This window comes from Diadema antillarum, unplaced genomic scaffold (assembly GCF_040938485.1).
Source record: "Diadema antillarum isolate AM-2024a unplaced genomic scaffold, OU_Dant_1.0 seq00000293_RagTag, whole genome shotgun sequence".
NCBI classification, from domain to species: domain Eukaryota; kingdom Metazoa; phylum Echinodermata; class Echinoidea; order Diadematoida; family Diadematidae; genus Diadema; species Diadema antillarum.
The window spans coordinates 993,830-1,282,187 of record NW_027271319.1 but is presented as its reverse complement, the minus strand read 5'-3'; the positions used below and the strand labels follow the sequence as shown (position 1 = coordinate 1,282,187).

Genomic DNA, 288,358 nt, shown 5'->3' with positions numbered 1-288,358 from the left:
CAAAGGTTAAGGCAACATAGTGCTGTTGGTGGAAAACAAAGTGGGAGACATCATGCGATTCTCAGTTAAATTCACTGGAATCAAATGCAATTTCTAGACACATAATAATCCCTTAATAGAGGGAAAGCGCCCTCTGTGTTCAGGGCTCTTTGAAAATGAACTAAAACACAGTTGAGCCCTTTTTATGTTATAAAAAAAAATCATAATTATATCACGATTCTGGATTTCGTCTCGACTACCGTTAGAAATGAGCGAAAAAATAGTCATGCTCCATGGTGTCATGTTTGATATAAAGTTGAACTGATTTTTGTTGTGATTGACTAGATCACTGATTCAGAGGAAGGCAGGGCCTCCCGTCTTTACTTGCTCGTGGCGTAAAAACCTCTCCGTGTTATTTTCTGATGCTACACTGTAAAAAATTTGTTTAGTTTCTAAACACCTAACTAAACACTTTTCTGTGACAGTTTAAAAACACTGCGACGTGTTTATATATTAAACATGTTTATGAACTAAACACATGCTGTGTTTATTTTCAGCACACCCTAGGTGTTTATCACACACACATGTTTATGTTTTAAACGGTTCTGATGTTTAAAAACTAAACACCTGCTGTGTTTATAGCCTAAACACCAAACGTTTACACCGTAATCACTCACAGTGTTTAAATACTAAACACCGCACAGTCACATAATCACCCACAATGTTTAAGATCTAAACACTGAACCAGAAAATAAACATGACGCACTGTTTACGATGTAAACACTGCGACATGTTTATTCGCTGTGACAGATTAAAAACACTGCGACATGTTTATTTGCCATGTTAGTGTTTATTCTCAGAACACATGTCTGATTTTTAGATCGATCACAAAATTGCATACACTAAACATGTGACATGTTTACATATTAAACATCGCAATTTCTCAGTGTTTATATGATACATGTTTACACCTTATACATGCTGAGTGTTTATATGAGACATGTTTACACATCATACATGGTAATTTCCACGTGTTTATATGAGACATGTTTACACATCATACATTCATACATGCTAATTTCTACGTGTTTAAATGAGACATATCATCATGCATGTTAATTCCCATGTATCTATTAATGTAAAGTGGATTGTTTCCACTTTTTTGCATGGAATAAGATAAACGCATAACATTATGCAGAATTTACCCAGTATGTACCAAATCATCAGCACACTTACATCGCATAATACCAGGGAAGATCTGGGTTAGCTTTCAGAAACATTTTGGCTACAAGAGTTAAAGACAATTCTCTGAATACAAGTTATCAAAACATCAGTCAAAGCTTGGGCAATATTTGATGAATAATAAGTTAAAATCCTTTAAAGGGGAATTCGAGTCCAATAAATAAGTCTGATAAAAAAGAGTAAAACCTTACCAGTTTAACAGTAAAAATTTGAATGAAATCGGATGAAAAATAAGGAAGTTATCAAACTGTGAAGATTTGCTAATTTCTGCAAAGCAGTTAAAAGTGGATATGAATGCAAATGAGTGAGTTGACCATGCCATAACCTCACAATTTTCCATTGATCGTGTACCCCCCCCCAAAAAAAAAAAAAAATGATGAAATTCAATGTTTATGTTAATGAAATGTGAAACATTATGGTATTGCTGGTTGAATAACTTCAGAAAAGTGATCAGTTAGATATATCAGGACTTGAGCCTCGGGAATAATTGCGTTTGAATGAAAAACTTGAAATTAAGTAAGTTGTGAGGGAATGACATGGCCACGTTGCCATTTGCCTATTCATATCAACTATCAAGAACTGTTTCCTCAAAAATTAGCGAAACTTTCAAAATGTCATAACTTCCTTATTTTACATCCGATTTCGATCAAAATTTTACCAATGAACTCTTAATATTTTATTCTTTCTTATCAGACTAACTTGTATTTGGACTGGATTTCCCCTTTAAATATTGCCACGTTATTGCTATACGACACCATACTGAGTTAAATGCAAGATACCTGGGAGTCACTGGCCTGTACACGAAGACGTAAACGGAATTCTCTCCTATACACACAGTAAAGTTTGTATTTGCAGGAAATGACACATAACTCATTTTGGAGAAAAAAAATATTGCATTTAACAATTACTTTTCATTCACATGTAATTCTTAGCCTACTTTCAAGAATTGCCGTCTTTCTACTGTATTCAGAACTAATTCTTAGTACATGTATTGTAAAACAAACGAATAAACTTGTTGATTGTGAATTGCAACTCAACGCTTCGGAAGCTTGACATGTATGTAACACCTCCAGGAACATAACTGCAGTCTGTGAACAAATCGATGCCGACCTTGAAGATTGCATCAGTTATTGGCAAAGTGCTTTGGGGTGTACCCGAACCAAATTAGGCTCACGGCAAATTATACCATGCACAACACTATGGTCGTATTGGTACTGATCAGGGAGTGTAGATGATGCACTCATCATAAAGAGACCCCCCCCCCCAAAAAAAAAAAAAATAAATAAATAAAAATAATAATAATAATAAATAAATAAATAAATGTTTTCACTGTATTTAGCCTGTGGTGAACATCTGCACTCCCTGATCAGTACCAATAATGGAACTTAAATACATACATGATATTGTTCTTTTCACTGCGACGTTCACTGAAAGTACATGTAGGCTAACAGTACTGTATTGATTTTTCAGTTTTGGTATTTCGAGAGAAATCTTAGAATGTTAGTGGATTTCAAAAGGTGAGTGAGAAAAAACTTCTACCTTGCTAGAACTTTGGAGAAAGAAGTCAAACTCAATGGGTATAGGCCTACATGAATAGCATATTAGAGTCTAATCAGTCTCATCATACTCCACATAATCATGGTATGGAGGGCTACTTTCAATCTCGACACAGCAGAATTTTTGGTAAAGACAAGAGGATATGAACAAAGAAAAAATAATGCATTGCAACTGGAGGCGGGAGGGTATGCAAGGCTGTCATGAACACGCGATGTGATCAGCAAGACTCCTCCCTTGTCAATTTGTCAGTCAGTTGCAAGACTCCTCCCTATTCTCCATGCATGTTGTACTACATTTCTGATACCTCTCTCCATGTGACCGATTTCAACAATATCTCAGAAAGAAAATATTAACTACCGAATAGTGCATTTCCTATCAGGTCTACAAGAAAATTGCAAAGAATTCCAAACAAACGCAACTACTGGCCTCTTATTTGCGTCCAATATCTGCTGATTGTATTTGAAGCACCTGAGGGGAAAAAAAAATGAAATGGCTGATATTTTGATTTGATTTTTTTTTTAAATTTCTATATTCCTTTTTGCACAAGAATATAACAGAAAGCCAATCGAACAAAGTTCTTGAGTAATATCTTAACAGTGAATTACAAGGATATTGGTTGATGAATAAAATGAAGTGAATAAAATTGTTTTTCTTAGTAGTGCAAAACGATTTCGAGCAAGTGTCTTTACTTAATAGATAACATTACAATTTTACGTACCAGCTGTTAAAAAAAGACAATTACACATATCTATGAGCAATAAGAATACAGGTGACCATTATCGTAAGCACAGAGGACAATAGAATCGCTTTGTTTTGGATATCCCTGCCATTTCAAAACCAATTTTCATCAAATAAGCATTGAATTCCTCTTCGAATTATATAGGCCCCCTACCTTCATATTTCTTTAGAGGTTCGTCATTATGTAATACACGCATACACGCACACGGAGAACTGAAGCCCCAGCGCATACAAAACCCTATCAACCCCCATATGATTTACTTTATTCTATGTGTATACAGGTTTAGATGCACACTGTCAGTGAAGAAAAAAAAAACAATAGAAAGGTTGCTCTAACAGGTGGGATGCCTCCTAATAGGTTTGTAGGGCATCATGACGATGTGAGACATCACATGGCTAGCGGGAAAAACATTATTAACATTCAAAATCATTATCCATGGTTCATTCCCTTCATATGGCATGTAGGCCTATAGATATACTGTATATCAGTATATCTTGCGATGTCCTTGTAATCCTCAAATGTTTGCACTCTTAGACGGGTTGTATAGAAGTAAGCGCATGCATCTTTCATTCTAATCCAGACAGGTTTGGCGTGATCCCTGATCAATTCTTCCATGACGTACTGGTGCTGGTAAAAAGAAATGATTACACAAGGAAAACAAATCAGTTGGCTTTGCAATACAATGGACTTAACTGCTCCCATAGATTCTGAAAATGAATGGATAGCAAAGAAGTTGACTGAATCCATAAGCAAGTTCAAATTAAAAGGAATGACAGAATCCCTTCATCACATTAGCACATACAACGATGTAGTGTCTTGCGTCAGTTTTTACTTACTTTGCTTTTCTGGAAATAATTCAAGTCTTTTTTGTTGTTGTTCTTTCTTATTCATCATCATTATCAAGCAGAGTTACGACCATACTGTATCCTTTGTCTCTTGGGTGAAGATTTTCACATCTGTAATTTACACTTTCAACAATATTTGCAATAAATCAATTTTCCATATCTATTTTAGCTAATGGATTGAATTCGGGAGTCGGGAGTAGGTACTCTCTAAAAAAAATCGAGTGAAAATTTTCACTCTAAAAAGAGTGAATACAAAAAAGAGTGAATTTCGAGTGAAATTGGAGTGAATTTGGAGTGAAAATGCTCATTTTCACTCATTTTGGAGTGACGTCAGGGATCACTCCAAAATCTTCGAGTGATCCCTGACGTCACTCCAAAATGAGTGAAAATGAGCATTTTCACTCAAAATCACTCCAATTTCACTCGAAATTCACTCTTTTTTGTATTCACTCTTTTTAGAGTGAAAATTTTCACTCGATTTTTTTTAGAGAGTAATCCCCCCCCAAAAAAAACAAAAAACAAAACAAAAAACACACACACAAAAAAAAACAGAAGAACTTAAAGCATCTAAAATCTGCATTTTATAGAAACTCATTTACATGCCCTTTAAGTACATACTATTCATTGATTTGGCTCTGCAATTTTGAGTACTTACTTGATTTCCACTTTCCACATGGGTAGAACATGGTATACAGTGATGTACTATCCCCAGTCGATTTACTCTGCTGACTGCACCATGCCTCGTTCTCTGCCAGCAGAGGTAATGTCTTTCAGGATTTATACAGTCCACGTCAGGACATCATCGTCACCCACTTTGGTGCCATCGCCATCCCCTTCCAAGACATGCTAAGGGGCTTTACATTCAATTTTCACCACCTGTTGAGTGAAGAATTTACAGGGAATAAAACTGAATTCCACTCAAAATATAATCACTAACCCATCGTCATTCACATGAAAGATACTTCATAACTTCGTAAAATTAAAGATACAGTGAGTTTACCCGCTAGGCCGAGTTTACCCATAACTACGGTACCGGTAATTTGCAGAGTGTAGGCCTACATATTGTAACGTTAACAACACTAACACGTTACAGTTAGAGCGTTCCCCCGTTCTAACGTAACTTAGTCGTTATAACCGAGAAATAGAAAACTAGAACAAACGAGCAAAATCTTTAAGGGCGTAGCTTATTTCCACGCCTACTACAGTTTTACATTAAACGAGGGCGATTTTGCAATAAATCTTGTTATTCACCGACTTAGCAGACTTAGCAGACTCACCGCTTTCATGCAGGCCGGCCAGGCTAGAACTTTATCCCTTCGACGCCATCTTAGCTAGATCCGCTCCTTTTATGCAGTGCAGTCGAGTCAGCAGTGCAGTCGATCGAGTCGTAAGTGCAGTGTATTGTAGTGGACGACCAAGCCTAGAACGAATGCGCACGTACTGTAGGCGCAGGCCTACGCACATCACGCTGCTGGGGCATGCAATCGCAGCACCAGCCAGCCAATCAGACAGATCCATCCGTACAGGTACGTACGCGCGCGCACATCTCCTTTCCCGCCAATTGTGCATTGATTATGGTCATAATCATTCATAGCACGAGTGTGCGCTAGAAGCGCACGCACAGGGCACCACTGCGTGCGTTGTGGCCGCGGCCGTCATGTCACATGCGCTGCTGACTTGTAGAGTACGAGTATCACAGTGTTTATGTTAAACATGTGCGGTGTTTAGAACGTGTTTACGAGGCGTTCTAAATGTAAACGCGTCTGTTTATCCTGACAGTAGAAGTGTTTAGGCCTAACCAACAAACATTTGGGTAATGCCCTAAACCATGAACGAACAAATCATTAACAAAGGCAACTCCCATTTTTTTCTAGCAGTTAAAATATAGGACTGTACATGCGAAACCAAAATATAAATCTATTACAGTTGTATTACATATTTTTAGGTTATCCTTTTTCCTTATTGATTAGGCATTTCCATGAAAGGCCTAAAACATGAATCATTTCATAGTGCATCTTGATGTCGTAACAGTTTCCACTTTCTCGTGATAAAAGGAAACTAGAAATTGCAATTTACACACCATTTCCAACACTTCTCCATATATATATGGACATATTGAGATTAACATAACGTGACCAGAATAAACACTCCAACTAAACACTCCAAGCTAAACACTTTAACTCTCAATACTTTACACGTGCTATACACACCGGGTGTTTAGATGTTAAACAAAGTGTTTAGATTTTTAACACTGTGTTTAGTTCATAAACATGTCGCATGTCGCATTTTTTACAGTGTACTAAAACACCATTTGCCAGTCATGTTGTTGTTGCTGCTGCTGCTGCGGCTGCTGTGATTGTTGTTGTTGTTGTTGTTGTTGTTGTTGTTGTTGTTGTAGTTGTTGTTGTTGTCGTCGTTGTCGTCGTCGTCGTCGTTGTTGTTGTTGTTGTTATTGTTGATGTTACTATTGATGTGATGTTGTTCTGTCCCGCTGTTCTCGACCCCGGATGTCGGGGGCGGTGCCTATTGGCTGCGAGCTCACCTTTTGACCGACGTCCACCGCTGGCTGTCTCGAGCCGGGGCAACCTCTCGCTTTCGAGCGTGTCATCGATTCCCATTCGCCCTGCCTCATTATTTGTCGATTTAGCGGAAAAATGCCAATGGACTATTGGCCAAACATGCAATGGCATGTTTCGTCCCCCATCTGTTTTCCCTTTGTCGGACTGTTCAGTTGATCTCAACCCCTTGTTGTTTATCTCTAACTGTAGACGGAAGTGAAGTACGCCGGTATGTTAACCAGATCATATTGATGTAGGCCATTGGCCCTAATCTATGTGGCGAAGGAGGTTAAGCCAAATGGGGGAGTAATTCGTGCTCACCGGCTTTGCTTTTGTGTGAGAGGGGGGGATAAGGGTATGGGGGGGGGGGTGCTCTGATGGAATTTCGCCTTATAGAGTGCCGACGGAGAGAGACATGGATATAAAACGATTGGCTAGTGAATTAAACTTTCCATCATTGGTTTAGGGTTTTAGTTCCTGCGTGCTTCTATACATCCATTTCTGGATTTACGCAAACGCTGCATCATAAATATGGCTTGATATTATGAAGTACGTTTCGTGTTGCTGTTATTGCTGTTGTTGTAATAGTTGCTGTTGTTTTTGTTTTTAAGGTAGCCACCCAAATAGCCACCCAAAGTACAGAGAGCGTAGAGTTATCCGTTCTTCCTTCTATCCGACAATGATGTTTCAGATGATATGTAATGTGTGTATATATATATATATATATATATATATATATATATATATATATGTGTGTGTGTGTGTGTGTGTGTGTGTGTGTGTGTGTGTGTGTGTGTGTGTGTGTGTGTACTGGCTGGCATTCAGTGTCTAGATAGCATGCAGTCTTCTAAAGCCACATTGATCTTTCATCCTGTAATCTCATGATGTAGTCGCTGCCGTACCTGCTCAAGAGCTATAAATGAGTTCACGTTAAAATTGTTAACGTGAAATAAGTTATAGCTGCTTTTGTCATTTTTGGAGGGGTTGTATTACAAAAACAGGTGTCCTTTTCTGTTCCGCATTTCTCAATTTTTAAGTCACAGAATTCTCTTTGAGCTATCTAAAACTTACGAATATTACTTTCTAACGCAAATCTAGTTCCCCAGATTATGCCAATTGATAGTTCAAGAAATGAAAGAAAATCTAAAGAGACAAAATGTATATGATTATTCATTGGTGATTGGTTTTCATGCAGATCTTTATACCCTTGTATCTATTTACCTTTTTTTTGGGGGGGGGGGGGCTGATCTGTAGATATACGGCTTTCATCGATTTGATATCAAGGTGGTTAAATCGATAACATTTTACGATTTACGCTAGAGTGGTACTTGCTGCTTCGATGAAATGCGATTGTATTTGAGCTAACATTAATGACATACACTATACACTACTACAGTAAGATAAAAAAAAATAGTTCATGGATGATGCTAACATGACAAGTCATGCTGCTACACTGCAAAAAGTCCGGTGTTAAATAGTGAACATCGAGCTGGTGTTAAATTTTCGGTGCTCATTTATGGTGTTAAATTAACACCTACGGGTGTCATTTCCAAATTTTAAACTGTTTTTTGAAGAGTTTCTTAGTAACTGCACTTCTTGTTCATTTTCAATTTAAACAAGACGATCAAGAATTTTACATTAAAATACTAGATTTTTGAAAAAAATGTGAAAATAAATTTACACCAAAGTAACACCAGCTGGTGTGGTCCCTTATTGAAGCTGGACGGGTGTTAAACCGTTGATATTAACACCAGCAAATATCAAATCAACACCATGTGGTGTCATTTTTGAATTAACACCAGTACAGTGTCAAAATAACACCAGGTACAGTGTCAAATTAACACCACGAAGTGTCAGGTGAACACTTTTCAACACCATCACAGTGCATTTTTAACACCTGTGGGTGTGGTCCTTTATTGAAGTTTGATCGGTGTTAGATTTAACACCCGTGGTGTTAAATCTAACACCGATGTTTTTACAGCGTAGGGTTAAACTTGGTGAATAAAATCGAGAGCAAAGTAAAGCCGCCAGGAGAAGTGACAGCCCAATGCTAAAGAAGAAGAAGAAGAAGAAGAAGAAGAAGAAGAAGAAGAAGAAGAAGAGATGGGAGCAGATTTAAAAAAAAAAATACCGAGGCTTTGACATTCCAACATACCACGCAGCAACCTGGTACGTGAGTGGCAGTTCAGGGGACATCAAACACCAGGTCCTGTAAAAGAAGAGCTTACGGATGGGATGCCGTGTCTGAAACATACTCATCTTCTTCCGATCTTAACATGACATCGACAAAATCTTAATACTAATCTGACTGCCTGTCCTACAGGTTTGACGATTCATTGCAAACCGGGCTTTCTTGTACAAGGACGCCGGACTCGTAATGTAACAGTAATGCCCAATTACTGCAAAACTACCCTCTCATATATCGTCAAATTAAAGCCAGGTCGGCCGATTGAGGTATTAAAGAATAAAAAGAGAGAGAAAAAAAATACCGAGAGGAAGGCGAAGAAGAGGATAAAAAAATGGTTGTGGCTCCTAGGTTCCTTCATCTGAGCTTCTCTCTCACTTTCCATAATTCTCATTTGCCGAAGAGGTTCCTCGCGGATGCTTCATTACCGTCCAAATTACGACTGTGCATTTCCTCCCAGCGCGTTAGACGGGGGGCACCTAAAAGATTTTTCTTATTTCATTGTATTCCTTTTCTTCCTCTCTCTCAGCCACCCCCTCTTCCTGGCGCCATTTCTACCAAGTTACATGTAATGAAAACGCAATTACGCTTTTCCTTCTGGTTGAGTCAGGGATATACGACGGCAACCATTTTCATTTTCTCCCCCGAACTATACTGAAGCCTGTATGATGAATTGTGATATTGTGCCAATTACCTTAGATATAAGGATAGGCCACGGGATGATTATGGAACTCCTTTTTCGGCTGTTTGTTCGAGAAAAAAAAGTAACATAATGTGATGATGCGTTATAAAGGCAGACCAAATCATCGAAATTAGAATAAGATGAAGCACTTCTTCGAAAGCGTCTTATTCTTTAACAACATCGATGAAGCAATCAAGTGGTTGGATATCCGCTACTCTCTACGTTTAGGTCTAGCTTCGGATAACTACTTCAATGCGGTGATATTTATGTGTATTTGACCTTTATGACATCATAGCTATCAATTACGCCTGGTGATCATCACAAATGTTTGCCTTCGCCTGAAACTTTGCATAGTTCCACATAAGTTCTCTGAGGTTGACATCGTCCAGTTTTTCTTCCGTCATCAACATGTTGTAATAAAAGGAACCATTTCCTCTTTCTTTTTTTTTTCTTTTTTTTTCTTTTTTTGGGGGGTGGGGAATCATCGGAAGTTGTTTGCATTTCACGTTTGTTCTGCTTTTAAAGAATCAGATTGCCATCCTTCCTCCGGAAAACAAGTGATAGTAGATAGTAGAATCTTGTTTTAATCGATATAATCCCCCCCCCCTTACATGAATGCATTTCTTTCTTGCTTCATTGTTTTTGTTTTATATATTTTGGATGTGAGTGTGTGTACAGAGAGAGGATTATTCGGGCGCTTAATCGTTCTGCATACGAGACTCGAACGTTTACTTTGTTTCCGTGTATAGGCCTAGTTCTGTACGAATAGTCCCACAAGTATAAATGTATACAATAGTTTCTTCTGAATTGTTTACTGTATGCATGGTTATTGCGGAAAGTACGCCAACTTTTCGCTCCTAAATTCAGCAAAGATGCAAACAATTTCAAAGGCTTTTTTTCGCATAAGTTTATCATAGGCCACACAGAATAAAACAAAACAAAACAACCAAGAACCTCGTCCGAGACGAGCTATATATGGCTAAGGCAAAACGGCGCCACGAGAAGGAAACTGAAGGAGGACGAAAAGAAAAATGGCGGCCGGGGTTCCCCGCAGTGGTGACCCTCACGCCCGTAGTTGTGAAGAGACAATGGGGTGTTGGTGATGCCGCAGCACGCCTCGCCTCGGCTTGGTTTACCTCGGGTGAGGTGGTCCCCCTCTAAAGGCCCTAAGGCGGTTCGCAGGGCATGCGAGATATTCGATCTTTTTTCTCTCATTAAAGAAAAAAAGATGTTGGAATAACATTTGCTTTAACGGTAAAAGACGCCAAATTTCTGTCGCCTTCGACTTGTGTAAAAGCAACAGAGAGAAAAAGAAAGAGAGGGAGAGAGATAGAGAGAGAAAGGGAGGTGGAGAGAACGAGATAGACGGTGCTAGGAAGAATAGAAGACGACGAGAAGGATGAATAGGAGGATAGGGATAGATAGAAGGGACAGACGAGAGGGAGAGAGCGTGAGAAGAAGAGGGAAAGGGACAAGTAAGCCACTTTACCCTCGACTGAAGAGGATAAAGATTGGGCAGGATTTGCCCACAACTATACCACCTGACGTTCTACAAGGATCTACCTTCTGGTTGAATGACACCCCCGTATAATTACTTCAGTAAAACACAAATGCGACACAAAATTGGTAACGTGTTCGTGTAGGCAAAGCGCCCCTATTATCACTTCAATGCAATGGTCCAGCAAACACGTCCACATCTACTTCAACACACCATCACACTCACATGCGCGCGTAAAAACGCTCACTTTCACATAGAAATACACACCATAACACGCTCGTAAACGCATCATCACAAAATACGCGAAAGGACTGCTTACATCCTGACAACTTTACCTGCGTGCCAAAGAGATACTAGGCAAGCTTCTCTTTATCTATACTGCAAAGATTCACACTGCGTCTCCATCGCGTCCCCTACCATTCGTCTGTGATGAAATGTGCTTGCCTACATTTACTGTATTCAAATTACCACCTTGGCGAGAAATATGAGAAGGATTAAAAAAAAACCAGAACAACAGAAAATTGGAGACACACTGACACCCCACATGTCCATGCATTCAACAGGACAAACAACCGCCCAAAGTTCACAACGGGGACAAAGAGCGGGCGCGGGTCGAGGGAGGCTAATCCGTATGCGTCCGCGTACCGCAGCAGATTCAGTATGTGGTTTGTAGCTTTCGGATGCTACCTCGCGAATACCCCTCTCTTCTTCAAAATAATCTCTATAGGTATGGCAGTCCAACCATCTCGTCCAGCCACACAAGTTATGTGATGATAGGGTTGACTATTGCTTCGTATTGTTGTGGTCGCTGTTATTTTCGTTGTTGGATGTCCTCATTGTTTAAGAATCTGTGCAGCCATTTGCTTACCTTTCTCAGTTCTATTTAGAGTGCATAATATACCGGCTGAAAGGCAGTCGTCCATTTGAATTGAATTTGATTTTCTTTGTGTATGTGCATGTGTGTGTGTCTCGCTCTCTCTTTGTGTATGTGTGTTTAGCTATTCAGATGATATGAACAAAAAAAGGTCCAGCAAAAGAAGCCTTGCTCGGAACAAAATCTTCCATGAGCTGTTGTCGTTTGGGTTTTGTGAACAGATAAACCTTTTGCTTGCGATTATTCTTTTAAAAGTTTTGTTTCGTTTCGTCTCGCTTCATTTCGTTCTGGTTTGCTTCTTCCATTAAGGTACAAACAATTAATGTAGCGACATAAGTAGATAGACAGATAGATAAATAGATACATGTATGAATAATAAATGAAATAGAATACATTCTCCAGTGACTTTAAAATCTGGCGTGACACCTTCGAAAATACAACGATAGGTTACTGTCATTGGATCCTATTCCATCAATTATGTGCATTGCTTTATTCAGTCATCACGGGACGTCACTCTTAATCAACATTTGGCCCTTTGATGGCGATATGTATGATTTAATGCATGTATATATTCAAAGTATAACTGTAATATGAGTTCCGAGTTTGCTATGTGTTTCTATGGCGTCTCCTTTCATATCCTAAATCGGAATCATATTAATCGTGTAACTCGGCTGCTCTCCCCTTCTGCTGTGAAGGACGCGACTTTCTTTGCCCAAGGATCCGACATTGTGATGTCACTTTGTCATGATATACAGTGATATAAGAGAAGGCGATCATGGCGATTGGCTACTCTCGTTGTATCTACTGCGAATGCAACCTCTACAGGGATGCTCTTTCCTTCTTCGCAGCATAGTGTCCGTTTATATGCCTCCCCTAGTTAATATACAACTCGATTTTCGACTTCCAAAATTTATGACGAAGCAAAGCGTCGAGATCGCATTGGAGGGCGGCTGCTATCTATAAGGTGTCGTGATGTCGGTGTCTTAGATTCTGAAAGCTCCCCGTAGTATAATTTTGCAGGACAGTTACAAAATAAAGAAACAACCAGTGAAAAAAGAAAAGAAAAGACTAAAACATGAGCGTCTTCCGGCGTTCTTTCTTTTCGTTTTCCACCTTGAGGGCGCCATATTTTTTGTCTGCAGGTGTTTGGTTTCATCATGCATTGATGTTTTCCGCTTTTAAGCGGGATGTTATGTGATCCGTGCTCCTCACGCGTTGCGTCGTGACGTTTGCCTCGCCGTGTGGGACTCTAGGGGAATGTTGACAAGGTGGCTCATCTTTGTATACGCGTACGTTACTCCCCTTTTCAACACCGCGGGAGAAAATGCTGCGTAGAAGGAGACGATGCATCCCAACCTTTGGCATCCTCTGTTTCTCGACACAGAAAGGGATGTTTTTCTTTTTTTTTCTTTAAGCCCAAACTTGCATGTTACTTGCATAATTATCTGAGTCAATTCCGTCAGTAGCATATTTTACTACTATCTGGTTATCTACATTCTACGATCTCTCATCGAAAAACAAAAACAAAACAAAACGAAAAAGGAAATAAAACAAAATAAAACAAAAAAGAATAATCTTGCCTTCTGTTTTCCTAACTCCTCAGAATTTCCCCCCTTCTTTTCCATTTCTGCTTCGTTTTTATACTGTTATAGTAAATTATATCATTATTGGTACTGGATCTTTTTTTTTTCTTCAGTCACATCCTTATTCAAATCTTAATAGTTTTATTGTGCCAAACAGTGGTATCTGTTGACAAACATTTCCATATTATCCCTCGGAAATATCTTTTTTTTTTCTGGTTTGGAACAATTTTATTTTAAACTGCTGATAGCCAAAGTTCTTCTTCCCTAGAATGTTGTCCCATGCTATCTCAAAGGTACGATAATGAAGGCGACATCAGACACCATGCACACGAAATGATTAACTTTGTTGTGATTTGGAATGGCTATACTTTTTTTTTTTACTTAAGTACACCTCATAAAGGAGATTAAAATCATAATAGATTGAAGAAATACAACGGAATGTTATCTCATCTACAGCATTGCATAGGAAAGGATTGTCCAGAATGGACGTTCGTGTGGCTGTTCTCTTTGTTCTTTCAACACAGTGTTCAGTGCAAACTGGAAAGGTTGCAGTAGCAATACAGTCATTTACTTCTTTGAAGACGTGTGGGGGGAGGCAACAACTGAATCTGTTCAGAAAGTCTATAATAAACGTCTAGAAAGTTCAGAGTTGTGCCGTCTTCATTTCCACACTGCCTTGAAAACGTGTGTGTGTGTTGGGGGGGGGGGGGGGGCAACAACTCAGTCTGTTCAGAAGAGCTATAGGGCTCACATCTGTAAATGAAATGGATTGTCCCAGACCCCTTCACAAAATCGAACCAAAGATATCAAAATAAATGAAGAAAAAATTTATTAAAAATCGATAATGCAGTTTTTTTTTCAAAAAACTAAATAGCTGCAGATATTGAGTATGAATTCCTCTACAAACTGCATTTTGGTTGGAAGATGAAAGCTTTTCCCATAGAATATGAAGGGACTATATTTCATTGGGTGCGTGTAGAGAAAATGTAGAGAAAAGATTTTTTGAGTGAAAAGAACTCGTAGTCTGGCTTTGCAAACCCTTAGACAGAGTTTGAGCTGAAGAACCCGACTTGGAAATTTGATGGATGAAAGGGTATATCTCACTTATCCAGGTTAGCGAAGATGAAACACCTCATTTCTCCCACCTATTTTACAGAATTTTTTGAATTTTAAATCTTAACACATGTCTCTATGGGGAATTACATTGTATTTACCCGTGTGAGCCCTTCAACAAATATCTAGAAAGTTGTCCCCATGAGATAGCGGGCTTGGGGGAGGGGGGGGGGGGGGATAATAAGAAAGCGGAAGGGGCCAATACGACTCACAGGATCACCGGATGAACTCTACATCAATTCGGTAACAGACAGACACTAATGTCAGGTAAAGTTTGATCGAACTCCACTCGTCCCACGCCCCGGCTCTGTTTGTCCCGATTTCAATCACACTTTGGGTCTGTTTGGGACCTCATTTATCGCTAACCAGTTGACGTCCAGCGCTGATTGATGGTCGCTGAAGAACCCGCTTTTCCCTCGGCTTTCAGTCGAGTTTTCTTCACCTTATACATCAAAGGCTTCAATCTTTCGCACTTGGCGATATATCGCCAGACGCATAATCTTATAGTTATATAGTAGGGCCGTCCAGGGAAGTATCACACACGTATACCTCCTCGGCCCGTTACTTCCCTGGTTCGATCCGCACTGTAATCAGAGGTGATAAGTTTACGAGCGTAACAAAACGCCAGTACACTTGATCGATTGATCGACAAAGTCTTTTCCGTTCCTGCTTTCATCCCGTGAAATATTGATGGACAAAAACTGCATGGTATATAACCATGGAGCTACACCATAGCTGCACTAGCTCCATGGTAACATCGCAATTTTCTGCCAAGCATAAGAGCTGACCTCAGTTCTTTGATTACCCTGTTTGGTGAGATCGTTAAGAAATGTAGGATTTTTTTTGTTTGTTTCTCGTTCCAAAAAAACAAACAAACACAAAACAAGACAAAACAGAAGAACCCCAAAAGAGCAACAAACAGACAAACAAACAATTATATAAATCTCTATGTCTCCAATTTCAGAGATGCAACATGTTTGAATCTGTATGACTGACTGCATTTAAATTTCTCAATCTCTCCCCTTCTCTTTCTCTTTCTATCTATCTCTCTCCCTCTTTATCTCTCTTCATATCTCTCTCTCTCTCGCTCTCTCTCTCTCTCTCTCTCTCTATATATATATATATATACATATATATTTCTTCCTTTTACCCCTTTTCTTTCTCTTTACATTTATTTCTTTATCTTCATCTCCCCCTCCCCCCTCTCTCTTTCTCTCCTTATCTCTCTTCATATCCCTCTCTATATCTCTCTCAATAAAGAACAGGCTTCCATCATCATCGCCTGTCAGAATAACACCTCTGGGTTTCACAATGCTTTTAGGAGGCGCCATAAAGCCATTTCTAAACTTGTGCATTGTTAATAAATATAGAAACAAAGAAACCGCTGGTATCCATGTTGATATAGTGTAACTGTCGTCGCACTCCAAAATAGAAAAGAAAAGAAAAAACCCTGTAATTATCTGCCTATTTGAAAGAAGTTAAAGAGTTGAAACGTGGGTGGAAATAGATTAATCTTTAGGTAGCTTTCAACCAATCAGAGTTATGGTTGGACAATTAGAAGAAAAGTTTGGATCGCCTCAAATGCCAACATCCTGTAGCTTTTCCGCTTGAAGTTCCGATTCGCTTGAATTCGAATACTTCCTTGGGCGAGAAGTTCGATGTTTGAACAAAAAAGAGGGAGAGAGAGGGAAAAGTTGTTGTGATTGAGATTTCTCCACCAGTACACTGGTAGTTCGATCTTACTTTGGATGAGACAATATAGCTAGAGGCATTAATGTCATTCACTATAGTGGGGCTGCATTGAAACGGTATGTCTGTGTGCGTTTTGGTATGTGGGTATGCATGTGTGTGTGTGCGCGCGCTCACGTGCACTCGCTCACCTGCGCTGCTTCGGCCCAAAGCTACAATTTAGGTGCTCACGCTTTGGGCGAAAACACTTAAGCGCACAGTCACGATTTGTTATTAACTTTGGCAGGGAATGGCTCCGGGTCGTTTGATCCTCTTCAAAGTTAGCGCAGCCCAAGGAAAAAAAAAAGCGGGAAAAAATGCTTTGCTGCACCAGAAACATTCACTAACTTGTCTTCTACTTGCATTGGTGCCTTATTACCAGGTGCTAATACCACATTCCGTGTCTCGGTGAGCCTATTCTATGTTATAACCCTTCATCATGGAAAAACAAAACTTAATAATGACGTCGCCGAAAATTTAGTTTCTGATATTGGTATATTCAGAAAACTTACCAGACTTTGCATCAATATCCCTTAGGGTTAAGTGTTTGACTAGCTTAATGTCATGAAACAAATCACGGCCTACACACAATTTCACAAGAACGATAACAAAGAGGACTGCAATTTTGTTTACTCTGAGTTTTGATAAAGTAGTTGGCTGTGAAGTATACATAATATATCATAATTACATGCAATCAATTGTGAAAGAGGGCAGACGTCGAGAAGATTACTTTGAAATGCCATAGTAAAACGTTTCAGAGAATGTTGAGTTTTGAATTATGAAACACAAACCGAATACATAAACAAGCAGAAGGAAGTTCCTCTATCAAAGTACTGACTCTAGTTCAGTTTCATATCGTGTATTGATTGTTACGTTATTGGCATGTATGTTGTTGATTTAAGGAGATATAGGAAACATAATTTTCTATTGATAAGAGTTCAATAAGAACTCGAATTATGCTTATGAAAATCACACTGTTTTCTCACACACAAAAAAAAATGACTGTTTGGTACTCCGTTTAAATCAATCATAATACTTATGTTTTTCGTTGCTTATACAGATTATGATATATCTACAATGTATCTTATATAATTTATAGTATGTATATATCATTATATATATATATATATATATATATATATATATATATATATATATATATATATATATATATACACACTTGCCCCGATGATTTGCCTTCTGCTTTTTTCATTCTTCTCGTCCTCATCGAAGACCCCCTTTAAAATTTCCTCGCAACATCGATGTTTCCCGTGTATCCATTTTGGATTTCCGAGTGTGCAAGGCAGTTGTCGTTGCCCATTTCAGCTGTGATTACGACTGAACGGGCGTATTATGATTCGCGACACAGCAAAAAGGAAGAGCATTTTATGGGCGCGCTAATGCCCGTGTTTACCGGGCATCGGGGTATAGGACCGGGACTGTCAGAGTGGACGCGGATTAGTTGGATTGCCATTTGAAGTGTCCTACTGTCGCATATATAGCACCGGACATTTGGAAAAAAGAGAGGGCGGGATGGAGATGATGAAAAAGAGAAAGAGAGAAAAAGAGATGGAGAGAAGAAGAGGATGTAAAGAAAGAGGGAGAGACGGAAGGGGAGAAACAGAGAGAGAGAGAGAGAGACAGACAGACAGAGAGGGAGAGAGAGAGAGGGAGAGAGGAAAGGAGAGGACATGGGAAGGGTGATGAAGATGTCATGATTTCATCCAAGGAAGGGTTACCATGACTACCATCCAGGTGAAGATGTTGGAAGGCGACTCTTCAGACATGGCGCCGGCTAATGTGCCTTTAATGACTTCTAGGATGTCAAGCGTAATCTTAGTTTGTCTTGTTGTGCGAAATGCAGGGGCCAGGGCACATCATTTTAGTGTGACTATAAGAAAGGGGGGGGGGGCAGGGCTCATGGTTGGCTGGGTCAAGGGTCAATGCTTTCTTTCTCCCCTCCCCCCCCCCAAAAAAAAAAAAAAAACACACACACACACACACACACATTTGATGGACATAATCTCGAGGTGAAACCCTCGAAGATCTTAAAACTACTTGTGTTTTGGGGTTTTCCCCGATTTCCCCCTGTCTGAACAGCCCCCCCCCTTTTACGTATGTGTTTGTGTGTATGTGCGTGTGTATGTGAAGCCCCCCCCCACCCCCCCCCCCCCCGGGGGGCCCAAGTAACGCACTCAACCATTACAGCGTGCATTGCGGTTGCCTCTGATGAAAAACGCATCGGGCTTGTAAGAATGGACAGACAACCTTGAGAATGTTTAGATTCCACGACCGTAACCCCATAATCTTTAAAGGAAGAATTAAAAAAAAAATCTAGGAAATATTGAAGCGTGTACAGATTGAATACAAAAAGCCCTTTATTCATAATATACACTGTAGCTGTAATTTCTCTTGCTCTACAATCCTGGGAAGTTGACTCTATGTTAGGGTCTGAGGAGATTAAAAACCCAAAACCTCTATTATTTTGTCTGTCTAGAACATGTCGAATGAGTCTCTTTCCACCTCTCTTGTAAAACAACGTCACAGAGTGTCAACCCCAAACAAGTATCCTGAGATTAGCAATATCAATAACAACAACAACAACAACAACAACAACAACAACAACAATAATAATAATAATAATAATAATAATAACAATAATAATAATAGTTACAATAGTATAAATCTGTGTTCTTTCAAAACGAGAGTATAATGATGTATGCATCTGACGGCCTAGCTGTTACATTCCTCATTCACAGAAGTTTCTACGTTTTCCCCCTGATATTATGTTCCCTTCATCAATACAAACTTTGTGCCGGGGCGGCAATATCAAAATAAAAAGATGGAATTCCCAAGAAAGAGCACTTCACATAACCAGCGATCGAGAAAGAACGTGAGGGGCATTGACAATCATGCAATTTTCCCGTTTCTTTGAGGAAGACAAATATTTATGCTTCTTGCATTTTTTTTTGTTGTTTTGTAATTTGACGTTCTAGTGGACTTTTCTTTTTGCTTTTGTATTTTAGTTGGTTTGCTTGTGTGTTTGTATTTTCCCCTTTTGTAAGAGAGAGAGAGAGAGAGAGAGAGAGAGAAAGAAAGAGAGAGAGCGAAAGAGACAAGTCAAAAGGTGGGGGGGGGGGTGGAAATCCAAAAGAAACCTGTTGCATTTGAATCCTAGAATTAATACTTTACATACATCTTGTAATATGTGACCGTGCACCTCAAAACGAACATAAAGTCGCACACACTGATTTTGCGTGAGGACTGAAAATAAGTGAAATGGGTCAACCTAGCCGAACTTGACTTTTTCATATTTTCTGAAAGAGCGGGTCTTCTTTTACATTATGCTAAAATTTGGTTTCAGTTTATCTCGAACATTTTTGGTAGAATAGTGTGATTAGGTGTGTCTTTAGAATCCCTTTCTCATTTCTGAAAAAACCTTGTCCATACTCTTCACTTTCAACTCTAATAACTTTTGAAAGGATAGTGCTACTGCTTTCAAAGTTGGCATTAATTATGGACAGAATGTGTTAATGAGGCATCTGATAATCTGATAATCCCTTCATTGTTGTTACTCTGGTGGTGTACTTCCTGTTTTTTGTCCCATTCATCGCACAGCCAGCACGGTTTGGTAAAGATTAAGCGCTTGAATAGACACTGTACTTCAGAGCCTCTTTTCTCAGTTCACACTTTTCCTGAGTTTGTGCTTTCTTTCCAATATTTAGATAGGTTGGGAGAGTCCATTTGATTTGAGTTATACATCATTTTAAAGCTTAAAGTCTGCTTTTTCAGAATATGGTCTTACCTAAAAATTCATGTCTGGCGACTTTTTGTTTGTTTTGAGGTGCAGAGTCACATATAGCTCTTCCCTACTAGGTATAAAGAACTCGAGACTTGTTAATAGCTTGGACACATGAAGAGCAGCGCATTTCTAATCCTCTATTGCTTAGCAGTATACTAACTTCTAATAGACAACAGTTGTAGAAGCATAACAGACCACCATGCCGACTTCAAGTCTGTGTTTGACGTCAGTGAAAGAGATAGAGAGACAGAGATAGAGATAGTGTGTGTGTGTTTGTGTGTGTGTGTGTGTGCGTGTGTGTGTGTGTGTGTGTGATCAGATAGCCCAGTTTACTCTCCGTACGCCATTCAAATCAGGCGAATCATCCGGGGCAAAAACAGGGACAAAACTGGGTGCAAAAATATCTCCCACTTCCATCAATGCCACGTTATTGATTTGGCGAGGACCGTAAGATGCCGGCATGGGGTCTCACAAAAACACAAACAACAAAAAACAGGGGGCAACAGAGGGGGGATAAATAGTGGGAGAGCGAGACTAGATGCAAGTTCGAGTTCACGGCATTGCCCAGATCCCCGATGGGGAACCCGAAAAAAAAAAAAAGAGGGGCAAGAATTTCCATAATAAGATTATTCGCTGACTCCAATTCGTACAAATGTTTTATTGACTCCCGGCTGAACCGCACCGACGCTGCGCGGGCACCCCAGCGCTCGCAGGCCGAAACATGAGCTAGCATGCGAACCGTCGCGTTAAGCGAGTTTTTATGCCAAGTACGGGGATGGAAGCGCTAGTGGAGATCAATATATACGGGGATTAAAGTAGGACAAACGGAAAGGAAGGAAAATCAGAGACTAAAATAAAATAAGAACAAGAGAAATAACAATCGGAGATTGTGCAGAGAAAGTGGATGGTGAAAAACTTCTGGAAAAAAAATCTGCCAAGGACAAACGCACAATCTAATTGTTTTAGTTTTCTGTCGAATACTCAGTATTGGTGAAAGTGTGAACCCTTGAAAGCCCATCGTTTCCTTGCAGACACGTAAGAGAGAGAGGGGGGGGGGAGGAGGGGTGAGGGTGGGGGAGAGTCAGTGCGAGAGTTTAGACACAGAGCAATGACAATCTGGAAAGAACAGTGATAACATATTTTAACCGCTTAGGAAAAAAAAAATCATCACCGCTTGGCAAACACGCATTTCCCAAAAGGTATGCTGCAATAATGGTGGTAAAACCACTGGTCCTCTTTTACCAAAATACACATGTACTATTTCCAATTGCAAAAAGGAATTTGACGATTGTAGGAGATCAATGTGCATTCGCTTTAAGTGAATTAAAGGTAATAACGTGCATAATTGCTACATTAGTATTTGTTTGAATGGTCTCTTACGGAATCGGAATTGCAACTATTTCTTGCCATTATGTTCGTAACGATCGCCTTCCATATAAGCCGCTTCAAAAGGTAACCCTGAAAGTTTCGGTAAATGACTCGAGGGCGAAGGCAGCATCGGGTCAGAAGCAACTCCGCTTTACCCCCCCCCCCCCCATCTCTCTGCTGGACAATACTTCTCTCTCCCTCTCCTTTCTTTATCTTTATCTATCCCTTTTCCTTTCTCTTCCTTCTTTTCTTTCTTTCTCTTTTCTCTCTTTCTCTCTCTCTGTTTATCAATTTTGAATCTGTGACCCTCTTTTTATGCCCATTCTCTCTTTTTCTGCATTCTCCAAGTCTCCAAGTTGTTTTATTTCATTTCCAACAAATTGAGGATACAATGATATGTTTGGGTAAACAAATGACGACGCGAAATCAGTACAACAATGAAATGCACACGGTAACATATAATAAAGACACAGGGAATTGTTAACAGAAATACAGATTAATTTAATGTTATCTTTGTGGTAAATTTGTTGGAAATGGAGGTTTCGGAATCTACCATTAAGCCGTTCATTTCAGAAATTCTGAAACCGGACACACACTGTGTAACAACCAATTTGTGCTCCCGTAGACATTCACGTTACATAATGACGTTGTGAGCTTTTAGACCACGTGATCCCTCTCGTTGACGGTTAGTAGTGCCGCTTGTTGGAAAGGTCGCAGCGTTTGAGTATAAGACGTATAAGATAACTGCCTTGTCGATTGGCCAGTACCAAACGAGCGTCAACGTATGTGTTGTAAATACATGTAGGTGCAGACAATTCTATAAATTATGGGTGTGTGTGTGTGTGTGTGTGTGTGTGTGCGCGTATGTGTGTCCGCTTTCATGTGTTCTTTTGTGTGATGTGTACGTATAGATATGTGCGTCATGACGTCACAGTTAGATTTGTCTGTTGAGACTGTTCTGTAATGTGATATGCAGATTCTTAAGATACACCGATGTGATGTGGAACTTACACTTTATATTGCATTACGACAGAGCTTTGGCATTGTCTGTTTTTTTTTGTTTTGTTTTGTTTTTTAAATAGAGATATATCAGGTAAAGCCAGGTGGAACTAATACCATCATCACGATGATTATCAACAATCTAGAATGCAAACTGTCGTTATCTCAGTATAGTTAATACATTAATGTGTGTCACTTTTGTCTTTATTGTCAGTAATATACAGAAGGTCATTTCATATCATGATTGAAACTCAAGTATAAACAGTTGTTGACTTATATATACGAATCGTAGACGTTTTATACACCAAATCCCCTTCTTCTCAAAGAACATTAACATACTTCCTTCTAAAAGGCAAGAGAGATAGATAAAGAGAGATGAAGTCCTCATGCAGAAACAAATCAAAATGCTCATGCATTCAGAATGTACAAATATGCTATTTTCTGTGTGCTTTTCATTCATATACTTTAGATTGCTGTTATCTTTCTCTTTGTTGTTTTGCATGTTGTTGTTTTTTGCTTTAGTTTTTGTTTTCAGTTCCTTCTTTTACTGTTAATTTTTATGCCCTAGCTGTCTCTGTATCAAATTTCACGTCTAATCCGCCGACAGCGCTTCCGGTATTCTGGTGTGTTATCCCTCCCCCCCCCCCCCCTCCCTCTCTCTCTCACACATATATTTTCTCTTTGTTTTCATATATTTATATATGGCTTTTCTTTCTCTCTGGAAGGCGGTTTGCCTGGCGTCTTTTGTGAGTAGGTCAATACCCTGCCGCGGCTCTACCATATCGATATCTCTTTTCTATCTGTATCTCTAGTCTAGAGAAGCGCGTTGTCCTTCTCGTAATAGCAGACGACAACGTTGTTGGAGTGGAGACGGATAGCGTCACTTTGGTACGACGAACCGCGACTATTTTAAATCTAACCATTCGGGAGCGCTATCCTCGTTTCATATCTACGGAAGATGTCTGGTGGTCGTGGATGAATCGATGCTATCAACAACGCTTTGTTATCGCAAAATGGACACCATATGTCTGAACCTCAACCACAACGGATATCCAGTGGCATTTTGATACAGTATAGATTTAAAAAAGTGGCTCCATTCGTAAAGTTTTGAAAATAGCTCACCCATATATAGGAGGATGCACAGGGAAGGAGAGAGAGAGAGAGAGAGAGAGAGAGAGAGAGGGAGAGAGAGAAGGGGGAGGGGTGAGAAATAAAGAATGACATTGTGGACATTTCTGAAGGGGAAAGTCGTGACAAGATTATTAGCTCTTGTGGATATGATATGGATTAGGCGGAGACATGTTACAAATAATAACCGTTCTTGGAGCCTTTCCCGAATGATGCTGTCCTACACGCTCACGACACGCACACTATGCAAACTTATCACAGAGCAAAATATACACTCGAAGATAAACTTATTCGTTTGAAGTTCATTCCTGTTCTAACATTATTTTTTTTAATCATTTTCTGTGAGAATACCATTAAAAATATGAAGACATCATTAGCGTGCGGGGCCACGTACTTTTTGACTAATCATAAAGTGTCTTCATATTGTTGACATTAGTACAAGTTTTGCTAACTCCATTCACATAACTCCTTTAGTGTTATTTTTAGCTTCCTCTCGATGGTCATTTTCCGCTGCATGGATGTGTGTGATGATGCCTCTCTTCTCCTATAACCACAAAATACGATAGCATTGTACTTTCCCCGGTTCATGACCATTCGGACTGCATCAATCATCATCGGAATCATTGTTGCTCCTGTATACAAACGTCTAATCGTCCGACGCAGAAAAAGAGAGCAAATATTACCGCCCTAGACCGCTGGAGTGCCCTTTGCGGCTCTGCAAACGGCCAGCTTTGTTACGCTTTTCTTACAACTGGCCGATACCAGGTTATCGAGAGAATAGGTACGCAAACAAATAATCGGGGGGAGATATATACATGTATATGCATGATATACACAAAGTGGCCTGGTAACAGGAGTGGAGGGACCGGGCGGAGGAGTAAGATGAAGATGTTCCCCCCCCCCCCCACTCTCGGGAAGAGGGGGAGGGAGAGGGCTAATTTGCCCAAACTACTCAAGACCAAATCAGTGAAATTTGATATATTTCATTTTTTTTGTCAAAAATGATAATGGCCTACAACTCACTCTTTTTTTTTTTGGGGGGGGGGGGGTATTGACAGATGAGGAGAAGATAATGTGCCCCAAGATATTCCTTGTAATCCAATAAATCGGTCAAATTAATTACAGCTTAATAGTATGAATTTTATTTCATGTTTTTCGAAAAAAGGGAATAACCTTCACCTTTCCTTTTTTTATACAGAAGAATAACAACGATACATTGTGGAATATGTATTCAACAGTGGCGAAACATTATAAAAAATAAAAATATCATCAAAGCTAACAATAATATGCAATGTACGAATACAATACGATTAATGCTACACTGCAAAACGTCCGGTTTTGAATAGTGAACACCGAGCTGGAGTTAAATTTTCGGTGCTCATTTATGGTGTTAAATTAACACCTCCGGGTGTCATTTCCAAATTTTAAACTGTTTTTTGAAGAGTTTCTTAGTAACTGCACTTCTTGTTGATTTTTAATTTAAGCAAGACGATCAAGAATTTTACATTAGAATACTAGATTTTTGAAAAAATGTGAAAATAAATTTACACCAAAGTAACACCAGCTGGTGTGGTCTCTTATTGAAGCTGGACGGGTGTTAAACCATTGATATTAACACCAACAAATGTCAAATCAACACCATGTGGTGTCATTTTTGAATTAACACCAGTACAGTGTCAAAATAACACCAGGTACAGTGTCAAATTAACACCACGAAGTGTCAGGTGAACACTTTTCAACACCATCACAGTGCATTTCTAACACCTGTGGGTGTGGTCCTCTATTGAAGTTTGATCGGTGTTAGATTTAATACCCGTGGTGTTAAATCTAACACCGATGTTTTTAGTGTATTCTTTCTTCTTTCACAATACAACAACTACAACTAAACGAACAGAAAAACACCCCTCCCTATATCCCGCAATCCCTCTCTTGCGAGAGAGAGAGAGAAAAAATACAAATCAACATCATCATCTGCTATGCAGCAAGCATGGCAAGGATCATAACAAGATCCGAGGCATGCATATTATCAGATTTATTCCAAAGACAAGTGCTTTTGATACACAATCATGACAAGTACCTGGAATGCTTTGTGGATATGACTTCTTTTCAATATGAATAATTCGGAATGATGTGACATGATGTAGTAAGAATAAATAGTAACAAACTTGAATTTAACAACATTGTGTGGATACTGCAGAGAGTTCACTAATGACGCGAAAACGGACAAGGGCGCCCACGGCAACTAACAATTTCCTACGTTGTATTACCACACCATCATTGCCTATCGTTCAGAAGAAGGTCATTTGAAAACTCGTGGCTGAATATATACTTGCAGCTAACTGAGTGACAGCACACGGCAACTGGCAAGTTCGGATTACGACTGGAATCATCATGGAAGAAAGTCGTTTGAAAAGTCGGCCCTGAATACTTTCACCAAACTAACTGACAATCTGCTGTATAGTGAGGAGATAAGAAAATGGGAGGCCTGCAGACCCTGCTTTGCATAACATAAGCCTGCACACGTCACGACTTTTGACCGCCAGCGTCTTGCTCTGTTTTCCCCCCTTTCGTCTGTAAAGCAATGTTTACTTTAAAAGAACATCTGCCACAAGCAACGTTTTAAAGTTTGTTTTTCCCGTACATGTCGATAGACGGAAACACATATAAAAAAGGAACAGCAGCAGCAACCAAATCTCCCCACCAGTCTTGCCGTTGATTGCTAGTTTCTCACACGAAACAAGGTCCATCTTTGGCAAGGAACGGGGAGAAGGAGGGGGGGGGGGATCTCGATGTGGTGACACGGGAGCGTCCTGTTGTTTTAAGTGATTGATTGCTGTTGCCCCGAGTGATGTGCAAAAATGGGCGACAGACAGGGTCGGAGTTGAACCCCCTCCCTGCTTTTTGTTGCGATGTCCAAAATATATAATAACAAAAACACGCTTACGCACACACACACACACACACACACACACACACACATACACACACACGAACCCTCACAGACAAACACATACACACACACACACACACACACACAACCCAGAAGTATTTGCATTTCGTGTCGTGCGATAATGCCCAAGATTGATTATACATCTGTAGTATAGCCCTCTCCTACGTCACAGTCGTGAAAGGCATTTCGGCAGAAAGTTTTATTAACAGAATGTTATGCACAACATAATAATCTGTTCATCTACATATATAATTACTGTATGTCTATATGCATATTTATACTATTACATAGAGCTACTGTAGCCGGCCTGCGGGATGGGCTCATCTGTTTTATAATACTCAGAAATAGATTCTCAAACCAAGTTGATTTTTTTTTCATAATATCAGGAATTAACGGATTCAAATGAGCGTAACGGATTATTCTTTTTAATGGTTGAAATTTATAATGTTTTCATTACCACAGCTTTTGTTTGCACTAAGGCTTTTTATTAGCAATTATTATGTAAGTTTCCATTAGCACCCGCTGATAAGACACGTCACCCGAGGACACTGCCGCTAAGTGGAAAAGGATTCGAATTGGGAATCTCAAGACTTGAACTGTGTGTCGCATCCACTAAACTTCTTTGGCTCATTGATGTTGTGTGCCCGTTTTGGGGGTCAAATAACAGGACGAGAGAATCAAAGTTTGCCACTGTTTGAAGGCAAAGAAATGTCCATCAGCCAATCACTGACTAGACTGTTTTGTCGGCAGCAGTTCCTTTAGTGTTCATGATGGGCGCGTAACCGGGTGAAGTGGTCCTTCCAAGTACTCACAACCGGACTACACGGAAGACTGGAGCTGATGGTGCAGCTGAATATGGGTTTTCCAGCCATCTTGAAAGAAATGGAAAATGGAAAAAAAAACAAAGCTCTTTAGTGTGTTCTTACATTCTTTCTCCTTTGCGCGTGGATCGTTCTTATTTGTGTGCACGCGCGCAAAAACATACGATGTTAAAGGTAGGGCCTACTGTTTACCATTGGGAGCAGTGATTTAATCAAATGTTCGAGATATCACATTTGATACATATGTGTAGGTCAGTTGTATCACAAAACATCCTATACCATGTAAAAAATTGCAATAAAGCCTAAAATACAAGGAGATATCACGATTTTTCTCAATAAACAATAACTGTTGACGGTTTAGTCTGGAGACATTAACAATTATAACTATCGTTCACACTTTGTATATCGAACAATACTTAACATCAATTAAACTGATTCAATTTTCATTGGCTGTTTCTATCTCTAACTCACGTTTTAGAACTATCTTTTTTATGCATGTCTTTCGCTTCATTCACCGCACGTCTGCCATCTCGAGTAGCAAAATGCAGTCACAAACGTTCGCGAGCTTCAAGTCGCTGAGGCAAAACACACATACGCCGAAGGACTTTTGTTATGCACTAACCTTTTATTTTTTTTAATTTTTTTTTTGCCTTACCATTTTGGGTTATTCAGCTGGGGTCTTCTGCTACTGTCTCTCAAAAGGTTCTCGATGAATCTTGACCCAGTTCAGATTTTCATTTGGGGTCAAAGCACTCCTTACTTTTATGTCAAAAAAAAAAAGAAAAGAGAGGAAAATTTCGGTTCTATAGACCATCACTGCGCAAAGGATTTTGCCGCACTGTGAATGACTGGTACGACCTTGCGTTTTTCGAAGCGTAACTATAATGTAGATTCAAAATCATCGGAGAGGGGAAAAATAGATTCAATTACTGCTTTCTGGATTTCATAATGATTGCCGGAATGCGAATGATGAACGGACAGTTACTTGACATTTCTGTTTTTATGGCATTGGGAATACAATTTGTAATGCGTATAATCATTTTGCAAATTTACGACTTGAGGGAAGCGATGGCGCGGTATGTTTGGAGGAATATTGTCATCAGTGGTTTAATCTCGCAGACCGATAAAAGTAATTTGCAGCATGTGATGCTGAGAATAACATTCCTGCTCTTCTTTGATAGAGTAGTTTTGTCATGGTAGCATTAATGAAATTGAATCAATGATTGAAAATCGAATATAAACAAACATGTAAAAGAACAAAAATTGGGGGAAATAGAGCATGAACTTACCTCAGCGGTTGTGTTTTGCTTTTTCTTTGGCGCGTAAGCCAACATGTTTATCATTGTTATTACGTTTATTATTATTATTATTATTATTATTATTATTATTATCATTATTATTATTATTATTATTATTACTATTATTATCATCATCTTCATCATCATCATCAATATTATCATTATCATTATTATCATTATGACATTATTGTCATTATTACTTTACTTGTTTTATCAACGTCAAGTATCAGTATCATGTAATTGTTGCCGTTTCCTGTTAGCAAGCAGCTAGCAGTTAGAATTTCGGCTACAATACTTCTCGGAATGAGTCTCACAATAAAGTCAATAGATCGGGGTTGTGTTTTACTTCATGCGCTCCTTATAAGCAGGCATGATCAAGCAGTGTGTGTATACATAATCGTCTCGTTAGGATAAGGGGGGGGGGTGGAATGTGGATTGATGTGCACCAAAAACCAAGGCATATACACATGATACACTTTTTTTGTTGATATTGCGACCGCTACTGAACTCCTGGGCGGGATGTTACATGACACATCGTAACGGCGTTCGGAGCTGGCATAGTTTGGGGAAGCTTGTGATTTGATTTTAGTCAACTGACCGTAAATAGCCGATACAGTCAAGAAAGTACAGACAAACGAGGTCAGATTATGCATACTGGTACTTTCAGTCCGATAGTCTGGAAAGTTGACTATTATAGTCCTTAAAACATAACTGACAATGTCTTTATACAGAATACCTGCTTAGCAGTTACAACAGTGCTCTTTTTAGATCTCACTCGGTATTCGACGCACTATAGTGTAGGTATCTAAGGATTAACAGTGCGCGTGTGTCGCTTGTAAAATGCAACCGGTGAATATAAGCGTTCAGTTATACTCATGGCGATTTTGAGTTGACGTTCGGCTATTGGATTATACACCACGACTCATAACCTATGCGCAAATAATTTCGGAGGCATCAGTGACCGAAACAAAAACGTGGTGGAGTACAATAACACGGGCCCAGCGACAATATCTCCAAACAGACAAAAGGTCATTGGGGATGAGAACCACATCAGTATGCGAAAACGATATTTGCCAATAACTTCAACAACAAACAACAAACAAAAACAAAGCACAAAAACCCCCGAAAATAAGGGATTGGACTTTATAAATAGCTTTGGCATTCTGAGAATTTTTTCCCCAAAGCTTTCTGGTCTTTTTTATGTTGCTCTAGCTCTCTTTTTCTTCTTCTTCTTCTTCTTCTTCTTCTTCTTCTTCTTCTTCTTCTTTTTCGTCTTCATTTTAAGTTTGGCCGTTGCATGCAGATGCAGGGATGTCCAATGAATTTGTTGTCAAGCTAATCACGTTATCTCATCCCTGGAGGCTAATAAAGGAGGACGCAAACTCCTCCAACTTGCAGCCTGGGGGGCTGGCGTACATTTTCGGCTATGGCTATGTAGGCCTACCTCATGGGTACTCGCGATGCATGGCATGTGACGGCCTATTAATGCACGCCGTTTTTGTCCAAAAAAAAAAAAAAGTGTTTGGGTCCTTCCAGCAACGCAGTCCGCCTTCGCTGAAAAAGAAACAAACAAACTAGCAACCCCCCTTTTTTTACCGTTCATGTCCAGTGTGTTAACTATGGCGTACGGCACCTCTCTTCTCGCGACAATTCAATAACATACCTTTAGTCTTGCTCGCACACATACACACACACACACACACACACGCGCGCGCGCGCGCGCAAACACTCAGACACACAAAGCCCCCACCAGATCACTCGATGGGAGCAAATCGCAGAAGCATTTTCATTAAAATCATGCTCTTCTCCCACCCCTGGTGTGCCGTTTTTCTAATTTGTATACACACTGGTCAGGGGTACGTGGCTATGATTTGCTTTACTTGGCCGACAGGAGCGTATAATACGTCACGCCTTGTACTCGGAGGAATTCGTGATATTTACGTCTCCGTGAATTATTCCGAAAGCATCTTCGTAGGGTGTTCGACGATACGACACGAATGACATGCAACTAAAGCTATTCATTCCACTACTACAAGCAGGCAAAGTGCACACAGATATTGGCCCCCCATCTCTACGCGATGGTCCTCTACTATTATTCTGTTTGCGTTTTGGTGAACGATCAGGGTCGTTGAATCATTTGCTTCATTGTTTTTGGAGTTACCACTTTCTTATTAGCTTTTCGCGGCATGATGTTTGAAGTAGATTTTCCCATGTGAAGTTCATAATATTATATCCCTTCTTTTTTGAAAAGATGGCATAAGTTGTAAAAGATAGGGGGTCAAAAAGAAAGAAGACATCTCAAAGAATGTTCCCCTTTAATAAAGAGAACTTAATAAAAAAAACAACAAATGGGACATAATGTAAATCGCCTTCCTTTCATCGGGAATATTTCAAAATTTTCGTCAACAAGGTGTTACAAAATGGGCAAGATTTACTATTATAATAGAGTGAATGGAAGACAGACAGACAGACAGACAGATAAATCGATAAATAGATGGAGAGAGAAGGAGAGAGGAGTTTATAAGAAGAGATGCTTTAGGTTCAACAGTTTTAGCTAACTGGTCCATACATCATTTCTTGTTGTTTTCAAGCGCATTGGTACATCCTTGGTCTATCTATTATGCAAAGAAGAAGACGAAGAAAAAGGAAAAGTTGAAGAAGAAAAGAAAAAACACAAACAAAAACTACACTGGGACGGCTGTATTGATTTATCAAATATTTGTGCGAAGTTTAAGATGCAAATTAGCGTTACATCTCAGACAATCTCATACATTTCATACAACTCGCCATTGGCGGCAAACTGATCGATTGTCTCTAAATTAGCCATAATACATGCACACATACTTCCAAGTCAATTGTGAAAACATGAATTAATGCAGAAAGTGTGCTGATAAAATGAAAGGAGCGGGCGAGATGGGGGGGGGGGGGGGGGGGAGCACGCAATGACTAGTGTGAATCCATAGATGTTAATCAATCATTCAATGACTATAAAAATTTAGCTATGTCGATGAGACATGTTAGAACAATATAGATACATTTTTAAGAACATAATTATTCATACACATACTACACACTCGTTTGGAGACTCGAGGGAAGTGTATAAAAAAAGAAGAACCTAAATAAATGGAGTAAGGTGTGACATGTACAATCGAGACATCTACGTTGAAACTGCCTTTGATCGGTGTTGGAAAAAAAAAGTGTCAGTTGAAACCCCCCCCCCCCCAAAAAAAAAAAAAAAAAAAATATACATATATATAATAATACAGACAAACGCGCATATCTGGAACCATAATAATAGACACATTTGTGGCCTCTGTGAATTCATCAGCTAACGGCTTCTATGTTCTTTTAGTTTATTTATTTATTTATTTATTTATTTCTAATCTTTTGTCAGGGTAGTCCATTCACCAATAAATAGTGGTCTTCCATGGAGCCCTGAATAATATTGATGAACATATGTACATTAAATAGCAAAACGTATATACAGAAGATGACATAATACAGTGTAGATACATACCAGCATACTGTACATTGCAAAGTAACATAAAAAGTACATGCCACAGCAAGGGTTCACCAGAATGCCGAAATAACAATCAAAAACGCTATTATACAGGAATGATAAAGCCCAGAATGAATTTCGTGTGTTACTTACAAATAGCATCTTTGCTTAAACAATCTCTTCAATGAATATATGGAAGAAGCTGATCTAATTGAATGATCTAGCCTGTTCCATTCAAGTACAGAGGATACGATTGGGCTGCACTTGTGACAATCAGAGCGAAATCTTGGCACACATAGATTTCCACTGTCTATTAGCCTTGTATGATGTTCATGTACATCACTAGGCTTAACTAAGTGCACCTGAAGGTACGAAGGTGCTAAGGTGGTATATTTTTTAGCATGGATAAAAGAAAACCGATCGATCGAACTGAGCGATGTCAATGATATCGGTACCAGGAAGCAGGTATCGATCACAAAGACAGTAGAGAGAGAGAGAGAGAGAGAGAGGGGGGGGGGGGAGAGAGAGAGAAAGAGAGAGATGGGGAGAGTGGAGGATCCGTGACATCAGCAGAACTTTCTTTTCTTTCTTTTTTTTTTACCCTCGTGTTTCCATTTCTTGGAACGTGACCGTCTATTGGCGCGATCATTCGAAAACTTGATTCCGGGGCTGGATACGAACTTTTAGGCAAATCGATTTACGCTATGCGCGTCGGAAGGGAGTGAACATATAAATTGTGCATGCGAAAAGATGGCGGGTATAATTGTGTGCCCTACGCATTAGAGGAGGGCGAGGATCAATGCGGGAATTCGTGGCGTCTGTGGGCGTTGGAGAGGTAGGGTTGCGTCTTGCCCGGAAATACCCACCTATACAAGTGATCATCTTTGTCGTTCTCACTCCTCGCCAGAGAACACGGGAGACCAGAGACCTTCAGCTTTGCTTTCAGCCCGGGAATGAGAGCGACGGCCGTTCCCGTAATAGAGCCTTTGTCGATCTACTTAACAATCTATTTCATCTCGCTTTTTATCTCTTGCTCTTTGTATTTTCTCTCCCCCCCCCCCCCACACTCTCTCTCTAACGATTGCTCTCAAGAATAAAAATGATTAAAAAAAATGTTCCTCTTTTGATACTCCTTCCGCTCATGATCGACCCAAGTTTAAACTGTTACAATGCTACCACTAGTTCAGATTTGCTCATGAGGCAAGTCCACCGATTCCACGCTGAAGCTCATCGATTTTTGTCGATGTACCTCCGAAACCCCGGCCATTACCGGGAGAGCTAATATCTTTAACGAGAGATCGAGAAAGTAAAGGCTTCCCCCCTTTGGTTGTTCATCTACATCTCTCTATCCGTTACCCTCTTTTGCAGCTATAGGGATCTGATCGAAGGCATGCTATTATGAGACACTCAATTGCACTCTGTGGGGAAATGAGATGAAAGCAGGCTGCGAACGTGGATCCGTAAATAGCTGCCAGCGCAATGTCACTACACATGGCAGTCAGATCGGAAACCACACTCTCAAAAAGTCAATAAGTGGGACTAAGGAACAAAATGATCTAGATCACGATGGTTATCTACCCCCTCCCTCCATCCTCGGGGTGGAAGAAAAAAAAGACCAAGAGAAGGATAAAGGGAAGGAATGGGGGATGACGGAAGGGGGAAATCTGAATGATCCGACGGAGAGACAAAAGACGCAATAGGAGTTTTTAAAAAGAGCAATTTGAGAATGAAATGGCCCACAGGCACAATCGTACCGATGACCCTCCTCTTGGTACTTCATTCATGTGTACTCGATTCATCGTGCATTACTATAATCACCTTCTTGGTTGAGGCAGGTTTTCTTTCCTCTTTAGATATGACGTGCCATTCAGTCACTCTATTTAGGCTGGATTGTTTCTCTCTCTTTCCCTTGCATTTGCTGATTCATTTATTAACATTATAATTATTTTTTGCCTGCATCCGTCATAATGTCTATACCTACAGAATTTGTATCTGGGGTTCTAATTAATCGTGTAGGTTGCCATTTGGCAGGAGCCGCGAAACCTTTTTTTTAAATCTATTTGTTTGTTTATTTGTGTGTTTGTTTAGTGTGGAAGGGTGTGGGAAGCATTTGTGGTAGATTGGGTCATGGTTTAATGATTACTCCCTCCCCCCCCCCCCCCACACACACACACACACCTTTCATGCCGGCAAAAAGGTTAACAATGATACGGATTATAATAACAGGGTCAATCCGTAAATCTATTCGGTGTGCTGAAATGGCCTAGCGTTGAGGCTAACCGTAATGTTTGATAACTTATTTGCAAGTATTTTATCTTACACGTGCTTATAACATTCACTTACTTCCTACTGTAGGACTCACTTTCTCCTAATATATCAATGAAACTTTCATTACATTCCGCAATGGTCTTTTTGACGTCGATGTAAAACTAATAATTCAAAAGGCTAACGTACCCCGGAGTTACACAGCACCAGTAACGTTGCAGCCATCTGTAATCACGTTCGGACACTCGATACGACCTAAAACGCAAAGGGACAGCGCAGTGATGGTGGATTGGAGCGGGGAAGGGAAGGGGGGGGGGGGAGTGTGTGGTAAAATACACGAGGAAGTAGCGCCGTGTTTGACTAAAAAGGGGCAAAGAGAATGGCGCATTTCTCAAACATACCGTGCGAGAAATGAATACCGTTGCGGCATAAACTATCCCGAATTCCTCATCAAGTTCGCCGGACGGACTGAATGCACGTCCGCTATATAAGTTGCATGGGGGTATCACCCTTTCCCCGTTTCGGAGACCTGAAATTAGTCTGTGCCGTTCCATGGATATAAATAATGGATGCCTTCCGTATCGAGTTGCATGCGAGATGAGATGTATTTCATAGGAGGACGGGGACAGAAAAAGCGCAGAGAATCTTTCGCTGCCAAAAATGATCGAATTTAATGAAATAGGACTGTAAGAGCCCAACATACAGCCTGCCAGGGAGCTGGACACTGGTCAGTTCCGGTATTACGAAAGGGGGGGGGGGATGGGTGAGGTAAAACCTTGAATCATATATAACATACACATGTAATAAACAGTATAATAATAATAATAAAATATATATATATATATATATATATATATATATATATATACATATACATATATATATATATATATATATATATATATATATATATATATATATATATATATATATGTACATGCATACATAATATCATGGTGGAATATATGGTTCAGCAATGTTATGTCAATGACCATCAAAGTCAATTTAAATTTGGTCAAGAAATTACAAGTAGTTCATTTTCCAACACACGTGATTTCCATGAGATCATTGTAAGTAGTAACCCAAACAAAATATGTTTTAGTTACTTTCAATAGTTTCTTTCATTTTTTTCTTTCATTAGTTAAATAAAAAGGTAGGATGGGACGGGGGGGGGGACGAGAGAAAGAGGGGGATATGGTAGAGAGGGGGGTTATGGGGAGAAGGGGGTGAGATAGGGCACAGTGATACTGTCGATAAGGCTTAAACAAACGATCCAAGATGCTAAACTTGCTCGACACTTGACTCCGTGAACAAAGTCCTTGCCCCAGCCCATCCTCATCCACACATACACTTTTTTGTTTAAACATGCTGTATAATGAGTACCTGGAAATATATGTTCTTATGCTAATGATAGGGTCCTCGTGTAGAACCAGTATTTGCGCTGCAGAGGCTGCGGCTTACAATAATATAAAAGAGTGAATGGCATGTCAAAAAGTATACCACTGTAGTTATGAATTAAAAACGTGACGATCTGATCCACGCACACTAACATCCTCTCTGTTCGAGGTCAAATCAATGGATGCAAATTGAATCTTAATTGAAGACTGCATGCAGAGTAATTGCGTTTAGAGTGAACACAACAACGTATTGAAGTGCAGTCAGGCTACATGTTTTACGTTCATGAAAAAGTTATTCCTAATTTTCTCAAAATCTAAATCATAAGAAAATCTAGTTATAAAAAAAACAAAGAAAGCAACAGTGTTAAATGCTTTTAGAACAACTATTGTGTGCTTTCGTTTTTCTGAAAGAAATATGGCACACAATATCATAAAATGTTCTGATATGAACAATCTTGAAAATGCATACTTAAAAAGGTAATAGATAAGGTATAGAGTGTCTTCTACATTTTTCTTTTTAAAATTCATAATTTCTGATGGTTTGCATGGATCTTATGTGTTGCATCTAGCGTCATCAATTAGTTTGAAATTTTGAACTAAATTATAGGTCTCAACCAAAAATATACGGTAATATTATGATCCAATGTGCTTGTCCTTGAGTACATGTGAGTATTTCTTTTTCCTCCCCTTAAAAGACATGAAAGATGATACTGTTGTTACTTTACGACTTATCATTCTTTATTCTGACTCCACACCACGAAGCTATAAAATGTAGCTAAAATATGAGTGAAATAAAGGCATGTGATAAAGTGCGACGAAACACATGTCTGTAACAAGTGGCAAGAAATCGTTGAATATGGCCACAATGATTTTCATTTTGACAATTTCCATTGATTTTGGCCTGTGATGAATATACGGAAATACGTAGTATCTTTATTTAGATATACTGACTTTGAACGACTGGACTTCCATGAGCGACTGATGAGGAAGAAGAAAAGAACTTAAATGTCAGCATTATTCCTTCTCCAATCACCTTTTATACAAACAAAACGAAAGTTAAAAAGCCCATGAGAATAAAAAGCATGAACAATAATGGTTATTAAAAGTTATTTTTAGTGACATGACGACTTTTGCACAATTTAAAAAGAAAGTGAAGAAGAAGAAAAAAATACAATAAACAACAAGGGGCGTTCCATAGCGCGCTAGTTATAAACGCATAATCGTGACTTCCGCATCGACGCGTGGTGATCGATGTGGGATGGTATCGAATGATGCGCGCCGTCCATGTCTGTTTGTTTTGACTGCTAACAATAGGCGGCAGCTGGCAGCTGAACCCACCGCTGGCGACATTCGAAACCCGACAGGCTGTCGTCTGCTCGACGATCGGATTCCCGCCACCGTGCGCGCGCGTGTTTCTCTTAACAAATGACGAAACACAACGAATACTAAGAAAAAGAAAATGATTATAATTCACGATCCAGAACATGGATTTCTATGGAGAACAGTTGCCAAGTCTACGGAATATTTTGATTTCTGTTTTTAATATTTGTGTGTGTTTCAGTGTTGTTTTTAGTTCCCGTTTTTTAACAGTGTACAATTGAGAATGTCATCTGCGTTTCCAACAATTTACATTCTATCGACGATCTTCTATTATTATCGAGCTTTGATTTAGTATCGAATCGGATTTCGAAACTAACACTATTGCCAGTGCACTTTATCACTTTTTAGAGAGACCATGAGATATTTTGAGATGAGTAAGAGTAATATTGCACAGAAGTAAACGTGCCTTCTGATAAGTAACAAATTCAATTTTGGAACAAGTTTCAAAAGCGTGAAAACTCATATCACTCTTTGTTGACCCTTGATGACAGCAGGTACAGCTGACAACTTGATTTCATTACTTTTCTTTGAAAGTTTGAATAAAAAAAAAATAAGCCTACACACCTTCTCCTGTTTATCTCAGATAATGTAGTTTCTTGATTTGGCAAACAAGTGGTTTAATTTCTAAGCCAAATAATAAACAAGTAAAGCGGCAACAACAATCACACTGCGTGATCAACTACAACATGATAGGGATTATAATTCAGGCAATGGGAAATGTCCCCGTAAACTAATACCTCAAAGATATTTCCATTCCCACAGGGACAGGTATAGCCTATCTGGTTGCGCGAGCGCTGAGTTCACCACTTGAAGTCGTCAGATGACTTGTCCCTGGCTTATCACATTCTCTTCGGCCAGATGGACAATGGCATTTCCAAGTCCTGAATATCATTAGATATATTTCCCATCTCTATGTGTAACAGTGTTTCCATTTATTACGACTACTTAAACAATCCCCCAAAAAGACGCGAAATGGCAGAAAAAATTGGGATAGACAGACAGTAGAGAAGCAGATGATGTTAACCATGTCCAATGGTGATGATCATGATGAAAAGAAAGTTTAGTCAAAGGCGGGAAAGTACTTAGAAGAAGAAGAATGAGGAAAAGAACTAAAGGAAAACAACAGTAAGAAAAGGAAATCCCACACTGAAAGGACGATAAAAGGAATCATATAAAGAACAATACGGAAGAAGTATATGGAAAGACCACAAAAAGTTTGAAAAGATAATCATAGATATCACATTCAAATCTATTTTTGTCTCCCTCTTCCTCAGTGTAAACAGAAACACAAACACAGGTACCCTCTTAAACAACCGAACACACATCCATACGATCTCAAACGCGCACGAAACATAATACACACACAAAAAAAAACAACAACCGTGGGTTGTGCAATGATAATAATGCTGCTTCTAAACTCTGCATACTTTAACAAAATAAAGAATGACAACAAGGAAATACAAGAAGAAACTTCTCCAGAGGCACTGCCACTTGCTCTTCTAAATTTCATCTGTCAATATAAGGATTCTGTATTCCCTCTTTATTTCTTCTTAAAGTTTACACGTCTTGTATATGGGGGAAAACATTTTGGCTGGTCGGCGTGTGTCTGCGTTAATTCTAGATATGATACAGTCTCGTTATTTTAAAATAATGGTCATTCGATTACCTGTCCCACCCAATCGCACATTCCACTCTAAAGCCAAGTTAGACGCAGGACACAAATCTACAGTACGCTCCTACGCATTCTTTTACAAAAGCATTCATTGCTGAAAGATTCGTTTTTCTTTGTGTTATGTGAAACACATTTTTTTTTTTTTTTGGTGTACCAGGGTGTTGATCGCTGACTCCCATTTTGGCCGAAAACGAGGTCGAACAAGGGAAGTGAAAGTGGCCTCAAATTCGCCTTTCTATAGAAATATCATTGTTAAACGCACATTCCGATATATTTACCGTTATTCAAAGCAAAACTCATCCTTACACGGTATATCAGTATACTTGAGGGTTTGTCACTGAATTGTTGTCATAATACTGCAGTAATAATACCGAACCTCTGAAAACGTTATGCATAATTTTGTTGCAAACGTCATGAATCATAGGCCTTGACAATGACTAAAATGATATTCTACAATGCAACCCCCCCCCCCCAAAAAAAAAAAAACCACACACACACACACAAACAAACATCGCGTGGTTGATAAACACATATCTTTGGGGTAAAAGTCGCAATTTTACATAGAAAATATACTACCCTCACTGAATTAACGAAAAATGTACTATTGTCATTTTTTTGCAACTGATAGACAACTTGCCCTATACACCGACGTAAATAAGCACTGAATTGACCAGTGTTTTAGTAGTTTTGTTTTGATTTTAATGTTTTTAATTTTATTTACGTCGATATAGGCAATTTGTCAATCAGTTGCAATGAAAACATCTCGACGGAAGAATTTCATGAGTTTGAATGAGTACGCTGTACCCGCTGAATGCTATAAGAATTAGAACCAACACTTGCTGTCGGGCGGAAGCTCGGTGGTCTAGTGGAGATGACGCCTGTCCGGAGATCAGGAGGTTCTAGGTTCGAATCCTGCCCGAGTATGTACGCCCATGATTTTTTTTTTTTTTAATTTTATCATGGCTACTACTGAAACACTGATCAATTCAGTGCTTATTTACGTCCATGTAGGGCAATTTGTCAATCAGCTGCAATGAAAATTTTATGAATTTGATTTTATTGCCATTTTGTACACGAGCTGCCTGCCACGAAGTGTCCGTTAGCTGTTTATACCACTCTTTACTATCTTAAGTCTCTAAGTCTTTGTTTTTATTGACGCAGATGATGCATTCCCAAAATTTCTTCTTTCCAACTTTGCATTTTAAACCAAGGATGAATACTCAAACTGCTTGAATCAACAGTCGTCTCATAACATTTCTATGGCTCCTAATAAACATTTACCCTCTTTCTGTCCAAGACAAAGCTGGAGTGTCTTGGACAAAGCTGGAGTGTCGCCTTTAACCGCGTCTCGACCACCCAAATGGCTTTTAACATGTTCACGTGAATCACTGCTTCGGAGGCTGCATTATGTTTCGACGGCGATCTATCCACGAATGTGCGTGTGTATTTGAATTTGGAACTTCGCTCCATTAGTAACAGTGACGGGAAGAACGAACGGAAGAAGCAAAAGGAAAGAGAAGCAGAGATATGGGGGGGGGGGGAGATGGAGGGAGGCGTATAGACGTAGACGGCGGCGACAAGAAAAAAAAAAGATGAAACTCAGTTTCAAGAGATGTTTGAGGACAGACCCTCTCTTGAAGGAGCTGCTGATTGCAGATAATATTTGGAAGCTCTTCGCTGGGAATGACAGACAACACGCTAAAATGGCGCAAATCTCTCTCGCCTCCACTTGACCTTTTAGGGTGGTACTCTAAAGTGGTTCTCCCATGGTCACGGGAATACAGGACGTGTATTTTGTAGGGAGGCGAGACGGTACTATTCGTATAGCATTGTCTGTTGCTTTGCAGCTATTTGCCCCGCGCCGCATACGATACGTTCGCGCGCTTTCACCCATCATACATCTTTGTCAGAAAGTCAGGCAGTAACGCGATACATCCTGCTAGAAAAGTCCCTTCTTTTCGAGTCGTGCTGACAAAAGCGTTCTTATAAAAAAAAAAGAGTGGTTACACGATTGCAATCGTAGGACGAGTCTTCTTTTGCGACGACGGTTTGTTTGGTGACATTATCGGGTTTCATACAGCACCGTACCCCGTTCTCCCCTAACCTTACGTAAGTTGATATCCGATGATACTACAGGTCATTTCTAATACCCTTATCATCGTATAGCCTTGAAGTTCGTATCTCAAACTTATGCTGACTATAGGGTATAGGTAGTGCCAGGTCGATAGATAGTAGGTAGGTAGGTAGGTAGGTAGTAGGTAGAAGGATTGTTGAAATGCAGATAAGCAGTTGCGATCTTACAAAAATTTCATTTGCATAGAGAACAGACAAATTGAAGAAAACTCATAACTCATCATGGGTGTCTTCTTTTGATAAGCAGTGGGTTAAGTCAAGAGTACTGTGCAACATCAATCAACTATTTTTCTGCAACATTACAGTGAAAAAAATACATCTATATATTCCCGTTTCATGTTCGTATATTTCGTCTACAAGAAAACGCGGTGTGAATCAGACCTTCAAAACAAAACAAAAAAGGCCAAACAAGAAAAAGTAGAGAGGGAGAAAGAGAGAGAGAGAGAAAGTAGTTTTATGTGATACCATTCTCATCGAATATGAAATACAATGTATTTGGCTATTCTTATTTTGTAGACATGCTGTATCCATGCTTCATCATTAATGTGACCATTACCGACATTACGTTGCCTACAGTACATTGCCGACAAACCTATATAGGCGGATTCCGTGATTGAGCTGATAACAAGAAAATTCACTGAATAGATGATCGAATGTTTGATAGTTTTATTACACGCTGTCCAAATAACAACATCCAAAATTGGTGTGAAATAGGAAAAAAAAAACACGTTTTTGTTTATTGTTTATTGTTGGCAAATTTCCACATGAGCTGCTGAATGTCCTGTCCCTAGTATTGTTAAAACTATCATTCAAAAACAAAACGAAACACAACACAACATAACACAACACATCACAGAAAAAAAAAGGGGGGGGGGGGAGTTCCGAAAACGTGGCGCGTTCTAGTCTGTAAAGAGGAGAATTTCACAAATGGAATCATTACGAAGTAAATGCTATGATGGAATTTCTGGGAACTCTTAATAATCCAAGCGGAATGAATCCTTCCGGCGCCAGCCGAAATCCTGTCCGGCTTTCTACTGGTAATTCTTAATCTGAGACTGATAATTACAAAAAAGGCGGTGCCAGAACTGTGGCTAGCTGCGGCTGCTCGCTTCATTAATATAACGTTGTGAGTGGACTTTGTGCGCAAAGGGTTTGTATTCGTTGAGGTCATAATCTGCAGCTTTACAAAGAAAGAGTAGAACTATGTTTGAACTACCCCCTCCAAAAAAGAAAAAAAAAAGAAGTATGACCGACAAACTTTCAGCAATAACTAAAAAGTAAAGAAACTACAGAATTCATAGCCTCAACTTGATAGCCTCAACAACAATAAAGCGTCAGTTAGGTGAAGACAATTTAGCATTTCGTGATGTTTTGTTTTAATTGTCTCTCTTCTTCTTCTTTTTTGTTTTAAGAAGAAAAAGAGATTACTCGAAACTCTTCCTCTTCAATACTGGAAAAAAAAAATCCCGTTCAAACATGTCAGGTCGTCTACCCACAAACAGCTTAAAGGTAGAAGCGCTCTCTAGCTGCGAAGCAGTCCGCGATATATCCAAAATGAGTTGAAACATGGCATTTTAGGATTCACGTGCCACGGCTCAAACTTATCAGCGCTTTATCATCGTACAAATGGCCTACACATCTAAATTCCTTACAAACCTCTAATCCAGCCTCAGAGAGACAGAAGGAAGATGGATAGATAGGTATATAGGGAGAGAGAGAGAGAGAGAGAGAGAGAGAGAGATACGAGGAAGATACATGGAGAGATGGATATATATATACAATGTATATATATATATATATATATATATATATATATATATATATATATAAATTATATATATCCATCTATCCATGTATCTTCCTCGTATATATATGAAATGGACATATTATATATAATATATCTATAGTCTAGGTCCAAACATGTTGCGAATTCACGTATTGGCTCCAATGTAACGAAGAATAAACCGGTAATGCAATCTTTCGCCAATATAGAAAATAGCCACCGAAAATTTGAGTTGCTCAATAAACTCTATATTGGCGAAATATTGCATTACCGGTTTATTCTTCGTTATGTATATATATATATATATATATATATATATATATATACATACATCTATATATATATATATATATATATATATATATATATATATATATATAAAGAGTTTGTTTGCAAAAACCGATAAGTCCATTTTTTGAAGTACGGTCTCTGTTATAAAGTCCAAAATGTTACCTTTTAAATGATATATTGGTCACTACATATAAAGGTACATTTTTGAAGTTATGGTCAAAAGAAGCAAATATTTTCTTATTATTGTCCTTATTTTTCTTGACCTTTAATCGCAAATATGTCCATTTAGCAGATATGGACTTATCGGTTTATGCGAACAAACTCTTCATATATATATATATATATATATATATATATATATATGTGTGTGTGTGTGTGTGTGTATACATATATATATATATATATATATATATATATATATATATATTATATGTATAGTGCATGAGGCTGAATGCACTATAACAATATAAGCACCGACAAATTCTGAATTTGCCCCGAAGGCCAGTTATATTCAATGAGGCCGCAGGCCGATTTGAATATAATTGCCTGAGGGCAAATTCAGAATTTGGAGGTGCTTGGTACTTGTTATAGTGCAATAAGATGTCATGCACTATGTGTTATATAAAATAGCATACATACCCAGGCAAGATAAATTGAAAAAATACGAAAGCCTAGATCATTTAAGACTCTACACGTGTCTAGACAAGCAATAATACCAGTTTCTTTGAACCTGTGTAGACAATATCCTGACGTGTTAGGGTCTACGTGGTCATATCTAACGATTTCTAGGCCCTACGATTAACAGTTAGGTCTAGGGGCCCTGGCCTAACGTTATACTACTAGGTCTACGTCACTTTCGAGCAACAGAGCTAACGTTAGTTAACACTTGACCCTACAATAGGTCTACCACGGATCTCTAACAGTAACACGTTAGACGCCATAAGTTTACTTACTGCACTGTGGGTCCAGGACCAGGACTACATGATGTTTTGTAGGATTAGGGATCTACTGGATTTAAACACAAGGCTCGTGCCAGGCATCACTGAAGTCACCACTGCTGCACAAGTGGATTCCGAGAGTGTGTTGTAAATGTCGTAGTAAAAGTTCATAGCGTAGCGTGATCAAAGAGCGCTTAGCGTGTACCGTACACACGCTACCCATTTCCACGGCGCACTTCCGCGTAGAATGTACGGAGAAAGCGGCACAAATCTTGGGTTGATTTGCTCAATATCCGTCGGATTGATTCCTTTCCAGAACAGTAGGAGTCCAAAATTTGTAGGGCGTATTTGATGGCATCCTTTGTGTCCTTATTGTCTAAGATACTGTTTATATAGATCAGTCTCTGTCAGTGGCGTATCTAGGGGAAACGGCGCCCGGGGCAAGCGCGAAAATTGCGCCCCTAATTTCTGAAAAAGTGTTCAACCCCAACCCCATCCCGGTAGGGACTTTAAACAAAGTCTACATGATATGCTTTTTTTTTAAGCACTTAAAAGGGGTCTTTTGAGGGTGATTTAAATGTAGCGAATTTTGATAAATTTTGGCGAGCGAGCCGAAAATTTTTGTATTTCAGCTTACAAAACATGGAATTCTTGCCATTTTTTGCTTATCAAATCTTACAATTCTAATCAAGATATAGTGACGGCCTTATAGATAACGATTTATACCAACAAACTGAGGACTTTAAAAAAACACTCTAAATTAGTGCGCGCGAGTGAGCCGAAATTTGTATATTTCTGCGTCATCATCACGTTTTGTTCTTATCTCTCTTTTGATAAATTTTGGCGAGCGAGCGCAGCGAGCGAGCCGAAAATTTTTGTATTTCAGCTTACAAAACATGGAATTCTTGTCATTTTTTGCTTATTAAATCTTACAATTCTAATCAAGATATAGTGACGACCTTATAGATAACGATTTATACCAACAAACTGAGGACTTTAAAAAAATACTCTGAATTAGTGCGCGCGAGTGAGCCGAAATTTGTATATTTCTGCGTCATCATCACGTTTTGTTCTTATCTCTCTTTATATATATATATATATATATAAATTTTGGCGAGCGAGCGCAGCGAGCGAGCCGAAAATTTTTGTATTTCAGCTTACAAAACATGGAATTCTTGTCATTTTTTGCTTATTAAATCTTACAATTCTAATCAAGATATAGTGACGACCTTATAGATAACGATTTATACCAACAAACTGAGGACTTTAAAAAAATACTCTGAATTAGTGCGCGCGAGTGAGCCGAAATTTGTATATTTCTGCGTCATCATCACGTTTTGTTCTTATCTCTCTTTATATATATATATATATATATAAATTTTGGCGAGCGAGCGCAGCGAGCGAGCCGAAAATTTTTGTATTTCAGCTTACAAAACATGGAATTCTTGTCATTTTTTGCTTATTAATCGATTCTAATCAAGATATAGTGACGACCTTATAGATAACGATTTATACCAACAAACTGAAGCCGAAATTTGTATATTTCCGCGTCATCATTACGTTTTGTTCTTATCTTTTTTGATTTGTTTTTTTTTTGCGCCCCACCCCCCCCCCCCCGTATGTTCGAAACCGTTGGCGTCCTCTTTTGATCCAATCGGCGATCGCCTTCAGAACGAAAGAAATTGCAGCCGCTGCTCAGTGAAACATTTTGCCTGCTAAATATTAAATGACATGTGTGAGCACAATAGACATTGTCATTTTGTCCGCGTCATCGTCACGTTTTGTTCTTATCTTTTTCTTCCTTTTTTTGATAAATTTTGGCGAGTGAGCGCAGCGAGCGAGCCGAAAATTTTTATATTTCAGCTTACTAAACATGGAACTCTTGTCATATTTTGCTCATTAAATCTTACAATTCTAATCAAGATATGATATCGTGACGGCCTTATAGATAACGATTTATACCACCAAACTGAGGACTTGAAAAAACACTCTAATAGTACGAGCGAGTGAGCCGAAATTTTTATATTTCTGCGTCATCATTGCGTTTTGTTCTTATCTTGTTTGATTTGGGTTTTTTTTGCGCCCCCCCCCCCCGTATGTTCGAAACCGTTGGCGCCTTTTGATCCAATTGGCGATCGCTTCAGAACGAAAGAAATTGCAGCCGCTGCTCAGTGAAACATTTTGCCTGCTAAATAGTAAATAACATGTGTGAACACAATAGACATTGACATTTTGTCCGCGTCGTCATCAAGTTTTGTTCTTACCTTCTTTTTTATATATATTTGGCGAGCGAGCGCAGCGAGCGCGCCGAAAATTTTTGTATTTCAGCTTACGGAACACGGAATTCTTGTGTGAACACAATAAACATTGTCATTTTGTCCGCGTCATCATCATGTTTTGTTTTTATCTTGTTTGATTTGGTTTTCTGCCCCTCCCCCACCATTCTCCCTCCCCCCCCCCTTCCGGGCGAGTTTTTTTTTTCTTCTTCTTCTTCGTTTTTTTTTTTCGTTTTTTTTTTTCTTCTTTTCTTCGCTTTTTTTTTTCGTTTTTTGCGCCCCCAAGGAGTGGCGCCCGGGGCACGTGCCCCCCTTGCCCCCCCCCCCCCCCCTAGATACGCCACTGGTCTCTGTAAAAGTAGCGAACCCGTTCATTTCAGCTTCCATGTTTAAATCTACCGCTGATAGTCTAGTCGACGTCCCACACAGATAAGTTGCTGGCATAGCCAGCGAGAATCGAGAATAACGATAATATCGAGCAAAGCATATCGCGGTTGTGGCGCAATCGCGTGATGAGGTGCGGGATTCAGTACTCGATGATTACAATGATGGAGCAAAAACCGATATCAAATCGATAGTGGGTTATCGTCTGCAATCGTTATATTTTACGTGCACTATAACTTTTGTCATGCACTGCCGACCTGTATCATAAGTATGTATGCTATTTTATATATATATAATATATCATACACGATAAATAGATAGATGGATGGATAGATAGGTAAATAGATATATAGATATGAATAGATAGATGGATGTGTAGATAGAGAGAGGGAGAGATGTCTACTTTACGAGGTAGATATCTGAGTATGAATGTAATGATGTGGTATCTATTTCACGTAATTATGTGGACCAGGGAGTTAAACCCACGGACAGTGACGGAGCCATGTTCTATCCGAATCTACTTTTCAGACTTCGCAGCACAAACATGGCTAAACTGTGAAACCCACAAAAAGTCAGCGCTTTAGTACCATTTTTCACACATTATCAGCGTGTCACATTCTAATCTAAAACAAAATGAAATACAGACAAGGTTTTTGCCATTTAGGGGCACTTGCCTTTTTTTTCAGAAACGTATTAATGATGCATTTCACGATTGCTCGAAAATAGATATGTTGCATTTTGTTGACTCATGTTAAAATAACTAATGACTGTGTACGCAAACCACAATGTAATATTCATCTATGAATTCGTATTTACACTAAAAAAAGAAAGAAAAAAAACACAAAGGAATGCAAAACAGCTGCTTCAGTTACGACATACATTTTGCCAATATCTTAATGAAAGCCGCAGCACATGGAACAGGGTCCAACAATGAAATGCAATATTGATTCATACACTCAGACATCTGGGAACTACTGACGTGTAAATGGTAGAAGATTATAAATAATTCATAATCTTCTAGTTTTTACATTTCAGGTGTTAGTGAGACAATTAATGTCTTTATAACATAGTGATGAAGAGGCGGAAAGACGGCTGAATCGACGGGCTCACGAGATGTAGTCTTTATTACGGACGTTGACATTTTTTCTTTCAAGGCGACACGCTCGATCTCAGAGCATCAATCATTGTGAATAGAATGATGATCCCAAGAAAACACATTTTCTTTTCGTTTTCTTGCTTGTTTTTTTTTTTAGGGTTGTTTTTGTTTTTTTTTTGCTGTTATTTTGACTGACAAATTGTCTTGATAGTGCCGTCATACAGTTCGATGCATAAACGTATGTGTAGTGATATGGCGATGACTAGAAAAAAAAAGAACGAAAGTTTTGATTCTAGATAACATGAGGTGTCAATAAAGATATCTGAACAATTTTCTGCTGGAGTTGACACTCTTTGGGTACGAGGGGGTGGAAAGTCTACCAGGAGATGAATACCAGTAGGAAGGAAAATGTCAAACGTAGACTAATTTTGCATTAATGTGATATTTTGAAAGGTGTAAATTTAATGTTTTATAGTCCCCTTGCTTGACAGAAGCATTATCCCCCCACCGCCTCTCCCGAATCTTTATCTATACCAATATCTGGTCAAAATGGTGATTTGTTTATTAGCTGCAGATTCCCCCTATAGCGACAGGACCGCCTGTTCTGCGCGCCACGGGGAGAAGAAAAGGACACAGTAGGGCAGAAGACGTGTTAATGACTTACACTTTCATGGTTTGAGGGCTCCGTGACTTTAATTACTCCCGGGCGAGACGTCACCATTTTCCGAACCAATAAACCTGTCCAAATTAGCTCCTTCAAACATATCACCTGCGACATCGTGGTGCGACGAGAAAGATGCTTGCGGTACAGTGATGGTGGTGACGGTAGTGCTAAGTTTAAGGGGGGGGGGGGGGGAGGGGGTGGGGCGGGCCTATTATACCAGCGTCAGAATGAATTTTGCTCGAAGAAATCAATTCTAATAACATTAAGAGCTGTGCTGTACATGGAAGACATATGGTATCTTGATTATTGCTTACATTTCGTTTATTTGTAGGCCACAATGCCAACAAAGAAAAGAAAAACACACGACAGGTATGATTAATGAATATAATAATAGCAACTGTGTTCCTTATAGTCATAGCATTGTGTAGCAAAATTAACCACTACTATCTCCAAGCTACGATTATTTCTGGTAAATTCAATGCGGGGGCATCCTGGTTCCGTACGTAAAGGATTAAGGTAACTAGGGAACATGTAATAAACATTGACCTTTTAGTTTGCCGTTGTACTTGGTACGACTGGTACAAATTTGTTTATGATGACATTTATTGCCTCTGCATTTATTGGACATGATCTTCTTAGTAGTTGGAGTAGAAACAAACACGGGAGATACCATGTCAGTTCGTTATTATGAAATATTATAAATCCTTTATTCTGTCTAGAATAACATTGAAATAATATCATTTTTCTTGCCCGCTTGGGATATCGCATAGTGGAAGTCTGTTACATTCACCTGTTGTTTCTAATAATGATTCTTTTTTTAAATCTATTTTGCACAATTCCTATTCTCGTCTGGATTTTTTTTTTTCGTTCATATTACCATGGCACTCGCTTTGACGTAGTTTACTCCGATCCTTATCATGCCCCTAAATTTAATTGCGTAATGATGAAAATTCTTTTTAAAGAATGGTACTATAATGATTACTATTTCCACTTTCTCATTAAATCTACTTCTACTTTTGTCACATCATCATCGTGTTGTTGTTGTTGTTGTTGTCACATCATCATCGTGATTATCCTATTCCACGTAACACCAATTCTTCTTTTTTTCTTCTTCATTTTCCTTCTTTTTAAGATGCAATGCCTCAAAGATAAAACGATACATCGTTATTGCAGAAATAGAGGGACACGTATGCGAAGTTAAAAAAAGAAAACATCGCGTGAAGACGATTTCAACGCTAAATGAAGCAGAAAAATATAAGGGAAGCGGATACTAGATGACTTTGGTAATTGTAACTATGGCAATTTGAAAATAAGTTTCGATAGTAAGATAGGCCTACACAGCCGGGAAAGCTAAAAAAAAAAGTATAGAAAAGCACAGGAAAGAAACAGACTAACGTATTAAGGTCATCAGTCTATTCAAAGATAATAGACATACATCGATTCATGTAAGTAGTAAAAAAATATACGTTAATCACAGTAACAAAATATTAGCAGTATCATTTTAACTTTACCAATCCTTATTCATCGTTGTAAAGCTCTATTCATATCAACCAGTGGTGATAATGAATGCTAATTCGTTTTACAAGGTTTATGGTATTAAAATGACTTTTGCATACTAAGACTGCTATTTTTTTCTAATGCTGTTATAGCAAGCAATGATGATAATGACGATGATTTTTTGATGACTTCTAATGGCTATTATTGTGTTTTGCGCGTTATCTGAGACGGTTGTGGTTATACTGTAGAATCCTGTTGGTGAATCCCAAAAGGTAGTGCAAAAGATGTTAACTTCCACCGTCTATCCAATATCATTTTAATTTCCGCATTGCAACTAACTGTGTCATACATTGGGACTGAAGTATAACGGCAGCTGATTTCTATTACCATTATTGTACCATTCGAATCGAATAACCCACTAAATCATCATTTAGCCTCAAACAAAAAGTTTTTTTCTTTGTTATTTTTTTTTTACAGTGCTATAATTAAGTGCTATTCATAAAAAAATAAATGAATGGACCTGGGTTTTCTTAGAGAGTGGTTTTAGTGTTGTACTATCTACCAGTATAATAGGGGGAAATATCATTCCAGTCTGAGCTTGCTAAATATGATAATTAAACAATCACGTTTTTCTCAGAACTTGAAATTATGGATGTAGTACCTTTTGAAACCAAACTCTTCATATACCGATACATCACCGAATGGTTAAAAAACGAACCGATATACGTACACACTATAACAAACACACAAACGCAAGCACACATAGCGACACACTCGCTCGCTCTCTCACACACACATACACCAGGGCTCGACACTAACGGTGGCCCGGTGGCCCGGGGCCACCAAAAATGAAAGTCGGGCCACCAAATTTCAAAAAAGGGCAAATTTGGTGGCCCGCCTCGGGCCACCACAATTTTTTGAAAAGTATGTCAATAAATTCGTAACTTTTTGCGCCGGAAATTAGCAATTAAATTTGTTTAAAGGGTGGATGAAAAGGACTGAGTGAGTGCCTGAGAGTGAGTGTTGCAAGTTTAATTCATGAGTAGATATGTCCACCTTTTAATTCTTACTATCATAAAACTTAAATATTTGACTCATTTAAAAAAAAAAACAGGACTTTTAATGTTTTTTATCGGGTTTTTTTCGGGACACCAAATTTTTCTCTCGGGCCACCAAAAATTTGAAATTTAGGATTTTGGTGGCTCCATCGGGCCACCAAACAAAAAAGTTAGTGTCGAGCCATGCATACACACACGCACACAAATACATAAAGGAACGATATCATGTGGCCTACAATGGATAGATACTAGCCTATATATAACATGCTATGGCCTAGTCTGTTGGATAGAGGACATTATTTGTCATTGTCCACCGTCCACACACGCTTCGTCCTATATAGGAATCCGCATGACACTTCGTTCGTAACGACCTTGGTTATGATTGCGTTATTACAGACACGCGACTTTCCACGCACCTGCCGACAAAGGTTTGGTTTGAATTCAGAAGTCCACGCCATGAAATAACGTGGATGAAATTAGCAGGGGGAGACTGGACAGGAACTACAGACTTAGGATGTCAAGCCGAAAATATTGGTTAGAAACAAAATGGGCAGAGAACACAATCATAAAGAGTACAGTGAAAAACAACAACAACAAACACACAAAACAAACAGTGGAACGGCAAGCGATAAAGACGGAAGCAAAAAAAAAAAGAAGAAAAAGAGTACAACAAACCTAAAAAAGCGGAGCTGTTAAAAAAGAGGTACTTTAATTATCATGCAATGGTATGAGAATATCTACTTCAGTTTTTATCTCTTAATCAGTAACGTTCTATTTGCATCAAACTATATCAATATATATTATATTATATCTCTTCATATCTATATCTAACATCATTATATTTGTATCCATATATATCTGTATCTCTACATCTACATTACATAGACGTATGAGTGAATGCATTCATGTGATGTGTGGAGAGAGAGAGAGAGAGAGAGAGAGAGAGAGAAAGAGAGAGAAGTAGATTTATAAATGCTATCGGAACCCCTGTCACCTTGCTTGTTCTCTTTAATACGGCTTCTCTCTATTCATTGTTTGCTTGATGTTTTCTTGTAATGTTCTTTATTTAGTTTCTTTCTTACTTTTTTTATCTTTTTTATCTTTCTCTTTTTTTTTCCTGTGACTGGTAAAATCGGAGACGCGTTAAGACACTCGCATTTGGTCATTATTATTCCTACAGATTCAGCACCTGGAGACGCGGTGAAAATTAATCGCCTGGCCGTGTTTGCTTTCGTCGAAACGCTGGTTTAATCTGCATCGGCAGGTGTTGGGCCAAGTTGAGAAAACTTGACACAGGTTGATCCATATTCACTTGACAAGAGTGAGACTCAAGAAAAAAAAAATGGACTACAGTTTTACAAAAAAAAACTGATAACAATACAACAACATTAATAATCAAACTCTGACAAAAAGAAATAAAAAAGAAAGAAAAACAGGGAAAGTATCCATTTTGATGAAAAATGTATCTGTACTATGTCTGCGGTGAGGTTTGAAGCAATCAATAAAGCAATCACATCTACATTATATTGTTTGCCCACGATAACTTTTGTAACCGCTAAGAATCAATTAAAGTAAAATGACAGGGAAATTGATAGCAATGCATTTTCATGAAATAAAGCTCAAGGGTACCTTACGGTCGTTGTTTTAATGTTTGTCTTGCTCTGTTGTTTTTCATGGTTTTTTTCTGTTTGCCTTTTTTGTAAATAATAAATAAATGGCTTATGCACTATTTCGGTCTGCAACTATAAAATACAAATACTTTACCCTGATTCCATGAACTAATGATATATAGATACTGCTGAAAATAGAGATGCAGTTGAAACTATTAATGGATCTTGTAGACCTTGTCATTTACAATCTATTTTTCCATCATCAGGCTACTTTGATTTATCTGTTTGTTGTTGTTTTTCCAGAGCACCTTATATAGAGAGATTATACGTATCAGACACATCATACGGTTGGGTCCACGGTAAACACTCGATCAACTCAGTTTGTCAAGCCCTAATTACTATTAACCGTAGAGTTGAATACATGAGACACCAACTTACATAGCTCGGAGGTTTGAGAGAAGTTGGCTGGAGCATCCTGTGTGTTTATAAGACACTGAAGGGATCTACACATGTCTTGCTCCGTGAGACGCTCGTTCATTACCTATCGGTAAAAATCGCAGCTGGTACGTGTCCCTATGCCGATACGCTCCTATCTCAGGCGAGACGTGGAGGTGATAAACATTTAAGCCCGCCAATGGCAGTAAATTTGTTCCACTTTATTTTCTTTTTATCAATATCTGTGCGTTCTCTTCTCGCTCCCCGAAGAGACTATACTACGTGTTATCAGGTCGCGAAATATCTTTGCCCGAAGCGGAGATTGGCGATCGTGTCCCCGTCTCACGTTGAGAAATTGATCTAATGCAAATGTAATCCGACGATTCATCAAGATATCATGAAGCCTTCATTTTTGTCGATGCGAGAGCGCATCAGACTGCAATACATCGCCATACTTTTATAACTCATTTTCCAAGATGGGGTTCATGAAAGACATTTGCGCTTATCTCTTTTCTTTTCTTCTTCTTTTGCTTGCATGTGTGTGCTTGTGATGCGGCAAAAAGAGCCTGAAAACCGATTACAATAATCTGTATAGAGAGGATTGACCGCAATCACTTCGCACTTCATAATACCGCGCGTGTAGGCCCTATATCAATCAACTTGAAATATAGGAAGTTATGATCCAGTAAAAGTATAACCTAAGTGTTACTTCTTTCTTTAACACGAACTTAATGCACGGCGATTCCATTGAACAATGTTTAAAGAATCTGTTTCACATACGCTCGGCCACACTTAGATCTTTTTGTCTGAATCTGATTTTCTCATTCTTTTTTTTACAGCATGGTTTTCGATTTCCTTGAAGTTTTTGAAACAGATTTCTCAGAATAAAGTCGAGCAATTATTAAAGATTTATGAAATCAAAATCTGTCCTAAACAACAAAACCAACATTACTTGGCAATTTTGTAAGACTTCGACGGTGATGGGATACTCATTCATGTACGCAAACATGACTTTGTTACTGATCTGTGCGACGGTAGTAAAGGGCAAAGTCGCAGCATTTATAACCAATTCGATTAGAAACAAAGACATTCCTTGGTTTGTCTTGCGAAGGTCATGATGAAAATAACTCTCCCCCTCTATATTGAATTCGTGATCAAATATCCAGCAGGCGAATCATCCACAAGAAACTGACGTCAAATAAATGGTCATGCTGAAGAATTGTTTTGGACATTGAAGCTGGCAAAGAAAGATTACCGACGAGCAACAAAAAAAAAAACACTGAGCAATCGTAACTACAAAGCCATGGCATGGAATACTTGTGGATATGGGGGAGGGGGATGATGGACACCCACCCTACCAAAAATAAAGATTAATAAACTTGAAAAATATCGTGACTAGATCAGCATCATCCTCATCTCTCTCCTTCTCTTGTTTTCTCTCTGATTATCCCTCTCTATCTTCCTTTTTTTATTTCAACATTATTTTGTTCCGTCTCACGTCACCTCCAAAGTGTCTGCATCTCTCACGTCTGTACTAATTTCGGAAACAGAATAAGGGAGCGTTTATATATTAATAACGGCTTCAGTTATCATCCCCCAAAATAAACTTATCATGTGGATACTCTATATGTGTAAATTGTAAGTAGGGCCTACGTAAATGAACGCAATGCGGGATCAGACCGACTTAGTGTTTCGGTTCTGAATGCCGATTGTTTTCTTTTTCGGTTGAAAATAATACAGAAATTTAGAATTATTTCACCGAGGGATTTTCTCTAAATTAAACAAATTTGTCTCGTCTGCTCTCCGCACGTAAATTCTTATCATCTAAAGTTTATTGACAAACGTATATATTTATCAATAAACTTTTTTTTAAGATCAGGAACACAAACTTTATTAATCAACATATTTGATTTTTTTTTCTTACTTCAGATTAAAGAGAGAAGTGCCTTTTGTTCTCACTTCAGTGAACCTTTCGCAATGTTTCATCTGTTGCTTTGTTCCCTTCGTTTTTATTCTTGTCATGATTATTAGGTTACAGCTCGTTATTCCGAAGGTTCGTTATTCCGAAGGCTCTTCAGTCCGAAGATTCGTTATTCCGAAGGTTCGTTATTCCGAATTTCATTTTCGGATCAACAAATCTTCGGAATAACGAACCTTCGGAATAACGCCACAAATGTTCGGATTAACGAACCCTTTTTCATTTTCGGATTAACGAACCACTAGGTATAGAGAATTTGTGTGTTTCGGATTAACGAACCTTCGGAATAGCGAACCTTCGGAATAACGAACAGCACCCGATTATTATTCTGTAGGAGCGACTTTGTGTGACAAGGTGTGCCATTTTTTTTTGCACACCTGGTTCATGTATTTGAATGTTCATGTATTTTTGTTTCAATGAGTATAAGAAGTCCACACGTGTGTATTGAATACTTCCACCCTATACTGACACACAAAACACAGAACGAGGTGCGATATCTCGTAGTATGCATATTTTCGTGTGTCTATATGCACACTTTTGTTTGTCTTTTTCTTTTATTCTGCCTTTGGTACTCTACATCTCGTAACCATAGTCCCTTCTTCCTCCAAGGTATCCTAACAGACATCTTTTCTTTTCTTTCTCTTTTTGGCCTACCATCCACAAATAACCAAAAGCTCGTTTATTGGGTCGCCCGCAGTGCTTCACGGGGTACCCCAGCTGGTGTTTTTAGACCTTTGACATTTAATTAACGACACGTAATTCCATTTCTGATGCGCAATCTCCGCTATGATTATTAATGTGCTGTCGATGCTGTTGTTGACTTTCTTTTCCCTGGGATCGAGGGAAGATAGAATGAAAAGATAGATAGGTAGGTAGATAGATAGATAGCTAGATAGATAGATAGACAGATAGATAGATAGATAGACAGACAGATAGATAGATAGGTAGATAGTAGATGTAAAGATAGATGTATAGACAGATGTATATATATATATATATATATATATATATATATATTAGATAGATAGATAGATTGAGAGATAGATAGATAGTAGACAGACAGATAGAAGATAGATAAATATATAGATAGATAGATAGACAAACAGTAGATAGATAGGTGTACAGATAGACAGACAGATTGAAGATAGATAGATAGATAGATAGATAGATGGATAGAGGGAGGGAGAAAAAAAGAGATAGATTGCTAGATAGAAAGAGAGAGAGAGAGATTTGTCCCGGCACACTTGAGAAAAAGCAATCACAATCGATGCCCCATAAGTTATAATGCAACGCATGAGGTACTACCAGAATTAACCAGAATGTTTTTTCGCTGGTCGCCTGCTTACCCGCTCTTCTTGCTGAACTCAGAAAGAAAGAGAGAGATTAAAAAAAAAACAACAACAACAGAGATTGAGGTAGAGATGGGGGAGGGACCCTCCAGCTTAGATGTAGGACAGGGACTATCAGAAAATTGACTGCAACATATTACCAATGAAAAGTCTCATTACCCTCCAAAAGGTTGCATAAGACAGATAGCCTTCGAGCAGATAAGCACGACCCCCCCCCCCCCCCACCGGTCATCAAATAAGAAGAGTTTTGCTGTTCCGTTGATCATTTTGTATTGTGTGTGCGGAGGGGGGTTGTTTTCTGTTGTTAGCCTGTTTTTAAAATTGGAGGGAGTTGATTGTAGTTGGTCTAGGAAATTTGAAGATGAAAATGCCGTGAATTACCCACTCTGGTACTGTCTAGAGCTTGAAGGAAAGCGGGGGGGGGGGGAGCTTGACGGTGGCCTGGTGGGTAACATTCCGTAACAAGTGAGGGCGATTTATGGAAATCATTATTGTGCGGAGTGCGATGTTTCTGATCGAAATGCTTTCTTGCTTTGTTTTACGCACTATATGAGCAGAAAACTGACACCATTCTGGCAAAGCATTTTTTTCTCTCTGTATTGTGTGTTTGTTTGTTTTTTTGTTTGTTTCTGAGTAGGACAGCGTGACTTTTTTGGTTTCAATTCAAGCGGTCTCTGATACAATTGGTAGAGCACAATCTCTTGAAAGCCGTGTAAGCGACGGTCTAAATGGAATAAATACACACGCAATCACAGTAGAGAGACACGAACACACGTTCTTGTGTTTATACTTTTTTTCCCCGAAACTGACGTATCTGTTTTACTCCTTCTTACCTCTTTGTATACTCTAGCCTTAAAAATGACGGAGCACTTGGAAATGTTACAATAAATGACTGAGAAGATTGCAAAAAATGCGTATGCCAAAGGATGTTTGTCTATTCTATTTTTCCGCCTTTTTTCATCAGGTTGATCTGTCCGTCTGTCAATCCAACTATCTATCAATCGATCCATCTCTACGTCTGTTTATTTATCTCTGACGAATATATTCATCGATATATATTTATCTCTGCATAATCGAGATAATATCCACTTTATAGCTCCCCTTCTTACAAACTGTGTAGTAAGGATCTTTTTTTTACCCCCTAAATATTGTTTAATGAGAATTGTAAGCAGATGGTAATTTCCCAAACAAAATTCAATATCAATGCAATAATGCTTTCTGAGATTGCTGGAAAAATAAGACGAGGAAAATACACAAAGAACAGAGAAAAATGATGAAACTCTACCTTTACTTGGAACGCGGAAATCGTTTGATTTCTTCTGTTATTACCACAAAAAAAAAAAAATCAGGAATTTTTACCAAGACGCTGTCTTGGCACCCATCGCCCCCCCCCCCCCACACACACACACTTTTGCTGGTTCTCTATGTGGCAGGAAATGACTGTGATAAATTACGACATGCTCTAAAAATATGAGACCCGATGCAAAACACACGCGCTCATTACATCTTGTAAACCGCGCGTAAATCAAATCGCGGGGACCAATAACGAAGGACGCGGTGTAACCCAAGTCAGCGTTATAAGCGAAGAGAAGATATCGTCGACACTCGAGTCGTTCTCGAGTCGTATAAAATGTATATAAATATATACCTCGCAAACAATATTGCTAGCTACTCTCGGCTTTCTGTCGGGTTGTGAGGGGCTTCAATGAAGCACACGAGTTCGTGTTTTCCACACATGTGATGAAGCAGATGCTAAATGTCATGATGACCCGATTAATCTTGCTGTCTTCTTTTTTCTCTCCAAAAAACGAGAGAGAAAGAGAAAGATATCTCTCTAGAAATATTCCACGCGGGGCCCCAGCAACCATCAGATGAGCCAAGATTTATGTAGGTCTGTTAGAGATGAAGGCTATATACGTAAATATAGAAGAAGAACAAGAACGAGATAAAAGTGGAGATGAGGACAAGGTTCAAAATCAAAGACCAGCCACTTGGAGGAGCCTATTTATTGCCTCTCCATCCCATCCTCCAACTCTGTCTCTCTCTAACTCTATTTCAGCTTCTCCCCGTCAAGGCGGTTTTTCACAACAAATCGCAGAGGGAGTGGTAATTCACACTCCCCAAGAACATATCTATCATGCTACGAATAGCTGGGAGAAGTCAAAGTCAAGAATTTAAGTGGTCGGTCGCTGACGGGGCTAGGATTGTTGGTATCCAGGACACTTGAAATACGGCCCATAGAGTAGAAGCAGTACACCCCCCCCCCCCCCACCACCACCACCACCATCTTCCTTCCTCTTTCATTTCTTTGTCTGTTTGGAGAGCACGTAGACCCTAAAAATGTCATGAACATCGTTAGCTTTCTGAGATGAAAGAAAATCTTATGTGTACGTGGAATTTGCCTCGTGTAACGTTAGCGAGAATTTATGAATCCTCTTGTTTTTTGAACCATTTGTCTTGAGCTCAACAATGTTTTTTTGTGAATTTGTAGGTGAAACTTGTTTTATGACCTGTTGATTTCTGAAAAGGTCAGAAGTTAATGAAAAAAAACAACAACACCAAGACTTCATCAGTAACAAAACAAAGCAATACAAAACCAAAGTACTGAAGGCCCTTAATCTCAATCCACTTTCGTTGAAATTTCTTCAAGTTAAAAAAACCACAATAAACAAAGAAATACACAATCAGTGAATAGCAAGTAAACTGTGTTTATGCAATTTCTAGACAACACAGAGTCAACAGAGAAAAAAAATACAAACTACACGTAAAAACAACAACAGTTATCCAAAGACTAAATGATTTATCAACAAGGATGATGATGGAAATGTAATACATTTTGATACGATCTTTGTTATCCAGCGTAGCCGAGTCAAAAATGACATAGTATTAGTTAAAACAAAACATCTGGCCCAACTAGAGCTATATAAGAGCAAAAACACTTCGCAAAACGAGAAAAAAAAAGAATGTAGGACCTTCCTCTATAAGAAAAAAAAAATGAGTCTTTAATATCATACCATACTCAGTGCCAGAAAATTGATAAGCATATTATCTAGATAGAGACATTGCTGGGTGAGTATCAAGCTAAAATAAATGTGACCCTGCACCACAAAACAAACAAAAAGTCGCCAGACATGGATTTTTAGTTAAGGACAGATTCTGAAATAGCAGACTCTAAGCTTTAAAATGATGTATAACTCAATTCAAATTCTCTAAATATTGGACAGAAAGCGCACACTCTGGGGAAAAGTGTGAACCGAGAAAACAGGATCTGAAGTACAAGGTCTATCTGTCTATTCAAACGCTTAATCTTATACCAAACCGTGCTAGCTGCGTGATGAATGGGACAAAAAACAGGATGTAAACCACTGGAGCAACGACAATAAAGGGATTATCGGATTAAAGTGAAATTGAGTATGCTCTATCGACACATTTTGTCCATGATTGATGTCAACTTTCAAAGCAGTAGCGTTATCTCTTTAAAAGCTATCAGACTTGAAAGTGGAGGGTGTGCAAAGGGTTTAATATCAAGAAATGAAAAGGGTCCTCTAAAGACATACCTGATCTCACTACTCTACAAAAAAGGGTTGTAGCAAAACTACTGAAAATGCACCATTCATTTTATGATCCCAAACTTAAGAATAGTGTAGAAGAACGGTAGCTCTTTAAGAAAATATGAAAAACTAAATATTGACTTGGTTGACCTGTTTCACCTTTTTTTAATCCTCATGTGAAATCAAGGGGTGCGACTTTTTGTTCGTTTTGTGATGCACGGTCACAAATGATAAGAATTATTTGTAGGAATACCACGTTCCTTCGTAAAAAAATGTTGTAATTCAATGTGGAGCTAGGAGACAGACGTTACATAATTCATATGCAAAAGCATTGGTTGATGAGGTGGATTTTTATAATCGTAGACGTTGTTATGCGGTATGTCAGATGCACCGCTATAATTATAACGTGCGTGCTTTCTTCTATCCCCTATATACTGCATAAGCGTGGACTTTTGGGCTTTGATATGCTCCACAGGTCAAAGAAAAACAAAGGCTAGCAACACTAAGCCTGTCCAGACTAATTCGGAAGACTTCCGATTGCAGGGCCATCCCGCCCTGTCTGGGCGTTACCTTTCAGTGTGTTCATATCTGCGGTAGACGAACTCGTAACTACACTTACCCTAATAGCGCAATTACGTCAATGCGGGCCTACGAGGTTTTGTGTGCCAACTCAAATACGCCGCTATACATTTTGACTGCTATTATAGGGGGCATCTTTTGCATGTAGAAAACACAACAGGCACAAAATCGAGCCATCTCGAACAGCTCGCTGCTTTAACAAATCCCCCCCCCCCCCGATACATTGGCGGTACTTTCATATCCACGTTAGATGAATAGTGATAGTCAACGGGTGCGTGATTAAGTTTAGCTAATTTTTAAAAGCATCAGCTTTATTTGGTATTTTTAGCTGTTAAAAATGAAACACATACACATACACACACACACACACACACACACACACACGCACGCACACACACGCATGTGCACACACAAACACCATAAGTCTTTGAATTGGGGGTCTGTGTACCCCACATTTTTTCATCTATTTGATTGTACTAGTATTCCACACACTGACCGAATAAAGATAATCATTGTGTCTTTTCTTCTCTGTGCATCATAAATTAACCCATGTAAGTATGTAAGTACACACACACACACCCAAACACACATTCGCACACCCTCTTAGACACGCATACGCATGTATACACACACTGATACAAATAATGGCATCCTTAATAGATCTTAGGAATCATTACCTAGTATGTTTCCTTACAGAAAGTAAACAAAAAGCCGGCTTAGTAGTACACTTTGAGCAGGCTGAAAACCTTTGTGTATTTTCTATTCTTTTTAGGACGCTTTTTAGATAGAGCTATATAACGGTAACTTCTTTTACAATCAAGAATAGTCAAATAAACACCAATTTGGGTGAAACTTGGATTCTTCTTCTTTAGCAAGAATAAACAGATTAATAAACAGATTGATAAAAAAAGATTTTACTTGTAAAATAAAGATACAGATAATCATTCCGTTAGATGAAGAGTATATCCAGAAGCGTATTGCATTATATTTCGTATTTTCATAGAAGAAACTGCCAAAATGAAATAATATTGCGTTATAATAATCGCATTCCTTTTCTACAGGAGGAGACGGCGTATTTTTCTTTCTTTTTTTCTTAAGGCTCGGAGGGAAGCCCCTAATATGCGTGTCATGGTGAAGAATTATGCCGTATTATTCACTTAAGAGCAGTTAAAGTACCTACCTTTAAACATTAAGATCCCCGTCAAATGAAAATGCTAACAATAACAATCAGGAAAGTTACGAGTTTGTTATTCTCCCGCAGCTTTCAATAACTTGAAATGTGAAAAGTAGAATATTGACATGTTCGTCAATATTAAAGGCATAAATTTCCTCTTAAAACAGAAAATATCAAAATGCGAAACAAGAACAAAAATGGACTGTCGAAGTTCAGGAATTTCTGTTTCTTTTATTGCGACGTTTCCCATATCAGTATCAGAAACTGAGAAGCTGCGATTCTCATAACTCCCGTTACAGCACAAGATCCTTCTCCTCCCCCCCCCCCTCTCTCTCTCTCTTTCTCTCCTCTTTCTCGTCTTTATCATATGCAATGGTAAATAACTGCGGCCTACTTGCATGTAGTAGCTAGCGGTATCAGACGACTGACCCTCAGACGGTCTACGTCTTGAACTAGCGAATAATTCTCACGTGAGTCTTTTTTTTGGGCTCCACTTTTTTTCCCTCTTTTTCCTAGGAGGGAAAAAGCAAATTTGCTCATCATCCAAAATTACCACTCTCGGCAAGTTCCTCCGCACTGCTGCAGTGCAAGGCAAAACTCATATGTAATCACACACATCGACTGCTCATATATAAAAAAAAAGAGACGAAATAGTAATACAAAAGGGGACATTTCGGGTTAAGGGAACGGGGCAAAGAGTGGAGGTATTGGGTGTTGCCCGAGAAAATCAAAGGGAAACCAGTCCCACAATCTTGGCCCAGGCACTTTCTGCTTCTGTTCGTCTGCCTTTCTTCCTTTATGTCTTATTTGAAATTCCTCTTGTGTTCCCTTCTTTTTTGTCAACTTATTCATCCATTTGTCTCCCAATATAGTTATCTAATTACATGTGTTTTGTCATAAGCAAGCTTTCCGAAACGTAAACATCCGTTGAATCTCTCTCTTTTTTTTTTCTTTTTTGAAAATGCCGAATTCGAAGCTTTTGATTTATTGCATATGGATAATGGGATATTATAATATAATTTTTTTCTTATCCAGATAGGAACAGCGAGAAGAAAATTCACACACACACACACACACGCACACACACTTCTGCAAAGTGAAAAAAAAATCAGTCAAACAACTTGTAAGAATGTTCAAAAAACGAGAAAAAAATGTTGCAGTGTTTTATTCCTCTTCCCCAAGCTCATTCACTCTTTAAAGTCGTTGGGGTGTGAAACCCAGCCACGGAAGCAGTCAGTCACCCGTATTATAGCACAGGGGTGTGGAAACCACAACTTTTCCACATCCCTGAACACACACGCGCTGGCAACCAGGTATGTCTCGAATGTGAACACGCATCACCCCTTTACCAACATTCCCTCCCTCCCCTCCCCCCTCCGGCGTCCCACTGGCTCTCGCTTACCACTCTTTCCCATTGCCCCTTCCCAAAGGCTGGCACCGATATCATTCCCGCGCCAGTGCCCGTGATTCAAGGACGCATTGGGTTACAAACGTGAGGACGAATGTAACTCCTCGAAAAAAAGATTACTTCCCTCCTAGCCCACAAAGTAGCTATCGCGGCTAACTGATTCCAGTCATCAACACCCAGGTCTATCCCCTCTCGCTCCAATACTCACCTGGTAGTGACACTCCTGAAGGTGAAACGAATGAACCCCCCTGAAGAGGGAGACTGGAATTTGCCGGAAGCACTGTTCTATTAGAGTACGCGTAAGCCCGATTTCGTTTCCTCTTTCAGCAAATTACGCCATTTCTCAAATTGAGTGTATGAGGGTGTGTGTGCGCGTGTGCGTGCGCGTGTCTTTTCCCAATCCATATATTTCCGTCGTATGATTACTTGTCTTTTTTTATTCTTTTCCCGTTCAAAAGACATTATTGTATACATTACAAGACATATCAGAAATAAAGAAAATTATATTTTTTAAAATCCCACAGATATAATTCTATATCACAGTGAAGTAAAGACAATAAATTAATCAAAGGAAATGTTGTATGCGTTTGCAACAAATATGTTTGGGATATCATGTCTAGAGACCAGTAAACTGCTTATTTCTAAAATTCCGTATTTTAGATTCACTTTCTTATTCCGGACATTTTTCATTTTCTTTCAAATCAAACAGCATTCAACGTCGCGCCATTATTCTTTGCATGTTTTGGTTTGAGGCATTTTACAGAAGATCGATTACACATGTGATTGTTTTCCTTCCCATACGACTTATTTTCATCTCAGAGCCAATGGAAAATCAATGCCATATATTAAAAAGAAGGACTATTAAAAAAAAAACTGCGCAGCTCACGTTTTCTGATGATCAAGAAAATATCGATCTGGCCTGGGAGTAACGAGGAATCGCACGGCTGACTTTAAGGCATGTAAAAGCACGACTAGCGGTGTTAAGCGCCCTCCCGCGATCGATAAGAGCTGGTCTAATTTACAGAGCACACATTCGAAGCAAGGTTTTCCCCCCTTCCAGGGGAAGTTACCGATGTCTGTTTTATTGACACGGCCATTCCGCATCTCGGCTCGTGCCGTCTGTCTCCAGGAGGGAGAGAGAACGTGCGCGCGAGACGCGTGCGCGCACGACTCTTTCATTTTGCCGGTTTAATTTGATCCTCGTTTACCACTTAGCACATACTGCCTGGCGGCCTCTAGCTAGGGTGCATCCCGTATGGCGGGGGAGCGTGCGAGAATGTAAACACACACGCGCACGATCCCTTCCAACACTCGATTCGAGTGACACCGAATACCATTCTATTTTGTGACTTTAACATTTTATCCCCGTCAACGACATACCATAATGCCGTTAAAGCTTTTCTTGAGACAGTTTCAACCGAGCTCATCTCTTGGCACAGCATTGAGCGCAAAGCCTTTCTAATCGTGTTTTCTGTCTACCTGCACAGATCGGCGAGTGGTGGTCACTCTTCGAGAGGGGGTGCTCTAGCCACGGAGTTCCAGCCGTTGCGGAAATTCAATCGATAAGGATCTCGCCGCCTCTCCCCTGAATGCCCCATTTCACGGTTCACGTCGACAGGCCACATTGCTCGCCACGTTTCTCGTCCGTCGATTTACCGGAGCTTTCCCCCCTTCTCACTCTCCTTCTCTCTCTTCACCACTGGCCATCCGATTCACTTCGTGTTCAGCAATTCTATAAACTTTCAAGGATAGGGGGAAGTAGCGCGCCGGAGATCGTGAAAATGTCCTAATGCAATAACGCTTCCGGTGCACTGGTTCGGAAGTCGAGGCAGGGTGAATGAGAAGCGGATGATATTCGCATTCTCCGCAGAGGAAACGGTGGATGGAGACGAAACCTGGTCTTGAAACCATTCCGAGGGTTCCTTTTTTCGCCCACCTCTCTTTCGGGTTCACGTGATAAACAGGATACATCAAACTGCTTGATGACACTTTAACGTTCCGCAGTCGAACAACTTTTCAAGGATAGCGTGTGACTTCTTCGATGTCCCACCTACGCTCCCGCATTGACATCCACACTGGAAAACGCCGAATCGGATAGTCGATGGGGAATCCGTTATATGCCCCCATCCCATCAAACGCTTCACTTGGAGTCGGCATATGGCACTTACTACCTGTTGATACTGTTTCACAGAAGTAATCGTTATCGCCAAATATAGGTAAGTAGGTACGAAAAACCTTCAAATGGCCTTATTGCATGATGTTTTCCTCCGTCAATGTAACCTAAAGTTTGCATTTCTATAACTACGGGAGATTGTCGATGAATTGACTATATGCATATTGGGTTCACTGTAACTGACATTATGAGATTTTAAAACATCAATGTAGCATCATCTTCTATCCAACTATGTTCTTTTCTTCAGTTCACAGATAACTCCAGGTCGCTTCAAACTTGATGTGTATAGTGGTAGATCATTCATTAAAACGTTAGCAATGCATTGTAGTATGTGTAAGATATTTTTTTCCATATTCAACATGTCTTCCAACAGCCTTTTTCTCTAACGGGAAAACAAACAAACAAACAATCAAATGCGATTTCAGTGCAAAGTTTCACGGAAACTTTTACATGAATTAGTATCGATGAGCTAGTGAACGATACTGCTTTATGCTTCTGTATAACTGCTACTATCACCATTTCGACAATTTCCACTACCAATACCCGCATACCACTACTACTGATAGTACTACTGTATTATTACTCGTAATGAGAAAAAAAAAAACCCCAAACTAGCGACTAATACATTGACATTGATGCTTATGACTTTCCTGAAATACATGATCAATTCGACCCTGTTGATGTTATTTGCCTTCCGAGGGTTGTATAGATCATTCCTAGAGTTTACTACTTCGTTGCGAGCAACACTTATTATTTCTTTTGAAATCGTGATTAAGGTCGCCAGATTTGTTTCTCTAGCTTCAAATTGATTATTATACGGATTGAAATTATCAAGATGCAAAAACACGAAAGAAATGACAACTTTTCTCAATTTCAAACTTTGGCATACACTACGAAGGTGACCAAAGGCAACGACGAATAAGTTGATACTGAATAGATATTCTTGTATGATTTTTTTTTCCAAGTGGAATTGCTACAATATGTTAGTTAACGTTTTTAAGAAAAGAAAAACAATGTAAGCTGTGACACCTTGCTTCTGCGAAAGTGGGCAAGACACGGGTCCCTTATTAGCTGATATACCTCGAGGTAGGACTAGCAAAATAATTGTATTGTAATTCACAAAAAAGAACGTATACATAAACACGTACACATACCTATACACAGCAACATATGTCAGGCATACTGATATATAGATAAACAGACACACAAATAGAGAGTCACACTGAAGTAATAATAATAATAATAATAATAATGATAATAATAATAATAATAATAAATGGACTAAGCATCGGCGTGAATGCCACCTTCAACGGCTTCCGCATTCAGAATCCCTTAAGATGTTCGAAGCTTGAATATAATGGGTCAAGTGCTACTTCAAAACAAAACAAAAAGGAATGGCAGATCACGCAGTCCAATTTGACGATCTTTCGATCACCTGCTTGATACTGCGGATAGGCGTCAACGAGGTCATTTTCTGTAAATCATGTTTAGTGCGTCAGGGGTTTCTCAGTTAACGTCATTAAGGCAATCGATGTTCTAGAGTCGTTATATTTACATAATAATTTACTTTTTTATTTCACGCGAAACAAAGTCACAAATAAAAGCAAATGAATATATACCAATGATCAGAGTAGACTTGTATGGAACACATATATAAAAAAGAATACATAAAGATTTAAAATAAATTTAAAACAAAAAGCGGCCTATCACCAAAGAGTACCTGAAGTGGTTTACTCATGTAGCTTATTCACCGAAATGTACATGTACAGTAACTGACGGGCGTCCTTCGTAATAAGCATTGGAAATGTAAAGCGCGTCAAATTGAGAGGAAAACCATTCACTACCTGAAATTCATGATGCCTTTTTAAAATGTGAATGGCGCCTAGACTACGGGAGAAGAAAAATTCATAGATAGAGTATGGGGAGGTTCGTTTATCAATTTCCCGACAATAAGATCTCCAATTCTGCCAATCTCGTGTTGTTGTCTTTCTTTTTCGCGATGCCAAATAATCTGTTCCGATGGATAGGACTATCAGATCCACTGCTATCTATACAGTGATCATTCGGCAAGATGGCTCAATTAGCTTTATAATAAGTTATCATTTATTTTTTCATCTGTTTTAGTTTCGATTTAAAAACAATTTTTTTTTCTGAAAAGGACCAAAAGAAAACACCAAACAGAACAGAACAGAAAAAAGAATACGACAGGGTTCTCAATGTGTTCCTTTCAAACCTATAAATAAACATATAATCCTATAATGATAATTATAATGATGATGATAATAATAATGATAAGAAGAGTAATGAAAACAATAATAATAATAATAATAATAATAATGATAATGATAATAATAATGATAACAATAATAGTAATAATAATAATAATAATAATAATAATAATGGTAATAATAACAATAATAATAATAATAATAATCATATACTAATGATAATAAAACCAAGAAGATTTGGGATGGTAAACGACTTTTATGACCAACACGAAATTGTGTACCAGATAAAATCATTTAACTCTGTAATTACCATGAACAAGAGGACTGCGTATGCTATGAATTGTACTTTACAGATGTTGGCCTTGAGAGCCTTAAGTGTACTCTGTAGAAAACGACAGCGGAGGGACGCGACTTCGTCACGAGCGAGTGACTCCGCCGCTCCAGTCGATATGATGCTCCTGGTTAAACAGGACCCCATCGGGCAAAAGATTATATTGCCCCATAAAGTCAGCGCTGGTTTACTCAGCTGAGACCCGGGGAAAACTGTATCGAATTACACATCGGACCGTTTTGTTAGCCATGCCATTCCAAATGCAGTCCGACACGTCGCTCAAGACACAGCGTATATAGCGCCATTCCCGGGTAAAAAACACGAAGGCAATTAGAGGAAAAGCTTATGCTCCGACCATACGCTGAGGCTCGTTTTCTGTCCGGCTTGAGGGGGAGAAAGAGAAAGAAGGAGATAGGGAGAGACGGCGGGGGGGGGGGGGGGGGGGAGGAAGGGGGGAGTTAGAAGGAGACATTAAGAGAGACGGGGGCATATGGAACAAACACAGTGGGAAGGGAATACTACACGAGGTAATAATGTCTTCGCCAAACAAGGCCCTTTCAATTTGTCGATCTCGATTTTTTTCTCTCTCTTCTCTCTCTTTTCGCCCACCCTCCCCCCTCCACATCAAAGCCGAGCCCTTCTCGATTTAGGATGCACAAACATGCGCCAGTATTTAAGACACACAGAGTGTTTTGATCCATCGGACGCATAATCAGTGGAACCTAATGCCAAACTCGGTCGTAACTCCCCGCCGCCATCCCCCGGCGCTATACCTCCAAGCGAAGTCCCCAACGAGCATTTTGTCAGGCGCTGGTTTATCCCAAAGCTACTTCATGGGAAGTAGCTTGACCTCATTTGCAAAACTTCTACGCAATACACTTTCCCCGAAAACACTATACCTTATTCCTAAATCAAGCGTAAGCAATATTTTACTCAATTCTCTAATGGAATGTTACTGACTTTTATTCATCGTCTATTTCGTATTCACTAGTTCCACTTTATTCGAAAATTGCATCTGATTGTTTAGTGCTTAAAAACGCAATCAAAAACAATGTAATAATTTCAAACAACTGTTGAATATTCATACATACTCGAAAATTATGACGGTGACGGTGATAATGATAATAATGATGATGGTAACGATACTTCAAACAAAGCAATAACGAAATAACTTATTATTAGGTTCGATACTGTCCGATCCCGTGGTTGTCAGTTCAAAGTGAAAACAGAAGAAAAAGAAATAAAATCCACCCAGAACATGGTGATGTTCATTATAAAAAAAAAGAGTACACTATCAAATAGCCTTTGAATGACCCTGCGTTATGGTCTAAATCCTATCCGTCAAAGCTTATCGATTACAACTGAGTGTAGAGGGTATTATTTCTAAAGATAAAATGGGCTTTAGAATCTCTGTAATCTGATTGGTCAATCATTAAGCATTGATTTTTTTTTTTTGACTAATCCACGCTGAGCTATGCGTCCAGTAAAATTCGAACGCATGGCTCAAGCCTTGCGCAGTCACGTAGGTGTACCGGACGCATGATGGGGCAAAAAGTTGAATTCCATGTATTTACTGGCCCATTTATTGATAAAACGAATGATGCACAGGCCTGTATCGTGGATCAATGAGAATTGGATGCTCTCGTGTAACTTTGGAAACTGTCTAAATTGCGCTCGTGGGTTTTAACAGTTCCAAAGTTAAACTTCGTTATCTCGCCATCCAATTCTCACCGATCCACTCTGTCCTGTGCATCATTTTCATAAAGATAAACGCTACGTGTAATCTGGCTTATTGATCTTTGCATATCAGTCCATCCAGATTCACTCACAAACTATGAATGTGTCTATATCGCAACTCAAACTGCAATATAACTTTTCTCCGATCACACAAAGTATCGTTCTCTGCTTCCTGATAATGGGCGGTATTTCTAAGATAGGAAAGCCTCATTCCGATGAGGCGTTTCCTCTGTAAATCATTTAGGCCTACCAGCTCAATTATTAGGGAGCTTTAGATTTTAGACGCGCGGACGTTCAAAGGGAAAAAAAAAAACCATGTTCTGAGCGTGCGCAGAAGGGCGGGTCAAGTTGACGCACGCTTCTGCGCACGCTCAGAACATGTTTCTTTCCCTCTGAACGTCCGTACGTCTAAAATCTAAAGCTCCTTAATGATAAAGAACACAACGGCAACAACAAATAGTAGTCTTTGATTAAGACCCGCTCTATTCACGATGTGGTAATTCATGCTCACGTACATTCATAAACACACAGACAGAGGAGACAAACTATAACAAAAATCCTAATGACATACTGAGATAGGGAAAAAAAAAACACCCAAAGACCTTCGACTCTGCAGAGGTGAATCGAAATAAAGTAAATGATTAAAAAAACATACAGACAAGTTCAACAGAAATGCACAAAAAACGAATTGTATCTTCACTGGTGCATGATTATGGGTTCTCAATCATACCATCAAGGGTTTGAATTGAACTTTGTTATAGTCCAAAACCCAAATCTCATTTATGCAGTATTTCATGATGTTTTAGGGGCATGACGTATTAAGAGTGTATTGTGGTCAAGATTCCTCATATTCCTTTTTTTTTCATTTAATATCACGATAGCTGATTATATAGCTGTGATTTTTGTGAACATTATAAGCATGCAGATCCATTTCTCTCTATTATATATCGTCATCTTTGATGACTGGGTTAATCATAACATTTTGTTGCCGGTATAATACAAGATTTCGCATAAAGTGCCTATCAAACGTATTGCATACATAGTGAAAAAAAAAACAACAAAAAATGGCTCTGCCCATCCTTATGTGTGCTATCAAATGGTAATGTCTCTCGGAAGAGAAAAGAAAGAAAAAAAAAAACTATTCCTGCCAATTCTGATTCTAATGGTGCCGCAAATCGCTCTGGAACAATTCACTCCAGAGGGGGAAAAAAACCCCAAAGAAACTCCTTTTTTTTCTCTCTCTCATTTTTTATCAGACCAGAAAGAGGCTGATCCATGACGGATGCGTGTCAGTCTGGCGTTTCCTAATAACAATATTCCTCCGGGGTATTTGCGGAAACGTGAACATTACTTGGCTCTCTTTTAGACCCCAAACATTGCATCGATTGGTGGATCGTTGCCAGTGTGGTGTGAGGGAAGATCAGGCATCATCGTAAAGAGCGCAAGACCAAAAGGGAAAAAATAGGCACGGGGAAAAAAAAAAAAACCCGATGCAAATCGAGAATAGCGTTTGCGAGATTGGATGCCTAAAAGGGACGTGCAATTCCAAATTCCTTGCAATTTGGAGCAAGTAGACATCCGTGACGTTGCGGTAATCCCTTCCAAAATGATGCAAAAGTAAAGAATAAACATGCAATGATGTGTGCTAAAGAGATAATCATGTCCCAACAGTATGATGAGTGAAAAAAAAAGCAGGAAGGAAAGATACGTCAGTTAGGGAAATAGAGAGATAAAGTAGATGATAGATAGATTGATGTCTCTTGGATGAAGTGAGGAGAGAGATACTTGAGGGAGGAGGGGAGGGGGGGGGGGGGGAGATAAATGCTTAAACGAGCAGGGGGGGGGGGGGGAGGTTGGAAGAGATATTGGTGGGCCAAGACAGAGAGAGATACAGGTATGGGTGACAGAGAGACGGGAATCAGAAGAACTATTGATGGGACAAAACAGATGAGAAACTATATGTAAAAGAGATGCAAGGGTAACAACATCATCCATGGTGTCAGAGGTAAAAGGTATCAGATTGGGGTACTAGTATATAAGAAGATGTGCGTGTGTGTGTGCGTGTGTGTGTGTGTGTGTGTGTGTGTGTGTGTGCGTGTGGGAGAGTGAGAGGGAGATAGACAAAAACAGTCTGTCTGACGTTGGCATACACATAATCTAAGCTAAATTCGATCATAGTTGTCCATTCCGTACTCTGATATGCTCAATAATAGCTGTAAAAGTCAAATTAACTTACAAGTCCACCAAGCCCGTTTAAAGAAACGAGCAACTATGTGTGTTTTCAGTTGCTATTTCAAGCATTTGAGATTTTAATGACAAAGCTTAATAGTGGAGGTTATTTTCTGGTAACCAGCTAACCCTATAATCAAATCAACAAATGAGCGACCACTTAATATCAGTCGAACATGAAGAAATGGTTTGCACTCTTTTGTTGTTGTTGCGTTTTAATTATTACCCTTAACTTTGTGACTAGACTAAAGAATATCGTGTGACAAGCATTTAACTGAAAATCGTTTGAAAATCATTTCGCTGTTAAAACTTTTGTTATTTGAGTCCTACCGAGACAATGTTTCTAACTGATCCATTACATTCAGCTGCCCTCATCCCATGACAATAAAAGGCATACAATGTACCTTATTTTATCAGCACAGCTTTACATCAGCGCTGAATCACCAGCTACATAATTGAAGCCACTTCCTGTATAGCAGCTTGTGGACATTTTACATTCATGTCATGTCGATGTGGCTTTGTATTTGTGTTAATGTGTTGTTGGGTTTTTTTTTTTTGGCGTCTTTTTTCTGTCCTGTATTAAGATGTCTGTCCTGTTTTGAATTAATTTATAATTATTCTCCTATTGCAAGTTTTGCGTCGATTGCACGTCCATGATATACACACACGGCCTTGTAGTAGACCCCTATTTTCTCTCTTTCTCTTTCAGAGCACGGATAATGTAACAAGTTTCGTTTGAATCTATGTGTACATGCTTTCATTCCGTTGACTATACCTCTAATTTCATCGTATAGTTTCTTTTGTGTACTCAAGATTATGTTCAAGATTCTTATGATATGCTCTGAGGATAGACAAAAAAAAAACTGTCTGTGACTTTTAGACGAGATAAGAGACAGGAAGGCTTTTTTTTTTTCAATCACTGTTTTCATTATTATAGCAAAGACATGTACATAGAAAGACCCAAACCACTCTCACCGTGATGCTGATTTCCAAAACACATTACCCACAACAGTGTTGGTCACATATAAAATCAGGTCACCACAAAAAACAAACAAACAAACAAACAAACAAACAAACAAACAAACAAACAAACTAACTAACTAACTAACAAACAAACAAACAAACAAACAAATTAACAAACAAACCAATAACAAACAAGCAAAAACATGCACACAAAGGCAAAACAACAGCAACAAAAGCAAAGGCAACACAAAACCTACACAAAATAGAATGAAACAAACAAACACACAAACAAACAAACAAAAGACAAACAAAATATCTGTCATCTAGCCAGAGCTTCTTCAGGGTGAGTTAAAAAATGGTCGGCGACTGAGTTGCTATTGTTCAACCATGCCTTCCTATCAACGAATTTCATGTTACACCTTTCGATGCCTTCCATGTGAGAGCTTGCATAAAAAACCAAAACGTTCCTCCAACACTATTATTTATTATTTCCTTCGTCTTCTTCTTGTTTTTTTTTTTTTGGGGGGGGGGGGAGGGGGTGTAGGGGGCATGAAAGGGGAATGAGAAATAGAAAGAGAAAGAAGAAATATAGACTTGGAGTATTAAGAAAGGGTTCCTCTGTTTGAATAACGTATAAAGTGCAACTACGGTGTCTCAACGGCTCACTTACACGGATCATCTCTTTAAATGCTCCGTGGTTGTAAACACCTAAACCCAAAGGGGGATCCGATTTCTCGCAGCCATGTAAACGGCCAACCTCATTCAATGAAAAGTCGATCTTATCGCGTCTACGTCAGTAAGTTTGGGGAAAATATAGAAAGCAAAAAACAGAAACACGTAAAATGGGTAGAACTAAAATGCATTACTGCCTTAACATTAGAAATAAAGCGTCCGAGGAATAAACATTTACTTGGGCCCCAAATGCACTGAAGAGGCGTTGAATTGCACACGACCTATTTCTCCCTATTCATGGCGGAAACGACTGGGGAAAAAAGTCTATGAACTTTCATTTTCGGCGACAGCCAGGCTGCCAGAATACACTAAAGGGCGGGGCAGAGACCAAATTTGATTTGATTGCCATTAAAGGCAGAAAACGTTTTCTGGGTAACCGGGGCATCTAAAGTCATCTTATACATTCAAACAGTGGGTATCCGCGACCCCTTTGAAAATTAAGTTTGAACTCCATCTAAAAGGGAAATTCATAGTACGTTGTCACGTCCCAGGTCATTCGTGTCACCGTAAAAGAAGGTTAAGTATTTACAGGTATTGCACGCTTTCTGCATTCTGTTCAGTTTCACAAGCCTTGTCAGTCCATAACTTCTGGAAACACGAAGAGTTGTTGTTTTTTTTCATAAATAAACAGAACACTTTTTTTACCACGCCTCTCCTTGTGTACCGTGACCCCTTCTACTCCATGTACCTTAATCCAACCTTTTTCTATTTATTTTTATACAATCAAACCTGTCTATAGCGGCCCCCAATGAGACGAAGAAAAAGTGGCTGTTGTTGACAGGTTTGACTGTATAAAACAGACATCGTCGTTAACATAGCTTTTCTCATGGGGGAATTGCATTTAGTGGTCGCGTACGACAGGTGGCTGCTATGGACGGTGGTCGCTATAGACAGGTTTGACTGTATACACTGTATTTGGTTCAGGTATCTAGTATAACAAACAAACAAACAAACAAACAAACAAACAAACAAACAAACACAAAAGCTTGTGAAGAAATCACGATGGAAATCATGGCAATATTCTAGTGTGATGATTATCGATCAGACGTAATTGTATGAGTGTACAGATAAAATAAAACTTATTGAGCGAGAGAACGATGGGGGGGGGGGGGGGTGAGTGTGAGAGCGCACTTCAAAGACCCCAACGACTTGCCAAAATTCATGGACAACGAAGGATTTACTGGACATACATTCAATATACTATTTACATCACTGGAAGCGGTTATTTAAAGCAGTGTTCGCATTATCACATTTTATGTAAATATGTAGGTGAATTGTATCACAAGACATTCTACCATATGAAAATTTCACAATATGAAAGCCTAATCATCACTATTTTCCCCAAACTATAACTGTAGACGGTTTAGTCTAGAAACAACTTTATTACAACTATTGTTCACATTTTGTACATTTAACAATATTTACATACATTGGTTGTCTTTAATCCCAACTCACATTTGAGACTATTTTGAAGCAATAAAGCTGAGTTTTTGTTCCATCTGTAAATGGTAACTTTAATGCCTTTGACGTAGATTCACCACAGCACAAGCGCAGAGCCCACAACATATTGGAATGAAATGGAGAGAGAGATGGATACGGAGAAAGGGAAAAGTAAAAGACAAACTGCCAATAATAAAAGTAATAAATGAAATTAAGACAAACCGGAATAAGAGAAAATATAGGCCAGCGTAATTTTTTTTTCAAGTTTAGTCTGGTACGATTGAGACATTCGTAAACCTTTGATAAACCGTATGATATCATAAACAGCTGAATCTATGGCCGGTCAAAGCAGGTGGAAGCAGATGCAGGCAGTCGTTCTGTATGCAAATTACAGGCATAATTTACTATTTGTAGATGAAACTAAAACCCAGCATTGGTGCTTCAAAATAGTTCTAAAATGTGAGTTAGGGATAGAAACAATTACAGTAAAAATTTGAACCAGTATAATCGATGTTAAGTATTGTTAAATTAAAAAAAAAAATAAATGTGAACAATAGTTTTGATAAAAATGTTTCCAGGCTAAACCGTCTTCAGTTTTGGTTTAATGAGATAAATAGTGATATCTCCTTATATTTTAGGCTTTATTGCAACAACAAAAAAAAGGTATGGTAGGATGTTTTGTGATATAACTGACCTACACATAATTATATGCATAAAAAGTGATATTTTGAACATCTTTTAAATCACTGCTCCCAAAGGTAAACAGGACCTTTAAGATGTAACTCATGCAATTATATTACAGATGTATTGTATAATATTATTGATGAAAATTATGATAATTTTTGAAAATATTCATATTACTGTTATTTTGTACAATGTTAATGAACTTGCAGAAAATGGATGTACTTGAAAAAAATGGCCTACAGAGAATGAATCAAATCAAATCAAATCAAATAAAAATAAAAAGAGGAGAACAAAAAAGTTAAGAATAAGAAGAAAAAGAAGAACAAGAACAAGAAGAAGAGGACGACGACGAAGAAGAAAAAAAAATAAAAGAAGAAGAAAAGGAGGGGGTGGAGAGCAAACAACATTGAAAAAAAAAGACAAATGAGGTAATCTAGCGAACCGTCTTTGTGCTAACAAAGAGATAACGCGACGGAAAGTCAAACAGATAGACTGACACAATGACAGGGCCCCTCTAGAGGACTGGCCTCGATCGATAGCTGGCGACGGAGGTAAAGACATTCTGTCCCCCTCATGTAACAAACAACCTAGACCCTGGAAGGTGCCCTTAGGGAACGAAAAGAGGTAATTATTTCTCCCTCTCAACGGTGTCTTCAGTTTGCAGGTTGTGTTATAAAAAGAAGGTTCAACGTTTTCCTTAAAATGGTAGTCCTCGCCTCATACCCGGCGGGCCGGTCGTGCCGGTTTTCTTGAATCTTATGGTCACCTGCTAATCACGGACTGATTAAAGCACGGCGTGCGAAACGCACACACGGACGCGCCTTCCCCCACAGCCTATACTGGGCGATGCCTTGAAGAAGCAAAAGAAAAGTAATTACTACGCTCTTGATAACGTCATCTCTTTGTATGTAGCTTTCCTTATAGCTCTGCAACGACGATCAGTCTCACATTATTGTCTGACTTACTTACAGGGCACAAGACTTGAATTAACGTCATTAGAGATTGAAACCTTAACCTGGTAGGCCTATACCATCATCGAGATTGCGTTAGATGCATTAAGGGGATGGACTGAAGAGAAAACATACCCAATACACGTAAATACAAGCAAATTAATGTGTAATGTTCATATTCAGACTAATGCTAATGACGATTACGCAAAATATGGTGGTTTTGAAATTTTCTTGTGACAAAATATATACGCGAACATTTCATTTTGTTCTTGATTTCAACTTTCTTCAGGAAGACCGCTTGCGAATAAATATAGCTTATGTATGATATTGATAACGCTCAGGGATCTTGTGCAAAGAAAACGTGCAAGTTTCTGCGCATGTGCCGTGTTATTGAAGTCTTCGGACGACACTTCAGAAGGTGCATACATTTTAGAACACCAGTACACCTTAGAAAGTCAGTGGCTTTTATTTGCTCTTGAAAAATAAAGTATCCTTAATTTTCTTTTACTTAGGAAGAGCCCTTGAAGTTTTGCTCGAACTTGTAAATTAGATCCACAACCATTATGACATTTTAGGTTTTTTTCAGGATTCAGGTGTGATTGCCTTTATGTTGTTAACAAAGAAGCAAGCAAACACACACACACACACACAAAAAAAAAAAACACACACAAACACACATACGCACAATCAGAGAATTTCCCTCATGTGTCTGAATATGATACGATTATTTTTCTAACCTCAGCATTTTCCCCCAAAGAATTTCCTGCAAATTAGAATGCCGTGAAAGTCAAGAGTCTAGATCTTGAACTTGAAAATCACTCTTTCAACAGTCCTTCAAAATTCATTGAATTTCAGATCTCCAATCTCGATCGTTCGAACCCTGGAGAGCGATTATTTGATTTCCGATTAGCAGCTTGAAGACCAAGGATGTCGTTTCCTGGCGTAGAAGTGCATGAAAAGAACGTCAGTTTTTTTTTTTGATACCCTGTTGATCTCTCCATTTCCCAGGGAGGAATTCTAGACCTGATTGTGTCGGATGTGACGTTACCTGCAGCGATGGTCTTAAGGATGCTCTTTCCCCTTCACCCCATGTACTTCGCTCCCCGCCCTGCTTCTTTGCTCGTGTTGTAACATTTCTCCATTTTCCGCTGGGGGTGTCAGTTTCCCGAGTTTAATCTAAATCCCATTAGTTACAGATATCTCCTGCATTTCCGCTCTATACACGAAGGAGGAGGGAGAATGAGGGGGGAGAAAGCGGGCCTTTAATTTGGCGGAATGGACATGGACAGTTGACAGTCACTTACGATACGCATTCTCAAGTACTTTTCGGGTGGGGGAAAAGTGGAGGTGAAGGGACGGGATGCGATTCTTGCCCCCCATCGCCGCTACTCATCCAATAAACGCGACAGGAGTGACGTGACGGTACTTCACAGCAGCACGCCAAACTGCCAGGCAGGCGGGCAGCTCGGGAATGAATTTACATATCAATTCCCGCCCGAGTTTGGAAGGCAAACGTCCTTCTCCTCCCAAGCGCCTATAATTTGTCTGTTATTCTTTTCTTTTTTTGTTGTTGGTGGTGCTTTTCTTTCTGAACGTTCCCTTGTATAACTCTCTGCACACAGGTTAGTCTCTCTCACCTTTTCGCTCTCACACTGCCAGTTGCTGTAGCTTTGATTTCTTTTCTTTTTTTTGTCTCGAGGATATACTTCGGGTTTTTTTTTTTTGTAATGCAGTGTCTGCCCCCATCTCTTTCTAACTTTTAAAACTCAATCCATTTCTCTCTCTCTCTCTCTCTCTCTTTCACCACCCTTTACGATAACCATTTCCCCCCATCGCTATTTTAGTTTGACATTTCTAATCCCTTGGCTCTATCTTGCTTAACACTTTTTTTTTTCGTTTTCTTCATCTCATTTGACATTCCCCTGGGGAAAGCCTCAAGAAACAGACCGATTTGTCTAAGTGCAAGCTGTAGCTCTTTTTTCCTGCAATGTTGGAAGTGGAGTTTTTTATTGATACGTACTTTCGACATCCACGCACACGCAAATACGGACTGTCGATCTCTTTACCTTGTTGCATGTGTAATTTTTTATCATTTTGAATAGAGTGGTAGTTGGTAGCGATATCTATCAATATTTTAGCCCTTTAGTAAATTTCAACTTACAATAGCGTTACATTGTAATGTATTCATACTTGACTGATTTTTCTTTAAATCTGTAGTGTATCGTAACATATTTGAAAATTGGAGTTCAGTTTGTTTATAATAATATGTTTGTATATTTGTATATTATGCCATGCCGTGTTGCAACACAAATCTTAAGCAAAGAATAAAAGACAGGCGTGGATGGAACAACACAATAACAATATGTTTGCGAGGTGTTTGGATCACCAAGGTTGTTTTAGAGATAGCCTCAAACGATGAGGTTGATAAGCTATAGTCTCTGCCCGCCATCTATACAGAACCATCAAAATCGTGCTCCTCAACTGCCCTCCCCTTTGTCCCTCTCTTCCTCGCCTCGACGTTACGATCTACCGTAGATGTAATGGGCACACGAACTGGCGCCTATAGTTCAACCCACAGCGAAACTGCCAATTCTTGTTATGTCGAATATTGTCAAAAGGGGGCGTATTGTACTGATTTACCAAGCTTGAGATGCCACATATATCACGTCTTGTTTTTGTTTTTCCCCTTTTTTTAACAAATGTAACCATGCTTCACAAAACCGACCAAAAAAAAAAAAAAAAAAAGTCGCCAGACATGCTTTTTGTCGGTGTTGTTGTTGTTCAGGGTAGATTCTTAAAGAGCAGACTTTAAGCTTTAAAATGATGTACAACTCAATTCAAATTGACTCTCCGAACCTATCTATTAAGTATTCGAATGAAAGCACACGCTCAAACAACCAATGTGTTGAATACTGTGGAAAGGGAATCGGAAGTATAGGGTCTATTCAAGCGCTTAATCTTACCAAGCCGTGCCAGCTGTGAAGTGAATGAAACAAAACAGGATTACATGTTACTCGAATGTTTGCATGGTGAAGTAAATGAGGGATAGGGGTTTGCGGTAACACAGTGTAACAGCATGTTACCGCAAACCGCTTTCCCTTAAAAATATAAAGCAGGCCTTAGAATACCACAGCAACAACATTGAGGGGATAATCAGATTATTAAAGCTGAAAATTTATAGCATGCTCTACTAACACATTCTATCCATGAGTTTACCAACTTCCAAGCAGTAGCATTGTTTTTTTTTTCAAAAGTTATTAGAGTTAAAAGTGAAGAATGTGTAAAGGATTTTTAAGAAATGAAAATAGTCCTCTTCGGAAGACATACCTTATCAGACTATTCTACCAAAAAAGGTGTTCTAGACAACAACAACAACAACAACAACAACAACAACAAAAACGAAACAAAACAAAACAAGACTTCTAAAAACAGATATTCCCATCCGTTTTATAATCCCAAACTTTAGAACAGTGAGGATGAATAATTGCTCTTTCAGAAATATGAAAACTCAGATGACTGTGTTGACTTGTTTCATCTATTTCTCACGTAAAATGAGGGCCTGCGATATTTTGTGGGTTTTGTGAGGCACGGTCACAAATAACAAGTAAGAAATTAAAGAAAATGAAACAAAACGAAGGGCAATAGCAATAGTTGCAACAACGTGGCTTAAATACTTTTATTCGCACACATCACATCATGCACCAATGTGCATCTTGTCCACATCTAAAATTTTACAGCAAGACCTATAGCTCAAGCTCAGCAAGAAAATGATATATATTGGCCGAACACTGTCGATTCTAACACCCATCCCCCTTCCCTTTATTATACCAATGTGTGGCATGTCAAATAGGGTTGTATCAATACCAGGAGCCTTACCTTTCCCCGCATGATTAAAAGTGACTTTGAAGCCCCAGCAACCGCGGCAACGGAGTCCTGTATGGTCGTATCACTGCATTGCACAGTATGATGTACACTTTGGTGAATAGAGGCATAACCCACACCCCACATCCAGTTTTTGTCCGATACACGTCCCGTATTATAAAGACCATCTTGAATGACGAAGATAACGGCTTTGCTGTTCTTCCTCCACACTGGGTTACACTAAAATTAATATAAGCCATAAAATTCAAAGGTAAATCTCTTGCCATGCTAACTTCATCATGTCTATGAGGCTGGAGGGGCCGTCTTTACATGATTCTGTTCTGCAAGTCAGTTAGCGTCAGTTTGATTAAAAAGGATGATTGGGTGTGATAATTCTTATTTGTGATAATTGTTAAATTTTCTGCAGCTCAAACTCACTTATGTAAAAGAGTGTAACAATAACACGCATCCTCGCAAAACGCTGATCATGAATTATCAAAATGATTATTGTGTCTCAGACTCCACAGCATGGCAATCTCATGTTAAACTTTTGATACACTTAATATGTCAAGGAGTATGCAGGTATATTCCCATGTGGCTAAAGGCCAGGGTATATCCCCTTTCGTCCGTCTTTCTTAGAAACTAACCAGTCCCTTCAAAGAGCAGGAAATGGGCAGCCAAACTCAAGCCAACTCTTGCGTTGGAAAGCATCTCTGCACCAAAACTGGCATCAACGTGATTTGAAAAATGCGTCTGAAGGAAAAATGAACCATATTCGCTTTTAAGGCTGATCAGTAATCAGCAAGGAAAACAAACCCACAAATACAACAAATGTTTCGTGCGTGTAAAACCCCCTCTTTATCATCTATACCGATGTTTAGTATAATAATTCAGGACGGTGCGTAGTCAAAGGCAACGATATATTGTATTGTTCCTCTTTTTTTTTTTCGTATATCTTCGATAAGACCGACAAATCCAAAGATAACTACTGAATAATTCCATGGCTTACGGATCATTTATGATCATTTATCATGTTGTATACCAATGTTTAGCAGAATCCTTTAAAATGGTGCGTAGTCAACTGTACATTTTTTTTATAAAGGCAACGATGTAATTGCTCCTCATCGCTGTTGTTGTTGGTTTTTTTTTTTTGATGCTTTCAATCAGTGCGACAAATCTACCGATAAATAATGAATAACTGCATGGCTTACGGATCATTTATGATTTATGTGTTGTTGTATTTTTCCACCTCAAAGTATAATGCAATCACCACTATGCTCAGCCGGTGAGTGCGTGGTTGTCCCCGGGATACCCTTTTACAATTATAATTAAAGATAAAATTAGAAGCAATCCAGGTATTCACAAGGGTGCAGCACTTGGTTTGATACCCATCTATCACACAAAACAAAACAAAACAAAGCAAAGCAAAGCAAAGCTAAACAAAACAAAACAACGGTGTGAATTTATCTCATTTTTTTTTCACACTCCTCCTAGTGAGGGAGATGCCACAGACCCTGTTCAATTACCGCAGAAAACCCCAGAGGAATTGGCACTCCTCAATTTGTACCCACCGATTTAACGGTCCACGGTTCGCCGTGCATGTTGCTCATCTGTTTCCTTATCGTAACGTAGGCGATGAGAGACATCGCACGCTAAAATTGTCCACCAATTTACGTATCGCGCGCATCTTGTCTTGTTAAATCTGCACCCATACATGACGTTGGTTTATTAGATGTGATCTAATTTACAGGATTTTTTTTTTTTTGTTAATTTGCAGGGTTTTCACACGTCAAAGAGCTATTAATGTTGATTGCCGTGTGGTGTTATCATTCATTGACGATTCCACACGAATACTTGTATTCTCCTAGTGCGTATACTGGGATTTAATTCTTTAATAAAACCATTCATGAAATAAGTTACATTTTTATGCCTCCGCCACGAAGTGGTGCCGGAGGCATTATGTTTTCGGGTTGTCCGTCCGTCCGTACGTACGTCCGTACGTACGTCCGTACGTCCGTACGTCCGTCCGCTTTCGTTTACGCGATAACTTGAGTAATATTGACTTGAATTCTACCAAACTTGGTCCAAGTATAAAGTATGATGGGGCAATTAGTTGATTAGATTTTGGGTGAAATCCGCCGAAGGTCAAAGGTCAAAGGTCAAGGTCAAATCATGAAATTGTATCCGTTTACGCGATAACTCAAGACTGGATCGAGCAAATTTCACCAAACTTTGTCGGAGGATGATGTATGATAGGACAATTACTTGATTAGTTTTTTAGTGAAATCGGACTGAAGTCAAAGGTCAAAGATCAAGGTCAAATCCTGAAATTTATCTGTTTACGTGATAACTCGAAACTGGATGAAGCAGCTTTCACCAAACTTGGTCCAAGGATGATGTATGATGGGACAATTAGTTGAGTAGATTTTAGTGACATTGGCAAGAGGTCAAAGGTCAAAAGGTCAAGGTCAAATGCTGAAAATGTTGCTATTTCCCCAATATCTATGCAATGCCCTAAGGTGTTTTCTTGAAACTTGGTGTAGACATGTACTACTGCATAAAGATTCTCCAGAGAGTTTCATGTCATAAGGTCAAAGGTCAAAAGGTCAAAGGTTAGGTGAAAATGTAATATCACTTTTCTCACAACTGGTTCAATGTATCTTCATGGAACTTGGTACATACGCATGTACTAACTTGCAGAGATTATCTAGGGAATTTAGGGGTCATAGGTCAATAGTCATAGGGTCAAAGGTCAAGGTCAACTCTTCAATATTTTACTATTTCCCTCATACACTAGTATATGAAATGCTTGCATTTTATTATTAGTTTTCTAACTTAATATCTACATGCATTACCTAATGGAGATTCTCCAGGAAATTTCCAGCCAGAATGTCAAGGTCAAAGGTTAAGGGTCAAAGGCCAGGTTTCAATGCCCCCCCCCCAAAAAAAAAAAAAAAAATCTATTTTGTACTCTAATTACACTCTTTCTTCATACATTTGTACCTTGGAATTTACTTAATGCATTAAACTTATAAAAGGGTCTGTCAGAATTCAATTCCCCAAATATGTGTACCTGCACTCTTCGACAATTATAGCAAACCCAGTTCAAGGAAAGTGAACATTCAAGTCATTTCTGACAAACCTGTCATATTTTTTATTTTTTTGCCAGTTATGTGAAACTGTCATGGATTACACATTGTGAAGACATTGTACTATACCCCTATTGGGAGAATCATGCATTATGGCGGAGGCATCAGTCGCCATAGCGACATTTCTAGTTTTCTTTTGTTGGTGACGCGCTCTTGGCATTACGCGTTACAGCTGTTATGTTCGAGTATAATCAGTTACAAATATTTGATATGAAATCACATTGAAAACATTTGTAAGATCTATTTCTAAAATTCTTATACTTCTGGCATAAACGGACAGGAATGCGTATAACTACGAGAGAACTTAACTTTCGGTTCATCTCTCCGTTCGTCCACTCACAGAAATAAAGGCCTATTGTTGATCAAAGGCCTATTGTTGATCTATGTAGAATAAAATGTACATGATAAAGCTCTAATCGAGTTTGCAGAATCCGATATCGTGAAACATGGTTATTGAGACCATCAAATGGTGCGAAAAAAATCATAATTTATGCATAGCACATTCATATATCTGGTTCCATGTTCTTTTTACGTTATATTTTAAGAGCCGGAACGTTATTTTCAAGAATATAATCAAATACTTCATATGCAAAACAACAACAACAACAACAACTACAACAACAACAACAACAACAACAACAATGACCAGTAAAATAATACTGACCAACAGTTATTCTTCTTCAAGAAGCCGCCAAGCATATCTGCCCAGCGAAGTCTTCCGATTGCAGTATCCGATTTCGAATAGAATACCTTGAAGTGATACTACCCTCTCGTAGGAGAAAGAATAACCGAGGTTTTGTTCCTCTTTTTTTTAAGAGGAGAAGAAGAAGAAGAAGAAGGAAACATAAAACAGTTTGCAAGCAAACAAAAAATGAAGAGTTTCAACGCAAAAACAGACAAATGTCATTTTCATTTTTTTTTAAGAATAAGGTCATCCTCACATTTTCAGTGATACTACACTCGTTACGTTGAAACACATAATTATTTTGAAATAATATATGATATAGTTATATAATTATCACCTATACTTCTATTATTTTTCTTCGTTTTACATCAAATTTAATTTCAAATACCTCAAACTGATCAAATTCCTATATCTGTTTTGCATCTAAATTTTCAAACAGACAAAATGTAGTTCAGTTACCATTTAATGCCAACCGCGTTATTTTTCTAAAAAGATAACGATTGCAAATAGAAATCATTCGCAAAAAGTTCCTTTACATTTCTGCTGTAAAAGAAAAAAAAGTACCTCTAAAATCCTCGTCTGTAACATTTTTTTTGACGTGCTCAATCATAGCGAGCGAATCAAAACACAAAAGTTAAAACCATGAAAGCATTGCCTTCATTTTGACACATTATTTGTGGAAACGTCATTTATTGATTGACACAAAGCGAAGCACCTTGTACATGTAAGTGGAACTCCCTTTGTAATTATTCCTTCCTGTGCGTGAGATCCTAGATCTTCTGAAGGCAGCTCAAAGTTTCGACCTACAAACTTGATCCTAAAATTCTATACCAGTGACTTCGATGTCAGATCGTCCTCTTACCATCCCTACACTAGCTATCTCTTACCATAATATGCTGGCGACAGAACAAAAGCGAAAACTGTATGCATGAAAAGGCGGGGGTGGGGATGGTTGGAGTGAAGGGGGTACTGGCAAAAGGACAAACGTGAGAAAGGCTGCGTGTTTTTTGAAATCTGAGTGACCTCCAAGCAGCTCAAGGGGGCGCCCTAGGAGACAAAGGAAGTGCGGTGGTGTCCCATTGCGAATAAGGTTAACCTAGGTTTCCCTCTCTCGCTCGCTCTTTTTTTTTTTCTTATTCTTTTCACACAAACGCGAAGAACGGAGGGATATTGATTGTCGGATTTTTGGCCAGGTTGAAACCGGATGCAATGTGTGACTCTCCGCCATCAGCTAGGGGGTTGCACGTGCGTCGAGTTCGTGATCTTTCTAATTTTTCTTTTGCCAATCCAACCACTCCCCCCCCCCCTCTCCCCTCTCTCTCTGTGTCCCCGATCACCCCTCTCCATTTCTCATTCGACTCTTTACGGGGGTCATGGTCAGGACATCATTCCTGAGTTACTCTACAAATATGATATGTTAACATAAAGTTACAAGGGGGGGGGGTGCGGTACTGTTATAATAATGTGACCGTTCATCACAAAACCAACAAAAAGTCGCCAGACATTGATTTTTAGTTAAGGGCAGATTCTAAAAGAGCAGACTCTAAGCTTTAAAATGATGTATAACTCAATTCAAATGGACTCCCCTAACCTATCTAAATACTGGGAAGAAAGCACACACTCTGGAAAAGTGTGAACTGAGAAAAGAGGCTCTGAAGTACAGCGTCCATTCAAGCGCTTAATCTTTACTAAGCCATTCTAGCTGTGCGATGAAAGAGACAAAACACAGGATATAAACCATCGGAAAAACAACAATGAAGGGATTATTAGATTAAGCTGAAATTGAGCATGTTCTATCAACACATTCTGTCCATGACGTATGCCAACTTTAAATGCAGTAGCCTTATCCTTTCAAAAGTTATTAAACTTGAAATTGAAGAGTGTGGAAAAGATTTCAAGAAATGAAAAGGGGCCTTTAATCCATACCTGATCATTCTACTCCCCCCCCCCCCCCAGGGTTGTAGAAAAACTGGTGAAAACACTCTTTCCCATTAATGTTATAATCCCAAACTAAAGAATAATGTAGAAGAAGGATACATCTCTCAGATGATGAACGGTCACATATGAAGTAAGTATGTCGGTATGAATACATGTAATACATGCAAGCATATACCTCTATTATCCTATCCAAGCATATCCCCCTCACGTTCTTTCGTAATGGAAAAAGACCACGTTCATTAGTGAGAAATACTGCCTAACAAGACAAAGGCACAATCGAAATATTCGCGGCATTTATATTGCAACTTCACTAAATTGAACTTGGATCGCGAACTTGCATGGAACTTGGATAACGCTAAATCACACATTGATAAATAATGTAGTATAAAATTACAAAGCTTAAAAGATGCATCGTTAGCGAGTAGTACGGTAATTCATCACCTGTGTACCAACTGACAAGTTCGAATGTCTTCAAATCGTCAATTATTACGTTTTCCGTTACATATACTTTTTTCTTTTTCTTTTCTTTTCTTTATCAATGATTATTCAAAATGTATTGTTTAGTGTACAGGGACGTGGATATCGTATAGATATGACCACGGGCTGTCAATAATAAGGTCCCTGGTTCAATTTCCCTGGGCAATGAGATGATTGCGCCCCTGGGCAATGAGGTTTTTATCCCCACGGCATTATCTAGGCCTTCGGAGGGTGTGGGGGGGGGGGCACTTTGAGTTTGGTCCCCTGATGGCTAGCTTACAAACATAAGCGGCCAAAATACTAAGTAAACAGAATAATTCAGATAAGTTTTCAGCTGCATAATAAAGATTATCATGCCGAATTTGGGTTGATTGGACAATGAGCTCGCTGATTGGCCGCTGTCCTTTCGATAATGAAATCGAGGAAAAGCAAAGGTTTAACACACGAAATCTGAAACAAATCCGTAGTACACCCGTAGTACTCTCTCTTGCATTCACCCCTTTGCTATAGCCCTTTATCTCAAATGTTAAAGGCACGCGGTGTGAAATATAAACTTACGTCACAGAACGCTTACCCTAAAGCAAAGGTCATACGATACAAAACGTAGCCCTGGATTTGGATCATTATCCCGATCAGTGCAAAACCATATCACCTATTACTACTCTAAACGCACCTGTCCTGGCAATTTCAGCAGAAATCCATCAATAACGTTTCGAATAATTTTACTACGAGTGACCAAACGCCGGCTAGGATGTGAACTCTTTGGCTAAGGTATTATAGCAAAATTCATATTATAAGAAATGGTACACTGCAAAAAGTCCGGCGTTAAATATGAAACACCGAGCTGGTGTTAAATTTACGGTGCCCATCTATGGTGTTAGATTAACACCTCCGGGTGTCATCTACAAATATAAAATTGTTTTTTGAATAGTTTCTTAGTTACTATTCTTCTTGTTGATTTTGAACTTCAACAAGACGATCAATAATTTTCCGATAAAGTTCTTGATTGTCTTTTTAAAGGTGTGAACACATTTACACTGCAGTAACACCAGTTGGTGTGGTCTCATATTGAAGCTGGGCGGGTGTTATACCATTGACATTAACACCAGCAATATCAAATCAACTCTATGCGGTGTCATTGTTGAATTAACACCAGCGCAGTGACAAAAATATCACCAGCTACAGTGTCAAATCAACACCACAAAGTTCCAGGTGAACACTTTTCAACACCATCACAACATACTTTATACACCTGTGGGTGTGGTCCTCTAATGACACTTGATCGGTGTTAGATTTAAGACCCATGCATGGTGTTAAATCTAACACCGATTTTTTTTTTTTTTTTTTTTTTTTTTTGCAGTGTAGGATTCGCCAACAATGATTATTTTCATCAGCATCTCTTATCTACTAAACAATAGTTTGTAAAAGTGCAGTTGTAGCTGAAACAAGTGCCCATTTTCTTTATTTATCTCTGTTTTTTTTTAATGTTTTGTTTTGTTTTGTTCTATTCTGTTCTGTTCTGTTTTGCATTGCTTTGCTTTGCTTCGGTTTGCTTTGCTTTGCTTTATTTTGTTGTGTTTTGTTGTGCTTTGTGTTTGTTCACGCATCTGAATAAATATCATCGATTTTCATTCGGCACGGAAACAATAACAACATCATGCCTTCATTATTCATTCAAACATATTCTCTGTGGTTGCCACAGCTGTAATTGCACAAACAACAGCTAGAGTTCTTCTGGACCACAACTATATCGGCAAAATTGATGTTTACGTGTTTTGTCCATGTTGCAAAGCGCAATAGAATGTAGATTTATTTGGACAGTGCTTGCCCTTTACCTTCCCAGAGTCTTACTGTCCACAAAAAAGCTGGTATTTGCTTCAAACTTTTAATTGGTTGTCAATATCTTCCTTTTCCTTTTCATTCTCTTTCTCCTTTTCCTCTCCCTCATTTTCTCTTCTCTTTTCTACTTCCTCTTCTTCTTTCATATCTCATCGATTCTCCCTCAACTTCTTTTTCTGTCAGAAGTTGTATTTCGTATTCGTGTTCTATTCCTTTTCCAACTAAAGGAGACCACCTTGCATTACTGTAGCCTTGAATTTGTCGAGATAACTGATGTTTTGTGAGCATGGTGAGTTTGCAAGCACTCAGTATCATAGATTTGATTTATGTATTGAAGACACATACACAGAAAAAGAGGAATTAAAATATATGGATAACCGCAAAATCCATCGCACGAAATTGGAAAGGGGAAATATCTATGTTCCCCCTTTCTACCACCACACGCGGATTATATTTATGTATTAAAGCTTGAGGTATTCTTGTCATTTTTGTTGTGAGAAAAGCGGCGGTAGAATCTTCAAATCTAAATGCAAATTCATTATAAAGTAATTATTCATTGAGAAACTTCCATCATCCTCAACGTGCAGCTGTTATGAGATAGTGATAATAATAAGTCATTATATTTTGAGAAACTATTTCTTTATATTTTACTGCGCTGCAAAGTCTCTTTAAAGCCATTTTGCTTCACTCTCCTAAATGATTTTAATGAATAAATATCAAAAAGTATGAAATCCGTAAAACATATATATCTACTACACTTACGTTAACGTATTTTCCCGTAGATCGCTTCTTCAAGCATCATGCTAATAGTTAATATGTTTGGAATAGTGCATCTCTCTGATCTTTAATTTTCATACGCCTTTCCGTCGCCCTATCAAAGGGCGATGTTTTCCATAATTATGAAAAGACCCAAGCCCGATACCCTCTCTGCATGAACTACTGTTTCACATTGTTATAAAGTTTATCGTCAATCTGCACACATCCCATCAACAGCAAATTCTCAAGAGCCCAAATATTTCCATATCCATGTTGCAGCTTACTGACTAGAAGATTAATTGTTGATCAAGACAACACAACTGACGAAGCATAAAGCAAAACAGACTTTTCCCCTAACACTGTATTGCAGAGTAAGCGTTTACATAGTTTACGTTGTTACAGTGATATCGATCCATGTTTTGTTAGCCTATAGAGCCTGTACAGTATCCACGTGGGTGCGTTGATATGTATCAACTCTCCAGGGCATATCACATTCGTAATCTTAGAGGCGACGAGTTTACGGGACATTAATCAATCCACGGGTTATTGGTCGATCTGTCTTTTTTCCATCAGAAATCAGCATTGATTCACCAACGACATCATGCGATTTGATTAATCTTTATGTCATCCTATTATTTTTTTTCTTTGTCCATGTATATGTATGCATGATTATGTTCTACGACAATATTACCCCCTGGACGATTAAACACAGTTTGATTACTGCACAGTCAACTACGTGAATTATCATTATAATAACAATAATTCATGGTTGGTGGTTTTCCTCTTAAAAACAAGAAGTCTGTGAAAACTGTTGAAAATAATTTTGCTCTGTCACAAAAACACCCACACTCTCGCGCTCAAGACTGAACGTGGTAGTTTTTATGACCAAGGGTCAGTATTATTATAACCTAATATTCTATTCATAAAGGAAGAGAGCGATATGCAAATATTAATTTATATACATCTCTCTCTCTCTCTCTCTATATATATATATATATATATATATGTATATATATATGTATATATATATGTATATATATATATATATATATATATATATACATACATATATATATATACATATATGTACACGCCTGCATACACGCAAACATGTGTGTGTGCGCTTGTGTATAGGTATGTGTACAAACATTGAAAAAAAAACAAGGTGTGTTTTTTTTCTTCCCAGTCGTTATTTTCGCGCTTGATTTTGATTTAACTTCCTTGCCCCTTCTTTTCCTGTTTTGTAATGTGTATGTCGCGATTGTATGATTTTCTTGGAGGTCATTTAATTTCATCAAAAACATTCCATGAATTGTTATCATACCAAAAAAAAAGCAATGTGGGCAAGCTGACCTACTTCTCTTTCGGTGTGCTGACCATGAAATTGTGGATCAGATTTTTATATCCTCAGTTGATCTGCTGAAATTGAAATGAATATACATTGAATTTGAATTGATTGGAAATGAATAATTTACAAGCGTCTATACCAAAAAGTATACGCACGCGTAATCTCACACATACGCACACACATACACAAAAAAGAGAGCCTGAACGAAATAACATACCCAAATACATACCGACACATACACACAAACACACCCGGACACAATTCAAATGGATTTGTGATTCAGTGATTCATGACGTGCATAAATAAACCAGAAAACGTCGCCAGCAAATTCAATCCGGTAAAGCATACACTCCCCAAATTATTACAGGAAAGAGGTAGTGGGAAGCCGTAAAAAACTAAATAAAATGAAGATATAGAATTTACTCCAGAAACATCAACGTGATCAGAGCTACAGTTAGACTTATGGTCATGTTAGTTCTTTGTCAAAATGAAATGTGATCCTAACTTCCGAGAAAGCGCCGAATTCAAGACATGGGAATCAAGAGAACGTAAGAAGATCATATCTACGTCCTTTTCCCCTTCGTCTTTTTGTTTTCTCTCTCTCTTTTCTATCTATACATCTGTATGTTCATCTATCTTTCCTTCTCCCCATCTCTATCTATCTATCTATCTATTTATCTATCTTTCTATCTATTTCTATCTATGCATATAACTTGTGTATCTATGTATGTATTTATTTATTTATCTATTTATCTATCTATCTATATACATATATATATATATATATATATATATACATACATATATATATACATATAAATATATATATATATATATATATATATATATATATATATATATATATATATATATATCTTTCAAACACTCCATTTTCCATAACACGTATCAAGGGAGTAGATTTATAAAATCAAGTTGAGAGGCATAAATATCCCTTGGTATTCAAACAATGACACTCTTAGCTGTCTCACATATGAGATAAATCAAATCCTTGTACACATTTGTGCGCGACGTGTGTTTATATGCAAGTACAATCTCAAATCGCCCCTCATATTAATTTCATTTTGAAAATAATGTTCTTTCTAAAGATATAACACCAACACCATATTATAACACCAACCCATCACCGTTTGATATCTGCAATCCCTCATTGTCATAATCAATCCTGAGTAAAAAATGGCGAATCAATTGGATAAACCGACCCCCACCCCCACATGTGCATTGGAAAGGAATCTGAAATCGAGACAACCTATGTAAGTTCACGTTTGCATATCGAGGCAGTCAATTTGTCAAATTGTGTTGGGAGGTTTAGCCATCTATCCCTCATCTCAATTTTACATAGGAGCGTCATTATCACGGTCACCAGTTCACAAATATTTGATGAGCATTTTTGCTTGATTGGCAAACTCGCACCTCACGACAGCAAACAAAACTTTGTAACGATGGATGGTTGTGGGGTAAAGGCGGTCACGCCAGCCCTGTGTCATAGGCGTATGTCATGAGCTATGTAGACATCGTAGTCTTTAGCCCTTTTTTACACTTGTGTTTCTTAACCCCGGGCTTTCTCTGACCCAGGACTATCGTTAGTCCCGTACCAATTTTTTCAGCTTTTTACACTGGCCAATTAGTCCCGTACTATCTCTTGTCCGGGGCTAAGGAGAAAACTGACCTTTTTACACTCGTATTTCTTAGCCCCGGACTTTCCAAACCACATGAATATTCATTATTACGCTGTGTACTGTACACGTACACGCACGCACCGGCAGCACTTGATTACCTCGTTTCTGATTGGTCAGTGATGGTCGGACTTCGTCTCCGTCGCTTAACCCAGGATTATTTTTTCGTTTTGTTTACACTCACTTGCTTGGCACCGCAATTGCGGTGCTAACCCTGCTATTTTGCAGGGCCGTGCAGATAGTACCGGACTATCGGTGGGGCTAGCCCACTTTGGCAAAAACGAGTGTAAACAGAAAGTGGGCTAAAGATAGTCCCGTACCAACGGTGGGGCTAAGGGGGGGGGGGGGGCCTTAGCCCCACCGTTGGTACGGGACTAAGCAAAAATTTACAAGTGTAAACAGCCCTTTTGTCGCACTGCCCATGAGTCATACTGCCCAGGAATCATAATAGCCCAAAAGTCATACTACCCACGAGTAATATAGCCCAGTATTCATACTGCCTACGAGTCATACAGCCCACGATTCATACAGCCCGTGAGCCAAACTGTCTTTGAGTCATACTTCTCACGAGTCAAACAATCCACGAGCTGGACACTAATGAAGTTTACAAGGCCTACGAGTTGGACATCAAGTAAAATAGGCCCCATCTCGGATTATCGCTCCTTCCCCATCTCGGATTATCGCTCTTGAACAAGATCTGATTTGTATATGGTAACTTAATGTTCTGCCTTTTTTTGTTCTTTTTTTACAATTCCTCAACGTTGTTCAGTGATTACGTAATTCTAATCAAGTTGATTGCTGTAAATATTGTGATTCTGTATAATTTTTCAATAAAACATAAATAAAAAAAAAAAGTAAAATAGGCCCACGAACTATACGGTCCACAAATAAGAACTTCATTTGACCACATTTCTTTGACCAATAGTGCAATTTTATGGAGCATTACATTCCTGAGTTTTACTTTGAACATCATAAACTATTTTGTACATTCCGTAGAGTTTATTATAATCTTGACATACCGATTTTCGCTTGTGTTTCGTCATCTTTCGGAATTAGCATGTTGTACTAAACGCTTATATTGTTTCTTTGGAACCTACATCCTACAAGCATTGCTTTTTAGTAGGTTCCTCATATTTACACATCATTTTATTACATGTCCTTATACATTTGTGAAATTATGCCCAAAATTGAATGTTGTGTTATACATATTTTACTCCGAAATCAAATGGAATATGAAACCTGAATATGGAATATGGAATATGGAATATGGAACTTGAATTAAAAAAAAAGATAGACACAGGCAAACAATACTATTGTCTAGCTCTTGGGCCTGCTTTACTTGGTGTCTAGCTCGTGGGCTGTATGGCTCGTGGGTGAATTGCTCATGAACCTTTCTTTTCAATGTCTGGCTCGTGGGCCGTATGACTTTTGGTTGTCTAGCTCGTGGATGACCCCTGTGTCATGACCTCTAGAGTTGTAGTCCGCCAATCGTGTGTTTCCAACATTGTTTCCTGCCGATGTAGTACAATGCATATATTATACATATGAACTTTTCTGTAATTTAAGGGCGAAGAATATAGGAGTAAACGCCCTATCTCTACTAACCACGCTGTTTTCCTCTTCATTCAAATTTTATAGATCTAATTTCATTATATTATTCTGTTTGTTTTTGTCCTCTTAGCAACTAAAGAATCTGCGCTATTTTAAAGTGTGTTTTATTCCTGGGTCTTTGTTTTTCACTGTGCCCATGCCAGTGGGTAATGTCTGGCGGTTGATCTGCGTGTGCTGCTGACTCCTGCTTCCTTTCTAGCCTTCCTTCCTTCATTCCTTCCTGCCTGCCTTCCTTCCTTCCTTCCTTCTCTTGCTATGCTCCTTCACAATGTCTGTTGTTGTTTGTCCCGTCTACGTCTTTATCTCCGCGAACGTCTGTGTGCCTGCGTGTGTGTCTGTGTGGGTGTGTGTTTATGTGTCTGTGTGTCTGTGTGTCTGTGTGGGTGTGTGTTTATGTGCTTGCTGTGCTTCCGTTACTTTTCTTTTCTTTTCTTTTGTAAGTCAAATTTATTGAGAGGCCCATCTCTACAAGCTTGTTTTTACATATGAAGAGTTCATTTGCAAAAAGGGTTAGATCCATTTTTGACGAAAATTGAGTTATTAGCGTCACTGCACAGAATTCCATTTGAGTTAGTTACAGTGAAAATTTCAAATCCAGACATACATTTGAATAGAAATTATAGCAAGATTAGATTTTGATTTTCCATACACTTGTGTACAAATTCTCGCAAACAAACCAGTTTTTGTCTAAAGTACTAAAAGTGGATCTAACCCCTTTTGCAAATAAACTCCTCATATGGGCCTCCCTTTTCCAACGTGATGGCTTCGAACTTATAGTTTCATATGATTACGTATGTTTGTGTATTTATACATTACAGTGATTTTTTCCCTATAATTACAGCGGAAATGGGATACTGGAAAGAAAATTTGATTTCAAATGGATTTAATGATATCTCAACTTTAAAACTTAAGTCTGTTTTTTCTGTTTGCAGTAAATCGTGCATTTCAGTCACAAAATACACACAACGACAAATACAAACAAACAAAAAATCTATCAGAAATGCTCCACATTATGAAAGCAACATCCAAAACGTAATCCCAATCTATTGTGCAAAAAGAAAAAGAATGAATAAAAACTAAATAAATGAAGAAAACATTAAAAAAAAAAAACATTGTATTGTCTTGCACCTTACTATTACTAAGATTCTGAGCAAAATGTCTAACGTAATCAACTCAAATTTGTATACATTCTAATGGAGTTTGGAATCCATTACATTAAAAAAGAAGAAGAAACGAACAAGAGGGCATGCGCTGTACTCAAGGAGATGGTGGCAGCGATACAAGTGAGCCATCAGCTTATAAACGAATCATTTTAGGAAAAAATAAATAAAAAAAAGCAAACACAGAAAGACGAAACAAGACCAAAGGAAAGGAAAGTGGCAAAATGTTTTGGTAAATTAGTTAGCAAACCTTCTGGCAATGTTTAGCCAGCTTTATGTAAACCAATAATATCGTGCGTGACGTTTACAAAGCAAGGTGCCTGGACACCGCAGAATCAATGAAGGAAAGCAGCGCCATCATCGTCAACTCGAGGTACAATGGAAAGAAAATGCATTCCAAAATATTATGTGAATAGCATACATTTGTACTGAATATTGCATTATGACAGGTTTCATAGTTATATTCTGGTTTGGAAGGAACAGTTTAGATTTGCACTGAACTGACTGGCTTATTAAGACGTTTGTGTCGTATTGTGCTTCAGGCATATCGCAGACAATGGAATACTAATGATAGGCCTATATAGGGTTTGAAAGTAGAACATCATTACAAAACTGGAAAAAGTCTCCTTTTTACGTTATTGACATTCGGCATATAATTTGCTTAAGTCCACGTCACATTATCGTCATTATTTCCTATTTGAGTACTTGCAGGAATTCATTATAGAGGGAAGGAGGGGATATAACATAATGGTTGTTATTTCCCTGCTAAGCACGATAATGCATTTTGCGAAGTCCCTTTATCTTCTCTGAATCCATTGTTTACCTGTCTATGTCCACTGCCGTATCCAATCTCCTTGTAAAATGACTAAATTATGCTAAAACTTAAATAAACATGTCAGTGTTTAGCAGAATGATTGATTACGAATATCAATACCTCACTAACATTATGAGTAAACGTATTCATAACGTCTAGTTTGAAGCAAACGCTGTCATTTTTTTTCCGGTGATTCTGTCTCAGCGTCCATTTTACTTTCTATTAAGTATCTATAAATATGCTATCAAGTTTCATAAGTGATACGATGTGTGCTCCATAATTTCACAGCAAAGTTTGGTTTACTTCGTGAAAAGAACAAGAAGAAAAATGTGTCAAGTGTTCTTCTGGTACATTCAGGTCGCCGAGTGGGCGTTCTTTTTTTTTTTTTTTTTTTTTTAAAGAGGCTTTTCTCTATCTCTCCCCATCTCTCTGTATCTTAGTGTCGCATTTTTTTCTTTCGTTCTATCTTTGTATAGACAAGTTATCTATCTTTATATCTTTGTTTCATTCTCCCCTTGTCTGTCGATCTCCCGCTTATCTCCCCCTTTTCCCCCCTTTTGAGGAGGTTTGTCACGCCACGGTGATCTAACATTATACCCCCCGCTTTGCCCCCCGACCGGCGACTAGTAACAGCTTTAGTGATTCAGTGGGCTTTGAAGACGGCTCACACGTTAGTTGGGTAATTCTCCAAAGCGCCGTGAATTCATCCGCCCTCCGACGCGGCAAAATCTCCATAACATTTCTGTGTTACCCGCCGTGCATCGATATTTCACGGTAGTAGCATAAACACTTTAATCGTTCTTAAAAATAGACGTCTGCAGTATCGAACCTGCTTAATTTCGCATCGCACGTTTCTCTTTATAAAAAGGCAGCATCGTGCACAAGGGAGTGCCAGCTTGTCCTTTTGGTAATCACCCAATTCTTTCTTATGTTCTCAACTTTGTTTAAATAATGCATGATTCTACAAAACCATTTGTGTGCTTTGTTATAGAGCGCCGATTGGCATGGAATACTTCATGGAATGGAAGGTTGATAGTGAAAACTTTCCCCCCTCAAAAGCAGTTCACGAAATCATGTGACAAGAGTCACTGGGTCGTATAGTTCATATACGATCCCATCCAAAGCTGCCTCTTTCTTCAATCTTAACGCACAAAGAGTGTCTGTCATTTGCAGTCTCAACTATACACATTTACTTGTCGACGCTCGACGTCCAATAGGGATGTCACGCCGTGTTTGCATGATTTTGAAACGCCTTGGAACGTTCTTTTCATAATAGCACGCTCTGGTAAAGGCGTTAGATTTATTTCCATCTCGAATATGAATCTGAATATGTTTCCCAATGCGTCAATTTGGAGTTGTTTGGTCCCACATGCTTTCTGGATGTTTGTTTTATTACAAAAGAAAGAGAGTGATGAATTATAACAAGATTGCAAGCACCGAAAAAAAACCCCCAAACCATCGTTAAATGCTTCACAAAGGGTCAACAAAAAGCGAAAATGCGATCATTGAATGGTGGTAACATTATTATTAGTTCTAATGATTTCTTTGGTAAAAAGTCGTGGACCTTCCTATTATTTCCAGAAAATATTTCAAGACCTTCGTATGTTTTAGCCTTTATACATCCATGTTAACCTCACTATATCGGTCAGTACACTTCGATAATTAGCAGTCAACCATTGACGAATCAGAGGACTGGCGGAAATCCTTCGTAAAGGGAACCCCAACCCAAAGAGAAATGTGGATTGAGTGAAAGCAGAAGCATTAGTAGAGCACAGCATTGAACGTTTGAGGAAAATCAGACAATGGATGCAAAAGTTATGAAGTTTTGGTGTTGTAACCGCTGGATGAGGAGACTACTATAGGTTATGACGTATGTGTGGACAACAATATAAAGAAAATAGTATAAAGAAAATTCCACAAAAATTCATTTTTCTAGCATTATGAAAGAGCACTTGACAAACAGCTTTCATAAAGCAGGGGGAATAATATTGCTACCCTTAACATAATTATGTCAGTATCAAGTTGCTGGAATGTGTAATTTTCATGAAAAAAATGATTTTTTTTTTAAAATTCCCATTATTTCCTTTATATTGTCGTATCTCTAGTAGTCTCCTAATCCAGCGGTTCCAACACCAAAATTTAACAATTCATAACTTTTGCATCGATTGTCCGATTTTCCTCAAGGTTTCACTGATATGTTGTACTAATGTTGCTGCTTTCACTCAATCCACATTTCTCTTTGGGTTTGGGTTTCCTTTAAGCGAATTTCTACTCAAACACCATACCATCAGCACATGGTTTCTATTCATCCAGGGTGGAGGTGTTCTTTGACTTTAAAGGACAAGTTCACCTTCATAAAGATAAGGATTGAGAGAATGTAGCAATATTAGTAGAACACATCATTGAAAGTTTGAGGAAAATCAGACAATCCGTTCAAAATTTATGAATTTTTGAAGTTTTTGTGCAGTACCCGCTGGATGAGAAGACTACTGCAGTGTATAAATAACTTAGATGTCACATGCGTACAACAATATAAGGAAAATATAAAGAGAATTTCACAAAATTCCATCTTTTGAAAAAAGTACACATTCCCCTGACTTGTTACCGACAAATGTTATGGGTAATATTATTCCCCCTGCCTTTAGAAAGAGGCAAGTCAAGTGCTCTTTTATTATGCGAAAAAAGTGAAAATATGTTGAATTTTCTTTTACATTTTCTTTATACTGTTGTACGCATATGACTCACAAGCTGTAGTAGTCTCCTCATCCAGCGGTTCCAACACAAAAATTTTGAAAATTCATAACTTTTGCATCGATTGTCCAATTTTCCTCAAACTTTCACTGATGTGTTCTACTAATATTGTTGCATTTTCTCAATCCTTATGTTTATGAAGGTGAACTTGTCCTTTAATAGCCATTTTTTCCGACTTGTGCGGGATTTACCTCTCATAGCCTGGTTGGCTGTATTGTGCAGATGAGTAATGTATTATAATAATAAGGTCTTAATATCCATGGTAGCCTCTTCAGTGTTGCCACTGCTCTACCAGAGGGCCCTGCCATTATTATTACCCCAGCGTTGCCAGGTATCATTTATACACCTGGGTCGAGAGGGACATGGTGGGTAAAAACATCTTGTCCAAGGACGTAAGCACTGGGCGGGACTTGAACTCGGGTCCTCCGATTGGGAGTCGGGAGGCTTATCCACTATGCCACAGCGCCCCCATGAGCCAGGGAAATGTTAACCCTTTGTGTGCTGAGTGTATATTTGTAAAAAAGAAATCCCATAGCGTTGTTCACACTGTCCCAAGTACCTGGTACAAAAAGGGATTAAAGAGTATAGATAACTTTAATTCATGATAAGAAACCACTCATTTCAATGTGAACAGGGCCTCAATAGGAATCGGCTTTTTGCTTATTTTGTCTCGTAACCTTTTGCTCTTTTGAAACAAGTAAGAGACACTTTGCCAAAGAAGATACTTTACCCCCCCCCCCCCCCCCCCCCCCCCCGAGACACAGGTACCTGCTCAACTAAAGGCAGGTCTGTATAAGTTGGAGACACAATGGCGAGGTCCCAATTGACGAGTGTTGTTTTATCGAGCACTCAAATTATTCTCTTTCGTCGGTTTAATTGGCTTGACATTTCGATGGTCAGCACAGACGATGAAAGACTGGGATTCGACGAGACACCCCCTCCCACTTCTCTCTTTACCTTCCCCGCTATAATGGTCAGCTTATGATCTTTGCAGACTGAGAACATAAACGGATCTACGCTGGACAACTTCAAATTATAGGATAAATGACTGAAACAAGAATAATTGATAACTTAGCAAAGGTCATGGAAGGAACAGCGTGCAGATGGATTTCCACTAGTGAGTGTGTGCATGGTACTCATGGCTTGCCAACAAATAAATACAGGGGCAGTTTTGCTACAGACGTTGTATTTGTTGTATTTTGTTTTGTTTTGTTTGTTTGTTTGTCTTTTTTTTTGGGGGGGGGGGGGGGAGGGGAGTCTCTTTGGTATTATCATCAGTGGTAATAACTCATCACTATTCCAACGGATAACATACCATTTTAACATAGTATAAACCTGCATCGAAGTACTTGCTTCAAAATTATTATGATTGCCAACGGAGTCGTTGCAATCTCCTTCGGAGAAAAATTGAATAAATTTAGAACAAAATGATGAACCAGACCGTTCAAAATCATAGGATAGTGACTTTTTTGTTGTTGTTGTTGGTTACCTAACTTCAGTTGATACTACAAGTTTGATAATGTAGGCCTATGTATTTTTTTTTTTTGGGGGGGGGGGCATCACATGAAGGGACATACATGTATGTACAACTATACAATTCCCAGAGAAGAATACGTTGAAAGATATACAGGAAGTAATGCACGTAATGATATTGTGCTCATAAAGTTGTTTGACCACGTAGACAAAGAGAAGAAAAAAAAGTGGTGCCATAGAAAACGAACTTCTACACTCGTCAACTCCGTGAATACCAAGAGAGATAAATACACGTGCATGCACATGTATCTACCAACATTCATCTCAGCCTATAAAAATGGTATACTAGTAGCTGGCATTTATGGATGATGCTGAGGGTTAAAGGAGAACTGCATTCCAAGTGGGGAGCGGTTCGGGAGGGGCTGTGAAAATGTAAGGTATTAAGATGGTGTAGAATGAGGGGGATTCTCTTTCACCTTATCAAGACAAGGAGAAGTAAGAGGCGGTGTCTATAGCGAGCATTCCCTTCCGGAAAGAACACAGTGTCCCACTGTGTGAAACACAACGTGAAACACAGTGTGAAACACACTGTGAACACAGTGTGAAATCTCTTCACACTGTTAAATTCTTGCGTTTTAACAATGTGAACACAATGAGGCTCATAAATTCAAAGTGTGAACCAGGGCCCCATTTCATAAAAGATGTTAGGATGGCAACTTTTTGCTGGATTGGCAACTTCTCATACCAACAGCCAATCAGGAAGCTGTATTGTTGTTGTTACCATGACAATTGCCATTCCAGCAAGCGTTGCTATCGGACGCTGAAATGGGGCCCAGAACATTACTATGTGAAATCTCTGTGAAAAACCACACCACAGTGTGAAATATTCGTCACATTGTTAAATTCGAGCGTTTTCACACAGTCGACTATGTGAACACATTGCGAACACACTGTGATACACTGTGTTCTATCTAACAGCGTTCTATCATTACGTGACAGAGCTCGCTTTGACTTATGGAATAATGATTGATTTGGTCCCTACATCAGAATTTAAGTAGTCCAATCCTGTCGGCGTTATGATGCTCTCTCTTACACTCTTACCGGTTTTGGGGCAATGTCACATTATTACATGGCGTCATGAAGTGTACAAGTGTTCTTATCCATTAATAACGGCAAAGGAACTTTTTGAGATCCATAACTTTTGAAAGGAGTGTCTGATTTTCCTCATACTTTCACCGAGGCGCTTCTACTGGTGCTATTTTTGCTCTATCCACATTTATATTTAAGTTTTGATTTCCTTTAAAACTTAATTTTGGGGTCCCCGCTATCAATCAATCGTCTTTTCTGTAGACGACAGGGAACTGACCAAATATACTGGGGTATTTGATGAATATCACCACACTCGTCTCGCCCGATCGCACTGCCTGATGGGAGTCCATCACTCGAAACGGAGTCTCCGTATCATGCTATTGCGTGAACTCTATTGAACGGGCATCAAGCTTATACGACTTGTGTTCAATGGCCTATTTTTCATTCTGATTGCTATGTAGATTACACTCAAGGTGAAAGTGCATTATTGGCCACGAGGTTATCAGTGGAAATGAGAAAGAGTTATCACATTTCCAGTTAGGCCATTTTAATATGGCATGACTTAAATGCTGTGGAAATAAAATCTGCTCGTGCAACTTTTGTTCCTGTTTTTTCAATGAAGAAGATTATATACCAGCTGCGTATAGAGGGAACAGGAAAGGGACACTTCATAGCAAATTAATGCATTCATGAAGATAACTTAACATGCGCATGGGCGTTTGTCAGATATGGAGGCCTATATCTCTGTGACTTGAAGGATTGATAAGTGCCTGACTTTTTCAGACATTACCTATAACTTATTCGACTTTTGAATACGCCAAAACATTTGACAAATCGTTTATACGTATTGCGTGATCTTAATGCGTGATAGTGCCATTACTATCACCGAAACACATCTTTCTGCCACTCTTCACAATTAGACTATCAGCCCGACCGAAAGCAACCTGCTTCTTGTACTAAATGCCACGACCTCCCATGCTATTTTCACGCAGATATGCCACATATTTCAAAGTATCTCATCAGAATATCCGTAGTGCAGCACGATATTTCAATCAAATCTAACATGATCGACATGGGGCTGGGAAAGTGCTTTTATGATCCAGTGAAAGGGATTTGGTGACTTACAAATAAAGCGAGTTGCACTCTCAGAATTGTTTTTGTATGGATTATCTATATCTTTGAGTAGCCAAGAGCCATCTGTGATTACCTTGCACTTGAGTCTTGGGTGTTTTCTCCCATAGCCACTGTAGACACTTCCTGAAAACCGGATGGATATCGACATATCCAGATTGAAATGTTCGATTTGTGCACTTTCATTGTTAGGATATAATTCAAAAGTACATCGCGAGAGAGTACCGCGTTGTATGAACACCCATGTGTATACTTGATCAGCCATAGGCATAGGGGTGTGTATGTGTGCGATGGTTATTGTGGATTATTGTGTGCGTATGCTAGAGAGTTGTGTGTATGCACGTCATGAGGGGGAAGAAGTGTAAATTGCTGTTGAGGTTGGCGCAGGTGTTCAATAGCCACTACCAAACAAAGAAAAAAGAAGAAAAAAACATGCTTTCTCTGTACTTCTTTTACGTTTAAAGACACAGGCAGCACTAACTGCGACGCGACCATACAACATTATAAAGCAATATAGCGTGCTATCTCTATTACGTTCATAATCTACACCTAACAAGCGTGTTGCCTGTTGTCGAATACTTCCCCCTTGGTTTTTGTCTTGTTCGTATAACGCTAACTGTGAACTGTTGTAGCGATCTTCCTTGAAATCCATGATATACAGCATGAACGGCCAGTGAAAATATGTATAACATTAAAGGGCACATTGGTGAAGAAACCATGTTGCCCTCCTTGACCGTCTTTGATGATGTACATGCGACGAAAGATGATGCTTCGTGCTGCAAATCTAGTATACACGGGATCACCTTTTTTGATGACGTGCGCGCGTTATTATTCATTATGGTCTTCCCAGGTAAATGTCACATTCACATGTAGCGTTCTTTTTTCGCATCTTTGTCACACATTTTCCAGAACGCAACACGCCTACATAAAGCTCCCTGCTTTGATCATTGTGATTTTGTTGTTGTTTCACTTTGTTTTCTTTTTGCTTTAGTTAGCTTTGTTTTTGTGTCTTTATGTTTTGTTTGGTTTTATTTTGTTTTTGTGTTTGTTTTGCTTTAATGAATCGTTCGTCGTGTGTCAGCCCTTCGATGCCAAAACTATCCTTGTTTTATTCCTCTCAACCATTGTCAACAGAGTTGCATCGCAGCCATCAGGGACATTGAAAACCCTGAATCCTCACTTTTCTCCTCACTTTCGTCCTCCTCCTCCCTCCCCCCCCCCCCCCCCCCCCCCCCCCGGCACACCCCTTCCACTCTTAAGAGTTTTGTTTAGTCACAAATACAACTGGACACATCTGTCGATTCAAGATGGGCTCTGTTGGTCCACACACTTCACCGACGGCGGTCGGGTCGATAGCCCGTGTCTCACTCTCCGTTAGCCCCCCGGCGCCACAATGTCATCAGGTGTACGTGTTATTTGGTTTCCTCCATGACATCTATGTCACTCCATCGATGCTGAAACCAATACTGCCCTTTTTTTCCCTTTCAAGTTTGCGTTCTGTTCCGTTTCGTTTCGTTTGTTTCTCTTTTTATAATATGAGTATAGACCTATCCAGTCCCTACCACGTTGTTGTAGTCACAGATACAAACAACATAATTAAAAAGAAAGTACGTGAAGCTTCACATAAATTCTTGATCTCAAAAGACAGAGAATGAAAAATACAAACCTTCACACCCTAGAATTTCTAATCAAATGCCCCCCCCCCGCCTCACTTGCCTGCATGTCTGTCTGCCTCTGTTTCTCTCTCTCATTTTAAGTGGTTTTGTTTGGCAGAAGATGTGATCACCAAGTTAAAGGCATATTACGACTTAGTCTAAGAATATGAAGATACAAATATAACTAATTGATTGAATAATGATTGTTTTTCATTAGATGCAATACAAGACCACCATTTCAGTTTTACTACGTGACAATTTAACACCTATACCCTCCCCCACCCACCCCACCTTATCCACTACTACCTTGGCGAACATGGAAAGATATCAGAGAGTCAAGATCAGAAATAACGTTCTTTATAAGAAAATGAAATGAATGGATTTATGATTGTGTCAGATTTTAGATGAAGTGACTCTTAATGTTTTGAAGCCGTTGTTGTTGTTGTTCTTCTTCTTCTTGTTCTTGTTCTTCTTGTTCTTCTTCTTCTATTGGCGCATTATAACTAACCTGTAGTAGTAGTAGTATGATGATGATGATGATGATGACGACGACGACGACGACGACGATGTTGATGATGATGATGATGATGATGATGATGATTAGTATCGTTGTTATTTTTCCTTTTTTTGGGGGGGGGGGGGTTGACTTTCCCCACCACAAGCAGTTGAGGCTCATTTAACTTGCTCATTTAATGTAGAAATATTAGTAGAGCTCGTTAGTAAAGATTTGTGAAATTAGTACAATCCTTCCAAAAGTTATCTTATTTTTTAATGAGTTTTATATAAAATACATGTGTTGTTGTCATGATTGGACGATCATTCTAGTAATTATATAAACATTACAACAATCCGTATTGTCAAAGTGGGGCAACGACTTATACTTTGAAAGAAACTCCTCTAAATTTCACCTTTTACTCAAGAAATATATCCTTTTAACTTATAACTGGCTTATGTAAAGGGTAGCAGTAATATTTCTTTATCTTGTGAAAGAGATAAATGAAGTGCGCAGTACCACAGAAACAAGAAAAAGGAAAACATGTTGAATTTTCTTGTCTTCTGTTGTGACATAGTTATTTGACACCAGGTCACGTAGCTTTGAGATACGTGTATATAAACAGTTTCATGGAAACGGTCATTGGTTTGTGGAAACATTTGTTCAGAATGAGCGACGATGCAGAATAGACAATCCCCGTTAATTGCCGGATTTGTTCGGACCATGGCCGATGAAAAGAATGAACCCCAGCCTTCCGAATGTCAATGCACCCTCATCAGACGCCAAAACGGATCAAATTTGATAAAGAGAAAAGGAGAACATAACGTGATGGTGTGTGCGAAGATATTTGTTTTGTGAATTCACACTCGAAAAGCAAAATAGTTGTGGACGTTTGTCTCGAGAGTGGTTGTTACTTTGCTAAAGCGAACGTGGAGACAAAAACGTCTTCAGGGCTGCCAACTCTCACTCACTGAGAGTGAAAATCACTCATTTAGTCCTTTCTCACTCTAAAACTTTATTTCATTTGCATGCATTTCTATTGATGTCACTCATTTTGACTCCTAAATTATAGCACTGGCCTATGGGAGTCTTACTCTCAACTAGTTTCCAATGTTGGCAGCCCTGCGTCTTTCAGTATTCTATCGTATGCGTGAATAATCACCATCACGAGAGGGCAGTATAGCTTTGCTGTCGCGCGCCCCATAAATTCAGAGCCGCCGCGGTCGGTGTTTTCTGTACTAGCTTTAGGTCCAGCTGGACGACGCAGATTTCGGGCGTCGCTTTCTGTTGCGGTGCATCAGAAAACTGACCGCAGTACATTCTGTAATTTCTGGACTGTCTACTCCGCAGCCTTTAGTGCGGAATTATGCCATGAAAACTTTACCAAAATTTTGTCCTCCCAGTTTCCTCCGATGCATTATCCTACAAGAACAGGGTCTCTGAGATTGTTTTTATTGTGTTTTTGTTTGCCCTTTGTTTGTTTGTTTGTTTGTTTTGGTCAATGCATCTAAACCGTGAAACAGCAGACCAGCAGACCATGTGCATGACATTTGAAGCCATGTTACGTGCAGTTAAAGGAAACATTGTTGTTATAATTATAATTATAATAATAATAATAGTAATAGTAATAGTAATGATAATAATAGTAGTAATAATAATAATAATAATAATAATAATAATAATGATAATGATAATAATAATAATAATAATAATAATAATAATAATAATAATAATAATAATGATAATAGTAATGATAATAATAATAATAATAATAATAGTAATTGTTTTGGATATAAACTCCAAATTTTATTGTCCAAGAATGGACATTCTTTTGCCCAATTGATCGTGGGCCCGGCGCCAGATCGACGTTGCTCTAACCTTTTCAACTGTTGAACGGCAAACAAAGTAGCAGCAACTCCCATCTTTTAACGTCTTTTGGAATGACGCGGCCGGGGTTTGAACCCACGACCTCCCGATTGTGAGGGCAGCCGCTCTACTCAGTGAGCCAACACATCGGTTATAGTTGATATCCCTATTATATTTTTTTTTTCGTTTACATTATTACAATGACATTTAGACGACAAAAATGATCTTTGATTGCAGGTATCTACGATTGCTTGTGCAAAGACATGTTTTCATGGTCCTGTTCTATAACAAGAGGGAGAAGGATTATATCAGGACAGTTTGCAATGTTTTGCAATTTGCAAATGATTACAATGGGTATATTGTAGTTTTTTTCGGCAACAAATTCAACACAAAAATGCCTGCCAATTGGTTCGTTGTTTTATCAGTTTGTGGTTGCTGAAAGAGTAACTGAAATCAGTGCAAAACGTGAAAAAACGTTTGTGTGTAGGTGTGTGTGTGTATGTGTGTGTGTGTGTATGTTTATATTTGTATACCAGTAAAAGAACTCGCACACACACACACACACACACACACACCCTGAGCTGTAATTGCACTGTGTTGCATCTCACCACTACGAAAGTGAATAGTGTCCAGGACTACCCAGCCGTACAGATCATAGCCAACAGCTCACGGGAACAAAATACTACATTGTCATTTGTTTCGGGTTTTTTTGTGTGTGTGTGTGTGTGTGGTACCAATCTATGAATTTTTAGACGTAGCGGTGTTCCATAATAATAGCATACTGACACTTAAATTATTTCCGTCAGAGGAATTGAATAAGATATATCTCTATTAGATTTCAGAGAGTGCCATCTGATCTGTGTTATGCAGATTCAGCTCATCTTTAGGCAGATGAAATGCTGGCAGATGTTATTTATTTCTCTCAAAATGTCTTGAAGTCGAGCGAAACTTCTCAGGTGTTCAATTTTTACGTCGGCCTTTTCACGCTAAAGTGCGGAATGCCATTCATAGATAAGATGCTTAAATGTAGCCGATTGTTCTTCTCGGGGCTTGAAAATCTTATCAAAAATTGCTGTTTTGTGCCGTAAGAGGATTATCTAGAGTGAAGGACGTTCATTCAATTTCCTTCATTCAAAATCTATTCTTATGCCAAAGAATAAAGGTATTCGTATGTTTTAATCAGTAACAGGCACCCCCACCACCACCGAAACAACCACACATTTAACATACAGATTAAAATGGAATCGAAAGGAAAACGTCGGATATGGTCTGCACCTGTGTTGTTTTCCATAGCTGTTTAATTTCTGACAGTACTGAAATTAGGAAAGACCAAGTGGATTTCATACACATCTTATACTCAAATTTCTTTCGAAAGTTTTTTTTTTTATGACATTTGTATCCAAAATTGTATAGCTCATGTTGGTCTGTATTTTCTTATTTTGTTTTCATTGTTTGTATGTTGTTGTTGTTGCTGCTGCTGCCATTTAAGGGAAATGAGGTAAATACTTTTTGCCCCCACATGATACAAAATACATGCAAAGAATGTTTTCTTCTCTCATAAGTCGTGACTTCCGTTACCGCGTTATGATATATCTAATTATTCTACACGATTTCTTTATCACTGTTGAGACTTTCAGAGCCAATCTGAGATAAGTATAGGGTAAGCGGAGGTGTTCTAAAAATACATCGTAATCCGTGAGGTCCATGATCCATGCTGAATGAAGAAAAAAAAGCGTAAAAAAATCTGCTGTGCTTTCCACCTTATGTCACGGATTAATTCCAAGGACAAAAGATTTTTCCCTTCTTCGACTATGTGCTTTTCTTTTCACTATTATCCTAGTGTTCTGGCATTACGAATAAGAATAAGAGCTAAAAGTAAAAGGTCAAACGCTTACAGAGGTATTTTCACATGCGTTTTCACTCGTCTTCCGTGTCTTCACGCAGCGACTTCGACATCTAACTTCGACACCTCTGCTCGCGTTAAATTGAAATGCGATTCTGATTGATGGGGAGCGCCGGTCCCGTGGGCCTGCTTCTCTACTCTAGCGATCTCCCCCGAATAATGCATTCGGGGAAAAAAGGAACTAAAAGTGATCGTGCGAAGCTTTCCTATTCCCGCCCAGCAGGAATCAACGCCTTACGGGTACTACCACTCCCGAACGCTTGTTTGTCGGGAATTAGGCAGAAAAACGAGCTAAGTTCGGGTATACGGTGTTTACAGCAGGTTGCCGAACAGAAGAGACCGATTGTGTGTATGTATAATTCTTTGGCGTGACTTTAGCGCAGTGGATGTGCCATGACTGGTAACGTTGCTCGATAAAACGTTTGAATTGTGTCCCACGAGTGCAGTGCAAAGAAAGCGGTAAAGAGCAGTCATACACACTGGGAATTCACATCGCGCAAAGCCGCGACGCCAGTCAGATGCCAGTCGATGCCCAACAGGTCTACTACACGTGAGTAAGTCATATTAGTACCACACGGTCATTTGTCCTATTGTAAAGCCAAGAATGTTGGTCCTCACACGGTCTTGATTCTGAAAGATCAAGCCTCGTAGATATCGCGTGGATTGATTTCTAACCTTGATCAAGAACGGGCCACATCAAAAACTGCCCATGATTGGAATCGGTATCCGTTGATCTAAACACGTAAACGCGTCTGTCGGTCCCTCTTTCATGTCAGTTGACTTCATGTTGCTTATCAAATATGACGATAAGATTTCTGAACTGTCGGCAAATGCGCTGAAGAGAAGAGACACTGTAAGTGGTTATTATGATTGGTCGGGAAATTGGAGTAGAGGGGTTTGTTTGACATAGCATCTCAAATAAAGCAGGCCCATATTCCTACATAGCGCACCAGTATACATCATCTAAAACGATTCGCCATCTAATTCTCCACATTACACAAGCCCAACCGCTCCGTCATAGTTTGCCAAAAGAAAAAAGTGTCCTGAAGTACGTATCATATTATTCGTAACAATGATTCCACAAGTTCTAATCGATTGCAAAAGTTCAACCTGGGTGCGGTCATATGGATAATAGGCTAGTATTTTCACAAACTCCCATACATTGTACAAATGAATTGTAATGAAATGAAGAGAGTCAGTTTATCGTGTATATCACACTGAATATCTATTCTTTGGAATACTCTTCCTCCAACACTCAAGAGTAGCAAGACCTTACGTCAATTTAAAAGGCTTTATAAAAAAATATATTTTTGATGAAATGTATCTGAAACTGTAAGTATAAGTATGCATTGTTTCCACCTCTGCCTCTTTTCTTCTCTTTTCATTGTATCTCTGACCTTTGCTTTATTAATTGAATTTGTATGATAATTGTTTAGTTGAAATGTATTGATAATTGTTTGTAGGGGATCATTTCCAACAAGCCTCTTGTGTGCTTTCTATGATCCCTCCATTCAAAATGTATAAAATTAATGTTCTAAGGCAATTGTATTTTGATATTTGTTATGTTTTGATATGGAAATAAATAAATAAATATGGAACGTCGACAAATCCTATGTATCAAAGGTGCAGGTCAACTTCTGAACAAGATGTTTACATCGACAGCGATAAAGCGAGTAAGACCAAGTACGTAGATTAGTACAAAATAATTTTAAACAGAAAATGGGTAAGTTATGCAATATCAGTGGTTTCCAGTGTTTCCAGGGAAAGAATGATATTTGTCTTAACTTTAAAGGAAACCTCCCGGTGATTCTCAGATGTTTACATTTTTGTACAACTATGAATTAGTTATACTGAGGACAGACTTTCAGAATTTGTGATAATTGGGATGAAGAATAAGAATATTTTCAAAAAATAGAACAAATTGCAATGAACAAGGATGATGACATGGCAGAGTCACCATAAGAATGCATCAGTTGGGGCTCAAGGAAGCAGAACAAAAGAAGAAGACGTGCGTAGATTATAGACAGGTGAACTCGCAAGCAAGCGTTATTGTTATGGAATAACACTGCTATCATTTCTGAAATACAGAATGTGAACCTTCTATGTCATCATCCTTGTTCAGCGTAATTTGTTTAAGATTTTTCAAAGTATTGTTTCTCTGTTCAAGAACCACAATACATTCCACAAATCTATACAGGGAGTTGTCGATTTATGTAGGCTACTACATGATGTGAAATTATGAAAATCATCTGGAATGTCCCTTTAAATCACATTATTGTCATTTGAAATGATGACGTCACTACAAATGATGACATCATTACCTCACAGGTCTCCTATTGGCTCGTAGATAAAATCTTCACCATTTTCTTTTGATTGAAGGGGAACGAAGAAACATCTACAGTGCTTCCCATCAAAGATGTTAATGTTATTTTGTAATGCGCTTCCGCTTAGAAACATTGTATTAAGCGCATTACAAATATCATGTATTATTATAATTATAATGATTACCGAACATTGGGAGTTTGGGGATTTGTTCTTTGTCTGAGGAAAGGATTGCAGTTGCTCGAAGACTACTCCCAACTTGTAAAATATTGATTAAATATTTGGAAAGCTTGTGAGGTATTGACATGATCACTTCATCTAATCTGCAGATTGTCGTCCTGATCTAGGTCACTGCTAGAGAAAAAACACTCGAAACTCCGAAATGTCACAATCATTTTTTCATAATTTCGATCCATGCCGCTCCTTTATCATATCTTTATTCAGTAAATGGTAAAGTGAACTTAGACACGGGGCGGCATCGCATATTAGGTTCTTAATGTCCAGGTTGTATATCCGCGCATTTATCGCGCGACGTGATTTTTATGTGCATTATGGCATTTTTTTTTTCTGCAAGTTTCTCTCATTTGGATTATCGAGGCCATTCCTATTTCAACGACTCCGTGTCCAAGTGATAAGATGTTGCTGAGTTTCTATACTTTTGTCCCAAATTAGGATGGAAAAAAGTCCAGCATAACAACATTTAAAAATTGAACAAATCAAAACAAAACATATGGTGCAAAAAAAACACCAACAAATTTAGAAACAATCAAACAAACAAAAGAAAGCACAAAGGGACAGCTGATGATTGAACCACAGAGCCATCTGTAGTCGCGAATACAGGCAGAATGACATGAATCATGCCGAAGATGAATGAGGGGGAAATATTCCGTGGGGCAATTTGCTCCCGACGCCTCTCCGGAGACTACGGTCTGCAGCGGCGGTGATGCAAGCGCCCATCCTCTCCGCGCTCGTACTAATCGCGCCCCATCGATCTTGGTCACTTTACTTGGCACTTTGCTGTGTAGGAAATCACGCAGAGATGTATACAGGTTTTGGTACGGAGGGAAGTGGGGAAGTGGGGGGGGGGGGGGGGGGGGTTGAGGGGAGAGTAAGATTAAGCAAACAAGACTGGGGAAAACCTATGGACATGACAGATGATATGCCCTGTGTCGTACTTAACACCCAGAAGAGCCGCTTTTACATTCTAATCACAAGTAAGGAGAACAGGTCAATGCCCGATGCGGTCAGCATTTGCAATACAATCCCGATGAATTTGGCTTTCAGGTGGAAAAACAAGCAAAACAAAAGTGCAATATTACGATTTCATTTACGTTGGCCTTTATGCATTGGGAACTCCTAGCTTTGCTTTTGTTTTTCGTATTGTTTTTTTTTTATTAGTTTTTACCAGGGAGCGTGATTTAAGACGTGGTGTACTGCAGATTTTTTTAAAAAAATGCTTATACCGTCTAGTTTGTTCAAGCTTCCTCATTACTGGAATTAACGAACACGACAGGGTCCTACACAATGTGTTCATGGTGTGTTCACGTACTCGACTATGTGAAAACGCTCAAGTGAAGATTATTTCACATTGTGGTGATGTGTTTTTTTCACAGAGAATTCACATAGAACTTTTCTGTTTCACACTGTGAACATTATGATTCACAATGTGTTCACATTGTTAAAACGCTCGCGTTCTTTCCAGCAGGAAAAAGAAAAAGAAAAAGGAAAAACTCTCGCTTTTTAACTCCTCTTCCTGTCTCTCCTGCCCTCTTTGTCTCCTCTTTTTTTTTTATTCGTCATAAACATAAGTAACAGTGAAACATGCAAATTATGTTCAGTCGAGGCGAGAGGAAGGTAGAATTCAGTGTCTTTTGTTGAACATTTCAGCACTTTAGCAATGACTAACAGACGACGTCACGAGCGGGATCTACGGGTGTATCCAAGTAATCTGAAGAAAAAAAAAAGGAGACAAATCATCACAAAATATATGGAGCGTATTAGATATTCATTTTGTCATTAAGTGATGTTTGATGTATCATAAATCAACACAGGTCAACATGCATCGGCATTGTACATAGTTCCTTTATTTTCATGATATTACTTAACACGTTCTATGTGAAAACTATGTTCCTCTATAATATTAGTATGTCATATCGTGACGTTATTGTACGTGTAATGTTCAAAAAATGGTGTATCGACTCATCCGCTCATAATTTACCGTCCATGTCCAGACTCGATACTGCGCAGATATTTTTCAGTCATACGTGAATTCTTTTGTCGTAGTCTTATCATCTCAGAGAATCCAACAGAATGTCAAAATGGGATGATGTCACAATGGAAGTGATGAGCGAGCAAAACGGGGCAACAATGGGTAACCACTTTGTCCCCGCCCTCTTACACCTTATACGCCAGCTGTGGCAGATTTGATATCCATGTAAAGAAAGAAGGGTTGTATTCGTTTTATTCACAATTGTTGTATTATACACGTGGGTGCGCGTGTGCGAGTCTCTCTCTCTCTCTCTTTGCTTATCCGTCTATCTTTCCCTTTCCCATCCTTAATCAAAATAGTGTGAATTCAACCTTATTTCATTCAAGTCATTGGGCCCTGTCCGAAAGAAAAACAAACAAAAAATGTTGGTATTCGGAGATACGAAGCGATCGCTTTGAGAAGTGCCGATAAGTGCCTGGCACAAGCCGGCATAATGTGCACGTTTTAATCCTATTAGTTTAATAGTGAAAAATACTTTCGGGATTAAACGCGAGAAGAATAACGCGTTTAAACCTATTAATAGCAGCTACAAAATAATGTCGAGGACACATTGTATACTTTCATAGTGTTTCAAAAGTGGCCTCTTCATCCATGCAAAAATCGCCTTGTATATACCAGTTCGTAATTCCACTCTGCGCATGAGCAGAAAAAGGTCATTTTGTACCAACAGGCATGTTGGTTTGTTAATTCAGTGAGATAAGCTTCTGTGATGTGATGATTATTCATGTGATCCTTATTTAAATAGTGCTTGCCAGCGCATCCACCTGACAGCAAACGTGGTATTTGGCAATATCAAAAGATAGGAGTTGTTGCTGCATTCAATACAAGACAATGAAATGAATGCCTGCTATATAATGTCAACTGACAGACCATTCTGGTCACCTGGTCTAAACGCAAGTTCATTCTTTGTTTGATCACTGACGAATTCCATAGATTGCCAAATTGATGTATTATGCCACTTTGATAACGAGTGAAGTGCCTAATCAACTGAGGAAAAAGAAAGGTCATTTGTACCAATGTGTACATGAGCTAATTACGAACTGACTTATTGGCATTACGAACGTTTTAAATGATAGTAGCTGAATTGGAATGGGCTTAAGAACATCAATGTGTTCTACGTATAAAGGTTTGGTTTCCCCAAACTGTTGTACATAGACTAATGACAGATACACGCGGAGAAAAAATATTAGGCAAACGACACTGAAAAGAATCTCTTGCCGGAGAACAAACAGTCCCAGTACTGCAAGTCATAGCAAATTCATTAAATCTTAAGATGTGGTAATGTTACTGTGGGACTGTGGTAGTGTACATCAGGCAGTCACCGATGAGATCTCGGATTCAAGCCCCGTAATGGTCCTTTTGAACTTGAGCAAGATGCTTCACCTATATAAACGCTCTCTTTGACACACTTTGGTTTCATGCGTTATTGGTTTATAACAATTTATCTGTATCACTGTGTGCACAATGTTTTGCGATATCGTTAATGTAGGCGTGTTTGTGTGTGTGTGTGTATGATTTATTTTTTTTGTGTGTGTGTGTGGTAGTGTGTGTTTGTGTGTGCATATTAAAGCCAGATTACTTAAAGAAGCTGCCGATGTTTTGTGGAGCGCTCCCCAGGGAATCATGAGTATTGTGTATACGCATGTGACTGATTCCAGTCACACGGTTAAGTGGTTAAGTATTATTGAGGTTGCGAAATAGATAGATAAAAGGTAGATAGCTTTATAGATAGATAGATAGATAGATAGATAGATAGATAGATAGATAGATAGATAAATAGATAGAATGATGAATAAATAGATATAGGAAGATTTATTTAAATATACATGATTAAAAAAAAGAAGTAGGTGGAATTGCCGAGAATTTAGTAAGGGAAAGAGAGAGAGAGAGAGAGAGAGAGAGAGAAAGAGAAGAGAAAGATAGAGATAGAGGATGCGGGGGGAGGGGGGCTTGGTAGGATAGAGTAAGGAAGATACACCGTTTAGAAACTGTCAACGATGAATCGCAAAGGGGCCGTCACCTGGTCAGGCAGTATATCAAATGACAAATGGGTTCATATCACATTTTACTTGATACGTAGTGCGATTGATACGTGGCTTACGTGAATGTTCTTGTATTGACAGAGTTCATCTTGATCATATTGTATGATAAAAGTTTGTTGCCCCGTATTTTGTAATAACCTGTTGCCGTTTTCACTTTTGGATACCCGGATGTAACATATTTTAGTAACACAGGGGTAGATTTTTTTTTTTTTTAAACCGTTGCGGCTTCATTGTCTTATTCACTATTGTCCTAATCAATCTGACATATAATTATGATCATTTTTAAACTGAAGATGGCTTGAACAAAGCAAAGGATACGCTCATTTTAAACCGTAATAATGAAAATAGATACAACACGAGTAAAGCGGGCTATAGTGTAACAACAATAAACATGCCACGGCGCGCGAAATTTGATCCGTTCCCTCCGAGGTAGATTTCAGATTTTTACACAAAATAAATTTGACCTAACTCTCTTTACTCTTGAAAGCTTTACTGGATGAGATATGAATGTCAGTTTGAAGCAGTGTGGACATGAATGAGTCGACTATTAAAAGTAGATAAAGTGAATACTACATGTTGCTTTACTGAAGAGAGAGGACTTATTGAATTTGTTGTGGGATTTTCTATAGAACTCTTCCTGCTGAATGCGCTCCAAGTTTAAAGCGAGGTACCATAATTTATTGTAGTCATGCTGATTAATCTGCGGAAGTCAAGCTATATAAGAGTTTCTATAATCACCAATTCGGTAGCATCTGCCACTGATTAAATTGATTTTCCCGACCTTGATGATGGAGATGTCCTTGAACACAATGTCAACACAGCTCACGTTTGACTTTCTATCGATTGAGGATGCCTATTGAGTGATCGCCGTTGATGCAGACTTTGCGTGCACGACGTGTGCGACAGACTCTTTTTTTTTCCACACAATTCCTGAGTTTAATTTCGCTGATGGTGGAACGTGGTGGTAGCCAAACTGGGCATCTGGGACGCACCATAATAGTACTAGCCTCAGCGTTTCAAAAGTTGAAGGCCAAGGAAAATAAACATACCTACCCACACTCACACGCATTACGCACACGCACATAATTTGATTACATTAATAAAATTCCATTCATGTTTCAAATAAACGAATTACTGTTGATTCCTGAAATGATGTCGTTAAAGGTCCTGTTTACCTTTTGGGAGCAGTGATCAAAAAGAAAAAATGTTCAAGATATCACATTTGATGCATATGTGTAGGTCTGTTGTATGACAAAACACCCTACCAAAAATTTTCACCATTATAAAGCCTAAAACACATTATGGGGAGATATCAGTATTTTTCCATTAAACCCTAACTGTAGGCGGTTTACTCTGGAAACATATCTATTATAACTATTGTTCACATTTCGTGTATTTCAAAATACTTCAAAAAACATTGTAAAGCACTAATGTTTGATTTTTGTTTCATCTGCAAACGGTATTATGCCTTTAAGTGTAATAGCAGAGATTTACTTCATGTTGATTTTCTAGTGGCACTGTTTGTGTGTGTTTGGATATTATGTGGGTATTTTCGTTTACTTTTTTTTTACATTCTCTTAAAAAAAATGTTTTCACTCTTGTGTAAGACTGTACATATGGGGGTGGGGTAAAGTGCAGTTTAGATAACGGGAAAAGGAAATCGGAAGACATCAACATCAAAGCGTGACCCACTGACTCCTTATTTTAGACACAAGTTGAAGTTGCCTTGTGCTACTTTGATCACATGCTTTTGGCATTTTTACAACTTCTGGTTCCTGCTGTATAATGGACATTCCAGTCCGGATTTTCCGAGTGCTGGTTGTTACTCGGTAGCATCTAAGCAACTAAGCATCTTTAATACAACGTTTCTATCTTTGTATCGTTTTAGAATGATTCGATTGGTAAAATGGAACATAATGGGGTCATTATGTTTGTTTTTTTATTCTCATTCTGCATAACAGGCAATCTTAAAATCGACCAAGCGAGACTGAACAAGGAGGGCAGTCAACATTGCCAGATTGTTGGCCGCTGAGTTAAGTCAATCCACGCGCGTAGAGGGTCAACATTGCAGCGGACTTCGGTCCCCAGAATTCTGCGATAGTTCTTGTTGCGACCACGTCGACCATGTCTTCGGGGAGAAAACCTGGCTTACGGCCTTCTGCCATCCTTCTGGCATGTATTGCGGTAATAGCAGTTTCCATGGTGAGTACAGACTAAAAAAAAATGTAAACCCAATGGCCCGAGTTTGCGAAGATGGTTTGAAACCTGCTTTAAATCTACACCATGGTACAATTTTGCCCAGACGTACCTTTGACATGCGCGTATCAATGCTCGTTTGCTACTGGACGTCTGTTGGCGTTTACGCAATTACGCAGACGAAATTTGCATAATCCATGGTTTAAATCAAGTACCACCTTCATGAATTCGGGCAAATCATCTAATTTAAAAGCAGGGTCCCGAAAAGTTGTTAGCAGTGCCAATTTGGTTGATATCGAGGGGTAAAATCTCCTTTCTGATGAGACTCACAAAAGCGATTTTACCCTCGATATCAACCAAATTGGCACTGCTAACAACTTTTCGGGACCCTGCCTTAGACGATTAGAATGATTAGCTATCCTTATCGTGATCCACCCTACAAATTCGTGTCCTGCATGATGGCAGAATATGAGCGGAATCGTTACTATAATTTGAGTGATCCGTCACGTAATAATAGTAAATTTTAAAGCACTTGTAACGTGTTGCCCATTTTTGCAATGACAAAATTATTGCAGCAAAGCCGTGCTTCTGTAAAAGAAAATACAAACAATCAACATTGACTGGACTTTCCTATCCTATCTGCAAGATGTCTATATGGTGGTAAAGTACCATGCCCTGATCTCACTGAAAGTGCAACTTGACATCATGTTTAAGTTGAAGATGAAGTTCATTCGGAACGACGGACTGGTATAAGCTCCTCAAATACAAAAAAAAAATGGTGGTACCATGCTTTGATCTTTGCTGAAAGTGCAACTCGACACCGCGTTCATGTTGAAGATGAAGTACAGATAGAACAACGGAGTGGTGGGAAAATCTTCAAATACTTAAAAAAGGGAGAGATTATGATATGCTGTTTATCTATAGTTTCACGTAGGGTCTTTTAAGATCAGTATCGAATAATAATCTCGTCTTCCTGAGTTGATTCTGAAGTGCATGGCATAACCAGCAAACTTGATAAGCACCACCAGCCATTGGTTATATCAAAATGTCTCCCTCACTCTTTCTCTATCTCTCAGTCGCTATTCAATTCAATTCATTTCAATTCAATTCGATTTTATTGTCCTTTTCTGGAAATTTGTTTTGTTTGCATGCATACCCGTTACATCGATACATTATATACAAAGCACACGTATCACATAGATACATAGACATAATAGACATACAGTAGATATACAGCAATACAATATCACTGTCATTATCAAAAATACATAACATTAAAGAAGTATCAATTTGTATGAGTCAACATTGTATTAGATGCTATTGTTATTTCGTTTGTCAAGTTGTTTCACGATCTGTCTCTATACGTATTTGGGTCTTCCTATTTTACTCTCCAGTCTGCGTTGACAGGCATATTGGTTTTTAACAAATACGTGTGTATAAGATGATACTGTATGCATGTATAGTGTATTATGTACGTTTGTATGTAAGTGTGTGTGTGTGTGTGTGTGTGTGTGTGTGTGTGTGTTACATGACAATACAATACAATACAATACAATCGGATCATTTATATAGCGCTCTTACATAGTCAATGACTGGTTTCCCCCAGCACTTTACAACAAAATTCAGTCACTGATTAGCATTAAAAAGGAAGGTCTTAAGATTCTTCTTGAAGACACCAAGGGATGATCAAGGGATGGGGAAATGTGGACGAACCGTGGTAGATCGCTCCACAATCGCGGTGCAGCCGTCACAAAAGCACTAATTGTCCCATGCTGGTTGTTGGTTTTGGGTACATGGAGTAAGATGCTATCTACACCTGAACGTAGTCCAGGTCGAGCAGAATAGTATGGGATGATAAGAGATCTAAGATATTAAAGTAGGAGCTTTCCCTTAAAGACACTTGTACTCAATTGTGAAGATCTTGAAAGCAATGTGCTGCGCGACTGATAACCAATGTAGCTGCTTCAGCAAGGGGGTGACAGGCGGAATCATGATCACGCCTACGGCACATGATGATAAGTTTTGCCTCATGATTCTGTAACCTCTGAAAGCGCTGGACCTGCTGAGAATTGATGCCATAAAGCAGCGAGTTGGCATAATCCAGTCTGAATGCAAAAATGGCTTTGACGGCATCCTCACATGCTTTCCTGTCAATAAGAATGGGGTTTGACAGATGGTAATGTAGTCCGCGACAGAGAGCCGAAACATGCTTGTCCATCTTTTGATAAGTGCAGAGTCAAACTGCACACCTAGACTCATTGCCAACAACAACAAAAATGAAAAAGGACCTGTCTAGAAATGTATAATGATATTCTCTAGCAGGATTTCGATTCATATCACGAACAATGTTTGCCCGCTGGTTAAATCGGTCAAAAGAATTATTCAAAAGAATTCAGTCAAAGCAATTATCATCTACACTATGTTCTCAGAGCGCCGTTTCCCTTGTGGTTGATTGCGTCAAACTTTCATCAGCCGCATTGGCGATTCATTATTGTATTACCATGGAAATGTCTTCTCTGAAAGCCTGTTGCCAGTTTTCCTCCTTATTCCACAAGGACATATTGAAATGGAAGTGGACCAGACTTTCGTCATGGAACTGTGAAGAAAGAAGCGACCGATTTTTATTTGCAATTTCCGATTGAAATTCGAGAGACGAAGAAGCGACACGTTTTTGGCCTTGAGGTATCATTTACGTTACAAATCATTTCTCCCACAGCGTTGGATCCTCTGTAGATGGCGAATTGACAACACATTTCTCCGAATTTAGACGGAAATCCGCACGTAAATGATGTTTATAGCGCCTTTGGCTACGGTGAGCGCCCTGCGAGATGAGTTTCTCCGGGTCCGCTTCGGCTGGGGACGAGAAGATGCGCTCGGTGATAGATCGTTTAGGCCAACAAGCAGCGGGCTCGTCTTACCTGAAGAGATGATAGTGTGTTTTGTTGATATGTTTTCGTGTTTCCTTTCTGCTTAAAAAAAAAAAAAAAAAAAAAAATCTTTTTGAGTGTGTGTGTGCTTTAGCATCTGGAGTCTTTGTTGTTTTTATCATACACGAGTGATCGGATTTCTCGCTCATCTATTGCTCGTGATTTGCTTGGTCTTGTCGACATCTTTTTACTTCGATGCTTGGAAATGTATTTTGATGATAGACAGTGTAGCGTTTAGAGTTCTTGACACGTATTCTATCTGGAGTAGAGTCATCGGTCCTTCAAGGTGTTTGCTTTCATCCCTGGGCACGAAATGCAATCCCGGATCAGAATGTCATCGATATCAGTCACGTGTGTTACACGATCAGGAGCGAAATGGTGCTTGACGTGGCGACATTTTGGTGAGATGCGAGACGCGAGTGTGAAAGACATAATAATATAATGGAGATTGCATGCATTCCCTGCTTATTATAAAACTTGTTAGAAGAAAGTTGCAACCAATTGTAAATCCTCTAAATCAATCGCAAATCCTGCGATTACTAATGTATTTGCAAATTTGCAATCAATTGTTACCCTGCACCTCAAAACAAACAAAAAGTCGCCAGACATGAATTTTTAGTTAAGACCATATTCTAAAAGAGCAGACTTTAAGCTTTAAAATGGTGTATAACTCAAATCAAATGGAATCTCCTAACCTATCTAAACATTGGAAAGAAAGCACAAACTCAGGAAAAGTGTGAACTGAGAAAAGAGGCTCTGAAGTACAGTGTCTATTCAAGCGCTTAATCTTCACCAAACCGTGCTGGCTGTGCGATGAATGGTACAAAAAACAGGAAGTAAACCACCAGAGTAACAACAATGAAGGGATTATTAAATTAAAGTGAAATTAAATATGCCTCATTAACACATTCTGTCCATAATCAATGCCAACTTTTAAAGCAGTAGCACTATCCTGTCAAAAGTTATTAGAGTTGAAAGTGAAGAGTGCGGAAAAGGTTTTTCAGAAATGAAAAAAGGATTCTAAAGACACACCTAATCACACTATTCTACCAAAAATGTTCGAGATAAACTGCTAAAAAACACACTTTCCTGTCCGTTTCATGATACCAAATTTTAGCATAATGTAAAAGAAGACCCGCTCTTTCAGAAAATATGAAAAAATCAAGGTCGGCCAGGTTGACCCATTTCACTTATTTTCAGTCCTCACACAAAATCAGTGTGTGCGACTTTATGTTCGTTTTGAGGTGCACGGTCACAATTGCAAGTTACAATCGTTCCTGTTTTTGCAAGAAAGATGCGATTGATTGCAAATCGATTGCAATTCGCAATTTATTGCAAGCCCCCTTCTAGCAATGAAAACTTGCAATTGATCTATCAATCGCAAAGTTGCAATTATTTTCGATTAATTGCAAATCGACTTTCTATCAACGCCCCCCTAGACACGTATTCAGTTTTATTCTGTTTTACGGTTGTATTATAATTCTATGATGTGTGTGGGTGAATGTGTGTGTGCATGTGTGTGCGTGGAGGAGGTGGCGAATATTGCAAAATCGCATGTTTCGTCGCCGTTCGTTCTTTGGTTGCTATGAAATGTTGCTAGAATGAAAAGACGACATCGGTGGATTAAGTCGTTAAATATGGGTGTGCTAATAACAAGAAACGGAACAAACAAGATTTAAATAGAAGAAGAGCTTATCATACAACCTATACCCGGCCTGGGCCCTGTTTCATAAAGCTGTTCGTAAGGTTACGAACAACTTTCGAGCGACTGGTGATCAGTTCTGTTGTGCTATACCTATCAGAATTTCAATAATTCAGCACAAGAACTGATTACCAGTCGCTCGTAAGTTGTTCGTAACTGTACGAACAGCTTTATGAAACAGGGCCCTGGTTCATATCTTCATACGGCGTTGTAGTATTTAGTAGCCTTTTACGGGTGTAAGGACATGAAGGAAGAGCTCTATTCCTGTATTTTTCCGTTTTTGCAGCAGACTTCTGAGTAGGCTTGGAAGTTAACGCCAAGATGGCAATTCGAGTAGAAGGAAGCAAATGGTGAAGGGATGTCTGTGTTTGCGTCAATCCTCCACCAACTTTGATTGTCAGGCTTTCACGTCTGCCATACATCTAGGGATACGAGACACATAGTTTCCATAGTATGTGTGCAATTACCATACAGCGGCCCGAGCATGAGTCGGCAAGCCCTTCGTTGGGTCTGTTCAATATGACCTTCAAAATAAGCCAATGGTGCAAGGGTGTATACCTGTATTGTAAGGGTTTTAGCTATTAAAAGTGTTTATTGTTAACACTTTCAGTCGTCGTTCCCATCTTCTTCCTGTCTTTGTTTCTATCCCAGCACATGGTCAATGGTCAGACGGTTGCCATGGACGACATGATGACGGCCGAAGAGGGTCAGGGTGGGGACTACGCCCTCCTTCCGGACATCTCCGGAGACCAAAAGTTCCCCGAGGAGCGGGAAGCTCACATTCAAAAGTTGCTGGAATGCAACATGCGGATAATGACCGAGCCTTACCCGAACGACGGCGGTAAGATTACAGTCAGTATTGATCATAACTATCAACAGTACTGTAACCGGGGAACCGCACAATGAGATAATTTTTCAGTCCACAAGGTATAAAGAAGAAAAATATGCTACTAAATAACAGAAGAACAAATAAAAGGTATTTATTAGAATTCATTATTCATTAAAATTCTTTAAATTCACCAATCGATGTAAGGCAATCTGTTCATCAGATAAAAGTAAAATCAGAATAAGGTTCCCTGGTAGGGGGTGTACCTGGCGTTTGTGGAAGTCTTGTGTGGCATTATTGAAGTCGAAAAGGTTTATTGACTTAAGATTATTACTTTTTTATGAAAACCATGCGAAATCATGTAAAACAAAATGTATGTGATGTGCTGCTGGAAGGTCGTGTTATATACATATATATATATATATATATATATATATATATATATATATATATATATATATTTCATTTCATTTCATTTCATTCATTTATTTATGCACGGCACATACTTCAGCCCGTAGGCTGTTCTTCCGCAGGTCCGTGCGGATAAAAAATACAACATAGATATACATTTTATACAGAAATGATCAAAGAAACCAAACAAACAAAAACAAAACTCATACTTAAAAACCGAAAAAAACATATAGAAAAAAAAAACACAATAACATGTTGATGAAACTGCGGCACACATTTCGACAGAAACAAACATGATCAATCAAAGATAACCATGTACAATTATACAAATGATCGCCGTAGTTTAAAATGAAAGAGACTAAAAAATTGAGAGTTCAGGAGAGAGAGAGAATGAGGGAGACAGACAGAAAGAGAAACAGAGAGAGAGAGAGAGAGGGAGAGAGAGAGAGGAGAGATAGGGAGAGAGAAGCACATACAAAGGGGGAAACTGAAAAAGTTGTCAACAGTTTCGGTCAAGTGCGTTTTTAAAGCTTACAAACGTTGGTTTTTGTTTCAATTCCAATGGTAACTTATTCCAATGCATTGATCCAGAATATGTCAAACTTTTATGTTTGAAACAAGTCTTAATCAAAGGTAACACAAAATTTAACGATGAATTCCTTACGTTATAGCTGAAAACTTTAAGTTGAATTATATCAAGCAAATATTTCGGACAAAACTTGTGTGCAATTTTATACATAATTTGTAGAGTATGTTTATGTCGCCTCTTATCCAGTTTATCGATGGGGAGTGCTGTGTATAATAAATCAGTGGGGAACCTAGCTTGTACGTTCAGTACTGCACGCAGTGATCTATTTTGAAGAATTTGGAGTCTTTGAATATGAGATTTCTTTATATTCCTCCACACAACATCACAGTAATCTAATTTACTTTGAATAATTGATTTATAAAACAAAAGGGCTATATCATCAGAAATAAAAGATATATATATATATATATATATATATATATATATGTGACCCTGCACCTCAAAACAAACAAAAAGTCGCCAGACATGAATTTTTAGTTAAGACTATATTCTGAAAGAGCAGACTTTAAGCTTTAAAATGATGTAAAACTCAAATCAAATGGACCCTTCTAACCTATCTAAATATTGGAAAGAAAGCACAAACTCAGGAAAAGTGTGAACTGAGAAAAGAGGCTCTGAAGTACAGTGTCTATTCAAGCGCTTAATCTTTACCAAACCGTGCTGGCTGTGCCATGAATGGGGCAAAAACAGGAAGTAAACCACCAGAGTAACAACAATGAAGGGATTATTAGATTAAATTGAAATTAAGCATGCCTCATTAACACATTCTGTCCATAATCAATGCCAACTTTCAAAGCAGTAGCACTATCCTTTCAAAAGTTATTAGAGTTGAAAGTGAAGAGTGTGGACAAGGTTTTTCAGAAATGAAAAAGGAATTCTAAAGACACACCTAATCACACTATTCTACCAAAAATGTTCGAGATAGTCTGCTAAAAAAGGCACTTTCCTGGCCGTTTTATGATACCAAATTTTAGCATAATGTAAAAGAAGACCCGCTCTTTCAGAAAATATAAAAAAGTCAAGTTCGGCTAGGTTGATCCATTTCACTTATTTTCAGTCCTCACGCAAAATCAGTGTGTGCGACTTTATGTTCGTTTTGAGGTGCACGGTCACATATGTGTGTGTGTGTGTGTGTGTGTGTATGTGTATATATATATATATATATATATATATATATATATATATATATACAGTGCGTATAAAAAAAAACGCAACAAGATTTGATTTCAAATTTGTGAAGATTGTGTTAACTTTACACCAAAGTGAGTAGCAACATCTTTAAACCACATATCTCCTCTTTCCAATGATATCTTATTTATCCATACACGGTTATGGATGGCTGAGTAATCATTCTCTTTGGACAATGGGTCAAATTGGACTTGGGACCAAGTTTAGACACTGCAAGAATCAATGCACCTTATTAGAAATTGACTTTACAAATGGAGCAATGAAATTAATAATCGCAACTTAAGATTGTCTTCTTTTTTATCTCTTTTTAACATTACATCCCATGCCCCTCATTATGGCCACCATTCATTTCCACACAGAGATTAGCTCTTTTCTCCATCTCACACCCAGCCCTGGGAATCATTGAGGCTTGGAGGCGTAGAGCTTCAAACTCATCAGTGATTCTTTGTCTCAGAGTTGCAATGCCAGGTGGAGGGCTAATGAACACTTTGCTCTGGTTGAGATAACCCCATCGAAAAAAGTCACGACAAGTCAGATCCGGAGATCGTGGTGGCCACTCCACAACATGATACAAGGCAATCACCCGATTTCCAAATACCTCAGCCAATCTGTGGGCTGGTGCGCCATCCTGTGCCCACCATAGGCGTCTCAACGCACCCCTTTGTTGCACAGGAAAATTTTCCATAAATTCAGGAATCACATGTTCATTTAAAATTATTGTACAAGTAAGTATCCATTTCCGTTCATGTTGTTTCTAAAGAAGAAGGGCCCTAGGAGCAAACTGTTTCCACAAAGTCCAGCCCAGACATTCAGCTTTCCAAAAAAAGAAGAAGAAGAAGAAAAAAAAAAAAGAGAATTGAAAAGGATTTATGCTGGTCTTACTTACTGAAACTTGGTCCAAAGTCCAATTTGACCCATTGTCCAAAAAGAATGATTACTCAGCCATCCATGACCGTGTAAGAATGAATAAGATATCATTAGAAAGAGGAGATATTTGGCTTTAAGATGTTGCTACTCACTTTAGTGTAAATTTAACAGAATCTTCACAAATTTGAAATTAAATCTTGTTGCGTTTTTTTTTTGATACGCACTGTATTTTATTATGTTCTATTTTTTGAGGGGGTGGGAGGGAGGGTGGGCAAGAACTGTAACATTGTAAGCCTTGCAGACTGTACATCCCCGACTAAATGTCAAAGTCACATTAATGCGTAGCCATACATCCCAAACATATGTCCCGTTGGTACTTTAGTTTCCCCGCCATACATAGTATGCCTACTGAGGGGAAGAGTACAGACGAGAATTATTGTTAAGGCTGCTATAATAGACTAGCAAGCATTGGTATTCAGTGCTGACTTTTCGCTTTGACCTTTGCTTTGAGCGTGACATTTTATGGTCTGAAATTTAAGAGTCCCAGGGAGCTCATCCCAATCTAAATTAAATGCGAATTGTTTTGATGTCAGTCATGTTGTATTCTTAAAATTACCGTGAACCATCAGTAATGCAATGTAGATTTCTTCTTTTAAAGGGATAGTACAGTATTGGTGGAGATGAGAATTGGGCTTTTAAGTTTTTGTAAGATAACAACAAAACACGTATGAAATAGTACAGAGCATACCCTTTTAAGAGGAATTCAAAGTTTACTTGATGAAAATCGGGTTATGAATGACTGAAACACCAAAAAAAAAAAAAAAAAAAAAAAAAAAAACCAGAGTAAAACAAAGCAATCGTGATAATAGTGTGGGTCCCATGCTTTATTAGAATCGCTCTGTTTTGGATATCTCAGCCATTTCAAAACCAATTTTCATCAAATAAACGTTGAATTCCTCATGGAATCACATGCTCTTTCATATTTCATAAGAGGTTCCTCATTATCTCACCAAAAATGTTAGAAACCTGTAATTAGGTCTCAACCAAAACTATACGATCCCTTTAAACGGAGATGATGTTGTATTTATTCTAATCGAAATATTCTTATTCCCTTTTCTGTCCTACCACCTGCTTTTTCAAGTCCTCCTCTCTCTCTCTTATTTTTGTTTCTATCTTCCTCCCCTGCGTCATTGTTTCCAAATCTTTCGATTTCGACTTTCTCCGAGTTTACAAAGAAAAGTATGAATTTGTCTTAAGATATCAGTAAAATTGGGACATCTAAGTACAATGGGATATAGCATTCACCATGACTATCACCTTAAACAATTCTGTGCTCATACGCACGTACAGGTTAAAGCTCTGCACCCATAATTACTTTATGAAATTAATTATGAGTAATGAGTATCATTCAGAAATATGCAAAGAAAAACAAAACAAAAGAAAAAAGACTTACTTGAATTACATTCATGTCCTATTCAAATGTTGACTGCAAGTCTAGTTTTCCTGCAACTCAGTAATCAAATATTTTATCAGTCCTACTCTGTTACGATATCCCGGATAAAAGGAAAGGAGAAAATCTGCGCATGTGGCGAGCGGACCTACGACCATTCCAGGACACCCTCATATTGTCAAATCCTCCCGCAAAAAAAAAAAAAGGAGCCAATCCATTGCTTGGATTTTCTGCTGCCTGAATGCATTTTTTTTCTCTTTCTTTTTAATATGTACAAGTTACTTTGCTTAATTTCACATGTTCGTCGTGTGAAGGATATTGCTACTGAATGATGTATTGCTGTATATATATATATTTTTTTTTTTTTATTCAAGTAGATACTTGCACTGATCAATTTAGGCGCGAGGGTGAAACCTCTGTATAATATTATCTTCTTGTAATAGCCATGTTCGCTAACCAAGCGTAAAAGATAGCAAACGCAAAAGAGAGAGAGAGAAAAAAAAAATAATGCATTAGTTAGAAAGATTGAATTTTTACTATCTTACTTGCGGGAGTCGTTTCCGCCCCTGACATGGCGAGACCCCGTAACGAGCATACGTGCATGCTTTACCAAATATACCACATTATCAAGTGATAGATTGTATGATACATACTTGGACGACGTGGCAAGGATGATATTAATAAGGGCCATTACTTAAAACTAAATTGAATAAGCGACCGTCTCAACCAGGGTGTTTGGCTCGGGACTTTACAGGGATAATTTATTCAGAAGTTGAGAAAGTACACACTCCCCTCTATGTCATGTATGTTGCGTATAATAGTCATGCTAATTTCGATATGGCACCACGAATAATGTTGTCTTTGATAGCTGTCGATCGTTGTATTTCCAGGGACATCATGCGCTGAATGATTTTATGTGATTGACTATGTTTTGTTCCTGACTGAAAATACCTTCACAGGGTTGTATTGCAATCTGACCTTTGACCTGTGGGACTGCTGGAACTACACTCGGGCAGGAGAGGTCGCTGTTCAACCTTGTCCATGGTGGATTGTGTCGTCGAACCCTGAAAGTGAGTAGACTGATTTTGCTTGTTTGTTTTCTTGTTCCCTCTATACCTCGCTTTGTTTCGCAAGTCTCAATGAGCACAAGCGAATACTACCACTCCGTAATAATAATAATAATAATAAGGTCTTATTTACCCAGGGTAGCCTCTTCAGTGTTGCCACTGCTCTACCAGAGGGCCCTGCTATTTATTATTACCCTAGCGTTGCCAGGTACCCATTTGTACACCTGGGTCGAGAGGGACATTGTGGGTAAACACATCTTGTCCAAGGATGTAAGCACTGGGCGGGATTCGAACTCGCGGTCCTCCGTTCGGGAGTCGGGAGTCTTATCCACTATGCCACAGCGCCCTCCCCTCCGTGAGAAGGTAACGAATCGAGTCGTGTCGAGTTGCTCCTCTTTTTCTTTCCCCTTTAACCCGCTAGTGAGTCAAGCACCATCTCTCACTTTAATACGCACGTACGCACACACATACGCACACGCACGCACACAAACACACACACCCACAAACACACACACACCCTCACACACACACCCTCACACACACAGTCCACACACACAAATATAATACACTCTACCGTTTCCTTTTTTTAACACATCCACACGCCTTTACCTTTTATCCGCATCGTTTCACACAGATAACACCGTATTAACATATTTTACTCGTTAATCACCACGTTTGTAAGGATTATAATTATCGCCGCAGAGAAAGTAATTTCCTCTCCTATTGGCCTGTCTTTTTATTGTTATGAGATAAACCCAAGCAGAGAAATCCCGGCAATATTAACAGAACACTGACCTGAGATTGAAGAAACGCTGTTAGATGGCATGGTGATCGCTGCCATCTTCATGACGAAGATCGACAATGTAAAGCTAGTTAACTGTCAGTCGATATTAGATGTCGTACTTGCACGCAAATTTCCGCGACTAGTTAGCAAACAAACTTTCTCTTTGAAGAATTCGTAGCTACATTGTAGTTGGCGGACTAACCGAGACTGCCATTATTTCGACCTTTTCACCGCACGAATCGGCTTTACGAGGATGTTCGGAACATGGCAATAATGCGTTCAACCAATTTATTAGATCCAGTGCCGCATATACCAATACGGCACGGCATGGGTCCACACAACAGTGCCCTCTTGAATCTCGCTTCTATGTAGCTTTAAAAGTCCGCCATGAAAGGAGAAACTTACCCGTATCATCCAGTGGTAATGTGATGTTGTACGTCGGTCCTGAGATATTGAATCCCTTTAAAATCTACATACAGATCGTTCATGACACACCCGATTCTCGTAGTCAATTAATTTCTCCTCGTTATAAATGCTGTAATTGTAATGCGTCAGCATGAGTAAATTTGCTACATCTTACATGCTCCCCCCCCCCCCCCCCCCCGCCCACGTCATGTTGAGCTCCCTCGTTGTAAACGGAACCCAACAGTCTTTGAATGGGTAGTTCTATAACAGGTCTAGCCATTCAACCACTGTTTGGGTTCCGTTTACAACGAGGGAACTTAAAACATTGTTATGTTGATATTAGTCTTGGCCATTTCGTTCCACAACCATGCAATTAATAGACGCGTTTAACTGCTTCTTCCTGTCCCCTACATGACAGAAAATGCAACGAAGAAGTGCAATGAAGACGGAACGTGGTTTGTCAGCCCCATCTCCAACCAAACGTGGACAAATTACTCCGCCTGCTATACACCGCCAAGAAGGGTAAGGGTCTGAGCGATTTGCTTGTTTTACCTCCATAGCATGTTGTGCGTACATTTGCATGATCTAGTATCCACTGGTGTTACTGGACACTATGAATGCTGCTTTGTTATTACTTAAGTTCTCCAAATTCCTTGACTTACACTGATTTTTGGGAGTGGTTTACATGACTGGCAAGATACGTATTGATTGTTTGTTTGTTTTTTTCTTTCCATTGAGCGATCACAATTATTATCATCATCATCATTAACACCCTGTACGGGTCACCTCCTTTAGAATTCGGGCAATCAAACAATCAAAGAAACGCGGAGTAGCGAACACAGCAGTGATGAACGTTTCCATGGCAACGCAAGTAATTTCTTGATTAAAGATGGATAATTATGTTCAAATGAAAGACTTTGATAGGAAATAAAGAATGTGCATTTTTCCTCGCCAAACTTAAAACGTTATTCATATTTTGCCTTCCCTTATTTCCCCCTAAACGACATTTCGTTTCTGTCATTTCTCATAATCCATCTTTTTCTCTGCTCTATCTTTCTGCCTGCGTGTTTTTCCGATTATTTGTGTTTTTCTTCCACAGAGTCAAGTCCTCATAGTGTTCTACGTTGGCTACGGATCATCGATCATTGCTTTGAGTATTGCCCTCTTTATATTCTTCTACTTCAGGTAAGTATGTTTCTACTTCTATATTTTTTGAATAACAATATTGCCCTCTGGATAAATACTAGGTGTTTTTTATACCACTCAAACGAAATTTACGCTAAGGTTTCGATTCTCAAAGGGAAGATAAGTGTATGGAAAGTCTTTCTATTTTGAGAGATCAAGTCGACTGTTGTAGAACATTATTGAAATAGTAAAGAATGGTCACTTGTCCTTTTTCGAGATATTTTCATTGTATTTAACTTCAGTATTTTTATTCCAAACGTCGTTTAATCTTAATTAGCTTAACATAATAATAAAGTCTACTATCTGCTGCTCTTACAACATAAGGACACGAGAACAGCCAAATAGCTTGATAACAATTATTTTCTCCCCAGCATGCCTAATAATAAACGAAATAAAATATTTTAATTAAGTTTGTTAGTCAGAAACTCACTTAGCATTCGTCAGTTGTTGCTAAGTATGGCAAGCCTTCGGCAGTTTTATGTGGTTGTTAATGTGATCAAAGCATGCAAGTTATTTGAATAATTGTAATGTGTTAACAAGTTTTCAACAGACTAACACCTTCTTCATATCACACCTCGGTGATCCTACAAAATTGATTGGTAATTTTTAATTCAGATGCAATCTTTTCTATCATTTCATTTTTTTTCTTCTTTTAGGAGTCTAAGCTGCCCACGCGTGACGATCCACAAGAATCTATTCTTCTCCTTTATTTTGGACGCCCTTTTCCAGATCACATTTTTTGTTTTTGTGGTCGGTAACCAAACCGTCATTCGCCAGGACGGGGTATGTTGACCTTCGCTATTGTACACTGCTGAATAATTTTGGCACTTTTTAAACGCTTGCTTCCCGATGTGTTTTTTGTTTGTTTGTTTGTTTGTTTCATTTTTTTGTTGTTGTCTTTTTTGCTTTATAATTTCATGAACACCAAGTTACATTTCTAGAGTGCGTGTGAAAAAAAAAAAACTGCATTGTACGTGCTGACTAGGACAAATTATGATTAAACAAACACATGGTGCCAACGCTAAATTTAAATGCGACGGATAGAGACTGAAATTACCACTGCTTGCATTGCACATTACATGACTTAAAACGTATAGCGTTTGAGATATTTTCATCATATTCTCATCAGTTGTTTAATTTGCGTATATTTATAAGGCATGGTTTATAGGTTTAATGAATTAAAGCAGAAGAACTATCGGGGAATTATGTCGTGTCAATTTCAGAGAATGGACCACACCTATTTCTCAGATCCTCTTGTGGCGGGTCACATACAATTTCTAAATGACCATGCGTATTGCAATGTGTGATGTTCAGAAATCTTGGCCACATACAAGAAACAGCCATATCTATGCACTCAAAACGATAAGAGAAAAAAATATGAGCAGAAAAAGAAGAAAGTACATGCAAGTGAAGTATCATTTTCTGACGGCAAATCTGTCTGAACGCGTTTTGTGTCGAGTGCTTATGAAATTGACAGGCGGTTCGATGGTCGACACCCTTATGTCATGTAAATTTATTAAAAGGGAATGCTAAATTCCCCAAATATACATGTTAAGTGAATGTAAAAATACAATTAGAACATACCAGCGAGGTTTGAGGAAAACTGAACAGTCCATTCAAAAGTTATGAATATTTAAAGTTTAAGTGCCGCCATCGCTAGATGAGAAGGCTGCAGGAGTCACCTGGCACTATGCCTGGGAGTTCGTGACGTCATGACAGACGCCACTACAACATAAAGGAAGTGATGCATGTATCAAGAATTATCTTTATCATAAAGATAATTCTGCAACATGAGTTTTAATAATGAAAAGGCATTTTACTTAATCCTTTCAACAACAACAACAAGTTTAAGTTCAAGTTCATATTTGTTGTAACAACAACAGCAACAAAATTAATGGTGGGGGATAACATTACGCTTAAAAAAAATGTCAGTATGGTTATTTCCTCGATATCGTTTTCTGCAGTAACGTAACAACAGCAATGGCAGTCAAAACTTTCGAACGAATTGTACGAATTTTCTCAAATTCACTGATGTGTGCCACAAAATATTACTGTATCCACTCAATCCACATGTATATATTTTGGGGAAACTTCCCCAAAAATGTAATAACCAAACCATGATCTGTGATTCTTGACTTGCAATGCCGCTTTGCAGACATCGCACTGACCACTTTCATCACCCCCGCATTCTATATTTTCTCCCTCTCTCACGCGCGGTGCAGGTGTATTGCCGGGTACACAATATCATGAAGCATTATTTCACCGTCTGTAATTACTTCTGGATGCTGAGCGAGGGACTCTATCTCCATACCGTCATCGTCGTAGCTGTGTTCTCGGAAAATCACGTGCTCCTACCGTATTACATCATCGGATGGGGTAGGAGTCCGTTTTAATGCTGTACAATTAATTTCATTTCATAACACTGAATATATGTTGCCGAAGGCGCATAAGAGTATGATAATGATTGCAATGATTTTGATTGGTAAACACCAATTATTCCAGATTATTTGTAAGGGTAATAACATGACATTTCTGTAGACAACGATTTTAGCAATCATTGATAATGATAGTAACCATGATCCGAAGTATTTGCCAGAATGTGTCTTTTTTAATTTCTTCTCTCTATACCTTCTTTCAACATCTCTCTCCATCTCTTTCTCTCCTTCGAAATTGCAGTTATACCTGTTATCCCCGCTGCTCTTTTTGGGACCTTCTTGGCGTTGAAACCTCCTGGCCCGTAAGTGCACAAGCCATTTCTCGTTTTTCCCATTACATCCTCCCCCTATCGATCCGTATGAAGGTCCACTATTCGATTCCTACAGTAGTTTACTCAGAGAATGACATTATCTATTATCATGTCTTTATGCTCCCACCTCCCACCCAAACGGCACAGAGGTTTGTTTGTTTGTTTGTTTGTTTGTTTGTTTGTTTGTTTCATTCGGTTTCCTTGTTGGTCTGCCCTCCTGTCCCGCCCGGCCGTCTCAAACAGTCCCAGATCTCGTTTTGATCATTTAAAGGGAACAGTCTAAAGGGGCATTCCAGAGTACTCGTACAATATTTAGCATCATGCAGTACATGAATAACGCGTGCCTTGTATAGATTTGTGGAATTTACTGTTGACCGACAGCAGATAACCCCCCCCCCCAAAAAAAAAAAAAAATACCAGTTCGACAGTTGAGTAGCTCTATCAACTATAATTAATTTTTATTTTCCGTTTACCGTGAGAATTATACGATGTGAAACAACTATGTTCTTATTATACATTATGTTTTTTCCATTGGGGGAAGATTCGCCTATGATTCGTCTATAGAAACACAAAGACAGCGGAATATTTTGAATGATTGCTTTTACGTTGTTTTTGTTTTTTTTCAATACATCATTGGAACTATTCAAGTGTCGCGGAATGCTTTGCCTTCAAATTGCTTGAAGGACAACAATGGTGGCAAGCCGAACGAATTTTTGGCGTTATCTATAAATCTGAGTAGATATACTTTTATTTTCATTTCCATATAGAGACCGCTAGAGTCACAACTAATTCGAGAATCGTCAGGTATATTATTAGTATTAATCACGTTTGCACATATTCCGTGTATCCGTATACCTAGCTACAACACAATGATTATGTTTCTTGACTAATGACGAATGCCTATCTGTTTTCTTTGCTCAATCTCTTTCTCTGTTCGTGTTCTGCGTCCAGCTGCTGGGTCGGTGGAACACCCTTTGAGTGGTTGATCGCTGGATTCATCATCTTCGTCCTTGCCGTGAGTCAATTAGTTGCTTGCTTCACACCTAACACAGAGCTACGCGAACACAATATTGAGGAAATGAAGTTAGAGACCACAGAATATCATTAAAATTAGTTGAGTTGAGGTTGAGTTGAATTGAGTTGAGTTAAGTTGAGATGAATGGAGTTGAGTATAGTTGAAGTGAGGTAGTTAGATTGAGTTCAGTCTAGTTAGTTTGGTTCCGTTTGATAAGATTATGTGTATACGTTGGCTTAGTTTATCTTAGTTTAGCTGAGATAGGTTTAGAGAGTTAGGTTAGTTTAGATTGATAAGTTCCGTTTAATCTAGTCATTTCTCAAAAGAGATTGTCAACCGTCACCGGACATCATAACTTTCATGGCATTTATATGAAGCGGTGAATATAGAATATACATAACGTCATGAATTATGTATTTATGTAAAGTAAATATCACTTGTTCAGCCCACGTGGGGCAGAGGAAGATTCCAGAGACATGGGACTATGGCGCTCGAGGAGAGGAATAAAATTTTGATGTCGTTATCTTAAGAAAGTCTGGTATGTTGGTGATCTCTTTGGTGTCAGTGGTGATACATGTGACATGTTGAGTTACCGTCATCTTTTCCTCTCCTCCGTAAAAAATAAATACAATGACAACTTCACTATCTTTCAAAAGCAGATTAAGTCTCAGAGTAGCCGGATCCGATCGTTTTAATAATGTCCTTTTTACAATTAATCTTTCTTTTTTGTCACAGGTGAATCTGATATTACTACTCAATATTGTCAGAGTCCTGGTGACCAAGCTTAGAGCGACACCCATTGCTGGATCGAAGAATTACACGTAAGTTTGACATTTTGTTACTTCCAGCGTCAAATACTCGCAGAAGGCAGATCACTTGGTTACTGTACAGAGCTTCGATCTAGTTGTTTGTTTTTATATGAAATACAAATGCTATTCGTTTTCATAAATGTTTGCCTAATGTTTGTGACCCGTCATCAAATTGTCGCAGGCATAACAGTTAAGGAAGAACTGCGATTCGACTGAAAAAAAAAAAAAATAATGATGAAGTGGATAATTGCTCATTTCAGTTGGATGTTTCCTTCATGTCAACGTGTCTGAATGTTTTGATATTGTCGGCGGGGGGTGGGATGATATTTTGTTGAAACTTGCTAATATAGCGTTTCGATTCAACACATGGAGGTTTGATGCCTTAACTTCAACTGGCCTGACTGCGTCCAAATTTCAAAAGTCGATTGTCTAAAAATTATGAATATGTGGCCACCCGATTTCTTACATTTAAAGTATTTCTTCTTATTTTTTTTTCTGCGAAGACAGAACTTGATTGCATAACATTGGAAGAAAAGCTTTGCGCGAGTTGAATATAAATTGTACTTTCAGAGACTTTATAAAGCTCTCGTGGGGACTGGTCACAAATAACGGATATAATTCTCTTCTGCTTATTTTGCCAATGTTTGACACAAGTATAATAACATACAAAACAACAAGCAAACAGACAACACAAACAATCGTTGTAAAAGTATCTATTCTAAATTCGCTTCATGTGATGTCACTGGAAGTTGAAATCTCTTTCAATGTCCCTTGGAAGTTCTTGGAATCCCAATGTGAGATTTCATCAGAGGGAACGAACGCATGACAGTGCACCCCCGTTATAACGAAGTCTTCGGGAGTGGCAGTTCCTTTGTTATATCGAAATTTCCTTATAGCCAAACAGTTAAGCATATAGCGATACTCTATTATTATGGAGTATAATTTTGGGACCTGACTATTTACTTCGTTGTAACGAGAATTTCGTTATAACCGTGTTCGCTATAATGTTAACGGGAGTGCACTGTAGTACAGTGTATGTGTACGATGTAAGATGGACTCACTGATCGACATAAACGAACCTGTAACTATTATGTGATTTTACACTTGAATACTGTTTCTAATAACTCAGAGTACTTCTCGCTTGTTTGTTTGTTTGTTTGTCGGTTTATGTTCCAGGCGAGCCGTCCGTGCGACACTCATCCTGCTGCCCCTACTCGGTCTCCATTACATCATCCTCCCCGTTGTGCCCCCACCAAATACCATCGCGGAAGACATCTTTGAGTACGTCATGGCGGGAATGTTATCATTTCAGGTAAATCATCCCTTCATGCTGAGATGGAGCTGGTTGATAGACATGAGCACCCCCGTTGCATAGCGACAGATGTAACATCCGTGTGTCCCTCTAGCCATCTTGAAAACTAAGATTCCTTCAACAAAATGTTTTAATTTTAACTATTAATAAGGTTTCACAATTATTGTGTACTATTTTTCATTTATTTTTGCTTACCTTATTCTCTGTTACCAAACAAAGTGACGTGTATATTATGCGTTTGTCGAAAAATGAAGCGACATTTGAATTGAATTGACTATACTGTCCTTCCTCATCCCTAGGCAGGTCTTAAAGCGGGGTTCCCACTATCGTGCGATCCTTTGCGAACGCCACGATTGGACATTCGTAACTGATCGTGGAAAATTTGTTGAACTCGTCTGAAATTTCACGTTTGGATACGAGGTTATGCGAGTCAATACGTGTTGGTCCGTTGGGATGCGATGTGGTCACGATTGGTCTATTTTAAGCAATATGATCTATCACGATGTGGTCTCCGATTCAAATATGACCCAATAGGATTGTCCCGATTGAGTCTACGATTGGTTTCGATCTAACACGATCATTACGATCGGGATCCCCGATCTGGTGCGTGCAGCTATGTTCTCATACGTTTTAGTACGAATACCGCGAAGCAATGCGGGCTGTTGAGATAAGATACGATATCTTTCACGATCGGGATCAAAAGCGACTCGATTTAAGGCGCGATTGGACCCGAATGGGAATATTATAGTCCGACTGACAATGTCTTTCATTATTTCTATAACTTCTGAAGAGTGATTAGGCCTATTTATCCACAACCATTGATGATGGCAAGGGTTGACTGAGTGAGGATGATGACAACGTGACCTTTGCAATATTGCGAATGACGATTACGTTATCATCAGAGAGAAAGCAGCGCCTAGGCCAGCCACAACGTCAGAAAATCCCTCTTCTAATTCAACCTAAAGATTATTGAATCGACATGCTCGTCCTCATCACTCCCTCCCCCCCCCAAAAAAATAAAAACTGCATACGCAAGATCAAATCATTGCCCCCTCTTCCCCCCCCCCTCCCCCCCCCCCCCAAAAAAAAAAGAAGAAGAAGAAGATAAAGACAAAAGGTTTTCGCCTTCCTTTGAAACACATGAAGAAAATATGAAATGGAAGCTAAAAAAGAGGATTGGATCTTTTTGAATGCTGGCTCAGTATAAGAAAGTTGACCGAACTTATAGTATTGCTTATGTGTTTGATTTCATATTCGCATAGTATGTATATGCCTTTGTATTTCAAAATGTCGTTATCTCATGGGGTATTGAAAGTTTGGTGGGTTTGGCTTGATAAATAGTTTTATTTAACAATCCCTAAAATTACTTTATAATAGTCTAGTGTTACCACAATTTGATTACTGTTCTGTTGTTTGGTCAAACAGATTTCAATACCATACAACTAAGCTAGAAAAAATTCAAAAGAGGGCAGCAAGAATAATTTTGGACAAAACATATGACACACCGTCGGCTGATTTATTCAAAAGTCTTAAATGGATGACACTAGACAAACGTTTTGATTTCAGCCGCGTTATGATGATATATAAATGCGTCCATAACTTAGCACCTTCGTACCTTCAGGTGCACTTAGTTAAGCCTAGTGATGTACATGAACATCATACAAGGCTAATAGACAGTGGAAATCTATGTGTGCCAAGATTTCGCTCTGATTGTCACAAGTGCAGCCCAATCGTATCCTCTGTACTTGAATGGAACAGGCTAGATCATTCAATTAGATCAGCTTCTTCCATATATTCATTTAAGAGATTGTTTAAGCAAAGTTGCTATTTGTAAGTAACACACGAAATTCATTCTGGGCTTTATCATTCCTGTATAATAGCGTTTTTAATTGTTATTTCGGCATTCTGGTGAACTCTTGCTGTGGCATGTACTTTTTATGTTACTTTGCAATGTACAGTATGCTGGTATGTATCTACACTGTATTATGTCATCTTCTGTATATACGTTTTGCTATTTAATGTACATATGTTCATCAATATTATTCAGGGCTCCATGGAAGACCACTATTTATTGGTGAATGGACTACCCTGACAAAAGATTAGAAATAAATAAATAAAATAAATAAATAAATTTAACAGTATTTAACAAAACCGATATACACACAACAGAGAAGTAACTCACCTAAAATAAAGTCACTTTTTAACACAAAATAAGTTTGAAGCAAAATTATTTCGCTGGGGTGTTGCTACACTTATTAACTAACCTCTATGTGAAAAATGACAGTGATCTTTATAGTCATGTATGAGTGACAATGGTCACTTTTCAAAAGTCACAAAAGTTTTCGTGGGGTGTGAGAAACATTCTGCTTCCGGTGAATGTTTCAGTGGTGTTGTTTTAGGATTCATTGTGCCAGCCCTCTTCTATTCAATATCAACCGTACAGTTTTGCAGTTTTTGCTCCATCTTTAAAGTGTACATGCTTACTCAATGAAGACACAACTACTCTTTCTTATGCTCACTTGACATGGGTTGCTAGATCTTAGCTGCATTATCTGACAACAATCTTAAACTAAATGGATTTTGCAGTTTAATGAGAGTAGACACAGCTATTTTCCTCTAAAAACCCGAAACCACAAAAAACAAAACATGAAAAGTGTCACAATAGATGTGAAGGGGTCAAATCATGGATGATGAAACAACAACAGCGATTGATAATTATATGCAATACACAAGAAACAATACTTTACCCCCCCCCCCACCAAAATAAAAAACAACAACAAACAAACAAACAAACAAACAAACAACCCAACAAAAAAAGTAAAAAGTAAAAGTAGTTCTAAAAAGTAATCAAATTTGCCTTTGATGTGTGCTCACTCATGCACGATTCAGGAAATCATTCTCATTTTTATACTGACCTTAGTCAATAGGTGCAGACATACCACAGTCGTATTAGTTTTGCTATTTTTTTGTTTGTTAAAAAATTACCCCAAATTGATTACGGGGAACTCCCTTTTTTGTGCGTCCGTGTTATGGTAAAACTATGTATAGTAATAATAATGATATGTATAAAAATATCTAATACTCGCGGAATTCAAAATATGTACGATCTTGGAGCAAAATAAGGGCAAATATAAAACAAAAGAAGAATAAACATATACATATAAGTAGGAGGGAAGTGAAAAAGTCGATCCCGATCAACACGATTAAGAAGCACGATTAGATGAGATTTGCTGCGTTTTGATACGATCCAAGACAACCTGATGCGATGATCACGATCAAGAATTAATCGTGTTAATCGTAGAAAATTTTTGAACCGTCCAAAATTTTTCTACGATTAATGCGATTGCCACGACTGACGTCAAGATCTGATAAGATTTGATAAGATCACCACGATTCCTTCACGATTGGCGCCACGATTTCAATCGTGGCGCCAATCGTGATAGTGGGAACCCCGCTTAAGAGATCTATCCTGGATAAATAAGACCATTACTACCAACATTATCACCGTTATCATTACTACTATTGTTATTGTTGTTATCATTTAGCATCGTCATTGATATCATTGATTTTGTTGAGTTTATCATTGCGTAATACTCTGCAAATATTGACACTCATATTACTAGTCATGATGTCTTTTGCAAAATCAGTAATAATATTTTCGTTGTAGTTAATATAGGTAGCATTGTTAGAAGTCAACTGTGTTAGTAATAGTAGTAGTAGCAGAAACAGTAGCAGTTCAGTAGAGGTAGTAGTAGTAGTAGTAGTAGTAGTAGCAACAGCAGCAGTATTAATGGTAATATTATATTGGGAGTAGCAGCAACAGCAGCAGTTCATGACGTCATGGCAGACGCTTGGTAGTACAGTAGTAGTAAAAGCAGTAGCAGTAGTACGTTAGTAGTCATGGTAATAGTAGTAGCGGTAGTGGGCCCAAGTAGTAGTAGTAGTAGTAGTAGTAGTAGTAGTATTATAGTAGAAGTAGAGTAGCAATAGTAGTAGTAAAAGTAGTAGTAATGGTGGTAATAGTAGAAGTAGACTTTAAGTGTACAAATATATGAATAGCAGCATCAGTATCATTTTGCTGTTATTCCTTTTTATCCATTTCAGGGATAGAAGTAATAGTAGTAGTAGTAGTAGTAGTAGAACTTGTAATAAAAGTAGTAGAAGTAGAACTAGTGTACAAATAGATGAATAGCAGCATCGGTATCATTTTGCTGTCATCTCTTTTTATCCATTTCAGGGATAGTAGTAGTAGTAATAGTAGTAGAAGTAGTAGTAATAGTAGTCGTAATAGTAGTAGTAATAGTAGTAGTAGTGGTAGTCGTAGTAGCAATAGTAGTAGTAGAAGTAGTAGTAATACTACTAGTAGTAGAAGTAATAATAGTAGTAGAAGTAGTAGTAGTAGTAGTAGAAGTAGTAGTAGTAGAAGAAGTAGTAGTAGTAATAGTAGTAGTAGCAGTAGCTGTACGTAGTAGTAGTAGTAGTAGTAGTAAAAGTAGTAGTAAAACTAGTAGTCGTAGAAGTTGTAGTAGAAGTAGAAGTAGTAGTAAAATTAGTAATTGTGGTAGAAGTAGAAGTAGAAGCAGTAGTAAAAGTAGTAGTAATGGTGGTAGTAGTAGAAGTAGAAGTAGTGTACACATATATGAATAGCAGCATCAGTATCATTTATCCATTTCAGGGATAGTAGTAGTAGTAATAATAGTAGTCGTAATAGTAATAGTAGTAGTAGAAGTAGTAGTAGTAGTTGCAATAGTAGTTGTAGTAGTAGAAGTAGTAGAAGTAGCAGCAGCAGTAGTAGTAGAGTAGTAGCAGTAGTAGAAGAAGTATTAAAAGTAGCAGTAGTGATAGTGGTAGTATTAGATAGTAGTAGTAGTAGTAGTAGTAGTAGTAGTAGTATTAGAAGTAGAAGTAGTGTACAAATAGATAGCAGCACCACTATCATTTTGCTTTTATTATATCTTTTTTATTCATTTCAGGGTCTCTTTGTGGCATGCATCTTCTGCTTCTTCAACGGCGAGGTAATGGTAACTCTGTCTAGGTGCATCACTAATTTTGCCCTGACACACACCTCTTCTTCTCTCGGTTCGGCAGCCAGTCCTCCCCGACAAACCAAAGTTAGTTCACGGTCCGGTAATTACAACAAAAAAGACAGCAAAAACAAGTAAATTGATAAGCGCACCTACCGAAGCTACTTCTTCTTTTTTTTTCATCGTTGCCATGGTTACTTCATCTCATAGTGCCCTCCATCCTGTTTGATTGGTTTTCACCCTTTTCCCTGTTTTGCATATTTTTAACTATAATCATTTTTTTTTTGTACATGCTGTAGAGATGTTTTCGTGGTAACGTGTGCCTAGCCTGTTATGTTGAGTTAACGTCAATGCACGAACGCTACGTAACGGTGGCGCAGCGTGAGGGAAGGTTTCACTGGTGCAATCTTTATGGTGCTACAGTTAGGTGACAAATCTTACCGTTAAAAGAGCTTTATAGGCATATTATAAGAGTTATAATCGGTTGAATGGTACACTGTACGTGTGCATTTCATCAGCATCATTGATTGTTTCCAAACTCTTCTGTACAAAAAAAAAGAAAGAAATAGAGACAACTTCAAATTCGGGAGGAGAGTGAGATTTTTTTTTTTCACCCAAAATATTATTTTGAGGAAAAAAGAACAATAAAGAGAAAAAATGGAAAAAGATACGAAAGAGAGAAAAAAACATCGTTCGCTCAAAAATTGTCATCGATGGTGTCAAAGATTTATTAGCAATCTTCTTACAACGCAAACTTCTGGATTTCAGCTCGTCCTGCCAAAAAAAAAAAAAAAAAATAGATCTATTTATCTGAGCGTTTCTAGATGATTCATAAGTACAACAAACACTGCAACATTCTCCAGCATGCCAAATAACAGCAAGCAAGCAAGCAAACAAACAAACAAACAAACAAAATAATGACGTCGAAGTCTACGTCCATGGCCAATGTTGCAGATTCCCCGAAAGCGACCATTCTGAAAATGGACGTAGAGAATCGTTGATGCATTCGCAGTGACTTGTATTGTCCCAGGAACACTTCAGGTAAGTATTGAAATAATAACGAACAGAGACAGAAAATTATTTTAATTCCTCGGGTCACTTTTTTTTTTCTTCCATTAAGAGGTTTTGTGTATTTCACCTGCCCAAAACAATCAGTTATATACGATGTAGTGACGATACGGAACCATCTGAAGATTATTTTGTTACGGTACAACAAAAGATTGAAGTAGAATCGACAAGAAAAGAGAAAATGGACAGAGAACAAAGCAAAAATATCTATAAGACAAATACACACAACACACCAATTGTTTAAAGAACACTCCCGATAACGGACACGGTTATAACGAAATTCTCGTTAAAAGGAAGTAAAATCAATTCCATATTGAAATCTACCATCTATAATAATTAATATTTTTGTATATTTTACTGTTCGGCTATAACGAAATTTCGATATAACTAGAGAAAACTGATAGTCCCGATTACTTCGTAACAGTGGCAGTCGCCTAAACTGTTATCAATTCTTTTATGGAGGCATTTATTTACCTTTTGACTATGAACAGTTTCTGCAGTTTAATAAAGCAGGGCTTATGATTACATTCATTACCAGCTGTGTGTTAACTCTGCGGACATACGAATAATTATAGTTTGCCTTCATAGAGGAAGGGTTGATGCGCATAATAGCGTCTGATAATCCGATATCGGATCAGCGAGGGGCACAATTTAAGAGAAAAGCAATTATGTGCAAGGTGTGACAGACAACCGGTCGGTTGTCGTGGGGGCCTTGTGACAATATCGATGTCGATATGTACCGAAATACGGTGACCGATGTAACGGGTAAAATTAGATATCGGAAGTATTAATGGAAATTTGAAAGCATGCTGGCATGTTTCATCATAACCGAACGAGCTCCGGCCCCTCAAGTGTTTACCATGTAGATTTCATGCCATTCATCTGCCATATCATTTCATTCCAAAGCATGACACCAGTCCTCTAGTGAAATTTTATACCATAATATTTCCGGAACATTTCATCTTGTGCTATTATAGATATCAAAACATTTTTTTTTTCACATTGTTTGTGGTGTACCACGCCTTGTAGTTATCATTTGAAGCCATGTTCCATGGCTTTGTAGCCTTTTCACCTTTATTTTTTATTTTGTTATTTCTTTCTTTTGAAGATCAGTTTCATTAGAATTAACCGAATTCGACAAATCGAAATAATTATGTTTTGCCCATTGGGTAGTACAGTTGTTTTAATATCACCCTGCTTGTTTATATTTACGTGTACCTAAATAATACGCCATATAGCGTTTGCTTGAGACTTCTTTGTCAAATAACTTTAGATGTATCATAGCCAGCATTAATATGACTGCGCAACCAATCATTGACCATTAATGTAAAACATACCGTCGTGTAATAAGACCCTATTTTGAAAAGACTATGTGATAGTGGCATATAGGAGACAGAAAGGTATGTGAATTAATATAATCGATTGTAAAATGATGTTCTCTATTCTTTTCTAAAGCAGAGCTTCCCCAATATTGATGTTGTGACGTCATGTGTCATCAATCTTTATCAACACGGGGCGGAAGTTGTGTCTTGGCACTGCGCAATAAAACACCAGTCTAAGTCCACGTTCCGCATTTTGTGCTAAACGTCTCTCCGTGCCAAACTTTAAAACTGTCAGTCCAGTAACTTGTCCCCTTTATACAATACTCTTTTCTAGCTGACCGTGAACAAGAGGTGTGCGTCTTTAGTATTCGTCCTTGTTTTCGTTTTCGTTGGGTATCTCAGTTCACAGTTTGTTGGGGTTTTGGCCATATTTTGCTTTTGTTTTTATTCCGTTCTCTTCTTTGTTTATATTCTGTTCGAAGCACTTTGCTACGCTGAATCAACACGTTAGGGAAATTGGTATATTATCTTTTGCTTTGAATCTTCTATTTCTTACTTTTATGTTTGCTATCATTCCTGTACCATCTGCTCTATTTTCTGCTTTATTATCACGCAATGTTCCTTCAACACTTCTTCTTTTTTTTTTTCGTTTCTGTGTCCCTTACCCGCCATAGTATGTTGCATATATTTATATTGTGTATATATTATAAACCAGTATGTAGTGATAAGCAGACACCTGAACATAATTTTCCATCGCTCATTATAATATGTCAAATATTCCTAGGAACCACAAAATAATCTTATCAGACCACTTTAGTTTTACCAGCGACCCTTAGCGTCTTGTTGCATAGTTAGGTTGAAACTTGTATTGTTATTTATGATATTATTGCCATCTGTATAATTGCAAATAATAATTATTTCATCAACTTTCTTTCCCCTACATGATAAGCATTGGCGTAATTACTCTTGGTTCCAGAACTGAATCATGCTATGGCCCTCAGAAAGGAATGAAAATGTTGTATACAAATTCTTTTAATACTCATAATAGAATTTCCTGTAAAGAACTGACTTTAGCATTTCCTACTATAATTATTTTTATTATTGTTCCTCTTATTTCTTCCTTTAACCATGAGCCAAACTTTTATCTAACATTCTCTGTACCTTACCTTGATGCCTTGATGCAGTAATTCCTTGAAGCAGCTCTTATACGAAGCTATACTAGATCTATTCCTTTCCAGGTTATAGACTGGGTAAACAACGTTTGCCGTATTGTCACATGATCAATGTAGGTCAAAATGCAGATCCGGCGGAAGTGGATGGCCCATCACTGGTGGCGTCGAGACAGTGACTTCCGGGGCAGGTACGCCAACACAACCACCATCACCGAGGCCTGCACAGTGACGTCGCCCTCAGGCGGTAGGATCGGCACAGATCAGGGCTGCCCGCTTTTGAAGAAGTCGCCGAACTTCATTGGCAACGGGTCGGCGCCGGGCGGCGGCCAACGGGGCAGCGCGGGCAGCGGGGTGAGCGTCAGTAGCAGCAGCGGCGGCAGCCTCTCGGTGAAATACAGGCCGAACAGCTGCATGAGTTCGTTGTCGAAGACGCCAGAAATTGAAGAAATACCCGAGGTCAAAGTCGAGAACTACACTTACAAGGCGAACGGCGATATCGTCAACGACCACGTTGTTCTTGACGACGATAACGCTGACGTTGGGAGTCCCCTAATGGAAAGTGTCGATTTAAATACGAGAACGACTGAAGTGTGAACGTAGCTTCACAAATCTCTTCTGGGAAGAATAGATTAAAACAAAGACCTGGATATGATATCTAAAGTGAAAGTTCGAGTTTCTCGAACAAAGTCACCTGTTGCCCGTCAGACGTTACGTACTTCTCGACACACGTTATAGGTTCTATTCAACCAAATTATGCCTACGGGAATGTGGCAAGGTTCTGAACAATTGCTATACAGACTTCAGAGTCTTGTTGGCAATGGGCTACAATGTAAGTTGCAGGCGAAATCGTGTGCTGAGTCATGGGACGCGAAAAGTTAGCGAAACCATTGTCCTGAGGAATTCAACATGTGGGATGTTATTACAAGTAGAGTGACTAGCCGAAATTGCTACATTTGAGCAGTCATCGGTAATCGATAACAGGTGTACATCAACAAGAACAATAGCAATGAGTCATCACTTATTATAATATAATAAGTGAAGCAGCTCGTTCGACGCAAAACTGTGGTATTTTGTATCGATTGTGAGCTTGACAGCCGTGCTTAATATGTGTTTGTTTTGATTCCAGTTTTCTTAAGGAACCTTCTTTTCTGGAATAGTTTGTACATAGTCACGCATGCCTGATTTTCAAGGGTCCAACTCGTGATTTGGCCGGCTCGTCATGGCGATGGATTTTGAAATATTTTTCGTTCGTTCGTAAACTAGTACTCTTTTATGTCATTGTTATTTAAACAAAATGTCGGCGATCATTATCATTAATTATAGTTATTCGACCCAGACACTCAATACGTACAGTCTGCACTGTGGAATCATTTCCTTGTCACTTATGCTCGATTTTTTTTTAAAGCATTGTTGTTTATGTGTTTTTTTTTCTCTTTATGTCAATAATGAAGCAGATCCTAATCAAATGTTTGGTTGAGAGCGTACACTTGACCCAGTATTTAATTTACCTAACGCGTAATATTATCATTTATGAGAGGTCATTAGTACGCAAAATATACTTCGGCTTGAGAGCTTCTGATTAATACTTTGAGCAGAGGTGACTCCAAAATAATAATATTCACTGAGGGGTGCAGCCCCGAATTGAGTAATACTTTTGGAAGCACCGAGGCCTATAATTTTAACCAGAAACTCGAAATTAATCCTAATTGGATTCAACGAGTTCAGAGTGTTCTTTCCATATGAATTCATGGCATTTACGCAACAGTCCTTGTGGAATGTTAGTGTAGATGAATCAGTATCTTGTCATCATTGAACTGGCACCTCTGAATTTACTGTATCTGAAAAATGAAGAAATATTGAAGAAATTGGTAAAATTCTATAACTCTGCACAAAATCAAACAGATATTTGAAATAAGAATGCAATACTTTTTGGGAAAAAAAAACCCATAAACTTCAATAATCATTCTATTTATATTAGATAACATCTTGCCAATCCAAGAATCAATTATACATACGGCAATAAACAACAATTTGAAAGAAAGAACAACACAGGGTTCAAATGAAAGATGATTCTTTAACTCTACCCTATGAAATATGCTAAATGAGATCAATAAATATAGCAAAAGTCACGATCAAAAGACCCGGCAGCAAACAAATTAATCAGAAAAAAGGGTGCAGGAATTGCATAGATTTATTATCAAACAAATAAACACAAATAAACAAATTCACCACATCAACAATTAGAGCTTGCATAATGAGTAGTGCAGTTATCAGCCATTACTCAAACATGTCAAACTGGCACATGTGTTTCCTTTGATACACATTGCTATGGACAAAATGTGTGTTTTTCTGTTTCATACATTGTCTGTGCTGCGTCGAGGTAGATAGAAAGAAAAAAAAACCTAATATTTAGTATTTTATATTCAAAAGCTCAGTAGCAGAAAACTGCTTCCTAACTGAAGTAATAGTAGTATACAAATGTCAATAAGATATTCTAGTATTTTGTCATTTACCAATTGTTGTTTTTGGATATAGAACTTGACTTCATGTTTTTACTTACATTAGCCTAGATAGCGTACTATGTAGCCGAAACAGAAAGGGAGGGGGGAGGGGGGAATACTAAAACAGTGCCAAAAGAGTCGTCAGTTGTGTGCTTTTAGGTATGGATAATTCGTTTCCTGAAAAATCATGTTTCTTTTTGGAGAGACATTGAATTTGATATGTCGCAAAGCCATTTTTTTTTTATGTTGATGGGCAACGGAATGAAAATGGCATGATTATATTATTTGTATAATATGTAAAACGTGGTTGGAAAGCCTTGGTCTCATACAAACAAGTTGTATTTACAAACAATGACTTTCCCATTTTGAATTACCTTACCGGTTGGTTCATTCTGCCTTGGAAAGGTTTTGTGTCAAACTTTGATAATGTCACAAAAAGGTACTTTCAGACGTAGCAGCACGAGTAGTTTGTTAGACTATGCCAACTGTTATAATGATTATAATGATTGACAAACAAATGTGCGCTTTTATACATCATAGTTATTGTCAGCCTTTATTTTGGGCATTCTCATTACTACGAAGTGGTGCGAGGATGTTTTACATATGGGTCTGGGAAAATACCTGACGGCAAACGAGGAAGTTTATCTCCTTGAAATGTGTGCTTTAAACTTGTTCTGAACTATACTAACTTTATAAAGAGATCAAGACACGCTATAATAGTCCTCATATGCTGGTCAATTGCGGGCAATTATAGTATATTGTAGTTGCATTAAAGAACGGACACAAGGACCCTCGAGTGTTTATGATATGATATTTATATTCATTGATCTCCTCATTGCTTTGTTATCTTAGGAGTGAGCAAAATTAGTCTTTGATTAATAGAACAAATTTAACAAATCCATCTCAAACCGAGTACGAATAAAATAAAATCCCACAAACAAATAAGTATAGTGAGGATATTTCTAGATCTATTTTTGTCATTTCATGCATTTGTCTTTAATCCATTATGTTTTTACAATTAACTTGCGTTTTAAGTCGTAATTTTAATGTCAACGCTACCGTTAAATTCAAAATGTATGTACAGAGACAGTCACTGTAGTTAAGTTTCACAAAGAGAAATGTTAAATGCTGCCCTCAACGATGTCGTAATCATCATCCGTGACCGCTTTGAAACAAGCAGCTGCTGACGTGGTACGAGTATCTACGGAAATTTTGTATGGAATACTAATTATGTGTATCTTTTCATATATTGCATGTTATTTCTTCCCTGTGAATTTGATGACTGTTTGTAACTCCACATGTGCGATATTTAAGAACTTCTTGATGCATTGATATCCTGATAATAAACCTGAGGTTTGGCCTTGAAGGTCTAAAGCTCGTCTGACAACACGCCACAAAACACACGGCGAATTTTGGCTCCTGAAATATTTTAGAGAAATGACGAAAACAAAGAAGAAAAATAGACTGAAAAAAAGTGAAGAAAAGGAATAGCTCCTCATTGGGACAGACAGACATCTACAGTATCTCAGCGTTAGGTACAAGCGTCTGATAGTTTAAATATCTGTAAATCTAGGATTAAACTGGACATTTTTGTGCGTTCGACAATAGGAATTGTATGCGTTCCTTGTCGACTGTGGTAGAACTTGCTCTTAAAATAGATGTTCGTGCTTCAATGTTTGCAGCTATTCTTAACTGGCTAGAGAGCTATTGATAGATCTTTATAGGGAGTAGTTTTCATTATTTTGCATCCCATTGCTGAAGATTTGATATTGTGTGTGTGTGTCTGTGTTTGTCTGTGTGTCTGTGTGTGCGCATGCGGGCGTCTGTGTGCGTGTGTACGTGTGTACGTGTGTACGTGTGTGTGTGTGTGTGCGTGTGTGTGTGCGCGCGCGTGAAGTTAGGGGACGAGACTTACTAATATTAATGGTAAAAGTTGATGACTCACAAAACAAGAATGTCACAGCGTTTGAGTTCATCGACCTATGGTCACCATGGAGAGTGGACCGCGCCCATTTTTTGTTTGTTGTTGTTTTTTTTTTTTTTTTGTTTACAAAGTCACTAAAATATCTTTGGAATTTGGTGTGTTTCTTTTTGTCATCTTGTTTTTCTCCCATTGATATTGTCGGTTATTTTTGCTGCTAGAGCTCAATGGACAGCATTTAGCAGCTGCACTAACTTTGCATGGCGTCCTATTGGAACTGAGATTATTCAATAAATTTGCAAAGGAGGGCTCCTGCCTCTGAACCTGTGAAGAAATATTTTGAGTACTTGACATATTATCTGGTAATATCAATTGTTCAAAATGTTATTGATTGGTGTACAATGAATTGTAAAAACAAAACAAAAACAAGAAGAGATGAAATCATTTTGTACGCAATGATGATATGAGTGCGATAAATTGCCTATACAGACACCAGAAATATAATCTCATGTTATCTTTGCAAAGACTGAGTGAACTGTTTTGTTTATTTACCATGCGTTTCAATTGTATAGTGTATATATGAAGAGCTTTCTTCAAAAAGGCGCTAAATCCATCACTTTTCAATGGATTTAGCGCCCTTTGGAAGCAAAGTCTTCATATGTGACCCTGCACCTCAAAACAAACAAAAAGTCGCCAGACATGAATATTTTAGTTAAGACCATATTCTAAAAGAGCAGACTTTAAGCTTTAAAATGATGTATAACTCAAATCAAATGGACTCTCGTAACCTATCTAAATATTGGAAAGAAAGCACAAACTCAGGAAAAGTGTGAACTGAGAAGAGAGGCTCTGAAGTACAGTGTCTGTTCAAGCGCTTAATCTTTACCAAACCGTGCTGGCTGTGCGATGAATGGGACAAAAAACAGGAAGTAAACCACCAGGGTAACAACAATGAAGGAATTATTAGATTAAACTGAAATTAAGCATGCCTCATCAACACATTCTGTCCATAATTAATGCTAACTTTCAAAGCAGTAGCACAATCCTTTCAAAAGTTATTAGAGTTGAAAGTGAGGAGTGTGGACAAAGTTTTTCAGAAATGAAAATGGGATTCTAAAGACACACCTAATCACACTATTCTACCAAAAATGTTCGAGATAAACTGCTAAAAAACACACTTTCCTGCCCGTTTTATGATACCAAATTTCAGCATAATGTAAAAGAAGACCCGCTCCTTCAGAAAATATGAAAAAGTCAAGTTCGGCTAGGTTGACTCATTTCACTTATCTTTAGTCCTCACGCAAAATCAGTGTGTGCGACTTTATGTTCGTTTTGAGGTGCATGGTCACATATATATATATATATATATATATATATATATATATACATACATACATACATACATGATAATTATGCTATACTACATTGTGTGCATGTCCGCGTTAATGTGTATGTCTGCCTATGAAGGGCTGCCAGCTCTCACTCATTGAGAGTGAGACTCACTCATTTTGGTCCTTTCCCACTCTAAAACTTTATTTCGTTTGCATGCATTTCTATTGATCTCACTCATTTTGACTCCTAGATTATAGCATTGGCCTATGGGAGTCTAGTTTCCAATGTTGGCAGCCCTGGCCTATGTATAATGTCTACAAGAGGGTAGTTTTCGTATCCATTTTTTATGGCATATTGCCCAGAGAAGATCTATCAAAACGTTTTAACATACGTAAAAAGGGCATTGTCACTACAAGTTGACTGTAGCAGGGTTATAAAAAGCAGAATAGTGAAAGCGTAACATAACATGGGACATGAATAAGAAATCCGCGGGATGTTACATTTCCACATTGCTTCAGCAAAATGTACCACCATCGTGTCCAGGTCAGACGAGATGACAGGAGTCTTCCAGGACTAATCTCCCATTCACTTGCATAACAATCTAGGTGATTTTTGTTTGTTTGTTTGTTTGTTTGTTTGCTTGTTTGTTTGTTTAATAAGAAATCACTACCAGTTTGATATCAGTGCCTATCCTATGCAGTAAGTTATTACAGTGTTCAAAAAAAAAAAAAAAACATTCGCAAAGAAGATTTTTATTAACAAAGTGCTGTGGGTTGAAGGAACTTTAATTATGGACCAGAATATTTGTTTCTTTAATATTATTGCTTTTTTTTTTCTCAATACCCAATAATGGGAGTTATCATATCACTCTTTTATAGAAATTACAAAAGGTGGAAGCATAAGTAAACACCGAGGTGCCTGTAAGCCGATTTTATTTAACGTCTAATGTTCGTGAGGGATTATCAGACTCTTTTAACTTTAACATCATTGAATGATGTTTTCGATTAAATAATTTGTCTTCGACAAAATTTTTGTCGAAGTCAACTTTTAGGAAATGTAGTGGCAATGCACAGTCCATGTTCTTAGTGCGCACCAAACAAGGGTCTATTTGAAAGCTCCTAATCAGAACAACCCACCGACCGAACTATTCGAAATTCCTCCATCCGCGTGTCTGTGTCTTCCCCTCTCTTCTTCTCTTTCCCTCTCTCTCTCTCTCTCTTCACACTCTCACCCACCCACCCCCCCCAAAACACACACATACACACACATTTGACACACAATTTCCCTCTCTCTTGCTCTTCTCTCTGTCTGTTTGTTTATCTGTCTCTCTTATTCAAAATGCTGTTTCAAACAGCTCACATTTTCCCATCAGTACGTTAATTCCACATTATAAACGTAATTGCGTGCGTGCGATTGATTGGTATTCCATTCTTTCATACGGTCTAATCGTGTTTTTACTTCCGTATTGAAAATGTCGCAGACATAAGATACACGAGCCAATTCTCTCGTAGATTGATTATACAGTCTAAAATGTATATCATATCATTCGTGGAGTCGAATACTTTATTAGCTAGCGATCTAACAGTCTCCAAATCAAGCAATGTTTATTAAACATAAAAACAAGGCCAACCTCAAGCTTAGTACTAATAAAAAAAGTGGGGATAACGGCTTGGATACGAATATCCTTGAGTAATCTCTGAATACCACTCCTTCACACACTAGTACGCGAGACTAGTATATCATAGTTCGAGTATGAACAAACCCTGAACCAAATAGCTAAATAATGCCCGTCCCATTACGTCATTGTACAATTCGTGTTTTTTTTTTTTTTTGTGTAACAACGTCGTTTATATTATCACCTAATGGTTTCACTCTTATTTCAAACAAATATTTTCAAAGCGAAGCGTTGCGATTGAAAGGGAAACCAATATTTCATTCTCGTGTTTTTTAAAGCTACTTAGCGATCTATTTTCATTGTGTGCTGTTCCCTAAACCAGGAAGGCAGTTGCAATCAAAATTTGGAAATGCTAATTATCATGCCAATTTTGGTCGTCAACTAAGAATGACACTGAATAAAATTCGAAAAGCTTTTGTAGAAAAGAAGTTAGGTTTAGATAGTAAAGATTAAAGGCCTATTCCGTAGAAAAAAAGCGAGCTGTTTGGTTGCAAACAATAAAGAACTGTTTCCATGATATAATTGTCTAAAAGGTTGCTCATTTATTTTGATTCACTCTTCAGTTGTCAGAATGATTTGATGTTAGTTCTATAATATATCGCAGAATGGGAATAAAGTCTCGTGTTACTTTTTTATTGTAAGGTTTTTTTTTGAGATTCTAGAAACAAATCAGAATCATCATACTACTACAATCAATGTAACAATAACATCGTCAACAACAATAACAACGGCAGCGTCAATTGTCAAAAATACAGCTGCATGGGCAAACTATTATACACGAACACATAAATAAGTCTAAACCAGTGTACATAGCTACGTTGGGATGATATTTACATGACTGGAATGATTAAGAAGACGCGTTTCACCACGCTTGAATGCGTATGACAACACGAAATGGATGAATTATTCAAACCGAGTCGGATCGCCACATTTGTATTCGAAGAGTATTTCTAGAATAGAATCATTGATGTTTTTTTCTTTCTCTCTCTCTTCCTCTCTCTCCACCTCTCTCCCCCCTCTCTCTCTCTCGCTATCTATTTCGCTCTACTTCCCTTTAGTTAACAAATTCATAACTCAGTTTTACATAATCTTACCATTCTATTCAAAATGCTTGATCATAAATAGGGCGTGAGACGAGAACTGCATCAGATGTAACTACAAACAAGAAAGGAAGAGAAGAGAAAAAAACCCTCTTCAACAAACTTACAAACAAATTAAAAGAACAGATGACAGCATTAGGTTTCTCCTCGCAGCCTCTTCGAATCTTTCTTAAATAAATACAAGTGACACTCTTCAACGCATTCAAATCTAGCTACATAATTTCCGTCATGAACATCTTTCACGCCCCGGCACGAGTTGCCTTTTATGTAAGAACACCGAAGTGTGATGACTTTAGCTATTCGTCGTCATGGAAACTGATTCTACACAACCTCATATTGGCTCGAGTGTTAATGCGCGCACCTGGTTCCAACCCAAGCTAAAAACAAAAGATTGTGCAATCATCACTTCGGTATTCCATTTCGCTCTATTCTTTGCTCGCTATTTACACAGTTATTCATCTCAATGTCATCTCAATAGCCTTGTCAGGCAGAGATAAAAGGCGTGGAATAAGTAACATTGTTTTCAGTCTATATTTAGCACATTAGAGGCATTCCAACTACGTAAAAAAGACGAACAAACACAGAACCTTTATAATAACTCTCTCTTTAGCTTTGTACAGTGTATCAAAACAGCAGTGTAAGTACTAGCCATGGATATCTTACGCATTCTCAGTATTGGCACATTGCGTAAAAACACAAATAATCATCACAGAATACACAGATATGATTCACAAGTATGTACAAGAAAAATCCAAGTAAAACTTCACGCTCTGTTGAAAAACAAAAACAAAACGACATTCATTACATCCAAAGTAGATCATCATGGGAAGAAAATTGGATATCCTTCATGATTGATGCAGTAACGTTATATCTTTTTTTCCCCTAAATATGAATGCAGGCTTACATTTCTTACTATTTCACCTTCGCCTGTGTCACAGGTGTAATGACGATAATTACAAAATATTATTATTACGTCTACTGATTTTCAGACAAGACCGTTAAAACTTGCCACTTTTTTCTTCTTTAAATCAATTCAGAACAATAGGTTTCATGGGACAAACTATGGTCGAAATTACGCCATTGACTTAATTGTGTTTCAACTGCTTCTTTTGTGTCTATTTGAATGGGAAAGAAAAAGTACGGAATCGCTCGAAGAAAAAAAAAATCCGACCATTCTTCCATTGTCCGAAAAAAAAGATATATGGTCACGAACAATGAAATAACAATGTCAAAACAAACACCTTAAACATTTGAAAATTTACATCATCAAATCAAGGTATAATCATAACCATCGCCATCTTTAAATCGAATGGTGCGCAATGTTGCACGCACTCTCTAAAAGCTGACACCATTTATCACGCAGTGTTACTTATCCCAGGCCTTGGTCTTTCAATGATACGATGTAAAATGATACGCATTTTTAATGGCCTGGCCAGCCCCGGAATGAGGTATTGTTTTATTCAATAATCTGCTTTTGTAAAAAGCATTTTATTCTGACTTGTAGAAACTTTTCTATCCTTGCCTTTTAGATATCTTTAATATTCACAACCTGAGCTAATTTGTCGTAAAACGATTTACCTCAGAATTTAGTATATTGTTATCTTTAGAACCCTATAGACGGTCGTAACATTTGAAATTTCAGAATTATTTTCAAGTCAAGTATGGTGCGCAGCAGGTCATGCTTGGCGCCTATGAATCTATTCTAAAAGTCGGGGGTAACCTATTCTGACAGTCCGGGTCTACCATCGATAAAGGGTCACCTTTTGTTTAACTTAGCTTATAGAAGTCGGTTCTCGCGAATCACAAAGCACCAGCATTATAGCAATATCCGTCTCAAGACATTTCAGTTCGCAGCTGTGTTATCCACAGTAAGCAAGTTTGCATGCAGTTCTACTTTGCGCATGACCAGAAAAAAAGGTGGGTTTTAAATTCAGTGAGATAAACATCTGTGATGTAATAATTATCCAAGCATGTAATGCTTATAAATGTTGCTTGCTATAGCCCGTACAACTGACAGCGAGCCTGTTGTTTGGCAATAGTAATAGAAAGAGGTTGTTAATGCATTCAATACAAAACAATGAAATCGATGTATGCCGGAGTGTCAATACTCTGGTCACCTGGTCTATTCGCAAGTTATTCTTTGTTTGAACATGAATTCCTTAGATTGTTACGTCGGACAAGCCTTTGCATTATGTCGCTTTGTGAGCAAGTGAAGCACCTAACCAAATGAGAAAAAGAAAGGCCATTGGTTACAATGTGCACATAAGTTGATAAACAAAGAGCAGTACTCTGCTGGCTTTAAATTGCGAGCACGTATTTAACGAGTGCGTGCCGATAGAGGGCGTTGCCAGAAGGACACGAACACACATCACTGTGGACAAGTTTGCATCCTGGCAGATCGGTTTTATTTTGATTTTCAGTAAGTGGGCATTATAACGATACGCACGCATCCACTGTCCCATTTCACTCTGAGCTCACAACCCGATACACTAGTTGAAATCATTACGTCAACGTACAATACAAACAATAGGCCTACTACATGTTTAATATAACGATAACGATTTACGCCGTGTTGGTGTTAATAAGAACAAGCTATTCAAAACATGAACTCGTGTAGGTATCCAGCATCTGTTGTGTAGGTCTAATCGTCACTGACATCTATTGAGAACGCCGTATTCGTTTGCGCTCTGTGATTTCGCACCTTCCGTGTTTTCAGGCAACCCTTAAAAGTCACGCAGGGTGTCATTTAAGCCTGCAAGATGTTACAACATTGAATACATGTTAGGCAGTACTCAGTTCACGCCTATTCGAGCGGCAAAGGTTTTACAGTATAATGGGCTTCCACCTGAGACGTGTAACATCATTAAGTAATCAGAGCTTACACGAACTAGGCATCAACTATTCATGAAAATTGCTTCACGATAACGGTAGTTCCGTGGCACAACAAGTAACATACAAAAATCATTATCAAAGTGTAGGTTACCATCTGCACAGAACGAATACAGGACTCTGAAAGTAGCCGCCTTCAGTTGGCCATTCTCCAAGGTGATTGCTTTTAACAACATAATGCAACAATGGAGGTTTGATATCAACTATTGGCTTATCTAGCTAGGCCAAAATTGAACTGTTTTACCATGTATTGATGCAACAAGGGCGTACGAAATTGTATTTGCAAATACATTTTTACCACTCTGTTAGAGTGACATGACTAATTAATGTAATATACATGTAGCGCATTCGTTTTATTTCGTCTAGTTCGAGCTTATATAAGTATGGTGTTATGGACAGAAAATGAATAAAGTAAAGTATTCACCAAGCATCTTTTCGATGGATGAAACAAAACTGGTATACGAGCTAACCCTATGAAGACCTCATTTGATGGCTGCGTTATTTCTTATACGTGTGGACGCCAACAAGCATCAATGTCATCTTTGCTTCTTCGTTTTCCCTTATGTAAAATAAACTCAAGAACCTTCAGGCTTGCTGTTACGCCGTTAAATTTACTTCATTGCATCTCTCACTTTCTTTCGTTCCCGTTATTTTCTATCATTTTTTCATGTCAGTTGAAAAAGTGTGGAAATCAGCTGATGACAAGCTTACGGGTCCAGGTAAATATCTCGTTCTAAGCCCGAGTATACTCGGGAATCGTCCTCAAAGGGATATAGTCAATGACAATTTTAGTCACTCTCGACGATTAAAGGCGCGTTTTGAGAAACGGATTAATATCAACAGACAGCATGAAGATGATAGCTGATAAAAGCTACGACACACTACGGAAACCATTTAACATGCTGCACTCGCACGAGACCTTTGGTCCTGGTATTATGAATACATTTTTTTCACGAACTGTGTGCCACTTTCTCAGCAAAGAATGCCTAAAAAACAGCGTGACATCACTTTGACAACACGTTCACAAACACGTATAAAGTCGTAGACAATAAATATTTCGGTTTTTTGTATGTACATATCCCAGCATAAGGAATCACTCCCAAAGAAATCGTTGACACCCAATAAAGAGATCTTTATCTGTTACTCAGCATAGAGGGGCGAGAGCCCCGCCTTTCCGTAAAGCCTTTTCATAGGCAAATCCATAGCTGAAAGATGTGAAGACTCGCCCGTTTAAAGAGGAAGTATCCGTACTGTTCAGATTCCGCACATGCTGACACAAACTATATCCTTTTTTTTTTATAATTGTCTCTTCATACTTTGGCACAGAACACTGAGAGCTGCAGCTAATATCAAGATTTCTCGATGAACTCTCATCCCCGGGCGACCTCTTGTTCTATCTAATGTTTTTTTTCCCCTCTCTTCCTTCTTCGTAGCGAACGAACCTCAGCTTTCGACGCACTCGGCCGTAAACGGTTTCATCTCGGTGTACTGATCGGCCACGGTCGTGGAGTGATCGTGAGTGCTTCGGCGATACGAGACGGCCATGACCACTTCGGACGTCGTCGGCACGCCGCAGGAGCCGTTGGTGGTGTGAAAGTGGTTGCTTCGGCGCGGCGTCCGCTTCCCGTGTTCGTCGAGACTTGCCAGCACCTTTCGTTTAACCAGCTTTCGCACCTGCCAGTTGACAAACATTATAGTTCATACTATTAACACTGAAACATACATTATTGTCAGCTAAGTTTGTTTCATATCGTATCATGAGGTAGGGACTAATCATGTTTTTTTTTCTAATGCTGTATTGTGTATGATAGGTTTAAAGCCTTTGACATACTAACATACATAATTAGCCTCGTATAGTGTCATTGAGAAAGTGAAAAGAAGATGCTTGAAACAAGCTTAAAATAGAGTTTTCTTTTTGACACCTTCAATGACCCCATGTGGAAGACACATCTTATAGGATACATGGATGAAAATGATTACATCACAGTATTTGTAAGCGATCGCACACACGCACAGAACTATACGAAATGACTGTACTGCAAGAAGCACACAAGAGACAGAGCCACACGGGAAGCTGTCAACATTTTTTTCTCCCTCCATCAGTGCACAAATGTTACTCGTTTGAATCTAGATTTACAGGTTCTCTTGATGTTTCCTTGAAAAAAAATCTGAGCTACATGGTCACCTTTCAAACAGTGAAAATCTGTTCATAACCGGATACATTATCATTCACTATTATTCCCATAGACACTAACGTATGATAAACCTGAAGTTCTTCTGTCTTTTTAGGGGCATGCATTTGATCATCATCGTACAAATCAGTTAGCGATGTGCGACAATATCTAAAATAGAGCCGCCGCATTGTCTGAGTGTCTTTAAGGTGAGGGTTTATATGCGTCTTGTGCTGTCATAAGTGAGTGCGTGTGTGTGTGTGTGTGTGTGTGTGTGTGTGTGTGTGTGCGCGCGCGCGTGCGCATGTGTTGGCTTATTGATATAATTCCGTGACGTTACCATGGTCGAACACACTTGGAAAGGGGTGATGTTCATTATTCTTAAGGTTCATTTAAATTCGAAAATGAGATAAGATTCGTCATTCCTAATTTTCATTTTTCCGAAACACACAATAATCCGTATACTTAGATGTTCGTTAGTCCGAAAATGAAAAAAAAAAGAAAAAAGAGCTCGTTAATCTGAACAATGCCCTTGTTGCGTTATCCGGAAAGTTCATTATTCTGAAGGTCCGTAATTCCAAAAATGAAATAAGGTTCGTTATTCCGAAGGCTCGTTGAAGAGGTCGAAACAAAAAAAGAACAAGGAACATGCTAACGAACCATTTTCGGATTAACAAAACTTCGGAATAACAAAGCTTCGAATAAACCCTTGGAAATACCCTGATATGAAAAGCAGTACTTCTTCGATGGAAGCATAGATAAAATATCTTACCTCGGTATTCATAAAACAGTAGATCACAGCCACAAAAACGCCCTGGAAAATATTAACAAACAGGAAAAAAGAAAGAAAGAAAGAAAGAAAGGGATGAAGATAAAAGTGTCTCGGCATTGGAAAATATGCATTTTCTTCTTAAAGGGGGGGGGGGGAGGACTCGCGATGAATATATCCAGCTTTAAACTGAACATGCCTAAAAAAAAAAAATATGAGGCAAAACATGACATGAAGAAAATTACAATGATATACCTATCTCCCTTTCCTTTCGGCTGATACATTGTTATTCCATGAATAAAGATGAGATATGCGTCTTCCGAAAGCGGGAAAAATAATGTGAATTGTACAGATCCTCCGCACGCTATACCACAATGACGTGAATAGAATAATCTTATACCATTACTGTTCCACTACAGACTATACTATAATCAATGAGTTTATATTGATTGTTTTGTAAGTTTTATCCATAATATCGTATTAGATAGGGATCAATATTGTCAAATTGTGTTCCTTTTTTTCTATAGCTTGCATAATGTTTAAGTCTGTCTTTAAAGAAAGAAAGAGAGAGAAACAAGAATAATGAAGAAAGAAACAGAAGAAAGAAAGAAACAATCACTGATTAAAAAGATAATTGAAGTGACTCTTTATTTCCAAGTGTGCTGATGGGTGCGTTTGTGTGCAGTGGTGTGTGCACGCACGCATGTGCCTGCGGTGTTTCTCTCTAATAAAGGAAATGCCAACTGATTATTGTCCTTCTGATTATAGTACAACGTCCCTGCAATTACACGTTTTCATATTGTCGAAAATGTGTGTATTTTTAATAAAGTGCTCCTTCCAATTACCGTCATAAATAAAAATGAAAGATTAGTAAAATTACCTAAAATAGATAAAGTGTAATTGTCAATGATAATATTATGTGTATCGCTTCACCCCTGACTGTGGTTTCTTCTTGGGCATATCTGCTTGAGTGCTTTCTTAGCCAAATCTTAATGTACGGAAACTAGGAAGTGTCAATGAGAAGAGATTACTTAATCCCCAAATCCATTTAAAATCTTTTTGTCCTTCCTGTTGATCTGTGCCGCTTTTAAAACATGAGTGGGCTGTCAAAATTTAGTGATATTATTAGGTCAAGTTTGAGTACCTGAACGGGATGCCAATAGAAAAGCTCACCAATAATAGCATAGTATTCCTATGGGTATACGTGAAAACTTAAAGGGGTACTACGGACAGATACAAGTTAGTCTGAAAAGGAAGAGTATACAAAACGTATAACCAAAACAGTAAAAATATCAAACGTCAGGGAAGTTTACGACATTGCGAAGTGTTGCTATCCTTTTTTTACAAAACAGTTCTCGAGCATTCGATGTGAATATGCAATTGAGTGAGCTGATGACTACCAACACGTCACAATCATTTTAGATTTATTGTGTAAAAAAATGAAAATTCATTTTTATCTGATATGAAAATGTCAAACATAATGTTTTTTTTTTTTTCCTGGCGGAATAGTAATGATCAGTATCAATAATGATATATGGAGATTTGAAACTAGGCCATAATCGCATTGAACAGACAGATCAAAATTTAAGGAAACAACCTGGAAAATGCATGGTTTTATGTACAATTTGCGTACGACAAGGGAGACTTCGGTGCACGATTTCTTTACTTCGTTAATCTTATTCGATATTGATCGAATTTTTTTTTTGTGTTGTTTTTTGAAATTCAACTCTCTTTTTTTTTAATATCAGACTATCTTTCTAGGTGGTTCGCAATTCACCTTTATTATGACGTCATCTCACCTGGAATGACTGTAGGACAGCGTTAGAGGCGAGGAATGCCTTCTCTACAGCCTTGTCCGAGTTCTCCTCGCTCTGTGCGTTCCAGAAGAACACGAGGTTGGTTAGCCCAAGGAGGGGGAACAGCACAGCTACCGCCTTCACCGCTTTCCTGTAAAGACAATTATTATGATGTTCTTGTTAAAAAGAGTGGACTCCCGCTAAAGGAAGACCTCGGGACTGGCAGTTTTATTTCGTTGTATTTGGGGGCACTGTGGCATAGTGGATAAGACTCCCGACTCCCGATCGGAGGACCCGAGTTCGAATCCCACCAAGTGCTTACGTCCTTGGACAAGATGTTTTACCCACCACGTCCCTCTCGACCCAGGTGTATAAATGGGTACCTGGCATAGCTATAGGATAATAATAATGACAGGGCCCTCTGGTAGAGCAGTGGCAACACTGAAGAGGCTATACCGTGGGCAAATAAGATCTTAGTATTAGTATTAGTGTTATTATTATTATTATTATTATTATTATTATTATTATTATTATTATTATTATTATTATTATCATTATAGGGCCTGAATTTTTACCTCGTTTGTAACCGGAATTTCATTACAACCGTGTTGTTATAACGGGAGTGCACTGTATCGCCGAGGGCAAGACTACCAAAATGTTAAAGTTTTCATATTTCCCCCATATCTCCGCATTGCTGTTTCCAACCCCTTTACCTGTGACCTTTCATAAACCATGGCTTGTGTGGGTGATTTCCTTAAAAAACAACAACAATATAGTGGGGATATAGCTGGATATCAAATCTTATGTCTGTTGATTCTACTCGGCTGTACTGGGCGGTTTGGGGTGCTTTCTGACGAAGTTCCCTTTTACTTTAAGAAGAATCTAAAATGATTGAAGAAAAGAATACAGTTAGGAAACGTTTAATCATAAAGTTGGAAGGTGTATCTAGGTTTTGTAAATCTCCTTTTTTTCTGTCTCAGTTTGTGTACTGAAGTATCCTTATGCTTGCGTTATTTTTATTTATTTCTTTTATACAAAAAATGTGAAACTGCTCATTGGCGATCATTACCCTGAGGTATACAGGTGTACGAGTATAGCTGATAATGATATTCTTACCTCATTTGATTCGTCTCCACAGTGTTGCTGGCTTGCAGCTTGGTTATGAGAATCCTGATGATGTTGATCAGGAATAACGAGTTTAGCTGAGTGGGAAGGAAGTAGAACAACAGAAGAATAGAAAATGAAAAAAAAAATAGATACCATCCCTGTCAGCGTGACATTGGCAAAAAAAAAAACAACAACTTTCGGTATAATTACTATTTTAGCTGTAGTTTTGATTTGGACATCACAGACAACCTATATCATTTTACATCATGTAGTAATTATTGATAGATTGTGTATAGATGTAGAGATTTGTGGAATTTATTATGACCCCTGAGCAGACAAGCGAAAAAACCCCAACACATACACTGAACAAGGATAATAGCATAGGGGGCTCACATATTCCAGTATAGCAGTGTAATCCAATAAAAGATAGCACTTGCTTAACAAGTTCACCTGCGTAGAATTAATGCATGCTTTCTTCGTTTGTTCTGCTTCCATGAGCCCCAATCGTACATTCTTATGTGAAGCTGCTGTGTCATTATCCCTGTTCATTGTGATTTATCATGAATTATTTTGAAAACATTGTTATTCCTTATCCTTATCACTATAAAGTCTAAAACTCTGTACCCAGTATAAACAATAAATAGATGTTCAAATGCGAAAGTCTGAAAATCATTCAGGTCTCTTTTTAGCACTGAAATATAAACGAACACAATCAAATTGTAAGAAAAATGTACAAAACATCTTCGCATACAACAGTTTCTTCCTGAAATTCGAATCCATACCTTATGATGTGAATTATGTGTGATTGTTTTGGATTTCAAAGTAAGATACGTATAAGTGGTTTCTGTTCTAAAGCCAGACCCACGATTGCTGTGAATTTCATGTCTACTAATGTCTTTTCGTAATAAGCATGGTTGGATAATAACGGGCAGAAACTGTGCAAACAACAACCCGGATGCAATGTGCTTTCTCAATGACGTACATGCCCGTGCATACAATCTACAATGTATAATAAAAATAGTGTACAGTGTAATACTATTATGATGCGTGCGTGGTTAATGAATGCATCAAATTTATCATTCAGGGCTTAGAATACTACAGTTTATTCTCTGCAAACTGCATGAACACTGGCATGAAAAACAAAACAAAAACAAAAATGAAATCGTGGACACGGATTTCTAATGATAAATGGGGAATTTAACCTCATTGATGGTAAAAACAATAAACGACGATAAATACAGAAAAAAAAAATCAAAATACAGCCTCATTTTTCAACCAAAGCTGTAGCTGTGGTAACCGGTGTGATAACGGGTGCTGTTCGTTATTCCGAAGGTTCGCTATTGCGAAGGTTCTTTATTCCGAAGGGTCGTTAATCCGAAACACACAAATTCCCTATACCGAGAGATTCGTTAATCCGAAAATGAAAAAGGGTTCGTTAAAATAATCCGAACATTTGTGGCGTTATTCCGAAGGTTCGTAATTCCGAAGATTCGTTAATCCGAAAATGAAATTCGGAACAATAAACCTTCGGAATAACGAATCTTCGGACTAAAGAGCCTTCGGAATAACGAACCTTCGGAATAACGAGCTGTAACCGTGATAACTCACCACTATGGCCGCAATCGTGGGGACTCGGAGAATCCAGATGTAAGGATCTTCCAGGGGATTGACCCAACAGTCGGACGAACTGTGGCACGCCATCGTGATCGCCCAAGACACCACAAACACCAGAGGAGAGACTGAACATTTGCAGGAAAAGGGAAAGAAAGCAAACGATGAAAAAAGAAGAAAAAATAAAAACATCTTCATCATCGAACTGTTATGTTTACAACGGTAGATTAATGTTTAATCATGACATGGTAAAAAAAAATAAGTTAACAAAGAAACACAATGTTTGACTGCCAACAACTTGAGGAATGTCTACAAAGAGCAAATCCAAAAAGAAAAAAAAAAGCATGAATTCTTAGGATGATCGTCTTTCTTTCTGAAAGGTAGGTAACTGCATGACTTGTCGGGCGATCTATTTTGTTTTTATCATTCAATCTCATCTCGATTTTCACAAAGTGAAACATGACACATTTCCATATCTAACGCAGTTTGAGACTGACAGGATGGTAAGATCTGTCATGTGGTTTTCGATGCGAAGGCAACTTGTCAACATCGTTTCGGCGTTTCCTCCAGGACAAGAAGGCAGTTTATCGTGATTTAAAACTTCATGTACTTTGTTTCAGACGAAGAAGTGTGAGAAAACGGCCTATTCCAACTCGTTTTAGCGCCTTGTTTAAGACAAGAAAGCGAGACGGCTTCATTTCAACCATGCGCGCGCACCTTGCTCAGAACTAGATTGCCAACATGTTACAAACTTACCCACGCCTTTACATGCTTTTATAGGAGGAAGAGTGAGAATAATTGGACCCCACCCAGACGATAATTTGCCTTCGTGTCCAAAACAAGTTTCAAAGCAAGTCCTATCATTACCTTCTTGTCCTTAAAAAAATGCACGCAGATGAAAAAAAAAAAAAACAAACTTATTGCTGTTTGCTCGGTTAAGCAGTTGTTTCTTATTTTCCTCGATTTGTACTCATTATTGTGTATCCCTTAAATTTTCTTTCATTGATTAGTTTCAGTATCTGCTTACAAATGCATTTATTTGTCTGTTTAGTCATATCACACCCGTTCTCTTCCCTCCTCTCTTCTCCACTTTATAAGTAGCAGCTTGTTCGTTCTGTACTGCATTTTTTTTTCTGTTCGCATTCCCTTCCGCTTCACCTCCAGAAACCAAGCAGTGAAGTACTTCCAATTATAATCTTATATAAGTTACCCTTGACTGGTATTCTTTTTATAGGTTGCGCAAAAATAGCATAATGTAAAGACATACAGCACACAGGTTTTCACGTTCGGAAGCTATCACGATAAATTCTTCCTGGGTAAATAAACTGATGTCTCTATAGAGTTACTGCCGCTTTCAAAGGATACATCAAGCTGGCACGGTGTATGGGTCATGCCAATACTCCGGCACCATCACACGAATTGCTTGAGAAATCGATTCATTTTGAAGCAAACCTTTATCCCTTGAAGTTGTTACTGACCTCGGAGAAAAAAAACAAACAAACAAACCAAGGGCATGACAAGAATAGTACATTGAACAAAAACCGCTCGTGTTTGCGTGTTGACCGTTGCGTCTATAAAGTGCACTCTAATTCCCGTTGATAGATGCAACAACGAGTTTCGTTAACACCAATCAGACTGACAGCGTGAGTCTCTATAGTTGGGTATAGGGTCGATCCCCTTCTCTGATGTCACGAAAAGGAAAGAGAAGATACGGGGAAAAAGAATCAATGGCAACGGAGTCCATTCGAGATGCAGGGCCCTCCACTCCTGAATAATGCATCTGCACTTTTTTGGCTCAGAGCACTTTCCATTTGAGCAATAAACGGGAGAGTCACCTGCCAGATGCAGACACATTTGAGTCCTGGAATACAAGATTTGCGATAGGGGGGAAACCGTCTGCTATTATTACCAGACCAAAGAAGAGGAGGAGGAGGAGGAGGAGGAGGAGGAGGAGGGCGGACGAGGACAAGGAGGTGGAAGAGGCAGATGATGAAATAAAGTAATGATGATAGCAACAACAGCAGGAGGAAGAGAATAAGGAGGAGGAGGTATATAGAAGAGGAGGAGGAAGACGGTTTGGGAGGAATCGAGGTTATATGAGGAGAAAGAGGATACACCTTACGATATGGGGAAGCCATCTGCTAATGTACCGTGGAATGGGGTCGACGAGAAGACGCCGTGGTAACAGGAGCGCTAGTATTATTGATATTTGTCTAATAATATTACAAGAGACAAAGAGGGAGGGACAGAGAAAGAGATAGAGAGAGAGAGAGAGAGAGGGATGAGATAACGCGAGAGAGGGGAGAAGAAAAAGAGACAGGTATATAGAGAGCGAGGTGTATTTAGGTGTTTTAGGATGTTAAAAGTAATGGACGTTGAAGTATCTGAATTGGTCTCCGTTTCATTGGTAAAACCCGATATACAAGTAGGAGATGTAAATGCGAAAGAGAGGTCATGTGTTTTGTTTTTGCAGCAGAAGCATGAGAGCGGACAAAAAAATATTAATAATATTAACATTACTGGCCTCAGAAGAATTTGGGAGGATGTGAGGGGAAAAAATGGAATTATCGGGGACACCAGAAACTGTGATGTGGGACACAGGAAATGCAACTTGTTGCATGGCTGCCTAAATGCAGAGAGGGGGTGGAGGGGAGGGGGTGGAAGGGGACGTGGAGAAGGCAGGGAGACAGGGGAAGGAGGGAGAGGGGAGGCCTGGCGGAGATAGTACTTTAGAGCACCCATCTTTTTGACAATCATCTATGGGCGATGTTGATGAATTCAGTTCTCCCCAACGTCTCTCCCCACACGGCTAGTTTAGTACACTTAATTGATCCTTTAGATGTTGTTTTAAAGTCAGCTTCACATGCCCAGCTGTCTTCATGTTTCTCGTAATTCAAGATTGGGCGGAGACAATCATAATTTCTGTCTCATCGCAAGAGTTTGTCGACGAGATGAAGAGAAATTAATAACCCAACCATCTACATGGAAGACGTTTAAAAAAACATGGAAACCCCCCACATATTGGTCATAAGCAGAACAATGAGAGAGAAAGTGTCGTACTGACAAGGAATGGAAGAAGGTAAGAAAGAAAGAAGGAAGGAAAGAAGGAAGAAGGAAAAGAAGCAAGAAAGCAGACTTTTTCTGACTGTCCACGAAGGATCAACTCACTTCCGTACCGTGGTCAATCAACAGTTTACTGTTTATATACAAGCAAGATTCGACCGGGAAAATAGCTGGGGTGAGAGAATGTGGGGTGGGGGTTGGAGCGTAGTGGTGTAGCTACTGCATCACTTAAAGATGCACTCTGATAGGAATCCGTTCTTAATAATATTATGCTCGATAATCTGGCGGTTGACGCCATCTTCCTAAATCCACTTGGGCCACTTTTTTATCCCCAAAGAGGAAGCAACCGACGGGTTGAGGAAAAAGTGTGGCATCTTATCTTAATGAATGATTCCGTTTTGTTTTCGTATTCATACGATGCGTGCAGCGTCAGTGACTATCAAAACTGTTTTGCTTTTGTGGGCATCCTCTAGAGGAATTTACAGGTGTATGGTAACGTGGTTGACCCTATAAAAGTTACCTCTCGAGAAGCGCCTCCATAATTACGACTGACTACCACTCACTGTGTTTATTTCCTTATACAAGTTTGAACAGGAGTATAATGATGTTGCATGTAACTATTACCTTTGCGAAGCTGTAATAATTTGCTTGGGTTAAAATGGACCACTGTGGTCTTTTTGAATGACCATTGCCAAACATACCATATCATCTTAAACCACTATAGGAATCACATCCACAACATAGCACGGACGTGATGGATATTTAAGGGATGGTACAGTATTGGTGGAGATGAGAATTGGGCTTTTCACTTTTTGCGAGATACCAAGAAAACACTTATGATATTGTACAGAGCATACCATTTCAAGAGGAATCCAAAGTTTGTTTGATGAAAGTCGGGTTTGGCATGACTGAAACATCCAAAAACAAAGTAAGATAAAGCGATCGCAATAAACTGTGGGTCCCACACTTTATTAGAATCGCTCTTTTTTGGATATCTTAGCCATTTCAAAAACATTTTTCATCAAATAAGCGTTGAATTCCTCATCGAATTACATTCTCTTTCATATTTCATATAAGAGGTTTCTCATTATCTCACCCCAAAAATGTTAGAAACCTGAAATTAGGTCTCAACCAATACTGAATGATCCCTTTAAAGTACTGCACATCTCCTTAGGTTAATCAAACAACAAAGTTAATCTAAACATTTTGTCGGTGGTATGTTTTAGTTCTAGTTAATGCAAAGATATCTCTCATAATAAATGCCGTGAAACCCAATCGACGATTCAGGGAAAACTCTCAAAGCACAACGGTCAGCACTAGACAAGGATTCCTCTCAACCTTTACACGACACTTTCAAATGTCAATTTCGCTGGTTGTACGTGACTACGACGCGACTTGGGAAATTTATCCCGTTGGATTTGTAAGTGCAATTTCCCTCAGTTTTCCTTCTTCTGTTTTTCTTCTCCTTTTTGCTTTCTTCAGACACAATAGATTTACTCTCTTTTCATAGATCAGTCTATGTGAGCATTGTTAGGTGATTGCTCGTAGTCTCTTAAAAAGCAGAAAATGAGTTATAATAAAAAAAAACCAAAAACATGAAGATTTTATTGCGTTGTATTGCTTGTAATGCTGCCTGTTTTTTTTTTTTTTGTTTTTTACGGAAAGCATCAACTCAAAACTCGACAACCAACTTAAATCCAAACTAGGCTCCCAAAAAGAATGCAACGGCTCTATATTAAGCTCACTTTTTTTTTACCCCTTTGGGCAATATTTGTTATATATTCTGTGCTCTTCTTGTCTTCGGAAAGAAGGAGAAGGGGTGAATGAGAGTAAACAAAAACTAGTTGTTTGCTTGTTTGTTTGTTTGTTTGTTTTTTCTTGATGGGATGAGACAAATATAGCATGGTGTAAGATTCTGTATGCATGGTGGCTTTTTGTAGAAAAAGTCGTAAATCCTTCTGCAAAAGTCGCGACATTTTGCATGGTCGAAGAATTATTGTTTCCCGACATAGTGAATGAAATTGTAATACCTTAGGCAGGGCATTACTTACCATTTGCAGAAGAAGCAAAACCTAGCTTTAATGCTTCAAAATAGTTCTAACATGTCAGTTAGGGATAAAAACAAGCGATGTAAACATGTTCAGCAGTACAACCTATGTTAAGTATTGTTAGATATACACAATGCGAAAAATAGTTGTAATAAAATGGTTTCTAGAATAGACTGTGTACATGTGAGAAAAATACGCATATCTCCTTATATTTTAGGCTTAATTGCAAAATTTGTATATGGTAGGATGTTTTGTGATACAACCGACCTACACATAATTATGGATCAAATGTGATAATTCGAACTTAAGTTTATAAATCACTGATCGCGATAGCAAACAGTATCTTCTATGCACCTCAGAGTTATAGAAAGAAATACATAAAAACCTAGCACCATGTCACTGTAGAGTACGCTCCCCTTTTGTATTGAGTATACCGGTTGATTTTTGTTTTGTTTTGAGGGTCCGAGTAATGTATTCACTGAGAATCTTTAGTATTATTTCTCAATCCATCAGAAGAAGTCTCTATGTATGTTTTTTTTTTTTTTTATAGAAAAGAAAAGGCTGAACTACCTACCTCTGCAATATACCAGCTTATGAAAGTAATCTGATTTTCAGGGCTGTGAGAGGGACGCCCTGAACTTCAAAGATGTGTGTCACCCATGAACGTAAGCTAGGTGCACAGATGGGGGAATCCCATACATATAGAGAAAGGATAGATAACAGGAGAAGGAATGAAAAGATAGTTGAGGGAGAAGGGTGGAAGAAAGGGAAGAAGATAGGCAGAAACGCGAGATATCTTGTGGTTGCTGTAGAGCAGAATTCGAAAAAGAAGCCTGAAAGTTAGATGTCTTTGCACATTTTTCGTGTTGTTCTGTACGTCCATTCCCCCGCTTCCTTTTCCCGAGGGAAAATGTGCGGGACTGCCCCTTCAACATCCGTGAGTATCGAAATAAAAAAGATGATTTGTCAACGTCAATTTTGATGTGTATTCCCGCGGTATCCGGCATACATCTTCGACTCCGATATCTGTGTCCTGTTGTCGTTTTTTTTTTTCTCGTAATATTCCAAATAAAAGGTATGTCCAGTTCACTTCTATCATTATCAACGCCAATATGTTCACCATCGCTACTATGAAGTGTTATCATTGTGGATTTATTGATTTATTCCTATATCCCTTTATTCCTATTCTTACCATCTGATTTTTCTTGTCAATCTATTTATTTTTTGCCCTACTCATTTCTCAAAGTTTCTCCTTGTTGCTGAGTACTTGGCAAGTCTTGGATCTATAAGCCAATACTTGTACTGGTATTATTCTAAGAAATCAGAGGGAAGTAATGGTGTGTCATAACACTTCGCGAAATTTCGCCTGGAACGATGTGACCTTTTTATTTCACACATTAATATTATTGGTTCGTATGTGTTTCTTATTTAGATGTTGTGTCTGTTGTCTATAAAAAAACAGCTAAAACTTGTCGTCACTAAAAGAAAAGATTGATCTTTAACGTCGAAAAGTAGGTCAGGTTACACACATACAGAGAAATGTGTATCAATTTAATATTTGATACAGGAGTGGTGTCTAGGGATATTAGAACGTGTTCCCGCGCTAAGGGGTACACTAGATGGATTTGAGTTCGCTCGGGAGCAGCCGCGCAGCAAACAAATATTATTGTTGTTTTATGAATAGTCATGTTACTGTGGCCTTTTGACATTATGCAATTCTTCAACCCCCCCCCCCCCTCTTAACAGGGATTTCATACACGTGGTGATAATATGTGAGAAGTAGTTTGCTCTATCCACAGAGAAGAAAACACTGCTGATCGAAAATTTGATTGTGGCAACTCGAATGGCACTATTCACGCACAGAACACTACATCATCAATCATCCTAACCGCTTATTTTGTCTAGGGTTACAAATAAACGAGGCACGAGGGCGTTTAGTCTTCTGAAATGGCAAACGTACAGAGTACCATGCCCATATCAATTATGAATCTGCCACCATTTAAGCTGCGTTTACACCAAATCCGGTACGGGTCATGGAACGGGGTTTTTGCTATGGTGTGCCAAAAGGAACCATATCTGGTTCTATTTAAAAAAAAAAGAAGAAATATCAGTAATTTGGTACAAAATCACCCAAAATGTTATTCTTATGTCAAAATCAAGACAAAATCAACAGGGAAAGATTCATTTTGTAAAACAATTAGTGGGGAAGTGATATTGTTACAGAACCATTATGGTTCCTTGTGGCATACCGTAGCAAAAACCCGGCCTATTGCCCGTACCGTACTCGGTGTAAACGGGCCTTTATAGGTACAATGATACCCACCTCCCCCCCCCCAACACACACACACACACACACACACACACACACACACACACCCAGGACAATTGCGGTCATAACTCTGTCAAAATCACGGGTGACTCTGCCGTTAAGCAGTATCATGTTGGTGTTGCAGTATCGCGGTAATGGCGGGGTTAAATTCGAATGAAACCAAAATGTACTCTGCAATGAGTGAATTCACCAATATCAGTAAGGACACAAAAGCGAAGTTTGACGAAAATCGGTCAATCCGTTGGAAAATTATGATTTGTTTTTTCGGAAAGTTGTGGTTCAACCATTGCTAGTAGAAAGAACTATCACATTTCGTGACGTGACGTATGGACAACATAACACAAAGAAAATATCAAGACAATTTACAAAAATTCATTAGTTCTTAAAAATAAACATTCCCTCCACTTTTTGCTGACGTCCCTGACAGAGGTAGGTCGAGTGCTTTCATTGTGCTAGAAATGAACATGATTATAATATGTTGAAACATCTTCATAATGTCATATCTTTATTGTTCTTTAATCGTTGCGCACACGTAACAACCTAAGTGTTGTAATTTCCTCATCTGGAGATGGCGCACCGTATGGGACGCCAAATGTCGCATGGTCTATTTTGTTCATCGACGAAATAGCCATTTCGTTACGAAATAGACCATGCGACACTTGGCGCTCCATATCACTGAGACTTTACAATGTGTAACTTTTAAACGGAGTGTCAGATTTTCCTCAAAATTAATTCACTGATCAATGTGTTCTGCTAATATTTCTGAATTTTCGAGAGAGGGATTCATCGGATAGTAAAAAGCTCGCCTTACCCCAGCCAATGGCCATGTAGATCTTGAAGTTGGACTCGGTACTGAAGACGGCCACGGCTATCCGGCTGGTGAGGTAGAGCCCCTCCACGAACATCCAGTAAATGTTGGCCATACTGAAGTACTCGAGGAGGACCAGAACAAGTCGACAGACTCCAGGCTGTGTGAGGGCGATGTTAGAGATAACGAGGATGATCATGATGACGACAGCTCGTTAGCAGGACTTGCCCTCATAAATAATAATACAGAAAACGGTGTAGATTCAACACTAAACTATACTACTTACAGTACTATTTCTTCTACTACTGCTAGGCTACTACTATTGTTATGAATACTACACCTTTTACTATTATTACTATACTACAAATTGACTACTACTTCTACTACTACTTCTACAACTACTAGTACAATGATAATGATATTAATGATAACTGTCATGATTATGATACCAATTATAGTATGGTGATTACAGTAATCATTTTAAAGATAATAATGCTATTGATTATCAGGGATGGGGCTAACAAAGTCCTTGGTTTAAGTGTATTTTTGAGATCCCCCCACCATGTTATGTAGCCTATAGCTACGGCGTGTCTGTTTTTGTTTTTTTCTGTTTTGTTGGTTTGTGTTTGTTTGTTTGTTTGTTTGTTTGTTATTGTTGTTGTTGTTGTTGTTTTTTTTTTGGGGGGGGGGTGCATCCCGTGGTTCTGTGGTCCACGACAATAACGATGTTTCTTATGCTAACGACAAAACAGCAGCAACAAACGACGATCATCGCATCGGCATTGGTTACAATGATATGATTGATACAATGCAAACGAAAAAAAAAAAAAAAAAAAAACCAAAACCGGCAATGAAAATTATCGTCATGTGCCCGGAAAAAAAAAAAACAAAACAAGGGGAACGCACTCGAGGAAAAGAAAGGAGTATTAATGGGTGCACATCACGAGTTCGACACCTACGAATCACTCAACTCACGATTCACACGGCCCATGAGTTCGACACAAGCAAACAAAACCGACAATACCGACACGTCATAAAGTCCCGTGTTGTAATGTCGAACTCGTGGGCTGTTTTTACCGAATGTATCATGAGCTGTATGACTCGTGGGCTGTAAGGGCCATGGACCTTTGTTTTTTTCATGTCGAATTCGTGGGCTGTATGACTCGTGGGTGTCGGTCTCGTGGGATGACCCCAGTATCACGAGCAATGTACTCTTATTTCAATTGGAAAGTATGATAAACAAGAGACCCGGGGGTCTCGCGCTCACCTGAGTATCGCAAGTTCACCTTCCATGTATTCTTGCAGACTCTTACCTGAGAACATTGGAAGCTTGGGGGGGGGGGGGGCAGCTTTGAGACCTGGGAGCATGGTGTCCATTTGCATATTCCATCACACTGGTAAAAGTACCTGCCAAGTACACGTACTGTACTTTATAGAATATTGGACTACCCAGTTTGGAAAAAAAAAGACTTAAAGCTCTATCACTTCTGATTCTGAAGTAGAATATTATTGAATATCCCTTGAACGTGTTGTGGTTGCAAATTACTACAGCGGCTCATAATAAGAAGCGAACTTTTGAGCCGTTGGAGTGACACGAGGGGACTGGTGGCGGTTTATTCAACATTTGATGACTCTTCATTTTGTATTCGAGAGTCTTGAAAAGCCTCACGCTTTACTCGCCGAGGGACAGTAAGAATGCAGGATGCAGAGAGGTCTCCAAGAGAGAAGAGAAAGACAGTATACAGTGATGATAGACTTTAAAGGTATTGTTTACCATTGGAAGCAGTGATTTTAAAAATGTTCGAGTTATCACATTTTATGCATATGTGCAGGTCAGTTGTATCACAAAACATCCTACCATATAAAAACTTTGCAACAAAGTCTAAAATATAAGGAGATATATCGTTATTTTTCTCACTAAACCATAACTGTAGACGGTTTAGTCGAGAAAGAATTTTATTAAAACTATACTTAACATTGATTGTACTGATTAACTATTTTACACTGTTGTTTCTATCACTAACTCACATTTCAGAACTATTTTGAAGCTCTGAAGCTGGGTTTTTGTTTCATCTGCAAATGGTAAACAATGCCTTTAATCAAAACAATACCAAACTGTATGCGACCGTGCATCACACAACCAATACAAAGTCGCACGAACTAATTTTTGGATGAGGACGCAAAATAGGTGTGATGAGTCAACCTATCTTGAGTTCTCTATATTTTCTGAAATAACCATTGTTTCTTCTATATTATTTTTCAGTTAGGGATCATAAAACGAACGAGAAATTGTATCTTAGAAGTTTTTCTGGAACGCTTTATTTTTGTAGAATTGTGTGATTACAGTAGGTGTGTCTCAGAGTCCCTTTTCATGTCTTAAATACTTTTTACACACTCTTCACTTTCACCTATATTAAGTTTTGAAAGGATGATGCTACTGCTTTGAAAATTGGCATAAGTCATGAGTAGAATGTGTTCGAATGTGTTCATGCATGTTTAATTTCACTTTTATTGAATAATCCCTTCATTTTTGCTACTACGAAGTTTGACATATTGGTTTTTGTCCCATTCATTGCACAGAGCATGGCTTGGTAAGCTTAAACGTTTGAAACCTGTACTTCAGAGCTTATTAGCGCAGTACACACTGTTCCAGCTCGTGTGCTTTCTTTTCAGTATTTAGATAGGTTAGCTAGGAGAGGTCATTATTTTGAGTTAAGTTACACATCATTTTAACGTTTAAAGTCTGCTCTTTCAGCATCTGTCTTTAATTAAAAATCGAAATTCTGGCGACCTTTTTTGTTGGTTTTGTGATACAAGGTCACATAGAGACTACCACATAAATATATAACATGTGTATCAGTATACCTGTATAAGACTCTTTATGACTTAATTCATTGCCTAGATATAAAGGTATGGGATATTTTGTTTTTTATAATGTTAATGCAATTGAACATTGCAATGATGACAAAGACCAAAACAAAAATTAAAATGTTATGATAGCACCTATCCTCGAATTCCATAAGAACGATAAATGCCACCGGTGTTGCGGAAAATCAAAAACTAAAAAAAAAAAGGATCTGCTGAGTTCGTAAAGACGAAAAAAGTAACACAATAAAACAAATTGACTGCTATTTTCTAATCCCTTTGATACCTCTGGAGAATGTGAATCGCCGATGTACGAAAGATATCTCGGGGTATTTGTACTACGATGGCGTTATCTTATCTATTCTGTGCCCTACCGGGGAAGTATGTGACTGCCCCAGCAAATCTTGCCCTTTCCTGATAACGTGCAGTGCTTTTGCTTTGAAGTCGACGCCAATGCTTTTAAGGTTTCGCGCTCAGGGGACGCCTCGAAATGTATCGGTGGCTCTCCGAGGGGCCCCCGGGCATGACCGATGCGCCCACACCCTGTGTAACCGTAAAACAAGGTGATCCGCTGCTTTCTGGTGCACACCCGTTTTTTGTTTTTTGTTTTTATTTTTTCAAACAGTATGCATCAATTGTGCAATTGAATATAATTGTCTCGCAACAAAATCTTGCCCAGCTGCTTTCATAAATTCGAAATTACAAGGTCAAAAAAGGGACAGAAACATTCACAGACACACAGACACACACAGACGCACAGACCAACCCACACAATAGTAAATTGTGTGCCTTCCACTAGAAGCAAGCTACCCCTCATCCCCCCTCCAAAAAAAAAAACCCCTACATACTACAAAAGTCGTAACTATGCAATGCTTCGTATCTTAGATCATGAATAATTTTCCTTTTTTTTTCTTCTTGTTTTTTTTTTTTGTTTGCATTTGCATTTGTTGCATGATTAATTGCATGATTAATTGTACGTATGTCTGCTATACCAGGCTGGGTAAAACTTCTGTTAAGGAACAAAAGAAACCCAACATGTAGAGCATCGTTATATAATGAACTCGAAACGATCATATTCATGCTCTCTTTCAATTTCTCGAGAATGAGTGCCCCTCTTCGTCTACCTGTGATGGTATGATTATGGTCAAACAATCGGGGCAGATACAAATGGGAGATGATCGATCGATTTCTCCCCGTCGATGGCGACCTCACATTAAAGCAGAGAATGAAATTACATTCCCACCTTCTGAAGTACAGTACATTACTGTTGAAGAAGGCTTCTTGAAAAATATGACTATTTAGAAATAAGGAGACGACAACAACGACGACGACAACGACGACGAAGGAGAAGAAGTAGAAGAAGAGGAGCAAGAAGAAGAAGAAAAATATTTTAAAAAAAAGAAGATGATGGAGAAAAAAACTAAAAAGAAGAAGGAGCGGGAGGAGAAGAAGAGATGAAGAAGAAGAAGAGAGAAAGAGGTAGAAGACGAAGATGAAGAAGAAGAAGAAGAAGAAGAAGAAGAAGAAGAAGAGGAAGACTCTTTTATTTCAAAATGGTACTTTATTTCATCACACTAGCACACTGTTTACATCGGTGAATATTTATATGCATACATCCAAGTTATTAACAAAAAAGGAAATCAAATTCATCCTGAGGAAGAAGAAAAAGAAGAATGCACGAAAAAGAAAGAAAGGAATTATAAAAGAAAGAAAGAAATTAAAAAAGAAAGAAAGAAAGAAAGAAAGAAAGAGAGGAAGGAGGGAAGGAAGGAACAAAGACAGTGTGAGAGAGAGAGAGAGAGAGAGAGAGAGAGAGAGAGTGCATAATGTGTACCCATGAGTGGCCAACCGGGCATGACAATCAATTTCACACCTTTTGACAACACCCCTAGAGGATTTCTACCCGTCTCCCTCATGCATGAGAAGAAGCGAACGACAGCAAGGAGCGGGAGAGAAGGGGAAAGAAGGCGATTTATTGTCACTAACATGACAGATCGCAGGCGGGGACAGCGAAATCTCATAGCATGTCGCAAATGGAATGACACGATGAAAGCAAAAAAAGTGTACGAAGACGGAGACAAAGCAAGCAACGAAAGAAAAAAGGTAGGTGGAAAAAAAACCCCAAAGAAAACACATACATAATACATCCTACTCATTTGAATGGCAAAAACGAAAACTGCGCCACAAACATGAAAGTCATCGCTCGCTCTCTTTCTCTCTCTCTCTCTCTTTCTCTGTGTGTGTGTGTGTGTGTTTTACTGGTGATTTGTGTATGTAAATCGCATACGATATGTGAGATTAATCTGGGGAGCATTTCATGAAGCATTTTGGTCGGCTATTTTTCTAACAAACTGTTACAAGCTACTGAAATCTTTGCATCTGATTGGCTGAGAGCAAATTTGTCCGACAATTTTGTCGGTGAGAGAGCTTCATGAAATGCCCCCCCAGGTGCGCATACTAAGTGTAAGGTCAATGGACTTATCATACTTTGAATGATTGGCAAGTACGGTATACGACATACATCATTCTTTAATACATGATTGCCTTCTATATAGCTCATCATCCTTCTGTTCATTTTTATTCTTAGCCACCTCCGTAACTGCATTTTGTTTTTCTTCCTTCTTTTTGCTATCAGAGTACTGCACACACAGGACATGCGATGAATAGTTCTCTACTCAGGGAAGGGGGAACGCTCTCTCACGTAGGCTCAGGGAAGATAAACCGCACCACAAGTGACACTAATTAAATCCGTCCGACCGGAAGCCATCTAACACGCCTTTAAATTTTTGCATTTTTCAATGAAAGACTTGAAACAAACACAAAAAGAAGGCATTTTTTGTCTGTTCAAGTTATAGTCTTTATAGCCACTTGTTTCCTTGCAAAATATAATGATTATGTAAACCCGTTCCATAGGGGGTCATCCCATGAGTCCTACGCCCACGAATCAGACACCCACGATTCATATAGCCCACGAGTCATACATCTCACAAGCTAGACGCCAAGTAAAACAGGCCGACTGGCTAGGCACTAATACACGCCCACGAGCTAAACACCAGGCAAAGGCCAAAGACCTCGACACTACACGTAACTTAGTCCACTGCCTCGGCTGTTTCGTCCTGCTTTCCACACAGTACAGTCAATGAGACTTTTCCCTATACCAATATTTCGTCGTTGATGGCGTTGTAGAATGGACTATTATGTAGTTAGGAAAAGGGTTGACGGGTTCGAAAATACAATAAGATGTATGTAATTGTACAAAAGAGAAAAAAAAGTTGCTGAAAACTGCTTATCCAATAAAGGCGAGCCAATGGAGTAAAATGGAGTCAAAAGGGGCCTGAGCTTCCGATCCTAGCAGAATCTTCGTCAAAGGCAAAATGACACACAGGCAGGGAAAGCGATCACGTAAAGGACTTCACACAACAAGAACAGTCAGGGACAGGCTCGCTGCTTGCTCAGGTCCCCTCCCCCATGCTGTTGCTATTTCACTCTTTTCCTTTCTTCATCCCTCTGTTGTTCCTTATCTTGTTTGATGTTGCCTCCCTATTCATCCTCATCCTTCAAAGGTTCCCCCCCTTTGTCCTCGGGATCATCACTGTCCCTCCTCTGCCTTTTGTCTGTCCACCCTCCTGCTCTAACCCCCTCCCTTTATCTGTTGGGCTCCTTGCCCATGACCTCCCACCCTCCCCTTTTGTCTTCTTTGTTCTGTGTCCCAAGCCCGTCCCCGACTGTTCTTGTTGTGTGAAGTCCTTATATGCTCTCCCTGCCTGTTTGTCATTTTGCCGTTGACGAAGATTCTGCTAGGATCGAAAACTCAGGCCCCTTTTGACTCCATTCTAAATTATTATTGGTACACAGATGGTGATGTTCATCCTGTCGAGCTCGTGGGCTAAATATACGTAGTTTCGAGCTCGTTGTTACTTAGGCCCTATTCATCTAAGTGTCTAACTCGTACACGTGGCCTGTATGACTCATGAGCTGTTATAACTCGTGGGCTGTATGTTTCGTGGGCAGTATGACTCGTGTGCTGTATAACTCGTGGGTGTCTATCCCGTGACGTGCATCCTCCCAACCCAGTTGTGTCAGAAGGCACATCTAGTAAGTCTACTTATCTAGTGTCTAGTCCACGGCTTGTATATGGCTCATGCGCTGTATAACTCGTGGGCTGTGTTATTCGTAGGCAGAATTCGTGCACTGTATAATTCGTAGAAGTCTATCTCGTGACGTGCACCCCCACCCCACCCCAGCCATGTCCGAAGGCACATCAAGTAGGTCTACCCCTGAGTCTACTTATCTAGCTCGCGGCCTGTATCGCTCATGAGCTGTATAACTCGTGGGCTGTGTACGTGATTCATAGGCAGAATAATTCGTGTACTGTGTAACTATCTCTTGACGTGCACTCCCCAGCCGTGTCAGAAGGCACAATGAAACATTTAAAGGCACGTTGCTACTCACGATCTTGTAGAGTGATAATTCGCTGGACGAGTAATCTGTGGTGAGGAGCGGCTGGAGGTGAATGATCATACAGACGTAGCGCAGGATGAACGACACTACGAGGTGCTTGTGGATGGCGATCCGAGTGCACTGCAGAGCCCTCGAGGGTCAAGGGTCAAAGGAGAATGGAGAATGAAGAATTCTATTGTAACGTAAATATCTATGATGATGATTATGATAATAAAAATATTCATGATAATTATGTAGAATGTATATTATACATTCTACATAATTATCATGAATACTATTATTATCATATGATGACATAAATTTCATCAACAACAATAAGATTCCAAAAAATGCCTTCAACAAGCAAAAAAAAAAAAAAAGAGAGAGACTATAATGATATCAACAACAAACAAGACATAATGAACACCGTGAAATGCATCATTTTGATTTTAGACCGATGTAGTGGTGTTGGGCGAACTGCTCAGCAGTATAAACTCCATTAAGTTAAAGAGCAGTGGGAACAAAAATCTATAGTATGTAGTCCTAATTATAATCATATACAATATTTTCAGAATGATATTAATTTCAATTCAACGGGATTTAAAGCCTCAGATATATTTTCTTTTCCTACCACATTATTCATCTAGTATATTTTCACCTTGTATACAGGCATTTTTCTCCATTGATCCTCGCCTACGGAATTCCCTCCAATCTTGGCAAACTGGAGCACTTCAAAGGTTCACTCAAGACTCACATTTTGTCACTATAGACGTTTAATTACTGACTCTCTTCTAGGGGTCTGCGTCCTTGAATGATTTTATTGTCTCTTTTTGTTTTTAACAACAAAGGCGCCATAGGTATGCTGTGAATCATCATCTTCACCCCTATCATCATCATCATCATCATCGCCATCATCATCATCACCACCACCACCACCATCATCCTCATCCTCATCATCATCATTACCATCTTCATCATCATCACCATCATCATCACGGCACCATCTTCATCATTATCATCATCATCACCATTATCACCATCTTCCTCATCATCATCAGCAGCAGCAACAAAAGCAGCATCACCATCTTCATCATCATCACCATCATCATCACGGCACCATCTTCATCATCACCATCATCGTCACCATCATCATCACCATCTTCCTCATCACCATCATCATCAGCAGCAGCAGCAAAAGCAGCACCACCATCTTCATCATCATCATCACCATCATCACCATCATTACCATTATCATCATCATCACCATCATTGCCATCATCACCATTGTCATCACTATCATCATCACCGTCATCATCACCATCAGCAGCAGCAGCAGCAGCGGCAAAAGCAGCATCACCATCTTCATCGTCACCATCACCATCATCATCATCATCATCTAGTCCACACAAGTTATCATTCCCAAGAGAACCACGCCCATTGTTTCCATAAAGCACACGTGACTCCTTTCCGCAAACTTTGGCACGGAGTCATGAGGAGCATGACTTACTTGAAGTAGCAGAAGATGAACAGCGTGATGGAGAGGAACACGAGGGAGAGAGTCAACCCCACCAGGTAGACATAGCGGAGGGCCAGGTGGAACGCTGGGGGAGCCGGCACGGAAGGCGCCACGTTCTGTTGTGAAAAAAAAGGCAAACGAGTCCTTATACGAATAATTATTATACGATGTATGTTCATCCTATTGTCTATATACGTGAGAGCATTCACTGGTTTTTAGAATTTATGTGTTTGTTGGTGTTTTATCAATCGTAGGAACTTAATTGTGTTTATGGAATATATCCGTGCAGCTAGGTTGGTTACAATTTACAACATAATTTTTATTACTTTATTGTAGTATACATAGAGAGTTTTAATGCAAAAAAACGGACCATTGAAATTGACATATTCGAAATTAAAGCTGCTTAAAAATCAAAGAAAAAATAAGATAATCCATGTAATTGTATCGTCAAAAAAAAAATATCTTGATATGTATCATGACCTCAATTTAAGAAAAGAAAATGAAAATGTAATTCTTGTTTTGGCATAATATATCATCATAAAGATAACTATACGCAGTCTTAATTTGCAGGAAGAATTGGATGTAGCTCATTCATAAACCAAATCACTTAAAAAAAAAAAATGGCTTCGTTGATGTAGATGTAGTTTATGCTCAGAAATGTAAATGTCTTATGACAAATGACCAACATAAATCATCATCTTTCAGAAACCCATTGCAATCAACGTTTGGTGCTACTGCAGAACCGTGTACTGGAAAGCACATCCGCTCACTACACACACACACACACACACACACACACACACACACACACACACACACACACACACACACACACACACACACAAAACACACACACACACACACACACAAACACACACACACACACACTCACACACACACACGCACGCACGCACGAACACACACACGCACCAACCTTTCTTTGTTTTAAGGCACGCACACCCTGGGAAAATCGACTTCCCTGTTCCAATCAAAAATTGTCGACAGTTAACGGGCGAAGTCAAAATACGCACTGTTTACCATCATAACCCTTGGGCACACCAAAGTCGAAAGTAATCAACTCACCGGTCCGTCTGGGTGGACCCAGCAATCGTTGTAGTGAGTAAACGCCGCCCATTCACCGTTCTCGAGACAAAATCGAGTTACATGAAAAGCTGGAAGAGAGATGAAAGAAAATCAAGATATATAGTAAGAAGAAAAGATATATAGGAAGAGAGAGGAGGGTGTGAGAGACTCTAGGCACACAGGACATTACACAGAGAAAACGTAAGTGTAATAGAGTGAGAGATAGATGGGTAGAGAAATGGGGTGAGGAGTGTTTACCGCTAATTTTGGTGTGTGTGTGTGTGTGTATGCGTGTGTGTTTCTGTGTGTGTCTTTGTCTGTGTGTGTGCGCGTTTGTGTCTGTGTGTGTGTGCTTGTGTGGGGGCATGGTGAAAGAGAGAGAAAACGTGCGCCTCTGTTTTCCAATAACACAATTATTTCGAACATTAGTTTCACATGTATAAATGTCGTATAAATAATCATACAATGTTCTTTTTCCCCTTGAACTTGTATCAACAAAAATGTGCTATTGAAAATAAAATTTCATTTGAACTGCATTGAATTGAAATAGAGAGAGAGAGAGAGAGAGAGAGAGAGAGAGAGAGAGCGTGCGATATAAAGTGCATGGTATAAAAATAGTGTGTGAGAGAAGGAAATTGGTAATTATTATCACACTATATTATATTAGGAGCCTATATTATACAATATCATATTATTGTATTATATCTTATTATATGATATGATATGATATGATATGATGTTATATTATACTATATTATATTATATTATGTTATATAACGATAAAATATATCATGTAACGTATAGCATGTAACGTAGAGTGGGTGAAAGAAAAAGAGTATATACGAGATATAAAATAATGTAATATATGAAAGGGAGAGGGAGAGAGAAAAAGAGGGAGAGAGATTGATGTGTGTGAGATGCTTTGGGAGAAAAAAAAACAACAACAACGAACTAATATTTACTAAAATCTCGACTTGCTACCGCCATATGGGAAATCATATAGTTTCACCGGGAATGGAGCTAGGGTAAGGCGATCACTGGTACGGGGAAATAGTAAGAACAAAACAAAGATTGTCATGACTTTTGCAGTAAATCCCTTGGTGGGTGGATCTGCTCCTTTCGTTTTTCATGCTCGGTTGGAAATGAAGCTTGCACAGAATACCTTACATGAACTGTGCAGAGAGACAACTGTATACAGCAGGAATTGAGAACAAATATACAAAATCGACTGGGGTACTCACCAACGTGTCTCAAAGACATCGTACATTTCGTGACCAAATTCAGCCCCCTTGACATTCGTTCGCCGAGGTGTTTTTTTAGTTTATTTATTCTGTTCTACAAAGTATTTCTGACAGTCTCCTACATACACATGTATCGACAATAATATTCTGGTCTGCTAATGAACGATGGTATTGAACGAGTGCAATTATCATAATATGGCAGCGATGGAAAAGTATTTTTCTTCTCTTCTTTCCTTTTTTTTTCTTTCTGGAGAATGACAGTGAATACATTGGGGGTATTGTCTAGTGCTTTCCTCGTTTCGATCGCTTCGTGTGTTTGTTCTAGTGATTTGATTTGATTTAATCTATTTGTTCCTGCATTATATCATTGCACATGCAGATATGTACATGCAATCGCCATTGTCTGCACTAAATTAGTATCATTACGTCATGATGCACAAACAATGAAATGCTGCAAAATGATGTTGACAGAAGAGATTATGAATGTTTTGACATGTGTGAGTTGTTATAATTGGTCTTGAGATGTTTGTGATAAGAAAAAAGAAGAAAGAAATAGTGAAATAACAGTGTTGTAACACTAATTACAATATGAATATAATGCTGATTAGTTGTGTACACGCAGGTAAACAACAATAATCATTGAACTTCCCATTAACAAAGACACATAAAAAGCCTTAGTGACTCAAATAGAACTAAGACTTTTCTAACCTTAATGTTTATTTAGCCTACACAACTGATATGAAATGTATAATCATTGTGCATTCGTTTTTGCACACAGCATGAAAAACACATGAGGTACTTTCTCACTGGAAAGATTGCTACGTGTATTAAAGTTGCAGTTGTCTTTCACATTTTGCTCTTCCCTTTTTCATCCTCTGTATCTGATAATAATAGAGAATCTCCGATTTACACTTGAGATGGGCATAAAATAAATGTGTGTGCATGTGTTTGTGCGTGTGTGTGTGTGTGTGTGTGTGTGTGTGTGTGTGCATTCACGCGCATGTGTTTTTGTGTGTGTGACCGTGTGAGTGTGTGTTTGTAAGTGTCATTTCTCTATTCTTTTTTCCCCTTTTATTACCGTGTAGCGAACTCAGTAACATCATCTGTGGGTGTTGGACACTCGTGCGAAAAACAGGCGTAATCAAGATGAATGCGCGTATTATAAAGCAAAGCGATTCCAAAGCCGTCCGCCGGACACCGACGCAAACGATCGCCGCGCCGCAGCTATCTCCAATGTCTAAATCCTTTAATGGGTAGAAACACTTGGCAGGCGATACGCGGCGTCCGTCTTCCGTGACAGGCGTATTAAAGGGGATGGGGGCTAACCATGGCGTCACCCCCCCCCCCCCCCCCCCCCCCACACACACACACACACAGGCCGATAAAGTCCACGCTTGGTGTAATTTTTGTTGCTGTTGATAGTGATGGTGATGTTCGAGTTTGATTTTGTGTTTTTGACTCATATTCGCTTTTTGGTTTACTCATTTACTTTGTGTTATTTGCTTTGGTGTGAAGGAAGAATGGTGTCTGAGAAAGGTATCTCTCAAAGGCACTGTTGACCATTGAAAGCAGTGATTAAAAAAATGTTCGAGCTATCACATGAATGCATAATGTGTAGGTCAGTTCTATCACGAAATATTTGAACATAATACAACATTTGCAATAAAACCTAGAATGTAAGAAGATATCGTCATTTTTCTCAAACCATACTGTAGACGGTTTAGTTTAGAAGCATATCTATTATAACTATTGTTCATGTTTTGTATATTTAATGATACATAATATATACAAGATTAATTATACTTATTCAATTTTCACATCGGTTGTTTCTATCCTATGGAAAGCTCACATTTAGAACCATTTTGAAGCACTGAGCAGGGTTTTTGTTTCATCTGCAAAAAAGGTAAATAATGCCTTTAAGCTACCGATGGATCTTTCGATAACATGTAGGATCTTTATTTTTAATACCACGGCGATGTGCTTTACCTATTCATCTTGATATTTCTTGTATTTTCTTTCTCTAATGTTTTCATCATACAGCACATCGAAATCAGTGTAAGGGACTGTTAACACACGAACTCCCTTCTTCTTTCATATCTTTATCAGTATGTTTGGTACGAATACGCATTACTGGTACTGCAAAGAGTACATATTGCCCAAGCAGGTAACATTCTTCCTCATGGCTACTTCTAAAACACTGATCAATTCAGTGCTTATTTACGTCGATGTAGGGCACTTTGTCAATCAGATGCAAAGGTAAAATTCTTGTTCCTTTGTCTTATGTTCCGTGTATTTTGACTCTTAATCCTGTTGCCAATTTTTTTTTTTCCTAATGATCGACTGGCAGATGATTAATTAAAGGTGATAATAAATCAAGCCTTTGGAAGGAATTATGATTAACAGTGACTAATAACATCTTACTTGTTTGTTTTCTAACTGTGCAATGTTTGAATTCAATTATTTATCTGCTATTTTCACTCCGTGTTACGTCCTATTGCTGAATTCACTACTAACGCCAAAAATCTGCACATAAAATGATAACAATCCACCTCTCTTCATATCAAACTACACTACTAGTACAGCTTGGGAAAAAAAAAAGTAATGCACATTTATCAAGCTCGTTTCAAGCAATGTGTGGGAGTTTGAAAGGAGAACATTGAATAGTTCTGTGCAGTAAACACACACGTCAATAAACACAGGTGTTTCAACATTGTTAACCTGTTCCCTCTTTCTCCTTTTTCCTCCTTTGATGGGAATGGGATACTAACTGTCAAACTGTTCAATGCTTTATGGGCCAAATGGCTGCAGGTATCCGTCGCAAAGCCGTGTGGGACCTCTCGCACGGATGTTGAGTTGGAATCTGCTGCCTATTTTTGTGAAACAGCGATGCCCCGTGACGTACTTGGACTTTGTTGATGCGTCCATTAGGGCAATTCTGAAACCCATTTTATTTCTTAGAACGCGACACCAAAGGAGAAGAGGTAAGTCGGTGGCACCTTTAAGGCTGATGTAATAATCCCGATCTCCACGGCCGTATAGTTAGGGTACGTCGGGAAGTGGCATTCGAGTAAAAACAAGGGGATTAAGTTTCTAATACCGCGATAAATTACGCGGGATGAGGTAGCGATTGAAGGAGCCAAAGTGCCGTGACCTCGACTGTAGGGTATGATTCGTAAGACTCCGAACGACAGCCGAACGACCTTCGAACGAGCAGCTATCACCAAACTACGTCGCGAGCCGGTCCGTTTATTAGGCAATCAGTGTTCTTCCACAAGACACATTGCAAAGACCGTGATGCGTTCGCCTTGGATTATTGCAATGTGAAGAAAAGACAATGTATGGAAGGAGCGGAAAAAAAGAGGGGGTAAATCAAGTAGGCAATGTGACATCTAAGAAAGAGCTATTCTTGAAATTTACAGCATCAGATCCATATCTGCAAACGCAATAGACACACGCCTATCTCTTCATAGCGGCGCCGTTGAAATGATAGGAAGGCGAAGAGCAGACGAAAATTGGATGACGTTACCAATACACGATGGTGATAATAATATTCATTCTACTTTATGTGTTTGGAATGATTATGAAACAAAAAGTGACAGCACCTAACAATTACGGTCAGTTCCTGATGCACCTTTGATCACTCTAACGATGTTCTTAATGAAGTAATGGCCCTAGTGACAGTCAGCCCATCAGGGCAGGCATAGAATATCTTTCTTTCCACATAAAGACTTTGCAATAAAGCCCAAAATAAAAGGAGATACCACATTTTTCTCAATAAACCATACCTCTAGACGGTTTAATCTAGAAATAATCTTATCCTAATTTTTGGTTCATTTTGTATATCTAACACTATTTCATATTCATTTTTATTGGTCTACATTTTTACATTATTGTTGTTTCTATCCCTAACTCGCAATTAAGAACTATTTGTGAACCTGCACCACAAAACAAACAAAAAGTCGCCAGACATTAATTTTTAGTTAAGACTATTATTTTGAAAGAGGAGACTTTAAGTTTTAAAATGGTGTATAACTCAAATCATAGGGACTCGCTTAACCCATCTTCATATTGGAAAGAAAGCACAAACTCAGGAAAAGTGTGAACTGAAAAAAGAGGCTCTGAAGTACAGTGTCTATTATATTCAAGCGCTTAATCTTTACCAAACCATGCTGGCTGTGCGATGAAAGGTACAAAAAACAGAAAGTAGACCACAGGAGTAACAACAATGAAGGAATTAACAGATTAAACTGAAATTAAGCATGCCTTATTAACACATTCTGTCCATAATTAATCCAAACTTTCAAAGCAGTAGCATTATCATTTCAAAAGTTATTTGAGTTGAAAGTGCAGAGTGTGGACAAGGATTCTCAGAAATGATAAGGGGACTCTAAAGACACACCCAATCACACCATTCTACCGAAAATGTTCGAGATAAACTGCTAAAAAAGACACTTTCCTGCCGGTTTTATGATCCCAAATTTTAGCATAATGTAAAGGAAGATGTGCTCTTTCAGAAAATATGAAAAAGTCAAGATCGGCTTTGTTGACCCATTTCACTTATTTTCAGTCCTCACGCAAAATCAGTGTGTGCGACTTTTTATTCGTTTTGTGATGCACGGTCACATATTGAAGCACTAAAGCAGGGTTTTTGTTTCATTTGCACATGGGAAATAATGCCTTTGAGTAAAATTGCGAAGCTTGGCACATTCTAGCATGATACAAATTCTCTATGAAGCTTCTACAATACCGTCTGTTATATTGTTCCTTTCTTTTTTTTCCCCCCTTTGTCTCTTTATTGTATATATGTATACATACATAATTACAGTCATATTGATGAAGAAGGATAGCATTGTATTTCTTAGTAGACTAAGAGGATGCAACCACAATTTCCTTTCTCTCTTGACGTGTTATACTGGATCGATGTTAGGTTGACCTTAATTATGGCTCAATGAAATAACACTGGCTTTCTCGCTGGTCGCCTTCCAACAGGAAATTATACGTACTGGCAAACACAGCTGAGGGGAGGCGCCACACGACCCACCGTTTCTGCTGAACAGGTGCTTTGAGTGACCTTTAACCCCGGAAGTCATTCAACCCAGGATAGATATCCGACTGTTTGTCTCACTATTACTCTTTACGTCTATATATCTATACCTCACAGGCCATTTCTCCCGACGCCATCCAGTCTCCATCAATTACAACTTTGAAATTACTTTGCTAGGGATGTTTGTTTTTTTGTGTGTCTTTTTTTAAGGGAAAAATCTGCACGAAGTTACCAAAAAAAAAAATGGAAATTGATTACGACAATGCAAGCGTCAACATAGTATGATTCTAGCGGATCTCGCGCAAATGAAAAATAATATCAGTGACGTCATACTTGTTTGTGTGTATTGTGTATCTTTGTTTGTGTCTGTGATTCTGTCTGTGTTTATATGGGGGGGGGGGTGGACAAGTGTAGGTATGAACTAGAAAGAAGTAATAACCTGCATTATTGCACGGACACCACCGTCATTGCGTATCCGTTTGATTCGCACCCTCAAAGAAACCGGAAGCTTGCCCTTATACCTAGCAACAACAAAGTTAATTCCTGCTTGAAAGACTTAACAAGAAGGAACAGGTGAATGCAAGGATTCGTTCTTTGGATGTAGGAAAAGGAACATCCATGAATATGCACACACAAATGCACACACGTTAAATGCACACACACATAACCGTATACACTTTAGTATTAATAATGTGATGTTTAAAGACACATCCTTTAGGCACCTCAGCAGCTGTTCGAAATGCACCAAGAGGCATTTTACTCGTAGCAAATTATCGGAATTACATTTTATGCATTTTACCGTGTATGTATATAACGAATTGCAATTCCATGTTTATATCTGTAATACAAACAGGTTTGTTATATTCATATGTATACATCATGTCTTTTTTGTACAATTGTGAGCAATTCAGCAATCCATATTGCTGCGAGTCACGATTTCAATAAACCATGAATAATGATACTAATAATAGTAATTCATTGTAGAAACGGTCTCTTCATAACCAGAGTACATGCTACATGCTACAAGCTACAAGCCTCTTGATTGGGATTCGGCATTCACATTCACACGCAAAGGTTGGCGTCATACAGTCCTGAAGTTGTTACGCGATTGTAATACGAACATAGAATAACAATTGATTTTTCAATTTCGTGCGAAGTTGGCCCCGAACATCGTCAAAAGCCAATCAACACCCAAACCAAGTGCGATATGCCTACGAACGGTCACACGCTGGCACCCGAATCACAAACGAAGGCTGCAAGAACATGCGAATCTTTGTTTTTAAAGGGATCATAGTTTTGGCTGAGACCTAATTTCAGGTTTCTAACATTTTTTGGTGATATAATGAGAAACCTCTTATGAAATATGAAAGAGCATGTAATTCCATGAGGAATTCAACGTTTATTTGATGAAAATTGGTTTTGAAATGGCTGAGGTATCCAAAACAGAGTGATTATAATAAGTGTGGGACCCACACTTTATAACGATCTCTTTGTTTTACTTTGTTTTTGGATGTTTCAGTCATTCCAAACCCGATTTTCATGAAATGAACTTTGAATTCCTCTTAGAATGGTATTCTCTGCACTATTTAATACGTGTTTTCTTGGTATCTCGCAAACAATGAAAAGCCCAGTTCTCATCTCCACCAATCCCTTTCAGACGTTTACCCGAAGGACACACTAAGGAGACACAATAGCTACACGAAGATTTTGCCACCGTTCACTAAGTTTCTGCAGAAGTTTGAGAAAATCAACCGACTGTCAAACGATGGCGGAAGATGACCTTACGAATGACAGAAAATTTATACGATCAGAGCTGAATTTGAGCATTTCCTTTATCATGTGTCCAGCTTTAGTCAATTTCGGGACAGTGTGAACGCCACTTTACAAAACAATGTCAAAACGCAAACACAAGCCGGGGACTCACGAAGTACTAGTATATGGAGTCCTTTGCCCCCAAAATATAAGGAGAAACTAAAAGAAGGAAATTTAACTTTACATCGATCACGATCACAACTTACGGAGTGCGTCGGGAGGGCAGGCGAGAGTAACGTTGTGTCCAGCTTCCGTTGGTGGCCAGCAGGTCAGGGTGTCGTGAGAGGCATTGCAGAACGGAACTTCGAAGGAAAACAAAGAAAAAAATCGAGACCTTTTTAGTGGCAGATACATACATATCTCAATGAGTAGCTTATAAAAAAATTAACAAAAAAATAAACACACATCATTCATGTCAAAGTTACAATAAAAGGGTATTTCAAAAATGCTGTCTGTATTTGAATCATGACACATATTTTCATTACATTATCATACCATGTTTTCTTCATACTCAACCCTATTTCATAATTACGATTATGATCTTACTTTTTCAGCTCCTTTTTTTCTGTCCTACTTTTAATCTCTTCTCAGCAGAGCCCCAGGGAACTGATATCCGTTGGATCTTGCATTTTGTTCTGGGACGCCGTGAAGAGAGAAGTGCATTGTCGTTGTTAACCCCGCGCAATAGCTGAAAAGTGACGAATTGATACGGCGTATACAACGATCGATTTAGGCATGAACTAGTTTTCAATCAAGAGTTATCTCTGAGTAGGTGATAGTTTGCAATCGGATTCATTCTCCCACACTTTCCTAAGTCTCGCCGTCTGTCTGTCTGTCTGTCCCTCTATCTCTCACTCTATATATATATTCCTCCCTATCTCTCCGTTTTGATCTGTTTGTCTACTACAATATTCCTTTTGAGTCGTTCCTCCTCTCGCCTTCGCTCCTTAATTTCCTTCTTCTTGTTGCACAGAGCTGCTGAATTTCAGTAGATAGACATTGTCTGAGCGACAAGACTGACAAGGGGGGTAATGTCCCTAGAAGTTCAACCAGGAACAAAAGTGACAATTTCCGCTTCAATATCATAATGTAAATCGGAGGTGCCGACGAGCTACACACCAGCGAAAGGACTAACTTGTGACCATGTTCGAGAAACGAGTGTTAACATGTGTAGAGTATCATAGCATTGCCCATTTTTGTTATATGCAGGTGACTTGCCGAATGCTTACTGCTATACATTCCATACAACAAATGATGTGCCACAAAATCATTCCTGACTTATCCACGCAAGGACCAGCTCTGAAAGATGCGGCTCACATACAAGATTTGCAAGCAAAATGTCGGAAGTGATGACTTTGTCAGCCTTAGATCGACCTATATGCGATCAGGGGTGCGATTGAGTTTAGAGACAACTTACCCATCAAATTTGAAACGCAAACCACGAACTACACTGAGCAAAACGAGACTGTAAAACCCTCCTGGACGCGGGACGGTCAAATGAGGTCTTGAAAACAATTCAGGTATACTTTTGACCATTAACGTAAAAATCCACTTCTTTCTGCGATTCAAACAAACAAAAAACAAACAAACGTGGCAGCAGGATCTACTAAATAGGCAATCATTGCTTTCCGCATGATTAGAGTGTATTGAGAGATATTTGAATAATAAATAGATACATTTCGAAACGTATCGCTCTTGGCTACTGACTGCACGAGTTGATTACAAAAAAAGAAAAGAAAAGACGAGAAACTATCCATAATCAAGGTATTGGAAAGAAATAAATCCCTTTATTGGAGAAAGTCGTCAAAATCATTTAACCTTCATGTGATGAACTTTGCATGTCAAGGACAGTGCAAAGCAAACAAACAAACAAACAAGCAAACAAACAGAAAAGAAAAGAAAATGAAAGTCAAAAATAAAAACATCATTACGCCCACGGAGCTTATCTAGTGAGTTCATTGTTATCGACCTCCCTTCTGCTTTCTTCTTCCACTGCCTCTAATTACATCACCTAGGAGAGGATATCACGGACACTTTCCTAGAGGTGGCGAAAAAAGGCCAGAGGGGTGTAATGAAATCATGCCCATCAATGTGATTGAATAGCACGATGAATACTGGACGGTTGAGAGGCGTAACTGATATGAACTTTGAAATCACGGAGAGAGAGAGGAAGAGAGGGAGAGAGAAAGACAGAGGGAAATGCATATACGATACATGCAGGGTGAGAGAGAGAGATGGAGAGAGAATATTCGCACAATGTCATATCATTCCCCACTGAGCTGCGAGCCTGAAACACTGTCTGATTGGCTCTGATTGGGTCGTCACCTCGTAAAACGGTAAATTTTCTTAGCATTTCATGGTTCCTTTTCATACTCTCTTCCTCTCTCTCCTGTTATCTTTTTTTTCTATTTCCTTATTCTTCTTCGTTTCTAAACGCGAAAAAAGTCAAGTTCATATTCTACGAAATGTGTGCAGAATAGCCAAAGGGACGGTGGAGTATGGTGCTCGATAGGAGTAATTTAAAGCGATCTACACCGTATGCCAGTCTTATGGTTTACAAGCTAGAGGCCCTGCATGGACGAGATGTATTATACTCTTGATTCAACTAGTCTTTAAAGTCAAGAAAAAAAAGCACACACACAAAATGATAACGTCAATCAATAAATGAAATAAACGTGAGCTACATTGTATAAGCACCAAAGCAATGACCAACACAACAACAACAACAACAACAACAACACAGACAGAAACAAAAATAGACAAACAAAAGACCCTTAATTTGAACACATCTGGAATTATAACATAACTTGATTTGTGAATGCATCACATTGAAAATAATTTTATTGACATGATTGCACATCATGACCAACATTTATATTATTATAATGAACGTGTGTAAATATATTATATATATATATATATATATATATATATATATATATATATATATATATATATATACTTATATATAATTGAAAGAAATTTGACTGAGGCGGGACGTTGCTCTCGATGTTAGTCTCCCTTTTATTTGTCAAGCTTTCGGCCCTTCATTGGACCGTCGTCAGGACCTACCAACAGAATGATTATTATATGAATAACCTGATGTGTCATATAATATATAATGCAATTTCACATATTACCAATCTTTTAAATCATTTCCTTTATATACACAAATCAATCATTCAATTCAATACAAATATCCAATCTAACCTCAAATCATCATCAGAATAACATCAGATAATAACAGAACGATTGAATGGTAATTATTGTCTTGTATTCTTGAACAGAAGATGAGCACATGGTGCTGGGATGCACGATAACCATACGAGTCCCACGCAGGTAATTTACAGAAATTGTTGTTGTTTATACATTTGATTTAAGAGTTGATATATTTTTGGCAGGGTTAATGTTATTATATTTCGCTAGTATATTAGAAATACATAGGATATGTTGATTTAGATAGTATCATATCAACCGGAGTTGTGTGTGTGTGCTTATGTGTGTGTGTTTGCTAGTGTGTGTGTACGTGAATATGTATATATGTGCGTGTGTATGTGGGTGTGTTTGTGCGTATGTGGATGTATACATATACGCAATACAAATAGACATATGAATATGATATATATGTATAATGATTCTGTTTGTGATCATTATGCTAGGAATTATAAGATAATATGATTATTTTATGACAGCATTATGATATAATAATCTATTTATATGTGGATGTATACATATACGCAATACAAATAGACATATGAATATGATATATATATGTATAATGATTCTGTTTGTGATTATTATGCAAAGAATTATAGGACAATATGATTATTACATGGCAGTATTATGATATAAGAATTTATTTATATATATTTTTTGGACATATGATGTTATTCTGAAGATGATTTGAGGTTAGATTGGATATTTGTATTGAATTGAATGATTGACTTGTGTATATAAAGGAAATGATTTAGAAGATTGGCAATATGTGAAATTGCATTATATATTATATGACACATCAGGTTATTCATATAATAATCGTTCTGTTGGTAGGTCCTGACGAAGGTCCAATGAAGGGCCGAAAGCTTGACAAATAAAAGGGAGACTAAGATCGAGAGGAACGTCCCGCCGCCTCAGTCCAATTTCTTTCAATTATATACAACCAACAATGCGGCACCGCGCACGTTCGGGACCCAGGGAACTATCACACACACACACACACACACACACACACACACACACACACACACACATACACACACACACACACACACATATATATATATATATATATATATATATATATATATATATATATATAAATATAAAATTATATACATAACTTATTACACATGTTTGATTATGTATGCATATTATAATGAGTTGGTCAGAGGGAGGAAAGTCGCCGAGGGTGAACGACCATTCTTAACACCTTTCATCATTTTGCCTAAAATAAGTAAATCCAAATCAATTCATTTCACTATTCTTGTCAACAGTTTCAACACTCAGGAAAAAAAAAGCAAAACAAAACAAGAAAAAAAAAACCACAAACATTTACTCCCACAAAGTATTGAAAGATTACCTTGGTAATGCGTCCTGTTTTGTTTTGTTCTTGCTTATCAAAGCTCATTAGTTTTTGCGTCCAACCGAACTGCGTTATGTTTTTTTTTTTTTTTCGTGGATTCATTTTCTTTCTTCTCGCTCTCTCACTCTCTCTCTCTCTCTCCCTCTTTGTTATAGCCTCCGTCTCTCTTTCCCTCATTCCCCACCCTCTCTCTCTCTCTCTCTTTATGATATACTATTTATCTGTTTCTCTTACCACTCATGGCGTTAATGTTGTTGCGAAATCACGTTTCCCAGAAGCATATTCGAAATTGATGGCGGGGTTGGCATTGAGAAGACATTTCGTGAATTTTCAACTACATCAGGATGTTATTTGAGGTAACGTTTCAAGGAAAGGCAAGGATTGAAGCTTACGATATTGTTTATTCTGTAACTACTGATTGTTACTTGCACTGCAACATCTGCAAATTCTTTCTACAGATTGTTCTATTCAACTCCCGCCATAATGAATTTTATATGAAAGTGCTATTTCAGGGAATGCGTCAGGAAATCCAATGACTTTGCCTTGAATTACTGTATATCTAAAAGTTTTAAGCACTTGACGCTTAAAAAGGAATGATATATCTATTCATTTATTTATAAAATTCTATGCTCGGCTCTTTCTAGTTTAACTGCATTATGTGATATAGGACGGTCATAATTACCAGAGAACGTTTCTTGGAAAGGCGAGCAATTCGGTTAATCTTGTATAGTGATACACGCATTGCAATATTTTGAATTTCTCTCTAAGCACGGTCTTTAGTGCTTTATCTAAAGAGTTAGGCAATACGAGACAGCCATTGCAGGGAACGCTTCACAGAAAGTCAAGGAATTGAGTTTGTCTCGCACCTTTGCGGTATTAATTGTTATGGGCAGTGCAATATCTTCAGAATAATATTATTCTCCTTTAACATGGTTCTTTCAAGCCCACTATGGCTTAAAGAGTTAATGTAAGATTCAGTTTGCTGCATCGTAGGAGTTGTTGCCATACAAATGATGCACAGGATAGAGTGCGTTAGTGGATATGTAGCGCACTCGAGGGTATTTACAATTGTGAAACATGCACGAGGCGAAGCCGAGTGCAAGTTGCACTACATTGTAGGTGAGCTGCATCTCCACTAACGCCACGAAATGATCCTGTTCATCATTTGTTTTATAAAATGGGTTGAAAACTAACAGCATTTTTCACGTACCTTTGTGGGTCAATACCAGTCAGCTACATGTAGCACTCGCTCAAGTCAAAAAGTCAAGATGTCCGAAGATGTTCGTCCCAAACATTTACGCACGTCGCACTCGGAAATCCCGCACATACAAGTACTGTACGTATGAGTATACGTACGCCACATGTTATGCACAAGAAAGGCCGGCCGGCAGCCCGAACTAGAAATTGTTTACAGGATTGACAGCGCGTATAGTAGCGCGCGACGCACTTGTAACAACTGATTGAGTGCGCACTGCTAGTGTAAACATTGTGACGTCAGGCCGTGCATGTTAGTGAGAAATTAATGCACGCACACGTGACTCATTTCAGCGCTTCCATTCTTGAACCCATTTTATAAAACGTTTTCAACGCGCTTATACGTACTGTAAGCAATTCATATCATTTGGGGGTAATGAAAGTATTCGTAATTAATTGATTAATCAACGATCTCTACCTCCTGACAGCTGAATATGGTTTGTGTTTGAATGTTCAGCGCTTGGGTGGAATTGTGTATGCTTTGTTCTTAACTGTAACGTATGTGTTCTTGTTAAATCTGAAACATCTAATTTCCGTTAAGATTCGAGGTCACTGAGACATTAATCTTTCGTTTTAATTCATTATTTTTTTCAACAATCATTTCAAGAGGATGTTGCTCCTGCAAACCAAACAGGAAATGATCCCTGCGCCCATACATCAACCGCGGCCCTAGTGGCGTATACAGTTTGTTTATCAACCCCTTGTAACTTTACATGCCATGGCGCCAAGCCGACTCAGCTTTGCTCTCGCACGGAGATATCGACTTCACTTTGACTCAAAGCTATGCAATCCCGCTTACCTTACCGCTCATCGATCTCTCGTCTTATAGATGCTCGATGACAGCATTGCTGCGGAGTAATTCCGCGACTGTCACATACGTAATGCTGCCAACGCTTTGCCGAAAAAAGTCACATACTGACTAAGCGTTGCGGATTGCCTGTCTCCACTTAAATGCACAACCATTTTATCTAGACTTCTTGTCTTTACATGTTTGTTTGTCTGTCTTCGTCTTTGTTATCTTTTTTCTGGGGGGGGGGGGAGGGGAGGGGCAGAATCTGTTTCTTTAGCAACAAGTTTTTCGTGACAGCGATTAATAATTACCTTATTCATTTTGTTTTTGATTTTGTGCAGGCATTGAATGATGGGGGCTTATTGTTATTAATTATGTAATGCTTCACCTGGAACAATAGGTATGACGCCAATCTGCAGCTTATGTCTTTGCTACAATCAACTTTGCTGTATAAAGACAGAAAAAAGGGGGATAATAAACCCTTAAAAAATGATGACAGAACAGTCGATGAAAGGGTTTCCAGGTGCCTTGGATCGTAAATATTCCGCGTGCCCCTTTAATGGGGACACTCAAATTTCCACTTGTCCTGCCGCTTGCTCATGATGATGGAATCACGGATTCATACAGTACTAGTTTTGTTTTGTTTTTTTTTTTCACGCTTGTCATTCAAGGCCACGGGATGGGAAAAAAAAACCGAGAAAGATGGGCAGCTTAGATTTTCTAATAAATGTATTCATACGCTGACATTTTAGGGCACCCTTGGATCCCCCCATGGGAAGGGACACTTCAGGGTTCTATTTTATTTTCTGTTTGCATTTTATATCGTTTCTGTTGTTGATGTTGATGTCCTGTTTCAGGAATATACTACTGTTTCTTGACTGCCGGCGTACCTAGAAGCCTGTTTTCCTTTTTAAAACATCAGCTGGTAGGGGAACGAGTGCTAGAGGCATCAGGCCTTCGCCTGGGAATGATTATCAGAGAGAAATATTGAATATGTCTATTTTCCAGCTCCTGAATTTCATGATATCCACTAAAAAATCCCCCGCCGGCTGCGTTTCATAAGGGGTGCGCCTCCCTCTCATCAGGAGCTTTACTGCTCCTGTTTCTCCGCTATCCCGAAGTAGGGTTTCCTTCTCCCTCTCCTTCTTCCCTTTTCTCTTTTTCTATCTCTTTTTTTTTACCCCTCCTATACTGCGTCGTCAAAACGAATGAATCACACGTCTTGGGAAATCAAACGAAAAGTCGTATTTTTTGCGATGAAACGAGCATGTTTGATAAATTGGATTCCCTCTCTTCCTCACCCTCGCTCGAATACTTCCAAACGAGAAGAAGCGAACAAGAGGTGTGGGGGGGGGGGGGGGAGGGTAAATAGTCTGCATTAAAATATATCCACGGGATTAAAATATGCCAGTATATGAGCACATTCGTCGGAGATTGATAAAGAGTGTATTACAATTACCTCCGAGCAGAGAGATGTACTCAAAGTTGTGTGATTGCACAAGAATAAAATCAAGTAGATTTCTAATTTCTAATTTTTTAAACTGTATTTTTCTAACTGTTTAGCTTACAATTCTTCCGTTTCATTTCCTATGAGAACAAGATAAGTGTTGTTATTTAAAAACCGTGTTTGCTTGTTTGTTTTATTCCCGTATTAAAAATCAACATATTTTATACATAAAGGTCCAGTAAAGAAAAATACATACGGAGGGTAGCCCATTTTCAGTAGTGACAATGCCAGTCACTTCTGGTCTTCCATGGGGCCCTGTTCACAAAAATTACATACAATCAGGGACTGATAGAACCATACATACATTGCTACATTGTGACTACAATTATTACACATTGTTCAAAGGTTTGGAGCATTAAAAAAATCAAGTGGAAAGGACTTCCGTTTTGTCTAAATTGAACTTAAAAACGGGTAAAGAGGAAAGTTGACGTAAATCATTAGGTATGTTATCATACGCTGCTGCAGCTCTGTATGAAAATGATCTCTTATGATAATTATTTTTAGCCTGTGGTAACTATAAATCATTTTGTTTACGGAGAGAGTATGGTGATGTCTTGTACTTAAACATATCTTTCATATATTCTGGAGCCATGTTATTCATAATCTTACACATAAATGAAAGCAGATGAATTTTTTGTCTTTTGATTACTGTATTCCACTCTAAGCTATAATGTACATCACTTGTAGCAATCAGGGAATTAGTGTAATTCGTGTTAAAGAGTATCATGTAGACATCATCAATATCTGCAGTCGTCGGTTATGTAAAAAAGTGGGTTGTTTCAATTCTCTGACTGGATAAACAATGTGCTGTTGTACTGTAATTGTTTGAAGACAATCAGACATATCACATGACCTGAAATAAAATCAAACTTAAATGGAAAACATCCAAAAAGACTGTCAAATAAACAAACAAACAAACAATCAGACATATCACACGACGAGAAATTAAAATCAAACTTAAATGGAAATCATCCAAAAAGATGGTCTATAGGACTTCAAAAGTGTCCTTATACACTCTAATAATAACTATCCGTATGGGGTTTCCTAAGAAGTAAGTTCGCTTTCCTTTTCCGTACTAACAATAGTTTGTGCGCTATCTTAAACAAAGGGGTAACTATGACAACGGCAAAGTTTGTTCGATGGGTCTCTTGTTGTTATGAAAGCCTTTCTTGATCCCATGTTAGAAAATTAATCGATACCCAGTGACCAGTAATTTTCAACTCCCTGGCATTAAGGCAACGTCTTCGTTATGTTGCGATTTTTTGTGCTGTTTTACTTGTCTTTAACCAATTAAGTATGAAACATGGACACATAACCAACAACAATCATAAATCGCGAATTTCAATGAGTAATGAAACAAAATCATCAATGACAAAAGATTAGAAATAAATAGAAATAAATAAATAAAGTGCTTAGATTTTCATACGAACTTTTACATAGATACAACGTCGGACGTCGGAAAAATTATCCAGTGTGTGTTTGTTTGGTTGTTTTTCTCTCCTAAATGTAGCAAATGCTGGTACACATTGCCCAGATTTAACTTTTGACGACCACACTACTAGATGACAGATTATAATAAATTCGACTTTTGCAGATTGGTGCAAATAATATCCACACACAATAAACTTCACACACACACACACACACACACACACACACACACACAGACACACACACTGACATGGAATAGATAGACACAGGAAGTATACATAGAGAGATAGGGGATGAAAGGTGTGATGGGATTTAAAAAAAAAAAAATCATTGTGTAGGCCTACATACCACCCAACTGAGTCAGCGCCGCCGTGGTGTTCTCATGGTCAATCCTGCACAGCAAGTCGTGCAACCCTTGAAACAAGGAACCATGGTCCTGAACATGCGGGGACGCAGTGGCGTTGCTGGGCGTGGCCGGGCTGGTTCGGGGCTGGAGGTCCCGCATCGTTGTCGTTACACCATCTGACCTCACGAACTGTAGCGAAAAAAAAAATAGACAAAACAGGGAAAATAAAACGAATGGTAAAAGGAGTAAATTGGACCATGAAACATCTAGTAAGCACATCAAAGAGGGGAGGATTCCTTAATGCATATATCGTACACGATTTTCCGGATGTTACCGTTGATAATAATGGTGATAATGATAAGACTGTCTGTACTCTTGCATGTGACATCTTAAAACAACAAGTAACAAGAGACCCGGGGGTCTCGTGCTCACTTGAGTATCGTAAGTTCACCTACCATGCATTCTTGCAGACTCTTACCTGAGGACACTGGAAACTTTGGGCGGGGGCAGCTTTGAGATCTGGGGGCATGGTGACCATTTGCATATTCTATCACACGGGTAAAAATACCTGCCAAGTACATTGTACTTTAAAGAAGGTTGGACTATGCAGTTTTTGGGGAAAAAAAAGACTTAAAGCTCTATCACTTCTGATTCTAGAGAGTGATGGACTGGCCTTGAGGGGGATACAACATTGGTTGCCCGAACTAGAATTGTATTGCCCGACAGGTACGCGGCGCGCTCACACAGTCGAAGCAATCGTCCTCTTATTTTTTTTTTTTACGTGCTAACGTATGGGAATTTGCCCTCCATCGCGAAACCTCTCTGCGAGAAACTCTCATTTCTTGGTGGGTATATGTGTACCCGGAAGAAGGATGATACCCACTAATGTCACCAGCTGGAAGCTGGTGGTTTGTGCATGTGTTTACATGTGAAGTTAATGGCGAAACCCGGAAGAAGGATGATACCCACTAATATTGCCCGCTAGAAACTGGTGGTTTCCCGGCCAATCAAAATACCAACTACCCCATCAAAACTATATGGGTAATAATATTGAATATTCCTAAATTCAGGACAATTTAGGTCTGCATATGGATCCCCCCCCCCCCCCTGGGTCCGGGGGGGGGGGGGGGGCACGCCTGATTCCGCCGTGAACTTGAAACTATAGTCATCACAGTGAGCTCTATCACTAAAAGAAGATTTTAAAGATTTCTTAATTTTGAAGGGTTTGGGCCCAGGTGGGGTATGGTGCTTATTTGAACAAATTGAGATCCTGCCAAGTTTGGTGAAAATCGGTCATGGGGTTGTCAAGAGGAAGATGAAAATGTGAACAGTTTACGCCAACGAACAACGCACGACGGACGACGCACGACGGACGACGCACGACGAACGCCAGACGAAAAGCGATCTTAATAGCTCACTTGAGCCTCAGGTGAGCTAAAAATCCTACAATAAGCAAATAAAATTAATAAATATGTACAACAAATAAGCAATAAAATGAAGATAACGACGTTTAGTATTATCTACAAATCATCAGCACCTAGTAATCCACCAAAAGAAAAAAAAAAGGAACAAAAAAATAAAATACATGTACAACAAACACGGAAAGACGAGACAGAGCAAACACGTCATACAAAACAGTATAGGTCTACGTGTCTCTGGACGAAATAATGTATGCTGTTTTAAATTACCCATTGCGTCACCATGTTTGCTAACACTTCCAAGGGGAGATGCTGCCGGCACTGTCCAGCGTTAATCTAGCTGGTCGAGAACTGGAGTAAAAGTCTAGCACGTTTTTATTTTGTTTTATTTTGTCCCTCTCTGTATATGCAGCGCTAGACATCAATATGAACATGCACAGAAAGCCAATACGCAGTTCTTTTCCCCCTGTGGCAAGCTGAAATGTGTAGATATAGTGGTTCTTTGTGAGACCTTGTTCCAGTTTGAAAGTAGACCGCCGAAAATTGACGACGTTCGACCCAACACCCTGCAGTGCTGCCATCGATTGGATATCTGTTGTCCCAATGTGGGGCAGTTATGACGAAATCAGACACGAGGAGTCTTTTTCTTGCTTTCTTTCTTTTTATTAAACAGTACAACGTTAACAGCAACAAGTGTGGAAATCGCCTCAGTGTGGAGGAAGGGCTAAAGCCTATGAAGCAAGAAAACTCAAACAAAACAATGTGTTTGCCAATACTCAGACTGCATGTTAGATTTTGTAAACGGGATACCGGTACCTTTTCAGGTTTTCGCTTTGTTTTGACATCCGCTGAAAGATTATTCATTTCCATTTTGGACTGACTCTTCTGTTGAAGTTAAGACTTGAGTTAGACCTTACAGCATCATTTTTAGCATAGTTTCCAATAACTAATGTGAACATATTCCCCCTAAAAATGATAAATTCAATAGTGTACAGATGAGTAATAATTGATACATTGTACATGAATACATCAATATCGGTTCATGCGCATCTCTACAGACCAAAGTAAGTAGTAAAGTAGTCGCCATAACTTAGGCCCAAGAAAGAAAAGACATTCATGTGACGTACTTGGCGTTGCGTTTGTAAATCAGATGAAGGGCTGAAAACTTATTCAAGGGAATATGCATTACAGCGGTAATCATTGGTGCACTTCAATTCTGTTTTCACAATGTTTGTGGAAAGGATCTCCACGTTACAGACAGACCAAAACACACACGCACATACACATCGTATCTAAAAAAATCACCATTTTGTAGTTGGTATCAATTCTGAAAACTTGGATGCAGTCTGAAAATGTCCAAACCTAATGTTGGTTTTACCATAAGACAACTCTACAGCAGTAGTCAGCTGTAGAACTCCTCAACCAATCATATTCAGCAGAAAAAAAAAACAAACAAACACAACTTTTTCGAAAGTTATGATTGTCGGTACCTTCTTCTCCACATACCAGCATTTAGTCCTCATAAATCATGACATTTTCGTTGACACTGATCATCATGTTACACTCATGCTGCTATACATTACTATTTATATCCTAATCGAATTATTCCGTTGAAAGATACTTAAGGATGATACAATTTGTATATCCATTTTCTTTTCCACATTGAACCCGCATGCTCCCTTCTGTGAATCTCGCCTCGCTGTAAGGATAGAAAGAAAGCAGCAACAAAACCACGGAAAAACAAACAGATGGATCGAGTTTCTTCTTTGGGAAAAAAAAAAACTGTTGATACTTTTTCCCCTTTTATTCAGCGAGAGAGAGAAAAAAAAACAAAGCCTTTTAGTTTACATGAAATTTATCTCATAAGTCGTGGACATAGTTTGCATAACACGATTGGGGGCGCGTAAAAGCTCACGCTCCGGTGGGACACGGTTAACTCGGCGCGGATCCAATGTGTCACACCTATTTCTGCCCCGCTGCGTCTCGGGGGTAGTGCTACCCCGATCGCAGCTAGGCGGGTTCATTGGGGGGCAAGTAGTGATCGATTGTATCACCCGTAGCGACGTGTTTGATGCCAAGCATTATGGATGTGCATTGCCCCCTCCCCCCACCCCACCCTCTTTTTTCCAATGTTTTCCCAAAATCGTGGGTACAAGGCGAGTTTGCCTTTGGACCAAGTTTTTGTCGCCGTGTATAATAATGTTCCCTTGGGTGCATACTGGAAAGGGGGTGGGGAGGGGTAAACACATATCTACGATTCCTGCCCCCCTCCCCTCCTTCACCTCAACACTTTACACCTTAACCAGAGGCATTCGGTTTTTCCTGGAGCTCTGTGAATAAAATGCATTTTTGTGCATTTTGAATATACGTACACAATGATTAACGTTATATACCATATCCCCAGCCCCCTTGAGACAGAAAGAGAGAGAGACAGAGACAGAGACAGAGAGAGAGAGAGAGAGAGAGAGAGAGGGAGAGAGAGACAAAGATAGGGAGAGGGAGAGAGAGGGACAGAGAGAGCAAAGAGACCTTTTTTCTTTTTTTTTGGTGAAAACAATAATGGAATCAACAACTTTAAACGTAGGATCCCAAGAGCACAGCTTGTAGATTCAACTGGAAAGGTGTTTGTGCAGACTCCAGTAAGGTGTTCGGAAATTCCCTCACGTTTTCCTAATTCTGCCAGGTGAAGAAATCAAAACAAAAGTGAACCGACATAAAACACGCTTCCCATAAATCCCATTTGACTGAAAAAGCAAAACAAACAAACAAACAAACAAACAAACAAACAGACAAACAAAATGAATACAAACAAACAAACAAACAAACACAAACAAAATTAAGAAAACAGAAAAAGGAGGAAAATGAACTTTGACGTTTACATGTCTGAAAGACTGTGTTGTTTAAAAGTTGTGACGTGACTACCGAGTATAACACAAGGACAAAATCAGATTTACATGTATCATGAAATAAAGTCAAGGTCATAATCATTCACAATGAACATTAATAATCCAGTAAGATCATGCTTTGATAAAATAACTGTTATACTTGATGATCTTATAATCGTTGTGTAATATAATTACAGTAAACATAATTATGCAGACCTGGCGCCGCGCTTTAAAAGTGTGTGTGGGGGGGGGGGGGGGAGGCAGACAGTTTACATTTCTGGTGCCACTTCCGGGTTTCATCAGCTGAAAAGAACAAAAAAGAGGCCTTCAGCCCAATTTTTTTGGTACCACTTTCGGGTTTCACCAGCTAACAAGCCCCCCAAAAAGAGGCCTTCAGCGGCAGTTTTGTGTTACAACCTCCGTTTTAATCGGCTCGAAAGCAAAAACAACAATGCATTTTTCTGGTGCTACTTCCGGGTTGAAAAAAAGGAGGAGGGCAAGTGGTTAGACCCTTTGTATTCCTAAGTCCAATGCAAAAAAGAGTGGGGGACATACTTCGCCGTGAAATTCGAATTGCCACCTTTAAAGGATCCCGACTCATCTCGTGAGAAGTTGGAAGCTCTGGAAGTTTGGTTCTAGTTTTCATCAGATCCCTCACTCACGATCCCAAGGCATGTGACATTTTCAAAATGCCTGACAAGCTTGTGAATCACGTGTGATTTCTTCTAACCGTTTCTCCCCCCCCCCCCCCTCCTTTTTTTTCCTTCTCTTTTTGGAAACAGTACGACACCGTCGTGGTAGTCAGCCCGGGGCTACAGACGGACCTATTAAAACGATATGTAGATCTTTAGTTTGAGTGGCTCACTGCGCTGTCTACACCTATCCTACCCGAGGATCAAATTGCGCGTGAATTTCGTGACCGATCCGCCAAAACGTGTTTATCTTGTCGACACACCGTGAGCGACCCTGCTGGTAGGAGTCGGCCTGGGCTCGTGTCAGAAAGGCAGAATCCCAGCACATACAGGGAAGACTCCATCGAATTTTTTAGCCCACTTCTTTCGGGCACCGTCATGAAAATGTTTGTGGGTCAAATGATGTTTGAGTATCCCTGATAAATAGGACTATTAAAGTCTGTCTTCAGGGGGAGAGAATAGCTAATCTCGTGAAGTGTACATTTTAAGAGGAAACACACACATACACACACGCACACACATACACACTCAGCCATGCAAACCTGTTCCTCTCACCAAACCGTTTCATGCGTTCATGTGGCAGGTGGCACATAACAATAAACAAATAACCGTTTCTTTCTTTTCTTTTCTTCGATTGACTTTATTCATCCCGTGTCTCCTCACCTTCAGTAAGAAAAACAAATGTTTCTGAACGCTAAATTATACTTTACTAAAAAAAACTGACCATAACTCAAAAATGTGTGCTTTCGTTTAATGTTATTGGATCATCACTGCCACTGGTTTAAATTATACTGATTACCATCACTCCCCCCCCCCCCCCCCCCCATCCGTGTTTATCTATAGCTGAAATAACTCTCCACACTGGCGGCAGTTGGAATGGGAAACCGAGATGTAAATCGAGGGATATAATGAGTAGATTGAGCAGCCCGTGTTCGTCGTTAGCGTACGTGTCGCCAACAGGAGCTGCGCAGTGCGCTGCAATTCGATATGAGCAAAGGAGGAGCGACAGAGTTCCAGTTACCACACAACCTGCCCGGAAATTTTTACTACTAATCTCTGTTTTTTTTTTCTCGCATTTTTTTTTAATTAAAAAAGGGTTGGTTTTGCGTGCAAATTATATTGTAAAAAAGTGCATATTACAAGCAATGCCGATTATAGAACTGCACACAACAGACACACGCCCACACCACCATATACGCACATACATCTAGCGAGAAAGAAGAATGATCAGAAATTGAGAGAGAGGGGGGATGGGGGTGAGGGAGGGGGTCCTCCGGAAAGTATATCCTGCAAGTGATGCGCTGTGCTAATCGAATTATGTTGGGTACATGGCGTAGTTACATAGTGCAAATTAATGAACGAGCTCCTTGGATTTCGCTCTGCCGCGCGCCACTCGTTTGCCCTGTCAAACGTAGATATGAAGCAACAGGTGCACTTTGGCGCCCGGCTATTAGCGTAACTCGATAATGTGATATGCGGTTTCTACGGCGCCGCGAGTTTCCATCCCAGACGAGCCTAAGCACCTAGCGAAATTTAATTGTGCTTCACCTGTCCCGCAAGAGAAAAAACGAGTTGGATAGTCTGTCTGCAAACCGTTTTTTTTTTTCCACAATTGCATACGAGACGTACCCACAAACTGGCATACGCACACCAGCAAATTGATAATGATGATATGCTCGACTTGGCCATGTCTTTTCCCATTCAACAGTTCTTCTTTTGATAACACCTAAGCTAGATGCACTATAAGCACATGAATTATATGGTTGTATTTGCTGTGGACAATATACATTTTCTAATGACCATCCTCAAAAATCCACTCTGGACCCTACTTGTCTCAAGGCGACGCGCTGTAAGACTTTAGTTGCTTGAATTAAGTAAGTGGTCTGGATAAAAGTCTAGAGGTCATTAGACAAATTGCATGCAGGATGCGCGCCGAACCAGTGACTTGGATTTAGATTACTGGACTTCGACACTCGGGGAAACCAAGTGATGGTGAAACATGTGTTGGCTGAGAGACATCATCTGGTCCAAAGATCAAAATAACATCACAAACTGAGGGCGGATGAGGGTCAACAAGTCAGAAGCTGGCAGACAGTTGGTCCCTTCTCTCTTATGTATATCCTTATTTTTTATGGATTGTCCTTTCTACGCCGTCGGGAATTGCAGCCGATCGGTTCCCTCAATCTTTGCTTGTTTGACCCAGATGACCGACATAGTTAAACTAGTCGATCTTCTGACCAGCTGCTTAAAAAGGGGTCTGACGCGGCAAGGCTGTATTGGGTGGTCTCTAGTTCCACGGTTTTAGAGTGAAACTATACAATTAGATTTTACATTGGTTGTTCTCTAGCATGTGAAAGTTTATAGTTTAGTTTTGATCTTGCAAGTTTACACGTTAATGTAGAACAGGTGTTGGGATACATTGTTGTTGGCTGTTGGCATCCATCTGTCTCGTGAGACACATGGCATATACCCTGCATATAACACCAGTTTATTTCTTGCTGGAGCATTTCCTACTATGACTAAATAGACCAACTCTTGAATGGTAGTCTCTGCTACACTTGATGCAAATGAAAGAGGTCGGATGTGGGGATGTTGTGGGCATAGCAGCTGACCTCTGTTTGCGAGCTTTCCTGGATTCCAGTGTCTTTTCATTTCTTTGTGTTTCACCATGCATGATGCCATCACGTACGACAAATCTCCAACTTGCACGATCTGCAGCAATGTTTTCCCCAACTTTCCACTTTCAAACCATTTCCTTTCATGTCGCGTTTGCAGACATCCTTGTACCTGAGGTTTGGCCGACCAATAGCTCTGGAACTAATGGCAAGCTCTCCATATAAGATGTCCTTTGGGATACGACCATCAACCATTCTGTACACATGTCCTAGCCATCGTAGACGCCTTTGACTCAGCAGGGAAAACATGCTTGACATCTTAGCATGTTTTAGGACATCAGTGTTTGGGACTTTATCCTTCCAAGTTATGCCTAGTATGCGTCGGAGGCAACAAAGGTGGAAGCTATTCAAACGTCTTCCCTGGGCTGCATACAGAGGCCAGGTCTCGCTGCTATACAGCAATGTGCTCAGGATGCAAGCCTGATAAACGCAGATTTTGGTGTTTACTGTAAGCTTCTTGTTCTTCCATACTCGTTTGGTGTGCATAGCCATAACAGTAGAGGCCTTGCCAAGACGTTTACCCAGCTCAGCATCCAGAGACATGTTGCTTGTAATGGTTGAACCCAAGTAAGTGAAACTGTTGAGAGCATCCAACTGGTAGTTGTCAATAGTGGTGGAGGGAGGGGTTTCAACTCCCTGGCACATGACTTGGTCTTCTACAGTCTGACTGTAAGTCCGAACTCCTTGCATGCTTGCGAGAATCTATCCATGATAGTTTGGAGGGCTTCTTCTGTATGAGCTGCGAATGCTGCATCGTCTGCAAACAACATTTCCCTGATTAGTACATAACGCACTTTGGTCTTTGCTCTTTCAGACAGGCCAGATTGAACAGCCATCAGATCTTGTGTGTATGTAGATACTCTCAGTAGCATTCTCAAAGGCATAGGACAGCAGCATAGAGAAGAAAATACCAAACAAAGTTGGGTGCCAGGACACATCGTTGTTTCACCCATTACAGATTGGGAAAGAGGCGGAGATTGACCATCATATCGCACTGTGCTGTACATGCCGTCATGGAATGAAGAGATGATGGCCAGCAGTTTTGGAGGACAGCCTATCTTCTGGAGCAATCTGAAGAGCCCCTTTCTGCTAAGTCAAAAGCCTTTGTTAACCCGTTCCTTCCGCAATTCTCTGAATGCTTTAATGCCCGCCAAACGAGATTCTTTTCGCCCGTCGACAGAGAGGCACACAGGTTGGTAATCCAGCTGTGTGAAGGCAGTCAAGCGGTTCATTGTGTCCCCCTTTCTACGGTCAACTACATGTGCCCGTGAACAATGGAAATATCGATCGGGTGCGAGGTATGAATAGAGCGTGCGCTGATGAACTCTCAGAATCTTTAGTTCTACACAAAACCAGGTACCTGAATGAGGTGACTGGGGTCAGCGAACCCGCATTTCTAACTGATCTCAGCCTTGATCATTATGTACATGTTCGTACGAGTTTACAGCAGAACAAGCAAAAAACTAAATCAGGAAAAGGTACATAATACTGTATAACCCCCTTTTTTTTAAACAGCAGGAGAACAAATCCTGATAGAATAAACTCTGATCTTTTTATCAAACCCATTTTTCTGAGCATTTTAACACAAAGAAACATGAATTTAGGCCACTGAGCAGCAGGCACCCTTGTCTTCATTTTGGGAACCTGGTAAACCAGGTTCCCGTATATCAGTTGCTCCCACGGGAACCTGGTAAACCAGGTTCCAGTAAGGAAACGGGTTAAGTCTATGAAGGCTACATAAAGTGGTTTCTTTTGTTCCCTACATTTTTCTTGCAGTTGTCCGAGAGAGAAGATCATGTCAATGGTAGATCTGCCTTCCCTAAAACCACACTGGGATTCAGGTAGATGCGGTTGGCCAAGAACTGCAGGCGGTACAGAACAATACGAGCAAAAACTTTCCCAACTATATTCAGCAAAGAGATTCCACGGTAATTGTTACAGTCACTGCGATCTCCCTTGTTCTTGAACAGAGTACTAATGCTGGCATCACGAAAGTCCTGAGGGACTGTACCTTTCTCTCCAGCACTGACAAAAGAACTCATGGAGGTGTTTAATGAGAACAGGTTTCCCGCACTTGATGACCTCAGAGGTTATACCGTCTCTCCTGGTGCTTTTCTTACTCGCAAGTGAATCAATGGCATTGTCCAATCTCCTCTACAGTTGGTTTGGCATCAAGTTCGTGTATAATAGGTAAGCAGTCAACAGCATCTAGGGCAAGTTCAGAGACAACATTTTCCCTTGAATATAACTCAAAATAGAGTTCAATCCATCTCTCCATTTGCTTCACCTTGTCATTGATGATTTCACCTGTCTTCGTTTTAAGAGGGGCAATCTTCTTAATCTGTGGGCCTATGGCTTTCTTCATTCCCTCATACATTCGTCTTACATTTCCAGCGTCAAAGGAAAGTTGGATATTGTGACATAACGTCATCCAGTAGTTATTTGCACAACTTCTAGCTAATCTTTGTGCAGCACACTTGGCAGCTTTCAGGACAGATAGTGCTTTCCTGTCTGGGTTGAGTTTGTAGTTTAGATAGGCTTCACGTTTCTTATCCAGAACTGCTTTCATTGTACTTGCATTTTCCTCAAACCAATCAGGGTTTTTCCTTAGTTTCTTCCCAAAAGTAAAGAGAGCCGCTGTATAGATAGTGCCACAAAGGTTGTTCCACTTTGAGTTGCAGTCTTCGTCCTTTTCTTTTCCTTTTTCCATGCAGTCTGAAAGGTCTTCCTTGAGTGTATTGAGGAACTGATGAGCAGGTGTTAATGCGAGGCAGACATTTCTGCTTATTTCGATGCAGCTTCTTCGGTTGTAGTCGAACTCGGCTGCATACAAGAGAATGGTCGGTGTCACAGTCTGCACTGTAGTAACTGCGGCAGATGAGGATGCTGCCCAAATTGACACGCCTGGTGATTATGAGATCCAACTGGTGCCAGTGGCCTGATCGTGGATGTTTCCATGAGACTCTGTGGCAGGATTTGGTCATAAAGTAGGAATTGGTGATACAAAGAGCTCGATATGAGCACAATTCAAGTAATCTCTGACCATTCCCATTTAGTTTTCCAATGCCATGTTGACCAAGGCAGCCGGGCCATGATTCGTAGTCAGCTCCAACTCTTGCACTGAAGTCACCAAGTAGGAACAGGTGCTCAGACGCAGGAATTCTGCTAATGACAGCATCTAGATCGTCGTAGAAGTGATCCTTAACATCTGTTGATGAACAAAGCGTAGGGGCATAGATACTCACGATGTTGACCATACCTGCAGATGTTGAAAGACGCAACGTCAGTATACGTTCAGATCCACATGATGGAGGTTCAGTTGACGAAAGAAGGGAATTTTATCACAGCAAATCCTTCGCCATGCAGACGTGGTTCGTCGGGAGCCTTTCCTTGCCAAAAGAATGTATAGTTCTGTTCTTGTAAAGAACCACTGGATGAGATCCTGGATTCTTGCAGTGCTGCTATATCAACATTAAGTCTGGAAAGCTCGAGGTCAATCACAGCAGTTTTCCTTGCATCGGAAATCTGCTGGGGGCATAAGTCATCAGAGAGGCCAGTGCACATAGTTCGTACGTTCCAGATTGCTAATCGTAGAGTAGGTAGTTTCTTTGTCTTCTTCATTGATTTGTCTGGTGCAATGTTACAGTCCATTTTTCAAGTTTTGCTCTAGCTCCAAGCACCCATTGAAGCAGGTGGACTGTGGCGGGTCAGCACCTTATTGGCTGGGGGCTGCCCAGCATGAGGCGGGCGGTAGCTGTCCAATGATACGCGATGGCCTCTCCCACCGTCGAAGATAATATAACCCGTAGCGCCCTACTTTACGCCAATCAAGTTGGACTTATAACTCGTAACTGCTGTCTTCCGTGTTGTGCTTACGCTGCATAGCGAAACTGGAGTGTCCTCTCCAGGGTATAAGCCTGGGCATACATAGGCCCTTTGGATACCCTGAGTTGCCCATGCATCAGAGGACCCCTCTCGGCCTCGCTGGTTGAGTGCAAAGGAATGCGCTGCAGTACGTTTGGCACCAGTTTGGCTCCAGGAGCTGCCGGAGTGTTGACAGACTTTATCCACAGACCGCCTATCGGGACTCCACTCCGTGTTGCTGGATGGCCGGTGGCTCATGTTTGAGCTCATACGCCCTTAAGATGGATCTTCTTTTTCAATCCATCAGGGTGCCCAGCCACCCTCCTCACCAACTTCCCTTCTGGGAAGCCAGTGGGGTTTACGGTTTAGTCGCCGAGAGCTCGACCCTGAGACAGGTAGTACTGGGCTACAGGTTACCAGTAGCAGGTCCTCCCAGGCCTGTACGCCTGGGAAGAAACCTGGGAAGACACCTCACCTGGGATACATTACTACTACTACTACTAATGATAATGAGCAGAAGACTCTAGACTTGATTATAATAATATGTGACCCTGCACCACAAAACACACAAAAAGTCGCCAGACATGGTTTTTAGTTAAGGGCAGATTCTGAAAGAGCAGACTCTAAACTTTAAAATTATGTATAACTCAATTCAAATGGATTCTCCTAACTTGTATAAATATTGGAAAGAAAGCACACACTTAGGAAACATAAATATTGGAAAGAAAGCACACACTTAGGAAAAGTGTGAACTGAGAAAAGAGGCTCTGAATTACAGTGTGTATTCAAGCGCTTTAAAATAATCTTTACCAAGCCGTGCTGCCTGTGTGATGAAAGGGACATATAACAGGAAGTAAACCACGGGAGTAACAACAATGAAGGGATAATCAAATTGAGCTGAAATTGACCATGCCTAATTAACACACTCTGTCAATGATTAATGCCAACTTTCAAAGCAGTAGCATCATCCTTTCAAAAGTTATTAAAGTTGAAAGTGAAGAGTGTGTACAAGGTTTCTCAGAAATGAAAATTGGACTCTAAGACACATCTAATCACAATATTCTACCAAAAATGCTCGAGATAAACTGCTAAAAAACACACTTTTCTGACCGTTTTATGATCCCAAATTTTAACATAATGTAGAAGAAGACTTGCTCTTTTAGAAAATATGAAAAAAGTCAAGATCCGCTAGGTTGACCCATTTCACCTATTTTCAGTCCTCACGCAAAATCGGTATGTGCGAGACTTTTGTTCGTTTTGTGATGCACGGTCACATACTGTATATCATAAAAATAATGCTCTTTTATATAACATATGAACATACGACATTGTGTAATGTAACATGTTTGGTCCTCCATCATAAAGTCATCAAAAAGAAGCCAATTTTTTTTATAGTTTAAATGCAAATTCGGAAAGCAATCTCTGAAGTGTTGCCCATGTAGAGCTCAATACAAGTGGACTTTACTAGATAATGCAAATCGATTACGCGCTTTGAAAAAAAAAATCTTTACTGAGAAAAGAGGCTTTGAAGTTAAAGGACCAGCTATTCATAAGCTTAAAATCGCCATGATGTGTTCTGTGCACTGAATGGAAGAATAAAAAGCGTGTAAAACTTCATACATCTTGTAGCAACCAATATAATTAAGATATTACCTGGTCAAGCGTGGATTTAGAGCTAGTTTTTTTTTCTGTTTATGACATACACTAACTAAAACCCCCATTTCATTCCTTGTATGATCCCAAAGTTTAGAATTATGAAGACGAATAACTGCTCTTTCAGGAAATACAAAAATCAAAACCAACGGATTAACGTTTGTGTTGACGTTGACGATGAAGAGTTATCGTTTCATTGCAGAATTGTGACTGGCCCTTAGGGAAAAGAAATGTTCCCTAACACATTGTTCAAGGCATCCTGGTTGATAGAGGAAAACATGAAAAAAAAAAAACAAAGAATATTCTAAGTGCACCAGTGGATGTGCTGTATGTGACCACGGGGGCAAACTGGAAAGATACAGATAGTTAGGATACATTGAGGAGACAGGTCGTGAATTTATTCAGTCATTCTTGGAGCATGTTGGGTATACATAACATCCGACCAAAATTTGTGGAAGTGCCTGGGGATGTCCAGAGCAATGAAACGTCGCTTTTAGGAGGAATGGTAGAGATGCCTGTAGATTGATCATAACATTAACGTTGACTCGAGCGCAGTGTCACAGCCTTTGTATTTCAGTAAATTATTCTGTCCAGATTTGCAGAGGATGCAAAATCCATCGCGGTGATTGATGATGCAACAATACAAAGATCATCACACTATTATTCATGGAAAGAGTAAAGTAACAAAGATGTTGATTTTTTTTTTAAGTTGCTTTTCTTTTTATATAATTCTATGGAGGTGTGAAAAATGCAGAAGCCGATGTTGTGGGTGGTGAATTGATGACAGCATTATACCCTGTAGCATGATTTTGAATTATGGGGTTGCCGAAATCACTCGCTTATAGCGAAAATGCGTGAACTTTAAAATTCCACAGCTTTCTCACATTTCCATGGCACTTCTTGATGAGTCCTTTACATCTCTGTTTTACTTAATGAAGTCAACTAGAGTATGATGTGAAATTGCATTCAATCCCTGATAAAGCACAAAGGCTGATTTGTAACAAGAACAAAAAAGGCTTATCCGAACGTGTCCGTCTTCTCTGATTCCAATAAAGACCGTTAGAAACAATAGAGGTAGGGACTTATAATTGTGTTAGGTCTTATATCCTTATCTAAATTTGTCTTCAACACATGGTTAAGTGTCGCGGCAATGATTGCATCAATATTAACAGCCATCAACGCTGGTTGGTTTTACATAAAGCGGTGTTGTTTTTACTGTATCGTCGCCTTTTTTCCCGCTGTGGTCGCCCTTTTACATCCATCGAGCGGGAAAAACAATATAAAGATAAAATGATTAAAAAAAGAGAAAGTGAGCGAGAAAGAAAAAGAGAGGGATAAGATAACGTTGTTTTTTCTTTTTGACATTGTCTCCTAAATTGTGCCTTTGTGGTGTCATTCAGACACACAATCGCATGCTGCCGTTGTAGTCATGGTAACGTAACCAGCAGCACACATTATTTAAAAAATTAACGCATCGTCCTTGCCTGTACACTATCTCACTCCAAAATACAAATATACGTATTGAAGGCAGTAATGTTTCATTAAATCTAGTTTTCAGCGAGATATCGATATCAACGCTTTACCCACCTGTTCCGCAAAACCATGTCCTTATAAAGATAGTGTTTCGTAAATCTAAACCTTATCATGATTAATCACCTTGCGTGTTGATAGCATGCTGAGGACTTGCTTAGAATTTTACGGTTTTCTTTAAATAATATGTGACAATAATAACAATCATGACAGTTGTTGATTTTAGAAGTGAATATTCAACTCCTGGCTGAACTATCAACTCGGATTATGACGTATTTTTTGTTTCTATTTTGTGGGGTATTTTAAGGCAAAAATGTCAGCTACTCGTGCGTGCCATACTGTCTCTGTAGGGAAGAGCGAGTGTGTGCCTGTATCATTAAATTTGCGATGCGCGAATGATGCAAGAAAACTGCAATGGTCACACACATCACATGACATGTTATGTTGTCGATACTCTCCAACTAGCTTCCGTTCGCTGATTTGATGTTTTGTCTTCTGTGTTTGCTTGCTTGTTTTTGTCTTTGTTTTTTTTTCCGGCAATTTAGCGAAGAAGCTCATGGCACATTGAAATGGCAATCTCTCGCCTTCACACGTCAGTGCAGACGTCGCCGGAGTCGAGCTTGAGCATTAATAGGACATTTTCTTATTTCCGAAATCAAAGATTTTTTTTTGTGTGGGGGTTTCGTTTGCTTTGTGAGCTTCTGTGTGTATGCGCGTTGTGTATATGTATGTGTGTGTATGTGTGTGCATGTGTCCATTTGTGAGTGAGCTCATGGCATATTAAACGGCTGCCGTTATATGAGCGCAGTCTAGCTTCCTCGCTAATAGTTGTGGTCGTCCACATTATTTTTTGTTTAAACTGCACAGTCGCAAATGCTGCATCTCACTTTCCCCAACTCCTCTCCCTTTTCGCGCTCTTTCTCTCCCTTTCTCTGTTCCTGTCTGTCTGTCTAGTTGTCTGTCTGTCTGTCTGTCTCTCTCTCTCTCTCTCCCTTATTTTTCTCCCACGCTTCATCCTTCATTAGAATTCATTAAATGTGGCGTCCCACAGGGTAGTTTATTAGGACCTTTACTTCTTATCATTTATATTAATGACTTTTGCAGATCATCTGACCTACTCTCATTTTTTTGCTGACGATTCAAATATTTTCTTTTCTCACCAAAATCCAGATACTCGTGTACGCATCGTTAATTCCGAATTGAAAAAAGCAACTCAGAAAACTAAGTATATTCTTTTTAGTAATTCTTTAGAAGATTAAGGCACAGGTATTGCTTTTGATGACATTTTGTTAGAACGAGTTTCTCATATAAAATTCTTTGGTATCACAGTGGACGATAAACTTTCGTGGAGGCCGCATAGTAAAAACGTTAGTACAATAATTTCACGCAATATTGGTATTATTGATAGACTCAAGTTTTATATTCCATTGTCTCCTTTGTTGACGTTGTATTTTTCTCTAATTTTACCTTATCTTAATTACGGACTTCTAGCGTTGGGTAGTGCCCATCAAAGTTTACTAGATAAACTACTGTTATTACAAAAAAAGGTTATTCGTATTATTTGTGGCGTCCCGCCACGTTCCCATACAGAGCCATTATTTACTAAATACAAGATTTTGAAGATTAAAGATTTATATTTTTTTTCAACTTGGTCAGTTTATGTGTAATTACAATATAAATGCACTTCCCAGTATTTTCAATTCAATGTTCCCACGGAACCAGTGTTTTCATGATTATCCCACTAGACAATCTAATGTGTTTCATTTACCCCGCCTGAGAACTTTATTGGCTCAGAATACATTATATACACCGGTCCTAGATTTTGGAACTCACTGAGCTGTGAAATAAAAAAAATCCCATCTTTGTATTCTTTTAAGCGCAAGTTGAAATATTTTCTATTAAATCCTCTCTGATATGTTTTTGTTTTCCCTTAGCTATAGGTTTCGTCAACCTCAGGGTTCATCATCCACCCACCAATCAGTCAATCACTGAATTCATTATTACGTAAAGAAGTAGCCATCACAATCCTTGCACAGCTGCAATCAGCGCCAACTCTATGAAGCACATTCTCTACCACCCCCAGTTCCATTTCCCTTGTTCAGCGTGTAGGCATTCTCTCATTCTCTCTTTTTTCTTTCTTTCCTTCCATACTTTTCATCTATTCTGGCAAGTTGTGTCATGTTGTTGTGTTTCTCCTGTTTTGTCCCGTCCTGTCGTATGTCATATTTGTCACAAGTGTTTGTAAATGAGTAATTCATAAGTTTTATGAGTGGTTCACAATCTACAATCTTTTCTTTTTAGTGGAACTCTCTATTCTTTCTTCCTTTGTTTTTTTTTTTTCAACTGAAGCATGACTTTGTATTATTTTTTGTTGCCAGTATGCGCTCTGTTTATCGATATCATTTTGCAAAGGCAATTTTTATTTATTTATTATGTATAATACCTGATTTATCTTGTGTTATGTTTTTGTTGAAAGAAGAACAAGAAGAATGAAAATGAATGAATGAATTGAACTAAAAGTCCTCATCCTAACGTTTATATTTTTTTTAGTGCATGTCTGCATGACTTGTACCTATCTGCATATTGTGTTTGTATGTATGTGTCATGTATTGTATCTATTAACCTGTATATCTGTCAATACAAAATATACATTCATATAATTATGTATAATTGTTACTTGTATTCATGCGAAAATTATCCGTACGTTCAAAATTATGCATTTACATTCCTAAGCATCTCTTAAAATAACGTGGAAGGAAAAACATTTCTTTCATGTGTAATATTCCAAGAGGATGACATTCTACTTGCAAAAATGACTTCCGTATGGCATGGTCGCGCCTGTTTCAACGAATCGGCAGGTCATTAACTTTATCACATTTTCCAGGGAGTTCGAAGAATCATTAAAAGGGAAAACCTTTCCCATGAATCAATTGATTAGATTATCTGTTTTCTAAAAGGTAAAGTTAAGCTTCCAGCAAAAAAAAATAACATCTATTGAAATTAGCAAACTCAAAGATTGTTTTTTTTTGTTTCGGGTATTTTTTTTATGAAACAGAGTAAGAAAAATACAGATTAGAGTCGTAAAATTTTATTAAAGAAAAAACAAATCCTGACATGGCAGATCGACTCTAACCCTCTTCTTTAGATTTTTTTGATTTCATTCCAGGTATGTAAGACACCTTGAAGTAAATTAGATTTTTTTTTTCCCCGAGCAACTGCGCGACGGTTTGATTATTTCATTACTTTTGGGATACTGACCATTTCAGTAAATTCAGTACTTAAAATTCATTGCTCAAAAAATATTATTTCAAATCAAACTTGCATTTCTATAATGTGTATTTACTCATACTTATCATGATATAGATCTTCAACACTCAAGAATAAAGTGTCAGAACAATCCATGCATCTTCAAAACACCCCAGCTGTATGATAATGATTATGCTCATTTGATGTGTTTGCGGAGCTGGGGGGGGGGGGGGGGGAATTAGGCTGTATGGGGAGGGGTTGGGAGCGCAAGATTCGGCTTCGTGCCAGTCCTGCCCCAAACTCGTTGGACAGTTCGCAGAAAACGCCCTCGCACAAGCAACGATGCAACAAATATACTTTCTCCCAGTGAAGTACTTCGCCCGAGTGCTTCTGATGTACACTCTGAGAGGCAATTTCCGTCCCAGCAGACGGACTTTTTTTGTGGCTTGAAACGATGATTCAAACATTCAAGGAGAACCACTTGTTACAACGCTTGTTCCTTTCATTTGATCCCTTCCTTTAACCTACTTAGTTTCTCATGACCCAACAGAATGACCTGATCGCACATTCATCGACTCACATGCTGTGTCCTTTGAACCTTCCTAAGCAGAAAAAAAAAGAATTATTGTGGAAATTAGAACATTTCATTCCTCTTTACTAATGTTAATGATTAAAGTCTACGGTTTTGCACATAATTGTCTTCTCTGCTAAACATGCGAAGTGTTGCAGTTGTCGTTGATGAATTGTGTGTTTCTATAGGCAAAAGGCAAATCGGATATATTGAAAATCCGTTGTGTCCTCGAGATTCGCTGCTTCTTCACCGAAGAGAAAATAAAACAAACAAACAAATAAAGAAATCCTCCCATTTGGCCACCACACTCTGCCCATTGTGCTGCCTCAACCTTAACAAGAGGCAGCCGAAGAGCGAAATAAAATAGCATAATGCAAATACTGGCGCCATGGCCACCGCCCTGAATGAAAGTACACTTGGGGTAATAACGGCAAAGCAGTCTCGCAGAGAAAGGGAAATCTCTATACGTGGGACTCATTCTGGAGGGATGCAATTTTGTAAACTGTCATCCCCCCCCCCCAGTTCAATTCCTCCGTTCCTCTCCCTCTCTCTTCCTCATAATTATGTAACCGTGTATCACAAGAACTAACAAAAATTCGCATATCCTTATTTTCATCACTGAAGAAGCATTCCTTATTCTACTTTATTCCTAAGTTTGAGATCGTACACCACTTGGAAAATTGAGTCTTTGCAGTTTTTCTAGAACACTTTTTTTTTAGAATATTGTGATTAGTTATGTCTTAAAGTCCTCTTTCAATTTTTCAAAAATCAATTACACACTCTTCACTTCCAAATCTAATAACTTTTGAAAGGATGATGCTACTACCTTGAATAAACAGCATGTGTTGATAAAACATTCTCAATTTCTGCTTTATTTGATAATTCCTTCATTATTGCTTCTTTGGAGTTCTACACCCTGTTTTAAGGGGGCAACGGAATAAGAATTATGCATTGGCAAAAGTGCATGAATTTCTCTTTTCTTGACCATCTATATGTAAGGGGGGTGTTAGTGTATGTGTGTAGAATAAAGTCACTTGTCAGGATGGCTTATTCTCACCCCGAATACATAATTTCATCCAAATGGATATATCACACAGAAACATTAACAAACCAAATATGTGGGCGTCAAAGCAGTAACAAAGACAATGTAGTACACATTGGATTACATTAATCACCTTGTTGGTGTTGAGATTTATTCAAAGTCATGCATCGGAGCAATCAGTTTGATCTCTTTTAACCATGAAAAATAAAAAGAGTTATTATACATATACAAATTACAGAGATAAGAATGTACTCACATATAAGTCCACTCTGATATTCAATGAAGGGGATTGGGTCATGCACTAGACCATTCAATTTTCGCGCAAAATGCTCACAAATACAGTCCTCGCGGTCGAATTAACATGCTAACTGCTGGCGAATCTCGTTGGAGCGCTCAGTCCATGAAGTGAAGAGGGTCCGCGAACGATGACCAGAAGACATCTCTGCGTTGAGTTGACTCACAGTTGGGGGGGGGGGGTCCCTGTCCAAATGAAGGTAACTTCGGGCTTGCTGCAAATTCTTGAAACTGTATGTCTGGTCCACAAAGCACTAAGTAGTCGTTTGACTTCTCCTTAGACCGACCAACATAACAGATTGTTTCGAATGTACAGCAAAGCGTCCATAAAATATCATTCAAAACATCTTATCAACTTTGAACTGTCGTACACTGGACCTGACTTGGTTATGTCAGGACGGAACTTCGTGTATAAATGCAAAAAGGTTGAGTTTCTCCACTAAAACATTTAAGTATAACAGCTTGGTCTCGGAGAAACTGGAACACGTCTTTCCACTTCACAGGGCTTGGGGAGGGAGACCCCGAACAGAAGTATCAACTCCAATATATACTATGTACACTCTCCTGCTCCTACTATCCCATAATACTCATCTCTTGTATCATACCCAAGCTTTCCTGACTAACCCTTCTCAAAGAAACTTTATACAAAAACTTTATACAAAAACTGACCATGAATGGTAAGGGAGAGAGAGAGAGAGAGAGACAAAGAGGCAGAGGGAGAGATAGGGAGAGAGAGAGAGGGAGATTGAAAAGAGACTTAATACAAAGCATTCTACATGTATGCTGTACTCTGGTTCTTTGTACAGCATCACAAGTTGGCAAACTTCAAAGTAACATAGAACAATACCAGCCACTTTTATGTGGTTTTCTATCTCTAAGTCACTGTCCAGTCATTGCCACTGTCCAGTCATTGCCACTGTCCAGTCATTGCCACTAAATCCACTATTCAAGTAGGGTGGCAGTACCTCTTTTGTTTCATAAACTCAGTCAACCTTTAGGTTGCGTGGTGGCACTATATAATACACTGTGTACCAAGCAGCTATTGTATCTTGGTAATGAATAGATTCCAGCTTTCTGGTTCTACAAACTCTATGTACACTAAAATAGGCAAGTTGCTCCATAAACTTATATTACATGTCTAGGTATGAAAGCTACTATATTCCAGCTTTCTACCAGTACTATCTATACAGTAAAGTGGGCATGTGACTCCACCACTTTACATATACATTATCATGAATAAATTGCAATTGAGGCTTTTCACATCAACGAGAGGCCATTAGGAAAATTGATCACATACACTACTTTAACCACATCTGCAGCTGTTCGTGTGTATGTTTGCTCTCAGAGTAGGCCCACATATAGCTATTATGGATTTTTTTTTCAATAACTGAATGATGAATTATTAATATTTAGATTTTTTTTTATATTTGCTTTTTACCCCACCCCTTTACATGTTAGTCGATATTATTTTGTGAAATGCTGTGATACATGTTTACTCGTTGTAAGAACGCTATATAAGTACCTATATTAGTATTGTATTGTATTGTTTTGTATTGTTCTCTGCCTTGCGGAAACGTCTACTTAAAAATATTAGATACACCTTGCCTCGTGGATTCTGTTTTATCCCTGTTTTTTCTTGCTGTTCTCCTGTCGCGTTTTTTTTTTTTCGGCCAAGTAGGACTTTATGAGAGGTAGAGGGGTATCTCGCCTCAATTCGACGAATGAATGTTAAACAAAGTGTCGCCGCAGGTACAGCATCTGACACACGAAATACGACCTGATGGGACGTGAAAAAGGCTGCCGTCGGCGTGAGCCTGAGGGTGGGGGCGGAGTACAGGTTCGATGTCTCGTACACTCCATGCTTCCGTCTACGGATGATAGTTGTTCCTTACTGGCGCCGTACCTATATACCCTCATATCGTCCTTAATATTCTAACTTAACTGTAATACTTATCATCTATATAGTTTCAATTTCCCCATGAATAATCATAATATTGAGTGAAATGTGACAATTTGGCAAGGTAGCATAAGTGAGCGGCAAGAGCGTGTTTGTTTTAATCCCTCGAATTGATTTTAAATTGATCAAGTTTGAGGTGAAAATCCTGCAATCGTTCTGTCGAAGGCAAAGGCAGGCTTGGATGTGTGTGTGTGTGTGTGTGTGTGTGTATGTGTGAGTGTGTTTTTTTCTTCTTCTTTTTTCTTTTCTTCTTTAGCTTCTAATTTTTCAGGAAATAAGCAAATTACAGATGGGTCGTTTTGTAAATTTGTTACTAACCCTTATGTCTGGCATTGTAACCAAGTCTTTTCCTCAACATTGGCCATGAGGAACTTTCTTCATGTGATTTAACTGATAGTGTGTAATTACAGTTGCATTAAAGTGAGTGTCGTCAGCCTTAGGTTTGATGTTTGGAGAAAGCTACATTTTGTAGGCTTGCAACAACAAGCTCCTCACAAAATATCTAGACCGAGGGATCATTTCAGGAGCTGGGCGCGCGATCGAGTTGGTCGTCTGCCCGCCTTCGGGCGCCAACGCCACTATCATATTACTAGCTATCGATCTAGAGTGTGGTGGGCAGGGAAGGGGAAGCCAGCAAGCAATGGCGGGCAGGGACGAGCGATATCGTAATCGGCTTGGCGATCCATCGAAAAACCCCTTAAAGGGATACATATATTGATGAGTACACATGAGGCTAGAAAACCATGAGCTGTGAAATGCATTATTATTTTTTTAATTTTGCCAACGACATTTTTGCTAATCACAGGTCTATCTAGAACCTTCTGTTCTCTTTCGCAAAGTGTTAATTTTACTTTGACATGTATTACATTGCTCACATTGAAGGAGCTTTGGCGGCAATTACGTTTGACAAAGAGTGTCTTACAACCACCTTCTGCTACCCCCCCCCCCCGCACTCCTTCCTCCATTGATCTTAATCCTTTTTATGCTACCCGCTTTTCACTGGCTTTACAAAATTTGCTAGCTACCACTTTTGACGGTCGGTCAATAACGTGGCTTATAATTGGCCATTGCGGTGCGGGTTCCAAGCCGCATATCACGCCTACGGTCAAGCAAGGATCAAGTTGAGAGGGAAATCAGAGGTGCCAATTTGGCGCGGAAAGCGACGCCGGCAGAGTCGGATGACTATGATGGAGGAGGCAGATGGGTGGAGTCCGCTGCTACAGAACAATAACGATAGGAAATCAACCAAATATGCGAACTTGAAAAAAAAAAATGGGGAAAATGGAGCTAAAAACAGACAACAAACAACGACAAAAATGGGACGCAAACTCTTCGCCATGCCATAACTCACCCCCCCCCCCCCCCCGAGCTTTCAAATAAGAATGAAGAAGGCTGCAATTCCCAGACATGACGCCGGTTTCGACAGCAGTAAGATTTTGTACACGCGCACAAAACACACCGCACGCACATGTACACGTACAAGCGGTTGTAGGTAAACATTCACAAATCAGATGCACTTAGTAACTTAAGAAGCCGAAGGAAAAAAAAAAGAAGAGATACTTGCAATTTGCAAGCTTGCACAACTCACGAACTTGAATGTTATCTACACGCTTGGAAACCTTGTAATAACATTGACATACTTTTTTTTCTCTCCGAGTAACATTTTTCTTAAGCATAAGCAAGTTTTGTTTCTTTTTTGTTATTTGAAATTTTACACGCGAATTTCAGGATGATTACGTCACAAGCAACAAACACGTCACTTTTTTAAAAACATTCACTTCAGTCCATATTATTAGAAAGATGTCATCACAGTCAGCCCCAAAATACGACACCTGGTCACAGTTTGTATCAACCTACCACGTGGAAGTGAAGTCTACTGTTTCAGGAATATCTGTGATGCATGGAGGGAAGTAACCAGTGCGACATAGGCGAAGGTGTACATATAGCTTACAAATGAGAAGGGGTATATACAATTTCATGCTGACGACACGCAAACAACCGAGCGGCAGATAGAGAATGAAAGAAAGGAAGATGCATTGAGAAAGACATCTGAGAAAGAGAAATAGGGAGGATTAAAGATGAAATGGACAAATGTATATAACATATAAGAGAGACAGAGTTAGATAGGTAGACAGACAGATAGACAGACAGACAAACAGATAGAAAAATAGATAGATAGATAGACAAAAAGACAGATAGACAGATAGATAGATAGATAGATAGATAGATTCGGATAGAGAGATATAATATTGAGAAAGGGATATACAGATGGAAATAGAGAGGGGGTGACCGGCAGGGGGATGGAGAAGAAAAGAAGAGTGAGAGAGGGATGGAGAGAGAGAGATGGAGGAGGAGGAACAGATGGGGTGATTGGGGGGGGGGGGAGGAGAGGTGTGAGAACAGCTTTCTCCCTAACATAAATGCATGACAGCTGGGATCAACAACGGTAACGACAAATCGATCTAGCTGACTGCTTTGTCACAACATCATCGGATTACTCCTGGGGTGAGAACCGATGGAGTCTCTAGCCCCGGACCGGGAACAGACGATACATTACAGCATCTATGCAAATTGACTGAATCTATCCATACGTCTCCTACACTCCGGCTAATCACCGGGATGGTCGGGTATGATGATGATGGCCAAGGTGAACCGGGGAGGTAGATCACCCACTCGCTTGCTTGGTGATGCGCTGCAGCTAGGTTTTTTTCGCTCGTATTCCACCGGTTTATTGTTTCAAATTAATGCCGAGGCGAAGGTAAATCAACCGGATGCCGTTAACAAAGCAGGAAGAGCAAGAATATTAAACAAGGAACGTTCGAACTAAAGAAAGAAAGAGACCTGCATAAGGTCCAACACTCAATGCGCCGACATATTCCAACACCTTCGTAACACTATACAGGGCCAATCCTAGATGTTTGCTGACAGCAGAAACAGAAACTATTTGTTGTTGTTTTTGTGTATGTGAGTGTTTGCGTGGGTGTGTGTGTAATCCTTTTAAGTGTGTATGTGTGCATAACAGCTTATTTTTTTATGACTGCATAAGGTGACTAAATACAAGGTGACTCTAGCTTCTCAAGTAGAATACTGTTAGTATAGCGCAACAGCACAGCGAAAAAGGTGCAAAGCAAGAATATGCATTTCACGCACATGGACACTCATAATTAGTAACCATAAATCACACCTGTAGGCTTGATTCTGATTACTCAGTTTTCGACGCCAAAAACAAAATAGGATGATCCGATTCAAATGACAACTTCGTTTATCTATGTATACAATATTTCACTGTGGATTATCTTTCTCAATTGATATCATCTTTATCTCAAATTTTGTGTGGAGGCCCATTAAACAGCGAAGAGACATATTTAGTGTTCAAGATGGTCTGCAATAAAAAATAAACAACTTTTCTCTTTGAGAAACAGATACTCACTCTGCTTCCCCACCCCCGCTCCATCCTAATCATGTCTGACTTTATTCCGCCTGCCTGTGTTATCGTTTTCTTGTATGCCCCTGTTTTTCCCACGTCACACACGTCATTTCTTTCCGTCCTTAGTTGTCTTGCGGTATAGACATCGATTGAACATCAGCAGTCATAGTCGTTATTTCCTTCTTTTTTTCAGCCAGCCATGTCCAAAAATATGTATGTAATACTGGAATTAAATCTTAATTATTGATATCTGCCATAAAGAAAAAGGAAGCGGGCGATTTCTCGCAGGGAATAGTGATAATAGCGTGCACAATACACTTGACATATTGCTCGATTAAGGAATAATCCAACACTGTTCAAGAGGAACACAAATGGAACTCGGTTATCAACCCGTCGCAAAAAAGAAAAAAAGAAAAAAAAAGTGATGCATAATTCACTTCAATGCGGATTCATTAAAATGGCATTGTGATGGGGAAGATGAAAATTGGGGGAACATCTTTTAACAGTTTTGCCACAAATCGGGTCGGTGGGCCCTGGGGAGGTTTCTGTGTCCTTATTAACCTGGGCACGAAATTTTCTGTTTACGATGCTGAAAACTGTTTAAAATGCTGATAGCGCTTAGGTCGGACGTAATTAACAACCAGGTTAAAAGGCTTACAGAATCACTTTGATCCCGGAGCGAAAGAAAGGAGAGGGGAGTGCTCACAGGAGGGTACTAGTTGGAAATGTAATATTAAGCTGTCGAATATTGCTTTTACAGACAAAGACAGCTACAGACACACACATGCACACTCACACATATACAAAGTCTTCATTAAGATGTTAAGATGACTCCGTGTAAAGCTATAAGTTCTATTCATTTTTTTTCTTCAGTTTACAGGCTTGGGAGAAAGAAGAAAGGAAAAAAAAAACACACGATTTTTAAAATTTTGTTGTGGTCAATCCCGCCTCCAGAAAAGTTTCAGGACACACTTCCACTTTGGTTAGTAAGACATCAATTTTGATTGTTTGAGCTACCTATTTATTGTTTTATCTTTTCTCAGTCTGAGTTGTTTAATGTATTTGTTATTGTTGTTTCGTGGTTGTGTAAGTTTCTGTGTGTATATTCTGGGGCGCACAGAGTGTGCTAGTAAATGTACAATTCTATGCAACGCTTGAGTTCGTGATTTTTTTTTTCCCAAGGAAGGCGACAGATTCGAGCTGAAAAAAAAACCCCAACCCAACAACAACAGAGAAAAGGACTAATCGTTTGAAAGTTTGATTTATTTCTGATTTCTTACCTTCTTTTTTTTTGTCTAGATGTTCCTTTGGTTTTTTAATCTGTTTATTATCTTTTCCTTCGTATCTAATTCACCTGGTGTGGAGCACTTCTGAAAAGAGTACATTACGTATGTTTGCATTTTGTACTCTCTTGTTCTCAGAAGTGCTGAGTCCACTGGAGCCTATTGTACAAGACATTAATATACTTTATAACTGTGGAACACTTAGCCATGATTATCATACATCTTTGTGGAGCACGGATAAAACACAAACAAACAATCAAGCAACGATATATTTTGTCGATTCTTGCAATCTACCCAGAGCTAAACCAATCGAGACTCTCTTCACATATCCATCATTTCGGCGGCCAACTTTTAGTTTATTGGTAAACATCCCCAGCGCCAGAATAGCACTCAATCTGTTGTCAAAAAGGTTTGATTATTTCTGGGTAGCCTATTTTTTTCCTCTGCAAATTAGGATTAAAGCGTTGTATGGACGCACCATTTCGGTGGAATGTAATTCTTTTCAAAACTTTGCAGGGAGGGATTATTGTCATTGCTGCTGTTACGGGCTTGTTTCCCTGCTCTTTTTGTTGTCGTCGTCTTCTAATACAACAAGGAAATTGATTGAATACTGAACTACAGCCCATCTAGGTCTTTGGCGCGGTTCCGTTACATGTTCTCCTGCGACAATTGCTCTCATAAAATACCTGCACCCTCAGCCAAACATAAAATCTACCCACACACATTACCTTAACCCTAATTCTAATCCTCACATCCAACCAAACGTAAAACACAATCACAACCTTTAACCTAACCTCATAAAGTCCTTGGAGAAAATAAGAACTGTGGCAATTGTCGCGAAAGCAAATGTCGTGTCACCCTTTGGCGCAAAGCATTGGAGGGGGGGGGGGTAATTTCGTCACAACAATTGACATTTGTTTTTGTGTTTTTCCTTCTCACCTTCTAAGTGGTTCAACAAGAGGTTGATAAAGTCAAGGCACTTTTCTTTTGTGACAGCATGCAAATTCGATAAGCTTTATAAAGTGGTGCAAATAAGACAGCGGGAAAACACGGACGTTGAGGAGATTTCTACTTCCCAACCAAGGTTCCGAAGATGCACATGATTCTAATGTGTGTGATTGTGTGTGTCTGTATCTTCTCTCCGTCGCTCTTATTAAAAAAGAAAGAAAGTTGTAATATTCAGGTGTAAAAATCCCACATCTATGCTGTTGTTCGTTGAAATCAATGTCATCTTGTTGATGAAAAAAGAAAGTAACAAGAAAACAAGTAACAGAATCCCGCCTGTATTTATTGTGACAAAATAATGGGATAGGAACGAAGCGCGCATCATCTTGATAAAGGGATAGGCCTAAGCATACGATTCTATCTAAAGTGCAAGGTAGGTGAGAGGGGGCTGGGCATGTTCAACTTTGAACGCGTCTCTGATCTGTTGATCCTTATCTCCGGGAACTGGGACCCTTTTGCCGCCAGCATTTCCCCTGAAATATCGTTGCAAGGACCTCAAGAGGAATACTCACTTTTTGTGGAGATGCGGTCGGGGGGCACACCGACGCATTAAAAGCTTGAAACCACATAGATCATACAGGATTGGTTTCGGGCGGTTTAATTACTCGTCAATTTTGCCACATTTATACACACAAACACGCACAGACACATGCACTCATCGCTCTCTTTGCCATCTCTTCCTCTTTCTCTAGCGCCAAATTCCAGTCCCTTGTCAATATCAATTTTAATGCACGTCCCATCTCAACGCCCATCCCGTGCTCCTCTGCTATATCTCTTCTTCTACTCCTCGTCTCCTTCTGCATCTTCCTTCTCTACATCCACTCTTCTCCCTTCTTTCACTATTTCTCCTCTCTCCTTCTTTTCTCCTTCATCCCTCCCCATCCTCCTCCATCTACCCCACCTCCTTCCAGGCCTTACTTCTTCTCCTCCCCCTTCTCTTTTTCTTTCCCTTCCTCCTTCGCCATAGTTCTGTCTTCCACCTCCTTCTCCCATTACCCCTAACCCCCTCCCCCTCCCCTCCCCTGCCCCCTCCTTACTGCACCCCCGAAAGGCGTTTGGCTGAATTAAATTGAACGAGTGCCATTAGCGCTGATCGATGCAGACTGTTCCCCTTACCTGCTGGGTATAATAGGGACTCATTTCGCTGCTGCAGATGTTATGGGCCAAACTCGCGGGGGTTTTCGGCCACGACGGACGTTGCCCTCGTTACGATACACATAGCGTTCAACCTGAGCCATACCTCCTATCTATTTAAGCACGTCTGCAACTTGATAGTTTGTCGAGAGCCCTCCCCCCCCCCCAACCTAAAAAAAAAGAAAGAAAGAAAGAAAGAAAGAAGAAGAAACAGAATAAGATAAAGATAGGGCTAAGGCTGCAGAGTATAACCAAATCTTAATGGTCGCATGCACAGTCAGTGTGCTAGTCGGTAATACGAACCGGCCCATCTACTTTCGGACTTTTCAATGAAGTCCTGCGAGCTGGCAGAGAATAAAAGATCCACAAGTTTCTACTGGTGTCATCTATATACCCAGGCATGGAAGAAGGATCACGGTTAACATCTTATCTGGCTCTGTGTATTCATTGAGGTACTGTCTTAGGTCATCTGGCTCGTGACAGTTGCAGGGAAGGTTCAGGGACAAATAAACTTGAAACAACACCTGTTTTATGGGAAGTCATACCCCGGGTATAATAATGTGCAAGTTCGGTGAATCTAGAGGCACTTGCAGAACCCGTCGTGAAGTTTAAGGAAACTCGAATGATCCGTTTAGAAATTATACATGTCTAAAGTTTATGTTACGACCATGTGCCCTCATCCCTAGATAACGCGGCTACAAAAGTATGCGATGTTTACTGCAGGGGGATCGTTTACAGCAAATTCCTCATTATAATTATTGTTTTTTTTTATTATTGTGACTTACATCCCTTATAAGGCAGGGGTATGACATTACTTTTTACATATGAGAGCATAGCATGACTACTGAATGTATAACTTTCACTGAAAATGACATTTTGTGACATTTTCTTAATGTATTCTTTTCATCATGATCCGTACTGTGATATCACAAACTGTTATAGCCTTCTTTATGCGCAGAGATCACGGCACATGTATTTAACTGTAGATTTAAAAATGCCGAACCTTTACACATCTCGTACACAGCTTTTCCTTAGACTTCACAAATGATAATTATGTTCTAATATTTTTGAATTCACTGAATCCACGCATGTTTGGGGGTAAACTTACGTTTTATGACCGGTTTTTGTTCTAGTTTTAATTCTTAGTGTTTCTGTGCCATTGATTTTCTTATCTTCAGGTTTGTATTTTATTAGCGTTCAACACTTGAAATAGATATAAGACAGGGGTCCATAAATACAATTTAAAATTGCCATGATCACTACTGAATAGGAGCTTAAAGACCCTTATTATCATGTTGACAAGATAAACAATGTTCAAGAATATATTTTCCATGTCAAACAAAAACATATTAATATGACGTCGTACAAAAAATGCCCATACATCAAAATTGAGATGATAAGATAAGTATATAGATTTACAACGATAAGCTTTTATGAGGATGCAATCATTGATAAGGTAAAAACATTAATCTTCATTAGATATTAAAGTGTTGAAAACTGCAAGAAAACTTAATGAAAAAGAGGCAATGCTCATAGGGTTAATCCACCATCATTATATATTATACAGAATTTGGATGCAATTGAAAAGGTAAAAACATTAATCTTCATGAGATGTGAAATTGTTGGAAACTGCAAGAAAATTTAATGCAAAAAGGAGCAAGGCCCAAAGGGTTATCCCCCCCATCATTATACTATAAATTACAGAATTGATAAGTTGTAATATGACAGAATTAATAGGCTATTACATAATAATCATAAGAAACTACAAAACTGAATTACATGAACTGAATAGGAATGAGTTAATCAATGTCGTTCCTCTTCAAAGTGTCAAAATTATGATTCTCCAAGAGACCCTTTGATAAATCAAAACATTGATGCATTGCCGGGGGGAGACAGAAATAGACCTTTTTTTTTGCCAAATTGAGGGAGAGAAACGAGAGATAGACAGCACAAACGAAGGGAAGAAGAGCGACCTTGGAACCTAGTCGAACTTATTTATCCGGAAGAGATGCTGACGACAGATATAAAGAGAAATTTACAGGGAGAGAGAGAAAAAATGGAGTTGGATGGAGAGAGGGAGATGGAAGGAGACGCAAAAGACGGCCTATCATCCGCACACTTCATTTGCGCATATATATTCGCGAGTTGCCCAGCACGGTGTGGTAATTTGATTTTTAGTCGATGTTGTTGTTCTTTTCTCGTCTTGTGTGTTTTTTTCTTCTTCCTCGAATTCAGTAAATGACCACGAAAACGTGCAATCACCGTCTCAATTGAGCTGATATCGGAATGATGAATTCTCGCCACTTGTATTTTGATTGCAGGGCAGATGGAATCAGTGCAGTTGGAAGTAAGTGCCTTCCGGAGTCCTCACACGTTTACATCGGGATATAGACTGAATTGGGATACTGATACTGTAGGTCTGTGCGATTTGAATGTGTCAAGCACGCTGCTGTTGAATAGTAAAACAAACATTGTCATGTTTGGTGTCGACCAAGCGATTTATTGATGTTCCTGTCACCATCACGGCGGTTGTTGGTGTCGTGTGGTTGCTGATTTTTGCTATCAATGGCGGTTTTCATAGTTATCTTTTCGTAGTTGTTGTTGTTACTGGTATAATTTCGATAGAGCAATGCTGCTGTAAGAGAAATTCGAATATTTTAAACATTATCGCCATAACTGAACAGGTTTAAAAGTGATAACACGGCATTAAAGCTAGTCAGACAAATACGTATACTATAATGTTTTAAGTTTTACATCATTTGCATTGTCATGTCATATCGTTGATAATTATGCAAATTGTAATACTATTGTTGTTGTTGTTGTTGTTGCTGTTGTTTTTTCATCTTTATCCGCTCAGTCCACACTTGTAGTTATTACCAAGGTTCTTTCGTCTGGAGGCTCATTTAATTCGAAAATGAAATAAGGTTTGTTATTCCAAAGATTCGTTAAAATCCAAGAGGAAAATAGGGTTTAAACCGATGTCTTGTTAATTCGAAATGAAATATGGTTCGTTATTCCATGGGTTCGTTAATCAGAAGAATATAAATCTCGCATACCAGAACATGTTTGTTAATTCAATAGGATCTTAGGCTTTGTTTAATAAACATTGGTGGTGTTATTCCGAAGGTTCGTTATTCTGAAGGTACATTGTACGTCAGTTCAAAAATTGCCAAAGCTTTTTTGTTTCTTCTTATTCTGAATGTTAATCCGAGAATGTTATAAGGTTCGTTATCACGTAGGTTCATAATTCGTAAGTAAACAAAAAACAAACAAACAAACAGACAAAACCAAAAAAAAAAATAAAAAAAAGCCAACCCAGACCCCCAAAAGACAAACGAATCTTATTTCCTTTGCTACAAGATCAACGTAACAAACCTTCGGAATGGCAGATGAAACCCATGATTACTTTGATTCTGTTGCGATATGATTATACAAAAAAGTCGTGTTATTGTACCTATCTTGGAGAGCAAAATGGTTGTTATAGTTGGAGTAACGGATCAGCTGCCTGATTCTGTTCCCTTTTTGTTATCACGAACGTGTTATCTTCTTTCAAGTAGTAGTCTGCCATTAATCGAGGCAGACGTCGTCAACATAGATGGATTCGTTTTACTCAAAATAGCGAGTGTTTGAACGTTGTTCTTTTTTTTTTCTTGGTGGTCCAACAACATACAACCCTCCCCTTCGTACTATTTACGAGATGGTTGCATCTCTTTTTAGATTTTTTTCTCCTTTTTGTTTTGTTTTTCTTTCTTCTATTCTGCCTTTCTGGTTGTCCCCCACCCCTTTCATTTTCCCAATGGTTTGTCTGACTGTACTGAAAGCAGGTTGGTGACCTATAAAAATGATGTCTAAATCAATATCGAAGCAAGGGTGAAGTATGGAGAGGGGGGGGGGGGGATACACAATAGACCGTCAATATGGCCTAAATCGTCCTTTAGCATTTCGTGTTCTTTCACAGGAGGAAAAAAAGAGGAACAACAAAACCCACGTGAAATCCAAAAACAAAACATTAAAAGCGGGGGAAATATCTAGCCAAATATCAATGCCACGAACGTCAGTAACTACATTCCACGGTCTTTTTATAATGTTGAGGGCCTATGAAATAGTGCAAAGCACACACACACACACACAAACACACACACACACACACACACACACACACACACACATACACACATACATACACATATGTACGCACGTTGCAGTGCTTAAACCCTTAGCGAGTGCTTTGATACTGCGTTACTTGTCAATTTGTATACATGCTGGGGAAAATTTCGTCACACATTAGCACAGTCGTGAGGAATTAAATTTTTGAAATCGATCTCCACATTATAGTGTTTATCTTTCTTCCAGTTGAGCGCTGGAAAACATGATATCACATTAGCTAGAAAGGTAGTCATTGATGCTTCAACAGTCACACTTAAATTTGGCATGTGCATTCACTCTTTCAGTAATTCTGTCATTATTTTCCATTTTATCCAAGTCTGTTTCAATGCACGCCAAGAGAGGGAAGAGTGAGTAAGAATAAAGTAGCACAATGCATGGAAAAGGCTTGCTTCTGGCAGAACACGATTTCTTTATAAATCATCATTTCTTTCAGTTTTCGATAATTCCTCTGTAATCCGATTACGTCTAGCCAAGAGCTTGGAGACTCCCCCCCCCCCCCCCCCCCCGTGTTTTACCAGTCTCATTGAATTCAACGAAGTAATCCGGATTATTTTGTCCCGCCTTGTTTCTTCCATGTTTTAATGTTACAATCAATATCATTATAATTTTCTACCCAACATCATGTCATATAATAAAATTCGGTTCCCACTACATGTACACTAGTCTATGATAGTGATTGATAGGCCCAGCGTGACCGTGTGGTTATGGTGCCAAATATTAACAGCACAAACGGAAGCTTACACATTTTAACATGTATGATAACAATAATGCCGACGAAGTACTTCCTTTACTGAAACAAAAGAAAGAATCTCTTTTGCTAGTATTCAATGGGTGAATACATTGAGAAACTCCACCAAGGGGGAAAAAAAGCCTTTCCATAGGCGCGTCGACGAAGCTCGGAAAAGACGCAAAAGAAAACAACCTGTAAAGGAACATTCAGAGAGGAAAAAAAAAACAACTAAAATTTATGTCAGCACCTTGGCAATTTATTATACTCACCTATCATTGCACCCACCTTTCATTGCACCCTTGAGACCAAGAGGAATATTTCGCTCGAATGTCACGTTACGCATCCATTTTGGAACCCCTCAAGGACAGAAATTCATTCCCTCACAGACCAATGTTGCCGTTTTTGTGTCTGTACATGAAATTTCTTTAAAGTGTTATGCTGTTCCATTTAAAGCCACTATTTACCAATTTTGCAGATGAAACACACACACACACATAAAGAAAAATAAATAGTGTTTCTAAATAGTTCTAAAATGTGAGTTAATGATAGAAACAACCAATGTAAAAGTGTTTATTGGTAAAATCAATTTTAATTATTGTTAAATATACAAAATAAGAACAATGGTTTTATTCGTTTCCAGAATAAACCGTCTACAACTACGGTTTAGTGAGAAAATCTGATATCACCTTATATTTGTGGTTTATTTCGAAATGTGTGTAATGGTGAAATGTTTAATGATACAGCTGAACTCTAATAATGTACATCAAATGTGATAACTCGATTTTTTTTTTTTTTTTTTTGTAATCACTGCTCCCGTCGGTAAACAGTGGCTTTAAAGTTTCCAATGTATTCTGAATTTGTACATCCTCTAGAAGAACGGATTATTGGTTGGGCTTTAAGTTTGCATCTAAGTATCAAGACGGGATGTAGGAAACGTAATTCCCGATTTCCTGTGTCATATTATAAAAATATGATGTACCGATATTAAGACACTGTGCGAGAAAAAAACAAAACAAAACAAAACTATAAAGCCACCACATAATATTGTAAGTTTATGTCCACGACTTGGATTTTGAGGATTTGTTATAAATAATGAAATGAAATTATAGAAATCGTTGACAAATTCATATAATAGACCATTACCTGCCAATGACATATCCATCAAAGTTAGCTTTTCTATTGATACAATTGTTTTTGTGAAGAACTTTGCTCGCCGTTATCATACTAGCACTTCAGCTATTCATACTGGGCAATTAAGAAGGCTATACGTAGAGTGGGTAGAAGCGTTCTTGTCCAGGGAAGCAATCGCCGGGAAGGACACGAAACCACAACTTTCCGAGTCCATGAAACCAAACCTCAATGACACGGTTGATGTTCGTTATTCCGAATGTTCTTCAATCCGAAAATGAAATAAGGTTCGTCATTCCGAAGGTATGTTGTTCCGAATGCAAATCAGTTCTTTTTACCTAGAGGTTCTTTAACACGAAAATTGAAAAGGGTTCGTTCAAAATCTGTGGCGTTATTCCAAAGGTTTGTAATTCCAAAAATGAATTAAGGTTCGTTATTTCGAAGTTTCATTGTAATATCCGGAAATGAAATTCGGTTTGTTATTCCGATGGCTCGTTCATCAGGAACAAATGTAAGGTTCGTTATTCCGACAGTTTTTTTAATCCGAAAATGAACCAACGAACCTTTGGAATTTCGAACCCTATTTCATTTTTTTCGGATTAACGTACTGTCGGAGTAAGAAACTTCATCTCATTTTCGGATTTACGAATTTTGGGAATAACGATCTGTAACCAACTTCCGAGTCCACAAAACCAAACCTTAACCCCACTTTACAATATGACAAATATACACCCCGTGAAAGGTACACTGCAAAAACATCGGTGTTAAATTTAATACCTTGGGTGTTAAATCTAACACCAATCAAGTCTCAATAGAGGACCACACCCACAGGTGTAGAAAGTATGTTGTCATGGTGTTGAAAAGTGTTCACCTGTCACTACGTGGTGTTAAATTGACACTGTACCTGGTGATATTTTTGACACTGCACTGGTGTTAATTCAAAAATGACACCGCATGATGTTGATTGATATTGCTGCTGTTAATTTTAATGTTATAACACCCGTCCAGCTTTAATAGGAGACCACATCAACTGGTTTTACTGTGGTGTAAATGTGTTTACACTTAAAAAAAAACCCAAGTACTTTATCGGAAAAGTCTTGATCGTCTTGTTGAAGTACAAAATCAACAAGACGAATAGTAAGTAAGAAACTATTCAAAACACAATTGTATACTTTGAAATGACACCCTGAGGTGTTAATCTAACACCATAAATAAGCACCGGGAATTTAACACCAGCTCGGTGTTTCATTTTTAACACCGGACTTTTTGCATTGTACGATCATGACGTTTGGTTCCCGCCGCTGTTCGTCGGTCTAGACTTGTAAACCAATTGATGCTGATAGCATTTCAAAGAGAGATAATTATGCAATGCCTTTGGCAATGCAGACACCCATTACGAGGAAGGATGCTGCCTCACCATTAATTCAATTGCCCTTTGTTACACGTCTTCCGGTATTCTGTCCTGCTACTGCTGAAAAGGTGAAACAGCAGCATCGATAACAACTGCAACGTAAACAAAACCTCAAAAAAGAGGGTCTTATTTTCGAATAGATTCATCAACACTTAGCTATGGTATAACAAAGACGTGTCTTGTTTTGCTCATTTTCTTTTCGTGCTATTTTTTTTCCGTCAAAACTCTACAATCAAGACACGTTTTAGATGCGCAAACTCGCAAATCGACAGATTATACTATGAATATTCCTAAGTCAGAATATGAAGAAAAAAAAATGAGTCTCGTCCTGATGAGTTTCGTGCGTTCGCTCGTTCTAAATTTTAGCTAGAAGTGACGATCGTAAACGGTAATCCGACATGGCGTTAACGTGAGTCGCCGGGGGAAGACTCGACAGCAATTCAAACTTCCAAAAATTCGAGAGATTAATCGCCGCGGTAATGATAACTGGCAACGGTCACCGGCTGCAACAGCCTGCCGCCTTATTCCAACACTTTGGTAGAGAGATGTGCATAAGGAGGCAAAAATTGTAAAACATCAAAGACAGTTACCGAATGCTTTGTCAGATCTCGCTGGAAAATTAACTTCGTTTTTACCCTGCCGGGGGAAGTATATGGCCATTATTTGAGCGTCTAAATTGCCTGCCAGTAATCCACAGTGAAGTGGAATGGAAATCAAGAGAAATCGGGGGAAATGACTTCTACGGGCAATGGCGCACTTCCATTTCTGTATTTGTTATTTCACTGTTTGTTTGTTGTTGTTTTTTCTTCTCCCTGGCATTATTGAGAAGGAGACGCCATAGAAGAGAAATTACACAACCATAATGAGCATCGTGCGGCGTGCACCCGGGATGAAAATTGTCGGTGAGGTTATTAACAGAGGCTTAGAGTAAGTGTGCCCGACAAGCTTGGAGTACGCAGCCGCAAGAATTATCCACATTATCTAGACTATTTTCTCCCAATTTGACATTTCGTTTCTTTTTTTTCCTCTGTTTGTTTTATTAGTTTGTTTTACTTATAATATGTTCTTCGTGTAGCAACATCGGCTGCAGTTTGTTATTCCAAAGGTTTGTCGTAATTGAGGATTTGTTGTTGTTGATTTTTTTTTTGGTACAAACGTGTTCGTTAGTTAATATTAAAAAGAGAAGACACTAGTACATAATGTATCCATGGTGTTTTATATAACGTTGACCGCTTTCTTAAGTCATGGTTCTTGAGAAATTTGACACACGGAAAAACGAATTTAACTACGTGCAAACGGGTTGACGGAGGCCACAATATGATGATGAAATATAACCAGCAGATTTGCTTTATATTTATTTCCCACTGCCCTAAATTCTTAAAAACGCACAATACAAAAATGATACAAAATGTAGGGGGATTACTGTCCATTTCTCTCTCTACAATGCCCAATTAAATGCGATCAGAAACGAAATCAGACTCTCTTCTTGGACTTGTGAAATTATGGGAGTGACATCAGAGATTGATTGAAAGCTCCACACTACGTCATTAATGACTCTGATACGTCTTTACATCGAGCAGCCTTGTCATGAATATCCTCATCAATTTGCTCACTGCTTCGAGACGAAGGAGATGGCGAGGTTAGCCATTATGGGTTATCCTCGGGTTAAGAGTCAAAGGTCAAGTGTGTTATGACGCGAATCTGGCATCAAGCCAAGGAGTTATCATACAGGTCTTCTAGTAACCCTCAATCTGACGAGTGCTCAATACCAAGCTGATGCATTTAGGGCAAGAGGATGTTTACTTCAACAGTCATTTCACCCAACAGTCAAACTCCTATCTCACGTGTTTAATATCTCATATTCTCATATTTATGCCAAACATGCATGCTTCGCGTGTCTGGGCAAAGGGGATTCGCAGGTACTTCAGTTTACGAATGTGGAAATCTTCATTTGAAAGGTAAACCCCGTTTAATGTGTACAAAGCGATTCCTACAAGACGAATTCCAGACCAGTTAGTATTCAGTCTGAAATGAAAGAGTGAATTTCCACAAGCACAACAGTGTAAACAATTCATCAAAATCGGATGAAAATTATATACGGAAGTTATGAAATTGTGAGGTTTCCTTAAATGTTTGCAAAATAGTTATATAACAGTTGACGTGAATATGCAAATCAGTAAGCTAGTGATGTCATCACCTCACAAGTCTCCATTGATTATTTTATGTCAAAAAAAGTAGATCGTGATATGTTTTTTCTTTTAATATGATAGAAGTGCAAGTGTAGTTTTCTTTCCTTCCTGAATAACTTCAAAATAATCATCGGGGGGTTTACACCATGGCACATAAAGAGTTAATAGATTTATGAGACTTTGATACCGAGGCATAATTGCGTCAAAAAAGATAATAAATTACAAACTCAAGATCTATTGTTGAAACTCTATGATGATTTATATATATTATATATAGTTTTAACACATTTATAGGCCTATATATACACACATATAAATATATATACACATAATTATATAAAAATTATATATATATATATTTATATATATACATATCTCTCTCTCTCTCTCTCTCTCTCTCTCTCTCTATATATATATATATATATATATATATATATATATATATATATATATATATATATATATAATACGCCTGGAGCAAGCGCTTTTGGTTTTCGGTCCCTCTTTTTTTTTTTTTTTTTTTTTTTTTTGACCATCAAGGACGCCAGATCCTGATTTTCGATGATTTGGTGAGAATCGTGACACGCTCTCAGTTCGTCGCGTTTATCCTCTCGAATTCCTCCTGGAGAACTATTTCGAGACCGAAGCTGCTGCAAACCGTCATGCATGAAAATCGCCTAAAAATAAGCACTCGCCGCCACATCACAGGCGTCGCCAGGCCTGGATGCGGCCTGGATCGCATCAATCGTGTTTCCAGGAAAAAAAGGCGATTGGCGAGTTTGGCGGGAACGGGTGTTGGGTTTCATCCTCGCTTAAACACATTTGCTACAAACGACTGAATACAAATATTTGTGTTTGTATTAATACATAGAATTAACTACATACAAATAATTTATAAATATATTATTTCAATGTGTGTATATCATTATATGTATGTACACATGCCATGCAAAAAAGCACTTACCCATGTTTGCCCATCTGTGAATGTGTGTGCGCATTATGCTTGTATTAGAATCACACACAGCGATTCAAACAGAGGTTATGGTGTTCTTAGTGTGTAAAGTATGTTTACAGCAGCTAAAAATTAATTTATCCTCATGTGAGCATCACCACAACACGAATGCAGTGTACTGCGTATGTCCTAGGAAGTCATACCCTTCTTGGTATGCCTTATTAAAACAATGGGCCCTTCATGGAGTATGTTTACTCTCAGATTAAAGGTATAGATCCTATTGTTTACCACTGGGAGCAGTGATTTTTAAAAAAAGTGTTCGAGTTATCACAATTGATGCATACACTTAGTTCAGTTGTATCACAAAATATTCTACCATATTTTAACAAAAAAACTCAAATCGCAAGGCTCACAATATAAGGAGATATCACTATTTATTTTCTCAATAAAGCATTGTTTAGGGTTTATTCTAGAAACAATTTCATCACAACTAGCGTTCATATTTTGTATATTCAACAATACTTAACATTGATTATACAAATTACCGGTTTTTTTTTTCATTGGTTGTTTCTATCCCTACTCACATTTTAGAACTATTTTAAAGCACTAAAACTGTGCTTTGTTTCATCAGCAAATGTTAACTAATGTATTTTAAGACCCTTGTGGTAATGTTGTGAGACGTGGAAATAAAGTGTCGTGAGCCGTAGAAGTGACCTTATGCACATAATTTGTGAGGGCTACGGGAAACAAAGGTTCTGATGCCCTACATTGACAATCAAAGCTTCAGTTAAAGGCCTCGTGCAAAGATTTTTGGAAATTTCAGGATCTCATTCGCAGGGACGGGGGAGGGGGGTGGGGGGGGGGGTACATACAATTATACCCATCTAATCTAAGCACTATCATTTCAGTAGATGATACCAGATAGAGAAACAACCCCGAGGATGAAGCAATTCCCACGGAAGCGTGATGTGGTCGGATGTAATGACGCAATATTTAACCCTTTCTGTGCCAAGGTGTGAATGTGCACACCTCTCACACACAAACTAATGAGTAGGTTATCATCATTATGTAGGACGCTGAGGGTTAATGAGCTTTGGCAAAAAAAAAAAAAAAAAAAAGGAATGGCATTTCGGCCAGTGCGTGAGAAACTACGCATTTGTGTTCAACCCTGGAGTTACAACGGTTTAAAGGGACTGTGCAATACAAATGCATGTTGACTTGTGTCGATTCAAAATACCCTGATTATCACTGATATGTGACCAACAGAATTATGTAAATATGTGCCTTTAAATTATGTTTTATAGTGATTCAAGATTTATTTTTCTTCAGATTACTTGAATAGGCTCCCACCCCCACCCACCCCCCAAAAAACCACAACAACATCCAAATCAAGATTCTGCCAGTGACACTATCTGACATCCATTGCTAAAATACTATGATTAACACGAGACATTTTGAGGCAACTTTGGCTACTCTGAGCATAACTTTTATGTTTCCCTGCGATGTCGTATGTTAATTATGATTAGAAACATAGAGTCAATGTGCATTTGAATTGTATAGTTCCATTAACTAATATGTGAATGACATGTACCATAATGCACTGCAGTCACTGCCTACAGTGTACTATGTGCAGGGGGGGGGGGAGGTGGGGGCATAGTGGTGCTATCATATGCATCCTCATTGAAAATTAACTATTGATGACCCCTGGCGATATGACGCTGAAATAGTATTATCATCTGCCAATGAGCAAGTACCTCAGACCCTCATCACATACGAATGCCAGGGCTTCCATTAACATTCCATTTCTCTATCACGCTCGAATGATTTTCACCCTTTTTATTCGTAATAATTCCCCCCCCCCCTCCATCTCCATCGCTTAAATGTGAAAGTAATTACGTATCGGGGTAATCCCATTGTTCACTTCTGCTGACTATCTAAAAGAGAGAAGAAAAAAAAAACAACAGGAAAGGAGAAAGATTACGATCAGATACTGTTTGGCTGGAAAAAAAAGAAAAGTTGTTACGATTTAATGTGAAAATGGAGGATTGGTGATATGTTTCCGTGGGAAAAACCCCCATCAAAAATGATTTTGGTTATCTCCAGGCACGTATGATGGGTCATTATAGTTTGAGGATGTTCATATATATATATATATATATATATATATATATATATATATATATATATATCTTTTTTTTTTCTCTTTCTCTCTGTTTATGCGTCTCCCTCTCTCACTTTTTCTAGTTGTGCATTAAAAAGTAAATATCCGCTGAGTATTGTATTATGATGACTGTTTTGTACATGCCTTCACAGATAACGACCAGTCCCGATAGATATGATTTGACTGGCGATAGAACTGTGGATTCATCAATGATTTATCAGATCCACTATTCAACAATCTCCCGAATTACGAGTGAGGTGGGCTTTGACTTGTGAAAAGCCGACGTGAGGAGCGTGCTGAAACGCAAAGAAGAAACGTCAATTGATGCCGTCTTGGTTTGTTCGTCAGTATGTCTGTACGCCCTATGCCTCTGTGTGCAATGTGCCTGCGTTTGTGCATGTGTAGGTGTGTGTGTGTATCAAGAGTGATCGCGTGAGTGCGTGTGTGTGTGTGTGTGTGTTATGTGTGTGTGTTTGCTGTGTGTGTTTGTGTGTGTCGTGTGTGTGTGTGTGTGTGCGTGTGTGTGTGTGTGTGTGCCAGTGAGACGCGTAGTACATGTTTCATCCACGCACGCACTAAGGCGTTTAAGTGAAACATACGAACGTTTTACCAAAAAAACAACAACAACAACTCAACATTACAACAAAACTCTTCACACTATGTCAGTGAGTTAATTCTAGAAAGCTTATTTTACGACTGTGCTAATATGATGTGAACAATCTACAAGATGTGAAAGCTTTTTTTCCCCATTACTTTAGAATGTTACAATAAAAGAATCTTAGGGAGGGAAACGGAGATATCTTATAATCATATTATTATATCACGGAATCCAATTCATACGAAGGCAAGCAAACAAAGAGAAAGCAGCCTTTTCTTGATGAGTGAAAATATTCATGATCGATATCGCAACGATTAATTCACGATAATAATCGTCTGCTATGATCGACGATCGACTCTGTGTATACTATTAAGAGTTACAGTTGACATCGACGAGTTGCTAAACCGATACTTCCTGTATCTCTCGGACTCTCTCGTTATTGACTCATGGACGACTTCGGAGGAAAGAATCGAGCGAAAACGAGACATTTTCTTCTCTTAAAAAAAGGGGGAAGAGAATTTCGCCAGCCCTTGGCATGGGGAATGTAATACAGATAGTATATGCATAGCTGCAGTTTGGAATTGTGGGATATTGTCGCGGTCGCAGCTCTAATTGCAGCTGACAAAACATTAAGGAGAGCCCTCTGTTTCTCAAGTTTCCGTATACAGACGTATGATCACTAACATCGCAAACGCAAAAAAAGCGACATCCGAAAGCCAATGAAACAACAACAAAAACAAACCTAATAATAGCAAAAGAGAACGAGAGAGAGAGAGAGAGAGAGAGAGAGAGAGTAGGAAGGGTAGAGGACAGTAAGTTGATCGCGCATCAGAAGCTCATTGTTACAGTATGGAGTTGTGCAAATGTAAAATGCACATTTCGCTTTCAATACATTCATCCTTTTGAGATTCAGGAACAAGACAAAAACCGATAGAGATTTAAATCGATTAAGAAAACAAAAAAACAATTACTTTGCTTATCTTTCCTCATTTTGTATTGTTATTTCTTACTTTTTGTAATAAATAAAGTCGTTTATCGAATCCAAAATGTATATACATATTGTAAAGAATAACAAAAACAGCGAAAAATATTGTTACCAAAATATTCGGCTTTCGTAGGCCGACGTGGCGTCACCCGTGACTTTTTTTTTTTTTTTTTGGAGTCTCCTTTCAATATGCACGAGGAGAGAGAGGGAAAAGGTGTATTCTTGTAAAGTCACATTCTACAGCCATATACAGGTGCTTGGAAAGTCCGTGCAGATTCAAAACAAAACAAGAACAAACAAAAAACTCACGCACACGCACACACACACACACACACACACACACGCACACACAATACACACGCGCCTATCTGATAATGTTATAGTATTATTATAACCTAACCCTTAATCGGACTTGCAAATATGAGTGTGATTAACTTCTTCACTTATATCGTCTTCTCGAAGTCTTTCTTATTTTCTGCGATATTTTTTTTTTCTCCGAAATTGTCTGAACTGTCTCCCATTCGTTTACACAACGTCGGTAGTTGTATATACACACTTACCCTGAATGTCTTCGATTTCACAGTTTTTAATCATGGCAGAGGATAGGTAAAAAGGAGGGTGATTAACAGTAAGGGTGTTGTTTTCCCCGAAAACGAGATATTGTTGTTGTCTACAAGACGGATTTTCCACACAAAATGTCTTCATATCTACTTTAGACAGCGCTCATTTCTCGTCTGCTGACTGACTGACTCTCAGCAGAGCAGGACGCTTGAAAACGACATTGGGCTGACCTTGGCGCGTGTCCAGCGAAACGTACATCACTCACCAATTAAGGATAAAACGCGCAACAGTTCGATGGCTTAAGCCTTGGGCAGTCTGCTTAAGATACCGTAATGCCGCATACTGACGCTAAAAAAAAAAGAAAAAAGAAAAACGAACGTGCAGCGACAACCAACCTTGAAGAGATAGAGTCCATAGACCTTCGTTAAGAGAATGAAAACTATGGGCGTCCAAGGAATTTACATATTTTACAAGAGATTATAAAGATATACGGTAGGGAAGTGAAAATAAAAACAGTAATTGCTGAGCCACGTCGACCCCTGTACTCAGTGGGGTTACTACAAAAGGGTTCACCTTTTAGCGTGCATGGCTTGCAGGCTACTTGTCCTTCTGCCTATTCCTTCACCAATGTGGCATGCTGTTGATCAGTCAACTAATATAACATCATACACGACAGCCATGAACAATATGTCGGTCACCCCATCTCTCTCTATCTCTCTCGGTTTTTTTTTTTTTTTAATATCATTTTCTTTGGGGCGGTTGGGGAAGCATATCTGGGATATAATCGAAATTACCTTCGCATTGATGTACTGAATTTACAATGTACAACATATCAGCCCAAAAGTTATCCTCTTCAAGTCGCATCTGCCATTTCAAAACAAGAATAGAATACAATCAGGGACAAAATTGTCACGACAATATTGACTGCTGGCCCTTCCCTCGCTGAAACAAAAATAGCTGGTCATTGATCGGCAATGTGTCGACATCGGAGCTGATGGGGGGGGGGGGGTGGTGATGTCTGTATATCTTCTGCATTTTACTGTTCTCATTCGTAAGAAATATTGACTTGATGACTATTCACATCGAGGTAGTATTTACATCGCGTTGTTGCTTTGTTTTGTTGGGTTTTTCTTTTTGGTAAGAGCTTTTACTTTAAACATGTCTAATCAAATGCGTTAAAATCGTCATTTTAAAAATGAGTGTCGAGATTGTAATATTGCATAAAATGTCGGCGATGATTTGTTTTGGAAAAGGACAACGCAGAAACAAATTGAAATCGAACTATATTAAGAAAATAATGGCAATCTTTGATTTAATATATGATTACTTGAACGGAGAGTTCATGCGTTAAAGATGTAATTTTGATACTCCTATTATTGTCTTCTAATATCAGTGTGATTGTTATTGTTTCTTCTTCTTCTTCTTTTTTTTTTTGGGGGGGGGGGAGTCATCAATAAATTAAAGTGTATATGCAACTTTTATTCTTCATGATTGACCATGAAAAAAAAAACTTTTTGCTGAGAGGTTATTCCCAATTTTCACGTACGCGCATATTTCATAGGAAACCGGCTCCTACAACATTTCAGTCAATTTTTTTGATTGGTTATCAACCATTCCTGTACCAGAGACTAAGGCTGGATTGTGAATACATATTGATGGAGTTTTCTGTGCCACTCGGCACTAGCCCAACTGAGTCAAGATACAGCTTACCACGAGATCAAACAAACAACTGAAAAAAAAAAACAGGGCGATGAAGAACGTACATTACATTATACAAACAAAAGCTCTTCAACTTCAACAGGACTTGACCAATTGCGGCCTTTATTACAGGAAATCTATGTTTGCGCCTGGGAGCCGACATGATCGAGATGAGTTTAAGGGGAAGGGAATTACGAGGGGAAAGTGTGCATAAAAGCATGAAAGACGAAGAGGTGAAAAAAATCGATGTTCCATTAACTTGAAAGATAAAAGTGTTTTTTTTTTTTAAAAGAAAGGTTGGGAGTTACGGTGTAATTTTTGGGAAAAAAAACGCTGATCGAAATAATCTTGCCTCACCCATGCAAAACAAGATAAAAAGATGTGGTGCATGAAATTGAAAAAAAAAAAAAAAATCTCTGGTACAAATGTTTGTAACATACAGATGACGAAGTGAACAGTCTACACTTTTGAATGTTAAATATGAAAAGGAATACATTGATAAACCCGTACAGGTATCCAGGGAACCATACAAAAAGGAACAAACGTTCATTGAAGCTTGACAATTTCAGCGTAGAACATTTTCATTTACTGTTTTCCTACTCGGACGGGACATTGTAACACCAGTAGGTATGGATCATTGAATAGTGAAAAAAAGATGAATGAACCCCCATCCCCCCACATCCCCCCCCCCAAAAAAAAAAAACAAACAAAAAACAAAAAGAACAGCAACAACAAACAAAGATCATGTCAACCTTCAGCAGTAATCACGAGATTATCAAGGCTCTAAGTTTGTATCACCCCAGACTGGTATACGTTACGCCTCTTGACGGACTGATGCTCAAAAGTTGTTTTACCTTTATCATCGTGACTTTACTGATGGCACTACAATGAGATTTGGAGTGATGTTTGTCAGTCACAAATGTAGTCCTTTGTTTTTTTCTAAGAGAAACTTATCTAAGAAAAACACTTACCGATGGCTAAATAAGCCGTTGATGATGATTGGTATTTTTTTCCTTCGCAAGTGCCACCACCCGTCACTCACTCGTCGCTCGTTATTCAGTCAATTTCAGTCGATTAATTTACCCACAATTGAATAAATGACGTATATCTTATATTAAAAATGTTTCTAAAAAATATGAAAAGGCAAAATCGAACGGCTGCTGCAGAAAAGAGAAACCAGCTAGAGTCACAAACATATCTTATCCGTGAGAGATCAAATCAGCGACCAGCCAAAGTCAACGTGAAAGCGTCGGAAAAGCCATGGAAACAGCACTCGCATTTCGTCCAAGGTCCAGCGAGCCCGTAAACGAGTGACGGGTCCACTCTCGGATACGGAGTCGTCGCGCGCCAATATTGCGGCGCGCCGCTAACTGCATGAGACGACACTTACGTCGTGACTCACGAGCGAGGAATAATTCTAATAGCGTCCCGCCAAGCAATTCCACACTTCTCGCAATTGCAGAGTGTGAATGTATTTGTTGACGTTGTTCTTGTTGTTGTAGTCGTTGTTGATAATGATGATTATCAGACCTGTAGAGTTGTGTGTGTGTGTATGTATTTTTTTTTTTTTTTTTGTAATGGGGTCACGTGATTCGGTCGGGCAAAGACCGTTTGGATTCCGTGCGTGCTATGTAGGGGAAGGCGGGGGGTTAGGATGGGGAATGGAGGTGCGGGGAAGGAGGGGAGGGGTGTTGGAGGAGTGGGTACGTTGAAATGGGAAGAGAAAATCCGTGCCGAGTAGTGGAACGAAAGTTGTCAAGAGGGATTTCGGCAGCGGGTGGCAGACAAAGGAAGCGAGTGTGAACGTCGATCGAAATTACGTTTACAAAGAGCAATCGGCATGAACAGCTCTGGATGAAGAGAGCGACGCTGGCCCTGTCAGGGGTAATATCTTGAAGTAAGAATGTGCAAGACAGGATGTCGGGGTTGTTTTCTGTCTTCCCCTTCGCCATGAACCAATCTCTCTTTTTGCCTTGGCAATTAGAATAATCTTACACACGGTCTTAACAATCTCACTACTTCCGTTTCTTTCTTCCCCCTCTCTGCCTTTCTGCCTGTCTGTCTCTATCATGTATGCATAAATATGTAAGCATAAATATCTACATAATGAACCACATTTTAACTATATCTATTTGCAGAGTAATATCCCTCAAGACATAGCAGTTGGCTCAAAAGGAATCCCAATTACTATGATAAAAAAAAACATTGAACGTATCAATGTACGGTTGTTAAGACATGATAAAACATACGTCATAGACAAAAACCGAGATTACCGATTAACTGGTTTGACGTCATGACTGTTCTATCGGGGTGGGGGTACAGGTGACCCTTGGCCCAACCACGATTACTGCCCTTGTTATTCTCCACCATTAAAGGGACCCAACCCCTAAGAGCAATGTGGATTGAGTGAAAGCAGCAACATCAGTAGAACACATCAATGAAAGTTTGAAGAAAATCGGACAATCGATGCAAAAGTTATGAATTTTTAAAGTTTTGGTGTTGGCATCGCTGGATGAGGAGACTACTAGAGGTTATGATTTATGTGTGGACAACAATATAAATCACTTTTCTAGCATAATGATGAGCACTTGACAAAGCGCTGTCAGAAAGCAGGGGGAATAATTGCTAGCCTTAACATAATTATGTCAGTATCAAGTTGCTGGAATGTGTAATTTTCATGAAAAATGAATATTTAATGGAATGTTCTTTAAATCGTCTTTATATTGTTGTCCACACATACGTCATAACCTCTAGTAGTCTCCTCATCCACCGGTTCCAACACCAAAACTCTAAAAATTCTTAATTTTTGCATCGATTGTCCGATTTCCTCAAACTTTCAATGAAGTGTTCTACTAATGTTGCTGCTTTCACTCAATTCACACTTTTCTTTGGGTTTGGGTTTTTTTTTTAAAGCAATATAAACCAAAAATTAATCAAAACCAAAATAAAAACACAAACAAAACAAAACAGAATAATGATGATAATGATAATAGTAATAACAGCAACATCAACAATAAAAAAAAAACACCCTTCCATGGCATGTGATACATACATACATACATACAAACACTTCGGTTATGCGTAATATATAATGCCAGCTCACCCCCCCCCCCCCCCCCCCCCCTTCTCTCTCTCTCGCTCTACCGGGGAAAATAGGAATCTCCCAAATTTTTCAATCCTTAAATTCCATTTCTTACGAGAATGATGCCTTTGTCACCATTTCTTGACATTTGAATTCGTTTTACTCGTTTCTCTACTCTCCTTCCCCCAAGTACAATCTCGAACACCCTGGCATTGGCTTGAGACAATGACATTTGCGTGCACCCATCAGAACAAGGTCTATTGGAGTGAAAAATTTTTATATGCATGCGCATAACTTGGTCCATTTTTTTTTTCTCCCTCTCTTTCTATCTCAGCGTATTTTTCAAGGGGTTTAGCAGAAATTGCGTCCGAATCGATCTGACTCAAACCATGTCCATCTGAAGGGAGGAAGTGGATAAAGAGTTTTGTGCGACGGGCAGCCATTTTCAAAATGACAGATCGCATCTTTCACCGTCAGGGTGAATTACGGATGTTGTTGAGGACGCCACCTGATGCTCGGTGCTCACCCCAGGGAATATCATTTTAAAGACGTTGTCACTTGCGTGTTGTTTGACATTCTTGTTTGTCATCGCTTGTTGCATATATGTCGGCAAGCTAAGGTGATGAAATACAACAACAACAACAACTACTACTACTACACCACAAAGACATAAAATATATTAAGTGAATGTTCCAAAGTACATGTTGACGCAAACGCGAACCGAATAATCACCAGATGCGTACAACTTGATCTTAAAAAAGATGTCCATAGCGAAGACGATTTGATGCTCAATGTTCGGAGGAAATTCACAATTTTTTTTTCTCTGTTTTTTTTTTCTCTCTCTCTCTCTGTCTCTATGTTGGACGATTTCGGCGCCCAATTGCAGTTTCTGGGTCATTTGAATGATAACACGAACCAGAATGTCTTGTCTGCATGGACGGGTCTACATATGTCAAATGAATTTTTCACACTTGTGCTTGCAAATCGATAGAGGCCCGCCCACAATTCCCCGTTTTTTTATAAATGAAAATACGCTGCCTCGTTTTGTCATTTAGCCTAGTAAATCTTTTACTACATCACCGCGTGGGAATTATGACGTGCAACATTATATGCATCCAAATTCTTTTCTTTGTGATCTCGTCATTATGTGTCATTTTGTCATCTGTCATCTGACACATAGATATTATAAATAGATTGATAGATAGATAGATAGATAGATAGATAGATAGATAGATAGATTGATTGATTGATACTGTAAGTAGATGTATAGATAAATGAACAGATAAAAAGACAGACAGACATACAGATAGATAGATAGACAGGTAGAAAGACAGACACATAGATATACAGATACATAGGCAGATACAAAGAGACAGATAGATAGATAGATAGATAGATAGATAGATAGAGAGAGAGAGAGACAGAGAGAGAGAGAGAGAGAGAGAGAGAGACAGACAGACAGACAGACAGACAGATGGATGGATGGATGGATGGATGGACGGATGGATAATCACGACCCTCTGAAGGAACAGATTACCAGGCAGTCGGTAGAAACGCATAATTCTGGAGACCGGGAACACAACAGGGGGGAAGGTGATAGAGTATGAAGGTGTTGAACGGGAAAAAGAATAATATCAAATAAAAAAAAAAAAATATGGAGAAAATGACAATTGTCATATCCCCCACGGAATACTTTTGATGATGCAGTTGTTTCTCCAGTCGATAGATAAATGAATGAATGGTTGCTCAAACAAGTACCATGATTGCGAACAGACTGCTCATAAGAATAGAAAATCGTCAGCATAACAGTTCAAAACATATCATAATATCGGATTAATCAAGGTAGACTTCAATCAAAGATTCTCTCCTACCGTTGATTAAACTCGTCTGATTATCCTCTACCTTTGACCTTGTTTCTGAAACATGATCATAATTCACGCAATGTCGAATACTATGTCACGAGTAATTACATTCAAATTCTTCTTTTTCCAGTGTATGTATTTCTGTTTTTGTTTTTCTTCCTTTAAGCTGTATCATACAATATTCTAAGGCTACAAACTCATCATCAACTTCGGACTGGCCCCATGTAAGGAAGGTGGCGTGGTTAACATATAGGTTCTAGACAAGCTAGATTGCAGATTATATTTGTGTATCTGCAGGGAGCGAAAAAACAGGATGCCAAATTCACCCGCTGTCATCGATTTTGCCGCCAAATCAACTGTGACGTCATACTGAGAAAAGAGAACAGCTTAGCATTCGCCTGGACTATATCGACTTTAATGCTTTAAGTAGTGCGTGAAAAATAGAAAAAGATTTGATTTGCCCATTAAATCAAGGACTGATTTTAGAGTCTTGTGTTGCATTGCCAGACCCCCAATTTAGCACCCGCACATACAGTTACAGCATGTGATGTTGGTTTGCGATATAAACCATCGGATTGCGTTTTGTTGTGCAAAAGTGTTCTTTTGTTTGCTTGTTATATTTGTTTTGTTTTCTCATTCATCGGGGTTGCCTCTTGATGAATATAGTGTGTGTGTGCATGACGCAACATTAATAACCGCCAACGAGAAAAACAAACAAGCAAACAAACTAACAAAGAAACAAAATAGAACGCAAGACAGCAGCAGTGTTTGTCACGAATCACTATTAGTCCATGGGCCAAGGCCCGAAAAATGGGTTGTTGGTACCATCTGAGGTGGCACAACCTTTTTGGTGTCATTTTGTTTTTTGGGCATAGATATGCTTATCAAGCTATGATAGCATTTCAAAATGAGTAGCTTAGTCATAATAAATGAATTTTTAACCAATTTGGTCTCGTATTTATATCCCTATACTTCTGAATCGAAACTAAACCGCTACTAAGTATACAAAGAAGAGCACTGCCTTCTGTATGTCCACAGGTGTTCTGTTGTAAACGCGGTGCGCTTAGTCTTTATTGCAAGCAGCGAAGGGAATATCCAAAGGGTTATGATGTCCACAGCTGTCACGCGGTGCGCTTAGTTCTTTATCTAGACCAATGTACCGTTATCATATCTAAAGGTCCTCATAAAAGGGATTATCTATACTGTTTTTATACTACCCTATCAACAAATACATGAGTTTTAAACAAAAATCACTCTGTTCATTTACAATATTATTCATTATAATGTATCGTAGTGTACCGGTACATTGTTTTTGCATTATCTTATATTGTTGGAGGGAAATAAAGCGACATTGGCGTGGTATCAGCATTTTCACCGTAGCGTTTTCACAGGAAAATGATAAATGATTGCAAAATACGGTAAAATTCACTAGGAATTGCTTTTGTTGTTGTTGTTGTTTTTAGATAAAAGGATATACACTGTATCATACGCTTTGGATATTCCCTTCGCCGTCTAGAATAAAGACTAAGCGCTGTGGACATCATAACCTTTGGATATTCCCTTCGCTGCCTTGAATAAAGACTAAGCGTACCGCGTTTACAACAGAACACCTGTGAACATACCATAGAGCTGCATTTTACAGCTCTATGGAACATACAGAAGACTGTGCTCTTCTTTGTATGGCGGTTAGTTTCGATTCAGAAGTATAGGGATATAACAACGAGACCAAATTGGTTAAAAATTCATTTACTATGACTAAGCTACTCATTTGGAAATGCTATCATAGCTTGATAAGCATATCTATGCCCGACAAACAAAATGACACCAAAAAGGTTTTGCCACCTCAGATGGTACCAATATCTGGCCTGGCCCATATGGACGATTCGTTGCGTTTGAGCTCAATACAATTTAGCGACTTCAGCAACTTCACAGCCGTGTAGCAAACAATACAGAATCCGACTATCAGCTGACTATGGAAAGATAAGCCTTTTGAAATATAAATAGACCAGTTCGTAATTCCACTTTGCGCATGAGCAGAAAAAGGTCATTTGTACCAACAGGCATTTTGGTTTATTAATTCACTGACATAAGTATCTGTGATGTGAGGATTATTCATGTGATCCTTGTCTAAGTAGTGCTTGCCAGCACATCCACCTGACAGCAAGCCTGGTATTTGGCAATGTCAAAAGTAAAAGGTTGTTATTGCATTCCATACGAAATAATGAATTAGATGCCTGCTAAAGTGTCAACTGGACTATTGTGGTCACCTGTTCTAAACACAAGTTCATGCTTTGTTTGAACACGAATTCCATAAATTGGTATGTCGGGCAAGCTTATGCATTATACCGCTTTTAAAATGAGTGAAGTGCCTAACCAACTGAGAAAAAAGAAAGGTCATTTGCACCAAGGTATACACGAGCTAATTACGAACTGGCTTATTCAAACATCTGTCAGAGAGCCGGAAGCATGCTTATCGTCACAAACGCTTTCGGCGAATGCGTGGTCAACAGTTACGCGTCCCCTATTCACACGGGATGACAGTTATCAATGTTAGGTTGTCTGTTTAAGTTTATCCGTTCTTTTTACTGATTGATTGATGGATTGATTGATGGATTTTTTTTTTGTTTCATTTTCCCATCTGGCGAGATCACTGGTTTTATAATCAGCTACACTAGCTGGTTTTTCAAAGTGTCCAGTTGGATGTTAATAGGCAGGACCACTTCACCAGGTTTAATATGCACCCTGCTCTTTGCGATGGATGAATGAAGCGTGTTTCCTGTTTGTTTGTTTGTTTGTTGTTTATTTGTTTCTATGTTTGTTTCTTTGTTTGTTTTTACGTGCCTGAGATGTGACGCTCTCACAAATGAGACCTCCATTTTATGACCAATCTGAGGAACAAGGTTTGTTTGAAAAGATTTTATTTTCTGCATTTCATATTTTCTTTCAGAATACAAAAATAACAAAGGCAGGTTCAATTACACAAATACAGTTCTGAAAATTATTGACATATTACATAGTAAGTCATATTTTGTATATAAAGACAAATGAAACGTTAAATAACATACAAAATGTTTATATGGCCAATAATGACTTGATTCACAGTACAATATATAATATATACATATAATGCAGAGGGCCGCCGTTATAAGCCGTGCTTGAACAGACGGACAGCCAGGTGATTTGAAATGAAACGTTAAATAACATACAAAATGTTTATATGGCCAATAATGACTTGATTCACAGTACAATATATAATATATACATATAATGCAGAGGGCCGCCGTTATAAGCCGTGCTTGAACAGACGGACAGCCAGGTGATTTGCCTCTTGCTACTGGGGACGGTATGATTAGAGACAACTTTGCTCAGTTGGACTCGGTAATCGAACCAGGGTCCTTTGGATCTGGAGGCAGCCGTGCTACCGACTGATGAGCCAAAATTAATCACTTCGCCTCTGATAATGTCAAAACGTTATCACACGCAGCATGGACAGGCTACATTTGGAAAAGATGAGACCATAAAGTCGATGTTGTTGTTTTTGTGTGTGTTTGCTTTATATTGTTTTGTCTTGTTTTGTCTTTATTTAATTTTTGTTTACAAGGCACCTGTTGGAGATAACCGTATTGGTCCCTTGGAAAATACCCAGATAAAACGCAGCACACTAGTAGTTTGCGATTTACCCCCAAGTTGAGATTTTGGGTCACTCAGCGTTGCTTTGGATGAATGATGACGACAGGCGTATATCATTTTAGGCTTACGTCACTCACAACTAATGTAAAACTTTATAACTGTGACCAATGGATGGGTAAGATGTATGGGAAGAGAGATGCTAAACAACAGCAAGAAGAAAGAGATAGATCGAAATTGCACCAAACTGTTCGTCACATATAGCACCATTATGAGTTAGTTACGTGACAATGAGCGCCAATCAATATGTGGATGCGTTCGCGTAGGCAAGCGAGCTGCACTTTGTCAAGGGGTAATACCATACACCCCCGGGGTCTCCATCGAATGATGTACACCCACTCTTTGTGTCCCCCCCCCCCCCCCCCCATCGACTCGATACTTGTCCCAAAACAGTGTTCTAGGGACTCCTTTATAAGCCGGGATTATGCGCGTAATGGGGTAATTCGCCGCAGGGCAGATATTGTGTGAGAGCTCACATGTTAATCCCCAGAGCGCATCACTTTCAATGGCATACTCTGGGTGAAAATGGTCCCTACCCCCATTCAGCATGTGAAATCGAGAAGGAGATAATAATGTATCCGGCAATATGGGAGTTTAACTCTTTCAGCCCCGGTATAGAGCAACATCTCCTCACATAATGTCTGTGGGATTTCCGGATAGTAGTCATGTGAGAACATTAACTCTCTGTGTGCTCTGAGTGCAGATTGGCGCAGGAAATCCCATAACGTTGTACGTTCTGTCCAGAGTCCCTAGCACAGAAAGGGTATTATGAATGATAATAATAATGATAATAATAATAATAATAACAATAAAAATAACAGTAATAATAATAATAATGATAGTAATAATAATAATGATAATAATAATGATAATAATAATAATAATAATAATAATAATAACAATAATAATGATAATAAGGTCTTATTTACCCAGGGTAGCCCCTTCAGTGTTGCCACTGCTCTACCAGAGGGCCCTGCTATCATTATTACTCTAGCGTTGCCAGGTACCCATTTATACACCTGGGTTGAGAGGGACATTGTGCGATGGGTAAAAACATCTTGTCCAAGGATGTAAGCACTGGGCGGGATTCGAACTCGCGGTCCTCCGTTCGGGAGTCGGGAGTCTTATCCACTATGCCACAGCACCCCCATGAATGTCGATACAGTACGCAGGCCGGAAGAGTCAATTTATCTTTTATCCCTTGTCAGTTTGTTTTGTCTGTTTTGTATCTTTTTATTTTCATTAATCATCCTTATACTTATTTTGTCCATACACTTATTTTCCCAAGGACATTAATAGGGAGTCAGATATGTGCGCGTGATGTTTCATACAGACTGCCAGTCGGGGTTCAACAATAAGTTTTATCACCTACCCCAATCTAACGCCTGACTCGCTCTCTCTCTCTCTCTCTCTCTCTCTCTCTTTCTTTTTGTTGTTTAGTTCTAGCTCTAACAATTGAATTGAATTGAATTGAAGTGAAGTGAACAGAGTATAATACAATATAATATGATATAATACAATATAATACAATATGATATAATATGATATAGTATAACATAATATAATATAATATAATGTAATATTATATAATATAAGATCATTTGATATCATCGAATCGGATTAAATTGAACTGAACAGAGTATAATATAATATAATATAAGATAAGATAAGATAATAGCATTGAATTGAATTGAATTGAATTGAATTGACCGGTAGATGTATATATACAACTATGCGTTTTCATTTAAAAAATGGTGTCTAATAAGAATATATCAAGGAAGGTAGGTTGCCACATAATGTCCCTTTATATTGTGGGAATTCGTAATGGAGACATGATAATTACCCTTCCAATGAAACCTTCCTAGAACCAGTAGAATTTGAAATAAAAACCCAACAAAACAATTGCCCGTAAAAACACAACAAAAAGGACACATACATACGCGTATTGAGACACACAGGCAGAAAAAACAGACTAGGGGTATAGTTGGTAAATTATTGACAATCAAGATTAATTGCATGATATATTCATAAATATCCCAAAAGGTAGGATGAGATGCGATTACGCATCGCCGTTATTGTCTGATTTCCAAATGTTTCAATTTTCAACCAATGTCACTCTCTTTTAAATGCGTTGAAAGCATAGTGTCTCATGTACCCTCCAGACCAGAGATTCAGAATCCATTAAGTTCTTGTGTCCGGCACACCCTTTTATCAAATTTAAATAAAATTATAACCTTTATGCTTGTTTGACGCTATCAGTCGTATTAAAGTCATTTTAGGATGCAACTTGGAGATTTCCTTTAAAGGCAATGGAAGAGGCACAAAGGTGGAATACGATCATCTTTTTTTTTGTCTCTCTTTTTTTTTTTTTTTTTTTTTACAATAGCACTCTCCTTTTTTTTGGGGGGGGGGGGATGGTGGTCAGTTTTCGTAATATGCAATACTGGAATGGATTTATGATACTTTGCAACTGTTGATAGTTTATGAAAAGCTTTAATGTAGCGCAACATTGATATACACGCAACTTTTTTTTTAAATGTTATTTCGGGTTATATTCTAGAAACGCCCACAAGAACTCGATGCGATGCTTGAGATTACATTAACCATACAAAAGTCAAGGAAATTCACTCCTCTTCCGCAGTTGATTGGAAATGTAAACTTGTTGATGAGTTGTGCAAATTCATTTCACAATACAGACACGCTACGAACATGATATGGAATTCCGTTCCAAAATCTAATAAAGTGAGCTTGTTTTCCTTTTTTCTTTCTAATCATCATAAGAGCAGCTTTGATATCAATACTCCTATTACCAAATAAACCGGAGTATCTAATGTGCTTGAAATTACCACAGCTCTCACCTAGTTTACACCTTTAAAAAGGAGCGACACGAAGGCCTGTGCGGGTCCCTTAATTCACACTGAAACATGAAAACCTGGCCTAATTGTTTATGCTATAAATGAGCATCTATGCCGTATTGCATTACCTGTTTCATTCAATTTCACTTGAATTTTATCAAATGATTGGTTATACTTTATTATCCGCCTACGCGTTATACAGGCGTTGGTAGTGATATTGAAAAAAAAAATGCTTAAAATCTGAATAACATTTTATCGTGTAGCTTTCAGATAAGAATGTCCAGGCAGGTAAGAAGAGAAAAAAATATGAATCGGGACCAACTGCAAATTCACGTTGTTGACTTGTTCACTTAAAAGAAGGTTCTGTAAACTCGTTTCATTAGTTCTAACATTCTGATAACACATTGCAAGCGAAATGTTCACTCTATCCTCAAAACAAAAGAAGGTGGTATCAAATATGAAATACAAAAAAAAATCAAAATAAATGTTGTATTGTTTCATACCACCTTCCGACCCAGTATCCCTTATCAGGGGCAAACAACAGCAACAGCAAAAGAAAATACACAAAACATTTGTGGTAACTTGTTGTAACGTTACATAGTATTGCTGTCAAGCCGTGGTATGTATCAGCAATTGAAATAAACCCAACGGGCATCTGACTTACGGCAAACCGTAATGAACCCTTGCCTTGTCTGACCCTTTTTGGACAGTGTGTACAACAAAATGTTTGTTTGTTTGTTTGTTTATTCTTTTGCCAGTGGGCACTCAAAACACATAGAGGACCGAGCCTACTCTGTTTAGCCATGTTACGTAATACATTGTAAATGACATACGGCTGGCCAGACGTGGCCTGGAGGATGTCGAGTTTTAGTCGAGTTTTACGCGACCTTTAGGTGCGCATTTGCAATCTTGCCGGTTTTACATAATATGATCCTGACGCATTATTATTTCGATGATGAGACGGACTTCAGCTTGAGCATGTCATCTTTTTTTTCCCGCCATTCCTGATGGTGCGTGCAATGTACTTTCGTAATATGTCATGCAAGTGTATCGAGGCACACAGGCCATGGAATAATGCAAGACAAACGTTGTGCCGACTTGCATGCAGCTACGGCAGGCAATGAAAATCCTTTGTGAATATAAAATTCGAGTACAGTCGTGTGTTTAAAAAAAAATGCTTGCCAACGAGTTCCTTCGTAAGTATGAAAACCCTCTGTGTTCAAGCAAATTTGATTATGGCTAAGGGCGTGAACAGTCAAAAGGGGAATGAGAACGAGTCCGCTGCGTGCCAAACTTCGCACAGCGTCTGTTTAATAGTCGCAGACGACAATGTAGAATGATGTATGACATACACATAAAAAAAATTGCAAAAAAAAGATGACTCGAATGATATAGGCTAACGCTTTGGAACGAATTCGGGAAATTGTCATTTTACTTGCGAGAACGTGAACATTTTTGCCACATAATATTGAGCCTGGATCCAGAGGAACAGAGAGAAAGGGGAAAAAAAGATAAGCGTTAAAGGCATAATTTACCATTTGCAGATGAAATAAAAACCAAGCATTAGTGCTTCAAAATAGTTCGAAAATGTGAGTTACTGATAGAAACAGCCATTGTAAAAATCTGAATTCGTATAATCGATGTTAAAGTATTGTCAAATATACAAAATGTGAACAATGCGTATAATTGGAATGTTTCCAAACTAAACCGTCTATACAGTTGCGGTTTATTGAGAATAATAGTGATATCTCCTCAAATTTTAGGTTTTATTGCAAAATTCTCATATGGTAGGATGTTGTGAGATACAACTGACCTATACATATGCATCAAATGTGATACTTATCTTGAACATTTTTTTTTTTTAACATCTGCTCCCAATGGTACAGGACCTTTTAAGAAGTCATTGCATGTTTCTTTGTTTAACTACTTATCTCTGTCGTTCCCCCACTCTCTATCTATTCATCTATCTCTTTCTATCTCTAGTTACCTTTCCATGTATCTATCTATCTGTCTATCTATCTATCTACATGTATCTATCTATCTATCTATCTATCTATCTATCTATCTCATATTCTCTCTAACTCCATCTCTTTTTCGATATATCTTATCCCACGGCTGACTGACCAACTTTCCGCTGCTTCATAGGGTAATCATGGTAATGGTCGGGGATCACCATGACGAATGTAATATTTAGAGCGAACTGATAAAAGTTCCACAAATGAATAATTTGGATGCGGCTTTGGGTAACCATGAAAAAAAGCTTTCATTGAATTCAGAGCAGTAGCACGTGAAAAGTGCATGATCTGTCAGTAATATAATCCTGACAAAAGAGTATTATAATATCTATCACATCTCAGCAACACTGTCCTTCATTTCAAATATCCAGTTGAACAGAAAGAAGCAAAGAAAGGATAGAGAGATAGACAGAGGGGGAGGCAGGCGGACACGGTATAATGTAACACAATTCGATGACCCATCCGTCTACTAATGCTAATACATAAGCTATCTCTGTGCTCACACACACACACATACACACACATACGCACACACGCACACACGCACAAAATGATCAACAAGGGGCGAACAGCACATTCTTTTCTAATGCTTTGTACGATGATATGATATCACACTCAAGTGCGATGCGCCCTCCATTAGTTTGCCATCGCCCGTGTCAAGCGAGTCTTGTCGTGGCCTCCGAGACTGAATCAGGTTGTAATGTAATATTTCTGCCCAAATTGGCGTCGCTGGAAAAATCTCTGTCAGGGCTCAGCTCATTATGTGATCTGATTTTCAGTTTTCCCCAGTCATCTTCACTTTATACTGTTGTCAGGACCCCGGTCATATTGTGCTTGCTTTCCGTTTTCCCCTTGCCATTTTCCTGTCTGTCTCCCCCTCAAGGCTGCCAACAGTTTGCTTTCCCTGTCGTTATTGTTATTATTGTTTATTTGTTTGGAGTAGTTTCGTTTTTGCTTTGTTTCTGTTTTTTGCTCTGGACATTTCGTCACCTACCCGGATGATGAATATGCATGGGTTTTATAGCCCAAGGCAGTGACGATGGCAGGGGTGACATGCTTTCGGTGGCAGTTCACGGAGTGGCGTTGTCGGAAGTTCAGCTATTGGTTTCTGCTAGAGTTGATTTTCACTGCCGACAAGCGGTTGCGGTAATTGTGTCATATATATATATATATATATATATATATATATATATATATATATACATATATATATGTATATATATATATATATAGATATATATATATATGTATATATATACATATATATATGTATACACACATATATATATATATATATATATATATATATATATATATTTCACCTAAGCTACACGCAGTTGCAAGACGACTAGGACGTCAAAATAAACTATACAGAATTTTAGTTGTATTGAGATAAATTGATTACTTCCACCTTTTATGGATGGTATACTAAGTAGTTTTGGTTGAGACCTGGTTTTAGGCTTTAACTTTTTTGGGAGGGGGGGGGGCGGGCTGAGATAATGTGAAACTTTTTTGCGAAATATGAAAGAGCTTGTTATTACAAGAGATTTATTTAATGAACATTAGTTTTGAAATGGCTGAGATATCCAGAACAAATCGATCCTCATCAAAGGTGGTACCCATCTTTTATCAGGATCGCTTTGTATTCTCAGCCATTTCAAAACCGTTTTTATCTAATAAACTTTGAATTCCTCTAAGAATGGTATGCTTGGTAACATTTTTCAACGGTTTAACAGTTTCTCGCACCTTGACATCCTCACTTTTTCCTAAAAAACAAGAACAAAAAAGACATATTGAAATGCAGATGACATGTCGGTAAAAATCTTACGTTGTTTGACTTCCGTGCTTCATACGGCATGAAGATGTCGTGGAAATTAAGGGTTTGACAACTCTTTAACAAAATTAAAATCCAAATGCAACCGATGAGTGATTTCCTTTTACGTCCATTTCAATGTTAAATTTCCACAAAAAAATGAAATAAAATATGTTCGAAAACCTTTTTTTTGGTCTTGAATCACATTCATTTCTAGGAGATAATCAAAGTGATTAAGGACATTGACATCTTTCCACGAAGGATGATGTTGCGCTTGGCTATTAAAACTTCCGTGTAGCAATGAAGAATACTAGATTCTCTTCTTCATGGCTAGTGTTACGTGAAACAAAAATATTAAATTTGAAAAAAAAAATAGTTGATTGATTACCGTTGAACACAACACCCTGCCGGACCGCACCCGAAGTGCAGTACGGTCTGGAAAGGATATACCTATGTAGAAAAGTCCCGTATTTCTATTTTGACGCTTCCCTCACAAAAGTTATCCTAACTGGAGAGAGTGAGAGAGAACAAAAGTAAAAAAAAATACAGATAATAATAGCGCGAAAGATTAAAAAGTCTATTTTTGACGTATCTTCTTAACATTTACTGCGGTTGTAGTCTGTGCAAAAAACGTAACAGGATATAAATAAAGCGAACATTGAAACACTGCACCGTGATATTACTAGTAAAAAGTTATTACAGTGACTAAACTGACTTGATATGGACTTAATAACTAGGATTCCTCGAAATGTCATAGTACCTCCTCTCAACATTTTCTCTCTCTCTTTTTATGAAAATCTTTCTTTAGTATATGCCACGTCGTGTGTGCTATTTTAAAAACATAACAAAGACCAGTTGCAATTTATGTTATTGAAAATGATAAAAAAGGGATGACGGAAGAATGTTTTAAATTGGATATCAGTTCATTTCTTCAACAAACAGAACATTTCCGGTCAAAGAGGAAACACGGGGAGACATTTATATGCCTCTAAATGGTATAGCATAATGTCCATCTTGATGAATATATATATATATATATATATATCCTTCCGGAAATAAATCCTCCTGGTTTCAAATGTACGAGGAATCAAATGATTTTTTCATTTTACCACAGTTTTGGTTACTGAATTCCACTCGGCAAAATTATTTTTATTTCCGCATTTGCCAACGTGCTGTAATTAGACCACTCGACATGACGTCAAGCCCACTATATATAGCATTTGTATTTATAAAATAATAAAAGATATAACATATGTAATATCTATGAATATATGTAACCCTGCACGACAAAACCAACAAAAAGTCGCCAGATATTGATTTTTAGCTAAGAGCATATTCTGAAAGAGCAGACTTTAAGCTTTAAAATGATGTATAACTCAAATCAAACGGACTCTCATACCTTTCTAAATATTGAAAAGAATGCGCACACTCAGGAAAAGTGTGAACTGAGAAAAGGGGCTCTGAAGTACAGGGTTTATTAATCTTTAGCAACCCACGCTCGCTGTGTGATGAATGGGACAAAACACAGGATGTAAACCACTGGAGTAACAACAATGAAGGAATTATCAGATTAAGCTGAAATTGAGCATGCTTTATCAAAACACTCTGTCCATGATTAATGCTAACTTTCAAAGCAGTAACGTTATCCTTTCTAAAGTTATTAGAATTGAAAGTGAAGAGAAAGTACAGGTAAGTACAAGTTTTTAAGAAATGAAAACGGGACTCTAATGAAACACCTCATCGCACTATTCTAAAAAAAAGAATGTTTGAGAAAACTGCTAAAAAACACACTTTCCTGGTTGTTTTATGATCCAAAATTTTAGCATAATGTAGAAGATGATTTCCTCTTTCAGAAAATTTGAAAAAGTCAAGATGGGCTTGATTGACCCATTCACCTATTCTTAGTCCTCACACAAAATCAGAGCATGGGACTTTTTGTTCATTTTGTGATGAACGGTCACATATATATGAAGAGTTTGTTTGCAAAAACCGATAAGTCCATTTTTTAAGATTTTGAAGTACGGTCTCTGTGATAAAGTACAAAATAATACCTTTTAAATGATATATTGGTCACTACATATAAAGGTACATTTTTGAAGTTATGGTCAAAAGAAGCAAAAAAAAAATCTTATTATTGTCTTGACCTTTAATTGCAAATATCTCCATATGGCAAATATGGACTTATCGGTTTTTGCAAACGAACTCTTCATATCTTTATACATATAATATGGGTGTGTGTATATGTGTATGTGTTTTTTTATGGATATTCGCTTCCTTTGTACATTTTGGTGTTTTCATATTTCTGTCAAGGTCGATGAAATTCTTTATTCATTTTATAAGACTTGCCAGGGTGGTTATTTGAGAGGATTATGTACAGGTTCCCCTCCTCTGAAATGAGTGAGTAGACATGTAGCAGACAAAATAGAGAAAAAAAAATGTGCTATGAATGATAATACGTGTATTCATTAACAAACATTATAACAACAATATAATCCATTAGTTATTTTAGGAATGAACTATAATGATGAAGAAAATGATTACATTTTGAAGGCACGCTACGGCAATGAAAACAAAAAATGAAAGTGGAAACTTCACTTTGATGGCGGTTAGAGAAACAAAAACAAAAAAAGTCATTCAAGGGAACAAATTTCAGAAGTCAAAATATCAAATTAAAGAAGGAATACGTTACTAATGTGATTAGTTTAACTTTTGAGCGGATGTGAGTAGTTGCAGTTGTACAAACAAATAGAGTTAAATTAGAAGATGTTGAAGAACTATTTATGGGGATGAAGTGTTCGGGTGGGTTGTTCAATTTGTTCCTTATAACTGCCGAATACGTCATTGCAGGTTTGAGGAAGTGCAATTCATAGCTATTAAAAACACGGTATATGAGGGCGTAAAAAGTGGAGTAATAGTAAAATATTTTGTTATAAAAGAGAGTTCTGTACTCTTTTTCGGTACACATCGAATCAGCAGAAGTAGGACTTTCATCACGATCAGGCTGACACTTTCCAAGTGACTTTAACTTCAAAACATCGCTTCAAGCAATCCTCACCTCGCTTCACACAATGGCGAAAACGCTATTTGGATTTGGTAATGTACTTTTCTTCTAAACAGTTCCAGTATGATAAATAGTGCATACTGAGTATTCCACGCTACACTAATGCTGAAGAGGTGTATGATATCCAAATTCACTAGTCCAATAGAACAAATAGACTGAGGGTTCATGAGGGCTAAATGTACTCTGGTAGCGGACGAAAAAAAAAAGCATTTACGACAATCTTAATCATTTTTTTTTCCGGTAAACAAAAAAAATGTTGGTTTTTAAACTTTAGATAGAAAGTCAGAGAATACATAATAATGGTGCACGACCCTTTACTACCAAGAAAAGCTCAAATATACAGCTGTACACACACACACACACATATATATATATATATATATATATATATATATATATTCGTTTATCTGTGTGCGGAATAATGTTGCGTTTATTTTAATAACAATGGTAATGATAATGACTTTGCAAAAAAAAAAATAAACAAAACTTAAACTTGTACGGAGCTAGAGAAACTCTTTGATAGAAACATCTCTTGAGAAATTCAGATGATTTGGATCCTTTAACAGATTTTTTGTTTTGTTTTGTTTTTGGGGTTCTTACCATACGTACGAAAATCCGCTTTGTACGTTTATAGATTGATACGTGTCCAAACCAGAATTATTTTCGAATAAAAAGGACAACAACAAAAAAGGAACAAGATATATATATATGTATATATATATTTTTTTGTTTTTTTTTAATGAAGAAAGAAACGAAACGATGGAATTTCTTCTCTTTTACTTGAAAAAAGTATTTTGGATCTTAAAGGTATTGTTTACCATTTGCAGCAGTGATTAAATAAATGTTTGAGTTATCATATTTGACGCATAATTATGTGTAGGTCAGTTGTATCACAAAACATGTTACCACGAAAAATAACAATAAAGCCTAAAATATAAGGGAATATCACTATTCTTCTCAGTGAGACATAACTGTACAAGGTTTATTTCAAAAGGTATTGTATAATAACTATTGTTTACATTGTGCATATTTAATAATACTTAACATTGATTGTACCTATTAGCATTATTACATTGAATTTTTGTCTATCCATAACTCACATTGAATTACTAAAGCTGGGTTTGTGTTTCATCTGGACATGATAAATAATGCCTTGGATGTATCCATGAGTCTGTACCTATCGAAGGAGATGCGAACATTGCAGGAAATGTAATAATAATAGCTTTCCATTTGCCATTTGTTACAGGGCTGACGATTCTAAGAGTATTTGTCCTGTGTATATTGTCAGGTTATTTCCTGAAAACAACCGAGTGCTTTCCAACCCAACGAACACCACTCTCGTGTGAACAGTGGAATGATTTGATGTCATTATTGCATAACAATGCCAGGGTAAGAATCTCATATCCTACATGTATTAATCATTAATTTTGTTGTTTTCGACAATACAGACATCAGTGTCTTGTGATGTTAATGGCTTAGTTGTAAAGTGTGGAATCAAGATCAATAAAGAAAAAAAAAATATGACTCAGCTTAAACACTAGATAAGATATTGGTCACACGTACACGTCTACTTGAATTTTTGCGATCGACATGTGGTACCTAAATGTAAATTTGGGAAGTAATGAATGATGAATCTGTTTGTACATTGTATACAAGGTGTTCTTAATTATATGATGTAATATCCTAAGAACTAGTGTTGCTGGTGACATTACCATCTGATCCAGATACTATCCTATCTTAAAATGAAATTAGAGATCCTAAGCGCATGTATTGCAAATAAATTTTGCAAATAGCAGCTACAAATTTAAAGGTACTCTTTACCATTGGGGGGCAGTGATTTAAAAAAAAAAATGTTCGACTTATCACTATAAATGCATATGTGTAAGTCAGGTGTATCACAAAACATCCTACGATATCAACATTTTGCAATAAAGCCTAACATTGAAGGAGATATCACTATTGTTCTCACTAAACCATAATGTAGACAGTTTAGTCTAGAAACAATTCTATTATAACCTTTGTTCACATTTTATGCATTTAACAACACTTAACACTGATTAACTTTTATACACTGGTTGCTTCTATCCCTAACTCACATTTTAGAACTATTTTGAAGCACCAATCCTGGATTTTGTGTTTCATCTGCAAATGATAAATAATGCCTTCAAGTAATATGCATTTAGTTGTCATCAAGCAATACATGTTCTTGCTTTTCGTCATGTCTTTCACAGAGTTCCTATGGCTGTTTTCCGGAACATCGTCCTGAATGCCTTCCCGCAATAGCTAATTCACCAATCGCTGGATCACAGGAAGAGGTAAAATTCCTTGTTAACCGGCCCTCTTTGTGGCAATGAGTCAGACGTGCACAAAATTTCACACACATACCTATTGGCAAGATATTCATCTGCCATGCAAAGGGTTAAAGTAAAAAAAAAAACCAAAAAACAAAATATAATGAGGATTGACTTTAATAAAGCAGCAACATTTGTAGAACACATCAGTAAAAGTTTGAGAAAAAATCAGACACTTGATGCGAAAGTTATGAATTTTTAAAGTTTTTGTGTTGGAACGGCTGGATCAGGAGACTACTTGGGTTGATGACATCATGTGTGGACAACGATATAAAGAAAATTCAACATCTTTTTTACTTTTCTTGCGTTATGAAAGAGCAGGGGGGAGGGATAATTTCTGCCCTTAACATATTTCAGTATGAAGTTAATGGAATGGGTCATTCTAGTGAAAAATGTTTGTTTTGGATTTTTTTCTTTTTTTTGGGGGGGGGGGGGGAATTCTCTTTATATTTTCTTTCACTCAATCCACATTTTTCTTTGGGTTTTGGTTTCCTTTAATCTATGATTACTATTAAATTTACAATCGTATTGCTTGACCCTGTTTTACAGATACGATTTCTTTTTATGATGAATTGAATTTAAATTTTATAAACTTCCAATGTAAATATTTCCTAAAGGCAATAAAATCACTAGCTGCCTATTTTGTTTTCATTTGACAATGAATCGCAAAGAGTGATTTCTTTCCATTCTTAATCTCAATAAGAATTGCTCAGTATGATTTTTTTTGTATTCCTAGAAGGTAATGTAACCCATAATGATTTTCCTTCCGTTTTGAGTTTAAATGTGACCCTGCATCACAAAACAAAAAACAAAAAGTAGCCAGAAAAGGTTTTTTTAGTTAAGAGCAGATTCTGAAAGTTAGAGCAGACTTTATGATGAATCACTCAATTCAAATGGACTCTCACTTTCCTTATCTAAATATATGGAAAGACACCACACACCATGGAAAAGGTTACCCGTTCCACCTGTTTTGAACCCTCAGACAATACCAGTGTGTGCGAATTTGTGTTGTTTTGTGATGTACGGTCACTTATATTTCAGAGAAACAGCAAGCAGTTCTGTTATTACACGACGATTTGCTTTTGATCAAACATTTTAGCAAGCAAATCACTCCTACCTTCTTCTTTTTTTATCTTCTTCTTCTCTGATATGCTACTGTCCGATGAAGGTGAATACGATGGCTGTGTTGCTGCAAAAACTTGAAGGCCTGAGAAAATACTATACGATCCTAAAAAATCGTACCACAGAAGATATTAAGTTCATACTTGCGCTAACCATCGACTCTTTGCAGGTGAGTAAACCCAGTAGCAAAAAATATGATTTACAGATGTATCTTAAAGGCATACTTTACCATTTGCAGATGAAACAAAAATTCAGCATTAGTGCGTTAAAATAGTTCTAAAATGTGATTTAGGGATAGAAACAGCCACTGTAAAAAAATTGAATCGGTAAAATCGATGTTAAATATTGTTAAATATACAAAATGTGAACAATAGTTAAAATAAAAATGTTTCCAGATTAAACCGTCTGCATTACGGTTTATTGAGGAAAATACAGATATCTCCTTATATTTTGGGCTTTACCGCGAACAATTTATATGATAGGATGTTTTGTTGTACAACTGACCTACACATATGTATTGAATGTCATATCTTGAAAAGTTTTTAAATCACTGTTACCAAAGGCAAACAGGACCTTTAATTTCCGACGTATATAAATACATCATTTGGTCATTCTTAAGGAAGAGAAGCGGTGGTGTTATAGATACTTGTCTTTCCTAAATCTCTCCATTTTTCTTAGTTTTAATTGACCCTTTCAGTGGCAAGCTTTACACACATGTTTGTTTGTGTGTGTGTGTGTGTGTGTGCGTGTGTGACTTTTTGAATCATTTTAGTGAGCTTTCAAAGTAACGTGTTTTTTTCATATGTTTTTTTTCCTCAACTCATTATCAGATTGAACTTAACCAAACACAGACGACGACACAACTAAACTCAACTACCACGGAATGTACTGTCACGGAGGAAGAACTTCGTACTAACTACTGTGCTTATGTCGTGGAAGTGAAGATAGCTGTTAGGGAGCATTTCTGTTAAAGCGAGAATTAGCATACAAGCATAAAAAAAGTACGTATTCATTAATGGAATAGTATATTGATGTTGGTGATAACTATTTTGTATCTGCTTACCCGGTCGGTAATGGCCGTTACATAATTATATGTATGGCAATATTTGCCCTTTCGCAATATACACTTTACAAGCTTTCCATGAAAACAAAAAATACGTATCGTGTTTTTTTCCTTGTTACTGAGCCTTGTAATTTTAAAGGGATGGTATAGTACTGGTTGAGATGAGGATTTATCTTCTGTCTTTTTTGCGAGACACTTAGAAACCAATTAATGAAATGGTAAATAACATACCATTCTAGAGGAATCCAAAGTTTATTAAATGCAAAACTGTTTTGAAATGACAGAGATATCCAAAAACAAGCTAGAGATGGGTCCCCCATTTAATCAGGATTGCTTTGTTTTGGATATCTCAACCATTCAAATACTAATTTTCACCAAATAACCCTTAAAGGGACTGTACAGAACTGGTTGAGGTAGGGATTCATGTTTGAACATTCCTAAGTGAGATAATGAAAAGCCTCTTATGAAATATGAAAGAGCATGTAATTTTAAGAAGGATTCAATGTTTATTTGATGAAAATTGGTTTTCAAAATGCTGAGATATCCAAAAAAGTGCTAATAATAAAAGGCGACATGCCCCAACTTTATTAGTATCTCTTTGTTTCACTTTGTTTTTGGATATCTCAGCCATTTCAAAACCGATTTTCATCGAATAAACTTTTGATACCCCTTAGAACTGCATGCTCTTTGACATCTCATAGAGTGGTTTCTGAATATCTCACTAAACGTTAAAAGCTAAATATTCACCTCGACCAGAACTGTACACACCCTTTAACCTTCTGCTTGCCACATTAGTTACCTGTCCACGGGTTTGTGTGAGAAATTTGTGCCTGTTTGACTCATTGGCACAAAAGGGTTTAATTCCTCTCAGAATTATATACTCTTTCATATATTTCATACGAGGTTCTTCAATATCTCACAAAAAAAAGTGGAAACCTTAAGCCCCATCTAAACCGAAACTATACCAACCCTTAAAGGGACTTGTATAGGTTGTTCTCGTATCATTCCAACATTATCGTTAAACATTTAAAATCATGTATATAATGTATTGGGGAATATTACAAAATCTCTTCATGTCGTATCCTTTGAATGAAAGTTGGTATATGATACACGCAGCAATGTAGCAAAATACCGTCTAAGAATCGAAATATTGTACATGTTGAACCGTGATGGTTATGATTACGGCTCATTATGCCATTTAGTATCTGAGACCACTGACGTTTTTTTTTTTTCTCTCTCTCTCTCTCTCTCTCTCTGCGAGCCTTCCTATGACGCTGTCATATCATGAAATTTGCAATACTTTTCGTTAACATATCATATTTACGGTCTAAAAATATAAAATACAGGGGGAAAGATCTCTTTAGAAAAAAATGCAATGCGTGTATCTAGTACAACGAGGCATAAATGAGAGAGAGAGAGAGAAAAAGAGAGAGAGAGGATAAAAGACGTTTATTCAAAGGAAATAAGGGAACTATTTTTAAGATACAGCGTTGGTGAATCTTTCGAACAAACACAAAATAAACACAAACATTTCCTGTCAAAGATCGTTAGCGAAGATCTGATGACGTTTCTGTAACTGTAAATGATATGCCAAAAAACAAAATGTACCTTGATAAAAAAAAAGAAATTAATGTATTGACTGATGACCTAAATTTACATTTACTGTATTACTGAGTGTTGACGAGAGAACAGATAATTCCGCTTCACTCAAACTCATTTTATTTCCTTTTGTGCAGCGATGTGTAATTCAAGCACTCGACATGAAGTGAAGCGTACTTTACAGTTAAATGTTATATGTATATTTGACCGTGCATAACAATTATCAGCAAACTACCTCAAGCTTCAATTTTAAGTAAAGACTCAAAATAGGTGAAATGGGACAACTAACTCGATCTTTATTTTTGTATTATCATTATCTTTTGTAAGGATTAATTCATCTTCTACATAGAATTAAAGCTTGGGATCATAAAATGAATTCGAAATTGTTCTTTTTTTTTCTTGTTCTAAAAGAATACGCAAAATTTCAGTTTAACGTGTTGATCTCTTAACTGTGTTTTTTCATCCCATTCATCGCAACAGCTTAGTGAGATTATAAAGCATTTGAATTTTATGGACTCATACTTTCGAATCTTCTTTTCTCAATAGACACTTCTGCCGTGTTTGTACTTTTTTCATTATTAGGTTGGAAAGGATTTATACATGATATGATGTGATACAATAAGAATGATATAATATGAATTTAGCTTCCTTAATTTATCACTATAATGCTTATTTGTATGACCCCTCCTCCTGTACAATGTACCCCCTTTATATTGATTATTCATGTTGAGATTTTTTACTTTTATGTACACTGTGCATACTTATATCGTTATTTATCATGTTGAAATAAAAATGAACTTGAGACCTATAATCGATCAATATCTGTGTACGTCTTTGAATGTAGGCTATAGTTACACACACACACACACACACACACACACACACACACACACACATATATATATATATATATATATATATATATATATATATATATTGACATCAAATCTTGCACATTAATAGACGTGGCTGGTGTTGGGTAGCACCCCTTTAATCATCGAGCTTTCCGGCGAAAAGCCCTTCTTCAGGATCTATACAGTCAATGACAACAACGTATAAATAAAATCAACCTAGGTATAAAATCATACTAAACTCAACTAGCCTCATATACTATACATTTCAAAATATACTCAACATAAAACATACCTCAATTCAGCGCATTTTATAACAAAAAACAAATCAGCATACTATTAGTAAATACAATCGCAAAACAAAACTTACTGTGTTGGTGCTGAGTGTGGTCTTATAGTGTTGTCTGTGTGAAGATTGTGGTCGGGTGTATCTTATATGTATTTGTGTATATGGGGGGAGGGGGCGTTCCTGTACTAAGGCTCGTTCTCAATAATCAATCAAAAACTACCAATACTCAAAAATTTTCACCATCCAACAATGCAGAACAACTTCCAAATTACCATTACAATTTCTACATATTAATACACCTCTTGTAATACATACAAACATACATATCCGCATACATAATATAATTTATACACATGAATCTATTTATCCAAATACTTACATACTTGCAGCCACGTTACTTTAACTACAGTTCAACTTTCCCAAAATACATATACCATTATTACATTACCTATTATATATCTACCTACATTTACATCAATCACTAATTCTATCTAACTAAAAATTATTCTAACCTTCTCAAACAATAACATATTTATCATATACTAACATTCAATTAATCTAACAAATATTGTAATAATCTAAAAAATAACATATTTTTATACACTAACATTCAATTAATCTCCTCTCATCTATCTCTATATACTACACCCACATACATCTATTCAATACTTTCCCATGATTCAAAAACAAAATATATATACAAACATACATACTTACATTTATTTCTACAATTACTCATACATATCTGACAATCAGTAGAAAAAAGAAAAAAAGAAAAAAAAGACATTAAGGTTCTATGTTAATTCCGTTTGGGTGGAGGGTTTTTAACTTGTCAATCCAAAAGGATTCTCGGCGTAATGTTGTCGTGTGTGATTTGCTCTCGATAGCTTCGATGGCTGTAAGTTGTAGGTTGGATAATGAGTGTGAGGGTAGGTTGAAATGTTTGGTGTATGGGAGTGTTTTGTGATGTGGGTTGTGGTAGTTACGTATTTCTGATAGTGTGTTGTTGATTCTTGTGTACAGTGTTGTTTCTGTTTTCCCGACGTACTGTTTATGACAGAGTAAGCATGTTAGGAGGTATATGACGCATGTGGATTTGCAGTTGATGTGTGAGGAGATCTTGAATTGTCTACCTGTGGTTGTGCTTTGGAATGTTGTAGTTTCTACGATGTGTTGGTGAAGGTTACATTTTCGTGAGTTGCAACGGTAGAATCCGTTAGGTTTGTGTGATGGCGTGCTGGGGGAGGGGTCTTTGGCCCGAACTAAGAGGTCTCTTATTGTGCGTCCACGGCGGAAGGAGATGGTAGGGGGTTTGGGGAATAATTCCCGGGTGTTGTCAGATTGTTGTAGAGTCTGGTGGTGTTTGTGTGTGATGTGAGGTAGTTTGGCAGTGGCAGGCGAGTATGTGATTGGAAAGAATATGTCCTGTTTATGTGTGTCGCCTCCCTTTCTGTAGGAGAGAAGTTCATCACGTGGTGTGTGTCTTGCCCGTGTTATCTGGTTGTGGACCATTTGTTTGTTGTAGCCTCGTTGGATGAAATGTTGTGCGAGTTGTTGTAGGTGGTGTTCCAGTGACTCTGTGTTTGAGCATATCCGTGTGACGCGTAGGGCTTGGCTGTAGACAATACCCTTGAAAGAGTGTGCTGGGTGACAGGATGTGGGGAGGAGGTATGTGTGGGTGTCAGTGGGTTTGGTGTAAAGTTCTGTGTGAAGTTGTGAGTCCGCGTGTTTGATTGTGACGTCGAGAAAGTGTGTTTGTTCGGGTGAGGAGTCAAACGTGAATTTGATGGTTGGGTGTATGTTGTTCATTTTCTCTTGGAGTGATGCGAGGGAGCGGGGGGAGCCGTTCCATAGGAAGAAGATGTCATCAATGTAGCGTCGCCATGAAGTTTTGAGGAGAGGAGGATTTGTCAACGATAGTATGGCATGTTCTACTTTGCCCATAAAGATGTTGGCGTATGTGGGGGCAACCGGGGTTCCCATAGCGGTCCCTTGGATCTGTAGGTAATGTTCACCATTAAATGAGAAGTTGTTGAGTGTGAGTACGAGATGGAGGAGGCGGAGGAGTTGGTCTGTCGGTGGGTGTGTATTTGTTCGGGTGTTGAGTGCTTCTTTGCATGCTTGCATGCCTTCTTGGTGGGGTATGTTTGTGTACAGCGATGTGACGTCTGCAGTGACGAGGAGTGTTCTTGAGGAGAATGGGGTGTGATGTGTGTTGATGTCGAGAATGTGGTTCAGGAAGTGGGTTGTGTCTTTTAGATAGGATGGCAGTCGTTGTGCGAGTGGTCTGAGGTGAAAATCTAGGAACCTTGAAATTTCTACAGTAGGGCAGGAGCAGCCAGATACGATAGGGCGCCCTGGGTTGTTTTGCTTGTGAATCTTTGGGAGGAAATACAAGCTTGGGCATACTGGGTTTTTTGGTACCAGATACCTTTTTGTGTCAGAGTCTACATCTAAAGACTGGACTGCATCTTTCACTTTCTGTAAGTGTTGTGGGGTGGGATCCGCAGGGAGTTTTTTGTATGTGGTACTGTTTGATAATTGTCTGTCTCCTTCTGCAATGTAGTCATTTGTGGACATTATGACAACCGCCGAGCCTTTATCAGCTGGTTTGATGATAATATCCTTCTTTGACTTCAGCGCCTTCAGTGCTTCCCGTTCATCCTTTGTGAGATTATCAATGTGTCGCGATGAGTTATATGATTTGGCATTGTCCTCCATTTCTGACTGTATATTGCTGAGGTAGACACTCAAGTGGGGGTTGGTGATTGGAGGTGACCACATATTTGCTGGTTTTGGTGGAATGAACGTGTTTGTGTTGTCTTGTGTGCCGGGGTAAGTCAGAGGGCTGGAGGTGTTAGCGTTATCGTTTTCTTTATCTCTTTGATCTGTGCTGAAATGGGCTTTCAGAGACATTTTCCGTTTAAACGATTCAAAATCTTTGTTGATGGATTGAACGTCAACCTGAGGGGGCGTGGGACAAAATTTCAGAAAGCCCATTTCAGCACAGATCAAAGAGATAAAGAAAACGATAACGCTAACACCTCCAGCCCTCTGACTTACCCCGGCACACAAGACAACACAAACACGTTCATTCCACCAAAACCAGCAAATATGTGGTCACCTCCAATCACCAACCCCCACTTGAGTGTCTACCTCAGCAATATACAGTCAGAAATGGAGGACAATGCCAAATCATAACTCATCGCGACACATTGATAATCTCACAAAGGATGAACGGGAAGCACTGAAGGTGCTGAAGTCAAAGAAGGATATTATCATCAAACCAGCTGATAAAGGCTCGGCGGTTGTCATAATGTCCACAAATGACTACATTGCAGAAGGAGACAGACAATTATCAAACAGTACCACATACAAAAAACTCCCTGCGGATCCCACCACACAACACTTACAGAAAGTGAAAGATGCAGTCCAGTCTTTAGATGTAGACTCTGACACAAAAAGGTATCTGGTACCAAAAAACCCAGTATGCCCAAGCTTGTATTTCCTCCCAAAGATTCACAAGCAAAACAACCCAGGGCGCCCTATCGTATCTGGCTGCTCCTGCCCTACTGTAGAAATTTCAAGGTTCCTAGATTTTCACCTCAGACCACTCGCACAACGACTGCCATCCTATCTAAAAGACACAACCCACTTCCTGAACCACATTCTCGACATCAACACACATCACACCCCACTCTCCTCAAGAACACTCCTCGTCACTGCAGACGTCACATCGCTGTACACAAACATACCCCACCAAGAAGGCATGCAAGCATGCAAAGAAGCACTCAACACCCGAACAAATACACACCCACCGACAGACCAACTCCTCCGCCTCCTCCATCTCGTACTCACACTCAACAACTTCTCATTTAATGGTGAACATTACCTACAGATCCAAGGGACCGCTATGGGAACCCCGGTTGTCCCCACATACGCCAACATCTTTATGGGCAAAGTAGAACATGCCATACTATCGTTGACAAATCCTCCTCTCCTCAAAACTTCATGGCGACGCTACATTGATGACATCTTCTTCCTATGGAACGGCTCCCCCCGCTCCCTCGCATCACTCCAAGAGAAAATGAACAACATACACCCAACCATCAAATTCACGTTTGACTCCTCACCCGAACAAACACACTTTCTCGACGTCACAATCAAACACGCGGACTCACAACTTCACACAGAACTTTACACCAAACCCACTGACACCCACACATACCTCCTCCCCACATCCTGTCACCCAGCACACTCTTTCAAGGGTATTGTCTACAGCCAAGCCCTACGCGTCACACGGATATGCTCAAACACAGAGTCACTGGAACACCACCTACAACAACTCGCACAACATTTCATCCAACGAGGCTACAACAAACAAATGGTTCACAACCAGATAACACGGGCAAGACACACACCACGTGATGAACTTCTCTCCTACAGAAAGGGAGGCGACATACATAAACAGGACATATTCTTTCCAATCACATACTCGCCTGCCACTGCCAAACTACCTCACATCACACACAAACACCACCAGACTCTACAACAATCTGACAACACCCGGGAATTATTCCCCAAACCCCCTACCATCTCCTTCCGCCGTGGACGCACAATAAGAGACCTCTTAGTTCGGGCCAAAGACCCCTCCCCCAGCACGCCATCACACAAACCTAACGGATTCTACCGTTGCAACTCACGAAAATGTAACCTTCACCAACACATCGTAGAAACTACAACATTCCAAAGCACAACCACAGGTAGACAATTCAAGATCTCCTCACACATCAACTGCAAATCCACATGCGTCATATACCTCCTAACATGCTCACTCTGTCATAAACAGTACGTCGGGAAAACAGAAACAACACTGTACACAAGAATCAACAACACACTATCAGAAATACGTAACTACCACAACCCACATCACAAAACACTCCCATACACCAAACATTTCAACCTACCCTCACACTCATTATCCAACCTACAACTTACAGCCATCGAAGCTATCGAGAGCAAATCACACACGACAACATTACGCCGAGAATCCTTTTGGATTGACAAGTTAAAAACCCTCCACCCAAACGGAATTAACATAGAACCTTAATGTCTTTTTTTTCTTTTTTCTACTGATTGTCAGATATGTATGAGTAATTGTAGAAATAAATGTAAGTATGTATGTTTGTATATATATTTTGTTTTTGAATCATGGGAAAGTATTGAATAGATGTATGAGGGTGTAGTATATAGAGATAGATGAGAGGAGATTAATTGAATGTTAGTGTATAAAAATATGTTATTTTTTAGATTATTACAATATTTGTTAGATTAATTGAATGTTAGTATATGATAAATATGTTATTGTTTGAGAAGGTTAGAATAATTTTTAGTTAGATAGAATTAGTGATTGATGTAAATGTAGGTAGATATATAATAGGTAATGTAATAATGGTATATTTATTTTGGGAAAGTTGAACTGTAGTTAAAGTAACGTGGCTGCAAGTATGTAAGTATTTGGATAAATAGATTCATGTGTATAAATTATATTATGTATGCGGATATGTATGTTTGTATGTATTACAAGAGGTGTATTAATATGTAGAAATTGTAATGGTAATTTGGAAGTTTTTCTGCATTGTTGGATGGTGAAAATTTTTGAGTATTGGTAGTTTTTGATTGATTATTGAGAACGAGCCTTAGTACAGGAACGCCCCCCCCCCCCCCCATATACACAAATACATATAAGATACACCCGACCACAATCTTCACACAGACAACACTATAAGACCACACTCAGCACCAACACAGTAAGTTTTGTTTTGCGATTGTATTTACTAATAGTATGCTGATTTGTTTTTTGTTATAAAATGCGCTGAATTGAGGTATGTTTTATGTTGAGTATATTTTGAAATGTATAGTATATGAGGCTAGTTGAGTTTAGTATGATTTTATACCTAGGTTGATTTTATTTATACGTTGTTGTCATTGACTGTATAGATCCTGAAGAAGGGCTTTTCGCCGGAAAGCTCGATGATTAAAGGGGTGCTACCCAACACCAGCCACGTCTATTAATGTGCAAGATTTGATGTCAATAGATTTACTGTTCTTGCACCGCCCGCCATGTTGTTGTTAAGTCTTTTGATGTCAGTATATATATATATATATATATATATATATATATATATATATATCGTGGCATGGGGGTCAAAACATTTTATCTAAAATGTTGGTGAAAATGACTTTTTTTTTTTGACTAGTGGTCAGATAATCAGATCAGTAATGTCCTGTCCAAATCCCAGCTGACTTACCCCCAAAATAAAACCACCACGGCATGTGAAAGGAAAGACTCTCCGGACCCATTTGACATTTTGTAGATACGAAGTCGTGTCGACCCAGCGACGATATATATGTATAATATGACATAACATGATATAACATGTATTATGATAATAATATGATATACTAATATAACATGCTATAGTATAATATAATATGATAATTATAATACAACATAATATGATATAATATGATATGATATAATAAAAAAAAATATTTATCTACAAATACATAATGGTCGCAGCGACTACGGATTACAATTTCAAATAATTTGATTATTAAAAATGTTAAAATCACACAATTAAAGGATTTAACTTGCTGCGTCTTTCCTTTTGTTGTCTTACTTTTTTATTAAAATCAAAGCCGACATTGTACAAAGGTTTGAAACAATGAATGCACCAGATACTTGAAATTCAATTCTAATTATGCATAAATTCCTAAACCCTTCATTTCGGCCCGTCACTACGCTTAGAAATCTGATTTTCAAATGATTGGACCATTCAATGAGAAAAATTTCACAAATATCACATTATGTTTGTGTGGGTGTGTTTGAGTGTTTTGTTACTTTAGATAAGTAGCCAATGTTTCATCATACTTTTTTGATTGAGAAGTGTCAAAATATTCCACGAAAAATGTGCCCAAATCGATGCATTTCAATATCTCCCCATAACGTCATCCTGCTCAGTCGCGATTGCTGTGCTTCAATTGTCAAATAATTTAATCAGGAAATGAGAAGATCAGGTAACAGTTAGATGGAGAGATAGAAGGAGAGAGGGAGAGAGAGAGAGAGAGAGAGAGAGAGAGAACGCGAACGCGAAGAGGAAACAACAACAACAACAACAACAACAACACAAATCCATCGTTAGACATTGACTTTGAATTTGCAATTAACCTGGAATATTTGACACTGATTTCTCAAGAAAAAAACAACAAACAATTGTTGTTTTCAGAAAGCTGCATTGCGCAGCGTTGCTGTGATATTTATTCACCCAACCGGTAAACTACACGCTTTTTTTTTCGTTTATTGATTTCTTCTTTTTTTCAGAGATTAGTCATGAAATCAACGCCTATCGAAGAAACAAAATAAAAAATGAATGAAGATGACCTCAGCAAAAGAGATCACAAGAGATCAAACGAAAGTGACTTGGTCAAGAGTGACGTTGCTCACAAACGTTCTGACATTCTTTTTCCCTAAAGGGTATGCAGAGAGAGAATAACGGATTGACCAATAATAGTCTTGAGAGACTCCGTGACCAATCATGGGGAAGGGTTATGCAATATCATAATACTTCGAGAAATTAACCAATTAGCAAAAAAAAAAAAAAAAAAACCCAACAACAACAACAAACTCCACACTGACAAAACAATGGCGAAGGTAGGTATTGGTCGTGATTGGGAAAAAAAGATAAGCCTTATCGGCCACGACAGCTCACTGAAGTAGCAGTTTGAGACTTGACAATGTGGGTTTCCTACCGAGTTGTCTGTCGACAGATTTAACGCATTATGAACGCAGATGGCGCTTGTCGACAACAGTTTCAGGCACGTTCGCGCGAATCTTGCAGGACGGTGACGCAAACAGTAAATCCGCAGAGCCTGCGATCACTAACTAGGCTGATAGCCTTGAATTTTGAGACCTTCATAGTTTGAAAAAGATTCAGGATAAAAGAAGGAGAGGAGGGTGAGGGTGATCTTGAAGATTAATGTCGTCAATCCACGGGTAAAAAAATACTAATAATGGTAATAATGATTGACACCTGATTTCTCCCAAACGTGAAACGAAATACTTTGGGTCGATTATGTATTGTCATCTAAACATCAACGAGGAAGTTCTTTTTTCCCTTTGTTTCTCCTTCTCTTCCTCTCATTTCTTTCTTCTTTCAGATAAAAAAAGCAACAATTTTTTTTTGGGTGATTACGGAGATTTTTCAATGTTTTCCTTGTTACCGAATTCATATCCACCCTGTCTCCCCTAGCGCCCGCAACTGACGTAAGCAAGCCTTAGTGATGATAACAATTTGGGACAATGACTCAATCTGAACATCGAAACGAGACAAACAACGAACAAATCCGAGATAAAAAACAACAAACAAACAAACAAACAAACAAACAAACAAACAAACAAACAGAAAAAGAACAAAACTAACAAAGTAAGAGCTCGATTACCCAGGTCATCACTGCCGGAAGGCCTGATGTCCAAGATACGTCACATTTCCAAGCAACGTTGTTTATATAAATGACATTTATTTTGGCATCGGTGTAATAAATACGACTTTGAATTGCCCACCTATTCCCTACTTAGAAATGAAAAAGGAGATAACGTTACCGCTTATGTCACTTTTACATCCAAGATGAGATGAAACCCTAGACATGATTTAAATGCCTTATTATGTCGTCATATCATTCTATTCTTCAAGTAGCATTGTTTTATTTGCAAAATGATTTTTTTTTTGTTTAGAGTGTAGTCAGATCTTATGGACACATTTGCCTTCGTTGTTTATCTATTTCATAATTTCTTCCTTCCTATACCCCCCCCCCCCCCCCCGACCTTATTGACCTGTGACAGAGGAGGACCAATAATAGTACGGACGGGTCCCTCTTTGTTTTGTGTATTTTTTTTTGTTTGCTTGTTCGCTCGTTTTTCTTTTTTAAAGATGATTTCAGCTTCAATCTAGCGTGCTCTAATCACCTTCCATCAAGTGAATATACATGTGACCTTGGGGACTTGACGGATGATTTACCCTTATCTAGAAACGAAATGAAACAAAAACAGATTTCTGTTGTTGCCCCACTGAGACTGAAATAAAGACAATTATCGAAGCATTATTGTGAGTATTCGAAAGAAACAACGACTAAAAGAAGACATTGAATCGCACAAAAAGCCAATGTTTTCGTTTGAAGAGGAATTGATCTTAAAAATCATACGGACTCAATGAATGTAAAAAAATATATATACATAGAACACATTGGTGAAAATTGAGGAAAAATTGAAAAATCCAATCAAAAGTGTTGAATTAATAATTTTTCATTTAATTCATGCCTCTTTGCTAGATAGGAAGGCTATATGGAATATGGCACAGCACGTGATCTCATGGTTGTGAAACTGCAGAAACAAAACATAAAGAAATTTGCACAAAAATTGACTTTGATTGATAATGAAAGTATACATCCCCTTAACATTGGAAACAGCATTTGCTCTGCCTTTTGAAGTCAAATGCTCAGTCATTATGCTAGAAAACTGAAGAAATGTAGAATTATCTTTATATTTTCTTTACATTGTTCAACTTCTATGACCTCACGACCCCTGTCATTTAGTAATTTTGTCCATTCGGACCCGGTGGCGGCACGAAAACTCAAGAATAGGAAATATAACTTTTGGACATTTTTGATTTTCCTCAAACTTAACTAATGTTTATTAGTATTTAAGTAATATTATCGTAATCATTGGATTCACATAATATAAATTTGGGAGAAAGTCTCCCTTTTTAGGACAGTTTCCATGAATTAGTATATCGAAAAAACAATGCCTGCTCCTGTTACTGTCTTTTTTATTAGGAAAAGTGTAAAACGATACATCCGGTAGAATCCGTGAAGAAATCGTAGACGTTGTTGTGATTGCGTCGTCTTTATCTGTCAGTCTGTCTGTGTCTATGTTTTCGTTTCTCTCTTGATGTGTGTGTGTGTGTGTGTGTGCGTGTGTGTGTGTCTGTGTGTATGTGTCTCCAAAGTAGGACAATGGCAAGGAAATATCACGCCTTACGGGGATTGTTTGATGTGAGGTGTTATCTTGAAGTAGGATCACTTCTAATACGTGGAGATATTGTTGCATGTGTGTAGCAGAGCATAGCTTGCACATCAGCTTCCGCTAAAATGGCCAGTATCCACAGGGGACGGCAAGCTGATCAAAACATATCGAAGAAGAGAGGCAAAACATTCAACGCTTTCTATTCTAGAAAGCTTCTTCTATCTATTCTGTTCTGTAAGAGATAACACGTCTTTCAAGTTTGCTGTGGTTTAGAGTCTGAATCCTGTCTTTCTTTTGTCCTGATTTTTTTTTTTTGCGGTGTCCTTTCTTTGTTTTGTGGCCGTGATGATGTTTCTTTGTGTGTGTGTGTGTGTGTGTGTGTGTGTGTGTTTGTGTGCGAATATTTCCTTTTACTTAAGCAAAGTCCACCTTAATGGTTGTCCTTGCAAAAGCATTAAAGTTCAAGTGACCCCCAAAGATCTGGTTAGCCGTCAAGTCCCTGGATTCAAAAGAGCGATAACCTAAAGACCCATTTCTGAAAGTTTCATGTTAGTTTCAAAGACACGTCGTCCTTTCGGCGCTTCGTGAAATATGAAAACGAACATCACGTGTTGCATCCACATCCCTTAGAAGAGACTAGTCAAAGTTGCTTCGTACGTTTCGAAACCTGGGAGAATGTCCCTATCGATAGAAGGAAAGCGATGATAATGCTTCTGGATGGCAACCATGTGTACACATTATATTCACCCTCTCTTACCTTATTATCATTGCAGCAAGATCCAGTGAAGGGAACATAGATCACTACCTTGCGTCTGAATGGATGAGACTATTTTAATACCATGTCATTAGACGCTAACGAGGCGTTTCGCAGCTTCCGCTAAGTCGTTGTGTCACTTCGGATATACCGCAGTTTTTCTCGAAGTGTCCAAGTTGTGCGTAAACGGTCTCCTTAGAGGTGCGAGTGATCTAAGCTTCAACTCGTTAGCACGTTTTCTCCATAAACAACTCTCCATCATCTTGACATCCGGGATACCATTACGGACAAGTTCGAGGCAAATGAGGTGAAGGAATTCGCTGTAATCGAAAACGGCACAAAAGACGAAATCAGTCCAGAAACTAATGTTCTTTCATTTGCCTTTAAACTTGTCTTATTTGGTTTGTTCTTAACTTTTGCTAGCTTAAGGCGTTCACTGGAAAGGATTTTGTTTTTTGATGCATTAACAATTATATAAGTCAGTTACTCAAAATTCAATTACATACACTTTACTTCTTCGTGATTCAGAAGCCCAGTAAGGAAAGATAATTCTGACCGTTTGAATTTGACACGTTACTTGAGACGCAGTCACTCATATCATTCCAATTTTTGAATCGGCCTTTGATCTGGCGACAAGCAGGCAGAGCGGAGAGATGGCATTAGTAGAATGTGTGGTGACGATTACAAAAACCGTCAAACAATTGCAGATTTGTTGTGCATGGTTATGTGCTGTCCAATGTCCGTTCAGCGATTAGGATGTCTGAAAAGGTACGAATTTCCTTCAGTTTGCGGAAAGTTGCAGAAACTGTCTTCATGGCAAATGCTCCCTTTCATAGTCTATTATCGCAAGTCTTCATCAATGCACGCTCTCATTGCTCCTTATAGCGTTCCCGTAATGAGCGTGCTATGGAAATTATTTTTGTGTCACATTTTAAGAGGGTTAATTGTTATTAGTGTTCCACTTACGGCTCTATGAGGATAGTGAAATATTAAGGTGGAGCATGTGTCTTTAACTCAGTTTTTTTTTCTATGCCTACGTGTTCGTGGGAGACAACGGGTGTGGGAAGAAAATTGTCTAGATCGGATTATATTCTCCCCCGTCAGCAATCTTCATCAACTGGCCCAAATTGCATCTGCGGGCTGCACGTAATGAAGAGGGAGAGGGGAGAGAGAGAGAGAGAGAGAGAGAGGGACGGGGATTATGAAAAGCACCGAGACAATACAATCGGAACAAATATTGACGCTTCCTGTTGCACGGACGTGACGGCAGGGGTAACAAGAATTAAAAACAAAAAACAAAGAACAAACCAAAAGAATGGGCAAAAATTTGATGGGGGTGGGGGGACACGAAACTAACACAAGAGTTTGGCCAAGGGGGGGGGGGGGGGGGGGGTGGGGTGACGGGTATAAAACAGTGATGGAGCAGAGCCCTGATATATATACATGAGTAGATAATGAACAAAAAGCTAATGAATAAAATAATAGATGAATGATGATGATGCTAATGGTTATGATGAAAATATCAAACAACGACCACATAAACAGACACAAGGAAAATGTATTAAAACACTGTGGAAACGTCCCATCCAATAGCAGTATAGTTATGATATAATAATGATAGGACCTTTACTTCAATAAAGTCAAAAAATATACTTCTGAAAAGTGTTCGCGTTCGTGTGTTTATGTGTGGTTGTGTGTTACTTCGAAAGCAATATCTTTTATTCATTTTTTTTTCTATGAATTTGTATTTACTATTTGTTTGCTAATATAGTTTCTTCCGCACAAGACATTTGAAACGTCAAAGCCGATTTCTCGCTGTTTCTCTAGTAGAAGACAATAAATAAAATCAAACGCATTACATCTCGATAATCATTGAATATGCAGAATCATTTAGACCTACATTATGTATGGATATTAGGCATTTACATGTAGTAAATACCAGACTAGTCTCCTTACCGTTTTCAACTATGCTTTATCCCATTCAATCCGTGAATACTCCTGACAACGCTTCTCTCTCTCACTCTCTGCCCCCCTCTCTTTCTCTCTCTCTGTCAACCTGTCTGTCTCCCTTTCTCTCTATCAACACAAGATATCGAGTTGTCGACACTGATCACCTCACGCCCCCCTCCCCCATGTGCCCTGACCCGTGTGTTGGCAGGAGTGATGTTGCGCGTCGTCCAAGGGTGCTCCAAACACCCAGCGAGCCGGGTCTTACCACTACCGCTCTCCCAGGCAGAAAAAAAAAAAAAAAACCAAGAAGATGATAAAAACAAAAGCAAGAGAAGGTACAAAACAAACCAATACCAAAAAAAAAAAAAACAACAGACACAGAATAAGCAGAACAATTGACATAGGAGAAGAAGGTAAAATACAACAATAACAAGTTGAGTGTTTTCCATGTTGACAGCAGTAGGATAAGAAGTCTGCAAGTATTTAAGCAAATGACGTCTAAAACGCGGGAAGCATCATTTTACGCGGGAAGAAGTTGAGACAGTGAAGAACAGAGAAAAGGACTGTATCCCTCTTTTTTTTCAATGAGTGAATGTCCTTTTCTTTTCCACAAAGAGAGGGTTTCTTCTGGTTGCATCACCCAGCAATATATAGACACTGACAGAGCTGAACGTTTTCAATCTTATTATCTCATTATCATTAATACCTTTTTTTTTCGTTTAGGTTCTCTTGTATCGCTCATATGATACATCCGCTATGTCTAAAGTGGGCCGATCCTTATTTAGGCATGTCGACAGAATCAGTTCAGTTCCCGTTTTCTACTGACCGCAGCCTTCGCCTCACCAGTGCGAGCTAGTGGAAGCGATAATTCGACCTTTGCTATCGATCGGCGGGACATCGATTATCGTCTAACCCCAGTGCCACCATGTGGTATCGAATGCGGCTTATCCGAGGAAAGCCGAATAATCGACAAATATGGGTGAGCTAGTGTCGATGGGCTCGACATAATCATGTTCGGCAAGTTTCTTGCGATCGCGAGCCTGAAAAAAGAGAAAGGATGTGGTCTATGAAAAACAACAAGCCCGAACAAACAAGACATAACAGAGCAGAAACTTTTCATTTAATTCAATGCCTGCAGTTTGCTCAAGGAGTAATGCTACCGATGAAATTCATCTTTCACTTTATTCATTGTACACTTCTGCCACGTTTCATGTTGTGCTGATACATTTATAGGAATAATGGTAATGTCGATAATGTTAATGGTTGAAACAGTGATATCATGGCAGAGTTGGTATAGAAAGATTGATGATTTGATAATTAAGAAAATTATACACGCTATTGGTGATTAACCACGTCCCATTTGATTGTTTGATAGTAACTGTATACACAATAAATGCACAATGATTAAAATGAGCAATTAGAAATACAAAGTAGACGTAAAATGTGGTGTGATGCAATGATATGAGATGTGATGGGATGTGATGGGATGGGATGTGATGTGGTGTGGTGTGGTGTGGTGTGATGTGATGTGGTGTGATGCGATGCGATGGGATGGGATGGGGTGGGATGTGATGTGATGTGGTGTGGTGTGATGAGATGTAATGTGGTGTGATGCGATACGATGCGATGTGATATGGGATGGGATGTGATGTGATATATGTGATGTGATGTGATGTGATGTGATGTGATGTGATGTGATGTGATGTATTGTGATGTGTTGTGTTGTGATGTGATGTGATGTGATGTGATGTGATGTGATGTGTTGTGATGTGATGTGATGTGATGTGATGTGATGTGTTGTGATGTGGTGTGGTGTGGTGTGATGTGATGTGATGTGATGTGATGTGTTGTGATGTGATGTGATGTGATGTGATGTGATGTGATGTGATGTGTTGTGATGTGATGTGATGTGATGTGATGTGATGTGATGTGTTGTGATGTGATGTGATGTGATGTGATGTGATGTGATGTGGTGTGGTGTGGTGGGGTGGGGTGGGGTGGGGTGGGGTGTGGTGTGGTGTGGTGGGGTGGGGTGTGGTGTGATGTGATGTCATGTGATGTGATGTGATGTGTTGTGATGTGATGTGATGTGTTGTGATGTGATGTGATGTGATGTGATGTGATGTGATGTGATGTGATGTGATGTGATGTGATGTGATGTGTTGTGTTGTGATGTGATGTGATGTGTTGTGATGTGATGTGATGTGATGTGATGTGATGTGATGTGTTGTGATGTGATGTGATGTGATGTGATGTGATGTGATGTGTTTTGATGTGATGTGATGTGATGTGATGTGATGTGGTGTGGTGTGGTGTGGTGTGGTGTGGTGGGGGGTGGGGTGGGGTGTGGTGTGATGTGATGTGATGTGATGTGATGTGATGTGTTGTGATGTGATGTGATGTGTTGTGATGTGATTTGATGTGATGTGATGTGATGTGATGTGATGTGATGTGATGTGATGTGTTGTGATGTGTTGTGATGTGATGTGATGTGATGTAATGTGGTGTGGTGTGGTGTGGTGTGGTGTGGTGTGGTGTGGTGTGGTGTGATGTGATGTGATGTGATGTGATTTGAGGGAAAGTAAAAATGCGCAGTGGTGCACAGTGCAAAATGTGTTGGGAGTTTGCGTAGCGATGAGTTGTGTATATATGTGTGTATGTGTGTGTATGTGTGTGTGTGTAGCAAATAACGTATGTTTTATGGTCATATTTGTTCTATATGCAAAGTTCGGGGCCCTTTCGCGAATGATGAGAGTGAATAGAAAATCAGGAGAAGCAATCGAAGAAGTAGCGATACGTTCTAATAGTCCATGGCGCCAGGTCGTGACGATTCTGATGCTGATGACTTCGTAGATAAACGAAGATGACGACGATATTGCCGCCATTCGTCACTATGATAATGATTGCATTGTTCGTGTAAAACATTGAGGATTGCAATCACGATGATCTTATACAGTTCTGAGGAGCATCATCGCACAACACAGTTACCATTCGCTGGACTATAGGCTCCCCTGGACGAATTACCGCCAGGCATGCAGCAGCATCCATAGCTCTCTCCATCTCGTCAGGTGTGCGGAACACCGTGATTGAAGCGATTCTTGACGCTCGGTTTGATGCGATCGTTCCAGCGGAGTCTCGCGCTACTCGTGTTACACTATTTGGCGGCACCTGTGAATTTAATGCCCCCTCTCCTCTAATGAAAAAGGTCGCCAGGGGATCACGTGATCACAGAGGGATCGATACTCTCCCCAACTGGTGCCACCTCCCCAGCACCCCCCCCCCCATTTCAGAGCATTAACAGCACACACACACACACACACACACACACGCACACACACACACACATACTATACTATATGCATACATAGGCAGGGAATGATTATACGCTTTATAATTATTTACACCAATGGTGAAGACGTACTAATGAAAAGTGATAACAATATATCAACACTACTGTGGAGCTGCAATGTATTGCTCCATGAACATAATTATTATGTGACCATGCATCACAAAACAAACAAAAGTCGCACCCCTTGATTTGACGTGAGAATTCAAAAAAGGTGAAATGGGTCAACCGAGTCAATCTTGAATTTTTCATATTTTCTGAAAGAGCTATCCTTCTCCTACATTATTCTTTAGTTTGGGATCATAAAATGAATGGGAAAGTGTGTTTTCAGCAGTTTCTCTACAAACCTTTTTTGGGGGAGAATAGAATGATCAGGTATGTCTTAGAGTCCCCTTTTCATTTCTTGAAATCCTTCACACACTCTTCACTTTCAAGTCTAATAACTTTTGAAAGGATATCTTTGCTGCTTTGAAACTTGGCATTATTCATGGACAGACTGTGTTAATAGAACATGCTTAATTTCAGCGTAATCTGATAATTCCTTTATTGTTGTTCCTACTGTGGTTTACATCCTGTGTTTTGTCCCTTTTATTGCACAGCTAGCACGGCTTGGTAAAGAATAAGCGCTTGAATAGACCCTGTACTTCAGAGCCTCTTTTCTCAGTTCACACTTTTCCAGAGTGGGTGCTTTCTTTTTGTTATTTAGATAGGCTATGGGAGTGCATTTGAATTTTAATAGCTATACATTATTTTAAAGCTTAGAGTTTGCTCTTTAAAAATCCATGTCTGGCGACTTTTTGTTGGTTTTGTGATGCAGGGTCACATATACTATTTCGAGAGGACTGTATGCATTGTCACCCAAATTTGTGTGTGGGTGTGTGCGTGCGTGTGTGTGTCTGTGTGTTGTGTGTGTGTTGGGGATGATGTAAATAAAGGAGAAAGGAGAAAGGGTAGGAGGAGCAGGACTATAATTGGCAATTCAATTTTGAGAAATAAATTGGGCGAAGCAGAAAAGGAATAGAAAATCCACAACTTCATAAACAACAATAACAGACAGCTTCAAACT

General features: G+C 38.6%; 4 protein-coding genes across 4 annotated transcripts; 2 read left to right on the top strand and 2 right to left on the bottom strand.

Moving 5' to 3' along the window:
* Window positions 1–120,143: 120,143 nt before the first annotated feature.
* Window positions 120,144–146,219, top strand: LOC139730138 (calcitonin gene-related peptide type 1 receptor-like). The gene is made up of 13 exons (XM_071641039.1): window positions 120,144–120,287; window positions 122,636–122,825; window positions 128,275–128,385; window positions 129,990–130,093; window positions 130,671–130,756; window positions 131,413–131,539; window positions 132,979–133,132; window positions 133,433–133,493; window positions 134,454–134,517; window positions 135,253–135,338; window positions 136,503–136,638; window positions 141,612–141,749; window positions 145,342–146,219. Exons 1-13 carry the CDS (start codon window positions 120,144–120,146, stop codon window positions 145,816–145,818), a joined length of 1,878 nt encoding a protein of 625 aa, XP_071497140.1. The 3' UTR covers window positions 145,819–146,219.
* Window positions 146,220–158,085: 11,866 nt separating this feature from the next.
* LOC139730160 (corticotropin-releasing factor receptor 1-like) lies at window positions 158,086–200,784 on the bottom strand. The gene is given in 14 exon segments (XM_071641057.1): window positions 158,086–158,316; window positions 159,586–159,627; window positions 161,382–161,529; window positions 162,495–162,580; window positions 164,094–164,224; window positions 172,348–172,504; window positions 172,906–172,918; window positions 174,500–174,559; window positions 179,690–179,800; window positions 181,157–181,281; window positions 182,267–182,337; window positions 190,552–190,647; window positions 200,258–200,444; window positions 200,734–200,784. Coding segments are annotated over 14 exon segments (1,509 nt in total).
* An 11,308-nt stretch (window positions 200,785–212,092) lies between these two features.
* Window positions 212,093–274,077, bottom strand: LOC139730144 (uncharacterized). Its single transcript, XM_071641045.1, has 2 exons — window positions 272,295–274,077; window positions 212,093–212,235 (listed from the first exon to the last, which is right to left on the bottom strand). The coding sequence occupies exons 1-2, from the start codon at window positions 274,075–274,077 to the stop codon at window positions 212,093–212,095; spliced, it is 1,926 nt and encodes a 641-aa protein (XP_071497146.1).
* Window positions 274,078–274,348: 271 nt separating this feature from the next.
* LOC139730143 (uncharacterized) lies at window positions 274,349–284,929 on the top strand. Its single transcript, XM_071641044.1, has 2 exons — window positions 274,349–275,924; window positions 284,778–284,929. The coding sequence occupies exons 1-2, from the start codon at window positions 274,349–274,351 to the stop codon at window positions 284,927–284,929; spliced, it is 1,728 nt and encodes a 575-aa protein (XP_071497145.1).
* The last annotated feature ends 3,429 nt before the right edge of the window (window positions 284,930–288,358 follow it).

Bases quoted from the DNA above. Each gene is read 5' to 3' on its own strand.
- LOC139730138 (XM_071641039.1), top strand. From the start codon at position 120,144: ATGTTTATAGCGCCTTTGGCTACGGTGAGCGCCCTGCGAGATGAGTTT. The intron at 122,826-128,274 runs GTAAGATTACAG...ATACCTTCACAG, and splicing joins GCCTTACCCGAACGACGGCG to GGTTGTATTGCAATCTGACC. The intron at 133,494-134,453 runs GTAAGTGCACAA...TTCTGCGTCCAG, and splicing joins GCGTTGAAACCTCCTGGCCC to CTGCTGGGTCGGTGGAACAC.
- LOC139730144 (XM_071641045.1), bottom strand. From the start codon at position 274,077: ATGTCTCTGAAAGCCCATTTCAGCACAGATCAAAGAGATAAAGAAAAC. The intron at 212,236-272,294 runs GTAGACAATTCA...GTTTCTTCCCAG, and splicing joins ATTCCAAAGCACAACCACAG to GCGTACAGGCCTGGGAGGAC.
- LOC139730143 (XM_071641044.1), top strand. From the start codon at position 274,349: ATGCCAAATCATAACTCATCGCGACACATTGATAATCTCACAAAGGAT. The intron at 275,925-284,777 runs GTAGACAATTCA...TACTGACCGCAG, and splicing joins ATTCCAAAGCACAACCACAG to CCTTCGCCTCACCAGTGCGA.